Source organism: Neopelma chrysocephalum, unplaced genomic scaffold (assembly GCF_003984885.1).
Source record: "Neopelma chrysocephalum unplaced genomic scaffold, ASM398488v2 Primary Assembly neopelma1_119, whole genome shotgun sequence".
Classification (NCBI taxonomy): Eukaryota; Metazoa; Chordata; class Aves; order Passeriformes; family Pipridae; genus Neopelma; species Neopelma chrysocephalum.
The window spans coordinates 2,461,413-2,747,404 of record NW_020897781.1 but is presented as its reverse complement, the minus strand read 5'-3'; the positions used below and the strand labels follow the sequence as shown (position 1 = coordinate 2,747,404).

Here is a 285,992-nt window from a genome sequence, read left to right as displayed (position 1 = left end):
TTTAAATAAGCTCTTGTGTTCATTGCTTTACATAACCACTTGGCCTGCTGTGTTTTGCCAGTTCTTACATAATTTCTTCTCTTTTTTCCCCCCAATTGATTTTAATTCACTTGATTTCCTTTTCCCTCCCCCTTCCCGAGTTGTCAGCTGGAGGGATAATAAAAGAACCGGGGAAATGCTGCTGATCAATTTAGCTCTTAGGTTTTCCTCTTAACAGCAGTTTGCAAAGGCAGAAGAGGTGAAGGTAATCTCCTAGTTGCTTTTCCCAGAAAAAAAGAAAAAGCCCAAACCTGCAGCTGCCTTTAATCTTCTTCCAGATCATTTAAAATAGCTATTTAATTGTCATCTCCCTACTTCCCCCCTCCTTTCCCTTATAGGCTTTCACTAGGCTTTCGTCTCTGTGCAGCATCTGCTCAAGACTCACAGATGGCACTTCCAATTCCTGACGTTTAGAAACGCTTCTGTGTCCTGCCCGAGGTGTGGACAGTGGACAGCATCCCTCTGTGGGACATGGGGGTGCCTGGGTGGGGGACAGAGGGGAATTTGGGCTTCCGTGGTGTCCCCATTGCCTTTTCCCTGCTGTGGAATTGCCCCTTTCTGAGTGGCACAGGACGGTGGGTAAGCAAAGGTGTCTGGAGGGGTTGGGGAGTGTGGGGGGGTCCTGGGCTGGTAAGGGGGGGGAAGTCTGAGCATTGCAACCATCTACCCCTAAAGCAGAGAGCTTAGATGCCAAACCCATCAGCCCCAGCGCTGACATCCCTTCTTTCCCTTGCATTAAGCAGATGAAGCTGGGTTATTGCATCCCCAATCTGTCTGGTTGCTCTTTGCCCTCCAATACAAGACACTCGCACCGTGTGAAGCTGGAGATGCTTCCAATGCCCAGCTAACTCATTGTGCTCCAATAACATCACCCCTGTGTCTTGCTTCCCATGGATACCATCTCTTCTATCCAATTTCAAAGTCTCTTAGGTGTGGGATTAAAAAAAAAAGTTCATGATAAATCAGTTGAGCTGACGGGTTATTGAGGAAACAAGTAGTAACCCTGACAGGGTAGCAAATTTCTGAGCTGATGGCTCTTTCCCAGTGTTTTCCTGCATTCAGAGTACCAATTGTTAACTTTTGCATGGGTGGGAGGGAAATAGTAGTGAGACAAATTTGTATCCCTATACTCAAGGGCCGTCCTGATACATCTGTGTGTGGAGGTCCATCCTCCCCCCCCCTCCCTGGGGTACCAGAAGCCTGACACCACCTCTGCTCCTGCCAGGACAGAGGATGCTGTGGGACAGGGTTGTACCTCTACAGAGAGTGAAACTCTCATCTTTGACCTTTAAAGAAGATGAACCTGGAGGGCTGAAGGAGCTGGTCAACTGCAGGTGGTTTTCAGCACGTGAGATTTGCTCCTCATCTCCTGTGGCTTTTTCACTTCAATAATTCTCAAAGCAGATTGCATTGCTAGGCACAGTTCCATGGGGGCTTTTCCTGTCCCAGGGAAAAAAATAATAGAATGAACAAGGTCTTTTTTGCTGAACTTTTTCTTTTGAGAAAAAGTTCAGTGATGTTTCTTTGAAGCTTTTGAGTTCTCAGGAACTAAAGACAAGTGACAGTTGCAGACAGAAATCAAAGAGAAGAGATTTTCCTAGTAGAGATAGAAAAAAACAGCAAGGAAAAATGTAAACTTTCACAAAGTCTTTAGCATCTGAAAGGGAAGAAAAAGCATCTCTTATGCAAAATGCTCGTGAAAAAGCTGGGAATATCTCTGAACTGGAAAGCCATGCACAGAGCTAAAAGCATATTCAGTATCAATAAATCAGGGAGGCATTAGAGGGGCAGCTAAGCTGAAGGACGTGTCCTGGGTTGAGTGGTGTTGCTTGTGGCCGTGTTGTCAGCCCCAGTGGAGCAGCCCCTCACTGTCCTGTACTCAGGTTTCTGCCTGCAATGGAGGTACCTGTTGCCTTCTCATCCTGGGCAGCTCAGCCCTGCTGATGGGTCCTCTCCTGCCCCTGCAGGCTCAGCCTGATGGATGCTCACCACTGCCCTGGCTTTGTGAGGTGTCTAGCAGATGAAGGAGCAATCTCATCCATTAATCATTTCTTTTTCTTCCTCCTTTGACCTTGAAAAAAATGGTCTACCAACCTACCAGCTTCACCCAGACCTGCAGACAGATCAGCTGAGAGCACTTTGATGCAGGGTGGCATTTGGCTCAGCAGACCCCTATTTTTGATCAGGACTCCAAGGAGCTAATTAATATAGTCATTGCAATGCCACATTCTATTAATTTTAACTTAATCAAGAACAAAGCAGGTCTTCAGTGCTGAATTGAGTAAATGTGGTCTTAATATGTGGTAGGACCGTTATACCACCTTTTTCCCTTGGAGAATTTGTTTAATAAGTCCATAACTATTTGAGTATGTTCAATAAGAAATAAACCCACTTTTCCCACCTATTCTATGATTTTTGCAAAACCATCTTATAAAAATGCAACTCAGCTGCTGGGAACATTTAGTTCATTGCTCACATCACTATTGATTACTCTTGTAAAGACTTGACATTTTATCCTCACGGGGATAATTTATACATTTCATTCAAAAAAGAAACTCAAAGGATTGAGTTCCCCTCCCCAAAGCCCATGTTTCATTTTTATATCACTGTCAGTCATGGGCTTGTGACACTGTCATACTTATTCCTGAGATTCAAGTGTGTTAAGTTTCATAGAGCACAGGCAGAAAGAGAAATATAGGTTCAGACCAATAAATAGATATTTGACCTCAAGATACAATGATGGGGAGTAGTGTATGTCCCAAACACTTAATAGACTGCAGGAGAAAACTCTACCCCAGCCTTTTGGCAGCTCACAGGTGTTTCCTGGCCAGCACAGGAGAGACATGAAATGGAAAATCCCTTGAAAGGGCAAAAAAAACCAGCAGGGCTTTGGTCAGAAAGCATTTTGGTCAGTGCAGCAGTCCAGAGGAGCAGGGCACATGGCCAGCCTGGCAGTCTGAGGCTTGCCTGGAGAACAAGTCATGCTGGGGAAAAAAACCCTGTTATACTTGAGACTCCATGACGCCAAGAGGAGCTGCAGCAGAGAAAAACACTGGGGAAAAGCATCAATAAAGTAACCAAGAAGTTCACTGCCCCTTTGGGTTAAGCCTTTTCTTTTTCCTTTGAAAGTCTAATTGAATTTTCTTTGCTCCCATCCTCAACACACAAGAGGAGGCTCAGTCACGGCCTCCTGCCTGCACTGTTTTTGCGGGGAAAATCCATAAGTGGAACGTGGGGAGGGGGAGAGGAAAGAAAAAGTGTCCATAAAACAATCAGCACTCCTAGAGCTTGGGCTGGCACCACAAACCTCATTAAAAAGACATTAATTTTCCCCCAAAATGAGTTTCTTAGGGCACCAATGGTGGAACATGCCACTGCCAGCAAGTCAGGCAGATGAACAGACCTGTGCAGTCCACTGTTAACAGCTCTCATGCTTGGGTCTGCACTCAACAGGGGGATGGTGTTTGTCTTAAATACGGCCCTTAATTTATGTATAACTGCATATCCTGCACTCAGTATCATGTCTAATACAAATAACATTCAAGTGAAATCCCTACTGAGAGGCACATTATGAAGATTAACAGCCTGGGTTTTCTATTACTCTGCTTTATGCAGTGTTGATTTGTGCCCTGTGCTTTATAGGCAAGTGTTAACAATATTTGAATCCAGAAATCTATATCTAAGCTTGCTGTTTTGCAAAAATCAGTGCCTGAGAGCCTGCTCATGACTCCACAGCCAAATGAAAGGGCTGGAGGCATAAAAACCTCTGGGAAATGCTGACATCCAGGTAGGTGAGAATCTCAAAAGGCAGTATCTGCTGGTCACGCAATGGGCCATCTGACAGGGGTCTATTTCTTTTAATTATATAACCCACTTTTCTTTTGAACAAGCTGTCAGGAAAATTAATCTCGCCAAATTTAAGATCATACTGAATATATTTATGCCCTGCAATTATCTGGAGCTGTTTAATTCCTTGGTATCTTCATGTGGCAGATTTGTGAGATGTAATGCCATGGGCTCAGCACCTCATTGTGGAATTTATTAATAGGTTTGTGTAGGTTTCTGTCTGTTTTGGTTCTTCTCCATCTCTCCCACTCTATAGAGAACAAAACACCCTGCTCAGGTCACTGTTCACCTTTCATGGAGGAGAAATGCAACCAACATCACACTGTGGAATGTTGCCAAAACCATTAGTTGCCCTGGTCCCTGTACACTTGGTCTTGCACAAACAGCATTAAAGGGTGGTGCACAGAGGTATTTAAAAGATGTGAAGACGTGGCACTTGGGGACACGGTTTGTGGTGGGATTAACAGTGCTGGGGGAACAGCTGGACTTGATGATCTCTAAAGGTCTTTTCCAACCTAAATGATTCTATGATTCTGTGTGCCAAAGAGCTCACAGAGCAATGCCACTCATTCCCTGTGTCATTGTACAGATACTGTCTCTGTTCCTGGTGTACTTGTTGCTTGCTAAGAGCTTGTCTCTTGTGGCAATGGAGAAGGGAAACCTCTTCCCCTGTTTCTCCAGGAGGGAGTCAGGCAATGATGATATTCCCAAGGAAGCTATTGCTTGAGGGAAGCATTGGGGTATCAGAAGGGAATAACCAGCCCAGCTTTAACTAGAGATGGGTCAATGCAATGGCAGCATGGCTAGAAGCACTGTCTGATCTGCTGGTTCTTTTCCAAGGGCATCCTGGAGCCAAGCAGATATGATTTATTCTTTAGTATCTCGTAAGAAAGGGGTTTATGTGAAGGTAGAGCACTAGCAGCTACAATAGCCATTTTTCTGAGTCAAAGGAAATGCAGAAGCCTATTAGACCTTCTGTCTCAGTGCTGAATACACTCTGCTCAGGAGCAGCAAAAAGCTCAGAGAGTTTCCAACTGAGCTCCATTACAGATGCATTTTCCCTCGGTTCGTCCAAGACGGAGCACGAGGGTTCCACTGACAGCGACTCTCAGGGCAGTGCTGTTAGTGAAAACAAATCCACCATCACCACAGAAATGGACTTCTAAAAGGGGCCAGGGTAGAGAGGGGGTGATAACAGCAAAACACAAAGAGACTGTGGCACGCAGCATCCAGCTGCCCACGTTCAGCTCCCAGCCACAAATCCTCCCTGCTCCTCCCTGATCCAATCGGTTCCCGTTAGTGCTTCCCACAGTCTCGTCCTGTTTCAACAGGATTTCAGCTTGGTGCAATCCCTTGTCAACCTGCTCTTTAAATTCTCCTTCTCTAGGGTGGCTCTCACTGCATTAGGGGCAGGCTGGGAGCTATAGGAGAGCTTGGAAGCAAGAGGAGTGTTTCAGGTTACAAACATGGATATGGGGCTTTAGGGTAGTGTAGCTGAGCTGTGCCCAAGGCAGCTGCTCTGCTCCTTCATAAGAAAGACCAGCATCTTGTTCACTAATGATATTAATGTTAGGGGTCCACTAGGAAAAAAAGAAAGAAGATGAAGCATGGCAGGAGCTATTTCTTTTGAGAATGAGATGCCAGGTGCATTATTGCTTTCCAGCTCTTGTCTCTTCCACCAAATGAGTATCCCACTCACTCCTGTCACTCCCTGCCTAGCCCAAGTACCTCTAAAAAGGGCTAAAGATGTGATCTGCAGAGAATGGCTTTTTCAGAGGGAGATGAGACAGAAGGTTTTCTGCTTTCATGAATGCTTTTTTTTTTCCCTCTTTCCCCTATTATCAATGGAGATATTTCATGAAAGGCTGTTACACATATAGTGATGTTACACCCAGAAATGAAGCTGGCTGGTGTTTTCTTTCCTTTGAAACAAATGTGTTTGGGAAAGGGAAAATTGCTGGGCATACTCCAGAGGTTTTCTCGTATCCTGTGCTAAACACTATCCCTTAAATATTGCCCAAGCAAAAGCTGCTTTTAAGGGCCCTCAGGAGCTGCCCCCCTCATTGCAAGGTTATGTCTCTGTGCTCTTTAATTAACCAAGTTCAAATAATGTTTCTATTTTCTGTTCTGAAGATTGCTGTTTTCTTCCTCGTGAAATAATGGAAAACTTTGTTAAACCCATCAGCTATTTAGGGAAAAATGCAATTTACTCAGTTTCAATTAAAACAAAAACCTAAAAGCAATAAAAAACCTACTGGCAGTCTGTAAGAAGTAGAAGCAAAGAGGCAAGGGCAGAAACAGGACAAGAAATGACAGTTTTATAAACCTCCTGCTGGGTAGGGATAGAAGAAGCCCTTATGCCTGCAAAACAGAACTGTTTTTTTGTAAAGCAACTATTGACTGGAGCTCTACAACTACAGCTGGAGCTCTGCACAGAAGGCGCCCGCCTGCAAACAGACTGATTTCCTCACATCTGCTCACCCTGTGCCCCTGCCTCCCAGCTGAATTCAGAAAAGACAGGGAATGCTTTCCCTTGGTGCTGTATATCAGAGCTGTACCTTCAAACTCAGAAAAAAAACCAAACAAACAAACATTCCAGGTGATTTTGTTCAGGAGAAGGAGTTGGTTCAGGTGATTTGCAAGACTTTTCCTATTTTCCAGTTTTACAGAGTTGCACCAGTGTGGCTCTGCCAGGTGCCTTTTGCTGGGGATGTGTCTGTCAGGATGCAATCCCAGATTTTCCGTGTGGATTTGCACTAACACCTTTGCTGAGCCAGCCTCATGACAGCAGAGAGAAGCTTGGTTAAAAGGCCACATGTATCGATCCAGCTGTAGAGATTGTTTTGACTTGCGACCTGTGGGTACAGTTGATACAAGATTGAAATGTAGCTGAAAATCTTCTGGGCATTAATTCCTTTTCAGCAATGGGCTTCTCTCCTCTTTGTGAGGCTGGTCTGCACCCCTGTTCCTTATGCTTTTGGGAGTTCAACTCTTCCCCCAGGCAACTAGTGATAGGACAAGGGGAAACGGCCTCAAATTGCACCAGGGGAAGTTCAAGTTGGATATCAGGAAGAATTTCTGCACCGAAAGAGTGGCTAAACATTGATGATTCTGTGAAAACCTTAATAGATAGCAGATTTCTCTCTATTTCTGTCCTACAATTTTCACACAAGCACACTTGCAAAACCTGCTCGTGCCGCACGGAGCCATTGCATGGACTGGCTGGATCCTCCTCTTCAAACCCAGCATCCCTTTAGGAGCAGTGCTGCTCTCCTGCCAAGACCTAGCCTGTGACTGGGTCCTTTCAGGTCAGCATCTCAGCAGTGGGAAAGCACTCAGGTGGAGAAAGAGGGTTTCTGCCTGGCTGCCTCCACTTACAAACACACACGGGCCCCAAACACAGGGTTGGTGTTGCAGCGGGGTGAGGTTGGTCTCCTTCCTCAGAGCCAGGTGATCCCAGTGCTTCCACCATCAGCCCTGTATCACCTTGTCAAGCTGCTTTTAGTGTCACCTGTGTCACACCAAGATTTTCATAAATCATGGGCACATGCTGAACTGATAGGGATATTCTCGGGAATCAACCAGGAATGTGTTTGACAATCAAAGACCTCTTCTCCAGTGGGGAATCATAGAATCACAGAATGGTTCAGGTTGGGAGGGACCTTAAAGACCACTTGATTCCACACCCTTCCATGGGTAGGGACACCTTCCACTAGACCAGGTTGCTCCAGGTCCGGGCCAACCTGGCCTTGAACACTGGCTGTGCCCAGCATCCCAAGAGGCTGATGGGGAGAAAATCTCCCAACCCTTTCTGGCAATGAACTTCATGAAAATTATTACCAGCAAATGTCAAGGAAGAAGCCTTGAAAAATTACTTTCCAGGCTGTGACAGTGATTGTTTTGACAGAATTGTGATGCCTTCATTCAATATTACATTGAAGCTCTGCTGGAAAAAAGTGATCTCGTAGAAAACAGGGCTTTTGTGTCTGGTCACAAAGAATGAATTGCAAAGACCGCTGCAGGAAGTAGAATAGTTATCCAAGGAGACAAGAAATTCAGCTGAAAATAATCATGGTTTTTTCATTTATAATTCTCACTGCAACTTGTCAGAAATGTGTCTCCACCCAAGCTGATTGGGCTGGAAATGGGGCAAATCAGTGATGAAATGTGCACTGGTCACCCCTAAGAAAACAGCTGTGCCAAGACTTACTCAAAAAAATGCTTCCAGCTTCTCCTTCTGCTCACAGTGTGGCGTGCAACAAAAAATTGAATGTTTTTTAGGAGCACGTGGTTATGGTGGTAATATAGATGTGAAACAGAGCTGCTGCTCTGCCAGCATATCCCAGCTGCCGGATAAAGTTTTGTGTTTAAATTGTTTTAAGGTGAATGGTTCAAACTTGCCTGGAGCACAAGCATCAATCCCAGCAAAGCCGGACTGATTAAATAAACAGAGATTTCCCTGTTATTAGTGATGTTTAGATAACTTTGAAATGCTTATTTTTCAAAGTAAATGGATTACATAACCTTATTCCCTATTTTTGGTTCAAGAAGGAGTCAGTGAGTTTTCTGTTTCAGAGCAGAACATTTGTGCTTTTCACCATGATTCAGGGAAGAGTTTTGCACTCTGAAACTGGTGTGCAGATGATTCAGTGACACATTTTGTGTTGGCAACAGGCCTCATCTCAAAAGCCTCAATACACCGTGTTGTCTGGCTGTGCCTCTCCAAACTTTGAGCTTTTAGTTCCAGTGACTCTGGGGGAACCAAGTTTATCCCTGACACCAGAGTGCAAGTTGGCATCAGAGCTGTCTGTGGCAGTCTTACTTGTTAGAGTCATTCTTGTGAAAAGTTTCATGGGTCACATTATTACCAGTTTTTCCTTTCTTTTCTTCTATTTTTTTATTTATTCTTCTTTTTAACCCCTGCCTCATACATACAGTAACTCCATTGCTCAACCCTGGACAGTGATGAGTGTGACCACCTCCCAGTATGACACAGCTCCTCTTTTCATCACTGTGGCTCCATGTCAGACCATGATTTGATGATCTCAGAGGTCTTTTCCAACCTAAACAACTCTATGAATCTGTGTTCCTGCACATGTAGATTTCCATCATGGTTTACATGTTGTCTCCCATTTTTAATGCCTCCTGGGCATCCTCTGGTTTGGAGCTGTGGGGTTTTTTTGCTTCTTTTTTGAAGCAAGACAGGTAACTTGGCAGGCAGGGATGGAGTGTGGGCTGGGTCTGCTCCCCAGAAGGCTGTCCTTGCTGCACTGGAAGGAATATAATTTCCCACCCTAGCTGTCCCTGGCTTCTATCACTGTAAGTGAGAAGAGACAGAATGGTGCAAAAAGTGTTGTGGAAACTGTGCTGTTTAACTCTCCCTTTGGTGTGTTATCTATCAAAGTAGTTACACATGGCTCAGGAACCTCAAACTGCTGCAACAATATCATTCTCCTGTAGCTTTTCTATTATCATCTAACTAAATTGTTATTGTTTCATTCATGTTAGTTTGCATTTTAAATAAGGAGATAGGGACAGAGTGGCTGATTGGTAACTTATTCTCTGCGTAGGTAAAGGTAAGCATTAATCACCCTGTTATACTTCTACTTTCCTTTTCCTTATGCATCTCAGATATCAAATTGCAAAAAAAAAGGGGTCTTGACACCTGATTGGCTTCCTCTGTTGGGTCTCAGGGAGGGACATGCCCTTGCCCGCTGCCTCCTTCGGAATTTAATGGGCTTCCACCTCCTGTTGCCTTTAATTTTTGTTTTGTTTTATCACCTTCCTCTTCACTGTGTCAAGGGAGGGCAGGGAGGAGAGCAAGACTGGGCATGTACACAAACATCCCTATCAGAAACATAACTTGAAATAATCTTTGCCATAAATGACGTGGCGCAGCTCAGCAGCCCCTCAGAGCCTGGATTTGCTTCCGAAACAGCCAGCAGGCAGCAGGCACCATCCTCACCTCCCTTGGGAGGCTCAGCAGCTCAGGCTCCATCAGCCTTTCCCACTCCCCCGGATGCAAAGCCCGTCAGCCACGGCAGAGATGCTCGACGGAGATTTGGGCACATTAGCTGGGAGCAGAGTTGTGATACCCAGCACAGCTGGGGTTTGGGGTGGGGAGCTGGAATCTGAGCATTTAAAACCTCCCCTGCTCCAAGTGTTTCTGCAGCCCTGGAGCACGTGTGCTTTTGTAGGGTATTTTTAGCAAACTTCAGTTTACTGAGGGTCACAGAGAAGTAGAGCATCAGCATCTGGAAGAGCTGTCATTCCGCTTCCAGTCTTGCAGGAGTAACACATTGACTTATTTATGAGAGCAGTCAGCTCCCTTCTCCCTGTGTGTAACAATCTGCTTTACCTCTCCCAGCACAGAGAAATAATTTTATTGCCAACCACTCTGTGCCCTTAATAAAACCTTAAAACAAGTTAAGGAAGATTTGAGGGAAATGGAAATGTTCCCAGATTTTATTTTATTTTATTTTTTTTTCTTTCCAAAAGAACCCATTCTTTCACTGTCTAAACTAGCAAACAGTAATCACTGCTCTGACCAAAAGGTGGGGGAGGAAATTGCTTATTTTGCAAGACAACATCCAAATACTTTGCACCCAGTAGGAGAAGCTGAATCTGTTAGCTGGAAAATGCCCGTGTCAAGAATGACTAATCTGAGACCAAACAACACCTGGAAAACAAAAATATTCAATGCTCCCTGCAAAGATCCATCAAAATGACAAGACAGACTGTTTTCTCCTCATTTGTTTCAGTCCAGATAAACTTCCTTTCCTCCAATACTAGATTTCTATTTGTTTTGTTTGAGTTGGTTTGCTTTGGGGTTTTTTTTTGTTGAGGAGGGAGCAAAAATATTCTGAAGGCACTGTTGATTTACACTTGAAAACAAGGTTGTCATCTTGTCACAACTTCTGCCCCCAAATGCTGAGCCTCACAAAAGCACTGGTGCTTTGGGAGAAATCTTGACCTTCTGTGTGATGTCAGGAGCCTGGAGAGTTGTTGGATAAGCAGGTTCCATGTGAGATCAGAGCATGTTGCATAGAAAGGAGGCACAAAAACCTGGAGGAGAGTGAATATAAAGGACTAGGAAGACCTGTGACATTCATCTGCATGTCCAAGGAAGTTCTGAAATCTGATGGTGGGTTTTCTGCCTGTATTTGTGTTTACAGGGATTCTGGCTTGATTTCATTGACAAGATTTTGATGGTGCATCAAACAATGTTTGCCGTGAGTGTGGATGGTCCAGAGCTGGTCATTCAGGGTCCAGTAGTTAGGACTGTCAACCATTAAGATGGGCTTGGCTGAAAAGCCAGAGACTCTAAGCTAAAATGTCCTTGTGCATAACCAATATAATTATTTTCATGAAAAATTACAGTTGTTATTAACCCATTGCCTGTCATGAGTGTCTCTAAAGCTGTCACTACTGAGAAGTCCTCTGTCATTTGCATAAATGTGATACTGGAGATTTTTCTGCCTAATTCGAATGAAATTGCCCAGAAGAGCTACAGAATACAGAGAGTCCTGGGGCTCAGAGAAGGGTGATAATCTCTGCCCTGGCTTTCTCCAGATGCTGGTGTGGTCTCTCCAGGCTGGAGCAGCAGGAGAATTTGGTCCTCCCTATTGTACTTATTCATTCATGAGTGCTTGTCACAGGAAAACTGGGATCCAAGACTGTGGAGATGCAAGATGCAAATTCTTGCCCATGCAAGAGCTGCTTTCCTGCTTCCAGTGCTCATGGGCTGGAGCCACTATTTCTCCTTCATCCTTCCTTTCCACTGGAGATGTTCCTTCTGCACTTGGGAGAATGGTGGGGTTTGTGGTTTCACGGTGAAATAATTCATTTTCAAAGGAAAAAAAACACGTTTGGGTCAAGCCAAGAAGAATGAGATAAACAAAGCAGTTAATTTGGGGTTGACCTACAGCACTTTGTGTGCAAATAAAACTTCTAGTTCGAGCTGAGATGGGTCACTTTGCTTCATTTTGGGCTTATAACACATCCTTTTCTTCTGTATTTTTTAGCTGAGGACAATTCTGAAATAAAGCAGAAGTTCGGCATATTTTCTTATTTAATATTTTGAAATGAAATGTGTTAGTGTTTCCAGGGAGAAAATGAGTGTTTATTTGAAAACACTGAAATAGTTCAACATTTCCTTCTTTTTTGTCAATGCTGTATATTGAATTATGACAAGCAGCTTTTGGTTTCCTTCCAAAAATTCATTTTTCATGAAATTCACCATTCTAATAAGAAGATTATTTGTCTATAACTGCTGCATACCTAAGCAATGTATATATATATATATATATATGTCTGTCCTGTACCACCCATCCTTCTGCATCAGCCTTCACCTTGTGTGGGCTGCTGAAGCTTGAACCAGGGACCTCCAAAAGTACCAGCACAGCATGTTATCACTCGCTTTAGAGGCTTCATTCTGCAGGAGGGCTCTGAAAACACACAGCTTTTGCTGTGAGGGCGTGTATAGCAGCTACTCACAGGTCACAACACAGGTACAAGAGGCTTCAAGGAGCACAACATCTGCTCTTTCATTTTTTCATGGCAAATAGAACTGCTTCAGCCGTTAGAAACCCCTTATAGGACAAAGACATTTTCCTGTTGTTTTCATTCCCTTACAACAGCGTGGAATATATCCCTAAATGCACAAAGCTTTTAAATTCTCCGAACAGACCTTGCTGGTAATATTTTTTGGAGCTTTCACTGTCTCACTGTGATGAGTCAAAGCAAATCTGATTTGGCTTCATCACACCCTGAGCCAGGTTCCATTTCTTTTGAACATTTTAATTAATGCATAATAAATAGGGAAACTGATACACAAATTGTCCCCTAGAAGTTAGGCACAATCTTCTAGGCATTCTCTCATGATTCATTTTGTGTGAAGTGTCTGTCTTCCAGTGTGTCTTTTGGGTTTTTTAATTTTGTTCTTGCTTCTTCACTGCTAAAGATCAAATGTTTTTCCTTGTCTGTGCCAGGTATGTTCCAGGGAGATCCTGGAGGAAGAGTGTTTAATAAGATCTCTAACTGGCTCTAAATAAATTAATCCAAATAGCACTCAAATGGCTGGTGCCTCTCCCTCTTTCTGGTTGGTTCAGGCTCTTTATTTTGGTTCTCAAGTTGTGAGACTGGCTGTATCATTAAAGATCAGAAAAATCCCTTTTTTTATCTATATGATCCCTGCTTTACCAAGAGTTGTGCCACAAAGCAGAACTTCTGAATGCCTTTGCAACAACAGGCAGGTCTTCACCTGTAAAATGTTTTGGCACACTTGAAATAGGTTTGAACTCTACCTTTAGAATTAAAGCTGGTCCTGCTATCACATGCATGTATTTATACAAACAGCCATTCTTCATGCAAAATGGCTTTACAATTCCACTGAAGGGGCTTTTGCAGAGCCAAAAGCATCAACTGCTTGTAACCACTGCAGCTGCAGAGACCTGGATGTACCTGGATGCCAACAGGTTTGGGGTGAGTGAGGAGTGACCTGCACTTCTCAGGTCCCTTTATAAGCTGTGAATCTGTTGTGGTCAAAGTTGGCATCAACCTGTCATTGTAGCTATGCAGTACCAGGAAATAGAAGGTAAAATGAATAAGAGTTGTAAGTAATGGAGAAGAGAGATACTTTCAAAAACAGGCTGGGTACCCTCAGAGGGGGATTGCAGCGTGATTGGAGCTGGGGATGGAAAGTTGCTGTATGAGCAAATTAGAAACAGAATATCAAACAGAGCCAGATCTGAAGAGAGAGAAATGAAGGTAACCAACTCAAAACCTGAAAGGTTCAGATGGTCAAGGAAAATGATGAAAGAAGGCAAGAGAAAGGCATCTTGGTGTGGAGATGTCTGGATCTGGGCAAGGGAGCCATGGTGCCTTGTCTGTGTCAGCAAGGAGAACCAGCGTGTTTAAACCATCCCCAAAGGAAAACATCCACAGCAGTGATAAAGGGATGCTCAGCAATCCTCTGGGCTGGTTGACACCTGGCTTTGGCCACGGTCCTCGATTCTATTACTCACATGTTGATTGTAAAGAACAGCTCAGCAGGGAGTTGAGTTTTGGCAACATTTAATTTCTACCTTAAATAAGATCAAGTGATGCCCCTGAGCTGGTAATTCAATACAATCTAAATGGAGAGAATGACTCACTTCATGAGGCCCTGGCACAGGTTGCCCAGAGAAGCTGTGGCTGCCCCATGCCTGGAAGTGTTCAAGGCCAGGTTGGATGGAGCTTGGAGCAATTTGGGATAGGGGAAGGTGTCCCTGCCTACAGCAGGGGGGTTGAAATGAGATTCTGTTTAAGGTCCCATCCAGCCCAAACCAATCTGTGATTCTGTGATTCCCACCAGCTTTACCTGCAGTGCTTTACCTTTACCAGCTCCATTTAACTGCAGTAGACACGAAGGAAGCAGCATTTGCATCCTTGCGTACACCTATTTTTAAAACCACTTAAAAGACAATCAGAAGGAAATTGTGCCACCACTCTTCTTGCTTTGCCCACACTGCCACCTCTGCTGAGCCTGGCTTACCTGAGACACTATGACCCATTGCTACACAGGAGACCTCAGAGTTCAGTGTAAAATAAGCACTTCTGCTCTTGCACACTCTGCTTTAATATGCCTCCTCCTTCTTCAGCACTTTCAGTACCAGTGGAATAATTGAGAACATGGATGTTTTAATTTCCATGACTCAATTTCTGAGTTGGCAACACACAGCAAATAGAGGAATCATTTCTCCAAGGTACCACAAATTCCTTTAAACAACCATGACCAGGCTAAATTATCTCTGCATCAGTGGAAAGGCAGGTTTTGTCCTGAAATCTAAATGTTGCTTTATTCATTTATAATATTCATGCACTCAGTCTGCCAGCCTGGCTTTTCAGGTCCCCTGTGGATGTTTTTATTGCCTTTAGTCAAGGCAATATTACACAGGAGTTAGATTGAGGTATGGAAAGTCAGACTCCCCAGGGTCACTTGAAGGCTTCATTTAAAAATAAACCTTGCTAGAAAACAGAGAAAGTCACTGTGAAAACGCTTGGTATGAAGAGGTTTAGACTAGATCTAGTCATTTGCTGCTTCCATTTATTTACCTAAAAAACAGGAATAATAAAAACTTTCTTGGATCCAGAAGGGAATGGATGGTTTTGCTTAATGAATCACTTAATGTCTTTGTCCATAAAATGATGGATAAATGCATCATACTTCCACCATTTCAGCGCTGTGTATCCTATTCTCTCTCCATGAAAATTCATGGCTGTACCTGAATGCTGAGGACTAATGAGAATTCTCTGCACTTAAAGGGCTGGAATTAAAATCCCACAATTATCAAACTATCTTCCATTAGATGGAATTATTTATGAGAAGATGTCATTTAGAAGACTCTCAGTTTTTACAGAAGTAGGTGTCTATGCTTAAAATTCATTCCTTGGTTCAAGGGTAGCAAGGGTCACTGTCTGTCTTGATTTTTTTATTAGCCTTTTGCAAGTAGAAATGATTTTGAGACAGGAATAGTGATAGTGCTGGTTCTCCATCCCTGCCTTATTGTTGAAGGGAGAAAAAAGACTGGAGATATTAATTACATTGGAAAGATATCAGATATAACAAAAAAAAATTGAAGAAGTCATCAGTCACTGAAATGAGGAGAATATTTCATTTTGAAGCCAATAAGCCCTTTATTGAGACTGACGTGTGCAGGTGCTTGTCTGCTGTATTGCTCAGCCTTTGGCTGTGAGGCTCTGAGCCCTCTGCTTGACATATGGACTGATTCTGTCCCTCTTCCCATCCCACACTGACCCACATTCTCACAGTATCTTGGAGAAAAATGGAAGTATCTTTAAAACATTTTGAGACAGAAATCAGCCACCAGAGAGACTCACATCAGGAATGGCAGGGGCTGGAGCATCTCATCTCTTCTGCTTCTCACCTGGATTCCTGCCAGCAGGTGACCCTCTGCACAGGGAAGGTGAAGGAGGTTTGACACATCACCCCTGGGAGGCTGCCAGAGCCCTGGTGAAGGAACTCAGCTTTCTCCTTGGTCAGGGAAATTGTGGCAAAGACTGAATGAATGGCGGAGCTGGAGAAGAGCAGCAAGGGGACACTTTGCCATCACTGCCAGGGGGGACAAGGATCCTTCTGGAGCCTGGAGCCCCCTGGCTTTAACTGGGGTAGTTGTGGGCAATGTGCTTAGCCTGACATGCTGTCAGGGAAGGGTCAGTGAGCTCACAGGGCGAAAGCCAGGAAGCACCAAAAAGGCTCTTTTCTCCCAGTCCCTGGGCATCCTTTCAGCAGGCATCTCGCCCGTGCCAAGCTGGGGTTTGTGCCCACAGGGACAGCGTTCAGGGCAAGCCAAGCATGTTCTGTTTGTGTAACTGTGAAAGCCTAAATGCTCTGCCTGTCCGAGAAGAGAGACCAGGCACAGCAATGCCAACTTACGGCACGTGGCAGCGGATCGTGCCGGCAGCCGCCGGCCGCCCGCGGAGCTGCCTCCGTGGCTTGGAGTGCCCTGCCCTGGTTTCCTGCAGAGATGGACGTGGCACATGCCAAAACAGCGGCAGTGCTGCGCAACAACTTCCACATTAAAGTAGCTTTTAGCGAACAGATGTAGGGAAAAGGATCAAAGGATGATTTCGCCGTCAAATTTCATTCAGCAGCATCAAACAGAAGCGTGATGTGTCGGTTCACTGTCATGTAGCAAAGCCAGATGCTCCCAGTGCTTCGAATGAAAGGTGCTTCGTTTCACTTCTTCAGCTTGTTCCGAAACCAGTTTTTAGCAATGAATTAAAAATTTTAAAAAAAATTAAAGACTTAATACTCAATTCTTGGCTATGAATATTTATGGCAATATTGGACTTGCAAATCAAAGGTAATTTAAATGTCAAAACTGGTGTAAAGTCTTTCCTTTGGAGGATAAGTTGGAAAATTAAACTTGATTACAAGCCATAACATTGGGAAATTATCATCTTAGGGTATCAGTGATAAACACTTCTGTACATCCCCTTTTTAAGTCATATATTTTAAAAAGATGAGAATTAATTTTAATAAAAAAAATAGCCCCTTAATTAACGGTGAGGTAATTAACAGGGGAATCCTGGTTGCATTCATGACACGGCGATTACTTCATTTTGCTAAATCACTTCCTCTTCTGCAAGTAAACTGCATTCACAACTATTTGGAAAGGAGTGGTTTTAACCTGAGACAGTCTTGTGTCTGGGCAACCTGCCCTAGGGATAAAAGCAGCATTTTTTTCACTGAAATTCTTGTGCTTCAAAAAGGAAATTATTTCAGTTAATGCATGGCAAAGGCCAGTGTAAGTAAGTGCCAGCAACAGCAGCTGCAACTTCTCTGTGAGCAGAGGGTGATGTTACCAACAGCCAGGCTCAAATCCTTCAACAGGACCATGAGGTGCCTGCAGAGATTTAGCTCCTGATCCCTTGCATTGCAGAAGTCAGGACATTGGATACCTACTCCAGGTCAACATTCTCAACCATCCCTCCATGGACCTTTGTGGTTTTGAGAAAGGCAAATCTGAAAACCAATCCTACTGTTAAGAGCCTGCGAATTGCACTCCTGGGGTTTGAACTGCCATGGGGAAATAGAGATTCTTCTGAACCTGCAATCAGAATTTTGATTTCAGGAATAGCAATTCATATCTTTGCAGGCAGCTACAGCTACATACAGAATCCAAGGAGTTACTTAATCCTCAAACTTCCCTTATCCATCACAGTTTTAGCCAATCTCAAATGCTGCCTACAGACAGATGTGTACCCCTACCCCTTGGGGTAAGGTCCAAAGAAATTTATAACAGGAAAGAAGCCATTCCACAGGCAAAACATTTTCCTCATGCCAGTCATCTGCTGGCTGGATTATGCCTTAGAGCAAAGCAGGTTACATAAAGTCTGCATTCAGTAATGACTCCTCAACAGAAACAAATCTGACATTTGGCCTATTAGCCTCATTTGCAGTCTGATCCAATAGCATTTGGTCTCACATGTTCATTTTGCACTTTCATTTGAAAAAAAGAAAATCAATTTTGAGAAATGGGAAAGCATTGAGGAGTTGTCCATGCCGTGGTTTACAGTAGAGGGCCACAACCTTCTCTACCTGTTCTGCCTTGAGTTCATTTTCTGAGAGACCATGTGGATTTGGGGTTATGGTGCCTTCCAGCTGTCCAGTCAGGCTTTGGACCTGCAGCTTATTAGGACCTGACCTGTTCAATGCAGTGGGTTTTAATTAGCACACAGAGACCCTGTCACCAGGGATGGATGGCTCATATCTGCTTTCCTCTCTGTCTATGCTAGATTTAGGATTTCTCTCTCTGCTGGTCAGTTGAGCCAACATGTACTTCTATAATGTCCCCATTATATGTGTATTTACCTGCTGATTTACCTTCCTGTCTCTGTGAGGTGGCAGGTCAGCAGCCTGAAATCAGTAGATCCTCTGAGCTCCTTGGAGATGTCAGATCTCTCTGCAGCCCCTCTGTCTCATCTCCCTGGCAAAATGGCTTTTCTCCAAAAATATATTCCCCCCCCAGGATGACACCTGTAATTCTACAGTAAGAGCAGCAGAGTGCACAGTATTACTGTAAAAATATTAAATAGGCCCTCTTAAGTAGTCTGAAAGCCTCTGCATGAATAATCCTCCCTGTTTCTCCTTGGGAGTTCGTAGCTTTCCATACAGTAATGTTTCAGGACCCCAGCTGATGTCTCCACAGCAGCCCTGAGTGCCCATAGTAACCCTGAGAGCACAGGTAGATCCATGTGGAAGGTGGTATTGCCTGTGGATGGAGATGTCCAGATGACTTGTGTCTTCCTGGGAACCTCTCACAGCAGCTGCTGTTTTCCCTGGAAGCCCAATTGTAGTGCCAAACTCTCCAGACCAATGCTCACCCTCACGTCCCACTGCAGCTCCAGTTCCTGGCTGATTCATCTCTTGTGTCCATCTTGCACAGAGAATGACCTGTCCCAAGGCTTCAGGCAGGGAAATTGCTCCCTCAAATATAAATGCACAGTTTCATCCAGTTCTTAAGCCTCCTTTGAAAAAAAAGAACTCTGAGCATCTCTGAGCATCTCTGGCTATCAAGCTTTCATTTGCATCCCTTTCCACATTAATTTGAGCCATCTGTATTTTTTCCTTACAACACAGGGAAAAGAAAAAAGGGAAAAAAAGTGACAGACACATCGACTGAGAGTGAATGGGATTTTTTTTTTCCACCCTCTGGATCGATAATCTTTACTTTCCTCCTCCAGCTCTTCACATCCTCAGTTCTCCATCTCTCTCTTGCTGTAAATATCCTTTACAACGGATGGACTTAGAAAATGTGCTGAGGAACACACAGAGCCGTGGATAAACCAACAGCCACACTCAGATCACATTGGCTGGGCTAAGAAAGCATCTAAAAACGATGCAGATTATTAAAGGTCCTTCCCAGAATGATAAGCTCTTCAGGATGGAGGCTGTTTCACAGCCAAGAGCAGCTGAGGATGCTGGGGATGCTGGAGCCAGAAGCAGGACCAAGCAGCAGCCACCACCTTGAGTAGGAGCCCTGGGACATCAAGGGGACACTGTTTCCTTCTGACCTCCCTGCCTCCCCCCAAGGAACAGTCTCTGGATTTGAGTGGCTACAATGTACACAAATTTTCTCCTGGTCTGTTTTTTCAATAACAGCCATGGCAAGTACCCTGCAAGTAAAGGACCTCATTTCAGCTGCTCCCAAAGTCAGCAGGAACAGACCTGAAAAAGAATACAATGACACCTCTGGTGATTTAAGTGGCATGAGAAAAGCAGAAGTACCAACACACTCGCATTCGACTGGGAGCACGAGAGGATCAAGTTGCTCTTATTTCACATTGTATTTCTACTTTTTTCCCACTGGCACTCAGTTTACAATCTGGGGGTTGAAATGTAATTAGTGGGTGACACACAGCTAGTGTGCGATAAAGACAAATCTGCTTTTGTGTTCAATTTATGTCTTGCCCAATGCAAGAGTGGAAAAAACACAAGAGGATTTGGCCAGCATAAAGGAGGTGCTCCACGAAATACAAATGCTTTTTCTGAATTCAAAGACAGAAAAATGCAGGGAAGTAAGTGAGATTTCTCAAGTTTAGTAAGATCATAAAGAACCTGAGACCTTCATGAATAGTCCCTTAATCAGTAAAGTCCCTAAATCATGAATAGTCCCTAAATCAGTAAAAGAAATCTATAAACAAAATGTGCTTCTTGATTGGCCTTGGTCACACTGCTCGAGTGGAACAAAGGGAGATAATTTTAGTCCTTTCTCAAGACATTACCTGCATGTTTTCTTGGAAGCTCATCCAATCATCCTGATTAAGAGGTGCATAGTTGGGTCTCTCAGAGCAGCAGGAGAGAGAATCAGGAGAGATGAGCCCGCACTCGGCGCTACTTGACATCGCCGGTGTTCGACAGGTCAGCTACATTTCCAAAGCAGAACATCTTGAAGGAGAGATGCAGATCTCTCCAGCCCACTTCAAAGCCTGATGAGGAGAGGGACAGGTACTGCCTCCTGGGACAGACTGCCATGGAAATAGGGATGTCAAGAGGGTCCTACAGCATTAACTTACTCGTGAGAAAGCTAAAACCTCACACTGCTAAATGTCATCACTGTGCCAAAGTCTTTGTGTCGCTCGGATGTGAGAACAGGAGAGGTGCTGGTTGCTACCTTGGCCATGGGGCACTATTTTAGACTGCAATTAATTTGTATAAACTGGAAAGAAAAAAAAACCAACAACCCAAAAGAAAGGAAAAAGACAGAAAATCCACACTGCAACAGCTTAATAAAGCAACGTGGGGAGGAACTATAGCATTTTCTCTGTAAACTGAGGAATGTTCCACACTTCAGCATTAAAGTTCAGACCCCCAGAGAGATTGTTAGATTTTAATTGCTACCTTAATCAACATTTATTAGTGCTAACCAAAGCTCCTCATGGATTTAAAATTCAACCCAATTGTCAACTACTAATTACTTTAAGTAGACAAGCTGTTATTTTACCAGCTATATTAATGATACTTTTCAGCATATGTGAAATATTGCAAAAAGCTTCAGAAAATTTGATCCTGAGATGTATTTCAACAGATAAATTTTTTTTTTTTTTTGTCATGATGTTACTTATCTTTCAGACACCTATTACCCTCTCCTACCTCCACCTCACCTGGCAGAAATGCAAAACCAGAATTGGGGCCAGTGTGTTTTTCAATAGGAGAATGATTTGTTCTTTCCATTTGTTTGGGGTTGTTTTTTAAATTAACTCTCCTTTGAATCCTTGTGCAGCGTGTGCCTCATGCATCAGGCTGAAGGCTGCAGTTGCTGGCTGGTTTATAACAAAGTCTCTGTCTTAAATCTTCAGCATCATCCTGGAGATGGAGCTGGTTTATTAATTACCCTGTGCTCTCGCTCTGAGGAGTGTGTGCTCGCCTGTCACCCAGCTGCTGGTTACATCCTGATGTTTTCCCCACAAAAAGCCAGAGGGTGGGGGCACTGCAGCTTTGCCCACCCACCCTCTGACCCCGGAATGGGACGTGGCTCAGACACCAGCAGCAAAAGGGGAGCTCAGAACCCAACTCCTCCATGCTGGTGCTCAGACACTGTGTTGCCACAGTCCAAGTGGAAAACCGGAGTCTGACAGGCACCACGTGAGCCAAACAGATCCACATTTTCCTCTGTCATGATCCACCTACCAAGAGAGTGTGGGAAGGAAGAACGCAAGCACCACTTGATTTAACTGTTTACTGCTCTTCACAGTCATAAATCTTTGCTTATTTTACTCCCATGCTTGTGTCTTTGGCTTTATTTTACTCATGAAACAGACTGTTTTAATTAGGCTCCTGAAAGTAAGTGATTTCATATCTATGTAGGCAAAAGCCTTCCATTTTGATTACCAGGGGTGAAATGACTCAGTACTGCCAGAACAAGAAAAGCTGGGGGATAACTGACAGTCACCATGGTTTGATTTTTATTTTTTTTTAATGTTGTCTGTGAGTGAATCCACATATAACAGTCTCATTCATGACAACAACTATCCCAAGCAGGAACCAAAGAATTCTGGATCAACAAAGACGTGTTAGAGAACCAAGGATCTGGGTATTAGCTCACAAAATCAGCTGCTGTGAATTGTTTACATGGTGATACAGCCCTCAGACACGTGTGCAGTCTGTGCTCTCCTTAAGGCTGTGGGGGCTGCCCCTCCTGCACCCACCCCAGGCTGCAAAACCCACACAGCAGGAGTAGGAGTGTCAGATGTGCTGAGCACTTTCAGTTGTGCCCAACAGCACAGAAAAGAGGATGATTTTCTGGGTGGACAAGGACATCATTAGCTACACTCAACAGCAGGCATCAGCCTGCACCATGGGAAGCACTGAGCCATGGAAACATTTTCTTTGGATCAATGTCCACCACGTGAGCCCCCACGGCTCGTGCAACTCTTGTTGGGAAAGGAGAAACAGAAGAGGATAGACAGAAAATAACTGCAAAATCTGGATTAGGATTACTCACATGTCAGGACCATTAGGCACTGTATGAACATTTATTAAATTATTTAGAGGGCTGACAAGCAGCAGAACCGGAGAACCCCAAATATATTGTGATAGGAGATGGGCAATATCCCTTTGGCGAAAACAAGTGGGAACCAAAATACCAGCAGATAGTGAGAACTGAAGTCCAACTGCACTGGTAAATTATGTAAAGCTTATTTCCAACCTGTCATTTGAAGCTGAAGTATTATTTCCCCTCCAGTAGAATATAACTGCTGGGGAGGGTGAGAGGGAAATAGTGACAAAGATCTGCGTGTTCAAAGGGAAAATCAAGAACATTATTCACTGAGTTTTTGTTCAACCAAAAATATTGCCCTAAATAGTGCAATGGATAACTAGATCTGAGGAGCAAGGCAGAGGCCATCAAACTGACAGCATACAAATTGACTTTATTCTCTTTTGCAAACAAAATTGGGTAAATTGAATTAATTTACCTTGTAGCTCAATGTACCAATCACAGGAAATGAAGAAGGAAGATTTCCTGAAGGAGGAAAGGGGGAAGATTTGCAGCTTTCAGATTAACGATGACAAGATGGAGGGTCATCACTGTTGCTCTGTCACTTTTTCCATCCTCCTTCACCAGGTACAGGAAAGTGGGAACCAACCTGTGCCAAAACCCTTCCATTGTGCATTCCACATATCCTTCTTAAATCAGTGTCAGGAGGCCCTAGATCAACTGAAGAGAGATGTACAACACCCAAAACCATCATCTTCATCAAACATAATCCTAGAGAGAACTTGCATTGTTTGGGGTTTTTTTGTTGGGGGTTGGGCTTTTTTGGTTACTGGTTTACTCTTCCGTTTTTCTAAATAAACATTTATCCTTCAGTTTTATCAAGTGAAACAGCTGAATATCCATGCTACACATGGCATTTTCAGTGCACAGAGGTAAATCTTAAAGCTTTCTCATTTGCCCATTCTCCAGCCTATTTTTTCCAGGATTCCTGAATTTCACAGCTTTTCTTTCTCTTTGGGGTCTGGAATCAGCAGAACCATTCAGGTTTGAGATTGCTGGCCAAATATAGGGAAAGTAGGAATTTTCCTCTTAAGAATAGTTATAATGAAGTAGTTTCTCTGGCACTTAGGGAGGTAATGAAGAGCTCTGAGGTCCCTGGGGATTTCGATCCTTAGGTATTACCCTTGTGTACAATTGGGAACAATAAACTTTATATAAATCACTCATGGATGAATCATACCTTTTGCTATTACTTAGGATAAATCTGAAAATACTTTAGGCCACAAGATTGTAACTATGCATAGAAATGAGCTTAAATGATCCTTCAGATATCCAGTCAAACTCAGGAATGACACCATTATTCAGTGCTCTGACATTTTTGCCAATCCACCCATTTAAGTTGTTCTGCATAAGAAGTTGGTTTTTTATGTACAAATGTTTTCTCCAAAGAGGAAAGTTTATGAATGGGAAAGCTGGTGGAATGTTTTTACCATAGATATGATGGATTTTTTTTGTCTGTGTGCAATTTATTTCCATCTGTTCTGTATCTGATTAACTCCTGTGGAGTATGTGATTAACTCAACTTCTTGAGATCATTAGCTGCTCTGCATTTCCATTATAGTTCATCAGCGTGGGACCACACACAGGCTTGAAAATGTTACACGTTGGTTATTCTTAACACCCTAATCCACACTGCCTGGTTATTCTCTGTGGTGACCATGGATCTAAAGAGAGAAGCCAGGAATGCAGCAGGCACAAAATGCTAATGAAAACAGAGTTTAAGCAGGTCCTCATTCTGATCTCAATGATGGAGCTAAATTAAGCCCTTTGGAAGAGTTCATGGCTGGTGTTATCCAACTGGAGACAGATCCAGAGGCATCCAGCCAGCACAGAGAGAGGAGAGGACCACTGCACTGTGCACTGCCACTTTGCACTGAGCGAGCCCTGCTTTCCACCAGGTTGCAGGTACTTGCACCTTGTAGATCTCCAAGTACAGCACAGACTGCAAACAGTGCATGCTGTCACCCTGAGCCTTGTAGTAACGTGCATTTTCTTCTGATATAAATATCTACCAATACAAAACCTGAAACACCTTCAGAGCATCAAGCAGCCAGAGCTCAAGTACAAGTCTTTTGCATTATCCTCCGAGTTGTCTTTTAAGGGGTTTTCCCATAGTGAGTAAGGCCAGCAAATGGATGTGTCAGTAACAGATGCTCACATGCCCTTGCCATGCAATTAATTGAGCTCCAGTCTCATTGACATTAATGGCTGCAGGGCAGCAGCATCATGGGGACAGGAACTAGTCCAGTGACTTGGGATCATCCATCAGCTCCATCTGATAATTTATCTTCACACTTGTCTGCTCTCTTTCTTCACCTAAGCAATGGTACCTGCAGTCCTCCACTCCCAGACCCCATCCAAAAACAGAATAAAAATGGGACTCCTGCAGAAGTCTGAAATACAGAGATTTGGCTGATTCCAGCTGCTGTGGCTGAGGTAGGGAAAACCTGCTGAGTTATTTAATCAGTGATGGATTGGGCAGGATGCACCTGTATTCCAGGCTTTTCTTTGGGTTTTTTTCCCCCTGAATGACACCCATTTGATGTCCTGCTCATGCTGGTGTTTAGATCAGGCTCACACACACATCACTGCCCCACCTCCCTGAGACTGAGCTGCCCGTGACTGCCATCCAACCCCCTGCCCCCACACAGCCGTGCCCTGGCTTCAAGCTTTGCCTCCGTGATTCATAGCTGATCACACACTTCGGCTGTGTGACCTCTGTGACTGAGAACAACATCTCACATCATCGTAACCTTTCTTTGAAATGTCTGGGTTTGATATTCAACGCTTTTGAAAAGGTCTCCCTGAGGCAGAGGGAAGGTGCTCCTCAGTCTCTCTGAGCACCCACAGCTCCTGGAGTTGAACAGGGGAGGTCTTTGGGATGAGATTAGAGCAATTCACACGACCACACTCTGTTCCCTTGGATGAGATGTATGGAATGTGTACTCACCTCTAGCTGGATAGAAGAGGTACAGGGTATATTGTGAGATAACAACCAGGAGGGTTTGCAGCCATTTCTCAGGATGCTTTAAAGAGGAAAATATTCACTGGGTTTTGGTATCCTGTCTTTGATTATCCATTGAGCTAATAACAAGATATAATATCCTATCACCTGGATCTACACAGATATTTGCATACTGCCCCTCATTATGAGGCAATGGGAAGGTCATTTCACCCGGCTGATGACAGTCCTTCTGTACGTCAGGGCAGTGGGGTTTGTGTCACACTGTCTGGTGCTGTGAGGGCATCCTGCAGGGATGCAGGATTCAACCAGACCTCATGAACTGCCAAGTGAGGGCACCTAGTGCCACCCATCCACGTCACCAGGCTCTCTCCAAGGGTGACAGCTGTGTCACACCGTATCACACTGTCAGGGCTGTTGGAGATTGCAGACACCAGAAATAAAACGTGACAGGCAAACCTGCCTGAGTTAAAACTGGCAACGAGGAAAGGTCAAGCTCCTGCTCAAACACACTGTTAGAGCTCCAGATCCACACACAGGCTTTGGCACTTGGCCCTGTTTCTATTTATCCAGGATCTGTGCTCCCATGCCAGGATGCACTTAACCAAGCTAAGGACTGGCACCGATACCCTGCACTACAGGTCCCCTCAAAAAATTCCAGAGGAGTTGAATTCCCTTGTAGGCTGCAGTTTTCCAGCTTCCACATTTTTCCCTGTAGTTACTGGCTCTAAAATCAATGGTTATTTTCTTCCATCACTCATGAACACAAACCTCTCCTGCCCCATTGGATCTAAGGAATGGTATTTACCTGATAACCACGAGATATTTGGCACGGAAATCTGGAGAGCTATGCAAAAATGGGGTTTAATTAGATGGTAATTTATTTAGTGTGGGGGGGAAAAGCCTTTGTATTTTTCGTCAGGCACACCCTGTGGACATCAAACACGAGTGCCTTTGCCAAATGCCCCCTTTGGCATCCCAACACTGTGCACCTTCCCCTTTCCTGCTTTGTCTTCTGCAGATTGCCATATCCTGGAATGCAGTACTGTGCTTATTAACAATTGAAATTATCCACTGGGTGGTTAAAAAAAATGCTAATTCTGGCTACTGAGTGCGATAACCAGTAATTTCGTAAAGTACATTTAGTCAAATAAGATTTTTTGGCAGCCAAATGTTGTTGTAGCAGAATGTGCTTTCCTGATTGACATATGCTAACAATACTGCCTCCACAGTTGGGGGGGGGGATAATTTACTTTCCATTTCCATTGGAAATGAGGTGAAACAGAATGTGGTAGATTGTTAAAATGCAGCTCTGTGGTTCAATAGATTTGCTCAAAACCACGAATCAAACGTTGCACTGCACCCTCAGTCATCTCCGTCATCACTTCCAGGAAACCAGCAAGGACACACCTCCTCCTGAGATAGTTTTCTGCTCCTTTGAAGTTTCTCAGCCACTTCCCCAGGCATTTCCCAAGAGCATGTGCACTGGGAATCCTCCCCAGCAAAACATGGAAAGGCTGCAACCATCTCACAACATTCCCCGGGTGTGTTCAGGGAAATGAAGTATGAGAGAAGCTTAGTCAGACCAGGTGAGGTTTTACCAGCTCTCCATCATCCACACTTCTCTCCACTTTAATTGTCCTTCCCACAACCCTGAAGAGGAAGGGAGAAAAAATTACTCTGAGCATCCCACCTCACTACTGGAAGGGGCCTTGACTCCAGAGAGGTTGCACTGACAGAGACCAAGGATTTGACTCTGCTGTCACCTCATTTATCAGGCAACAAGGGAACAACTCTGATCTCTGTCACAAGACCCAGGGTTAGAATTATCCCTAAATCTTATCTGCCCCCGATGTCCACTCCAGAGGCCTTGCTCCTGCTGGCAGGGCATCCAGGCTGCTGCTCCATGGGAACTGTGCTGCTGCTGTGACTGGCTCTGGGGGATTTTATTTACTTATTTAGAAAAAAAGGCATGAGGGAAAACACAAGACACATGTTCAAAAATCTTTTACGAATCTCGGTAATGGAACGTTTTCTCATCAAATCTTTTTCAATTAAATTATCATGAGTAGTTCTCTTTCTTGGCTGTTTTTATCATAAGTATTTCCAGTGTTGAATTTGCTCCTCTATCTCTAGAAGAGCTTTTAGCCTAACTTTTTACTTTTAACCACTTAAGTGCTTCAAGGCCTCACTCATCAGCCTCTCCAAAACCATGGGAACAGTCAGCTGTAGGTGGCTCAGGAGTTTTGCTGGACCAAAGGTTGTCCATAAATGCCTGTAACAGGTGTAATATTTGTACATTTTCCCTTCCTCCTCTTCAGATACATCTAAGACAAAAGTCTGGGCTTGTAGGAGGGATGGAAAAGCCTCTTCTTCCAAAGTGGTCTTCGAGTCTGTGTTTCTCTAAAAGTCACCTTGGAGCACAAAAGAATAAATCTTCACTAAACTTCTGATTTACTGGACTTGTTTAAGCCCTCTGGGGAGCCCCTGTGAGAAGTTCTGTGCTTACCTTCTCCATCAAGGTTGAGAGTGAGCTGATGGCTGCTTTCAGTGGTAACCCAGGGAAACCACACAGTCAAATAATTTGAGGGACAACTTGACAAAAGTGACTCACATCAGCATGAAGCTTGGCAGAGCCAGGGGAGCAGTTTTCTGTACATAAGATTTAGGAAGGGTCACAAACCTGAGAACTGAGTTCTGTTTTTGTGTCCCTTGGTTTTTCTGGTCCCTTCCCCAGTGTCTCTCCCAAGTTCCCATTTGAACAGAAGATGAAAACTCACATTGTGCTGAATTCTCTAGTCTCGTGCAATGTCTGATTTTTGTTCAGTTGACTATGAGGCTGATAGCTGCATTTTTTTCCTTTCCAGGAGTTTGACTTAATTTCCATAAATTTCCATTTCCCACTAGCTTATGATGCCCCATGCCCAGCTCTGCTTCGTCTCCTGTGTCCTGCAAAACCCTGCATAATTTTAATGATTCATATTTCATTTTAAAATCACCTTTGGCAATAGAGGGCTAAGAGAAAGCTGGCACTAATAGTGCATCATTAGAGAGCCAGGAAGGCTCCATGCCTGGGTAGGGCAGGACCCCCACGGCCTCCAAGATGGGGCAGCTGGAGAAAAATGATTCAGGTCTCTGGCTGTCACTGCTCAGGCAGTGCTGGAAGGGAAGGTTGCTGTTCTGGATGAGACAAAACACAATTTGGTCCTGAGGACTAATCCCATCCCACAGATGCTGCCAGACTGGTGCTTGAACAGCATTTAGGATTGCACTGATTACAGGAGTGACAGCAGCATGGAAGTGGGTTAGTGTTTCATTCTGTCCTGCCAGTGGCAAACATTGTAGTATTGGATTTTCTTCTTTTTTTTTTTTTTTAATGAGGATTTAGCACTCAGTCATGGGGTTTGTGGTGTTGGGGTTTTTTTTTAGACTAGAGAGCAGCCAATGCTAAGCCTTCACATGCACAGCTTTGGGCTTCTGCACTGAGCTCGTTCTGCACAGCCATGCCCATCATGGTGCTGGGCAGAGACCATGGGACTGGTGCGTTAACACTGATGTAAACACATCAGTTTTGAGGGGGAGCAGAATCAGACTGAACTGTGCTTGGATAGGGCAAAGACAAGGCCAGGCCCCTCTGCCTGTGCATCCAAACAACCCTGAACACGGAATTAGGGTAGATCCAGCATCACACAGACTGTCCTTTCCATGGTGAGCCAACCTAAAGCCTGAGGCTTTCAGGTCAAACATGAGCCTGCACACTGCCTAAATCCTCTTTCCTGGGGCCAGAGTGATCTGTAAACATACATAAGGACCCAAAGGCTCCCATGGGTGTTCACTGACAGCTGTGGCCACCTTAGTCCACTGATGTTAAGAGACACTGTAAAAAATCCCATTAAACACCTCCACAAGTCTTCCTGCTCCTGAAATTTTGCAAATGTAGTCCTGAGATCCCAGACCAGCTTCTCTTGAGCAAGTGGGAAATTTTCCACTGACTTTGAAGAGTTGTTTGAGTCACCAGCTCCAGCAGTGTCCAAAGTCACCTGAAAATGAAGTGTTGCTGCATTGATGTGCACAGTGTGCTGAGGTCTGGGCTCATGTAGCCCAGCAAGCAGCTCAGCAGAAAAAGATGGAATACAAGGGGTTTGCAAGAGCAGGATTGGCTTTTCTAGTCTTTATGGCCCTCAGGAGTTTGTGTTTGTAGATAATTCTTTCAACAAATTAAAGCATTCTGCTACTGGGGAAAATATTGATTTTTTTTTTTTAAACTATATAAGAGTTTTGGTACAAATCAAGACAGGGTAAAAATCTTTAAATATAGTCTTTGATAGAAAGTATGCAATATTCACACTTTTATCGTAACAATTCATAAAAGGGAAAGTCAATGCTATTCTAGACAACTTCCCAAGCTCCCTAAAGACTTCTCAGTGCAATTATGGAATGAATCAAGGCTTTTAAGAATGCTCAGGAAAGATTTTCTGAGTTCTGCAAAATTATATTAAGCAAGACTAATTTATAGCTAGGGCAAAGTTTTTTGAACGAAAAACAATAAACTCTGAATCTCAGGTGACAGAGTGAAGCATTTACAGAGTTAAGTGCTGCATTTTGTTGATATGCAAACATTGCTCAGCAGTGGGAAAGAAAGGCATTTGGCAGCTGAAGCCACAGAAATAAAAGTGAGAACTGCAGGGCTCATTTCTTAGTCTGACCTGGTAAGTCTGAGCAAGTTATTTTACCCCTGTGTGCACCAGCTCATCCCAGCTGCATCATGAAGGTTAAGTTAACCAAGAAGGTTCTTCACAAACACAAATTACTCTCTTATTTTGTACCAACTGAGAAGTTGGTCCTTACTGCTTAATGATCTGTCTTAGCCTGTGGACAGGACTCCAAAAGATAACTCTTCTTTATAGGAAAGGAGGCTGTGAGATCTTTTGGAAGCTTAGAAAACTGCTTTATATTTAACAAAAGAGGTCATTAACAGCTTGTAATAGTGGGGTGTATCTAGGAATTCACTCAGTCCAGAGGAGCTCTATTATTAGAGGAGAGATGATGTTCTCACCATGTGGGTTGTCAGAGGCAAAACCCAGCTGGTACTTTTGCTTAACACATTGAGGTCTGAAGTGTAGGGACACTTCATCCATCTAAAGAAAACTTTGGCAACAGCAACGCCACCTGTCTCCACCTAAAGAGGAGTGGCATCTTCAAATTTATGGACAAAGAAACTGAAATGCTTCTGATTGCCAGTGCACCCCCTCCCATATGCTTATGTGCTTCTTCTTTCTTTCACAGATCCCCTGTAGCATCTTGGAGGTGTGGGGGGATTGTTTCTGTTCACCTTTGGCATTTCTGAATCCCTCCAGAGCAAAGAGAGCACAAATCTGCACTAGGCACTGGGTGTACAGCAAATCTTGTCCACTCTGGAGATGGGCCAGCAGGGGCAGGTGGGTGGAGAGGGGTTGTCTCCATCCAAGAAGTTGGAGCACCTGTCTGTAGACGAGGGTTTGCACTCTGAGGAGGGTTCATGGTGTTGGCTTGCAGTGCAGGGTTGCTTCTGTGGTTTAGATCACCGAGGTGCAAGATAAGTGGCTTGGGGAAGAAGTCAGCATGCCCTGGAGCCCTACCACCAGGCAAATTTCCTCTTGAGTTTAGTAGTTTTATCTTTCTGTCATTTTATCACTTTTAATACAGTTGCTTCGACAGCAATTTGCAGCACAGTTTTATTCTTGCCAATATTTTGAAATTTTAAATATTTAAAGGGCTTTTGATTTGTCCCACACTCATCTGAGTGATGTGTTAAGTCTCCTTCTGAGCTGTAAAGCAGAGAGGATAAGCCCCTGGGGTCAGCAGAGCAGCTCACCATCCCACCATGGCAGCCTTGCCACAGATGTGTAGGCAAATCCTACACGTGCCTCTATTTCCCTGGGCTGCCATTTGTCAAGCTCAGTTCCATTGAGGTTTCCAGACAGCCCAAAAGGCCCTCACAAAGCTTTCCTGCATTTGACATGAACAGTGACTTCTAGTTGATTCAATCACTGCTTAATTTGATCCTCCATTTAATTTTATCAAAACTGTAGTAATCAAATAATTTGTACTAAAAACATTACAACTTCCACTTGTTTATTCTGATCAATTTTAATCCTCTAAGGAACAAGGTTTATTGGATAACTTAGTTATGAGATAACAAAACGCTGTCATTAAATCTACAAGGAAAGGACAGAACACAAAAAAAATGAAAGTTAAGAAGATCACAAGGAGTGATCATAATGCAGCAAAAAAGACAATAACACACTGTTATTTAGAAGTCATGCTACGCATGATGAAAGCTAAGCAGCATCCTGCTGTTTGTGAGATGGGAAGATCAATGGCATGTTTCAGTTGAGACATTTCAGGCAATGAACTGCGCTGAAAAGGGAAAAGAATGTAATTGGATGTGAATGAATTTGCCTTTTTTGAGTGTTGACCCACATGAAAGAACATGCGTCAGCGATGTTTGAGTTTTCCCTCTGCGCAATAAACCTTCAAAAGCCAAAACCAGCTGAGTAAGAGGAAGGGAAAGATTTCCACTGCAGGCTGTTCCTCCATTGCTTTCAGAAATTAAAACACTAGAACCATAGAATCACAGAATCAGCCGGGTTGGAAAAGACCTCCGAGATCATCAAGTCCAACCCTTGATCCAACTCCACCGTGGTTTCCAGACCATGGCACTGATGCCACATCCAGTCTCATCTTAAAAACCTCCAGGGCTGGTGAATCCACCACCTCCCTGGGCAGCCCATTCCAATGCCTGATTACTCTCTCTGTAAATAATTTCTTCCTGATATCCAACCTAAACTTGCCCTGGCAGAGCTTAAGACCGAGCCCTCTTGTTCTGCTGCTGGTTCCCGGAAGAAGAGACCGACCCTCACCTGGCTACAACCTCCTGTCAGGGAGTTGTAGAGAGTGACGAGGTCTCCCCTCAGCCTCCTCTTCTCCAGGCTGAACAATCCCAGCTCTCTCAGCCTCTCCTCATAGGACTTGTGCTTGAGTCCTTTTACCAGACTTGTTGCTCTTCTCTGGACCTGCTCCAGCCCCTCAATGTCCTTTCTGAACTGAGGGGCCCAGAACTGGACAGTATTTGAGGTGTGGCCTCACCAGCGCTGAGTACAGGGGAAGAATCACTTCCCTGGTCCTGCTGGCCACACTGTTCCTGATCCAGGCCAGGAACTGACACTGCCTCCTGTCCCGCTGATCCTTCTCACCCCTTGACGGTGCTGCATCTCTCCCCTGCAGGTCAACACCTTCATCTCCTTCGTGTTCCCCATGGTCGTCATCTCCGTGCTCAACACCATCATTGCCAACCAGCTCATTGTCATGTTCAAGCAGGCGGCCCAGGAGAACCAGGTGTGCACCATCGGCGGGCAGCAGACGATGCTCAGCATGTCCATGGAGCCCAGCCGCGTGCAGGCCTTGAAACACGGCGTGAGGGTCCTGCGTAAGTACAGGCCCCTTTGGGCGTGGGGCTGGGCCAGGGGTGTCTGAGTGACTGTGATTCGAACAGGAACAAGCTGAAATTGGTGAATGCTTTCACTCAAAACGTCCTTTTCTTTTGCCTTCGCTTGTTAATACGCAAAGGTAAAGAACGGACCTGTTTGCGTGCAGAGACTCTCTGAAAAATCAAACCCAGCATTTTAATGATCTGATCAACAGCAACTTAAGCCTTGCATGTATCACTTCACTCCTCTCGTTTTTCTGCAGAGCTTTCGTTCAGGCAGAGCTTAAATAAAAGATTCTGCACTCACGAATTGAGCTGTTCTGCAAAATACTAGACAGCTTAATTAAATAAGCTGAGGAAAAGACCAAAGATTCTGGTAGCTTAAACTTACAGATGATAAAGCAAAAGCTGTTCTAAAGCAGTACCCAAAATAGCTAACGAAGTATGTCTGTAGTGGTTTTAAACATTACATGGTGAGAGTTTGTTAGCAGAAAGCTTTCTGGCTGGTGTTTAGAATGGTTTGGTTTGGAAGGGACCATAAAAATCACTTAGTTCCAAACCACCTACCGTGGGCAGGGACACCTTCCACTAGATCAGGTTGCTCAGAGCCCCATCCAACCTGGCCTTGAACACTTCCAGGAGTGGGGCATCTTGATAGCTGAAGTGCTTTGCCCAGGGCCTTATTTCCAACAAGGAGACAAATCCCTAGAGAAGGCTACAAGAACCTTCATGAGATTTTTCCAGCAGTTTTTCACAAGGGATGCAGCCTATACAGTGCTTTATGCCCATACCATAGATGAGCCACCACATGCATCCCAGCTTCAAACACTGCACTGGGAAACACCTGCTGAGAAAAGGGATCATTAAATTCCCCATAATTATCTTGTTGGACTGTGTTTATTTACTGTTTCTGCACCCCAGTGAACTGTTATCCACAGGGGGTTGAGGAGGGAGCCTTGCTTTGGCTCAGAGCCTGCAAGGACTCAGCTCCATGCTATCCTTTTCTGTTTCTTAACACTTCTGCCTGCTGCCATTAAGTGAGAAGCTGCCTTTTCTCACTTTGCTACAACACCTCACACCTCTCTCTCCTTTTAGCATTCTATACTCTTTGATCATCAAGAAGAGAGAGTTCTTCATGAATAATAAGAGAGAAGCCTAAATTTACACCTGGCATTGCTTGGCAGTGGTGGAAGTGCATCCCTTGCCCACAGGTCCACGTCTCCTCCAAGGCACTGAAAAACAGCTCTTCTCTTTCTGATCAATTAGTGTAATTTTCTTTTTCCTCTTCTTCTTCTCCAGACAGATTTTTGCTTTTGTTGTGTACTGCAAAAGCTGAGAGCAGGTGGCAAAAGTGAGGAGCCTGAAATGGTGCAAAAGGGTGCACCATGGGGCCCCCCAGGCAGTGATGTCCAGATATTCCATGCATCTTTGCATCTCTGCAGGGCCAGCCTGGCAGCAGGACTGAGCTCCCCTCCCTGCTAGGAAGGCAATGAGAGGGTGGCTGCTTGTTGCTTTTCTGTGCTGAGGAAGATCCAGCAGATAAAAAAACCCTTGCTCAGTTTTGTCTGTGATTCACTCCACTCTGCAGAAAGGCTTTTTTTAATCCAAATGTGAGTGAAATCCTGCTGCATCTCATTTTTCAGATGCATTTGATTACTGGAGATGCTTGATTCACATTTACTTTTGTCATCCGTTCCTCACGACTTTTTTTTTTAATAACCCAGGCTTCTGAGCTGTCAGAAAAGTAGCAAAAAATACACAAGGTTGCTCATGATTTATACGGGCACCCATGGCAGCCAAAGCCATGTACAGGATCTAGGCTCATTTATGGAAGAGGATGAGAAAAGAAAAATGACACTTGTCCCCAGTATTAAAACTGTTGGCACGAAATCAGAGCTTCACAGGGGTCAAAGTATTTTCCATTTCCAAAAGTGAACTTCGGCCTGAAGACCAAAGAGGCTGATTTTGGATTAATGGTGAAATGTTTCCGAACTTGTAAAACTAGTGCTTAAAAAAGAAATTTTTGCAGCTCATGGTGTGCAGAGCTGTTGGATGAGATCAGAGCAGAAAAAAACTTCCTTGCTCCAAATATACTGAGATTAGGTATTTGTTTACATTGAAACAGGAGCTAAAGGTGATCAGGCTAACAGCTTCCTTCGAAACATCCACAACATCATTGTCCTCCTCTTTGGTAGCATTTCTGTATTTTCTTGGCTGTTTCTGACTTTAATCATGTGTAAAATAATGAGGGTGATCGGGATCAGGGTGAGGATGAGTGGTCATGTGTCAGCCCTGTTGCCTGGAAGCCACCTCATTAATTCAGTAAGTATGTGATTCCTGATTGTAATTCCCTCTCTGCTGTCAATGTTCACCAGGTGTGAGGATCCAAATTCAGTGAGTTGCAGGCACTGGCAGCTTCCCAGCTCTTTTCTGAAGATAACAGGGCAGCCAGTTCTGCTGTTAAAAATACCTCACACCAAGAGATTTCACACTTTCCTTCTTCCATCCAATTCCTTCCATTTCTCCAGCTATAAACCACCTCCAATTTGTATTATTATTCCTTGGCTATATTAGAGTCCTGGGATGCTGAGTGTCTCAGAGCTGTGTGATGCTTCACAGAAAATTGAATATTCTCTGTTTGCATAGCCTGATATGCCAATCATTTGATAAAATTCTAAATAATTCTTAAACACTCACATGCACACACACCCAACAGAGCAATCATAGAATCACAGAATGATTTGGGTTGGAAGGGACCTTAAAGACCATCTTATTGCAATACCCTGCCATGGGCAGGGATGCCAGGTTGCTCCAAGCCCCATCCAACCTGTCCTTGAACACTTCCAGGGATGGGGCATCCAACAGCTTCTCCAGGCAACCTGTGCCAGGGCCCCACCACCCTCACAGGGAAGAATTTCTTCTGGTCTAACCCTTCCCCCTTCCAGTTTGAAGCCATTCTCCCTTGTCCTGTCACTCCATGCCCTTGTCCTTAGTTCCTCTCCAGCCTTCTCAGAGCCCCTTCAGGTACTGGAAGGCTACAAAAAGGTCTTCCTGAAGGCCTCTCTTCTCCAGGCAGAACAACCCCAATTTTCTTAGCCGTTCCTCACAGGAGAGGAATTCCATCCAACAAGCAGCCTTCAGTGGGTAAAACCTCATTTGCTCTGCTCAGGCCATTGCATTCCATATGCAGACATAGAGAGCCATATAAACCTTCTCCACCTCATCACATTCCAAACAGCTGCTCAAAAATCAGGGTATATTTGAGGTTGGCTCAGGATGGAAGCACTGTTCAGCCAAAATATCTTCTTGAAAGGGGACAGTTTTATGACATGGATTTATATCCCCACCAACACACCTGCCTGGAGCCCGTTCTCCTCCGAGCAGCCCTCAGCACCTCCCAGGTGCCTGTCAGATCAGTTCCCACATGGATGGAGGGAAGGAGTTATTGAATGGCACAGCTGAGCTCTGATAACGACGTTGAGACAAATTGATGGACATCAAGGGGAGGCTTTACATGTCCCTGGATGGACGCTGGCTAAGCCTATTAAAATGTAATCAGTTCCAGGTAACATTTGCTGTGTTACAGAAGCTGCTTAGTGGAAGCAATTATAAAGCACTTAGAGGTTTAACCAATTAAAAGAATATCCTTCAGTCTCCCACAGCTGGCTGGGTGATGCCTCAGTAAAATGCTTTTTAGCAGATGAAGTCAAACCATGTTTTTTTACTGAACATCTATGAATTTTTAAATGATGGTTTTGGGGTCTCTGCATCTCTTCAAGTAATACAAGACAAAGGCCAAGAATTAATGATGTATCCATGCATTTCATTAATTTGTGCATTAATAATTCCCCTTCTGAAAAAATACTTTGTAGAATTCATTCCTTTCTCCTCACTGGTGCTGCAAGTCTGAGTTACCCATTTCAAGAGGAGAATATTACCATGAGATTTAGTATAAGCATCCTACAAACAGGAATAGTAAATAGCTCATACTTTGCAGCCACAATACACAGAGGAACACCAGTCTAAAAATCCTTAAACAGATGTGTTTCATAATTCCTATATTCTAAGGGAAACAGATTTATTTGTTCATGAATAATATCTTTTGCAAGAAGGGAACAAAATTCACGGCAGTTTGTATCTCTAATAAAAGGTCTGAGCAACTCCAAGTGGAGTTCAGCAAAACCCCTGTGGCATTAAGCATGAGTGGAAGCTGAGTTTAACAGCTGAAGTGTCACACTGAAATTTGAGAGGATAAATTACCTATTTAACAGTTGTATATATTTCCCAGAGATGTTTGTACTTGTAGGTTTACTTTACAGCCTGCCAAGTGACATAAGAAGAAGAATTGGAGTGCTCTATAAACACCATCCAAGGAGCAAAAAAAGGGGTGCACCTCTTGGGACAGGGAGACTCTTTTTTTTCCCCCTCTCCCTTTGCTGGCACCACAGCTTGGGCTGTCACAGCATTCCTGCTGGGATGCAGGCTCTTGTGGCTCCATCTCTGCAGACATTCCCAAGACCAGTCATGCCCTGCAAGCAGATTTTCCAGGTGTTAAACCTTGACAATGTGAGTGTTTGAAAAGTTAACTCGTGTTTTTAAACATAAGGTCTGGCCAGGACCCTTAGTCAGTGTAGAAGCACGCAATGAATACAGTTCCAGGGACCCTTTGGGAGGAATGAAGGAGATATGAAACTTAAAACTGGAAGGCAAAGAAGAAAGGGGCTACAGAGGAAGCCAGTTGGGGTTATACCTGGTCTTACCAAAAAAGAAAGAGCCTTGAACCTGGTGAGGAAAAGACAGGAGCCCTTACCTATCTTCCAAAGGGGAAATTTTCTTCCTTCCTTCTACCTTCTCCTCCAAACATCCAGACATCCCCAGGGGGAATGGCATCAATGAGGTTTAAATTAAATCAAGGAACTTCTTCTTTAATTTCCAAATAAGTAATTGTCTTAGAAGGAAACTTGGGAAGAGACTCCAGTTTGCACTGGGACAGCAGATGTGCTGCTTGCTGGAGCCTGTTCTTGGGCCAGCTCTAAGCAGTATTTTCTGCCTTGCTCCTTATGGGTGAAAAGTGGTGCCAGGGCACGATTTAACCAGCAGCATGAGCTGGGGCAGGAATTCACATCTATTTTCAAATCTGTCATCTGAAGCCATTGAAAATCAGGACTGGAGAATATAGTCTGAGTAAAATATGTTGATTTTGCATGCCAAAAGTTTTTTCCATTAAGTGTGCTGTCTCACTTTCACTAGTAAAGAAGTACTTAGGGGAACATGGCTCCCCTCAAGCAAGATAGCATTTTCTACCCATCAATCCAGAAAAGAGACAATCCTCCCACAGAAGAAAAAAACGTAGAAATATGCTGGAAATGGAAATTAAGGAATCAAATCTAATGTTTACTCTTATCAATAATATATTCAAGAGCACTGGGGGATTGTATCCAACAAATGATGTGTGTTTTCAGTGGTGTCTAAAGGAACTGAGGGTTCCCCTGGCTTGTTGCTATTCCCAGATTCTTTTTCTTTGCTCTCCTGAGTACTCGTGGCGCATTCTGGTGATTCCCAATCTCCGCTGATAATATCAACTTTTATGGAAATCCTTTATTCCAGAGCCTTATGACCCAAATACCAACATAATTAGTTTTAATTTTACTGGGCTCATACCTATCCTTGCAGCCTCTGCAGTCCCCTCTTTGGGGCCCACTGATATAAATATTGCCTACGGCCTGTCAGGTGGAAGAACATCATGTTAACATAAACAGTGCCTTGAGGTTTAACTTGGCAGTGCCAGCTGTGTCTACACTTGGCCCAGTTTTAACCACCTCTCACATCAAACAGCACTTTGAGAGAGGTTCTCTTGTAATGGCATTGACTAAGTAAGTATAAAAAAACTGGGAGCTTGGAGTGTACAAGGATTGTTTCTCCAAAAATCAGGATTACCCTGACATGAAGCCCATAACCTGTCATACACCTTGTTAGTACCAGCTGGTGTGTGTGTGTCCCTTGGGCAGTGTTGGAGACATGTGGCCCTGATGAGCTGAAACACAGAAAAGGCTGAGGGCTGTTGTTCAGGTGGGTCAGTACATCCCAAAACAGCTCCTGCCTTCGCCCAAGAATTCCACCATGCTGTTCCCCATCTCTGTGTGTCTCAGCTCCCTGTGAAATGCAGAGAAAAAGAAGTAAATTGGCCAAAATAGTCTGAACAAAACCATCAAAGAAAGATGGATCTGAACTTCTCTGGAGGCCTTAGCAACAGCAGAGCTGGTTGTAAGAAGGAGCAGCAACTGTTTTCTGCCTCTCCTGGAGTGGTAGGAGAAGGGGACAGAGGGATACCCTCACCGAGGGCCACCACAGAGGCACAGGACTGTGACTCAGCACAACCCCAGAGGAGATAGAAGAGATGAAGTGAGGAGGAAAACACCAGCCAAGTGCTTCTTTGTACTGCAGCAGATCCCTGGGGTCCTGTGTGAGTCAGCAGCAGTGGCACCGTACCCACCAGTGTCCCAGTGCTCTGAGTCACTCCGAGCCTCAGATGGCCCCAGAGAAGGGACAGGGGGATGGAAACCCCTCCCGAGCATCACTCCTGTGCTCAGTCAAACCATCCACCGAGCACTTGCTGTGGTTTTCTTACACATGATGAATTGCCCCCTGCTCGTGCTGACCCAGCGGGGGTGTTCCAAGACGTTGGTCCTGGAGAAGGGCTGTCTCCCAGGATACACACAGGGTAAAATAAAATGCTCAGTGTGATCTAACACAATTTAACTTCCAGGATTACTTCCACATCCAGTTTAGTCTGAAAATCAAAACTGGCACAGTTTAAATTTTCTTTTGCTCAATGAAGAAGATGTCACTCATAATTGATGCTTCCTTCTGCAGGACTTCCTGCAGGATAAACAAGCCAGAGCTTGTCCCTTGCTGCTCCTCCTTCCTCTCCCCTTCTTCCTTGGGATGCAATTCAAACAGGTAGAGAATTATAAGGCAAAATAGAAAGACACAGGATGCAATAATCCAGGGTTTAATACACATTTAAATTGGTAGCTTGATTTAGAAGGGAAATGAAAATATATTGGTGGAAGGATCATTCCCTGGCACCCACAGCACACTACGGTCACCTTCCTGGGGCCCCCTCTCCGCTCCCCAGCCCTGAGGTTTGGCACCTAATTTGCTCAAATATGGGAAATATCAGAAGCTCATGGAGCAGCTCTGCTCCTATTAAAACCTCATTGAATTAATTAGAAGTGAGGGATGGATCTTGGTTATTTTTAGTTCAAAAAATATAAAGGCAGGAAATCTCTGACCTCACAAACACCATCCTAGACAGTCACCTCATCACACACTGGGTTGAATTCTTCCCCTGCAGTGCTCAGTTCCAGCAGGCTGACCTGATCCATTTTACTCCATCAAAAAAACACTGTGTCAAGCTTTTGATGATGGAGAACACATCCAAGGAGCTGATAACAATAACAAAAATTAATTTTGGCAGCCACTTTGCCCAGCATTTGTCTTACAGCTCTTCCATTTTGATAGGTATGTGCTCAGGGAGGAACAAAACAGCAGCAAAAGGCCCCTGGTAAGTGGGAGAAAAGGACACTTTTATTCTGTATTAGATTAAAGCTAACACATTCCCACATTTCACATTCCTCCCTGTGGAGGGAACCCAAGAGGGCAGGATTGCCACCCTAATTCTGCTTGATCCCTTGTATGATAATATGGAAACATAAGGATTAAGGGCGACCAATACAGGTCAGGTTCTCCTAATCTGTGTGGCACAAAACTGCACAGTGTGTTACACAGCTGGGAACTTCCAAATCAGACCTTAAGTGTCTCCAGTGCACTTTGCAATGTGTTTAATAGAATTTTAATTGCAGAGGGATTGGATGTCATATTACAGAATTACCACAGATTACTTAATTGCTGAGGTTAAGCAGATATTTCTCTCAATATGTGTTTTTGCTGCTATAGATCCCTGCCTTCATATTATTTGGCACAGCACTGCCTGAGCAACAGAAGCAGAGATCATTAACCAGGACAAAACCACTTTCATTTAACGTGTTGGTAAATTTAAGAGGCAGATGTGTGAGATTCTTAAAACTGGCTGTAGAAAGAATTCGGATCCTGCCGTTCTTGAAGAGCTGCATGCAGGGTTGAGCAGCTGAGAGTGCCAGTGCATGGAGATCTTTGCAAAAATTATGGTGTGCCTGAATGAACTTGTGTTTGGAGCCATTTGGGAAGCTGCTTTCACAGCCTGAAAATGCAGCTAATCCTGTGCAGGCCCTGGGAAACCAGATGGGCTGGAGCTGTGATGTTGGCTCATCCCTGTTGTCCCGAGGCTGATGGTGGAGGACGAGAGGCTGGAGAGTGTTGCTTCTCCTGTGACCTCTGGGAGGGACCTCCTGGAGAATCATGGGGGGAGTGCTCCATCCAGGGCAAACCAAAGTCTATCCAATAGATAAATTAATTTCTGGAGATGATCAAAAGCAGGTGCTCAGAAGTGTGAAAGAGCAAGGCAAGCATCCATGCTCCCATCGAGCTTCCCAGTGGATCTCCTCACCTCTCCTGTGCCACACATCATGTAGGGCCTCTCCCAATCAGTTCCATCAAAGCTCCTCAGGGAAGGACCAGACACAGGTCAAATTCATTCACTTGGTGCCATCTGAGGGGCTGCAGGCTGTCTAATGATGAATCACATCTGTGATCACTATGACCATAGAGCAGCCAAAAATATTCAGTTTGAAAAAACACATTCACTTGGACATGAGAATAAAACCAGACCCTTCTTTCCAAAACATGTCCCTTCAGTTGCCTAAATCTTTATTGAATAAATAGCTTTTGCAGCATTCCTGGCAGATGCTGTCATGCATCATGCAGGCTGGTGCTAAAGGAATAGAACCCTCTCCTTTGTAAGTTATGTGTTTAATAAGAGAGGGAGCACATGGCGTTGAAGTAGGGCTGTGATTATGGAGCTGGGCACCAGGAATTATTTAATTTCTGTACAAATTAGGCAGTGACTCCACTAATGATGACACCCACAAAAATAGGGCACAGACTCTTCCCTCCCCACTCTGCCACTAAAGCCTCCCCTGTCTCTTGGCTGATGGGGAGATGTGACCACAGCCTGACTTGTTCCTCCTGGACTGCACTCTTTGAGGGAAGCACACCTTCTGCACATCTTCTCCATGAGCTACAGCACAGTCCCTGAGGGATGACAGAGTCTGGGTTGCCGACATATCCACACAAATATTTTCAATCCCAAGGCAGAAGGAAAAGCAGCCTTTGGCTCCACGTGCCAAATCCACGTTGCACTCGTGGTACCTCACTCTGCAGGAGAGCTTTGCTGCTTCCCAGGCCATTACAGGTCACAAAGAGGACAAGAGTTATGCAGCCCTTGTTGTCTGTGGAGCAAATTTGGGATAAAAAATTACCTTAATTATTATATTTTCTTCTTGCCTTTTATTGTGTTATGTTTTAACTGAAATTTCTTTATTTCCTGCTAGGATTCTGCCAGAATCCTGTTGTTCCATACAGAGGTTGAAGTGTATATTAAAAAGGGAAACAAATCTTTCTCTTGATTACCTGATATATCTCCTTTTTAATCCAGACTGACAAACGCACTCTATCAATAGCACTTTTACCCTTCAGATTTGTTGCATTTTGTTTGCATTCTTTGACATCCCTCAGCTAGAATCTGGAAAGTTAAAAAAAACAGTGTCTTTCTCTGCTTACCCTTTAATGAATCATTTTTATTATGGCAAAATCCAGACTCAAAACATGTTGTAATCTCAGGTATTGCACAAACGTAGAACAAAAGGACGAGCCCTGCCACCAGAAAGAGCTCCTGAGGCTGTTTAATGATCCTCAGCACCGTGGGGACTGCAGCCAGTGGCTCCATATAACAAGCTAATGGGATTATCATGTCCCTGGCTCTCTGTCTACCTGGATGAAAAACACACACTAACTGTCTCTGTGAGTACTTTGGACAAGATAGCCAGTGCTACAAGGGCATGAAACACAGGGGACAGACGTGAATAGAGTTTCATTTAAGCTGGTGTCTGAACCAGGCATCTGAACCAGTCCTTCATCTGCACCTTCCGTTGTTCACCACATCGCTGCCCCAGTGCTTTTGCTATTTTCTGTTACTCCTGTTATGCTTGTTTTTGCAGGCTGGTTGTCCCTCAGGGTTATTAAATTCTTTGCACAACAGCAACAGGAGAACAACTGAGGCTTTAGGAAAACAGTTTACAGCAATAAAACCCACACGGTCGGGTCCCTTTTTCACCCTGATGATAAATTGCTCACAAAGTAATGGGCTTTTTTCCATGCCTTGCAGGTGCTGTGGTGATCGCCTTCGTGGTCTGCTGGCTCCCCTACCACATACGGCGCCTCATGTTCTGCTACGTCCCCTCCAGCCACTGGACAGAGTGAGTCACAACGTGGGGGACAAGGTCCCCCCAGGCCAGGCCAGGGTTGGGAGGGTCAGGCTGGAGCTGGAGCTGCTGGGGCACCCACAGATGTGGAGGTGGAGAAGGGGATCTGGGAGCAAAGGCGTCCTCCATGCCAGGGGTTAAAGCCTCAACCCCCCTCATTGCTGTTTTGGTTTTTTCTTTCGGATTTCTCAGTGTTTACTGACCAGATTAAGACTCTTAGTTTTACCTCGTCAATCCCCCAGACACGGGTGAAGGAATCATTAGCTTGAACCAAAATGCATCATCAGCCCCTCCTCCTCCTCCTCCTGTGGGCTGCAACCGCAGGCTCACCCCTGTTGGACACAGCCAGGGGTGTTCACCTCTGACAGCCCTTGATGAAATGATATTTGGACAGAGGGGTTTATACATCCCGAGTGGATTTCTGTCTCTCTGCCAGAGATATCGATCCCCAGCCCTAAGATGGATCACCTCCCATCAACACATGATTTAGCTCCATGAGGCCACATTTCCTCAGTGACAGGAGAGATCACACAGGTGGGGAAATAACTGTGCTGCTTGCTGAGGCTGGGGCAGGTTATTTACTGCGTTTTGCAGGGAGTGGATCAGAATTAAATACCAGCAGATGCTGCTGATTAGAAAATGCCCAGATTGTCAGAGAATTCTGGAATATGTGCACACCTGTGCTGAACACACGTGTGCTGTTCACAGATGTGCAAGGGCACCCCAGGAGCTCCCTTTCTGCAGCACCAGGTCAGGTTCCTCAGCAAACCAACAACCAAACTGGTTATTCTTTCTAAATATGCACTTTAACACTAATGCTGTCTGGGCAGCCTGAGATGCCATGGGATGCACTCGTGTGTCTCCTGCCACGGTGTTACATCCCTGTTCTCCCTGGGACCGGGTCTGTTTCCTGCAATGAACAGGAAAAGGAAAAATAATCTGCAATACTGAAAAGCAGAGCAACTATGAGACATCAAAATTTCACAAACTCCCAAAACAAAAAATAGTTATTTAGGATATAGCAGTCTACTGAATGGAACTGTGCATCCATCCATAGTAAAATCCAAAATCTATCTTCAGTGATGAAAGCAGAGCTCTAGGCCCATACTGGGACAAACTGTTGTCTCTCCTTTGCTTTCCTGTATGAAAAGCACTTAAAACAGTGTTCAATTATGTAATGACTGCATTTGCTTTGAGCAAGAGGGGTAGAGAAGTCTGTCTGCAGTTAGTGTGAATTTATGCATCCTGGTTGCATTCCCATATTATTTTTTTCTCTTTTTAAAAGCCAAGGGCAATTTCAGGAAAATGTTGAACTTGCAGGCATGTTATGAACAGTGAACTATCGGTCTGGTGGTTATCTGAGAGTTTGCAGCAGCCTGACATATTCATTTATAAATGCATGTGCCTTGCCCCTGAAGAACAGAAATTATTCTTATATTAATTCTTCACAACTACATAGAGAAACTCTGCTTGTAAGAGCTGGATGGGCCATGTAGTCCTTGGCAGTGCCAAGGGGGTGTGGAGGGATGGGTGATGAAGTCCAGCAAGTGTCTATTTATCTTTTGTTAGACACTGCTCAGGCTAGCACAAAGGTCTGCAATTTCCACCGAGATAAACGATTCAGAGCAACATCTTCCTGCAAATGAGACCCACGCTGTTTGTAAATGCTTTACCAGCTCAGGGCTGTTGATCTCAGTTGTCCTGAGGAAAGATATTTTCAAAAGTAAAAAAAAGGTAATTAAGCATTTTCAATCTGTTCTAGTTGAAAACATTATATTGTGGTGGTCAGGATGTGTTTCAAAAGCATGTTATCATCAGCTTGCCCCCAGAACAAGGAATGCTATCCCAGATTACAGACAAATCCCAATCCAAGGACCCACCAAATGAGCTGATGTTGCTTTCACTGCTGGAGAGGAGGACAGAGCTGCATCTGTCATGGGGGTTTGGCTTTTCTAAAAGCTCTGCAGACCAGAACTGCAGCCAAAAAAGTCAGGCTAATGTATATGTGTGACACAGAAACAAATTTCCATCTGGCTTCTCAGTTTCCAGAATGTCTATTTTCAAAGACAAAATGAACACATGAGGAAAAGATCATCTCTGCCCCAGGGCAGTAAGTTTTTAACTAGTAGTGATTGGGGTAATATCTTCATAGCCACATTTGATCTATGTTTGACCAGTTCCAGTTCAAGATACAGATGCTTTTTGGTGGCTTATGCACCACTGGTAAGCTCATGTGCCCAGCCTAGAAAGGTTGGCTGAAAAGCAGCTCATGTTTTTCTCACGTGTGCACATTTTACCTTGTGCCTTTGAATTTTTTCAGTTCTCCACACTCAGAATTTATCTTTCATCTGTTCTTCCAGTTTCCTTTACAACTTCTACCACTACTTCTACATGCTGACAAACGTCCTCTTCTATGTCAGCTCAGCAATCAACCCCATCCTCTACAACCTGGTGTCGGCAAACTTCCGTCAGATCTTCCTCTCTACACTCACACTCGTGTGCCTGCCGTGGAGGAAGAAGAAGAAACGACTGGCCTTCACCAGGAAATCCAACAGTATCTCCAGCAACCACACATTTTCCAGCCAGGTCACAAGGGAGACCACATACTGAAGCCAAAGGAGGAAGGGAAATGCAATTCATCGTGGAGTCAAAACTTGAGAGAGGCCTCTGTGACTCTCGTGCATGGTCTCCAAATTCACCTAACACAAATGTGTTTAGCAAAGTCATTTTTGTTGGAAAAATAGGCTTTGTTCTGCCAGTAACTTTGAGGTTATTTTAAAGCATTGGCCTTGCCTCTTGTGAGTAATGTCTACACATATTGTAACTTCAGTCTGGCATAAATCCAGATGTGGTGTTAACTGGGAAGCAAAAATATGTTAAACTTAGGCAAAACCGTACTGCATTTCATCCTTTTCTCAGTGCAGAGATGCCGTGTTCACATCCAAGGGTTTGAGATCACATCTCTTGGTGGCACCAAGCAGAGAACCCAATGAGGAGAAAGCAGTTTTGAACAGAGAGGGATGCTTTTGGAAAATGGACATGCTCATCTATGGGATGTCCAATGGACAAGGAGTGAAAGCTCAGGGAGCCAGGTGGTTATTTTAGAAATATGTCTACATTTTGAGTAATATGACCAAGGTGCTCAAGAGAGCCACTCTGGCTCCTTGAAATCAAATAAGAACAGATGATGCCTTACCTAGGCTGGGGTGGCTGTGGCCTGGGGGAATGGGGGGCACCTTTGGCTTCAGGGCATCCATAGTGCCTGGCACAGCAAACCCCCTCTCTTGCTGGTTTTGGTACCACAACACCAATAAATAGCAGAGTCTCTGGCAAAGTCAAGAATGCAGAGGCTGTGCCCAGCTGGAGTGCTGAAAATGAACAGAAATGGAAAATCCTATTCTTTCCATACAGTCAAATCCTATTTTTTACTATGGAGAACAGTTTGCTGGCCTGCATTAAGAGGTGAGAAAACTTCAAGGTCATGAGGGCTCCAGGCTGCTGCGGTAAGAGCAATCTACTCCAATTCTGTGAGACCTTCAGATTTGTCCCATTCTTATTCCAGTTTTACCTGTTTCCTCACCGTTTCCACGCAGCTGATGTCTCATAGGTTATAGCAGCTGTAGGCAGCAGGGCTTCTTGTTTTATCTTTTCTTTTATTTCTTTTTACTGCCAGACCTGTTGGCACACTGATCTGTACCCAAAATCTTCAGGTAGTGCAAATGGAGAACACAAGAAGGTCTAAGCTGAGGAATCTTAGCTCTAAAACAACTTTTTAACAAGCCAGAGGAACAAGAAATTTCTCAGTTCAGGATAGGTGGCATGAGCTTTTCTCCCACATGGTTCCACCTCTAACAGCCCTTTAACTATGTGATACAGCATATTGCTCCAGAGACTTCAGTACCAGAAATCACAGGGCTCTGGGAGAAGCTAGAGGGCTTTCCCTGCTGTCACATCACTAGATGTGCACAAACCTGGAACCAACCTAACATCCTGTGCAACCTTTGCTGTCAGTGACCTTGTGTCCCCTTTCACAACACAGTTCATTAGGAGAGCAGGGCTTGTCTCTTTATGATGACAGAGTAGAAGAGTCACTTGGCTCAATTCTGCTTTCCAGGCTTTGCCCATCCCAGGTCACTCTTCAACTAATGATCACCCCTGGTACCTAAAAGAAATCTCAGTGCTGGAGGTGTGGAGCTGGCCCCAGTGAACTGTCACAAAATGATGGAGACCAGTTACTGAATCACTGGGTGCTGGTGACTTCTCCCACAGATGTCGTATCACAGAATCATAGAACATGTCAAGTGGGAAGGGACACCAAAGGATCATTGAGCCCAACTCCCTGGAGTTGTGATTCAGGTCCTGTTGGGCTCAGGACATAGAGAAAACACCCATGGGGCATTTCCTGTGAGTTGTTGGTGATGGCAGACTACTTCTGAAGCATTTTATAAACTGGCAGTTGTACAGAGCTACCATGGTGGACCATCAACCGACCTCCAACCACACCAGCCAGGGATGGGAGATGATTTTAATGCCTAGTACAGAACCACTCCAAAAGAAAGGGCTCAAAATAGAAATCAGTGGGGCTTTAGTTTCTTCTGATTCAGCCAAACTGCAAGCTCTGTTCTGTCATGCCTTCTTTTGATTTCTTGTCCTGGTTGTACCAAACAGAGGGCAGAGATTATATTTGACAAAGCACTTTTGTTGCTTATGGACTATTGACTCCTCTTTGACAAGGAAAACAGGTAGTGGGACACAAATAAATAAATTAAAAAAAAAAAAAGGCAAAAAAGAGAGATCTCTTTGGAAGGAAATCTGGGATAAACCAGCAAATATTATCTGTGTCTTTGTTAGAAATGGTTTGGGCAGGTTGGAAAAGGAATCTTTAGGCCTGTTCATGCTGCCTTGTGGGAAAGTCCTGATACAATGAACAGGAGAGGAGAAGAGTCTTCCTTGAGAGGAAGAGAAGTCAATGCCACACTTAATGTTGGCCTTCCAGGCAAGACACTTCAAATGTTTCTGGACAGAACCCAAATTTTTTAACTTCACCTCTAAATAGAGTCAACATCTGGGAGGTGGTTTCTGAAACCTCCCACACGGAAGCTGGAACTGTGTCTTGCTTTGACTTTCATTACGATTTAACACCCTGCATGTCTCAGTTGCTTTTGAAGTATTAAACACTATTACTAGACTTGTTCAACACCAACCTGCTGAAATGTGCTTGATTATCTTATAAAACACTGCACAAAAGTTGTTGTTTCACATATGATGCTTGGCTTTGATTTTCATTACCGAGATACACTGGCAGCTTCATCACAGCTCAGAGAAACTGGTAGGTTTATTTTTGGTTTGACATGACAATGGGAAAAAGCTGGATTAAAAATGTACTTATCATAAGCTCTTAAACTCTCACTATTGTTGGGCCACTCAAGTGTTGAAGATCTGGGGGAATTTAGGGGATTTATCCAAGTGGTTTGCTGACTTCTACAGCTCTGTTCCCTCAGTTGAACAGGAGAGTAGACCTGGGTCCAAGGCCTTAATCTGAGATTGCAGCTCAAAGCTACCTCTTCCACTGGCCAAATCCGACCACCTTAAATTGAGCAGTGTAAGTCACAGCTGATTTCATTCTCTCTCCCCTCCTCACCTAGTTTTGGTATCTCTGACCTAGAGATGTGGTTCCCTTGAGCTCAAAGAAGTGAGGATAACTCACTGCAAACCCCCATGGTTTTCACAGAATCACAGAGTGGTTTGGGTTAGAAGGGACCTTAAATACCATCCAGTACCAACCCCCTGCCTTGGGCAGGAACATCTTCCACTAGACCAGATTGCTCAGAGCCCCATCCATTTCCTTGTAAAGGAAAGCACGGTACTGTAGAGAAGAAAGAGGTACAAACTGCCCCATGTGTACCAGAAAAATGGTTCTTTACATGCCTTTTAACAGTGATTGAACTACTAACCCAACAGGGTTTAGCTTTAAACCTAATGGGGTGTGAGTGGCTTTTGCCATTAGACAGAACACAAACTCCCAGCTGCTGTGTTCTTGTCTGGGCTGAACTCTTCACCAGGGCAGAGAGGAGAGCACTGGGGTGGCACGCTGTTCATCTATGCAAATTTCCTATTGGGATTTTGAACTGTTTTTTTTTACTAAAAAAAAGAATAAAATCTGTTGAACCCACAGATGTGAAGTGCTGCCAGATGGGTCTTGAGAAATTCCCCTCTGAAGAGAGTCTATCAAGTGACCTCTTCAAATGTTATTTTGAGGTTTTGTTTCTCTTCACAGTGCTCTTGCCAGGGCCATCCATTTGGCAGAGTGTGAAATCAGGTTTATAAAGTCATTTTTCTATTCAGAAATTTCCCCCAGACAGGATTTTCTCACCACAGGCCCAGTACATCAGTGTTGGAATGCTCTTCTGAGCTTGTCTTTTTTGTAAAGTGTATGAGACCTCACTTCAGTGAGTGTTTCAGGAGAAAACTGAGTGGAAAACGGGTGAGGAGGGTTAGCAGGACACGTGCTGTAAACATGGCAATGGCAGGATCTTTGAATTCATAGCATCCAGCGTTCAGTGAAACAAGCCCCAAGGTGTGCTGCTGCTGCAGACAGCTCGTGTTGCAGGTTTGAACCCATCATCTGTGCAGCTGCATCGCTCCTGCCCTCGGGGAGGCACAGACATCCACGGGGCGTGGGAGCACTGGTGCTTCCCTGTGCAATGCCATGAGTGTCAGTCTGGTGTCCTCCTGGCTGTGTTGCTTGGTAGCTGTTTAACCAAAGCTGTATCTGCTAGAGCTCTGTCCGGGTTCTTCACATTCCAGCTCAACCAGTTCTTCTGTTCTCAGTCTGGATTCGTTTAGTATGAAAACACAAACTGCTAACCCAAAATTTCATGATGCTGTGTCCTGGCTTTGTGATCCAGAGTCCTTCCCCAGCCGTGCCACCTGATAGTCCTGCACATATTGTATTTATGGCAAATACTTTTTAAAGTGCACCTTTTTTTTTTTTCTTCTGGGATACAAAATGTTGATATGCTTTATTTTCTGTGGCCTGTTGCTCAATGGGGAAAAAATGAATGTTAAAATGTGTCAGTGTCTTCTTTGTAATATTTTCTGTGACAAAGGGAAGGAAGAGGGTGAGAAATTCTTTTGTGTAGCAATGGGAAACACTCTTTCAGTGTAACATGTTATTATTGATACTGTATTTACTGATCAAAGTGTGATGAAATTGTTAATTCCTGATATAGCCTTTGTACTGTATGGTATTTTATTTTATTTTGTTATTCATTGATCCTATGAAATAAATATCCAAATTTAAGGCTTGGACTGCTTGTACTCGAAGTGGCAGGTGTGCCTTTATCATACATCCTGCTTGCCACTACAGGCACCCTGGTTGGGGTTTAAACTGGTGAAATCCCAGTGGCCTTGAACTGGACTTTGCATCTCCACTGCAGCAAGGCCCTGAGTGCTCCTATCCCTGCACACACTGACCATCCAGCACAAACAGCATCCAAACATCAGCTGCTGCTCGTGTCTGCAGGCTGGCAAACAAATGGAGGAAAAGACTAGCTAGGTTTGAAGGAGATTCCCATCAGTGATATTTGCCCTGAAAAAATCCTTCCTGAGACCTGGAAAAAACAAAGGATCTGTGCTGTCCTGCTCAGCTGATGGGCACAGCAACAAGAAGTAGGTTTATTCTGTCTTAACAGGAAGATTTCCCTTCCTACCTTCCCATCTTTTGCATGATCTGCTTCCTCCCTGGCACTTATTTTTCTGACACAGATGTAATTTTGTCAGAACAGAATACTCGGTTATTGCCCATGATATTAAAGTGTCCTCACACTAAATGAGGAAAAATCAATCACCTCCATCCTCCCTGCAGCTCCTGGTTAATGTTCTGCTGAGAAGTAGCTCAGCTGAGCTGTAAAATCATCACAGTTTTTAGCCATTCAACCCTTTTTTTTGATTTCTGGTAGAGGCAAAGTTTGCTTGGAAAGCAGCAACAAAATAAAGTTTAAATATTTGGAATCATTCATGCCTGGAAAATTCATCTTCTAAAACCTATCCCAAATGCACTGCCTCTCTGAAAGCTTTTTGGTGCTGCATCCAGATGAGAAGAACAGAAGCCTCCATTGTCCCCACATGATCAAGTACTAAAAAAACAAATCATTTATTTTATGGATTCTTTTATTTGGTCTGCTATGCTAAAAGGTTTGTTTTTCAGTTAGCTGCCTAAGGAGCTGCAGCTCATGTCTTCAGCAGTGAAAATCCCCAGCATGTGGCAGCATCCTTGTTTTCTGGCTGCAGGAGGTTTCTGTGCTGGGCATGGTGCTCCCAGTGGAGCCTCCATGGCTTATGCAGAAATCCAGACCATGTTGAAGCCAGAGTGAACAATGTTTCCCTCTGCTCATGACTTCTCCAGCTCAGGGCTGACTCCTTGAAAAAGCCAAACTCCTGGGAATTTTGGGCAGAGATCCTCACTCCTCCCAAGCCACCCTCCCACCCGGTATCACTGCACTACATCAGGCCCCACCAATGCAAAGGAAAACAAAAGCCGTGGAGAGTCAAATAATTCTTTTTTTTTTCTTTGAGAAAGGCACAAGGACTGTGCCTCCAGCAATGAGGAATGCTTTCCATTTGGGCCTTATTTCTCATTTCAATTATAGAAGTAATTTCCATAGTTCACAAGGGGAAAATTTCAGGCACCTTTCGAAACAAATGTTACGTTTTAGTAAATGGCTTCATAAAACTTAATAAACATCCATCCAGAAGTTAATTTATTTAAAATGTCTTTAAATCCTGCTCTGCCTTATTGAATTTGTTTGAACTGTGGATCAGGTTGGAGTATATTCATGAGGGTATTTAAGCAATAAGGCAGCGCATCACGGTTGTTGTTCCAGGTCTCCTGTGGGCTGGCAAGTACAAAGTACAAATCACACAAAGTGATTTTGGGCACTCAAGTGCAAAACCATTCCAGAAGTGCACAGGCACAGCCCTGAGTGCTGCGGGGTGGCCAAACCACGTTGCTGGGGTTGTTTTCTGGGAGCAAAATCATGCCAGGGGAGCACAGAGCAGCCAGTCCAGCCTCCATCGACTGCCAGCCCAGTCCAGGGCTCACTCAGCCAAAAGCCAATGGGAAAAGACTGTAGAGTTATAGAATCACAGAATGGTTTGGGTTGGAAGGACATGGGCAGGGACACCTTTCAATCCCTGTCTAACCTGGCCTTGAACACTTCCAGAGATGGGGCAGCCACAACTTCTCTGGGCAGCCTGGGCCAGGGCCTCATCACCTGCACAGGGAAGAATTTCTTCCTAACATCTCATCTAAACAGAGAAGCAACCAAGTGTAGTTAAATATCATGTCACTGGTGATATAAACCAGCCAAGCCAGCCAGGACTTTCAAGAAAGAGGAAGAGAAAGACCAAACATTTGTAGTGAGTGTATGCACACATGTGGGTGTTGTATCCACACCTGTGATGATGTTTTGCTCATCTCTGAAATGTTTAAGTTTCATTTAATTTTTTTTACTCTTCCCACTTTTTTTCCTTTCACTAAGTCTGTCTTTGAGAATTAATATTTGTGGGTTTTTTCTCTTTAGTAGCTGCAGTCCCTGGTGAGTTCAGCTGACCTATCCTAAACTCTATAACCATCCTTTGACAGGCTGAGAGAGTTGGAGTTGTTCAGCCCAGAGTAGAGAAGGCTCCAGGGAGACCTTAGAACCCCTTTCAGTGCCTAAAGGGGTTCCAAGAGAGCTGGAGAGGGACTTTTTACAAGGGTACGGAGTGACAGGACAAGGGGGGATGGCTTTAAAGTGAGAGGGGGTAGATTTAAATCTCGCCAGCACCCTAACATTACACAAACATAATCCAGATGTAGTAGCCATTGTTATCAAGATTTAGTAGCATTAGCACACTGCTAACAACCCAGCACACTCCATACCTTTGTCACTGCGAGGGTGCTCTTTTTTAGGGATAGGTTTCAGGCCCTGAGAACTTCAGGGATTCACCCAAGGACTGCAGTGAAATCTTGTAGACCAGAGACTCAAACCCCAGTGTTTCCAGCAGTCAACTCTGCTTCATCTTTCCCTTCATTCAGCATAAGCAGATAGTCCATGAGCTATATTAAGCCTTCGTTCCAAGACACATATCATCAAAACATGCCAACATTCAACCATTAAAAAGCAGCTTCTCACTGGTTGTCAGCAACAGCAACATCCTTGTCACAGCACTTGGCAGCTTTCAAAGTGTTCCTGACAGTGCTGTTATCCTTGGTGTCTGCTCCATGCAGGTCGAAGGAGAAGGTGAAGCACTGTGTGTTGAATTTAAAAAATACCCAAACAGCAACAAAGTCCATTAGATGGGAATGACCTTAGCAGCGCCATGGAGAACTGCAACAAAATCCGTGACACCTGACATTTTCAATGTTCTGGTTGTCCTGTCCAACTGAAAAGCAGCTACAACTGCCAACAGCATTATTAGTACAGCTCCCACACAGAGCGTGAATTCTTACAAAGTTTCACATTACTGCAATAAATCATTTTTTTTGGTCTTCCTTCAGACCGGCAATTGGAATACGATTAATTTCTCTTTGCCATCAACACAAGCATGAAATTACATTTTTCGTGACCCATCCAGAAAAACACCTTATGTCGCTGTTGGTGTTTTCTGACTCAGAACTTGAGACTTACACCTCTCCTCCCTCTGGGCTTGAGCTGGACTGGGGAAACCAAATAGTACAGGGATTTTAAAGCTGGTCACCAATGACACCACAGCAGGGGGGCCAGACTGGTTAATTCTTTTGCTCAGAGAAGTGAGCACCCTTCCCGAGGAGGCTTATCTAGCAAACCATGTAAACACAAGTCTATAGGCTTTTGGGATGAAAAAAATACATATTTGTGGAGCATTTGTGAGCCTCAGTGAAGGCCCACTTGCACGACTAGTATAAATCAGTTTGCATCTGGAAAGAAAACCAGGTTGTGTTTGTAAGTGACCAAATCTAGCTTTGTTTGTTTCTGTTTTCTGAGGCTTTTTTTTTTTTAAATATCATTTAGCAGGGGAAAATGAAGCAGTTCGTTATCTTCACAGCTCCAGTCTTAAATGCCAGAGGTGCTGATCAGATTAAAACAGAAAGCGGAGTTTATAGCTTGTGTCTGGAAGGAATAAAGACTCTGGTCCTGATTTTGATTGAATATAAGACAATATCTCTTGTTTATTGTATATATTACAATGGCAATGGGGGAGAGTGTTTATCTCAGCATGCCTCAGTGTTTTTTAATGTACTGTTCATCATATGGAGCTCACTGGCATTCACAAAACACCCCTGCAGATTTCTCTTGGTATCCTAATAAGTTTTCATGGGATTTGGGAGACAGAGAATAATCCATGCTGCCAGTCTCACTCCATTGATACACCATTAAAATCAGCTCCTCATGACTGAATCATAGAATCACAGAATGGTTTGGGTTGGAAGGGCCTTCAAAGATCATCCTGTTCCAACTCCCCTCCATGGATAGGGACACCTTCCACTAGACCAGGTTGCTGAAAGCCCCAGCCAACCTGGCCATGAAGAGCCTCAAAGAGCAAAGTCCTTGTCTTAGAATGGCTAACTGGTAAAAATTCCTCTCCCCTTGCCCCAGGCTGATATGATTTCTGTGATATCAGCCACAAGCCACGTTGTTATAATCTGATCCCCGGGCAAGAAATGCTGTGTTCTACTGGGAAAACATTTCATTGGTAACGAACATTTCAACTGGCAATGAAGAATAAGTGTGAGTGGCAGTTTTATACTTGTGGTGAACAGGAAAGCCAAAGCTACCCATAGCTGAATACTGAAATAGAAATTGGGGAGGGCTATCTCTGCTCCACTTCTCAGTCTGGAAGGCAAATGCAAAATTAATGAACCTCTGTACAGGGAGATAAAGGCAGAAAAGGTTTCTGCAGAGAGTGGATCTGACTTTGTTTTCCCCCCATTGAAATCCATGCCAACCCAAAAGCTCTGACTTTTCAATGCTCTGAGCTTTGAGGAAGATTGTGCCATATCAGCTTACGATGTCGGATAAAAGGTACAAAGGATTCTAAAAGCCTTCAGAAACTGTGGGCGAAATAAGTGCACAGTGATAATAATTCTATTTGCTTTCTGTGTTTCTACATACATCATGTCATCAAAAGGATTTGCAGACTTTTTCCAGAGAGAAGACAGTTGTGTTAGCAACATCAGTGTGTAACAAAAAACACCGGAAAATGGAAAAGGCAAAAAAAAAGCAAACCTTCTGCTCCTGTCTAATTTTCACATCTTCACAGATCAGTCAAAAGCTTTTCTTTTCAACCAAAACCTCACTTCCACTTGTTTACGACAATTCATCCTCCTGTGCTATTCATTTTCTTTGGAGATTGGCTGCAGGGCTCAGGGTCTGCCTGTTTTTTTATATCCATCTCTCCAGCAGGCACCATGGGGTTTGAAGATTGGTTGTCTCCATTCACAGAAAAAGGCTGTTTTCTGTAAGAAGGGGACATGAGTCACAGCAAGACTTTGATGAGCCCAACAGACTTTCTTAGAAGTTGGCACCAGAGTGCTGGAGAATGAGGAGCTGTAGGACTGCAATGAAACAGTGAATCAGAGGATAGGATGGGAAAGATGTTTTGTTGCGGTGACGATTGATAAAGCTTATTGATATTGCATATTTATTTGAAATTGAGCTTATTTCTTGCAATGCACAATATAGAGTTTCTCAGGAAGCTGTTAGACTGTGCACAGAGAAATACAGAATAGGATCACGATCAAAATGAGGGGAAAGGGATGGTCAGGTGGTGCACCCACTGCAGTGGGATGAAGGAGGGGCATGGGTATAACCCTGTTAACCTGCTCAGTAAAGCATCTCCCCCCAGCATCAGAGTAAAGGAGAGAAACAAAGAGTTAAGTTTGTTCACATTCCCAGCAAATGCCTGTTCCCACAATCACTTTCTTTTTTTGGCCAGAGTTCTTTGTTTTTTAGCTGTTCTCAACTCTCTTGTAGAGCAATTATTCCAAAGTGCAACTGAGGACATTTTCCCTGCTGCTCTGATGAAATTCACTTCTATTCAGTTTGGAAGTAGCTCCTTGGAGCACCTAAAAAAATCACCTGTCTTTAGAGTCTTACCCCAACTATGGGGAGCTGCCAAGACATTTGGGAAGTCAGGGGAAAAGAGAGCAGAAGGGAAGAAAGAGGATTTAAGTGGTGCTACAGGCTGAGGAATGGGACACTCACCTGGCTTACAGGAGAAAGAGAGACGTGGGATAACAAGGAAAAAGATAAACATCAAAATTTGGGAAAGTTTTCAGGATTTCCTGCTGCCCAATACAGCTCCAGAGCATGTCAAGCTGCATCTTTACCAGTACCTCGCTTCCCACATCCATATTTTCAATCAAAAATGTTTTCATGGTCATTCTTATTCTCCAAATACTAAATTTGGAAAAAACAATCACTCACAGACCCTTAAAATGAGTGTATATTTGTTTTGATTTGTTTCACCTCTAGTGCAAATATTTACACCTTTCCAATCAGCTCCTTTTGTTTAGGATTAGCAAGTAGAAGTTTCACTTGAGCAGCTGTGGTTGCACCTCATGAATGCTTAAATCGAGAATAATTTGTGTTTATGTTCATATCAAAATATCTGGTCTATAAAGCATCTTGGGTCAACTCTATATTTTCACTGTTTGTGAGCAGAAATATTTCTGGCTTATTTGCATTGTGGACAGCTTTGTTCCCAGCTTTGTTTTCTTTAATATGACTGTACCTTTAGTAAGATTTTAATACTGAGACTTACACTATACAAATTTCAGATAAATTTGTTCACTGATCAAAGCACAGAAGATAAAATATGTGAAATAAATTGAATGTTACTTTTTATCTACTATTCTCCCAGCAATAATGAATTGCAATCTAAAATACAATTCAACTCTAGCCATAAATATTCATAGCTAAAAGTACTTATTTTCCCTTAAACTGTTCTGTGCTACTAGAAAATCTAATGTTTCAAAAGTCAAAACACAGAGACCTCATCATAACCAGATGTACCCAGAAAAACTGTGATGCAGAAAAGTGGATTTCATTTCTAATAAACCATAAGCTGTGGTGGCAGCAGTGCTATGTACTGATGGATGACATTTGCATAGACACAGAGAAAGCAAACCCGAGACAGGCAAAACTGGGATTGCACAACCAGCATTGGGTGAAAATGCTGGAATACCACAGACAGAGTAGCCCCATCATGGGGATTGTGAGCAGCCGTGCAGGGATGCTGCATTTGCAGCTCATCTGAAGGACAGCACTCAGGTAAGCAGAGACCAGCTCCTTTTCAATGATCATTTTGAAAGAGGAGCTCACTTTTTTGGCTGGAAATGTTGCTGTCTCTACCACTCCAAGAGCCTCTAGTCCTGGTTTCCCGTCCCAGACCTGACTCTGGCAGACCCCACTGAGTTTCAGAAGTGTCACAACCTCCCCCTCCAAAGTAGCTGTAATAGAGAATAAAACAGTCATAGAAAGCAGGGAAGATGCATCAGTGATTTGTAATTAGAAAAAGAGATGTTGCAAGTTAATGTTCCCACACCTGTGTGTGAGCACTCCATACACACTGTGCCAACAGATTTTCCCCACTGTCGATAAACAAGGACCAGCCTTGCAAACACTACATTTACCACTGGCAACAACGGGGGCTAAGCTGCCAACAGCCAGGTTTTTGGCCAGTGTACCTATGGCTGAAGCAGACCTGCACCACCGGGAACCACGAGGTGTTAGTGCCTGTGTTCAATGTCTGCATCCAAGGGCAGCACAAGCTCACATTCCCTGTGGCATTCCTGAGCCACCCCTGCCTGGCTTAACATGTGACAGCAGGGACGTGTGGTGCCAACCAGGAGTGCCAACCCCATCTGTGTGAGCCCAAGTGATGGAAAAATAACTGGAAAAGGCCAATTCTAGTTCTGTATCTCAGTCCTGTACCACCTCAAGGGGTGATCTAGGATCCTGGTACATGAACCTTACATTTTTTCCTCTCTGCTCCCACCCCCTTGTTTGGCAGCTCAGCTTTCCTTCTAGACCACAGCAGGAGCTTGCAGTTTGAGATCCCCAGGAAGCAGGTAGCTGGAGATGAGGACATCTTTGACCAACGCTCTCACCCTTGGATGCAGAGCCAGAGGCACATTGGGCACTATTTGCTAAGACTGTTCATAGTCACAGCGGCACAGGGACAGGAAGAAAGGGTGTCTCATAAACCCCATGACAAATGGGAAGACAAAGGAAATTCAATTACTCTGCACAATGATGTTACCAAGAAGGATGAGGAACTTAACTAGATAATTGTTTATCCTTTGTTTTCATTGTTGATTCAAAACTAATGCAATTATTTCTGCAGGTGATGTCTCAGTTCTGATTCACATGGGGGAACAGCATTTCTTGTGCCTTATGAACTGTTAATTCAACATGACAGGCTTGATCTGAAACACTAATAATGTTGTCGTCTCAATTGTCTGTTGGCACAAAGCTGAACTGATATGTTCTGTCTCACAGGCTCAGGGAATTTGGGGAATTCTGTGGAAGCAGAGATCCCTCAGGTGACAACTGAGTACAAGGGGAATTTCTTTCCTGTTTCTTTTTTTTTTTTTTTTTTTTTTACACAACCACTTTCCCCATCACTTAAAGTTGTGGTCTTCTTTTGCTTTGGTTTCACCACCTAAATCTTTCCTATATTACAGTTCCAGTGAGGGAAGTCATATGAGCAGGGAAGTCACCTGCAGAGTGGGCTTTGGAGTTCAGGTAGAGAGCATGGCTGTGGCTGGGTTGTTCACTCCTCTGCCTCTGCCTTCTACTGTCAGCAAAAGACAACTGTTTCCTTTCTCCCTTAATTATCCCTGTCACTTGATGGCAAAACCCTCACTCACAGGTTTTCCGGTTGCTCCTTCCCATGAGAAGAGGCAGGGCTTGTGCCTGGGACCCTCCTCTATCAGCAGCCCCTGTTTGTTTCCAAACACTCCCACACAGCCCCTGCCAGGTGGTCCCATTGTTCTAAGCTGCATCCAACCACAGCCACCTGTGGTACCTGGTACCACAGACCAATGTTGTGGTTGCCAGGACTTTCTGGACATGGGCAGATCATCCCAAATCTGTGCAGAGCTGCAAAGCTCTTGTTAAAGCACCAGCACGTCTCAGAAAGAACTTCAGCCTAAAGGCTGGGATATGGATCACAGCAGATTCTCAACAGCATCCCAAGGGAATGATTCCCAAACAAAGATCAAACACAAAATATCAGCTAGGAACCAAAGCCGTGGGATGCCTCTTCTCACAAACTCCTCCACTCCTGCTGACAGCGGATGCTGAAATAAACCTGCTCAGCTGTCACATTGGAGCCTGGAGAGAGGCCAGTGGGGAGGGAGGACATGTGGAGGTGGATGAGGGAGAAGGATTTTTTTCTCTCTGTGAAAACATCCAGTTTCCCCACTGACAAGTCTGACAGGTGGAAACCAATTAAAAAAAAAATCCTACTCACAAGTGCCTGGCTTCTTTGGAGAAGTTCCTCAGTTTTCCCCCCCCCTTTGTAGTAATTGCTGGGTGCTGACACAGGGCAAGACTTGCCTCCCTGGTGTTGTTGCCCTCTTGCTTGAACAGGGACTGGGATGAGGTCTTTGACAGATAATGGGGTAACGTGGTCACAGTCCCTCATTTGCACATTTTGTGGGATCATACATCAGTCACCCTGTTTGGAACAACATTGCAGAAAGATTTACTGCAGCCTTTGCTCCCATTTTCCCATGAGATGCTAGCAAAGTGACTCAGAAAGACATAAGCTACTTCAGTTTGATGCTTGGCAAAGCAAGGACGAGGATTAGCCTATCTTCGATGTTCCATTTTCTATCACATACTGGAAAGGATCTAAATTAAAATATCAATATCAGAAAGGCAGGTCCTGCCAATTCATCGTCACACAGGCTCGACAAAAGAGCAGGTTCTTCACCTCCAGGGGTCAAGTTTGAATTTAAACACATATATGCCTGGGAATCTGCATCAGAGATGCTAAGAAGCTCATAACAGGATGAAAAAGATGGGCAAACAATGTTATTCAGATACATTTACAAAATCCCCATGTAAAATAAATGTGTGTTTGATTACTGCTGCAGCATCTGTGAATTACAGGCACCTCAATGTTTTAAAATTGCCTCATGAGCTTTGCTCTGAAAGCTTCTAAGTAAGTTTCCCCCTGTACCCTGAGTCAGTAAGGGTGGAGAGCTGCCAACATTTTGTAGGATAAAGTTTTCCTGAGAAAAGCTTTTGCAGAAAAGCAACTTGCTTTTTGTCACTTGTGCTTCAGAAAACCCTCAGGAGATCTGCAGGCCCAGACACAAGCAGAGTGGGTTTAATGTTCCAAGAACAGATCAGGCACCAAGAGTATCAGCTCCTCTTCAGCTCTGCAGCTTTGGGAAACCTGTCACCACGGGCTCTCTGGTTGTGCTGTATTTCCAAGCCTGGCTGTAAATTGAAATGCAAAAACTGTCCACCCTTTTCCAAGGGAGTCTCCTCACAAACAGGGTAGATCTCGATAATGAACATGTGGGTAACCTCAGCAAACATGGTCAACTGGCCAAGGCAGTGCACAGGGTTTGTTTTTTTGGTACTTAACACGATGGACTCAAAACCTTTAATGTCAGGAGAAATAAAGCCACCATTTTAATTTCTCCTAACTTTAGGACTGGAAGGACAATGGTGCTTGCAAGTGTGACAGCAGCAACACCACTGTGAGTTGCTCCTTCTTGGGAAAGTGTTAAATTAACTGTGGAGATCCTGCTGACAGCAACCACAGCAAGCAGCCACTGGCTTTCCTTGGCTGACAGCAGAGATCTCACTTCAGTGATGCAGTCTCAAATCAAGCAGAGAAGGCCCTTTTATCTCCCTTCAATGTTCTTGTCACAAGCTCTTTTTTACAAGTGTTTACTCAGGGGTACTCATCTCTCAGGATGCTGCCCACTCGTGAATCCATGACAGGTCTCATGCTATGGAGCCTTTCAAAATGTTTCCTCCTTCATGAGAGCCACTTCTCTGCAAGGAGCCACTGTGCCTGGTGATCAAAGTCAACATCCACCATCAGACAGAGCTGCACAGTTGTATAACCCACCTCACTGCAATGCAAAGATCATTAACACAACTTGCCTTCATCACTGGTCATTACGTGAGGGTCAGCATTTGGGAATGCTTGCCAGATCACACAGCAGGGTCCCCTAACCCCAGCTTGCCCATTCCTTCCCTAAAAAAAGTATCTGCAGGGTAATGACTGACAGAAGGTCTTATTTGCCAACGTCTCTTAGGCTGCACTCATGAATTTTCATCCCGACGCCTTCCTCATAGGACTTCCCAAAAGTCAGGCTGATTTTATTGAATGTGACAGGAGATAACAGTGCCTTATAATAATTGTGCTTTTTTTCCACACTGAAAACTGTATAACACAGCAGCCTCCAGCTCGCTGATGAGCAAAGGGATACCTTCCTAAGTCACAGGCTGGAATGTAAGTCTGCTTGCCCTCATTCCATCCCACGCAAAGAGGATGACCCAGGAGGTTAACGCTGACGTCCAAAGCATCTTATGATTCAATTAGTCCCCTTATGGGCAACAAAGAAGAAATTAGGATAGGAGCAGAAACACACTGGAAAGCACTTCCCTTCTGAGGGACATCCTGCTAAGAGAGGGAATGAATAAAATAGCTTGCCCTACCTTGTTATTTTAATTTATTCCTGGAGACAGGCAGTTAAATATTGAATAATGCCAACAAGGGAATCTTCTTCCATGGGCAAGAAAAAGCCTGCCTTCATTTGTGACACTCGAGGGAATCGGTTGCGAAAAGTTATCCAAAGTCAAAGGGAAGACTTCTGCCTGCAACATCTGTCTCTCTGAGATGGGCATCATCACCATATATCAAAAGAACAAGAGATATAGCAGGCTGGAACCTGGAAGTCTTGGGAATAGAGGAACTGGATCCACATGTGCTCACGTTGTGTGGTTGCCTGTGGCTCCCAACAGCGGCTGCAACTCGTGCTGCAAGCACAGGAAAAAAACTGGCTGCACATTTTGCTAGAATAAAATCAGGCAGTTTGGTGAAGATTAGAGCCAGAGCAGGAAGCAATATCACTCCAAGTTCTGCTTTTTCATAAAACCACTGCTGCAGAGATATGAGTATCCTAGAGGAATGCTCACATAGTTCATTTCTTCCTTTCAGCCCCATCATTCTCTGGTGACTCTCAGTTTGTAATATTTTTCCTCCACCAATAATGAAATCCAAGCTATTTTCATTATCCTTCAATTTGCTGCACATGCTAAGTAGCACTCTTAGAAATTGATACAGGGAGTGAGCTGCTGTCATTTGAAAGCAAGAACTGATTAAGGGCCCAACAGCCTTCCCTCAGGTCTGGTCCTTGGCTTAGGGCAGCCAAAATGTGACAATGGAAGGATTACATTTGGAAAGGGGAACTTGGATATCACTCCTACAACCTACTAGCACTAAGGCTGTAGAGGCACAGGCATGAATTCCATGACATTGGGTAATTTCATGGCAAGGGTTACATGCATACTTCAAAAAATACACATGGGTTCTCCCAAAGGCATGTGGCAGATTGGCTTTCTGACTTGTTGCCCATGCCAGAGCTTTGGCCTCTTTGCTCTTCCCACTTTCCTGTTCTTTGCTTGATATGGTGGAGTTTCACCTTCATCTCAGGAAGGACTGGTGAGCTGTGATGCTTTTTCCTCATAACAGCTCTCTGCACCAGCCTAACAACAATAAGGCAAAGCAAAAGAGATGTAAAATGTTTCTGATATTAGGCAGATTTCAGACTTGCAGCTGATTCCAGGTGCACTCATCCAGTAAAACATTTTATGATGCTGCATGTGAAGGACATTGTGTGAAATTAATTGTACTACATTTAATTAGCTCTCTGTGTCTTTTTCAGGTCTGCTACACATATATTTCCTTTCTTCCTGTTCAGTTACTCTACATGCTCTCTTTCAACTCGTATTTTCATTTAGTGGTGTAGCTAATTCTGTAGCTGGTTGTTTACTTAGGAAAGTGGAACTGAGGCCATTTGTACAGGGAAAAAAAAGCCCTTCTGTCCTACAATCTACATTTCCAGTGGCAGTCAGAAACACAGACCCTTTCTGCCTTACCCTGCAGATCTCAAATAGCTAAAATTACCCCTGACTACACTGGATGAAGCAGGGCTGCAGCCCAGCTTAGATCTGTGCCATTCCTACCCTCTTGGCAGCATTTTAAAATCAGGAGGAGCCAATGTCCATGGCCTTCTATCAAAGTCATACATCTGTCCACCTTAGGATAGAGAATATGTCTGATTAATTTTCAGCTAAATACTGTGTGCAGTGGAGCTGTGTTAATCCGACTATTTGGGCATTGTGTCCTGGTTTGGATTTGCATAAATTCGTATTCCTGTGCTGGAATACTTGTTTTTCAGTTGTAACGTGGTGTTTTTCCCCAGACAGAAAGATACCTTGGCAGAAGCAGAAGCAGACACAAATAGAAGCATTAACACATCTCCAAACTGATGCAGGAACTATTGCCAGCAAAAGTACCAGAGAAGCAATAATCCAAAGATCATTGGTAGCCGAGGGTTTGGATGAGCAAGCTCCAGGAAGGTGGCTGATGAGATGATGTGTGCTATGCAATCAAGGACAATAACACATTAACTTCTACCATCGTGGGCAAATACAGGTTATCAAACATATCCCAGTGTCTATTATTATAGCCCTAGAAGCAGCTCAACCTGCAATCATCAGCATGATATTGTCTCATAAACTGATGGCAAGGAAACCTCTGCAGCTTTGTTTCCCCTCCACAGTGAAACAAAGGTCTGCCCCCCTCTGAGCTCTCACTCTTTGAAAAATTATTTTGATGGGACCTTGCCTATTTCTACCTTCTCTCTGTTTTCTAGGATTTCTTAGAGATTTCTTTGACTCGTACATACTGCCATAACAGCCAGCCCAATCAACTCTCAGTGAGCTCAGATGTAAAGCCAGGATTCTAAAGTTATAAGCTATGCACAAGGGCAACAGGTATTTGAAGCTGTTTTTTCCAGAATCTTAACTCTGATGTGCACAAACACTGAGTGTATTTGTCAGTGAAGAAGAGAAGTGAGTCAAGGTAGCAGTACATGAAATTGCATCAACGCTCTCTTTTCATTGCCAATAAGAATTAAAGCTTTGGGCCAGAGGTCTATTCTTCACCTGATTTTATTCTGTGGCCTGGATTCAATTGTGAGCATCCATTATCAGCTCTGTTCATTCTCTTCATCAGACTCCTGACACACACATAAGGTCACACACAATTGCCTTCCCCTGCCACTCCAGCTGTCTCCAAAATACCGAAGCACCAGTTTTCAGGGCACACCTGGGATGCCAGAGGGCAGCTTAAATGAAGCTGGACAAAAACATCTAGCCAGTTAAAAACCTGCCACATGAGAGTCACATAAATAAATGTTGATGTGGCTGGAAGAAGAACATGTCTAACATCAGGGTGTAGAGGAGAATTAAAAAACATGAGGAAAGGATCTGTTACTGACAAGCCAGCCTGGGGAAATGATCACCTCTTCTTTACCCAGTTTCACCTACAGATCTGCTTTTTCATTGCTTATTTATTCCTCAGCTCCATTATGTACTTCCTGACACATCCCTGGAGGTGTCCAAGGCCAGGTTGGAGAAACCTGGTCTATTGGAAGGTGTCCCTGCCCATGGCAGGGGGTTGGAACAAGATGATCATTAAGGTCCCTTCCAACCCAAATCATTCTATGATTTTATGATTAGTCTTGCTGCCTACACACCATCCCATTGTTTCAGGGTTTTCTCTCTCTGTGCCCTTACCACCCACTTTCTGAAGTCCCCATCGCAGGCTGGGACCAAATGAGAGTGACAACGAGATTTTGTAACACACAGTTTCATAACGAGCCCCTTCTCCCCACCATTCCAAGCATATGAATTCAGAAGTGGCAGCCTCAAAATAGCACCACTGCCACAAGTTTGTACCAAATACTGAGGCCAAATACTTAAGAGGTCTTTATTTATGAGTTCCAGTAACTGTTATTAAGCACTAAACTTCAAATCCAGAGTGTAAGGAAAGCATTTGGAATGCATAAATACTCTTGGTCAGTGGCACTGACTGTGGTACAAATGTGTCTGTGAGAGACCAGCTTGTAATTCTGGGTTAGAGCCAGCTGAATTCAAAGGATAATTTCCTATCATCTCTGATAGGCTTTGGGATCAGGCCCAATTTGCCTTAAATCAAGCATCTGGCAGTTAAATAAACTAAAAGGTTTCTTAGTTTGTGGGTTTCCAGTCAGGCTAGCAGCAATATGTTGTGCAAAGAGAAAGCTCTCTTTTAATATTCCTTTGTCCCAAGATGACAAATTGTTTCCAAATAGACTCATATTATATAATTCTATTATAGATGCTCTGTCCATGTTTCATGATGGGTCTTTCTACTTCTATAAATTCCTTCCGGAGGCATATTTTCTATTAAGTATATTGATGTATATATGTCAGAAGCCATATGGTTAAAGGAAAAGGACAAAATAAGTTCCCTTCTTTTTTAAAAAAAGGAAAAAGAGACAGGAAATCATAGAAAATGACATAGCTGTCATATGTTGGAGTAATTATCTGCTGAAGGAAGAGATAAAACGTGAACCAAAGAAAGCTCAGGTTGATGGTAACAGATCACCCACCCCAGCATGAAATTAGCCCTTGTTTTATCTACAGAAATGTCCTATCAGAGATTTGTTTGTTCAGTTGAAATCTGGCTTCTGCTCAACCCTGGGAAAACTGACCAAGCATTTGTGCACAGATGGTGTGTTCATCTTGGCCACGCAGGAGAAGGTTGTCAGCTGTGACACAAAATACATGGTCATGGATGACTTAAGGATCAGAGACTCTACACGTTGGAAGGATCTCGACAAACCCTCCTGACACTGCTCTTCCATCACTCTCTGACAGCCTCTGGGGTTGGTTCTTTCTGTTCTTCTACACGCTGGACATTCAAACAGTCCCTCAGTTGCTGTTGTTTTGTTAGGAACAAAATGGCACAGCCTTGGTACAGGAGGGATCAAGCCCTTTACTGCCAAGAGACTCATCTCAGTTTGTGTATCAGCAATCTGCACTTACTGGTTGCAATTCTAAATTCACTGGGACGTGTGTGGAGATAGAAGACAAAAGCAAAGCCAAACTGCTCAAATTTTCCAGATGAAGTGGTCTCTCCACCTAAGCTTTATCTCTAGAGAAAAAGGGATTATGGGATTGAAAGAGCTACTGACAGAGCTGGGATCTACACAAGCCATGTGACGTGTCAGTGGTTTTTACCACAATGACAATGTAAAAAGTTCATCATCCTCTCCTGCCTGCAAAGTGAGTTTGTCATTTCCTTGGTTAGGAAAGAAAAAAAAGAAAGATGGAAATGCTGTTCTGCTCTTGTAGCCCATCTCCTAAAACATCACATCGGATGTGATAGCTGTGAGTGAAAGTGGGTCACTCAGCTACAGCAAGTGTCTTTAATTAAACTTCTTGGCAGGATCCAGGAAGGCACTGTGTTCACACCTCTAATTTGATCTTTTTTGGGTGGTTGCCTACAGCCACAGGGTCTCCCTTTCTCTTTGTCCTCTGCTGGCATCCTCTCTGCCCTTTGATCCCTCTGACCCAGTCAGCCCATTTTCATACAAAAGCTGTCAAGAGAAAAGCTTATTGAGCTCTCTGGCTGGGGGCTGGACTGTGGGGGTACTTTTAGGGTTCCCCTCTGGCAGCCCTTCTTTCCTTGCTGCTCTTTTTGTGGATGGTCAAGAGAGGACAGGGCAGCACTGAAGCCACTCAGCCTGCAGGCAACAAATATATTGGGCTGGGAGATTTTGGTGGAAAATGGAAGCTTTTAAGTCATCCCTCTGCAAAATTTGGCAAGATAATCCATCCTGGTATGAAATACTGAGCTGTGCCGTGGTGCCTCCTCCCTCACGCTGGATCAGATTAAGCTCAGCAGCAGGACAGTGCATTACACAGCATCATGGGGTATTAACCTGAATTTGTACTCAGTGTATGTGCATCATATGATAATGGTTTGCTGTCAGCAGAGGTTGTTGGGGAAAGGAAGACTATTAATACAGACATAATGAAAACGGAGAGAGTGGGAATAATTACATTTCCTAGTTCTTGTTAGAGGTGTAGTGGGGCTCAGGGAGTGGCGTGCACAGCCTGAACATGGCAAGGAAGGAACAATTAAGGGAATTCAGAAGTGGGGGAAAAGAAATATTGCCACAGAAATTAAGACCTTAAGAAATTAAGATAGATAGCTTTTCTTCTTTTTAAATTAGGAAGGATCCTCATTCTTTTCTTTTCATTTTTTTTTTCTGAAACTATATACCACCAAGTAAACAACTATTCATGGAGCTCTCTAGGGAAACAGCCTTATTTAGAAGCTCTGTCCCTGATAACAGACAAGCATTTGTTGTGTTTATAGGAAGAATAAAGTGTTTCTTGGGAAAGGTCTAAAGTTTCAGCCACCTTATTTATGTCTTCCAGGTTTCTCATCAAAGGAATCAAACTTGATTTAGCACTGTATTGCTGTCCATGAACCACCTGTAATTTAGCCATTGTTGATTCAGGGAGATATCAAGCATAAATGGACATGGAGTAAAAGCCAATGCACAACTGAGACTTTTTCTGTCAAAGACAGTAATTTCTAATACAGAAAACAGGGCACAGCTGATTTAAAAGTCATCTCACTCTTGGAGAAGTAGTGAAAAACTTGTTAAACTCCATCTTCTGCAGATACGTTTTCAACATGTATATACTCAGAAGTCCCTGGAGGAATGGATTAAATAGAACAGGGTTTTAGGATGCCACCTGACAAGTGAGTCTTGAGATCAAGACATTAGACTGGGAGTTGGAAGAATGCTTTAGTTCCTGGATCTGCAAAAAGTGCTTCCTGTGACATTTAAAATCTCATTTATTCTCCTGCTGTCTCCAAAAAAAAATAAAATAAAAAAGATCTTAATATTGTTGCCCAACCAAAGGTACTACAGTGATAAATGCATTTGTGCCTCTGAGGCACTCAAGCAGTGCCATGACCACAGCCTAATTAGAACCAAGACAGATGCTTCTTGCCCATCACCCACCTGTGGGTCACCAAGTCAATCCATACCCTCTGAATGGAAGCGACAGTCACACGATGAATTGCAGGGCTGTGGGAGAAATGGATGTGCTGTGTGCTTCTGACCCCATCACTTGCCCTCTGCCCACAAATCCATTTGTTTCCTCCTTCCCCATCTTTGCAAGCTCCAACCTGCCAGCATTTGACAGCTGAATCCTGGCTTTGATGAGAAATATTTAGGAACTGCTTTGTGGTAGCTGTGAGATGAGCACCATTCTAATTCAACAGTGCTCAGATATCCATGTACCTGGATCCATGGCAGGAAGTGTCTCCCATCTTCTCTTTAACTCTAAATTATTGCTTTGCAGTTGTTGACACTCCACCCCCAGCAGTGTTCAAAGCCACGTTGGATGGGGCTCTGAGCAACCTGGTATAGTGGAAGGTGTCCCTGGCAGGAGGGTGGAAATAAAGGGATCTTTGAGGTCCCTTCCAAACCAAATCATTCTGTGATTCTATGATTTAAAGAATATTCCAATGAAAACCCTGCAGTCACCAACAACCAATTTCATTTCCACTGTCAGGGAATAAGTTACCACACATTACCAATAAATAGAGGGAGAGTGCAATAATTCTAGTGAGAAAAGTTGTTCCGAAGGAACTCAAGTGGACTCAAATGGAATAATACAGCACAAAAAGATCACTGTGTGTACCCTCATCACCAGCTACTTGTAGCAAGCACGACATCAGCAATAGGACCCCAAGGCAGTCCTGTCAGGATTAATGACATCTTTAATTAATCCAGCCAAGACAAAAACAAAGAAAAGAAATCTCTGCATTCGATATTTTCCTTGCACTTTGTATACATCACCAAAATGAACTCTAGGGAGGGCAGTGTAATTAAGGCATTTCGGTACCCAGACATCCATCAGCACTCCCTGCACTTCCAACTGCTTTGCAAGTCATGCTGAGATGGGAAACAGTTGTCTGCACCACAGAGGGATCTCAGACTTTCAACTTCTAGCCTTTTAAAAGCTTGACTAGCCACAAAGATTTTATCAGCCCTGTGATAAGGGCCGACCATCAAATCTGGGGTGTCACACCCACCTTATGAGGATATTTGCTTGTGTTCATTCAGTGCCTGCTCTCTGCTTCAGTTCCTCTGAAGCAATCTAATAAAATATATTAATCTCTCAGTCTCTAGTTCCCAGCTTTTACTTTTCATTTTCTCCTTTGCTTTGTACATGGAAGGTTTGAGACCGAAGCCGCCGGGGACCACAATTTAATTTGGGTGGATTATTCACCTGAGCAGACCTGAGAAAGCAGGGTACTGGCAACACCACCAGCCCAGAGACAATGCTGCAGATAGTTGCATGACCTGAGGTAGACCAGATTGTTATTAAACATGATCTGAGTGCAGCTAATGTTTTAGAAACTAGAAGTTTATTAGGCTCAATATTGACATTCCAATCTCCAGCAGTTGACAGAACAAGCACAAATTCATCTTCTGGCTGACTGGGCAACCCTCTGCTCCTCTCACGTTGACAGACTCGGCTGAAGCACATTTTCAGTTTTCTTGGCAGATAAGTCAAGGCTTTTTGCCATCTAAGCTGGCCAAATAAATTCACTGCCACATCCTTGAACGCCCAACTCAGGACATGGGGCACGTTACCTTGGTGCCAGGGAGCACATGCTCACTGATGGGTAAAATAGGACATCTCAGGCCCAGGTGACCCTATGGCACTGCCAAAATGAAAGTGTGGATCCAGTCCTGTCCAGTTGTGGGCACTGAAAACATGCAGATATGTGTTTGTGTGTGTTGGAGTCCGTCCATCCAAACAACCTAAGCAGAAAACAGAGCACTACATTAAAGCTGATGGGATTATGAGGAAATACTTTACACTGTGCTTATTTGAAAGAAAAAAATTAAAATAATAGAAAGCATTTTCTCCATTGATTCAGCCTCCCTAAATGCCTTTCCCGTTACTCAGGGGGCTCTTTTATACTGTATTTGGAGCTGTTGGTGATTTCTAAGGATTTTCTTCATGAGCATGAAGGCTACGGGGGGACTCTGTGCCCCTGTACCCTGGAGCTTCATGAATGGTGTCATCAAGACCTTTCAGACAGCTCAGATGGCTCCAGGTAACACACCAATTCCCTGGGGTACACAGTAATTCAGAGTCTGAGGGGTTGAAGGAGCTTCTCTGCTTTTAAACATGATCATGCTTTGCCAGAAGTAGCACCCTGTGCTTGTTATGAAGCAGTTTAACATACTCTGTCTCAAAAACCCTTTTGCTACTCCATTTCTCACCTCGTTTTCGTGTTGCACAGCATCACTGGATGAAGTAGGGCTCTCTCAGACTCCCTGGGTTGCTGTGACTCCTCAGGATCAGGCAGAAAAGCAGATCTCTCTGCAGAGAGCACACACAGGAGGTACAGACAAGGATTTGCTCATCAAAGGAACTGCCTGCTGTGCTTCTGCAACATTCACTGAAAAATTGTGTATATTCTTCATAAATTAATATGAAAGAAGATTCAAGGCAGACATCAACCACTTCTCATTCTAAGGGAAAAAAACTCTAAAAAGCTGTGAATACTGGTTGATCACACAAGTGAAAAGGGCAGCAATTCAATTAGCCAGTCCATTAATTATTAACACAGTATTCGTTTCTTCACTTTTCTGAGGAAACGCATAAAACACTAACATGAAAATCAAAATGGATGATAAAAGCAATCCCTCAGTGTGTATTTATCAACACTCACTTTCTAATTTGCACAGAGCTGCCACCTGTAAGAAATAAAGCCCTGTCTGAACCGCACTTCAATCAAACCCACGCGACGTGCAGAGGGATTCCCATCCTGCTCAATGTGGGTGTCTGGCAGCCACTTAAACTGGTTCCACTTCCGAACACCTGCTGGTGGTTCCAGCTGCTTCATCTGCAGGATTCTTGGCTGACTGCTTGACTGGGTTTTTACAGCTTGTCATCCCTGTGAGATGAGGATGGTCCAACCTGCCATGCCCATCTGTCAGAGGCTCCAAGGCTCTGTTGTCCATTCTTCAGCTTCTCACAGCACAAATTTGTGTAACTTGGTCAATTTGCACCTTTCCTGCATTCCCTGTGTGAGTCCCATAGTGACAGTCTCTGCACAGACTCTTGCTGAGAGGCAGGACCTGCTGAAAACACGTTGCAAGCTGAAGGCAGATGGTCCAATGACTCTTTCTAAGGAGGCATTACAGTAATTTTGTGAGTAGACAATTGAGGTGGGGAAACAGGGTCTACCATCTCACTCAAGTTTTAAAGGATTATGGAATCAAAGAATATTTTGGGTTGGAAAGGATCTTAAAGACCATCTCATTCCAACCCCCTGCCATGGGCAGGGGCACTTTCCACTACCCCAGCTTGCTCCAAGCCCTGTCCAACCTGGCCTTGGACACCTCCAGAGATGGGGCAGCCACAGCTTCTCTGGGCAACCTGTGCCAGGGCCTCACCACCCTCACAGGGAAGCATTTCTTCCTAATATCTAATCTAAACCTACTCTCTTTCAGTTTAAAGTCATTCCCCCTTGCCCTGTCACTACATGATAGTCTAAGATTTAACTTTAAGGCTGACCCATTCCTTGAATCCCAGCCCAGGGTCTTGCCTGAAACCCATTTTCTGAGCTGTGGCTGTGAAGGGATAACTGAAAAACTACCCTTTTGTTATCACCATCATTTTGGATCCCATTCTGTTACCTTTCCCCAGACAGGACAACATTCAGCTCTGTGGTTCATCTCACTTAAACTCTGGAAAGAGCAAGTCACTAATCAGGCCAAGAGCAGCCAGAATCTGGCCTTTAGAAGGGGGTGGAATGAAAAGAGGAAAGCAGAGGATCTCCAGGGAGTTTAAAGTGTCTGTCAAATACACACCAAAGCTCCAGTTAAGTGGGTTGTGGAAAACTTAAACGAGTGGCATTATCCCAGACTGAATTCATTTGCTAGTGTGTAATGTTAATGAACCTCGGCTGCTCTTGCTCAAAATAGAGCCTGGATGTGCATTATTTTGAGTGTATGCATTAGCTACCACTAGTGCCTTAATTAGTTTTTCAGAGACTGTCTGAATGGAAGGGTTATGGAATAATAAGTGATAACGGGCTCTTATTTTATTTGGTGCTCTTCCCTAATTTAGGGGACATTAAATGAATGGTGAAGACAAATAATTTCTTTTCATTGGAGTTATTCATGTTGTGGGCAAAAATGAAGCATGTCTGTATTTCACAAGTGATCTGAAACTCTCAGGTGCAGAGAAGTGCAGCTTTGATGGAATCCCCTTTTCATGGGACAATTTGCCTGCCAGAAAGGGATATTTTTCATAAAGCCTTTGGAACCTGCCAGCTTCCTGTAATCCACTTGGCTGGTGCTCCAGTTCTCTTTAAAGAGCAGATCTGCATGTAAAATGCTTCAGATGCCAGGACAAAGGGAAATTCCAAGAACTGAAAGCTATCAAGGCTTTCTGGCAGTGCATTGAGGTTCATGAAAAGAAATGGACTTGGAGCTAAGGCAGGTTTTCAAGAGGAAAGGGGGCTGATTGATGGAAACACAAAAAAGGCCAGGGTCTTAGACAAAGACAGTGTCAGATTTCCTGTAGAGAATGGGAACAGTTCTTGAAAGAGTTTATTTTTACTAACAAAGATCTTTGCATTTTGTTAAGCCAGATTATAAAGCAGTGGTCCCAAAACCAGAGAAAAGGATCTGCCTGAAACAGGAGACCCAAACCTTTACCATGAGGCAATGTCCTGTCAAAGGGACTGAAAGACACATCTCTTCTTCCCTGTCTCCTTATGGGGAGCGCCATGATGTCCTTTATTTCCACAAGTGAGGGAGAGATCCCCCTTACTCCAATCCCAGGGTAGGAGTGGCTATTTCAGTTTTCATGAGAGATCCTCGAGGACATGCCAGAAATATGTGAAATTCAGGTCCATTCCCTGGGTTTATAGCAGGTGTGTCCACATCCATTTCCTTCGCTCTCACATGTAACCTCTTTTATCTTTCCTCCTTTTGCAATCAATTCCTCATTATGAGCCCTTGTGAAGCAAGCTGGGGTTTTTTACTTTTTTTACAAAAAAATGTAAATTTCTGTGTTCCACTTAATTGTGCCTCAACTTAATTTTGCAAGGCTTGATTTTGCTCATAAAGGATCCGTTTGAACACAAAGACTCCCTCCCTTAACTATTTTCCTTTGCTTTATTGCTCAGAATGAAATGTAAACACTCCAGTCCCTGTGTGGTTCTGCATTTCATTGTATTTCATTTCCTTCGAGTTTCCTAGCAAGTCACACTCCATGATTTATAGCAAAAGGAAAATATGAGACTAATCTGTCAGCTCTGTCATTGAAAACCTGACACGTTATAATGTCTAGAGAATTGCCCATAATCAAACAATTAGTTAAATTGCAGTGTATTTAATTATTGGTAAACTTACCAGAAACTGTTAGCACAGAACAGTCAAAACCCCTTCAGAAATCATTTTTCATTGGAAAGCTGCTTTCTTGTGTCAGGATAATATTTGTCATGTTCAAACTTTTCACCCTGGATTAGTAGAGTCTTTAATGTAGACAAAGATTACTGTATTATTTGCAAACTTATTCACCAAATACTGATGCCATGATAACACAAACAGTATTTTCCTCAAAGTCTGGGGTATAAATTAAACCCTGAGGGAGACTAATATCATCCCAGGCTGTTCTGAAGATCACGAAGGGACAGTGAGGCTTACATAGATGCTTTTTAATTTCAACCAGAAATTTAATTTTACAGAACATTAGAACCAATCTCTGACAAAAGCTTTATACAAGCTGTATTTTTTCTGCTCCTGTGAAGGTTCCAAAGAACCAGCTTTTTCCATCAAAGTTGTTTTTCACCAGGCTGGCTCACAATCATGTCCCAAACATACTTAAAGAGGAGAGGGGAGGCACGATGTTGGCCTGGAGAGGAAAAGCCATCCACAGCTCTGTCTGTTGGCAGGATGCAGAGCATCCTGAAATGCCTGGCTGTCAGGAGTTTAAAGATAAACCACAGCCACCTGGACCTGGAAAGAGAGAGGGTGAAGCTATCAGATTTAAGGATGAAGAGCTCTGCCTCAATCTTACAGCCCTGCTCTCATGGTTAGGCATCCTTATCACCCCAGGCAGCAGCTCATGAGCTTTTCACTCCCAATTTGACTTTAATAGAAGAGGGGAGAAGAAAGGTTGGAAACAGGAGATTTAATGAAAATCCCTTCTTAAATTCAGTGATTCATGGATAATACTTTGTTGAGGTTTTTACTGCTTCCACCTGTCAAGTAAAACGCCAGTGAGAAATATCAGATGCTTTCTCCCAGAGTGTAAGGACTGAGGGACACAGATTTAGTGCTTGTTCATACCCAGCTACAGAATGTCCTGTGCTGCATCATTTTTTTCTTCTTTTGCCACACAGTAGGGAATTACTGGCATAGGAATAGTGGAATTGCCCAAAGGCCTCTTTGAGGGTGACCATGGTGGGCCATCTCTGCCATCTCTGACACCTGATGCCTACTTGGCTTTGGGTTGCTGTCCCAGAGGCACAACGAGACTCAGCTCCTAAAAGTTGAAGCCAGACACTGCAGTGGAGCAAATAAAACCTTGTCATCTTCACACTGATACTGGGTGTCTTCCTAGGCATGTATCAGTCAAAAATAGGCCAAAAGCAAGGTAAATGGATGACATTTCATGTCTGTGAGGTACCTGAAAGTAAAACAAGAGGATTTGATTCCCTTCTGGCTTTAAGCTCCATAGGGTTGTACTGCGTTACCATGACTATAAAATAGTCCTTGGTCAGAGCTTTTATATTATTTCATGTAATACCATAGTGGTGCCCAAAGGACTTGGGGGATTTGAGGGACTTCAGTCCCTCAGGATCTTGTCTATTAGTCCCTTCAGCAGTATCTCTTTTCCAGAAAACAAATTTCATTTTCTGAAAACTAACTGCTGTACCTTTTTGGTGTGCAATGCTGAGAAGGAAGGAAACATCTGCAAATTTCATTTAATAAACTTAAGAAGGTAGGCTGTTTTTTGGGGCTGTATGTTCTCACTGGAACATCTCCAACTTCTTACTCAGAGCTCTTTTGGTCTCCTCAGGGGAAACATTATAGCAGTACGGATGTTCTGATGGATTAGACAAGTTCTTAATAATTAATGACAGTTTCCCTGTGCAGCTTGGTCAGCATCCCATTAAACAGCACAAAACAAATTAGGTAACAACAAAATAGTTAACCAGTAGGTAACATGGGGCAAGAGCTCTGAGTCTCCTTTAATTTTGTCATGCACCTTCCAATTCTTAGTGAGAGAAGCCTGTTTAGGGTTAAAATAGGTCATTAAAGACTTTCAGGAAAATGAGCTCAACATTTTTCTCTTAATAAAATCCCCTGTAGTACTGTAATCTATGTTCCTTGAGTGCGCTGTTCTGTAACAACCCAAATCTGCAGGGTGCAGGAGGGTGGATGTCCATCACTAACACAGGCAGCACAACCAACCCTGTCACCTGAGGGAATGAGGGCCCTCCAGAGCTGTGACTGCAAACCAGGACTGGTGCTCCTTGCACCTTTTGTTGTGTGACCACTTGAGCAGAAGGTTTGGCCAGTCTCTACTGGTATCTCAGTGGATGGGAGATTTCCAGTGAGGAGAGCTGCCTTTTTTGACTCTTAAAAGATTTCTCAAATTCTCTTGTATCACAGGTGCCTTCATTGCCATCTCATGAATAAGTAAATACGATAACTGATGAAGCACAAATACTAATTTCCTTCTATTGTTTTGGCAACCAACTTTCTGGGAGTGTTGGGATGTTGGAAACTCGGTATGAGTTTGATTAAACTGTAAGTGGAAGTGCTGAGCACTGCCACCAAAAATCTCCCTGCAGCTGTAGTCCCAGCTAGCACTAAGGTGTTCTAATTAATCAGAACTACAGAATTTATCAATCAGAATCAGAATTCCTTGTTCCCTACACAGTGGTCTGACTGACAGTCTTCAAACACAGGAGATGGAGAAGAGGCAGGTTGCTCTGCAGACAGATGGAGGGAGGGAGGGAGGGATGGATGGATGGATGGGTGGATGGAGCTGAGCTTTTGCATTGCCACGAAGGATAGATCCCTTCTGTGGCTGTAAACAGGCTTGAGCTAGCTTTAAACCACTCCAATACCATGAGCACTGCAGAGATCAATGGGGGCTGGGAAATACCCTGGGGAAATTAGGGACATATTGCAGCTGTCAAACAAATTATATGTTGGGGCAATGCCTCCAATTACTCCTGATTTAGCTACCTAAAAAGTAATCTGGGCAGAACCGTGTGACCTGACAATTTTAAAATATAATTAGGCATAATTAGGAAAAGATGCCAGCTGGTAGGTATGATTTAAACAGGTATCAGTTAAAGCTCTCCCGTGTAAGAAGAGAGCAGCTCATGTCAGTGAGTGCTTTGATCTCTCCTTCACACTGGCTCTTTGCTCTCTGCCATGGATTCATCTCTGCACTGTGCCGCACTTTCATCCTCCGGTTTGCCCAGCACTCACCTTTCAAGTCTTGCCAGTTCTGCTGTAGCTGACTAAACCCACGGGTTCCAGAGGCTGTGCTTCGTATACTCCTGTTCTGGAGATGAATCCGGGTTAGTAGGTGCCATCTCAGGATAGAAAAGGAGATGAAATAGTGAAATAAATTGCCTTGCCCCAACCTTTGCAATTTGCTGTAGCTTCCACTGTCTGTGGGGAGTTGCCAGCACTGCTCTGGGATTCACTGTGATTGATGGTTGCTGGGCTCTGCTCTCTGGGGCAGGAGATTCAGGGGCATGAACACAGCACTAACCAAAGGACACCTCAATGCATTTTTTGGACCAGTGTTTTCAGCTTCCCTGTTTGTGGCTCTGCATTAACAAGATTTATGAGGTTCTATCTTGTCTTGGACACTGGAGCCTCCTCTGCTCATCCATCACTGCTTGTCCCTGAGTAACATCAGCAGCAGCAGTGGGTATCCTGTGCTGTAGGAAATAATGCACTTTCTAGTCCTTCATGGTGTTAATTCACCAGATAAACTCAATGAATCCCCATAGGGAGTGAAGTGTAGCCAACAGCAGCCTAGAGAAAGAGCTCTGGCACAGAAAAGGGCACTTCTTGTGTGAATCCATGGCTGCACTCTGTACACAAGATAAATATTGCTTATTTAGCTGTCAACAGCAATGAAGACTTTCTTTTCTGCAGGCCAATATTAGTAAGTGTTAACACATCACTGCAGCAACTACGGTTTGTTGGTCTTTTTTTTCTGGTTTGCTTTTTTTTTCCTGGTTTGGAGGGTTTTTTATGTTTTGGGTTTTTTTGCTCATTTGTGTGGGGTTTTTGGTGGGATTTTTGTGGGCATTTCGTTGTTGTTTTTTGGGTGTGTATTTTGGGTTTTTTGTGGTTTCTGGGGGTTTTGTTATTGTTTTGGGGGGTTGGGAGGGTTTTTTTATTTGTTTGTTTGTGGGTGTTTTCTGGTTTGTTTGGTTTAGTTTGGTTTTTTGTTTGTTTGAGGTTTGTTGTTGATTGGGTTTGATCTGTTGGGGGTTTTTTTCCAGAAAAACCTAACAGAGTGGGCAGGTAGAATAAACACTGGCAGCAGCCAATATGGAATTGAGTTTAGGACAAGTAAAGAGAAGGATAAAGGAAAATCCATGCTGAGGATGACACTCCTGCTCCTGTTTTCATTGACAACAGTATTCTGGGCACAAACAGAATAGACTTGCTAACTACCCATGCTGGTATTCAGTTTGCAGAAATTATAGCATAATATGAGTTAGCCTAACATCAGAAAAAGCGAGATAAATGTACACATATTTTTCTAAAAAAGACAACCTAATGAGATCTTTCTAGCATTAACTCAGGGAAAAATTGAAGGACTATTTTGGTTCCAGAAGAGCTGCCCTTGACACACCACTGGAAGCCACATGTGCTGTTAGAACAGTCAGAGATGTTTTTTTTAAGCTTTTGGAGGAATGCCTCATGTTTTGTCATGTAACAGCTACACCTTAAGTGAACTTCTGAAATCTGTGACAGAATCAAAGGACCTCATTCTCTGTCCATTTTTACCAGTAGGATCACTTACAATTTATACTGATCCACGAGAATAAACAAACCCAGGCTGTGCACTAACATTCTCCAAAGGCTCATTAAGCTAATTATGGCTTGATTCCAGTCTCACTTCCTGGTCTCTAAACCAGCACAGCCAGGGACAGCAGAGTTTGTTTTACACATCCAAAGCCAACACTGAGATAAATCCTACAGGAAAGCAGAGTATAATGAAATGCAGCACAGCAGCTCTCCCAGTCCTACCACACTTCACTCGTTGGATCTGCAAGAACTGCAGCGTATCCAAAGCGCTCAGTGGGACCATATTTCCTCCAAAAATGTTTCTCACAGGAAGCCAAATTACGTTTCTTTATTCAACCACACCAGTTAAATTTGCGTTTGCAAAATGAGTCTCAATTTGTTCGTGATTTTTTTTGAGCCTCAAAGAGAGATTTCTTGTGGCTTGTGCAGATTCCTCACCCAGAGTTGTGGCCGCTGAGTTACCACAACCTTGTGCACAGAGGTCAGTGCACAGCTAATGGAGAAACAGCATTTATAGCAGATATTAAACATCCAAAAATAAAAGTTAGTCTGAAATTCAGGATCCATGTACCAGTAATTTTAATATAAATAAACAAAAGTGACCTATTTTAGCCCATCAGCTCTTCCCTCATGTAGATGGTTCTTCCAAGGTTTCTTTTTTGCTCTGGGTTAGAGTTCAACCTCATTACATAGGTGTGATTACAGATTTACTAAAGAGATCCGTTAGCAGTTATCACACTGATCCCAGTAAGAAAATCTGGATTGAACTGACTGGCCCAACGTGGCATAGTGGATTTGTGACAGAGATGAAAAGAAAATCCACGAGTTCTGATGTACTCCCTGCTGTTCTCCTTCTTACACAATGCTTTGTTACATAAAACTTTTTCTGAGGGAAAAAAAAGGAGGGGAAATGGAAAAAATAACATCTTTTTGGTTGTAAGCCAGTTTTCTGTATCAACATGGCAGTAGCGTGTGAAGTGAAGCAAGTTTTCCTTATAGCACCATGTGACAAAGCTAATCAAAATAAACATCCAAAAAATAAAGAAATTAAGGATGAGGTAGCAGACTGTGGGGAGAGCAGATGGTTATTTAAAATAACAGCAAGTTTTCCATGCTGACTGCAGCTATAGCTCTTGTCACAAAACATCGTTGTTAATGGAAAAAGAGAAGGCAGAAACATCATCAGAGTATTTTTGTGGGGCTGGGGAAAACAAAAGGATCAAAAATATTGGGGGAAGAGGGAATTTTCAGCTGTCTACAAAATCTACTCTAAATATCAATGGCACTAGAGCAGAGACTGGAAACAAAAATGCAGCAGGTGGAAGGAACTTCATATTGATCAAATTTGTCACAAAATAGAAAACATTTCTCACAAGCCCAAGGATCAGACACTCCGCTGAAGGAGAATTTTGTCTCCTCAGGAGTATAAAACCACAAAATCTGTAGTTTATAGTAGTTTGAAGCACAGAAAAGAGGGTCCAGGCACTGAGAAAGGATCTGGGAAACCAGGATTGCCCCGAGACCTTTCACTCAAGTTGTGGTTCAGCTCCAACCACTCACTCCCAGCCCCAAGCACAAATCCACAATTTGAGTTCAAAGTCATGGCTTTGGCCACGGGTTTTGCTAATCCTGACATTTAAAAGGCTCTTGCTACGAGGAAGGGTTCCACCTTCAAGGGCAGTGTATTCACCACCATGTGCTTTCTACAAATTCAAAATCCAATGTGCTGCTGGAATCTCAGCTAAAAACAGGGAGATGCAGCTTCCAAGACAGAAAGGATGCTGGAACCAGATGCCAAGAGCATCTTGGGTGTCTCAGACACAACGGAGGGAACCTGGGAGCCTGTGAATTCCCCTCTAAGGCTGAATAAAAGAACTAAAAATCAGAGATTACAGACAAATTGCTGCCTCTCTACAGTTAAAATTTCCAGAAGTGAGCTGTCAGCACATTGGAAGACTGGAAAGCAGCCGGCACTGCTCGGAGCTATTCAGTGTTTTCAGCACACCAGGCACTTTAGGATCTTGGCACAGTGAGAAATAAATGCAGAAGAAGCATCTTTTCTGTCTCCTGCAGAGAAGGGGAAGTAGAAGAAGTAGAAGGACACAGTCTAAAGCCTCAGAAGCTGGACTGAGAGTGACATAGAGGATGCAGCTGGATGCTTTTGCCAAGGATGAGGGGTTCCCATGGAGTTCACACCACACACCAAATGCAGTTGTGTTGGTCGTGGTGGTGCCCACCTTGGTCTGGCCTCTGGCAGTGCCCTCAAATCTGGCAGACCTGGGCAAGGCCCCCATCTCCTTTATCATCTGCATGTTCTTATCCTTCCACCCTGTTTTCTGCCTGTCTAATATAAATGTTTGTGTTTTCTGTGACTGTGAGACAGCTTTTCTAGTAACTATTTCACTTCAGCAAAAAGCAGGGTTCCTGAGTTTTCCATTAAATGGCAGCTTCAGATCTGTTGCATGAGCTTCTTCTCACTCAGATACATCTCCATTCTTGTCTCTCACAACTTTCTACTTAGATATACATTTAGCAGCTCTCTCAGGAACAGAAGGGACAAAGGCAAAGGCTTGTTGCCTGCCCTGAAACACTGAAATGTTCATCTGTCCATCCTGATAAACTACTGCAGCTGAACAGCAAGTGAAATTAAAGCATTTTTTTTTTTATTTTCTCCCTCCTAAGTGATCATCCTTGTAAAAAATTAACTGCATGGATGCTCACAGTATTTAAGATCATGGTCTGCTCAAAAGTGTTTTCTGAAGAGAAAGAGAAGTCTTGAATCTTGATGAAAGTCTTCTTTCCTGGTGACTGGACTGATGCAAGATCCTTCTGCAGCATTATCCAGATAAATTATAGCTCTAAATTTCCTCAGAAATCTTGCATCTTTGTACTGGCTTTCTACACCCTTTTATTTAAACACTCTGATATTATGCAACCATTTTATATCACCCCTCACCAGCGCAGTATCTGAGCACTTCCCACATACAAACTGAGAGGGAATATAAACTTCAGCTAATTGTTGGTATTTCTTGAACATTGGGGTAAAACTTCAGCTTTGATGGCAGCTTTATTTTTCATTTTAGATGTTATAATTAATTCTTAATGTAATATTTCTTGATTAAAACAGATTTACTAAATAGAAATATTGTTTCCTAAAGCTGACTGTGGGACTCAGGGCAGGATAAATCTCATCATCAGTAGTCAGAAAAAGGTTGTTTACAGGTTTATGATACAGAGGTGGGAAAAAGTTGCTGGTAATCCAGGGAAGAATCCTAGAACCCTGATTTGTGAGGTAACTGAACGTGGTTATAAGGACACAGGACAAAGAGCAATGAGAAAAGCTTTAGGAGAGCTGACAGAGGGAGTGTTGAATCCAGTCAGGAAGCCCTGTCTCCTGTGTGTCAGAGGCAGATGTGGTGAGTCATCACACTGCTTCTGGGGGAATGAAGCTATAGCTACATATAGATGTATCCTAATACCCAATTTTCTAGTTCCTGCAAAAGCATTTGACCAGAGCTTTTTAGTCTGTTTAATTCTCTTTTGCAAATAAATCCTACCTCAGTGGTCTAATGAAACCAAACTTCACTCATTGCCAAGGGCCTTGAAATTCAGCACAGCCACTCCATCCCCGAATCAATTTGTCAGATTACATTAGAGTCCTTCAGACTTAAAAATTGGGCACCTGCTGAGCCTCTATATTACATTTGCAAAACTTCTTGCACTTAGCAGCATTTTTCAATAAGTTTCTTTGCAAATTAATTGGCAGTGTGATTAGATTCTTATTCAGGTGCTCCATGCAACTATTTGAGTGCCCATGTGAATATGTAATGAAATATAAGATTAGACTCACTATAGAAGCAGAAGGGGATCAGTGACTGGCAGTTTTTTGCTTGGTTTTCTTTTCCTTTTGAAATTAAAGTTCTTGCCAAGTTTTACTACCCCCGAAATCACACATTTATGCCTCTAATAAACAGCTGCTAAATGGTTCTCTGAACAGTCTGTTCTCCTTCTGCAGAAACCAGGCAGGAGCCCACCTCCAGCATGACTTGGCTACTTCTCATCTTGATGTGCCCTTGCACATGTAGCTCAGGGAAATACAAAGGTATTCAGGCAAACAATTCTGACAAACTTTGTCACAGATTTCCATTTAAGGATGTGTGGGATTAACTTTATAGGAAAATGTGTACATCAGGGGTCAGAAGTCTCGGGTATTATGATGAGAAGAAGAACACAGATAATGAGAGGGGAAGCACAGCATGTACCAGAAAGGTTGACATTAGCACCTCTCTTGCAGCTTCAAGGCATGACCCTGCACATATCATGGGGCTGATGGACTAATTCACCCCTGCCACTTAAACTGGAAAAAAAAACAAAAAAAGCACCATTACTGCTGCTATTTCTAAACCTCCCAAAATTGCTTCTTTTCTGATATAGGTGGTGTTTTGCTTTATGAGAAGTTTAAGAGAAAGCTGTACAAAGACTAAGATACTAATCCAAGTTCCCTTTTGAAACCGTCTATTTCTATAGACCAAACACTTTGAACACATTGTTTTTTAAAACAGTTTTATTCCAAACACTTCTGGCTATATGAGTGTTATCTCCATGCCAGGATTTTTCCCAGAGGTAGATTTAAGCATGAAGACTTACATCAGATCTTTTCTGATGTTAGAGAAATTTGAGTCCAAACTGACTAAAATCTATTACAGCAAGAACACAAACCAGAGTACAATTCCAGATCATAAACCAGTGAGCCAGGCTTTTGGATTTGTACCCCAGATTACCTTTTGCAGTTCAGTCTCATCCCTCAAAATCAGTGAACAATCATATTTGCTGAATATAAGGCAGTGGGTGGAAAAAAAAGACACGTAACAAGATATATTAAAAAAAAAATCTTCAGTCTGGATTAGCAGTCCATGGCCCCCAGAGTGGTGAGTGGTAACCTGTGAAAAGAGTAGAGAACTAAAACAATCAGGCTGGAAAGTGCTACTCCTCTGCTCTGTCGTGCAGTGAGATCACAGAAGGGACACAGGACCATCAGCAGGGCTGCACTTCACTGCTTGACTGCTCTGAAAACAAAACCATTTGGCATTATGAAGTCAGAGCTGCGTTTAATTATTTATAAAGTTATGCTGAATTCCGAAAGGAAGAAACAGTCAGTGCACCAAGTGTACCAAGTGTACCAAGAAGCCAAGTAATCAGCCTGCATTAATCTCTGGTTGCCCCCACTCCTTAAGATGACCTGACTTTTTAAGTTATGAGAGCTCTGAATTCTGTGTAACCACTGAGTCAAGCCCAGGGGATTACAAAGAGTTTTCATTCTGAGGCTGAATTCAAAGGCACAAAAAACAAATGATGGTTCTGAAAAACATTCAGGTTTCCAGTTGTTGACACCAAAAAGGCTTCTAAAACAGCAAAAAGGCAGCTGCTTCCACCGAACAACATCAATTTGAGATCTCATGCTTGATCCCACTTATCTTAATTATATCCTTTCATTAACTGGATAAAGAGAAAAACAACTTTAATATAGTATCTCTTGGCAGAAGACTAAATTGAACAGCAAATTGAGGAAAAATTTAGACTCAAAACACAGTTAATAGCCAAAATGAAAAGCTTCTTTCCTCAGCTGCCCTCTCATTATAATAGGTCACAAAGTTTTAAAATTTCATTATCTTCAAGGGCTGGTCATTTTTTTGCAATGTAAATGGAAATTGTTGTTTCCAACTGGAAATTAAAATGTAGGGTTTGGTGACATAAGAAGTTTCTTATATTAAGACATATTAAAGAATTAGGAGTAGCTCCAGTGACTGAACTTAGTAGATTTAGCCCAGAGCCATAAAACTTCATCATGTGAAATGTCTTTGTTTAAAGTACTGTTTGTTCATAACTAAAGAGTAAGGGGAGCAGCACAAATGGCATATTCAGTGTTCCAGTAAGTTTGTGATTTTCATTTTCTAGAAATACATTTGTCAATGAGCTTCCTATTATGAACCTGATTATTACCTGCATTAGCAACAGGAGCCTCAAAGAGCCCTTGTCAGAATTCATTTCAGAAATTGGTCTGGAAGACAAGTATAAAGACATTTAATCAGCAATCCTATCCAATAAAAGTGATTAGAAGAGCACAGTTTTGCATGAGCCCACCTTGATCACAGTGAGAGCAGAGAGCAAGTGTTCTGAATTTGAACAAATTAGCAGCAATCCCATCAGGGCACAGAGATAAGGTAATATACAGATATGAACTGCAGCAATAAAAGGTAAAGTGAGAGATTAGATTAGTTTTCTTAACAACTCAACTAAATTGATCCAAGAGGAATAACTGAAAAAATTTGAAGTGGTGAATGCAGATTATTGTGGTCTTGGGTTGCTCTTCCAGATCATACTGTAGATGTAAAGGAAAATTCATCAGATCTCCCTAATTCCCTTGAAGACAAAATACATTTCTGCACATGTGTACACAAACACCTTGTATGTGAAGCAATTTTCTAAGGCTGGGAATATTCCCATTTAATCCCACCTTTGATCATGGAAATTATTCAGACAGAATCAACCAGACTCCCCTTCAAGGAAGAGAAATGAAATGAAATTAAATGGATGTAATAGCCAGACTCATTAAAACAGCTTTAGGAACTGCTAAACACAAATGAGGAGGAACTGCCACCGTCCTTGCTGTGCCCAGGGACGAGATCAACCACGGATCATCCCAGCTGGACACTCAGGAAGGCAATGGCACGTGAAATGATGTCCTGTGCAAGACTAGAGCTTCTGGAATGAGAATACCACCAAAATCAGCTCTGAGGATGAACATTTGGCAGCTGTACAAGGACAGTAGTCATGTTAGACCCCGGGCTAACTCTACATCTGGGTTTCTATCGCTTTCACTGATGAAAATCCTTCCCATAAAAAAATACAAAATAAAACCAACAAAACACTAAAATTATGAGACTAGTTTAAAAGGCACCATTTAACAGAGGTAGCGAATGACTCAATACATTAAATTTGCTGCAAACATTACTTTTTCCAGCTCTTATTTTAGGTCTTTCTCCAGTTGGGCTATTGAGCATTTGGTCTTCAGATTAATAAGTAAAGGGAGGACAGCAAAACCAGATACTGGGGAAAAAAGCTACCATAAAAGGGAATTTCTGAGAAACTCAACTTTATCAAAGTAGATTTGGTGGGAGGTTCTTGCACTCAACAGAGCTGAAAGATTTTGTCCCTTGACCAAGGTCAAGTGGTTCTTGTAAAGTCACACAACCCTTCCTTTAAAAGCATCAAACAAAACATTGGTAGATGCAAGTTCTAAACGTACCCCAGCTGTAGACATTTTCTAGTGGAGACTTAGTCATTCAAAACAAAAATTGTGGTGATTATGTTTAACATCACCAAAAGCACTTCAGGTAATAGCTTCCAGGGAGGGGAAAAAAACCACTGGGAATAAAGCCATCCTTTAAGTCTTGTACATTTTTATTCTCATTGCCTGAGCAATTCAGAATTCTGGTGTGTTATTTTAATAGGACCTCTTATAGTTCACCTGAGCCCCAAATTTCCTGCTGTTAAGGCAAAAAAGATTTTTTTTTTTAATTCTTATTATTTTCTTAAAGTACATTGAACTCTATTACATGGCAAGATGCATCTGCATTCCAAACAAACTTTCATCTGCTTCTAAAGGCGGATATAAAAAGAAAAACTTTGGAAAGCCAGAAATATAATGTGATTGAATAAGTCCTATATCGGCTCTGCTAGTGAACCTTGGGCCTACATTTAGTCTCTGTGAAGTTGCAGCAGAAAGAACTTTCTAATTTTTAAGGTTTTGGTATCTCATAGCAGCACAGAAAGCTGGAAAAAGAGTTGTATTCTGAAATACTTGGAATTAGCTCTGAGACAGAGTAAGTTTGGCAAATACAAATTAAAGACACCAAATTTTCCTTCACATATATGCAGTCCATCAAATACAAAGTGCATAGATAAATGTGACTTAAACCATCCCTCAGTGAGGATGGCATTAGTAGTTAACAAATGCAATGGTTTTGTGTGAATGAAGGGTCAGCTTTGCCTCTGCCCCATCCAGCCAGAACAAAACTCCTAGAAATGGGAAAAAGTGAAGAAACATTAAAAAAAAAAAAAGGATTTTTATCCTCACTATTTCTTTCAACCATGCAGCAACATCTCCAGTGTGCTAAAGGAAAGGCATGAAAAGGGTATGAATGGGATAAGAGCAAGAGATACTTGATTACTCTTACAGGCACCTGAGGATGACTCAGAAACACCAGGATGTGTAGGTGGGATCCAAAGCATTGTGTGCTCCTGAGCATCAGTCTCTCATGCCTCCCCTCCCTGTTCTATAGAGATAGTTTGTGAGCTTTTAAAAGTATGACCCCCAACACACACGATAAAATCCAATAGATATTTTTAAGTTTCTCACATAGGTAAATGGTGAAGTTATCTATTATGAAAGAAATTGGGGCCTTCCTATCATTTAGATGATTGCTTAAATTTGATACTTTACCTCTGATACTGTCTCAAGGAGCACAAAACCAGCAAGAATGGCTGAGGCAATTGAGAAATCCTGAATAGGAGGAGAAGCTCTGTCTCTTTGAAAAAAGCTCACAACCACAGCTTGCTGGGAAAAGCTGTGAAATGTGCTCCGGGGCTCTGTCCCTAACATGATTATGCAAAGTAGATGATAGTAATAGTGCTGCCCTGCCATCACTTACAATGCATCTGCTCTCTTTCAATTTTATGTAATTTTCATTGAATTTAGGTCCATCAGGTTGCCCTGCCACAGGATTCATGTGAAAATGAGATCCTAATTCTAAGCAACTGATGCAGTTGAAGAAATGGGAAGTGTTAAGGCTGCCATCCATTATGCTAAGGGGGGGAAATTATTCCAAAAATGCAAAGAGATAAAATCTATTTAAATGTGCAAGTTTTCAGTTTCTTCCATTCCAGAAAAAAAAAAAAAGAGGCTATTCTAAATAAAAGGTCTGTATATCACAGCTGTCCTCAGAATACCTGAACATATGTGTTCAGGTGGGAATTATGATGTATATGTAACACTGCTTACAGACCTGACAAAGGATTCCATAGGAATCTGAGTTGGAGCTTGGAGTGAACACTCTCTCCTGCTACCTTCAAATAGCAGCTTTGGGGTAGAGGCTGCTGAGCAAAACAAATAAGGGATAAAGCAGGCCCAGGAATTTAAAGATGGACAATGACCGCAGCAAAGTAGTAGAGCACATTGGCCAAGTCAGCCTGGATCAATCCATTACAAATTCCTCCAACACCAGAGTTTAATGATGTGATGCTCCAAGTAGGAAACAGTGCAGAAGGTGGTAATTAGAATTCTGGAATGCAGTAGAGAACTGCTGATCCAGTGGGCAGGTTTATGCAATTAAATCCCTCGTGAAGATAACATGCATAATTTGCCAAACATCTTAAGCAATTGTTCATTGGCATCATTGCCTTTTACATCCAATTTTATCATCTCACTGCAATTTATAAAATCCCTGAGTTTTGCCATACAAGCAGCAATGCACTGAAATAAAGCTCTGCCTGCTGAATAAGAGACCAGCAAGTGGCCAAGTGTATCAGTCCATAACAAAAACAATTGCACATTTTACCTTGGTGATATTGTGAACTGTATCTGTTCCTTTTTATGGGAACAGATTGATATATATACATATTTTTTATGTATATTTTTATATAGTGATGTCAGTCATGACAGTGTTGTCTACAGCCTTCCTTTAAACCTGTTTATTTACTTGAGGGTTTTTTTCCCCCTCCCGAGATGCCCTAGGCATGCACATGGTGAAAACTGACATTTTGTTGGCTATGAAGATGGAAACACTTCCATGCTTCAGATCTAACCCAAGTACTTTAAATTACTGATATAGTTACTTTGGCTTTTTTTTCCTCTGTTGTTTTAGAAGGAATAACTGGCTTTGCAATATGTGCTGTAAATTACAGCAAAAAAAAGTAAGTCTTAGGCCTGAAATACAGTAACCAACTGTCTCCTCTCTCCTCTTACAGGTGTCTCCTATACAACAAATAAACAGAAACAAGAATATAGTCCATATGGAATTCCACCTTCACTGAGATGAATGGATTTTCTCCCCTTTGATTAACACTTCAGCATAAAACAACTTTTTTTTTTTTCAGTCAGTCTGGTTTAGTGTTATTAAAGATAGTGATGGAGTCACTGAAAATGGTGAAGGACAAAACTCAGAGACTTTAGGCAGCACCAAAGTTGCTCCTATCCTGGACCATCTGCCTGGATGAAGACAAACTGACCCACGTTAAGAACAGAACCACTGCAAATGTATTGATGATTTCTGAGAATCCAATTTCTTTTCAATGTGATGGACGGTGAGGAATTTGGTTCAACAGATAAAGCTCCATGATCAGATACGTTGCTTTATCAAGCATTCCCTACTTTGAGTAATTATATTCTTTGCACATCAGGATAAAGACAGAATTACACAGCTCTGTAAATCAAATGGAGGCTTGAAATTCTGGAGTCAGAACAGAAGGGTTTGTAAAACAAAACAGGAGATGGGACAGGGCTGATTTCTATGACTATTGAGGAAAAAAGATCCTATTAGTTGCACTTTGTGGACTCTTGTAGAGATAAACTGAATCTAGAGACATACGTCTACAAATCAGACAAATTCAGGCATTCTTTGACAAGTTACTTGGCTTAGGCCTGGCCGGTGCAGCTGACATCATCATTGCAACCCAAATTTCAAACTAACCTGTTCTTTTCACAGCTGTCTGTGCCAGCAGTATTGCCTGGCTGTGGCTGTAGTTTGTCCCTAACACATCCTTTGCTCTGCTTAGGATCCAGCCTAGGAAACAGCCTCGAACATCACCTATGTGTTGCAGCCTAGATGCTGCTGCTGCTGCTGCTGAAAGGTACTTGTGAATACCCTCAGGTAGTCAAAACTGAAATGCAAAAAAAAAGGATCCTAGCAGGATCTCCCAAACCTCTGACTTGCCTGGTTCTGTCGAGGTTTGTGTGTTTAAAGGAGTGCATGTGCTTCATGAAAATCTGCTGCCACCCTCCGCCACAGTGAAAGCCTGAGTGTAACTGTCATTTTAATGTCAGCTGGGCAGGTTTAGTGCTTCTCTTTCTGTTCATGCTGGTGCTTTTTTTTTAATCTTAAAAAGTAGCATTTTTAACTTGAAATATAAATTTTTAAAAATGCCCCAGAGAAGAAAAGGTTGATCTGAACAATCCCAGTCACAATACTAAAACTGTCAAGGAAGGGAATTCCTTCCAGATTTATGCTGGGCTGGTGTGACTTTAGTTTGGCAGACACTCAGGCACTATCAATAAAAATCACCTTCAGTACACCATGCTCTGGTCTTCTGATCTTGGCTTGGGAGAGCCAGGGATTCAGGAACTGATTCTTGTGCTCACCTTGAACTGGTTCATTCTAAATCCACTGGTTCTTCTTTATGCTTCCCTGTAAGCCTGGAATATGATGGATTTATTAAACTGTAAACTCATTAAGATGGTTTTTTTTTCCCTAATCCTCACTCTGCACTGGGATATTTTAAAGCATAACAGCAGCAGTAACAAACCTCTGTGCGTGCTTAGAGATAACTATTTCCACTGTTTCAATCTATTTTTCCAAGGTTTGCCATCTGATGCCCTCCTAACATGAAGCCTCTCTCCGCTGGGAGAATGGGCACAACCGATCACAAGGGAAAAGTTCAGTTCAAGAACATATGTCTGAGCAAACAGGATGGATCTCCTGTCTGACAGCTGCTGCCCTCAGCCATGCTGCTTCACCCTTAATTTGATTTAAATTCCACATTTTGCACCTGTAAGAAGCCATGCAAGGCAGATCTTGAGAGGGAATTCTCCATTCAACGTTCTTGTTTAATATAATTGTATAATCTTGTTTAATATAATCACCTTTTTGGTGAGAAAAAAGGTAATGGGCGGAAAGCTGGGAAGTATCACCTTGCCAAGCACTGAAAGAGGCTGTGTGATAAGACTCTAACAATGAACAGCTTTGTCTTTTTGGTTATTCCTCCTTGACAGGTTTAATGGGGAGAAAACCATCTCTATAGCAAAGTATCTCCATTGATTTATTAAAAGATATCCAAAATGATCAAGCAGCAACTGTTCGACAATTCCTTGTCGAAGCAAAACTTCCCACAGATTTCACACTGAAAAAAAGGGATTTTGAAAGTATGGATTAAGCTCACAAATCAGATCAGAATTCCTCTTTTCAGGAGGTCCTCATGAGTCACAAAGGACATTATGTTTGGAAAGACTGAAATATGCCAAGGCACTGAGATTACCTATTTTGTAGGAGGATTTATGGACCTGAGAGTAATTTGGTGCAGGAAGAGGCCCCAGATATATATTCTGCATGTACTTCTTATCTATTAGATTCTATATCAAAGATGTACTAAAACCCCCCAGCAAAGGTTAAGGGACTGGGATTAATGGAAAAGGGACCAGAAGATATTCTTTTACAAACATTCATGAGGCATACCAAAAATTATCCAGGACTTGGACTGAAACTGTTGCTTTGTTAAGGGCACTAGCACATGGTGTTCTAAAATAATGACAGAAATAGTTGTAGCCATATTGCTTATCCCAGAAATCCAACACTTCTAGAGAGAATGCCAAATGCCAGGCAGATTTCTCAGTTGTTGCAATATCTTAAGAAATATCAGATAATTTTCTGGTTGGGGGACAGGGTTGAGCACCCTCAAGTGATACAACAGGCAGTGAGGTTCCTAAGGCTGAAAGAGCAGGAAGAAAAAGAGAGGAACAAAACGATGCATGTCTTAGCTGGAATCTGCTTAAACCCAAAAGTAAGATTTAAACTTGAACGAGAGGATTGTAAATTTTTCTGAATCTGAAAAATCTGTTCAGGAAGTGAAAAAAAAAAGGCAAAAAAAAAAAGTTAAAATTTAATGAGGGAAAAATTAAACTCTGGTCCAAATCCAGGGGGAGGCTGTATGTGGCATTATTATAGGCTCCCATATGTTTGCTAGAGGCACTGAAGTGACAAGGGAATTTAGATAGAGGGAAATATAATTATTTGTGATTGAAACAAAATAGCAGCCAGTTTATGCATATGCTCTTCCTGCTGAATTAACATTATTCTACTGAACTGAATTACTTTCAGATGCTGTTATACTTTCAGAGGTAGCCATAAGTTTTTTTCACATTTTTCATGTACTGTCATTAGAACTTAGTGATATAAAAATTGCTATCTGAGTTGACACAGTTATTCCCTCTTGGTGTCTTTAAGTAGGAGCATAATGTGACAGATTAGAGTGCTGAAGCTCAGTGTCTCACACAGACTTAAAAATAATAAAAAATTATTCCTGCGAAACTTTGAAAACTATTCAACAGAGGAACAATTTTTATACTCTGCAATTTATTTGCTTTTCTTTCTTCCTTCATTTTTCCGTGCCTAGAAACGTGTATGAAAACAGGAATTTAGTTGTTCAGGAACTCATTTCCTTCTGCTGTGCAGCCATCACAGGAAATCATAACCCTTTCCCTCAGTACCAGCTGAAGAGTAGAGAGCAGCATAGACTGGATAAAGATTAACCAGGTCTGAGATTTAGGGCTGGATTTAACTGTAAAAACATGTAGACTTGCATTTGAGATTGGCCACATCCCACTGATAGGTAATTTTGGCTCAAAATGAGGAAAGAAGTGTGAAGCCTAGGCTGTGTAAAGGCAAGTTCAGCACAACCAGGACACAGGTACAGCAGTGGTGACAGCAGGCAGAAAGAATAATTCTGGAGATTCCTGTAGTCTTGATGCAGAGAAGTCATTCCAGCAAAATATCTGTCACTCTGGAGCTCTCACAGAAAGTTATTCCTGGAAAATTTCAACAGCATCTAAGCCAGACTAGAGTCACAGACTCCTTTCCATTCCAAGAGGACAGTCTGAACCCTGCTGGAAAGGAAGATTTATATCCAGGGTTCACACTACCAAACTTTGCAAGGCTTTACACATGAGGTTTAGGGTTTAACTCATTTCAAATGTTTATTTAATGTTAGATTAACCTGCTCGGGGTATAAGCACTACATCAAGCCCAAAACAATGATACAAGTCAAGTTAACCCTTTGGGTATCAAAAGGTACACAAAGTTCAGTTTCAGAAAATTGCATCTTGCCCTTCCTGCTTTCTATTATTTGGATAATTTGCATTAATGTCTCTGCTTGTGAATGTTTGTCCCCACTACTTTATTATTCACTCAGAACAGTCGTTCTTTGCATATGATGTCATTGCTATTTGCTATTGAAATATTTTTAATGTCACAAAATGGATTAAATCTTCAAGTGATGAGTGAGCAATCGGAAAACCTGATCACCTAAACAACAGCAGTCCCGTTTCATGCCTGTGTGTCTAATTATACCCAACAAGGCAAACCCCCTTATCTCTGAGGGAATGATACATATTCTTTCTTCCCAAACCAATTTTTTTTTATGCCTTAAATGATTGGCAAAGCTGGTAGGTTCTGCATTTTGCAACCAAGCCAGGTGTGGTTATTTGTAAAACATCAACGTCAGGCTGATATTTCATATAGAAAAATCCTGTTGTGACAAGGAGGAGCTGCCTGGGGGGGATTGCAGTGCTCGGCACTTTTCCCCAGTGCAACCTTCCAGCGTGGCAGCTCCTGGGGCTGGAGGAAGACGGGCCCAAAGGGCAAACGCTGGACTGGTGAAGACTTCCCAGGCCAGGAGGGTGAGCACTGGGGTGACCGAGGCCTCAGCCCTGCTGTGACCCCACAGTGCTGCCACCCCAGCCCTGGGGACCCCAAAATCAGCAGAACATCCCTGTGGAGCCCACTGGGATGGCAGCGTTGTGCTGCCTCCACAGCTGTCCCTAGAGACCCTGAAACAGGACAGCGGTCCATGAGGCTATTCCCAGAGGTCCTTAAGGCTATTCCCAGAGGTCCATAACGCCCTTCCCAGAGGTCCATAAAGAACTTCCCAGAGGTCCATAAGGAACTCAAAGAGGTCCATAAGGCTATTCCCAGAGGTCCACAGGGCCATTCCCAGAGGTTCATAAGGAACTTCCCAGAGGTCCAGAAGACTTTTCCCAGGGGTCCATAAGGCACTTCCCCCAGAGGCCCACGAGGCTGTGCCGGGCGGTCCCGCTCTGGCCCCGTCCCTCAGCTCTGGCTCTCGGTGGCCTCCGGCCACCTGCGATCGCAGCGCACCCCCCGCAGAGAAACCGCTCCGAGTCCGAGGGGACTCCCCGAACCTCCCCCGCCCCCGGCGCGGTCCCAGCCGGCTCTTTGCCCCCTCCCGGCCGGCAGGAGCCGCTGCGGGCGCGGCGCGGCGATGAGCGAGGCGGAGGGCGGCTCGGCCGCCGCCGTGGAGAAGCCGCCGCTGCCCCCGGCCGGGCCCGGGGCGGCCGCGGCGGTCGCTGCCGCTGTTGCAGCCGCGGCGGCGGCGGCGGCGGCCGGGCCGGAGCCCGGAGCTCCGGCCGAGGAGGCGGCGGTGGTGTGGAGCCCGGAGGTGGAGGTCTGCCTGTTCCACGCCATGCTGGGCCACAAGCCCGTAGGTGAGCGCGGGCCGCGGCCTCCGGGAGCGGCGGGGGCCGGGGAGGGGAGAGCGGCGGGCGGGGGGCTCCGAGAGGCTCCCGGGGGTCCCGGGGCTGCGGCGGGGCCGGTGGGGAGGGAGGGAGGGAGGGAGCGGCGGGCCCTCCTGTCCCGCTGAGCCGCCCGGGCTGGGCCTGGACCGGCCCCCCGGTCCCTCAGGGACCTGCTGCCTCCCGCCTGCACTGAACCGCAGAGCGGGTCACACAGAAAGGGGCCGCAGCGGGCCGCTGGCTCCAGCGGGGTCGTCCCAGAGCACAGAACACAGGGTTGCGCCCAAAAATGCTCTGGGATGTCTCCAGTGAGGGAGACTCCACACCCGCTCCGTGGAGACCTGTTCCAGTGCTCACAGTGATGGAGTTCTTCCTCCTGTTCGGATGGAACTTCCTGTCCGTGCCTGCCCGTTACACCGAGCAGGGCCTGGTTCCATCTTCTTGGCACCCTGTCTTTAGATATTGATACACATTGACGAGGTCCCCTCTCAGTCGTTTCTTGTAGAGGCTGAACAGGCCCAGCTCCCTCTGCCTTTTCTCCTGAGAACGGTGCTCCAGTCCCTTAATTCCCCTCCGCTGGATGTGCTCCAGGAGCTCCGTGTCTCTCCTGTACTGAGGAGCCCAGAACTGGACACAGCACTCGGAAGACTTTCCTCCAGTTGTTTCTCACACAGCCCCTCTAAAAGCTCTGGCTGTGTGTCAGTGTTACCCACTGGAGCACCCTCAGCCCCCTCTGGAATAGCACCTGCAGTGGAGGGTGAAAGATCAGCCTGCCCAGGTGCCGCCTGTCTCTCCTGTAATGTGTGGATTCCTTGTAACAACACAACACTTTTTAATGGTGTCATAAATAAATAAGTAAATTTATGTACTGAAATCTATCTAATTGGCATAAATAAAACCGTTAGCAGTGCTAATTGCACTGAGTTCTTCCCCCCCAGGTGTGAATCGCCATTTCCACATGATTTGCATCCGAGATAAATTCAGCCAGAATATCGGACGGCAGATTTCATCCAAGGTGATTTGGGACCATCTGAGCACCATGTATGATATGCAAGCTCTTGTGAGTATAAAGGGTTGATGCAGCCACATGGTTATTTTGTAGAGTTCAGAAGTTTTGATAGACCAAAATCACTGGGTCTTTTGTACTTTTTCATCATACTGAGAATTACATGTCATTCTTTGGGTTGATGGGGTTTTCCCTGAATAAATATAGATTATGTGGGAGACAGTAAAACCTGTAGTGGCTTGTGAGGGTTTTTTGTTTGTTTTTTTTAATATGATGTTCTGACTTTGTTTATTAAAGTTACCTAAATGCTGATCCAGCAAATGTTTACATAGATATATAAATGTCAAATGAAAAAGTTACAGTGTATTTACTTAAGAAATTGCCATGTTTGGGTTCCAGAAATGATCTCAAATGTTCCTAAGTCATGACCTTGGGTATCTTGACCTTAGTAATCAGTTTGACATCAGGAGCCTCCTGGTTCTCTAACATCTGAACTGTCTTGATGAGAATTATTTGGCTACTAATTGCATGTAAAACAGAACTGGAGATTGCATTTCTAAATTTCAATTAAAGTTTTTACAAGTGACTCACAGAGACCATTCTTTTCTTTCTAAGCATGAATCCGAGATTCTTCCATTCCCTAATATAGAGAAGAATTTTGCTCTTCCTGATGAAATGATTCAAGAAGTGAGAGAAGGTAAGATGTGACAGCAGTCTCTGCTTCTTGGTTACTCTGATCTCATCCCAGAATGTTTAACAAAACTCTCCCCAAGAAAGAGTGTAAGATGTTGATCCAAGGCCTTTCTTTCAGACTGGTGTGTTTGGTGCAGTGGGAAAAAGGAGTGTTAAACAGATACAAGTTTATCTCATGAATTTTTAATCAACTGACTGAAGGAACTGTCAAGGAAAAGATCCTAGTGCTTGTGCTGTTCATATCCTTGTTATCAGCCTTTGTGATTGACCATTGCAGGAAAGAGACACCTTTGGTCAGGTTCCACACAGAATTTCTCAAATTCTTAAATATGAAGTAGATGGGATGCTAATGTAGCACAAACAGGTTCTATTTGTACTGTTTAGATCCAGCTTTGCTTCTCTGATACCAGTTTGCAGAGTGAAGGCAAAATGTGGTTCCTTTAAAGGTGATTTGTAGCTTATTGTGGGGTTTCTGCACCTTGTTGAGATGGTTGTAATATTATATCAGACCATAACTTTGGTAAAAGAGATGATCTGCACATTTTAATGTGCTTTGTTTTGTAGTATGATCATACTTTAAAGAGTAGGAGCTATAGAGCTGATAAAAATAACATTTTCTGCACTTAATTTGTATGTAATAATATTTCTGTGATAAAATTGTCTGTACCAGTGATAATATAAGGCAGTTAAATAGCAATTCACCTAATATTTTAAAATATACAGGGATATACTTAGTGGAAAGCTGCAGTTTCAGTAGCAGGAGAAGCTTGCTTTTTGGCCATGGGCTGTACCTTTTGCTGAAATAACCAGCTCATTTTTAGGCTATTATTGTTTTTTCATATGGTTCATTTGTCTTGTTTTTAAAAGCATTTCTGGTTTATAATGTCCAGTGATAGATTTTCATGAGATTTTTTTTTTTCTGAAGTTGCATTAAAATTGATTGAAAACAAAACCCATATGAAATGTTTAGAGGCTTTTTTATAGATTCACAGTGGTTTCATTGCTCTGTGAAATCATCTCTTTGTGTTTTTAACTTCTTAGTGTATAACTGTGTGAATTTATCATGAGTGAGAGAGATTTGAAAAAAACTCCCCGTATTATTTAATCTAATAGAAATATGCAGGAGTTTGACAGAAATCTCAAGTTGGGCAGTGAAAGCTGGATTTTGAAAGTTTAGCTGTTTGTTGGTGCTGTTATCCAAGGTAGGAATTGAGAAGTTCAAGCATTTGCTAGAGGAACTTTTCCAAATTATTGCTGAATGTTGCTCTGAATATGTGGTTCTTTAAACCCATCTAACCATTGCTAACAATCCTTTCTGTAGGAAAAGTAATGATGGAAGAAGAAGTGAAAGAGGAAATTTTAAAAGAAGAGCTGGAAACGCATGCAGGTCCAGAAGAAGGTAATTTTGTAACTCTCTACTGTGTAATACGAGATTAAAAACCAACTGTAACGCTGAGAAATTAATGTTAAAGTGTAAATCCCAAATACAGTGTACTTTGTGCTTTGTACTCAGACTCAGCATGTGCTCATGCCAAGAATTAGAATAATTTAAGAATGCACAGAGTAAGCAGTTGCTTATTGAAAAGATTTCTTCTTTGCTCCTAATTCATCTGTACAGGTTGTATAGCTTTGGAGATTTTTGGGTTTAATATGTACTTGACAAACCCCTGGGAGTCTGAAGGAATCTGAGGATCTCCGAGAGAAAGTTGGGTCCAGTTTTATTGAACCTAAATACTCTGTGAAAGGAACTTTGTAGTCATGGGGGAAATAGGGTGTATAAATCAAAAAAGATTGTAAAATTGTGTACTTAAATGGGAAGGCGGGCAGAGTTTACTTTATTTTATTTTATTCTCATTATCTTGCTTCTTTTAAATAAAAGGCTTGTTTTCCTAACACTTTGCTGTAGAACAAGTCAGATGTGAACAGTAGAGATCCTGCTATTTACTTTAAGAGACCAAGCCAACTGCTAACTATATAATTTCATCATATTTATATCACTGAATAAGTGGTGTTTAAAGATTGTAATAAAATATCTAAACATGTATTTAAAAATATATTAAATTTCACATTTTGGGTGTTCAGTTTTAATATCTACCTATGATACCAAATGTAATGACCGTTGCTGATTATAAATTCCATAGATTGGTCCTATGTTCTGTAAGTGTTCCTATTAAGTATTTTAATATTAAGTGCTGTTTAATTCCACTTAATGAATTCGATTTTTAGCCTGTGAAAATACATGCCTGTCTTTAAAGCAAATAATAAAAGCAAGATGTGCCTTTCTCAGAGAAGATTTTTCCTTTAGAAGTGAAAGTAATACCTAATGGTGGATAAATATGCTGAGAGTTGATTGTTTTGAGAAGTTTTATGTAATATAAAGAAAATTTGATATCACTCTTGTTTGCCTTTGTGTGTGACTCTGATCTGGAATCATTACTTTGATCCTATTTCAGTTTTTGCACCCTCTGGAACTTTAGGAAAAGCATCTGAAAAGCCAAGCAGCAAAGAGAAAGAGAAAACTTCATCAGATTCTGGATCCAAAGAAGGATCTGATAAGAGGAAGCGCAACAGAGTCACTGAGAAGGTGTTAAATGCAAACAGTAACCCTTCCAGTCCCAGCGCCGCCAAACGCCGCAGGACGTAGAGCTGTGAGAGAGGAGTGAAAAACTCTGGGATGGGAGGGGGGAACAGCAAAATCAAGTCGCAGGATAGTTGCTACATAAACTCTTTGAGGAAGGAAAAGATACCTGAGCCAGGTGTTTGAAGAATCTGCACATCGGCTTGATACGCGCAAGACTCTTGGCTGGTGTGTTCCCTGGCTGCCTTCTCAGGGCCCGGGGAGAAGGCTGGGAATGTGGAGAGTGGATGTAACAGTGCCAGTGGCTGCATTCCCAACCAGCAACACGCTCTGTGTCAGCACAGCTCATGAAACCCGTGCCCAGTGGAACACGGGGCCTTGGATCAGCAAAAGCAAAGGCGATTCCTGTAAATCTGGGATTGTGTTTTCTGCCTTTGTTGCCATCTGTGAATATCACAGACCATCTGTGGGTAATGTTTTGGCCATTTCACTTGCTGCAAACATAGCATTTGTATCAAATGTTTCAATTTGTTGGTTCAGTACAACTAAAATTCTTTTAAATGCAGATAACTACTGAGCTGAAGTGTTCTAGACAACTACTGAGTTGAAGTGTTCTGTCGCTCTGTTGGCTGGAGGAACCTCATTTGACCCTTAGAGTTGTAACATTTTTCAATCTTTCTAAGTTTATATGCCATAAGTGAAGTGAAAATTGTAATGCCCCTAGACAGAATAAGTGTCCTAAATAAAATATCTGGAGATGTCACATTGTTTTGTAAGGGATCAGTTGAGCTGTGCATGAACCTGGAGGTGTTGCTTCATCCATTTGTAATACAGTAGTATAAAACAGTGGGGTTTGTACTTAATTATTTATTTTTTTAAAGCAGTTTTAGTAGATGTAAATGGAATTGGTTTTCCAAAATGTTCATTTTGTTCTACAACCGAAGAACTTTACTGACATTGTAATGCTTATCTTTTATATGCTAGGGTATTGAGATTTGATGAAACTACTATTTTTGTGCTGTGAGAAGATGGACCACAGTCAACAAACACCTGTTACATGGTGAATGAAGCAGGTTGAAATGGTACTGAATTTGTTTCATTATATTAACTACCAGTTAATAAAAGGAGTTAATCTGTCAGTATTGCCTTCAAGGTGAGGCACTAGGAGTCTACTACTTTTTGCTTTTATTCTAGGTACGTAGCCAAGTTCTTGTCTGCCTTATTTTCTTCTCTTGTTTTATACCAAGAATAAATTCGACTTGTTTTGGTAATTGTTGTGTGACTTGATTAAAATGTGGCCCAATTTATTTTGGAACTTATTTAGGTATCTTGTGCCTTAAGTGGCATTGGTCAAAAGCGCCTACCTGGGGGTTTAGGTTTGGCTTTTTTTACTAACTTTTGTCTGGTATGAACCTGTTATTTCTATATGATATTTGATAAAAAATCCTGGCCTGCTGAACACAATAGATAGGTTGCTGCAAGCTTCCAAATTTGAGGATTTACCAGAAGGTACAATTATCATGAATTCAGTGCTTTAAGCCTTGCAGAATGTCTGGTGAGATGCCACCAACTGGAGAGCTCCTTGGAGCTCTGGTTTGTGGGAGAGGTGCTGTAGGAGCCTCAGAGTTTTTCTGGGCAGGTGGAAAATGAGCTTTTATAACCTTATGTGAGGAAGCTCCTGATTTTAATGTTGAAAAACAACTTATTCTGTCTGATCAAGTTCCTAGAGGTTGTAATCACACGGCACTTACAGATCTGTCACCCAATGAGTGCCCAAAGGTGAATGAATGCCTCTGTTAAGTATTGCTATTCCCTTAAGAAACTTTGTCATGATCTACACAGATTTTGGCCGTGAAGTGCAGATTCTGTAACTCTCAAGTCTCACGGCCCTATGGGTGTAAATCCAACTCATCCCGATGATGCCATTCCAAAATGTTTGCTCTACCAATGACGTTTTTATAGCGCAAAGAGAAATGTGTCGACAACAACGTGTACTGATGCAACCTCTCAGCGCCAGCCTCGCAGCAGGGAAAGCCCACTTGGGATTTCACGATCAGTCCCGAAACGCAGATTCTTTAGGAATATTTTGGACGTCAAGTTGGGTATTGACAAATGTAAATGCTTTAACTGACCCCAGCGCCGCGGCGCTTTGCCTCGCTCCCCATGCACCGCGTCCTGGCTCCTTGGGAATACTGCTCTTCCGCACATTTTCCAGCAGGATGACCGCCTCCCTATCCCGAGGTGCCGGCGCTCCCGGATCCCGGCGGAGGAAGGAGGGAAGCTCCCGGTGCCACGGGGAGCGGTGCGGGCGGGCGCAGGAAGGGGGCGGGGCCTGCGCGCGCTTCCGTTCCCCCCCCCCACGTGGCCGTGCTTTGTGCGCGCGGGCGGGCGGCGGCCCCGCCGCCCCTTCCCGATCCCTTTCGCTTTCCCTTTCCGTTCCCCGCCGCGCTCCATGGATTCCTTGTACTCGTACCGGTTCTGGACGGAGGAGGAGGGCAAGCCGGAGGACTACGACTCCACCTGGGAGGGAGAGGAGGAGGAGGACGAGGAGGAGGAGGAGGAGGAGGAGGATGGCGGCGGAGGCGAAGCGGAGGGAGCGGAGGCGGCAGCCGGGGAGGAGCCGCAGGATGCGGGGGAGCAGCCGGGGTCGGGCAAGGAGCGAGACTGCCGGGTGGGTGCGGGGGTCCCCGGGGCGCGGGATGGGCTGAGGGACCCCCTTCCCCTGTTCTCTCCCGGAGCACCTTCCCCTGTTCCCCCCGTGCGGAGCTGCCGCATCCCTCGGGAGTTGCCGCATCCCTCGGGGCTGTCCCAGGTGCGCTCACCTGTGTGAGTGATGTTGTTCCTGCCCTCTGTGCTCTCAGCGCGTTTGGGCTCCCCTGTCAGGTACCTGATTTACTAAGAAGAACTGGGCAGCTTGATCTACTTACTAAAAGTCAAAGGGGGTTTGCCCTGGCAAATGACAGCGATGCCTGGGCACGTAATTTGTCCCCATCCTGATGAAGCAAATCCTCCGGGAGAGGGGACAGGGATGGGGATGGCAGAGGGATGCTGTGACTTCACGGCCCCTTAAGATTAGTTAGGCTGCCATGAGCTGGGTTTTAATGTTTTCCCCCACCATTCCCTGTGGTCTGGGTACTTCATCCCATAAATAGAGGTTCTCTTTTCTGTATGTCACCTGCCTGTTCACCGCATGGATGTGACATTATGGCATTACTGTTCTCCTTGCTTTTAAGTTTTTGGTTGGTGTCTTCAGCTTTGTACGGTGGCCTTCCTTCTGCTCTTTGATGCCATTAATAAAATGCCATCACATAAAATCTGCTCAGTTTTAAAAATGAGCTGTAATTTTGGATTTCTTTTAGACATGCTTTATTTTCTAAGGAACGTGTTTAGAGCAACTCTGAAAACAACAAAATACACACTGTTTTAAAAACTAGAAGTATATGTGCAGTTATGAGTGAGGTGCTGCAAAACATGAACACCTGTGCCTGGTCCCTTAAAATAATGTTTAGTTGAAATAAAAGGAACTTGTTAGTCTTATCCGAGGTCCCTGTTTTTAGCATCAGTGTTTTTCAGTTTGACATTGAGTGTCAGTAGTTTCTTCTCCAGCATTGCTTTGGTAAATGCAAACCTGTTTCTGAATTTTCAGTATTTCCTGTCAGTCCAAACTACAGTCCTTTAACTCCTCCCCTTTTGGGGAAAAGGAAACTAATTCTTCACTTGAGTTTCATTTTAAGCAACTCTTCCCTTCTCTTAGAATATAAATAGGCAGATAAAGCTATCCAATGAATACACTTTTAAAGGAGTTTAATATTAAACTTTATTTTTTTAATAAGCATTAAGATATTAAAATACCACTTTAAAAAAAATTCTCTGTGCACATGGAAAGGTGTTTTGGGTGGAGTAGTTGTAATACTGAATGGAGGAGGCAGGGTTTTCCTTTGAAGTGTTTTATATTGTTGGAGAGCATGCTATCAACTTTTTTTTGTGCATGGCTGGAGTTCACAAGTTTTAATAACTCCAAAACATTCGAATTATTCTGTTTGCGTGTGTTTGTTCTTCAGGTGTTTTTTTTTTTCTTAGAGCAGCTCTGGACTGTGACAACTGTAAAGGCAAGGACCATTTTTTCACTCCAGTGGGTGGACTTTTCCAGCTTTGCCTTACAAAGGAGGATGTTGTCCCTGAGACTTATGGCCCCTGGAATACTGTTCTGCATTTTTCAAGAGGAGCTCTTCCTTCAGTGATGAATGTGTAGTCACCTCTGTCTGACAGTGCCTTGAAAAATTATAAGGGCAGTGAGAATGAATGTTCAAAGAAACAGTAAATCTTCTGCTATCCATTTATACCTTTACAGCCTGTTAAAGGCATGAATCAGTTTCCAAAACTAGTTCCTACTTTTGCTTATTTTGCACTAATTCTCATTCTTCTCCCCTCAGTCTAGATGGTATTCTTTCTGGCTGAAGCTGCTAGTGTTTTTATTCAGTACTGAGGTTAGAGTTTTTTATTATTATTTGCACTATGCGCTTTCAAAATCAACTTAAAATTCTAGTTTTTTCTTTGCGTTTCACTTGTCTCTGTAACTGCTCCATATTCACAGTCTGAGGTTCCTGCAGGTGTGTCTTTCCAGCTCTTTTGCCTTGCAGTGCCTTCAGCTTCTATGAGTGAGCTTTGAAAACTTTATGGTTTATGTTTATTTTAAGTATAAAGAGGCTGCTCTAACGCCTGAAGTTCATGTTTTAATAACAAATCCCATAGTTCTGCTTTCTCCTAAATCTCAGTCAACAAAAGGTTTCAATTCCTCTTCTGGGGTTGTCATCTTTCTCATTGCAGTGCCTGGTTCACAATCCATGCCTTCTTTCATCCCTTTTGGTTACAGCTGGTTTCCAGCTGATTTCTCAGCCCAATCCTGTCTGTGTTCCCCTCTCCTGGCTGTGTTCTCTGCTTCCCTCACTCTTTGCACAGTGATGCATGTTCTGCCTCCAGGTTTGGAGGGTGAAACCCACTTAGGTCTCCTGGCAGTGCTGTGAGACATAAAGGGGATTGATTTATACCTGCAGGTTTCACCCTTGCTGTTTAGTTTGTGTTTCTTACCTGGAAAGAAAGGGAGGGTTCTCTTCCTGTGTGGCTTAAATAGAAGTTTATGGAGACCCAGGAGCAACACCTACTTGGAGAACCAAAGCTGAGTTTTGCTCTCTTTGCTTCCTCATCTTGTTCTCTTTATTGCTGGGCTCCAGAATGCCTTTTCCTGGATCTAGCTTCTTTCTGGACAAGCCTTACAGCCCCTTGCACCATGGCATTGCATCTGGCTCTGGGGCTGCACTGGCTCTTCAGCAAACCAGTTATTTTCCAAAGTGGGAGCCAGTCTGCTTCTCTCCTGGCCCACCTGACTGCATCCAAGGATGTTATTTTAGAACCTTAAGTGTAAAGAATATCTGGAAATAGAATATCAATAATTGATTATATTAAAACAATGTTTTAGTTAATTCCATGTAACAGTCAACAGGACAAGTGAATGGGTGACTTCATTACAACAAGATGTTAAAAAAATGTAGTCCAGTTCCAGCCTTACTTATTAATGAACCAAGGATCATTGTTCATTAGGAAGTGGTTTTATTTTTCTCTGTGCAAGTGAGGTTATAAAATACCAAATGAGGTTATAACTAGGGAGAGGTTTTGCTGCTTCTTTCTTCCAAGTTTCTTACAGTGCTTATTTTGCAAGAGTTTGCACATCTCATCCCCATTTCCCAGTATTCTTGTTCTTGCTGTGAGCTGGCATTGGACAAACTGACTGTGCTGTGCTTTGCTTTGGGGGCCCCTTTTTCCATGAGCATTCTTGTTCATTTTGGTGGTTCTAAATTGACACAACACTGTTAAGTGCTTTCATGGTTTGGGACAAGATGATTCAGCACTCGGCAAGATTAAACCTGTCTGTGTTGCTTTGAAGTGTAAAAAATTCTCTTATCATTGAAGTAATCCACTGCAAAAAATAGATAAGTAAAAATCTATATGTATATAATTCAGTTAAAATGCATTTTAAACTAATTGCAACTTCTATTTCCACAAATTTCAGAGGAACAAATGAAGCTGTTCTTTTGTGATTTCTGTCTAAATGTGACACTTGGAATGAATCTAGCACATCTGTGTAGTGAGGAGAACCTGGCACCTGATTGTATGGCACCACAGGTTTTTTCTCTGTAGCAATTTAAATTATGAATAATATTAAGTGAATTCAGCTGTAACTAGGTAAATCTGTCACTTGGCAACTAATAGGGATCATGTGAGTCACCACTGTGGGTATTCTCATTTTGTATCTATTTTTTATTTTATTAGTGAAGTTTGATTTCAAAATGTTCCAACTAAATGCTTTTTATTTGTAGGAGCAAAGCTCAAATTCATCACGGCCGTCTCAGGTAAGTTTGATTACATGGAAAAATGAGTAATAAAGATGATGATTGGAACAGAAGTCCAATAAAATAAATGTCTAATGTGAACATGTAGCTCTGTTATTGTTTGCTGTCTGGAGCAATGTGATGCTTAATCACCAAGGCTGATCTCGAGCATAAAGCAAAGATGAATAAAACTTTTTATTTCAGTAATGTCTACAGGAATGAGAATCTTGAATTCCAGGGATATTTCTACATCTTAAATTCTCCAATTTTAAAGTCTGGCCTCTCTCTTCACTAGGGTTTATAGCAACTCAGAGATATATCTTCTTTTAAAATCTTTTGGTTAAGGGGGGAAAATGACATTTTACTATTTGGGATTTCCAGCTAGTTCTGACCATTTCCATAAGCAAACCCAACTGGGATACAAGATAGGCATAAAAATGAAAACCTTGATTGATAAGACTAGAAGGGAAAAGAAGTGTTTTGGTTAAAGGATAAGGCATGAACTTCTTTTAGTCCAAAGCAGGAATGCAGAGAAATGACAACAGTAACAGTCTGGCTGGTTTTGGGGGTGCTGGGAGTGCAGAGTGCAGGCCACACGTGTGAGAGATGCTGAATTCAGTCAGTGGGTGATTCTTTTTTGCAGAAAATGGCTTTATTGTGAATCTCTGATGTGTCTCTTTTCCGCAGTTCAACTGGAGGCGCAACTGGACTGCGGCCAGAGACCTGCAGAGATACAGACACCACTACCCAGTACGTGCTCAGGGATGGGGAACCAGCTCCTGGGCTTCCTCCTCGTCCCTTCCTACCTTTAGGAACACTTTCTAGATTTGGGAACACCCTTTTGCCTTTACATTTTCAGAACCTTTGAAGGATTCATTTGTGAGGGGGAAGGAATGGTGTGGGTGTGTCAGAAACAAGCTGTTACTTCCCAAAACACATTTCAAGGATTTAGCTTGAGAATGTTTAGGAAATGTGAGGGAAAAGCAAGGAGAAATGTTGAAGTGAGTATTGCCTTTGAAAAGATTGCTGCTTGTTGATTTCGTGTTCTCACCTCCAGGGTTTGAAAGAATCAGAAAATGAGGATGAAGAAGAGATGTGGAACTTAAGCTTTTATAAAAATGAGATTTCTTTTATGCCCCAGGGTGAGTATGTTGTGTGGTGGCTGTTTGATGCAATCTGCTGTAGCTGCTTGGATTGGTGAAAGAGCAGCTTCATCCATGTGGGACAGTTAATAAAAACCAAACCAACCAAACAAAACGCTCAACCAAAACAAAAACACCACCCAAAGCAAAACAAACAAAAAACCCATCCAAATTTCCATTTTAAAACATCCTTGTTCCTGCTGTATTTTATTAATTTTCTGCTTGGTGGTAGAAAACTAAGGTATTTTTCTGGCTTACTTACTGGTATTTTACTTCTCTGTCTAATTAGAGAAGCTAATACCTGTGTGCAAACACCTCCATCTGGGTAATGAGCCACCTGGGGTGATTGGCTAGCTTTAATTTTAATTTGTTGTGGTTTCTTGCCTGACCTTTTCCTTTTCCTTGCAGGTGTGCATATTGAAGATCTGCTTTCACGTTGGTGGGATGACTATGAAATTCTGGAAGAAAACCATTCTTACATACAGTGGTAAACTGTCTGCAGGAACAGAGTGCCTCTCTTTAGTTGTGCCCCTCTTTAGTTGTGCCCCTCTTTAGTTGTGCCCCTCTTTAGTTGTGCCCCTCTTTAGTTGTGCCCCTCTTTAGTTGTGCCTCTTTTAAGCGTCAGGTGTGTCTGTGTTCCTGAAAACAGCTTCACAAAAGGCCCAGCATCACTTTTGATGAAACCTTCATCCACTTTAGCTTCATTGAGTTGTGTTCTTCTGGAAGCAGTGCAATGGAAGACCTGAAGGCACAGGTTTCCAGTGCAGCTGTGGCAACAGAGCTCAGTTATGCTTGGCCTTCGAGCACCTGCAGAACAAAGTTAGGGCAAGGAGAGAGATCCAGATAAGCAAAATGCATTGCTGTTATTGATGTAGACAATGCTTTTATGGGAGGGATTTATTTCTCACATAGTAAAACTACTTCTATGCCCGTAGGGATGTGAGGTCTCCAGGAGGTGCCTGTGTGGTTGGATGTCATCTTTGCTCATCTGGGATAAAAATTTCTTTTGTTTCAGGCTGTTCCCTTTACGTGAACACGGGATGAACTGGCGCGCCAAGCCACTCACCTCTCAAGAAATCCAGGTATTTATTGAAAGCTTTTGTCTCTTTTTTATTGTTTGGGGTTTTTTTTTGAGCTCTGAAGTATGTTAGGATTTTCCCTAAATGCCTCATATTTGAAGCTGAGTGGGGTTTTTAGCTTCCTGAGGTCCCTGGTGTGCATGGAGCTCCCTGTGAGGCAGTTGTCTGTCTTGTGTCTGCCAGTAGCTCCACCAGCAAATGAAATGCTTTAGTGACACAGTCAAACCGTGTTTATAGCTCAGGTGCCACTTAAACTGGTGCAGGTAATTAGGGAATTGCACCTTTTACTAATTGCTCTGTCTTGTTTTCAGGCCTTTAAGAGATCCAAGGAAGTTATGGAAAGGTTTGTACGTGCTTATGAGCTCATGCTGAGATTTTACGGAATCATTCTGGTCAACAAAGAAACTGGAGAACTTAAGAGAGCAGAGAACTGGGCTGACAGATTTGAAAACTTGAACAGGTAAGTCTCAGTTTATGCCATTGATCATATACTGCACCCAGGCACTTCTTTGAGGGGAAAAAAAAAGTCCAAGTCAAGGAAATCCTTGGTCCTTGAGGAATGAAGACTTTTGTTGTTAAACATGTTATCTAGTGAGAGTACTTTCAGCTTTTATTCTGTTAAACTACAAAATGGGAATATTTCCATCCGTGATTGTTTATAAAACTGCCTCAATGTGTGTGTAAAGTGCTTTGAGTCCTTGTTTGAAAAGTGCTCTGCAAATGCGATGTTTTCATATTATTGCAGGTCTTGCAGAGATAATAATGTTCCTTCTGATTCTCGTACCTCTGATGATATTAAGAAGGGCTCTTAAAAGGGCTGGGCATAGTCACAAAAGAGAAAATACCTTGAAGATTGTCGAGTATTAAAATAAAAAAGGCAAAATAAAAGCTATGTCTAGCCTAAGACACGAATTTTTGGCAGCAGCCCTGCATGCCTGTATTCCTAACATATTCCTGACACTACAGGCTTCCCCTGAAGGGTCTCTGTCAGGGACAGGATGTTAGGCTGCATGGACTTGTGTGTCTGACTCACTATGGTGGCTGTTATCTACTGGTGGGTGATTCAGAAAGCCAAAACCTTTCCAAGCAGTTGAGATGATGGAATTCTAGCAGCTCAGGAAGGGCTTAGGAAGGTACTGCTGAGGGCACACAGCAGCTGCTTAAAGCCCACCTGTGCTCCCATTTGCGTTGTCAAATATAGTCTTTAACAGATCACAGTCAGTCAATGACAAAACATTTTGCAGATACCCCAGAGGTTCACAGTGGCTTGTGAGACTTTCCCTTAACAGCTTTGCTTGTCTGTTCTGTTCAGGTTCAGCCACAACAACCTGCGGATCACTCGCATCCTGAAGTGCCTGGGGGAGATGGGATTTGAACGCCATCAGGTGCACTTGGTGAAGTTCTTCCTAACAGAAACTCTTGTTAAGGGGACTCTACCAAATGTCAAGAGAAGTGCCTTGGATTACTTCCTGTTCACCGTCAGAAGCAAACGGAGGAGGAGAGAACTGGTCCACTACGCTTGGCAACACTTCAGACCTCAGGAAGACTTTGTGTGGGGGCCAAAGGAGAAACTCCAGAAGTACAGAGCCCGCTCTGCCAAGCCACAGCTGCACCAAAAGGCTGAAGATAGACAGGAAACTCCCCGTAAAAAATGTGGTGATTCTGTGGGAAAGGATCAGAACCAGTCTCCAGAGGCGGAACAGAAAGCTGGAGATGCTGTGAACTTGCAGCCTGAAGTGAGTGATGAAGATGTAAAAGAGAAGATAAGCAAATGTGTTTTGAAGGGAGGAGACGATGAAGAGGAGAAAGAAGCTTCATCTGCCCAGCTGGAGGAGAAGGATTTAAACAGTGAGGCTGAAGAAGTGCAGGGTACAGCAGAGAACGACTGCACAAAGGAGAGCAAGAAGAGAAAACTGGATGCACATATGGCAGATGCTGAAAAGGTTGGACCACTGAAAAACTCTACTGATATTGAAAACATTTCCCATAATCTGGGAGAATGTGCAATTAATGCAGAAATTCCCTCCTCAGGCCCACCCTCACAAGCAGAAGAGGACCAGGAAGCACTGAAAGAAGATGATGCGAGCACCAAAGGCTCAGCAGCACCAGAGAGCACTGATGCAGCTGTGAAACGGAGGAAAGTCGATAAAAGAACATCGAAAAACAAAACAGTCAACTTGGCCATAAACCTGAACATGGGGCCCTCAGCCTGTAGTGCCAAGGTAAATCCATCTGCTGCAAAGTCTGAGGCTGAAAAAGAAAATGTCAGTGAGAAAAATGCAACTGTGGAAGTGAGAAGTGAGAAGGGGGGTGGTGGTGATGCAGATGGTGAGGCTGTAAGTCCCCTGGCTGGTTCCAGGCTCCCCAGGACTGGCTCTGCTTCTCCAAGAAGTGATGGCTGTAAGTTGAGTGGAGATCAAGGCACAGTGAGGAGTGATCAGCACAACTGCAACAGCACACTCCTGGGGGATAATAGTGAGGTAGATGGGGTAGAACAGCAGAAAAAGGCAGAAAATGCAGACGAAAAAGGGCAAGCAGAACCCACAGACAAGAAACAAGCTCCAGAGAGTCTTGAGCAGAGCACGACACCCACTTGTCCTGAAGAAGACAGTGCAGAGGTTGCAACACAGAAAACTGAGAGCTCTGAGCATGCAGCAGAGCCTGGTGGAGAGCAGGGAGCAGCAGAGTGAGAGCAGCCCAGCGAGTCCTCGAGCAAGCAGAGATGACACTGCCCCAGCTGCAGGGAGCCAGCTTGGATAAGAGAAGTACGTGGAAAAATAAACTTCCTTTGGGATGATCCAGGCTGACCCCTGTCTCACTTTCACTCTGTCATGCTTTTTTAATCATCTGTAGTAATTGCACCGAGATCCAGCTCTTGGTTACCCTAAAGAGGAAAACTTTAATTTAGTCATCTTCATGGACAGGCCTTGTCCTGTTTGTGGTTTTTATCTGATGTTCAGGGCTATCTTGGAGCAACGGGGATTTTTGCACTTTGCTTTGATTCTGGTATGTCCCTTCTGAAAGAGAAGAGGAAAAATGATCTCTTTCCTTGTTTGAAATGGTTAAGTATTTATTGAATACATGATTTTTAATGTAAGACAGCATGACCTAGTTTACCAGGCCTTTCTATTACCATGTAACTTCTGTTTGTTATTTTGAAAGGCTGTACCTTCCCAGGAGTTTTTTCCTGGAAAAAGTGCTGTTTCCCTAAAATAGATGAGTATATGGATTTCACATGATGTCAGAGTGTAGCTGCCTCTATAAAGAAAGTAGGTTTGGCTTTAGACTGGGATAAAATGCATAACCAAACATACCTCTGAGCAGTATGAGCCTTTGTGTAGATACTGTTCTGAGGTGCAAAGTGCTGAGTAATTTGTTCTCTTCATCCCCACAGAGGTTGTTTTGTAGTTCTTGGAGCTGTTAAGAATATGAGTTGTCTCCTAGTTTCTAAGAGGAAAACCTTCAGATTTTGCATAAAACTCTAGAGCTGCTCTTCCCCAGGTTTTCCCACCACTTTTAGACCCTTTATTGTCTTCCACAGCTATCAGTGTCCATGACTGGTTCAAAGGCCTTCCTTTCTCAGTTGCCAAAACAGCACAAATTTTTCCCACTGCATTTTTTTTCAGCCTTTGCTGGTAATTTGCCGTGGCCTGTGGGGCTCCTTTCTGCAGGCCCGTTGCGTGAGGTGGGATGCGTCAGATCCAACCCATTTCCCAGTTAGGGCAGGGTTGGTTTGCCATTAATGGTCAGCGTGTCAGACAGTGAGAGCACGTCCGAGTGCAGCATGTCTGGAAACCACTGGGCTTCGTGGGGCAGTTAATTGAAGCTTTAATTGGAGGGGGTACGCTTGTCTGGTTCGTTTATTTACAGCCCTCAAGAATTCACTTTCAGACCTTGCCAGCTATTTGCCTGCATTAGTGTTCCTGACCTCCCTGTCAGCTGTTCTGCCTGACTTCCACCATATTGCACCGAGTCTGAAAGAGCATTAAACAGCTTAGCTCCTAAAGGTTGACAACAGGGACCTGTTTTATGAAGGAGGGAAAACCATTCCCAACAGCCAGAAGGTCTGGACTTGCTGTTTGCTCCGATGGTTTGGTTTGGTTTTGGGGTTCTTTGGTGCTGTTTGGTTGATGCAGCAGCCTGTGCACTGTTAATGTGTTTCCTCTCTCTGCTACAGTTCTTAAGAAGCTTCATCTTTCAAGGAATTTGATGGGTGACTTGCCTTCCCAGACTGTAGGTCCTGAGCCAGCATGCCACATACGTGTGTGTGGGAATAAAAGTCTGCAAGCTCAGCATCTCATGTTTGTGGTCACACACGTGCTGGAAAAAGGCTTTAATGTTTTGAAATTACTTTTTTTTTCCTTCTTATGAACAAGTGGAGTTAAATAGCCAGTAAGAATACACTTAACTACAGATACAAATACTTGAAGATGTTGAGTGAAAATTCTTTCCTAAGAGATTCCTAAGAATTGTTAATTGTGGCTTTTGTACAGATTTATAGTAATTTTCTTATTTAATGAAAATTCCATTGTGAATGTGTGCTCAGTTGGGGTGTAGATCATACATCTTGTTACGGTGAGGTTTGGTTTTGTGTTTAATGGGATTTCACTGTGAGCCCCAGCCTGGAGTGAGTGCTCAAACCAAACCCTTCCCTCTCATACCTGGTTCAGAGTTTTGGCTGTAGGTGTGTGTGGTGAGTTCACAAGATGTTTCCCAGCACTCAGAGTTGTATCACAGAGTTTGTTATGTTGATTCCCCTATTAAAGCATGACTTTATTGCATACCAGTTTCCACTTACTTTTTTTTCATCTTGGAGGGCAGGATGTGACAACGTATTTACCCCCAACCACCCACCCCTCCTGTGTCGTGGTCCCCTACAGTGAGTGGGTGCAGGGGGCTGCCCAGCATTCCCAAGCAGAGCTCTGCTGGGCTCACCATGAGACACACCTGCTGCTTGTTCCATGGGCAGGTGATGCCCAGTCTTCCTCCAGCTCTAAAATATGCCCAGTGAATGTCTGTGGGATAAAGATACTGCCCAAACCCTCTGCAATGGTTCTTGTTTAATGATGGGCTTGGAAATCATAGAATCCTGGAATGGTTTGGGTTGGAAGAGGCCTTAAAAGCTCATCTCAGTGCACCCCTGTCCTAGCTAGAACAGCTGGGGTCAGTTCATCACTGGATGGGTGTAACCTGAAACTGTGTATTCTATAGCATTTCCCAGAAATGCTAAGCCATTTCCCAGAAACTGTTATCAAGGAACCATTTCTACCATCTGCACCTAGAGCCTGACTCCTCAGGCTATAAACTAGGTGCTAAGAGGCCTGCGAGATAGGATGTTGTTTTTGTCCTCACACCCATTAAGGAACCCCCCACCCTGAGGGAGGTACTGAGCATCCCTGCCTGAACTGAAGGATATATAATCTTGGAGTCTTGGGACTTTTTTAACCACTCGTGGGATCCAGAGGAAGACTGCAGATCACTGCTCTCAACTTAACTGCAGCCACCACTCTCGGCTGGACTGCAGCCACCCCCCTCCACCGGACTGCAATCACCACTTTTGACCGAGGGCAGCAGCAGCCTCACCATGGCCAAGCACCACCCGGACCTCATCTTCTGCCGCAAGCAGGCCGGCGTCGCAATTGGAAGGCTCTGTGAAAAATGTGATGGCAAGTGCGTGATCTGTGACTCCTACGTGCGGCCCTGCACCCTGGTGCGCATCTGTGACGAGTGTAACTACAGGGCGCTGTGTGATCTGCGGGGGCCTGGGAGTGTCTGATTCCTACTACTGCAAGGAGTGCAGCATCCAGGAAAAGGACAGAGACGGTTGCCCTAAGATCGTCAACCTGGGCAGTTCCAAGACAGATCTTTTCTATGAAAGGAAAAAATATGGCTTCAAGAAGAGGTGATCCTATCTGTACATTGCTGTACCTCCTGCCAGGTTGGCCACAGGGTCTTGGAACATTGCTGGACTTTATATTATTGAAAACTGGTTGATTATGTTTTTCTAAAGCAGCCACCCCCCTCGACTGGACTGCAGCAGCACACCACTTCTGACCGGACTGCAGCAGTGCTCTCACCAACAGGTTTTCCCCCTCTCCCTTTGCTCTGGACTCAGGGGGCCTATCTAACACCACTCTGTTCATGCCCCAGGGTGCTGGGTTATACATTTGGGTTTTGTGGGTTAAAACCAATTGTTTGTCTGTATAATCGTACTTATTTTATTATTTTATTAAATTGTTCTTCTGACTTACAATCTCTCTTTTGCGTTGAGTTCATTTTCCCCTGCTGGTTTACCTTTAAACCAGCACAACCCCCCTGCCATGGGCAGGGACACCTTCCACTAGACCAGGCTGATCAGAGCCCCATCCAGCCTGGCCTTGGATGCTCCCAGGGATGAGGTGTCCCCCTGTTTCAGTATGTTTTGGTAGGTCCTGACTTGCCTTTGTGCTGCCACCCTCCCACAGGTGTCCTGATGCTTTGTGGGGCAAACAAGGGCTTCACTTCAATCATCCCGTGGGGCTCCAGGCAGGAGGGCACCTGCCCAGCCTGGCCATGGGGGTTCAGTCCAGTGGGTCTTTTCAGGACACAGGTCTGTGTGGTAAAATGATTTCTGTGAGTCGCTGTGTCCCTTCAGCTGTGCTGCCTCTGCCTGGGGATGTGGAATGAGAGGAAAACTGGGTGTCCTCTTGTTCCACGGGCTGGGCTTGAAGGTGAATACTCTTCCCATGCTGCTCAGCAAACTCCATGTGCAGCAGCCCTCCAAGCCCAGGCTTGCTCTGAGTGAGGTGTGGCCGAGGAATTTAGATCTCCTTTGCCTTCTCTCCTGCCATCAGTTGTCCTCAGGTAGAGGAGAAGGCACAAGCTGTGCAAAGCACTTTGTGGGACTGCACTGCTCTCCCTCTTTGGGGTTTGTGGTGTCCAATAAAGCATTCCAGTTACTTTGAAGCCATCAGAAGCCATACAGACACACGGTCCCTTTCTGTCCCCAGCTGCCTGTTCCACAAAATCTTGTAGGAATTTTGTAAATCTTGGAGCCCCTTATCCCCCTGTCAAGGTTAGTGGAATATTGACTGCTGGGGAGCTGGACAGACACGCACTGTGTGCTTGCACAAACCTCCTGGCAAGGGATGCCAAACTGAAACCTGGTATTTCATTTCTTAAACTTTGCTTTTCCACTTCTGCTCTCGTCTTCTTAACCAAGTGAGCTGTGTCTTTTCAGTTCTGATGAATCTTGCTCTGTTCTTCTCCACTTCCAAGCCCTGCTTTGGATGGAATTGTCTTTAATCGATAAAGGGAAGCATGAAGCTATTTACAGAAGATACATCTCTGTGAATATATTGGCATTTGGGATGACCTGTCTGGGAACGGTCCTCCTGTTCCTTCCTTCCAATAGTTCAGATATTTTCTCTGACTTTGAGAATGTTTCTCTTTTTTCCCTTCCTCCTTGTATGTGTCTGTGATCATCTGTTTTCTGATCAGGATTCATCACTTTTCCAAGGAAACATTTGTTGTTCTTCAGATCACCCTAAAAAGACCCAAAGGAGATGTGAGTAACCTCCAGAGCTAACAAAGCACCTTGTCAAGCAGTAAGGGCATTTCTCTGTGGTGATCTTGCACTTATTCCAGGTATATTAATGTCTCTACTGAAGTTCGGTGGCCTCAGGCACTGAATAACTCACTCTGTGTTGCTTTTTACCCGTCCAGCCCAGAGGTGTTGATGGGCTTTGAGAAATGCCCTGGGTGAGACCCGAGGAACAGCTTTACATCTCCAGCTGGAGCAGCCCAGTTTTACTCCTGTGTCATGTCTCCCAATCCAGCTCTTCCATAGGCTCCTCTCCGCTTGCTGGAGCCTGTGGCTGCCCAGCAGGGCATGAATGAGAGCTGCTCTGGCTGCCTGCTGCTCCCCCTCCCTCTCCCACCTCCTCCTGAAACCTCCTCTCCTCCAGGCTCAGCCCCTCTTGCCTTGCTCCCGAGCTCTGCCCCTCCAGCTGGAGCCACAGGTTTATCTGGAGGCAAGGAGACTCTGCTCTGTAAGCTGAGACCCAGGAGGAGGAGGAGGGATCTGCTGGACCCTGGAGGAGAAAGGGTTTAGCTGCCCAGGAGGAACAGAGAGAGGCAGAGCCTGGGCACCATGGCCGGATTCTCCACTCTTGGGCTCCTCTCCCTGTGTCAGTTTTTAGTCACAGCATCAGCTCAGGTGAGAAACTTAATTTGTGTCTTATGCTGGAGAAAAAACCTGCAAGGGTAAAAGAGAGTGATCTGTGTATGTTGTGCCTGTGGGGTGAAATGTGGCAATAGGGAGATTATTAGCCTAAAGTTTATTAAAAGTGTGCATCTGGGTTTGTACCTGTGTGGGTCGGTGTAAAAACCACTGCTTCATATTTCCATGGAAGTGTTGTCTTCCCATTCAGGACTGCAGTTATGAGAGAGAAAGCCTCGGGAGAGGGGGAGACCTGTGGATGTAAGAGAAACAGTTTTCTTTTACACTGAAGTAACAGCTAGTCAGTGAGACTGATCTGACCTGGGTCTTTATTTGAATCAGAATTTCTTATTTATTCCTTCAATCAATTTTCAAGTTTTCCACTTATAAAGCAGCATATTTAACCCTGTTCGTTTCGGACGTGGAGCTGTATTAAACTTCCCTGTCTGGTGTTAATATTGTTGTGTGGGGAAGTGACTCCTCAGTGAGGTTTTTCATTGTTAGTGAGGAATTTTTGCAGCCTGGCTTGGGAATTCAGAGCTGCCCTCATCTGCTGCGAGCAGAGCTACTTCTACAATGAAACCTTTGTTCCCTAAAGCTACAGCAAGTTATTCTCTGGAGCCCTCTCCATACAGAAGTCATTTATTGGACCTTTTTTGCCTTTCTCCACCTTTCCAAAATCCCAGATTTTCAAACAGCATCCTGCTCAGAGAGGAGACTTTCCCTTTCTCCTCCTGTCTTTGTTGGTGTCTACCTGGCTTTTCCATCACCCTATCAGCCTGGGACTATACATTATTTATTACTGCCAAGCACTTGGCACCTATGTTCTGTGGGCTTTGCATTTGCCCCTCTGCCCAAACCAGAACGTGCCTGTGGGCAGGGAGAACCCTTTCCTATACAACCAAACCCATTTGCTGCCCAGCGACCAGCTCTGATTCCCAGGATAAGCCACCAGTTAAACGAGCTGGGGAGCCCTGAGGATGTGCCCAGTCAAAAGAGGTTTTCCAAAAAGCCTTGCAGAGCAATTCTGAGCCCACCTCAGCTGGCAGGGGGCCCTGAGGGAGGGAGGGCCAGTGCAGATTTAGGGTTAAGCTGTAGGACTTGGCCGTTGCTTTCTGATCCAGCCCATATGTTTCTTCTGATGCAAAAATAAACTCTTGTCTCTCCTTTTCCCCTAGTCCCTTCAGAGAGTAGGACCACAAGGCCCTCCTGGACCACGAGGACCCCCTGGACCGTCTGGCAAGGACGGCATTGATGTGAGTGATGCGCGGCAGGGGCAGGCTCAGGGTGAGGGGTGGGGCACAGGCAGAGCCAACGGAGCAGAGAAGCTGCTCTTGTTCTTCTTTGGACATCCTTCAGGGGTGGGCAGACCTGGAGAATCAGCCTCCTCATAAGAGACCTCATTTTGCAAGAGCCAGAACAGCGAGTGGAGGTGCTGAGTGGCCTCAGGTTCTTTTCAGGATAAATCCCCTTCTCAAGGGAGAGCTCAGGGGTTCATGACCCTGCCTGCAAAGTAGAATATTTCTCTTTTGGTGTTAGCATCTGTGTAGGGTTGAGTGCAGGGGTACAGTGTGTTCTGGGGTTACTGCATGTTCAGTAGTTCAGAGAGAGGATTATGTGATGCCTCAGAGCATCCACAGTTCTAGAGAGGTTACAAGAAAATCAAATATGCAGCACTGGACACTGCTCTTTTATTTTATATCAACTTTTTCAGCATGGTTATCCCTAATTTTGGCACAAGAGATGTCAGGATTTGGCTCGTGTGTTGCCAGACATGAGTTTATAGTGGCCCAAAAGGCAACTGAAATGGACAACCTTTGTCTCAGCAGGCAGCTCCTTACAGTACCTCCTGTGGAGGTAGAAGACCACGTACCCCAGGACTTAATGGAGAAGAAAAGCTTGATCTGTTACTTTTCATTGATGTTTCCATAGAAATGAAAAATACTGTTTCCATATATCTGTTGGATAAGGACTGAATTGTGCCCTGTAGTTGGAAGTGGACAAAATGAGCATCAGGAGGACCTTCAACAAGACCACATCAAATGCAAAAGTCTGGGTTTCTGCTTCGATTTCCAATTTGAGTAGTGCTTGTCTGAGCTGCTTATGGATTAGTTCAGGGTTTTTTAAAGCTAGTCTGAAGTACATTTATGGAAATTAGGCCTGTAAGCAATCTTGAAAAAAATCTATTCATTCCATGCAGGTCATTTTCTTTTGGATAAGGAGGTTAAAAAAAAAAAGATGTTTGAGTTCCCTGGAATCTGGTGAACAAGGAGTGTTTGTGTCTGCAGTGGTGAGCTTTCCCAGTGGCTCCATGAGCCAGGCTGGTCTGAAGAGAGAACCTCATTGATTTCCAGCCGGTCCCTCCAAGTGTCCCTTCAGTTAACAGAGGCTGTTTTACTGGGAATCTCGCTCTGGTGTTGCAGCATGAGAAGTTCAGAGCTGGTACCTTGACAGCTTCCACTCTTTTTCATGATGTGACAAAAAGCTTAAGGGGATGCCCTGGAAGAGGGTAAAGGCCACGTGTTGCCATTCACAGCAGTGAGCCTGTGGAGTCCCTGCAGCTGGGCATCCATGTGGCCGGTGGGTTTTGGGAAAGGCTGGCTGTGATTCTGTACAGAGGGAAAAACAAGAGTTTGGGAAGGATGAAGCCCTTCAGACTTCAAGTTTCAACTTTTGCAGAGAGGCAATTGGAAAGAAACCTGTAGTTTTTCAGTTCCTACTTTCTACAGAATATTTTGCATTTCAACTCTGGAACAGCACCAGCATCACTTCCAATAGCTCTTGGAAACGGGAGCCCTGGGAAATGCTGATCATGTGAACCTACACCCTTTTATCCACAACTAAAAGCTTTGGAAGGCTCCCTGTGGGACAGAACCACATAATATCTAATTAATATGAAGAATGTTGTCCTAATAAATCAAACAGCTGAGTAAAGTACTTAAGGTGCAAAGTCCTGCAGTCCCAACTTCAGCCTGGGGTTTTGGCTGTGCAGGAATACTCTCACATTTGAACAGACTTGAACCCCATCCCTCCTATGGGTATAGGATGTCAGGTGTCCTGTTCATGTGAGATGGTCTGGCTTCCCAGGGTCAGACACCAGGATGGTTCCTGTTATTCAACAGGACACTGAGTCCTTTCAGGAACTGCATAGGAGAAGAGATACAGGGCTGTGGCTGATGTTGAGCACAGTCACACAGCCTCCCCATTTAAGGGTTGCCCTTTTTTTGGTCCGTACCCTCCAAAAAAATGATGGTATATAGAATCCAGCACTGCTCTGCATTTTCCTAGTGCTGCATGGAGAGGATCATGTGGATCCCGAGTGGCAGCATCAAATGTGCCACTGCAGAATGAAACCATTATTTTATTTCTTTTCTTTTGGTGATAAGACTCTTTTGAAATTGCAATCAGAAATTTTCTGGACTGTATCTGTGCAGCTTTCCTGAACTCTGTAAGCCATTCCAGCCAGGCCAACTTCACAGATGGCTTCGGATGAATGCAGTGTAGGAAGTGTTGCCGGGTGTCTTTGAGCTGGAAGAGTGCTGCTGAGGTGTTCAGCCACCCCTTACCATCAGCTGTGAGCAGTGAGAGATGCAGAACATGCAGCTGAATTATTCAGGATGTTTCCTTGGATGAACCCCATCAGCACAATTTCTCAAAGGTCCTGCTTTCATTCCTGCCTTTCAGTGGGAGCTGCAACATTAAGTCCCTCCGAAATATTTCATAATTGAAGCCTTTAACACGCTTCGCATTTCAGACTCAGTAACAAGAAAAATGTCTCTCTCCCAAGAGTAGAAACAGCATGTTGTGATCAAAGGAATTAGTGGCAAGTTCCTGTGAATTATTTCTGGGGATGTAATTCCCTAAATTGCTAATAAGCAATTGTCACTTTTCAAAAATCAAGGGTTTTTTTTTCTTCCCCTGCTTTCTTTCTCTTGGCTAGACTTGCTGAGAAACAGTAAACTTCCTTCTCTCTCACACAGCACCAGGAGAGCATTTCCTTTTGCTGACAACCCTTGCCTCTAATTCCCAGTGATCTGGCATTAGGGGTATAAACACTGAGTAGGCTTTTGATTCAGCTCTCTGAAGTTCTGGTGCTCCTGCAGAGTCCCCACAGGGGTCCACGATGGCAGAATCAAGGTTTAAGATGGTCCCCAACAGCCTTTGCTGATGCTGTGACCTCGCTGTGCAGATTTGCCATCACGCAGGCAAGAAAAATTTGCAAGGGGCTGGCAACCTCAGGTGATGGAGAAGGGAGTAAACCACCTCTGCTGCCATTTCCAGATGCCCTTTCATTTCAAAAGAAGTGCTCCTTTCATCTCCTCACCAAAGGACCTTCCCCACCTATGATACTGATAACTATTTATGGAAAAGCTGTAGGCAAAGAGTAGTGAAGGAGTTGCTTCAGCAAGACAGAGCATAAAGATCCTTCTGTTCAGGGACCCTCTGGTCAGTCCCCCTCTGCAGTACATAAATCCTTGCCTGAGCAACTCAAGGCAGCCAGTCTGGAAAGATTTGCCCACAGACTTCACAGTAAATATAGAAACATGCTATAAATTCCACAGCTTTGCATCCTGCCTCCTGGCTCCTAATTACCAGGGCCACGGTGGGCTGGTGTTATTTCCAGCCTTGCTCTGTTAATAACCACCCATTTTCCATATAGATTTTCTTCTTCCAGGGTATCAACATGCCCCTTCCCCTCTACTCGCCCACAATCCCTGAGCCTCTCACAATGCTCAGTGCACTTATCCTAAAGCCAGGAGGGCAGGGTACCATCTAGACTGGGACACAAAGTGATTTTCTGTGGGATGAGCTGGGAAACCAAGCTCCAGTGAAGCTCCTGCTGTTTAAAAATGTTTGCTTCTTTTGGGGGCTAACAATAAAATACAGATATTTCATTATCTGAGGTCCGAACGACGTTGCAGCTGATTGAGCTAGAAGTGATTAAAGACTTTTAAAATACCGTCTCCCAAACGCCTTTAATGCTGTTCTTAAAAGTAGCTTTCCATTAGAATAGGAAAAAAAATGAGTGCTTTTGAAATATTTTACAAAAATTGTATTTAATCAAGACTGTGCAATTGGATTAGGTGGAAATCAGTTGGGGGCTTTGTTCATTTGCTTTTCCTGTCCGGGTTTAGTCACATGAAGAAAATCATTGTAGACAGTTCGTTCATTCTTCACTTTCTGGTAGTCCCCAGCTCCTGGCAGTACCACAGTTTCATACTGTGCCTGGGACACCTGGTGCTTATCCCTGTATCCCTCTGTTTCGTCAGGAAGCTTTGATAGCCTCCAGCTTCCTCGCTGCCCCGCTTGCAGACAACCCCAAGAGCAAATAACTTCTGTGTCTGAAAAAAGTTGGAGGTGCTGACACCATTCCAGAGCACTGGTTCTCCCTGGAAGGCTGAGGATGTGGATTTCACTAAATTTGCTGTCGTGGGTGTGGAAAAGCATATCCAGACTCATCCTGCCTAGGGGGTAGCAGGATTTAAAGCATCAGCTCCATAAGGCTGAGAGTGGTAAATCTTGGAGTGGGCACAAAGGAAGATTTGAGCTCTGTGACAGTTGGGAAGCACACTGTAGGAAAAAGCCAGCAAAGAGAGTTTCTGCACTAACACTGACATCTTTTCTCTTTCATTTAGGGGGAACCAGGCCCTCCTGGTTTGCCAGGCCCACCAGTAAGTATTTTCTGGTAGATATTGACTTGTTCATGCTTTTGAGAGGGACACAGGGCATGAGCTGACACTTCCTGCCTCACTTTCCTCTTCACCTGCTGCAGAATTACCAGAAGGAGTATGCAGGACTGGGGATGCTCAGCAGTGGTCCAAGGGTCGAACACATTCTACCACTTCATGGCTAACTGAGGATATAAATGAAATAAAATGCAAATTAAACAAATTAATGAAATAAATAAATGAAATAAAGCATCTGGTGCAGCACCAGTATAATGAAACTGGCACCAAGCCAGGTATACATGGTTATTTTTGGCTTTGGTCTGAGTCTGCTTCAGCCCCTCACTCTGCCAAGGGGTGCTCAAAATTGTACCTGGTGGCACAGCTTTGGCCACTTGCTACATCCCTTTCTAACCCCTGCTAAGAACAGCTTATGAGTATGTGGAACTGAGCCAAAGCACTGAAGTGAATTTAGGATTTGGATATGGATTCATAGCAAGATTCATCTCCTGTCATGGAATTCTTCCATGTTGCACGGTGTAAGATTAACACATCTACAAATGAGCTTCCCTCTTGTAGCCTGTATCAACACATGCCACATTTCTCTTGCTATTATGTGGAAAATAATTGCCTGTTTATCTGATGTAGGGGCCAAAAGGTGCACCAGGGAAGCCTGGAGCAGCTGGTGAAGCTGGATTGCCTGGACTTCCTGGAGTGGATGTGAGTATTTCATCATCTTCTCTTAGGTCCTTTAAATATTTCACACAGGCACAAGTGTTTTCCTGAAGTGTCTCATGAACTTTTCTGTTTCTACTGGAGAAGTAAAATTGGTCCTGGATCTACGCATATATGTTGCATATCAGGAGCAATTTTAAGAGTTGAAGGCATCTCTTGATTGAATTAAGGAGTATGAGAAAAATTTCGAGACACATAATTGACACTGTTTTGATTGTTTTTTTAATTTTACAGGGTTTAACAGGAACTGATGGCCCACCTGGCCCAAATGGGCCTCCAGGAGACCGTGTGAGTACCACATTAGATCCTAAATCCCTTTAAATGAACATTTTTCCTGTTTGTACTGATGGTTTTCTCATTCCTATGTAAACCGGGGACATTCAAGTGTTGATTCTGATGTAAACCCTTACAGAACACTTGGACCCTTGAAATGAAGCCCCAGGTGGCTTTTCATTGGACAGGCCATGAGACCCATCTTTCTTTCACATGGTCTTGAACAGGCTTGGGTTGCCTCGGTGTTGGGAGTACCAGTGCAGAACAACTCCAGTGATATTTCAAGTATCCAAAAAGTTTCTTGAAGCAGTTAACAGACTTAATTATGAAGTTTATCAAAGTGAAGCTAATTTGGCCTTTATTTGCAGTCTGAGTAGGCAGCTCTGTTATGTTTATAATTACTGTTACTGTGGATTGATTATTTAAACTTTTGCCTTTTGTTATTTCTGGGGCTGTCCATATGGTTGCATTATTAGTTGCTTGGCCATAGTGTTCCCCAACCAGCTTAGCAAGAAATAAGAGTTTTTTCTGCTTCCTGCATATTACAGCTCTGCTAAAGGGCACCACAGGGATAGAGAAATGACTGCCAGGGATGCTACAGATGTCCTTCAGATCACCCACAGTGGGGCCAGAAAGGTTCTTAGGCTTCCTTGTGACATTAAGGACTAAACATTAATGAGCCACTCAGCACAGATTGTGATCCAGCATGGCTATTCTCCTGTCTCCCAGCTGGGAAGATGAGGCTTGTATCCACAGCTGGCTTACTGGCCTCTTGAAGTCGGGGCTGCAGTGATGGGAGGTTAAAAAAGGTGGATTTTGGTAACATGTATATCTCAATAATCTGTTTGTTGCCCCAAGGAGTTGCTCAAAGCACAGAAATCTATGGGCTGTCTCATTCAGTCAAAGGGATGAGTGATGCAGGCATGTATCTTTGGAATGTTTTTCTTCCTCTCCCATGTGCAAGGCGAAGTTTGCGTGGTCACCGGGAATGTCGAGTGGCAGGACCCAAACATCTTGGTCACAGCTCCAAATATCTTGGTCACAGCTCCAAGCCTCTGTCCGTCACCACCACACTAAATCCCACTCCTTTGCTGTCCCTTGTGTCCATCTTTGTCCCCAGAGATCCAGAGCTGCACAATCCTGGCCACTCTCAGACAGTCTGTGGCAGGAGTCCAGCGCCTTCTGGGAACTGATCCCTGATTTCTAAAATAGAAAAGCTCAGGACCACACACAGTGGGCAGTTCTGTGCCCCTGTTCTGTGCTGGGTGGCCTTGTTTGCCCATGCCCACGTTAGCACACAGCTCCTGGCTCGCAGGGTAATTGAGCAGATAATTTCTGGGCACCAGAACTTCCTCTTCAGCTGTTTGGTGGGAGCACCCAGACAGAGCTGCCCTCGCTCCATGCTCTGGTTTGATGTGCTTTCCCATGTCCTGTAACTCAATCTGTCGGCATGGGGCAAACCTGGGACCTGCCATCATTCATGGGAGCTTTTCAGGGTCAGTGGTCCATCTGGAAAATTGTTTTAATTGGTCTAATAAAAACCTGGAAGAAGAAAAAACCTCTGAAAGCTTTGGCACTCTGAATGGACAGCGTTGTTACCCGACTGCCTTTTTTCTCCCTGTCTTTTAGAACATATTTCAGTCTCACACAACTCACTGAAATAAGGTGCCTACTTACTGTTGGGGGCTTGAATTCATGCTTAGCACAGTGATTTTTTTTCTAAATAAGCTTATTTTTCTGGACTGGAGTGTCTGAGAGTGAAGCTGTTTAGGGAAGTGGGCTCGTGGAAGCCAGTTTTCAGTAACACATTATTGCCCAACATTTCCTTTCCTCTCTGTGTCACATGCCATCAGTCCAACAGTGATTCACATCAGACCAGGGACACAGAGCAGTGCAGGCAGCACACCAAAAAGGGTTTTTATCTTAAATATCTCCTGTTGCTCTCAGCATCCATTAGCTTTTCTCATGGTTCTGCTTACAGACTGATCAAATCAAGCCTACTTGTTTTTCCAATTTTAAAAATCCTTTATTCTCAGCTAGGAATGAGCTGGGTTCTTACCTCTGTGCCAGATACTGGTGTCTTTCATTGGAAAGTTTTCGAAGGCCATTTTGAAATTTGTTGCTTTGCACTGTAAGCAATAAGAAAAACATAATTGTTAATTCTTATTTATGAATGTCATAATAATCAAGTATTTTCTATGCTCCATAGTTGTGTACTCAAAAAGTTTATTTTTATAAAGTGAAAATTATGATGATATTGTTTTCTAATCAAAAGAGAAAGAACATTGTTACCAGGAGAACGATTTGAGTCAGACAATATTATTAAAATTGAGATGTAAATTAGAGTCTCTCCTCTGAACTTGATGCAGTTGCATCAACTCAGGGACTTGATGATCTCTAATTGTACCAGGAGTGTTCACTGCTGGATGTTGCACTTTCTACCCTCCAAGATATCAAAATTAGGGAGTGTAAAGTGCCAACATTTGGCATTTTGAGTGCTCTGCCAACCTTTTGGCACATTGGCCAAAGCAGAAAGGGGCAATGCAGCTGGTTTCAGAATTAGGGTGTGAGCCAGGAGGTGCCAGGAATTCAATGTTTTCTTTGCAAGAAGAGATCCCAGGTTGTCTCTTACAACCATCAGTAGTTGCAGAAACTTTTGGCCTAAAGATGAAAGTGGCTGGAGGAAAAGCAGAGTAACCTGCAGCAAGAGAAATGAATGAGCTGACATTTGCCCTGGGTTGATTTTTATTGGATTACAGTCCCCTGCTCACAAGACCACTCCTAATGAGGCCTTGGGTCCTCTTTCTCCTTAAGCTTAACAAGGGAAAATATTTCTAATCTCCTTCGGTACGCAGGGCGCTGGGAGAGGGCAGATGTCATCCCTGGGATCACAACAAGCAGCAGAGTGTGTTGGGATATTTGCCAGGTCTGCCCATCCACCTTGTTCTCCTCATCCTAGGGGCAGACACCATTTAATTCTGGTTCAGGACATCCTTCTTGAGATGTTTCTGTGCAGCATTTTGGGGATGTTTGGAAAACAGGTTTGGGCTGGTGAGAGGCTGAGGGAGCCTCGTGCTGTAATTGCTTTGTCCCTGGGCAAGGAGACGTCCCTGCTTTGTCCCTGCATCCCTCCACTGCTTCTTTCTTTTTTTTTTTTCTTTCCCTTTTTTAAGTTTTTTAAAGGAGTGACCAAATCACTCTGCCCTCACCAGCTGCCTGCCATGGCTTTTTCAAGAAGGGTCTCAGATCTGAGAGCATCAGTCAGACACCCAGTGTCTCTTGGCCGGCTCAACCCACCACACTGGAATTTTGGGATTTTGTTTTTTGGGTTTTGGTGGGGGTTTAGTTTTTTTTTTTTTTTTTTTTTTTTTTTTTTTTGTTTTGTTAATTTTGTTCATTTTTACATTTCCATTCACTGGGGATGGACAAGGAGGTGACTGAGAGCTTATGGGTCGGGATTAAAAAAAGGGACAGGTTGGACAGGGCTTGGGGCAGCCTGGTCTCATGGAAGGTATCCCTGCCCATGGCAAGGGGAGCGAAACAAAATGATCTTTAAGGTCCCTTCCAACCTAAACCATTCTGTGATTCTGTTTCAGAATTACTACCCAGAATTAATTTTACAGTCTGGCAGCCAGTTGGCAACTCTGCAATACAACAAAGGGGTTAAGGAGGTCTCTCTGTCTTCTTATCTTTAGCCAAGCAGGAACTTAACAACTTCAAGAGTGACTTAATTCTAGTCTAAGACATAAGATCACCAAGCTCTAGTCAGGCCTAAGAGTAGGAATGCAAATTCAGAAAAGGAGATGGGGGGTTTGCCAAGGAAGCTCATGAAGAGGCAGAAGCTGCCAAATCTTTGCCTTTGCTTGAAGGGAAAATGTATGAACTAATAAAATTCACTAGGATGAGTCCAAATTTTGTGAATAGTTTCAGATAATTTAGTCATTGGACCAACAATATGAATGTGTTATGAATGAGAATATTTCAAATAAATATAATTCAATTTATGAATGTTTAGATGTTCGTGGAGACTAATCAGAGGCCAACTGGGAGTTCCAAAAGTGTCTGTTTAGTCTTTTAGGAGCAAATGATGAAGAAAGTTGCTGGGGCCAGTTCTGAACATCCGTCACCACTATCTTAAAATGTTCTTTAATCAAGCAATTAATCAGGAATGGCAGAATCATTATTATTCGTAAGTCTCTGTCCTTATACTTGTGAATTCAGCTGAGCATCTCCAGTTGTGTCCTGATTCTGCAAGACAACCCTGGAGTCTCCAATCAAAGATTGGTGTCAAGGAGAGCAGGCATTGTTCACTACCCATATGGAGGTGTCTCTTTTATTCCTGCTAATTTGTATCCTGTTTTATTCCCATAGGGTGCATTAGGACCTGCTGGGCCACCTGGACCAGCTGTAAGTACCTCCAGGAACAGCACAAGTAATAGAAGTGTGTAATATTAAGCCAAAACCATCACCAAGAGAAGATGGGAAGCTTCATATCCCAGACAAAGGGATCAAAGCCTGAATGAGTGAATATATTATTTCAAGTGTTTAAATATGCATGTATGACCTGTTCTGGTAACACAGGGCCTATTTTTGGTCTCTGAGATGCTATAAAGCAAACCAACTTGGGATGCAGACTAACATACCAAATGCTATTGAAATTATGAGACATTACCTAATGTCTAACAAAAATTAAAAGGAAAAAAAGGAGAAGCAGATAAACTAGAATGTTGTCCTCCTAACTCTCTGTGTCCCACTATCGTGTCCCTGTACGTTGCTTTTCTTAGAGATGTCTCGTAGGTAACAGCAGTGTAAGGGGAATACAAATTATTAGAGGCAACAAAAGGATTCATCAAGACACGAGCTCTGCTCTGATTGCAAATTATAATAATTAGGAACAGGGGAGTGCTAAGAAAAACTTAAAAGAGAAAAAAAAATCAAGCAGCTTTTTTGGAGGTTTTATTTTCTTCCTGTATGTTCAGTTTCTAAGTGTTCTTTTACTGTTTTAAATGTTGTTTCCAGGGCAAAGGACTACCAGGACCTCCAGTAAGTAACAGGAATATTTTTTTAAAAGAGTTTTAAATTATTGTTTTGGCTTTATTGGATACCCTGAGTGTTACAAACCCACCCCAGGCCTTGGGTCCCTCTCCTGTGCCAGGCAGAGGAATGTGGAGTCCTGCAGGTCACTGGCCTTGTGTGTTTTCTATCCTTGCCCTTACTCTGGGAAAATTGGCAAATACAAGGCACAGCAGCCTTGTAATCACTGGAAGTGTCCAGTTCTGGGGTAGCTTTTGTCTGGTGGGTTTCTGGGGCGTTCCAGGGCTGCCCTGTGTCTGAGGGATGCAGACTGGCAGTGCACAGTGGTGCCAGGAGTGTGTTCCACTGATGTTCACGGGTAAGCTGATGGTCTGGGTGCAGGAGGGAGCTCCTCGGGGGGACTGGGCAAGTGGGTGCAGCCAGACTGTTTGCTGAGCCCTGGGCTTTGGGGTGTCAAGGTCAGCATGGGTGTGAAATCTCTTCTCTCTCTTCAACAGGGGCCTCCAGGACCCAGTGGGCTCCCGGGTGGACATGGATTTCGGGGTCCTTCTGTGAGTTTCTCCTACCACTTACTCCTCATTTTCTGACTGTATCACAACCACAGAAGAGTTAGGTTCACTTTTGGTCTCTTACCCCACTCTGAAGTCTCTTACCCCACACAAGACACTACGAGCCCCACAAACGCCCGTATCAGCTTATGCAGGGTCACCCCAGTCAACCACTGCAATGACAAGGATGTGCAGCCGTATCTTCCTTCACCAGCTGGGAGTAAGGACAGAAGAGCAGCCAGTGTCACCAGAACAGGGATTAGATACCAGCTGGTGTGTACTTTCAGCATCCCCAAGGAAGCCACTGCACAGAACAGGACTGGTCTGGGTGACCCCATTCTGCAGAAGCACAGCACATTTTTGGGTGCCCACAGCTCCACCAGAGAGGTGCAGAGCCAGTGGAAGCAGGGATATGCCCTTCTGTCCTAATCCCTATTCTTCCATGTGCATCTGGTGCTCTCTGTGCAATCACAGAAGCCTCTGCAGAAGGAAAGGTGCAGTTTAGCCCCATTTGAGATGTGTTGTCCCACATTCAAAATACACACTGGTATTTGGTAACCACTGTTCACATCCCTTTACATTTCCATTGAAGGGGAATTCTTATTATTTTTCTCTCTTTTTAGGGACCTTTTGGTCTGCCAGGATTCCCAGGGCCTCCTGGACCACCTGGACCCCCCGTAAGTTGAGACTCGCAAATAAATGTGAGAAAATTCCCGGGGGGAGTCTAGAATTTTCTCCTTGCTTCCATAACGTGCCCTTTTTATTTGCTGCCATTGCCATGAGCATTCAGCAGCCCATAAACACCCTGCCCCGAGGAGAGCAGTGACTTTTCCTTGGTTGCACTTGGATGTGTTGATCTCCTGTTTGTTATTTGTGCTCTGTGAGTGGAGGAACCCGGTGACACCCCGGCTTTGCCCCACACCGAGCACAGGGTGGGCTTGCTGTTCTCTCGAGGAAGGTTTATGTGGTTGCTTGGATCATGACCTGTTCGTGTAGGGCCAGCAAGTGAGGCTTGCAGCCAGCAAGTCTCTGGTTTGGGTTTGCTGTGTCCTCTCTGGGGGGTTGAACAGTGGGATCAGGAGGTCTTTCCCAAGGAGCTTTCCCCAGGCCAGGAGGAAGCCAGGTACAGCTGCTGCTCTTTAATTGTTGCCTTCATCACCTAAGGCTGAAGGCTTTTAACCAAGCCCAGCTGTGCATCTCCAGAGGATGGTTACACCCCTGATGTGTCTGTTTTGGGGGACTGGTGCAGCTCATAATGCTCCAGGTTCAGGGGCTGCACTTTAGGCTGTGGGTGGGTCTGGGTACATGCCTCATGCTGATCCAGAGGACTTGTGTTTCTACCTGTTGTTTGTCTTGTTGTATTTAAAATCCCACATTTCCTGAATTGCAGGGTCTTCCAGGCACCCTTCCCGACGGCGGTGGGGACCTTCAGGTAGGTTTATTTTGTGTAGCATGAAAATATGTTTTGTTTCAATCCTTGATGTGACTTTTGGTTGTCATACTTGGATGAGTTTCAGACCATTTAACACAGATTTAGACCTGCAGATATGGGTCTAAATTACCTCACCACAGAATGCACAAGAGCGGTGTGTGTATTTACAAGATTTAAATGGCTGCCCCCTCCCTGGAATTGTTCAAGGCCAGGTTGGACGGGGCTTGGAGCAACCTGGGCTAGTGGAAGGTGTCCCTGCCCATGGCAGGGAGGGGTAGAAGGAGATGAACTTTAAGGTCCCTTTCAACCCAAACCATTCTGATTCTAGTGCTGATTTTTTTCCTTGATCTTTGCCTTCCAAAATGCACATTTTGCATACATCCTTCATTTACAGAACAACTTCAGCATTTGGTAAATGACAACAGCTTTTCATGCACGTTTCCAGTCCTGCTTTGCCACAGAAAAGGTTGTGTGTGGAGCACTGTTTATTTCCATGGATGGTAGCACCGGGTTCCTGTGGGCATATGCTTTGGTCAGGCTTCTTTCCTTAGGAGAAAGCCTTGATTCCTTTCTTTCAGGGGAATGAAAGGAGTGTTGAGCCCATGAGCGATGGGAGTGACATTTGCAGATTTCACAGCTGTTGTTGTGACAGCTTCTTTGGTTTTCTAATTGATGTGCCCCAAAAAAAGCTCAGAGTCAGTTCAGGCTGCCTTATGGCACATCACGTGGAAGTTAATAGAAAATGATGCTATTTCTGCAAGTTTAATTTAAGTTACTCTGTGGAATATACTAGAAAATTAAATTTCTGCTACTGAGGTGTTGCCTGAGGTTTTATTAAAAGGAAAAAAACCCCAACAAACAAATAAAAGAAAAGCTGTGGAAGAAAATCTCATTCCCTATTTATGAAGTTTTTAGAGTATGGCCCTTTTCTCCATTAAATTTCCATGTATGTTCTGATTTGTTCCCAGTCAGAGTTCCCACCAGGGGCTCACTCACCCCTAAACATCTGCAGATACCAGCTTATAGGTATTGGAGTTATTTTTCTATTGGTCCCCTTCCAATAAACTCTAATGCTTGTCGTTGTTTCACTTAGGGAGTTGGCTGAAGGAAATCAATAGGGGTCAATCGATGCAGAGGATTAAATATGTTCCTAATGATTTACAAGGCACCAATCCAGATTCACTGGGGAACTCAGATTCTTCAGCATTTTTGACTGTGGACACTGTGAACTTTTAGAGTGTCTCACAGCCCATGCTCAAAGTGAAGCAGTCCATTCATAAATTGTTATTTTATGGGTTACTGGGGGCCTGAGACCTCTAGGACCCCTTTCCATGGGGAAATGCTGGTCAATACATGATGCTGTGCTTCCATCAGATTTGGTGGACGTAGAGCCCAAACCCACGTGACCTTTTCACCTCTCCCTGGTGATGAAAGCAGCCTCCCTGGATGTGCTGTGTGTGTTTGCTGAACCACATTGTTTCTGTTCCTTGCAGTGCCCAGCTCTGTGCCCACAGGGTCCCCCAGGTCCCCCAGGAATGCCAGGGTTCAAGGTAAGGAAACACCACCTGCACAAGGATCTGTCTCCCAAAATAAACCCCACTATGAACCCCTGGGGTTAAACTGTTGTGTACACAGTCCCTGTCTCCTGTAGACTCCACACCTCCCAAACCAACCCTGCATTTGCCTAATTTATTCCTACAAATGAAATTTAACCCTTGGCATGGGGTGAGCATGGATTAAAACACTCTGCAAGCCCTGTGGGGCACAGCTGATGGACAGGAGCAAGCAGAGGCAGGAGTTCAGGGCTGCCTTTCCAAGACCTGAGAGCTGTAAAAATGTCACCAGTTCTGAAATTGTGCTCACAGGGGAGCAGATCTTACTGGAGCAAAACATAACTTATATAATTAAATACAATTTGATTGTTGTTTTTATAGCCAGTGTACCATGAGGCAGCTTTGTGTTTATGTTGTTGGGCTCTGGTACATAAATTCAAGGTTTCAACCCTCAGGAAATCTCCCTCAGCAGTCAAACATCTCCTCTGTCCTCTCTTCACTTGAAGTCTGTGCAGTGTGTTACACTCCTGCAGTGAGACAAAGTAATAAGTGACTCTAGTTCTTTCAGCAGGATTTAGAAGTTGGCAAGGAGTGGGACAACTCCTGGGAAATCTTCTCAATTCCTCTTGAACTGATCTTTCTTGGGTCTGTTTGGTCTCTGCACTGAATCATAAATATCATTACAACTACACAATATTTAGGGCATAATTACTCAAAATTCGTAGCTCATGAAATGGAAAAGCCTGAGAAGCTCTCCAGTTATGATGCAAATGATGCACAGGACCTTTTTTGTGGTGAGGAATAACATCTGCCATGGCTGAAGTTAGTCTGGGTCTCTCCCACAATGATAGGAAGGGAGCCAAGATGCAAATTGAATCTGAGTTTTATATAAAAGATTTCAGTGAGACTTGTATTTCTTTGCAGGCTTGATGATGGAGATATTAAAGATGACTTAAAAAAGGAGGTCAAAAATGCAGAATGGGGTTTTCAGAAGTGACTCAGCCCCATTTTCAAAGGTGACGGGAACTGAGTTCTGCTTCCTGGTCTGTATTTGAGAATTGTATCCGGAGACCTATGGCCTGCAAGTCACTTTGGAAAACCAAATCTGAGCATTTCCTGAACCTACATCAATTCTGGTACTGGTACCTAACACAGGAATGGTACATGGATAGCCACCCCCAGAAGAGATCTCTGTACACACCTATAGATTATTTTCCCCATGACTTCTTCATGTTATGGGGATTTAGGTCTTACAACAGTCTCACAAAATTTAAATTTTGAAACAAGATGTGAATAATCATAACTCTTATTTCTAGGGACACACTGGTCACAAAGGGGAACCTGGTGAAATAGGAAAACAAGGAGAGAAGGTAAGCTTTGGTTTAAAAGGGACGGGGGAGGATTTTTCTCTTTAAAAGCTCCATAATAAGTGATTTTTCAAGAAGACAGGGAGAAATAAGGCAACTGGCTGAATAAGGAGAAGTTACTATGACTGAAGTGTGTTGACTTCCATTGCTGTGCCTGTAGGACCATGTGCTACCTCTCCAGGAAAATTCATCTTCCCAATGATCATCATGTCAGGATCACTTTGAGTTAACACCTGTGGTTTCCCATGCAGGGATGTCAGCTCAGGAAAAGCCCTGCATTAATCACTTGGATAAATTCCTGACTGATCCAAATGTTCTTGCATGTAGAAGAAATTGCCTATAATTCTGAAGAGAAATCTGGGAGGGAGGTCCCTGGCTGTGTGTTGAGCCTCTCTCTCCTCTTTTCTAATTGATTTTTCTCTCCCAGGGTAACCCTGGCCCTCCCGGTCCTCCAGGCATTCCTGGCAGTGTTGGCCTGCAGGTAACACCTCCTCTTCTGACCAATTCCCATGACCTTTTCACTGTGGAACTCAATCGAGCCATCAATCACCTTGGTTACACAAACAGCTCTTGCCTCTGCCGAATTACAGATGTGAAAACTGATGCTGGTGAAAAAACAAATCGTGCTGTTTCACTGAGCTTTAATTTAGGTCCTGCTTTGGGTACCTCACCTTGGATGAGTTCCTGGCAGAGCCCTGGACACCTTTTTGGTGGACCTGAGCTCTGGGCTGGCTTGAGAGCCTGGATGGTGGGCTGGAGAGCACAGGGATGCTGAATGTCTGATGTGGGCTGTCAGCACAGTGTCACTGCTAAGGGGTTGTCACCAAAAGGGTATCCTGTTTGTGCATCAGAAAGTTGAGCTTTCTGCTGTTCCTCACTATTTCTGAATGTTTTCTGTGTTGATGAGTTTTTACCTCATGCTGTTCTGCCCTTTCGTGTTGAACAGTGGCTGATTTTTAACTGATTTGCTTTCTTAATTAGGGCCCGAGGGGACTAAGAGGCCTCCCTGGTCCAATGGGTCCAGCTGGTGACAGAGTAAGAAAAACCTTCTGTTTTTTTCCCCTCCAGCACCAGTTTGTCTTGTAAGAGGTGCCATTTGCACTTATCCTTACTGAATTCCACTGGGAAACTTGTGCAGGTATAAAGTGTGGGCTGTGCACCCCCCTACCAGAACAACCTTCCAATGTCAGGAGAATCCACATTTTCAGGGCACTGGCAGGGTCAGAGCCAGCCACATTGAAATATTCCAACCAGAAGAACAAAGTGCTGTCCCTGCAAGGCTGACAATGCTGAAGAATCTTGCAGAATAAAGAAAAAAAAAAAGAGGAAGGTTTCATTTCACTTTTTGTTCTGTCTCTTTACAAGAAAAAGCCAAAGAAACACTGATGGACAAAGACTTTCAGGACATGAGAAGTCTCCTCAGTGAGAACAGGGTTAATCTCCAGCTCTTCATGGCTTCTTGTCATGGTCCCTTGACCAGCAGCCTGAATAGTTTTGAATTTGATGAAGTCATGCATTTATTTAGGAATAAATGTGTTACCAAGAGAGCAAGACCATGAATGGTATCAGTGTATCAGAGAGATAAAGGTGGGGAGATCCTGAGTTAAAACCTGTTGTTCAGAGGGGGATCTTTTGCAAGTCTGTTCTGCAAATGAGGAGGAAATACGGGGTGTCTTTGTGCTTTGTCAGGCTGAGGTACAAGGTGGGGATACTGTTACTTCATCCTCTGCCAACCACAGCATTACAGTGATGTCTGTTCTTTGCAGGGTGACATCGGTTTCAGAGGCCCACCTGGAATCCCAGGACCTCCAGGGAAAGCTGTATGTATCCACTTCCCAGGCTCTCCACGGCTCTGACTTCCACAAGCACAGCCTGAAGTTTATTCCTCCTGCTCTAAGCCCTGCTGCCAGTGAACAGGAGGGTGTGCTGACCACCTCCAGCAGATTATTCCCTTTGCCCTTTTCCCTCCAGTGACAGCAATGTTGTTTCACCTGGCCCAGACCTCGTGATGCCTTTCCTCCAGTTGTGCCCCATGCCAGAATAAGTTCCCCTCGTTTCCATTGCTCTCTGTGCTTCATTGCCCTTCCCTGAGCATCAGCAGCTGTGGGCAAGCCCTGGAGAGGGGAATATGGGTTACTTTTGGAGGAAGAATCAGCATCATCCTGAGCTTTCATTCTTTGAGCCTGGTCTGTTCCCAAGTGCTCACAGCTCACAAGGGTTTTTGCTACAAGCAGGAATAGTTGTAAATTGAAGATGGAATCCTCATCCTTTTGCCGAGCTCTGGGCTGAGGTGTAGGAGAACACCAAACCTGCACACTGGGCAGACTCCTGTACCCTCCTTAGTGTAGCCAAGCAGGACCTGAGCTGCACCTGCAGCATTGTAGCCTCTCTAAGAGCATTTTCCACTGGCCTGTCTATCTTATTGTGGATATTATTTTCACCCTGCCTATTGTATTGTGGATAATAATGGCTTTAAGCTGAATGAGGGTAGACTTAGCTTAGATATTAGGAAGAAATTCTCCCCTGTGAGGGTGGGGAGGCCCTGGCAGAGGTTGCCCAGAGAAGCTGTGGCTGCCCATCCCTGGAAGTGTTCAAGGCCAGGTTGGACAGGGCTTGGAGCAACTTGGGATAGAGGAAGGTGTCCCTGCCCATGGCAGGGAGGGTGGAACAAGATGGTCTTTAAGGTCTCTTCCAACCCAAACCACCGTGGGATTCTCTGATAATATGGCATCTGCTTTACAGCAGGTACCTCCACCTGCCCACAGCAGCCAACAGACCACACTGACCCTGAGGCAGTCCTACCCTCTGGGGACCCCTCACTAGTCCTTGCAATTATAGATTAAATTCATCCAAACTAAAATAAAATCAGGCATTTTCTCACCAAACTTTTCATTATGCCAAACAGTATCTAGACAGCAAATATTAAAGTTTTTCGCCCACTCTATTTCTGCTTAAGGAAATTGCTTCATTAAATGATGGGGAAGAAGGTCCCTGCCCTGAGGGATTGTTGGCAAAGTCCCTGCTGCAAAAAGTGTGTCAGGAATCACAGAGTGTAACTGAGAAAGTACAGCTGAGCTCCTGGGGGAATGTGTGTGCTCACACCTCTGTTAACACCAACAAACAGCACAGAACCCTCCTCATTCCACCCTCAAAACCTCAATTTGTCACTGTGTGATGAAGATGCTTAATGGCTTTTCCTCCTGTGTCACAGGGAGAACAAGGAAGCAAAGGACCTCAGGGATTCCGGGGGCCCAAAGGAGATACTGTAAGTGCAGTCAAACACCCATCTGCTCCAATATGGGATGTGACATTCCAAGGAATCCGTTTCACAGGTTTATTGTGGCTTGTGCCCCCTTGGTTTGCTTGAGAGGGAGGTGAAAGAGATGAAAGTATCCTCTCAAAAATGAGATGTTTAACTCTTATAAAGATGCCTGATTAATAAGGTGTCAAAGTGCTGCTACAACCTGGAGCACAGGGATCAGATCTTACATTCCCATTCCTTGAAACAATCAAGAATTTTCCCAAATGTTGCAGCCAGCATTGGGCCAGTTTCCTGGTGTGTCCCAAAAGAACCTCCAAACCTATGTGAACAGGAGAGGAGCCAGCCCAAACTGAATCAAATGTCCCCAGAGAGTTTGAGTATTATCTTTGTTGACAGATGGTTCTTAAGAGTTGTGTCCTGGCTAATTCAGGATCTATTGTTGATTTCTAGGGTAAACCTGGACCAAAAGGAAACCCAGGGGCTCGTGGACTCATTGGAGAACCTGTAAGTCAATTAAATAGGATACAGATCTCACTGGTATCTTGCTTGTGGATCAGGAGATAAAATATAATTGGAAAAAAACTGTTTCTTGCCATCTTTGCTGCCAAACTTGTGCTCTGGGTCTCTGTAACCTCCAGTGCAATCCCAGTTGGACTAAACTCCAGTTGTACTGCTGTTAATGACAATCCTCCCAGCACAACCCAATGCCCAGAGGTTCTTTGATGTGATTGTGTTTTGCAAACCACAGAGTCTCCTCCTGACCTTAACATGTGCTGTGCATGGTTGCAGGGCATTCCTGGCAAGGATGGGCGGGATGGAGCTCCTGGACTCGATGGTGAGAAGGTTTGTAAAGTCCTACTTAAACACTGCAGGAAAGATTCCTGTCACTGTCCCCTGAGTGCTGCAAAGCCTCTGATCAAGAAGAGCGTGGCTGGAAAGCTTTTGGTTCTAAAAAGTTTCCTAATAACGTCAATAGTGAAGGAGAGTGAAGTTGCTTCTATTAATTGATCCCAAGGAAATTCCCTAAGAGAAGAAGATGCACATATGATGTAAGCTCAGCTGTGTCCCTGTATTTAGTGGTTCCTGCTGGCTGACACAAGGCCTTCAAAGATGCCTTTTCAGAGCTGTTGACAGTCATCTGTTTATTTCAATTGCCTGGTTTGTGAATGGTGATCCCTCAGGAACATGGAGTGTGTGCTGCCAGGGAAGGCTGGGAGCTGCAGGGGGTAGGGAAACACCTGGGAGCTCATGTCCAGTGGGTGCTCACCTCCTGTAGGCACAACAGCTCTTGGTCCTGGGGAGGGAGAAGAGTACAAATGCCTGTTTGGGAATGTGTCCCCTCCCTGTGTCAGACCATTTCCCAGTGCTGGAGGATCCCTCCTAACCTCTCACTATCCACAGGGTGATGCAGCTCCAATGGGTGCTCCTGGAGAGAAGGGGCCAAACGGACTTCCTGTGAGTATGGAGCAGGACCTGCCACCTCTGGGGTTCCAGCAGCTCAGTCTGCCTGCAGAGATCCCTCCTGGGGACAGGGGAGGCTCATTTTGTGTGTTGTTTCACAAGGGGCCGCAGTTAAGCCAAGAGGAAATGCCCTTTTCCCACCATGCAGTCAGGGAAGCAGTGTCCAAGACAGAATGGAGGACATCTGGAGTAGCCCCATATTCTAACTCCATGGCTGTTGGCCTCTCTGTCTCTGTTTAAAATCTAAATTTGAGAGAGATTTTCTCTTTCATGTCCCAGTGATGTGCATTCCCTATGCAGGGAGGTAAGATCTGGGATATAATATCCTGAGCTCTGTCCTTGGTTTACTACTGTTTAGTGACAAAATGTTTCAACTATTTAAAAGAGGTAAAGTATTCCTTTCTTCCTGTATCACACAATATTTTGAACAGCCCTGGAGAGATGTTTCTGCTGTGCAAAATGTTGCTGCTGTTGGTCTATTTGCATATTCTTCCTCTTTGCTCTAATGCCAAGGATTAGTGTTTGCAGAGCAGCAAGGGCAGTGGGCAGGAGAGAGATTGAAGTCGTAATTTGCACAGTGAAAGCTGCAGAAATCTAAATCCTCCACTGCTTCAAGCAAAGGTTGCTCCTTGTGTGTCAAATCAGACCACAATAACAAATTTAATAACTTCACTTCTTCTAACATTGCTTTAATATAATTTTTTTTTCCAGGGACTGCCTGGAAGAGCAGGTATTAAAGGCTCAAAGGGTGAACCAGTAAGTGGATGCCTCTAATGACGGGTTTTGGTGGGGAAGCTGGTCACAACAAGGCTTTTTAGCTTTAGGGTATTGGGAGGACTTACCCCAAAGTGGGGGTGTCAGCATTTCTGCTGGGGCTGAGCCCCCCTGGCAGCGAGGAGCAGGAATTGGGTAAAACAAGTGGGCTGGCCTTGCTCTTGACTCTCATTCAGTGAAGACATAGCAGGTGCACAGGAGGGTCATCAGTGGTTCAGTAAACCTCACCCTTTGGTCAAAGTCCCAGGAGCAGGCTCCATCTCTGGGAATCAAAAGCCTGAGCACCTGCAAGCAGGAACAGGATTCTCTCATCTTGCCTTCTGGAGACTTTCCCCCCCACCTCAGGATAAAACCTTCCATGGAGCTTTAGACTGGCACCTACCTGTGAGATAAAAGAAAACCTCAGACAGACAAAGCTATTCTGAAAAGCATCTTTTTTTTCCGTCCCTCCCCTTCTTTCTGAATTTCTCCCTCTGCGCCTGCATCATTATTCCTGCTAATCCTCATGCAGGAGAGCATGCAGGAAGGCATTTCTCCTGACATGAGGGTGATGCAGGAGTGAATGTGATGGGATGTCCTGAGCACACCTCCAGAAGAGCATCCCTGTCTCACTGGTCCCCTTCAGTCCCATGAGGAACGTGGTGACGCTGCCCTGGGGGCTGGCAGAGCCCTCCCTGGTCACTGGTCCCAGGACAGGATGTGCAGCTCAGCTGCTCTTTGCATGTCTGGGGTTGGGAGTTCTGTCTTAAAACTGTAAAAGTTAAAAGCTGTGTTTATTTCCTGACCCAGGCTTTAACTCCCTCCTCCTTTTGTTCAGGTAGAACAGAAATGACTCTCTGAAGTGATGCCCTAACTGAGTGTTTGCTTTCTCCTCTGCAGGGCAGTCCTGGAGAGATGGGAGAGGCAGGTCCCTCAGGAGAGCCAGGCATCCCTGTAAGTATCCCAGCATTTGCACGTGGCATGAGCTCTGCTGAGTGAGTTTTGAACCAAACTGTGAAACTGGAGCTCATGTGCTGCTTCCCTGCACAAATAACGATGCAAGAGGTGCTGTGCTGCCTGCAACACGTGCAATCCCATGGGACTGAGCACTGCAGGCAGTCCACAGGGGTGTGGAGCTCCCCAGGGAGCTGGACGGGCAGGCACCTCCGTGCACAGATACTGTGCTGCAGCAGAGGGCAAAGCCCAGCAGGTGTGGAGGAGAAGATGGGCCAACGGGGCAGGGAGTTTGGGACTGAGGGATCCAGGAATGCCTTCTGGCTCTGCAGCGGGGAGGGAAGGGTGGATTCATGGCTCCTCAATATCACGGCTGACTTCAGTGTTCTTGCCAGGGCGATGTCGGTGTTCCTGGTGAGAGAGGGCTGCCGGGACCCAGGGGAGCAACTGTAAGTACAGCACTGCCTGTAAATCACCAAAATAGAGTTTGTGTATGGGGTTACTCTCTGGCTACAGCAAAAGGTCATGTTCTCTCTGGGGAGTTTTGGCAGCAGAGGAATATGTCCCCCATAAGTGAGTCAGATCCTGTTCTCACTGACAGCTCCGTGCAAATGCCAAGTGATCCCTCCCATTTCCCTTGGCAAAGGAAGGTGCAGTTGTCCAAGAGGTTTGAGGAGCTGCTACAGTCTGACAGGAGAGACTGGACAGCCAGCAAGCCCCTCATTAAACAGGAATAGTAAGGCTCTGCTTGTGTTGAAGTGAGCCATTAATGAAGCAAAGCTGCTGTGAAGCTGTTGCAGTGTACACTGAACACTCCCCATTTCTTTATCACTGTCCTTGGAACAGGGAAGAGGGATTCACTGCAAAACCTGAAGCCATACACACAGCAAAACTGAAAACAACTGCGTGTCCCCCTGCCATGTCCCTGCTCCAGAGCAGAGATGATAATCAGTAATATCTGGATGGCAAATCCCTGATTTTGATCACACTACTAAAAACACTTGAGTACCTTTTTTATCTTGTCCTCCCCAGCTAGTGCTGGTGCTGGGGTTGTACCTGGCATTCCAGTGGTTTTGTTGGGCTTTGTTTTCTTTTCTTTTTTTTTTCTCATCTTAAACTCGTTTTGAAATGCAGGAGCCTACAGCAGGTCTAATATGATTTCTGGTATGTACCACTTGAAAGGAATTGAACGGCGTGATTTATTGTTTGTGAGCAGCTGCTCCTGAAACCTTCAAGGAGAGGGAAATCAGCCTTATAAATAAACTGTAGTAATAATGTTTGCTTTTATGACTGCAGTTTTTCATAAAAATACCTGGTTCCACAAAAGATGCCACATTATTATAGCAAAAAAGCAACAGTAGTTGAGCTAATTGCATTGGTGCAGAGTTCTGACAGGGGTTCAATAGCAGCTGAACCCATGGTTATGTGTGGCCTGAGCTCCTAATTTCTGATTTGTGTTATTAGAATAATAATTTATTAGTTAAGACCATGCTATTCTAAGAGAGTTGCAGGATTTTTCCAGTGTTAAGGCTGTTTGGCTCAAAACAATTTGGGGGTTTTTAGCCCAGTGTACCAAGGGTTTCTCCCATTCGGAGCCAGTCAGGTCCCACCACATTTAAAGGCACCAGCACAGCAGAATCGTTTTTGATGCAATTTAACTTAACTTTCCTAGAGCTCTATATTTATAAATGAAGTTCCTTAACTGAAATTAAAGTTCCTGAGTAAAAGCAAAAACCAGAAGTGAAAACAGTAACCACAAAAATACCCGAGCAGTTCTATAGCCTTTGGACGATGGTGCTGCTTTATTTCAGTGGCCAGTTTGAAGCTTATTTGTGTCCCAGAACACTTCACCCCTCAGGGATGGCTGTGAAAGGAGGCAAAGCTGCAGTCCCTCCTCGTGACAGAAGCTTGCTGAAGGCATCTGTTTCAAGAAGACAGCTTACAAAATGGGATTTAGGTGCCTAAATTACTTAAAGGGTTTTTTTTTTTCATCCCGGATCTTTATTGGATATGTGATTTTTCTCAGAAGAAAGCACTAGAGACTCCTAATGGTTATAGTGATGTTCTGTCTGGTGAGCTCCTAAAAGCCCCTGCACTAACAGCATCAGCTGCTGCTTTTTTCTATGTTGTTGGTACAAAGTATGTCCAAAGAAATGGATGCAATTGCCATTTTTCATCTCCAAGGGCCTGCAGCACATGTTTTGCAGTAGTTTCTTGCAATCAATTAAAAGCACAGTATTGGGATAGCACATCCTCTTTAATGGATATTGTCTCTGCTGCCACGTTTTGCTGTCATTGATCTTCACTACTCATGAGTATGGTATGTTATTAAGCATTAATTATACAAATAAACATTTCAGTTAATAATAATAATAATAATAATGCTGAGAAAGCTCAGTGAACACCAGACATCACTTTACAGTGGTATCAGCAATGCCGTGGGGCAAAGTGCTGCAGTACAGAACTGCACAGTCTCTCTGCCAATGTAACTGCACAAGTGACTTACCTGGCCCTGAATTTGCTCCTCACCAAAGCTGATCTTTCTCCTTTCAGGGACCACTTGGTCTCCAAGGCCCCATAGGAGCCCGTGGTGTCCGAGGTTTCCAGGTCAGTGTGCTGACAGAGGTAATTTAATGGGCATCATGTTTGGGCAGGTCACTGTTTTCTGCAAACCTCTGGCCAGAAAATTGTGTGATGGCAATGAAGGGTAGGAAGAAACATCCTTCCATTTGCCAGAACTAGTCTGTCAACTTCAGAAAGAACACAAGCCCAGATAAGCTGCCTACCAGAACAATTTATGTTTAGCACTTGTTTGTAAAGGAAGGGTTGGGGTTTTGAGCCCATTCTTGGGCACAGTTTGCCCAGAGAAGCTGTGGCTGCCCCATCCCTAGAAGTGTTCCAGGTTGGACAAGGCTTGGAGCAACATGGTCTGGTGGAAGGTGTCCCTGTCCATGGCAGGGGTTTGGAACAAGCTGAGCTTTCCAACCCAAACTGTTTTATGATTTTTCAAGTTTGACCTCTGCAAAGACACCTCAGTTTCTCCTTGATCTGGGCCCCTCTCAGCCTGTATTTCTTCAGTGAACTCCTCCTCCTCTCTGCTGCACTCACTGTGGACTCCCATATTTCTCCCTCCTCTCTCCAAGGGAGTGGGACCTCCATGCTCCATTTCCCACTGACACTGGCACGTGATGGTGCCTTCAGAGAGCATCACTTGGTGGCATCACAGATGTGATTTATTAGTGAAAGGCCCAGGCCAAAGGCTGGAGCACCTTGGCAGGTGCCTGACCTGGCCTGTGGACCAGGACAGAAGCTGGAGTGAGCTGTACCAACCAACACAAGTGGTCCCAAGGTCCTGGGGGAAAAGGAAGAGAGAACATCCAAGACAAATAACCTTTTTGAACATGTTATGGAGGCTGGTGAACTGTTGGGGTGTTGAAGCATGGAGGGTTTCCTGGCACTGTAAGCTGCAGCTTGGTTTTTGTTGTTTTCCTGACAGGGTCCCAAAGGTGCCAGTGGTGAACCTGGCCTTCCTGGTCCAACTGGAATCCGTGGAGAGGCAGGTGACAGGGTAAGGAGAAGATATCTGTAGCTAATTCCTGTTTGGGATATGAAACTAGAGCGTAATGGGGGCCCAAAACTTGGTGTAGCTGATGTCACCCCAGCAAACACAAACAGGTTTGTACATTTGGTGTCCCAGTCCCTCCTCTGAGGCTGCTGTGTGCCCGGGATGGACCCTATGGCAGGTAACAGGATTTGTGCATCCTGTCTCTTCCGTTCCTGTCCTTGTTTCTGTTTCACTTTAGGAACTCCCACTGTTTTTAGACAGGGCTTTCAGGTCCCATCCTAGCCAGAATATATGTTGTTTGGGATTTTTCCCTGCTCTGTATGCTGCTTCCACAAAAGCCTCACTCCCCATGGGCACAGGAGAGTTGATTTGTGCATTTTTGTTACTCAGATGCTTGATTAGACTTTCTGGTGGTTTTTTTTTAAATTACAGTTTGCTCAGTGACTGATCTTTCTGATCAGCCACACACCTGGCCATCCACCTCAGAATAAATGAGACCTTTTTATTTAAATTAATTCATTCTCATCTAAAAGAAACCATCAGGGCAAAGTGAACAGCATTTGCTGGGGGCTTGCAGGAGAACAGGAGCCATGTGTTCACCAGCTCCCTCCTCTCCAGCCTTAAGGTGAAGTTTCTGTGTAAGCAATCACAGCAGGACCACGGGGGTTCCACAATGGCCCTTCTGTGCTGGCTCCAGGCAGGTTTAAAAAAGCCTCTTGGAGTGACTGTGAGCTGGAAGTGTGAAACAGGAGGGTTATTGTGGAGCTGTGGGGCTCTGACTGCATTCAGGGCTTCTCTGCAGTGAAAATATGTGTGTTCAGAGGGGAAGAGGCCCCTGCACGGAGCATCCAGGGAGCTGCTCTGAGCAAAGAGAGGGAAAATGTTATGCTTAAAGCAATAAAAAATGATCTAGATTTTTTTTCTGGCTCCAAAGTCAAGCGCAGTTGCTCTAAGATGTAACTGTTGATTGTTCAGAATGAGAGGAAATGGCCTCGAGTTGTGCCAGGGGAGGGTTAGATTGGATATCAGGAAAATATTTTTCACAGAAAGGGTTGTAAAGCATTGGAACAAGCTGCTGAGGGAAGTGATGGAATCACCATCCCTGGAAGTGTTCAAACAACGTGTGGATGTGGCACTTGAGGACATGGTTTAGTGGTGAATGTGGTGGTGGTGCTGGGTTGATGAATGAATTGATGCTGGGTTGATGATCTTCAAGATCTTTTCCAAACTGTGATTGTTTCTTTTGTTTCTTGCCACCCCAGCACATTAGCAGCTTTCAGGAAAGTGGGTGTAGCAGGTTTGGATAATGCTGGAGACTTTCCACCCTCATACATGTGACTGGTGCTCAGAGTAATCTCCCTCTGCCCATCCAGTCCCACTGGTGTCAGTGACAGCAGCGAGGGCTGTGCCAGCAATCACCACGAGATTTGGGTTGGGAAGACCCTAAAACCTCAGAATGTGCTTTTTTAGCCTTAAAAAATGGGCTTTGCTGCTGGGGGTGATGGCACTGCTGGGACACACACACGAAGAGCCAAGCAAATCTGCCCTGGGTTTGCTTTACTGCTGGTCCTGACCTGTATAAAGAGAACTGCAAACACGAGATTGATACAATTACACCATCCCTCTCTCCTGAAATCAACTGTGGCTTTTCTATTAAAAAATCCCTTCAAGCCTAAGCTAACAGGTACTGACAGGCTTTTTCACAGTCCTTGGACTGCCTGTGGCCAGGAATACAAACCTGCATGTCATTGTGTGTTTGCTGGCATAAGAAATACAAGAGATCTAGTGCATTTGACTGTAAGATCTAAGATAGCATTGAGATTAAATATATGAACCATCTTGTTGGAGTGGGATATGGGGAGGGGAAGAATTTAATTGTTGTTGCCGACTGAGGTAGCAATAGACAAATATTTTTCCTTAGGGTTTTTGTTAGGATCGATTTCCGGAGGATTCTGGATGCCAGCAGGCACCTGGGGCAATGCCCCTCTCAGCTCTGTGCTGGCATCACTATCTAGTGATAATATAGATAATCTGGTGATACTTGGCCAAAAACATTGGTTGTGTTTAACTGACACACACGTGAGGGCTTGGAGCTGGCAGTCCTAAACTCCTGTCACTTGTTCCTGCTCCTTGGAATTGCTACTGCAGTAAATCACAGTTTTGAATGAAAATCCTTTGGGCTAAGCTTCTCTTTCAGGGAGTGTTCCTGGCAGGGCACGGTCTTTGGTGACTGAACTGTGTTTCATTGCCATAAACTTTCATGGAGCCTTGGGACTCTGTGAAACCAGAGGTATAAATCTAGATGATAACGTTCAGAAAAGAATATATTGCCTTTGCCACCAGCAAACATAAATTGGGAGTTATAAATAGCTGTAGCCACTTCTGCATTTCTATGTTCTATTGTCTGTTTTGCTGACAGTTATTTTCCTTTAATAGAAACCCCCCCCTTTTTTCAACTTAGTGCTGGATTTGAGCAAAATGACATGTCCTTGTTCTATGTGTTTGTCCTCCTCAAAGATTCTGTTCTGCTGAGCCATCTCCAGATCTAGTTAATAAAAAATGATCAGTTTGCAGATGCCAGATGGATGAATGTCCTGTAGGAATCCTCTTTCAAGGGTAAAATGATGGAATTTCCCATGTAGATTTTGCAGTAGAGAAAAAAAAAATTGGGGTTTTCCTGAACTCCTTGTTGGCTCTGCTCCGTGGAGCAGAAAAGTCACAAATAGGGCTGAAAATGTCTCATGTCCTCTCTGTGAATGCCAGGTAGGTAAAGTTGGAAGGATTTTTCAAGTTGCCTGGATTATGGTACAAAAATGGTCTTGTCCATTTTATACTGTGAGTAAATCCAACCCCTTGCTAAGTGAGTGTCTGACTACACCAGGAATTCACAGGAAAATAACAGTTTGAGCTCATTTGCCTTCTTTCTCTTATTCACAGGGTCCTATTGGTGTTCCTGGTCCCAAAGGTAACCAGGTAAGTGATAACTTTGGTGCTGTTGTCAGCAGAGGCATTTAACCCAAACCTCAGGCACAGCCTTAGAACAGTACAAACTGCTTTTTCTCCCTCAAATGAAAATATTCTGCAGCAGGCACCAACAAAACTCTCTTTGGTCCCATTTTCCCTGTTGGCACAGATGTAGGCTGTTCTAATGGAGTCTCATGAAAATGCTGTGATAAAAACACTAGACCCTTGCTGTGTGTTTTGTAGCCACGAGGCATCTGTGTAGGAGCTCCTCACATCACATTCCTCCTCAGTTAAGTTTAGAAGTGCAGCTTTTCCTTGAACTCTATGTGGCTGATGAGGAAGATTTTGTCCTAAACTCAAAGCTTAGCACACTAATGGACTAATTTAATATTTTACTTTTTGCTGCTCAGCTTCCATAGTCGGTTTAATCTCAGCAATGAGCTTTTGAGCCAGTTTTCATTAAATATATGGCTTTCATTAATGCATGACCGTGTTTTTATAGAAAACAAGGCTTTTCTAGCAAGCCTTGCTGGTTTTGTTTACCAGTGTCAGTGTCTGTGTGGTCTCCGTTTTGTTGCTAAGGGAAAGACCAACCTAATCTCTGTTTGTCTTTAAATGACTTCCTCTGGAAAGTCAGCGAGTCACCATAACAAGCTCATTGTCTGCTCTAATTGCTGTGTAATAAGCCAGCTCTGTGTTCCCCAGGGGCAGTGCTGCCCGTGGGGCCGATGGCAGCAGATTGCAGTGATTTGTGTCACCCCCAGTGATGTCCAAATTGCACACACCGCTGCTGCTGAGGGGAGGTGATCAGCAAATTGATGCTCCTCGTCCTGTCTGGGAAAAGGGATGTCACCAGAGCTTTAACCACTCTCACTTTACAGTCCCCAGGCAGAGAGGAGAGGGAGGATGCTCACCAAGTGATGATCACTGCAGTTTAAGGGTGGGATGAAGATGTTCTGCAGGTGACTCTGCTCAGGAAGCCTAAAGAACATGGACACTGAACATTTGGCTGTGGCTGCAAACCCACATACAGAGCTGGGGAACCTGAAATTTAGATTCACTGTTCGAGGACAGCCTCTGGATGTCTTTTGTGGCCACCCCGCCAGGGATCTCATCTGTATGAATTCAGCCTTTCAGCCAAGTCCCAGCCTGTCACAAGGGGCACCCAGTCCTTGTGCCACCTACTGTGGAGTTCAGCCTTGGGAAGAGGGAACTTCCTATTGCTGGAGCAGCTGTATAAGCTGCAAAGAGACCCCATCTCCCTTAGGCACTGAGGTTACCCAAGTCTCAGGGTGAGCCTCATTGTCAGCAACACTGTCTTTGTGCACCAGCAGGTGCAGTGTTAACTCTGGTCTCTCCCTTTCAGGGCATTGCTGGAGCCGATGGCCTCCCAGGTGACAAAGGAGAGCTGGTAGGTGTCCTCAAGTCCAGCAGGATTGATTCCTCAGATAACAGATGGGTTTAGAAAACCATGTATCAGTATGGTCAGTCAGAATTAATCATCCAAGATCTCCAACCCTGCTGTGAAAAGGAGAAGGCAACCCAAGCCTTGTACAGCTTCCTGCAGCTTGGGAGGTTGGGCTTCAGAGGTGCATTTTCTGAATGGGTCATTCTTTCTTATTTCCCTTTTCTTTCTAACAGGGTCCATTTGGTCCCCCTGGCCAAAAAGGAGAGGTATGTGTCAGACACTGAGGGCTCATGCCCCAGAAGGTTTGGAAGTAAACATGACTATTGCATCTGTCAATGATATATGTCAATAAATTAAGTTCTGATTCCATTCCGTAGAAAAATGTTTTCCTCACAGTCATGCTATAGGAACTGTGAAAATGACAGGGGGTTGTAGCATTCAAAATACTGGAATATGTCTGATAATTTTGCTGCAGTAAGGACTCCTGTTTATGTGTAAAACCACCCATAGGATGTAAGAATTGTACATATCAGCCAGGTCAGTCAGGGAAACCTGACAAAAGGCTTAACTAATGACCAGGAGAAAACAATGGTTCATATCTTCAGTTTTCAGTGGTTTTTGCTTTTTTTTGTCTTGTTACAGCCAGGAAGAAGAGGAGAACTTGGTCCAAAAGGTGCCCAAGGACCTAATGGGACAGCTGGAGCACCAGGAATCCCAGGACATCCGGGGCCCATGGGCCATCAGGGGGTGCAGGGTGTTCCTGGCATCACGGGAAAACCTGGGCCTCCTGTAAGTGTCCTCTGCTTCTAGGGCACAGCCAGGGAGCCTGTGAAGTGAATAAATGGATCGTGGGGTTTGGATGTATGTTCAAAAAATAAGGTCCTGTGTTTCATCAGGCAAAAGTAAGGCCAAATAAGCCCCAGATTAAATATCTGGCCTAACATTAAAATTAATCTCTGCCGTTAGTATGACAGAGTTCTGAACTGAAGCTGTCATCTTTTGAAGAGGGGAAAGAACCCACTCCTCTCCATGTGGGATCCTGTGCTTCTTCCTGAGCTGCTGGAAATGTATTTTGTGTCCTGAAGCTTCTGCTGGGGATGATTATTGATAACATGATTTGCACAAGGACAAATTCTTCTGTTAATTGCAGGGCAAAGAGGCCAGTGAACAACATATCAGAGAACTCTGCGGGGAAATGATAAATGGTGAGTGTCACTGAGAGAAAACTGACTGAATTGCCATTTTAGCTGAAGATGAGTAGACCCTGAACGTAAGATAACTCCTGAGATTTGTTAGTTTTCTGTCCGGATAAGAAAAAATACATTGACCTTTAATGCAGGGAAATCATTCAGGAGGTCACCTTGTTTCTGGGATGTCTTTCATTGTTCTAAAATTAGTATTTTTCGATGATTTATCTTGGCAACAGACAAAGTGCACTGAAAGCAGCTTTGACACAAGTATTGTGCCAGCACAGGCTGTGAGAGTGTCTGCCTGCCCTAACCTGTGTCATTCTGGACTTCAGCTCCCACCTCCTCTCTCTCCTCAGTGTACCCCATCTCCTTGGAGCAGAGCCCCCCAGAGTGTCCTTCTTTCTTCAGAGTTACTGTTCTGCATTTGGAGGTTATATTCCCCATTTGGGATGAGGTTAAACTCTGAAAGTTTGCTTTAGAAAACTTGTTTTAATTATTTAAGCATCATTTCTTAGAATACTTGATGTCATTTAAAGTGGTTTTGGAAACAGGCTTCAAATCCTGCAGATTTATGATGAAAATCCCTCTGTGTAGTATAATAAACCCCAAAAAGCTACAGGTGGGCTGAGAGGAGACTCAATGTTTCCTTCTGCCAGAAGCAGTAAGTGTGTGGCAGTGACAGGAAGATCTGCTCAAGCAAAGAGTGAAAGTGTTGGCCATGCAGTTTTTCATTGTGTTTTTCAGAGCAAATTGCACAGTTAGCTGCTAATCTGAGGAAGCCCTTGTCCCCTGGAATGACGGGTCGGCCTGGCCCAGCCGGGCCCCCGGGTCCTCCCGGAGCAATGGGAAGCGTTGGGCATCCTGGTCCTCGTGGTCCCCCTGGATACAGAGGGCCAACAGGAGAGCTGGGAGATCCTGGTCCCAGAGGTAAGTTAAGACTAAAGCAACCTGCTTCTCTTTAATGCCCACTGAAATAAATTGCAAAACTGTACTAAATTCAGCAGTGGGGGGAAAGAGATCAGGCCTCCATGGAGTTCTAGAGGGGGGGGTTGCATCTTTGGGGGTGCACTGTAAGCAGAGATCCAAGTAATGTCCTGAGGATTTTTAGCTCCTCTTGGTCTCTCCACTTCCTGTCCTTGGCTCCAGTGCACAACTCACTGTGGAAACTCTGTTTATATTCAAGGTGACACTGGTGAAAAGGGAGATAAAGGACCTGTTGGTCAAGGTATCGATGGGCCTGATGGCGATCAAGGACTTCAAGGTAAGGCTGTGCAAATAATTTAACATTCCATCACTAAAGCAGAGGCTTAAGAATCACAGAATGTTCTGAGTTGGAAGGGACCCACAAGGATCATCAAGTCCAACTTAGGGACAGCTCTGCATAGAGCTGACAGTAGATTATCATCACCACTCTTCTGTTACTCAGAATTTTAATTACAACTTGAATTGAAGAGGTGCAGTGAATTGAAGCTGCTGAAGGCCACAGCCTCCCACTGGGGAACAAGCTGGTGACAAGGAAGGAGGGACAGTTGTGACCACACGTACTGTCACAATAAGTAAGCTGTGAGCTCACGCAGACAGGACATCCCTTGACCAAACTATTCAGGCATAAAAAAAATGCAGAACTTCAGATTCAGGGTAAATTTATTGAAAACACCTTGTACTCAACAGGCCATAACAAGTGTGATGTACAGACATTCAAAGTATATTAAGATCTCTAAAAGCAACACATATATACATATATTAAAAATAAAATAAAAAAAAATTTAAAAAGAAGAGATGGAAATACTTCATGTAATCTTTCCCCCTTTCTTGTTTAGGACCACCTGGTGTGCCTGGAATTACTAAAAACGGCCGTGATGGGGCTCAGGGTGAACCCGGCCTGCCAGGGGATCCTGGTACTCCTGGTACTATTGGGGCTCAGGGAACTCCAGGAATCTGTGACACGTCGGCTTGCATGGGAGCTGTTGCAGCATCAATTTCCAAAAAATCATAAACCAACAGTACAAGAAGTGAAGAAGTGACTGAATATTTAAATAAACAGTGCATTGTAAGAAAACAGAATCCTCCTAGTGCTAAATGGACAGATGCTCCTTCTGTTCTGTTAAGTGGAGACTTTGACACAGTTCTATGAAAAAGAAAGCATCAGGTGAAAACTTTAATTAAAAGATGCTTTTGAGTATTTTTCCTTCCCCCCAATTATTTTCCAGAATTTTTACTGCTAAACAACCTCACCTTTCCTTTCTCCCTTTGCTCGAGTCCTGCAAGAGGAAGCATTGTTCCTTTTTACCATCACCCCCCCCCATATACTACAGATCACGGCTTCTTGCTATGAAAGTTTGAGGCTTTTCAATTGAATCCCTTGGTGCTACTGCCACTGATTTCAGTTCTGTAGGTTTGTGCACAAAGACACACGTTGTTAAGGTACTCAGGCACCAAACTTCCTCTTCTATCAGTGGAAATCATGCATTTAAATATCCTGTATTTTAATATCTTAACTTTCTGGCCGAAGTAATGACCATCACTTACATATATGCTGTCACTTAGCAATTTTCAGATTGCACCTCAAATATTTGCCAAGACTAGTAAACAATAATCCTCTTGCAATCAAATTCCGCAAAAGGTGTAATGTATATATTTAATTTTGAGGGAAGGATTTTTGTATATTTCCATATGATAATAAAGGAAATGAAGTAACAGCGTTTTCATGACCTCTACTTAAGCTATTTGCACAGTAATTGTGATGGAACCCCATGTAAGAAAGGATGCTCTTCTAAAGTCCAGCCAAAACCACCTGTATGAACTGTTGTAAAAATAAAAGGAGATTTTTTTTTTAAACCTTTTCTTTGTGATGTTGTGTCATTTACACATCAAGTTAACTCAGCTGAACTCCATTTTCCAGAACTGGTTTTACTAGGATTGTTTGGATATAAATTGCTGCAAAATTGTCCTTATCCGTGATTTAAACCAGTATTAATTTTGGTAGACCTTTTTATACTTTAAAACTTGCTAGCATCATCTATTTTAAAAAAATTAATAAAGCCACTCTCAGCTCACACACTGTTCTATTTCTGTCCTACATGCCAAAGCCTATGAACAAAGTGTCATATTTTTCTTTAAATATAAAAATAGTTTGTGCATTTAAATATCTACTGTTTACAATATGCCACTCTTGGTTTAGAGTAACAATACAAGAACCTGTTGGACAGTTGTACGACAGACATTAAAAATAATACTCTTTGGGGCAAATATGTTAAATATGTGTGCAAATGGAAAATTCATAATATGCACAGTTTAGAAACTAAGCATTTGCTCAAACAACCAATATAACCTTTACATTTTTGATGGGAAAATGGTCATTATAATATGGTAACTTTAGTTTTTCTTCGCAGTGGAAGAGTATGTTTCCATCTAGCCATTCAAATAACAGGACAGATGGATGGTCTACAACTCTGCCTAACTGTAGTGGATCATCTTTAAAAAAAAAAGCAAACCCAAAAAATTAAATAAAACCCTAAAGCAGGATGACAAACCAATTTTGTAAAACTAAAGGGTAAAAATACTTTCTTGTAGCTTCTGGTCCCAAAGCCTCTTGAACCGGGTACTGGTTTCCACTGCTGGTAGTTAACTTTCATTTCCATTTTCAATAAAGAACATTTTCTTTAAAGCTCTATTTATATATATTTACAAGTTACATGTCAAAATTCATATTCAGCATGTAAATGGAAAGAATAAAATACAGTTTGGACCATTGTCACACAATTCAAGGTGGTCAGGTCTGACTATTTGGTCTCCATAGCTGTGCGGTTTTCCTGCGCTGGACACATTACACATGAGTCTGGTCTTCCTATTTTTAGTCTCCTGCCTGTTTTACCACAGAACACAGTCTCAAATTCCTGAAAAAATCAAAATACAAAGAATAAATAACAACTACATTTAATGTAGAAATTTACTTGAGATGGATGTTTTTGTCTCATCAGTGTTTTTGAAAAATAAAACCCTTCAGTAGGAAGTGCTGAGGGGCTATATCAGGATCTAGACAAGCAGCTTTTCCAATACACACTCTATGTACTGTCTTAAAATTCTTGGCAGAGCCAGAATTACTACTGGTGTGGAGCATGGGAGCTTCTTATAGGACATGTAACCCTTTACACTCACCTACTCTGAGATAGTGCAGGCAGGTAGCTGTAAATCCATCCCTGAACTAATAGTTCATAAAAAACAATTAAAGACTGTAAAAGTGGTAAAAAATAGAGAAAAGGAAGGAAGGGAGGAATGACTGAAGAGGACCTTAATTCTAATATTGTTTTCCAAGTAGGATCACGCTCAGGAATGGGGTAGCTAAAAGAAAAAAATATTGATTTCAAAATCCGATTTGAAAACCTTGACTGAGGACAGCCTATCATTTCTCACTAGTGAACTGAACCAGTAAAAAACCAAAAATTTAAAGGAAGGTTCAAGGTTATAGTGGATCCTTCACAAACAGCATCAAGAATAAGCATTCCATATACATTATACACTACAGCTTTAAAACATTTCACATTTTCCACAAGACCAAAAATGAAATCAGATTTCAAACCTGCTTCAGAGAGTCACCGTGCCTTTCCTGAATGTACTTCAGGAATGCAGTTGTCCACTGCAAAGTTGTTGCCTTATCAGTGTCAATCGTGCAGAACGGAACCAGGAGATTCAGCTCATCACAACAAACCCGGATCCTGCGCCTGCAAACATCGGAGGTTATCAACCAGGGCCAGAGGGAAGGGAGAAACAAAAACAAAAGGAAGACTACCAGCCACAGACTTCTTTTTGTTTTCTAAGAGCTTTGTGTATCAGTCATGCTACACACAAGTTACCTTATCTTTATAGAATGGGTGAAATGTTTTGAAATCTCTCTTTGTTTGTTTAGAGAGTAAAAACACAACAAAGAAACCATAACGAAACATACATGTATTTTCCCTCTAAGGAACACCAAACCCTCACCACCTGCTTTGCTTTTTCTTGGAGCTAACATGAAACACGTCACATCTACATTTACTCTGGATGATCACAGTATTAAGGTTTCAAAAGGCTTTGCAAGGCCTCAGCTCACAGAATTACCTTCTGTCTCTCTCCAGGCGGTTGTGTCGTTCCCTGCGCTGAGCGCTCCCATCCTGGGTTCCACTCGGGACCTGCACACTGGAGCCAGGCTGTGCTGACTGCCAGGGGCCCTGGGCAGCTCCACTGCCCTGGCTGTTGTCACGGGCGTTTCGAATTTCACCGAGAGGTTTGCGATCCATGTTTGGATCCAATGGGTTTATTCGGCTGCAACTTCTGTTTATGGCTTGCTTGCATAAGGTGTCTTATTGGAAAAACAAAGAGGAAAAGAACCACCTTTTTGTAACCCTCCCACTAACCTGAAAATAGTGATCGTGGAGGGGGTTTTTTGTTGTTTTATTTCTGTGGAATAATCCTTGAAGCTTTATTGCCAGCCTAGATTGACTCTTACAAGTCCTTCAGAAGCCCCAAGGCACTGCTTGCTATTCCAAAATCCACATAGCTTCTATTTTCTCAGAGAGCCCACTGAGACTATGCCTGGTGAGCACTTGGGGCAATCCTTAAAATGTCCTTTAGTTTGGTACTGACTGGATCTGCTGTATCAGCTCTGGGGTCACAAAATGTGCCCCTTTGCCATGTGGTTTGGTGGTATTTGGTCAAAGGTTGGACTTGATCATCTTGGAGGTCTTTTCCAACCTTAATGATTCTATGATTCTGAAGAAACCAGATTTTCAAAGGTACTTTGTAACCTTGAGTTTCCTCACTTCAAGCTAGAAGTGCTAAGCAATTTTGAAAGTACAGCTAAACTAACAGGTGTTGAACTTTTCTGGAGAAATCCAAGTCCCATGTTGCCCACAGCACATCTCTGCCATAAAACCCTCACCTCCTACATCCACTAAAATCATATTCATTCCAGAAAAGACACAAATTCAGGACCAAAATGTAGATTTGAAGGCCAAGAGAAAGCTAAGTGAAAAGAAGATAAATGATTTACCTCCAACTTTAATCCAAACTTCCTCAGGCAAAGCTTTATTTATAGCACCTACTGTCTGTTTTGTGGATTCAACTTCCTGATAGAGGAAAGGGAACGTCTTGGGTATCCCAAGGTCTTGATGTTTGGCAGCTTCCAAAATAGTGCAAGATGTTCCACAGGTCTGTGAAAAATCAAAAAGAAAATACAGAACTATATACATTAAAAAAACAAACAAACAATAAAACCACAACCAAAACTAAGAAACAAAACCCATCTATTTTGATATGTTCATGTTAACTTCTTAAGTTACTTCTTTAGCCAGAATAAATCCCAAATACTTCCACATATAACCATGGGATTTTGACAGACTGATGAATTTTGGGGATACCTCTGACATTTCTGAGTGCCATTCTATCCCTTTTGCTTCAGAGGTTACTGTAAGTTGTGGAGGGCGAAATATCTTTATCATCAAAATAAATTAGAAAGAAAGGAACTGTAGAAAATGCTACTAAGTGGCTGCTTCTTGTCTTGCACAGATGAAAACGATGATAAATGGATAAACTCCAGAAAAAAAGAAATCTAATGGCCTACTGCTCATTTTTGGGATGCAGGTAATTACTAATTACAAAAATTACAAATGCCACACAACTGACTTGAGTATATTTAAAAGATTATTAAATGAATTGCATTACAGATCATTCTGATCATCCCTATTCAAAGCCACACTTTACCCCAAACCTTCACAATTATTTTACACCTAAGAAGTTAATATTATCAGCATTTGAACTTGGTAGAGTAGAGTTACCTGTGCTTGGGAAGGATTAGCACTTCCAGCAGCAGAACATGCATTCATGGTAAAGAACGGGTATGTGAATGGCAAGGAATGTGTGGCAGGTGCAGCCTTATTTTTCCCAAGTGCAGCACACCTGTTCCCTTGCTGGTGAAGAGGAACACTCACCACTTCCGAGGGCTGGCGAATCAGTGTCACTAAACTTAAAAACAAAAACAAACAAACAGAAAACATACCAGGCTGACTGCTTGAAAATGAGTGCAGAAAAATGTACAGCTACACATCTTTCTAGTAACTATCACCAAGAAACCAGTTGCATTTACTGTAAACAGAAATCACTGTTATTGCCATATTGCCCACTTCAGGGACCAAAGAAAGAAAAGGAAAATCAGCTGAGAAGATATTTTATTCTGTGCAATAACAGTTCATTTCACACCTCAATAAAACATTTATCAGCACACTAAGACGGTTACAGGGCTAGATTGTAAAACAACATTTTTGCTCAAAGTTTTCCCCATAGTCAGGCCTCCACATTGTAACACTAATCAATCACTCTTATTATTATGATCAAAAATCTACTTTGCTTTTAGCAAGCTGCATATTAAAACTACGCATTGTTCTCTCGCCTTTATTTACAGTACATGTTATCAAGAATAAAGCTGTAAAGTAATTAATTTTGGAACTACATGCTGTACCATTTATGCAATACACAGAGGGGCCTAAGCTGAGCTCAGCAGAGTTGCATCCACGTTTGATGGCACAGTTTAACAAAGCCCAACCCATCCTTCTCGTGTATTAAAAAAAAGTACTGTTCTTAGGTTTCACTTAGAAAATCAGTTTTGAACTATACGATACATAGTTTAACAACATAAAGTAATTGCAACACACTTGTTAAGAGTTACTCCAGATTCTTGGGGTTCTTGACATCTGGGGTTTTCTGTCGGGCTGCTGTTGAATCTGTCTTCCAACCGAGCTCTGACTGCAGGTTTAGATCTAAGCTCTGGTGCCAGTGCCGAATTTTCAACAAATATGTTTTCTTTATTGTCCCCCAAGAAATTTTCACCCTGTTTAGCTTTTACTACACTGCATCCTGAGACTTCTACAGAGCTACTGTTGGGCGCTTTCTCTCTTTGGTTCAGAGGGAGGTTGGACTCGCTAAGCAACATCATTCTGAGCTCCTGCAAGTCAGCATAGCCCAAGTGTGGGTTAGAACTTGGCCAATAGCTGTCACAAGGTAACCCTGACTGGCAGGTGACTGGGCAGACCGACTGGTTCCCAGAGCTGCTGGACGAGCCCCCGTCCTGACTGGTGCTGGGGGAGGGCTGCTGCAGAGGGGGGTCTGCAGAGGGACCAGGCGAGGAGAAAGTGCTGAGCCTGGCTTCCACTTCACCTTCACTACTCTGGGCCTCCGTGTGCGAGCAAAGTATGTGCTGCAGCTGGGTGTACTCAATGTCCATCATCTCCACCAGGCTGGCCTCGGGGGTGGCGAAGCCAAGGTTTTGCTCACCAAAGGAACTGTCACTTGAGCCTCCAGGTCCGACAGCAACGGGAGCGGGGTCAGGAGCACTAGCTGGGCTCTGAGGAATGGTCTGAGGCTCCTCGGGGGCTGATCCTGACATGGCTACAGCAAACCTAATCAGTTACCAATGTCCCCTTCAACAGAAAACCACACCACCTTCAAGAATTGTGCTATCCATTAAAAAAAGAAAAACAAAACAAAACAACAAAAAATTGCACTTAACACTGATTCGCGAGGTTAACAGGGCGGGGACCAAGCTGCCGCTGGCGGGGTACCTGACACCCTGACCATGTCTCCCCCCCCGAAAAGGTGAGACCCGCCCTCCCCCTCCAGCACAGCTGCTCACGACAAACGGCCTTCACCTGTCCCCGCCCCGCGGCCTCGGCGGGGAGGCTGCGGGCAAACTCTGCGGCCTGGTACCCCCCCTGAGGCGGGGCCCGGGCGGCGGGAGCGGGGCCCCGGCGTTCGGGGGGAGCCGGGGCGGGCAGGGCCGGGCGGGGGCGGCCGGAGGGGTCGCGCGGCCCCCTCAGCGCTGCGAGCGCTGCCCCGAGCGCGCCGCGCGCCGCCGCCAACGGCCGCGCGTAACCGCCACGGCCCCGCGCGCGGCCCCGCGCGCGCCCCTCAGGCGGAGCCCCCCCCCTTCCTGCCCCTCAGGGGGGGGCTTCGTCCGAGGCTCGAATTAAACCCCCGGGCCTGGTAAAACCCAGCATTTATCGGTGTTGTGAGGAAATAAGGAAAGAGAACGTGAGCGTGCAGGGCGTGTTTATATGTGTATTTCAGGTTCCGGGCGCACGCTTTACTATTCGAGCTGACTCGTGGCTGGGCTGGCTGAGCACACGCTCTGAGCCCACGGGGGATTTAAACGAATCGCGGCTATTTACTGCTCAGCCTTCTTTCATGCTAATCAAAAGTTTGGACAAAGCCAGAGAATGGGTTTTCTCTCTGCTGCGATGCAGGACAATCATTCAGAATCATTTGTTGCATCGTTGCTGGATAAAGGTTTTCTTCCCGTTCCCAAGAACGTTTCTGTGAAGCACTGAGGGGCAGCAGGTTCCTTCCTACAGCGGAGTCCACAGACCTGAATTTCCTGCTGCAAGATTATGTTACTAAATTATAAAGGCTTAAGTACTGTCTCAGTGTTTAAAAGTGTCTTTTGATAGTAAGTTATTCCAAAATGCCTTTAAAACCTTTCACTTTTCTGGACTTAAAAAGTGGTCCTGTCCCATAATTTAAGAATTAAAACCAGATGCCCATTACAGAAGACACATTCTAGAAAAAACCCAGGGCATGAAAGGCACAAAAATGCCACTCCAGCTCATAACCAGAATAAACCCCCAGTTTCAGTACTTTATGAAAACTTTATCCCCTTCAGGTTAAAAAAATAAAATGTTTATTGCATATTCAATCAAGGCATTCCCATGTCCAAGTGTACCATATTCCATGAGGTGTAGCCAAAGTCTGACAGCCTCACTGATGACTTTGAAATTTTGAGAAATTTTAAAAGTGTTTTGGGCACACTGAACTCAATACACACTTTCCTCCTTCTCTAATCCTCCTGCACATTCCCCTTTACAATGCTCACAGTTGGAATACTACAGCCTTTTACAGACATAATAATAGTTCTGTTTATATTGTTCTAGACCTTCCAGAGGCTTTTATAGAAGAAAGGTTTAGCAAAATACTCTCGGGAAGGTTAATTTAGCTTAGTACAAACATAGACAAAAGCTCAAAATAGTGAGTTCTTTCATGTTAATCAGAAGTTTGGACAAGGAGAATTGTTTTTCTCTTTCCTGCAATGCAGGACAATCATTCAGAACCATTTTTAGTCTCTGTAAATTGAGTTAAATTGTTGTGTTGGTTTCAGCCTGGCTTTTACTGACTGCTGCAGTGGAGAAGACAGGAATCTTGCTGCAAAATCCAACTCCAGCTCCTTGTAAACTATATAAAGCTGTGATTTAAGTCAGTCACTAGTGCCTGTCTATGCTGTTGATTTTTTTGCCACTACATCTTTGGGTGGATGGATTTACTGTTCCTAAATCATGAAGAGAGCCCCCAAACTCCCAAAGGAGAGTTTCTAGAAGGTGAAAAGCCACACATCTATTTCATAAAAATGTAAAGTCAAGAAATTAATAAAATATGTGAATTAAGTTCTTCTTAAGCTCAAAGCTGACCTGAATTAATTATTTTATTTTCTTTAGATTTTTTTTTATGTAAAATCTTCAAATCATTAAGCTTCCTGACTCAAAAAAAAATCAAAATAAATTAGGGGATGTTTTAGAACTGAGAGAAGAATCATAAGCACAGATTTTGGTCTGTTTTTTAGAGGGCCCACAATCCAACACTGGTTGGTAGTGATGTCCTGCAAAACATCCAAAACATCTCTCATTAAACTATGAGGAAACAAGACCCATGTGCCATCAGTCTTTCATGGTTTGTTGAGATGTAGCAAGATGTAGAAAATAATATACACGTACATATTTAAGAAATGGACAACAGCTCTCTGTAGATGTTTATTCTACTTACAGTAACAAAAACCTGTGAACTCCCATATTTTAATGTACAGTGATATATTCTGCCATATAAAATACAATTTACAGAAATTTCTATCAAGGAAACCTAAACAAACACACTTACTTTTTGCATACTTTTATGTATGTCTTTAAATTAGAAACATCTCGTTAAGAAAAAAATCTTACACCGTAGTTGATGTTTGCCTTTCATATCATTTCTTTGCATGTTACCGTTTTCCCTCGGGTTCAGAACACAGATCATCTCAGCCAGCAAACCCTGGATGGACAAGGACCTCAAAGATGCACCAATGCGACTGTGGTGACAAACAAGCTACCTGTAATGTAATCCTCAAGATAAAAACTGTTTACAGGAATCTAATTTTACATTTCCAAAACTATTTTATCAAAAAATGAAAATATTTACCTGACTGTTAATTTACACGGTCAAATAAATTAGCGAGGTTTCGTTTCATACTTTAGAATTACATACTTGAGGACTACATGAAAAGTAGCATTTGACCATGAAAAATGTCCCTCTTCAATCACAACATGATGTACCACAATAATTTAAAGTTTAATGCAGCTGTATCATTTTCAGTGGAGAGTTTTATATACACTGCCAGCCTAAGTAGTGTCTAACAAAAGAACAGCAACACTCATTTTTCAAGAGCCCTTTTAGAATGAAAGAGTACTTTTAGAATGAAAAATTCAATCAAATTGGGACATTTCTTAAGTTTGTGGCAAAAGTCTGCAAAACCAAAACAAAACCAAAAAATGCTCTGCTAGATCAGTTCAACTGAAATAAGAGATTCAGTGGCCTATTTAACCAAATTTTTTCCTTCCTTTGGTTTACCAATTTATTTGTAGTCTTCACCTTTTTCAAATAAATGTCAGATGCTTTTGTAAGTTTAGCTGGTTATAAAGGTGCTACTCTTGTATGTTCTTTAATGACAGGCTTGTAAAAATGGGATATTTAAAACATCATGAAAAATAAACTAAGTACAACTTGTCTGTTTGCTGTACACCGAAGAGATGGATTCCCAAACCAAAACACCTGTATATAAAAGGAAGATAGTGCACTTTAAGCTTATAACATTCCATTTTCAAATCCTCCATCAGTCACAAGTAATTATTAACACTGTTCTTCTGCAGTCCTTTCCTAAATACACGACCCTTCTGTTGTAAAAGAAACACGACAGCAACATTTTTAAAGTGTGTGCTGTAGGAACAATTTTGACACCAAAAATATCACGTAAATGGGATGTAAAGGTATGGCTCCTCAGGTGTGGATTAAATTCTCTTATAAAATTACAATTCAAGTTACTGGAAAACATAACTTTATAATCTTAAAAAGCAATATGCTCTTCTTAGACTTTTCCCATTTCTGTACTGTAAATGGAAACTTTAAGATAAAGATGCGAGTAGAAAAAACAAAATTTCAGTACAGGTAACATTGTGAATTTTTATAAGAAAAACATTATGCACAAAATGCAGCAAGTGAAAGTCCAATATGTTCTTGCTTCTCATCTATCTGATTATTTTCATTCACAGTTGTTCAAAAATTGCTAACTTGTCGGTCCATTGGGTAAGGCTAGTTTTACAACAGTATTTTTGGAAAGGTGAGAATATATACAGTATATACAGAAGATGTGCAGTCCTTGCTGTGTTGCAAAAGTAGGATATTTGTGGGAAATACAATATCAGTCATAGTTCTATGACTGATTGCTGGAAGATGAAGCTTCAGTTTCCACCGGTTTCTGAGTTTCCTTCGGTGTTTCTGGCTTCGTCTCTTTACCAGTTTCCTTACTCTTACTCCTATCTTTGCGGTCTTTCCCTCTTTCCCTGTCGCGATCTCGATCTCTCTCTCGATCTCGTTCCTTCTCCCTGCTCCGATCCCGGTCCCTGTCTTTCTCTCTGTCACGATCCCTGTCTCTGCTTCTCGATCGCTCTCTGTCACGTCTTCTGTAGGAGTCTCTCTCTCTGGTTCTTGTCCTATCTCTGTCTCTGCTTCTTTCCCATTCCTTACCTCGCTCTGAATCCTTGTCTCTGTCTTTGTTTTGGCTCCTATCTCTGTTTTTATCCCATTCCTTGTCTCTGTGTCTCTCCCAGTCCCTGTCTCTGTTCCAGTTTCTGCCACGGTCTCTTTCCCAAGGTCTGCCATGTTCTCGATCCCTTCGTCTGTCCTCGAAGGCTCTGCCTTGGCGATTATCTGCTTGCTGAGGCTCTGGCTGATCTAAACCCTTGTCTTTATTTCCTCCCTCATATCTCTGTCTCCCTTCAAATGTCTGGCCTCTATATTCAGGATTTTTGCCTTCTCGGAAGTCAGATGTGGACCACTGTCCTTCTGAATCAGGTCCTTGTCCAGACATATTGGAAAGAGATGCAGATGGTCCAGCGTCCTCCCACATCTCTTTTCTGTGGGTTGGTGGATGGCTTGGAAGGTCCAGGAGTGGTCTTGGTGGTGGTTTCATACCTTGTGGTGACTGACCCTGGAAATGAAATCTAGAGGGGGGAGGTTCATCTTCCTCTGGAAACATTGCAGGTGGGGCTCCTCTTGGTCCCCCAAACTGATGTGGTGCTGGACCTCTCTGGTTGGAAAATCTGGGTGGTGGGCTCCCTCTCCGTTCTTCATATGGCTGTGGCAAAAGTCCCCTTGGACCAGGCATATGATTTGGAGCTGGACCCCTCTGCCCTTCAAATTGATTTGGGTGAGGCCCTCTTGGTCCCCCAAAATGACCTGGGGCTGGACCTCTTGGCCCTCCAAACTGAGGGCCTCCTCTCTGTCCTTTAAACTGACCTGGTGGGGGTCGTCTTTGACCTCCAAAAGGAAAAGGTGAAGGTCCTCTGTTTCCCATAAATGGAGGGGAATCTGGTCCTTCGAACTGTCCTGGAGGCCCCATCATTTCATCATATTGGGAATCTGAGAATTCCCTTTGTTCCATGTGAGGTTCCCTGTGATCTTCAAAATGAGATGGTGACATTCCTCTTGGACCACCATGATAAGGGGCAGGGCCCCTATTATCACCAAAAAATGATGATGGTCCATGCTGTGGAGGAAATAAGGAAGGAAGGGGGCCCTTTTGACCTCCAAATCTTCCAGACTGAGGTCCTCTTTGCCCGTCATTATTTGGAAAACCGTGCTCTTCAGAGAACTGTGGTGCTGGTTCTCTAAAATTAGGTCCATGAGGCCCAGCAGGTGCATTGAGCATCAGTGGAGGCCCTCCTTTCTGCCCAGACAAAGAAAACGCCATGTTTTCCTCGAAGTGCTGTGGGGGAGGTCCACCCTCACTCTGAACTTGTGGGGAGTCAGTCTGTTCTCCAAACTGATGAGACTGAGGATTTCTTTGTTCATCATATTGCACTGATGAAAGACCTGTCTCTGGTTCAAAGTGACCAGCTGCCTTTTCCTGAGGAGGAAACATTGTATTTGAAAAGGACTCCATTCCCATTGCTTCCTTTGACTCATTTGACCACGACACTTGATGCATATCTTGCAGGGAAGGGCTGTCATTTGATGTGGAAAAATTAGGCTGAAAAGATGTAGCTGGAGGTGTTGGAAGCAGCACTTTACGTATAGGTTTAGATCCAGAAGGTTCTCCAGAAGCTGTTTGATTCAGGTTTTCCAAAGTAACTTGAATGGTGTGTTCAAATTTGCTGTTAGTAGACTCCTTCTGGGACACTGTAGAAGCCTGTTCACTTGAAACCCAATTGTCAGCAGTAAAACCAGGCTGAGTAGCAGAAATTAAAGTATTATCTTCCTTACCAAGTGAAGTCTGCAAAGCATTTGGAAAACTTGCTGGAGCAACTTCTCTTGTGGATACCTCATTCTGTACCACCTGTGGCTTTATCCGAGAATCAACAGTGTCATTAGTCTCTGTCACCATCCTTCGAGCCTGGCGAGGATCTCTGTTCTGTCGTGGGTCACAGCCCTGGTTTAAAACTTGTGCTTGTTGATTTAAAGATGAAGGTAAATCTACTTTTTGTGTAGCCTGCTGGTCCTGATGGAATAATTCAGTCTTTATTAGGGAAGCTTTTGCTGGTGGTGGTGACATTAAAGCATCAGACACTGAAAAATGAGCCATTGAAACACCAACAGCTGCTCTTTGTTGCCTGAGGGCTTCTTCTTGTTCCTCTAGTTGTCTTTTCTGTTCTTCTATTTGTTTGTTTAATTCTTCCAACATTTTCTGCTGTTCTACCAAGGATGAGGCTGCAGATAAATCAGGCACGTATGAAGCAGGTGTTTCTGAAGAACTGTTTTTAGTGTCTGTGTACATTTTGTTGGGTAAATCATCAACTGTAACTTTTGCTTCTTCCAAGATAGTTTCGTCCTCTGGATCATAGGCCTCATCCTCTAGTTCTGCTGCATTAGATGGCTTTTCCACATTGTATCGCTTTTCACTTTCACCAGTCTGCATTTCAAAGGCTTTTTCCGGGCCGTACTCTTCCTCAGGATCATATGGTCTGTCATCCTCCTCCTCTTCTATAGCTCTGTCCTTTGACATCTGCCCAAACTGCTGCACAATGGGATCTAACAGCGGAACCGCTGACATTCCGCTATCAGCAGCAGCTTGGCCTTCCTGACTTGAAGACTGAACAGTTCCAGAATCCTTGGCAAGTGGCTCAAAAGTTTTCTTTTTCCCAAAGAGGGTCTGCAGGATGTGCTCGAGGGGCGTGGCAGTTTTGGAGGATGCCGAGTGCGTGGCAGTGCCACTGGCAGGAGCAGCAGTTGTTGAAACCAGTGGGGTCACAGTCGCTGTGGGTCCACTCTTAATGGATGACAGTATTTTTAATACTGAAGGTGTCACTGCTGAGGTGTCTGGAATGGGTGGGGGTGGAGGTGGAGGAGGAGATCCAGGTGGTGTTGTACTCACAGAGGAGTCTCCTGAATAAAGTGTGTATTTCGGAGCTTTCTTCTCTTGTGAAGCTGCAGCCCCTTTGGAGAACAGCGACGGTTCAGGCTCCTCGTGGGCTTGAGTTCTGCTTCGCTTCTCCTCCATCTTTTCTGCCTCAGTGCCAGTGGCAGGACGCTTCCCTTTCTGACAGATAACCAATCCAAGAATCAAATTTGGCCGAGATGACTCAAGACCTGAAAGGGAACATAAAGATTGTATATGTAAAAATCTGATTTTTAATGATGCTTTCAGTAAAAACTTACTATGTTATATAGTGGCAGCTAGAAGAGTCATAAAAGTAACAGTTTTTCTAAATTCCATCAGATCACCTATTAGCAATTTTTCATTAATCCACAAGCATATGCATTTATATTTCTCTCTATATATGTTTGTATATAATAAGTTTAAATTCCTTCTTTGATATCTTTAATAAAAGATTGCAGCATCAGGTATCGTTGTTAAAAACTATTCCCGCAAAAGTTCAAACAAAAGGAAGTTGTTATATTTTTGTACTTTTACATTGTTTCTGCTGTTCAACCACCTCCACCTCTCCCCCTTAAAAATCAAATATTTATGTTTAAATAGTTTGCAAATGTGCTGTATACACAGAGATATTGAAAAGTGAAAAAACTTGGGTTAAACATTGCTGTTTGTGTTATAATCTGTGCTAAAAGTCCACATTGACACCAGTCTATAAATATTTTGTCTGTCTCCAGGTTAAGCAAATACCAGTAATGGCTAAAAAGACAACATTAAACAAAACTGTGTTTGGGAACAGAGCTAAGGCCGGTAACCTACTCCCAGCTTGTTGTTTTTTTTCCCAGCTAGACATTATTTAAAAGGAGATGGAAGCAGGGAAACTCTGATTTACCAAACAAGCACAGGAGATGTGTTTAGTTGGGCAAGTACTGCTGTGTAGGGGTGAGGTGGCCTTGGAGCCTCCGCTGCAGAACACAGAGTGATATTAGGCCTTAATATCTGAGAAAAAAACATGATGAGCAGAACTGGTCCTTTGTGAAGAGCTTCAGACTCAAAGCCCTGGAGAAGTAGATCAAGAAATGATAGGAAAGTTTCTCATAAAGAGAAAAAATGCAAAGGTCTGTAGGCTTGTTTCCTGCTATTGCATTTCTTCCTCTTACAGGCACAGTTCCCACTGGCACTCGTGGCAGATAAACAAGCCTAGAACGAAGGGCAGGGAGTGAATCCTTTAACATAAAGTGGTGGCAAATGTAGAAAATCTGCACAAAGAGAGGCCTTTTTAACTTCTGGATTTAATGGCCTTTAGAAGGTCCTCATTTGAGGGCCACTGTCTTTCCCCCATATGTGCCATTAGTTATTATTTGCATCCAGCAAGGAAGTGGTAATACAGAAACACAAAATAACCTGTGAAATAAGAGATAATATTCACTGTGGTTAAATTACCAGGTGAGGGCTCTGACCTACACTGACCCTTCTATTCAAGATCCCAGAAGTAAGAGGTTTTTATAAATATGTTCCTTGTTCTTATTAAACCAACTGCTCACTGAGGAATAATTTTAAAATATCTAATTATTAGCACTGAAAACTTTTTGATACCAACACAAAACCCCAAGCCCCGCAGTAGCAGATACATTCCTTTAGCAAAACACATCACACACGTTACTTTGCTGAACCAACTCGAAGTTTTACAGGGACTCTTAAATTTACCATCTAATGAGAAAACCACATCATCTGTTTTGCTAAATTTCTGTTCATGTAATGAATAATGAGTCCCCAGTTGGTGGGTATTGACCAGTGCAGAGTATCTCACAAACTGGTATTCACCCAAAAACTCTCAGTAGGCATTTGCTGTCATGCCATTGTTAATGTTTTGGTTATTGATTTTCATGCAGAGACCTGTGATTTATGCAATTAGTTACAATGAATCTCAAACACTAATAACTGAAATAAACAGCTTTTAAAAATCCATCAGGCAGGATATCTCATAAACAGCAATTACCAAGAAATCAGGTTTGAATCCCTGTAACAAACAGAGATCACGTCACTAATAAAACAAGGTAAAATTTTAATATGCTTTCTAGGCAATAAATTCCAGGAGTAAGTTAATACCATTAGTTATAAATTATTCTGTTTAGAATTTAGTCATCATAGAATAAATGCATTAAAATTTCACATTTTGATACGGGAATTTTACACAAATATAGAAGTTTTGCCTAACCTGGCACCTACATTCACTCAGTTCAAAGAGATCAAATACTAAATGCTACTTGGAATGGAGACACGCAGCCAGAGCAGCTTTCAAAGGTCAGCCCCCTTCTATCTCAATATCCATAAATAGGTTAAGTGCCTAATTTTAGGAACAACAAGATATTGGCTGCAGTCTGACACTATTGCTCAATGACTGCCTTTCACAAACACACATTCTAAAAGTGCTGCAAGCTGTGCTGGCAGAGTTAGAAGCTTTCAGTGCTAAATTATTTATAACAGTTATTATCCTATTATGCATTTGAAGTCCACATGCTGGTTTTATTGAGTTACACCCTGTAACTAAAGCCATTAAAACAGGATATACTAAATATTAGTACTGGATTAATATTTGGTTTTCTTAGCCTTAAATGCATTTTTTTTCAATATATCAATTTTGCCATATTTATGTGTATATTGGCCACATCTTTCCCTGTCACCAGCAGCTCGTAAGAAGTGACCTGCACTGTTAAAGACACAACCTCACTTCTGCCCACCCATGACAGACCCACGGGAATGGACTAAGCACACCCGTGGTGAGTTTTAAACTGAAGAGACCCATACAAGACATTGTATTTTATCAATGCCATTTAAATATTTGTCCCAATTAATCAGGGGAGCAACTGACAACTGTCATCAAATTAGTGCCCTTCAACCCAGGGCTCCAGATCACTCCCAGCACTGTGACACTGCTCCACGTTCATGTTCCTTTGCTGAGTGGAACTGGCTGGCACAGAAAACCGGGTTTGTAACGCCACGTTCTTCTACTGCTGCTGCTTTTCCTAACGAGATCTGCTGAGATGAAGACACCAAACTCCATTCACAGTTCAGTTAAAATTTTGGTCCTTTTACTGCAATTTTTAAGAGCATTGGAAACAGCATGAGAAGATTTCATGCCTTCGTACTTTATGAAAAAACACAGTTCCTATTGTAAACTGCCCGAAAGATGCATCAGCATTTGTGGGATCCTTTGCTGATATATGGCTCCTGTAGTAAAATTCCTCTATTTTAACTATGTAAGGTAGCTGTTACATTCCCAACATTGCCACTAAATCCCTCAGTAAATCACTATTAGTAATTAAGTCTGATTATACTGTTTTTTACAAATGAAAATGCTAAATAAAATGTGTATGTGAAACAGAGAAGTGAATTCACATACAGTAAACCACTGCAAAAAGACAGTGCAGAAGAGCCCATGATACATAAAATCTGGTAATAAATATCTGAGATTAATTAAATATAAATCAGGATAACCTTCCATTTTTCTCTGTTTTTCAGCCACCCATGTCAAAGTTTTCTGCAGATCTTCTAGGTACTAGTGCAGTTCAGAAGTCCTCAGTTGTGTTCCAAATCCAGTCCATTAGAAAACAGGAGAAATTCCTAATCCATACTGGAACTGGCTGATAAAGCTGGAATATCTTCTAATTAGGATTTCTGGAGTGGCAGGGTTTGGTTGTCCTCTCCCTCCTCCCCTCTTAACTCATATTTATCAAACCATCTAAAGGCAATGCTTTTCCAGGCCTTGCTAAACTCTACTACTGGAAGGCACACGATTAAATTTAAGGAGACAATGACCACGTTCCACAAAATATTTTTATTGATTGTCAAAGAAAGAAAAAACAGTGAATTCCATCAGATGTCATTAAAAAGTGTGGATTACATGCTGTGGTTTTCATACATACACAAACCCAGATGAACAGCTTACCTGATTCTTTTGATCTGGTTTTAAAACACGAACACAACTTGGCCCAGCTGTGAGGTAAAGGCAGCCACGGGAGTTCCCAACAAGTGTGAACTGATGTCAGAACTCTAAGTGGATCTTCTGTGAAACTGTTCCATCTCATGTCCTGCCTGCCCTTGAGACCTTATTTCTGCTGCTAGTATTTAATCCACTTGGCCTACAAATACCTATGTCAATTTGAAAACCTGACTCATAAGGAACTTGGCAAAACCAGGCTGACATTACAAGTTCCTCTACTAAGAGTAAAGTTTGGCTACATTTGCCAACCTCCAGTCTAAGGTAAAGAGTTTCATTTGAAATCAAAACTATAATGGAGAAGTAAAAGAAGTGTAAAAGGAAAGCTGGTATTTTCACAGGAATGCAAGAGGCAACAATTAGGAAAATGTCTCCCTAAAGCAGGTTATTTACCAGACCAGCTGACCTTTACAGCTGATTCAATGGCCAGTCCCACTCTTGTACTACTGCCCAGAAAGGAGGGTATTTCTTTTGTTCTGCCTGGAAAAAACAGCCTGTTAAGACTCTACCTACAACCTTTGCCAAGTTGTTCTGCACTTGGTGTTTTCACTTCTTGGCTATGAATTGGGGATAACAGTTTTTGCCAACCTTTCAAGAATTCTGTGAGTCGCAGACTATGAGGTGCTGAGATTCGACAATTCTGGCTATATTGCTATAATTTAGACAGCAATAATCCTGCCTTTTTAGCTATTGCCTAAAAACAATCACCCAGACTGTGCACTGCTCAAGGATGGATAAAACAGATTGGGAGTGTATGAGAAAGATCTTGTTTGAGGATGCAGAGCAAGTGTTCTTGGCCATCTCACGGAGGAAGGGAGAGCACTTAACTCATGTTTCACTTGTTATAAGTCATGAAAACCTGCTCCAGCCCCTGTTTCTCCAGCATATAATCTCTGAGAATGCTTTATTGAGTCTAGTGCTACACTTGTATTTGAGTAGAGGACACAGCTTTCCAGAAAGATCAGCTCCTGCATGTTGGTTGTTTCATACCCACCGTTTAGTGCCACCCATTGCCATGATAATGGAGTTCTACCTTCACTGGAACCTGCAGCTCTTCAGCTTCTCAACCTGGCATTTTCTATAATCCCTCAGATCCTTATTTGGAAATTAAGCATATGGACCTCCTCCATCCTTGGATGAAGATGACTTCAAATTTTGTAGGAATAGGGTGTTTCATGGTTGAATTCATTCTCAGTTCTTCTGTCACCATGTTCACCAAACATTACTACAGGTTATTTTATCCAAAAATATATATGCCTATACCAACTGCTGTCTGCCACCTACTAATCCTAAGAGATGGGAGTTTTTTAGTGTTTTGGGGTTTTTTTAATGTAGTGGCTGTTCCATATCCTTGATTTTACAGGTAAACTCATTCTCCCAACAGCCTACGGGCAACTTGTTGGATTTCCAGTTTCTCCTATTTTTGTAGTTTAAAACTGGTTTTATATAAAAAAATTTAAATAATGCTTACATTAAATATTCAACAACTTGTCTCAGATTGCCTTTTGTTTTGTGATTTTACCTAGCATTTAACCTCCCCTGTTTTGTGCTTACCTGGTCCCTCAAAGGGCAAGAGTTTGGAAGGAATTGGGTCCTTAGAACTCAGGGGGATCAGGTAGAGATCCTTGACATGTCTGTTGTTATTAGCTACAACACCAAAACGACCACGACTGCTAAAATAGGAGTAGAGAGAGATATAGGCAACCTCTTCTTCTTCTGTTGCAGGATGGAAGCGAATCAAACACAATTCCTGGAATACAAAAGCAAAGTAGAAAAAACTCAACCTGTAACATATCAGCAAATAAAATGGTAAAGGGCAAATTCCAGGGGTGAAAATAAACTGTACATTTATCACTCCAACTTTGCCTTCAGGGTAACACTCTGGCTTTTAGAGCCTACTGCTGTTCAATTTGTAACATTAAAACAGAATTAGGTGTGATTTTAAGAAACACAAATTACTTGTGTATCTTACATCAAACTAAACAGCCTGAGGTTCAAATAAAAAGAAAATGGAAAATTCTTAGTTTCATGATTATCTCTGTACACTGTGCATCACTTTTTTACTTTTGAAGTGATTTCAATATTAAAATCTATTACATACAATAAATGGTAACTACCTTTCCTTTAAGATTACGTACATTAAATGATAACTACCTTTCCTTTAAGATTTCAATTTCAATCTTCACTATTTCAAATAATAAACAGTATGAAGATTTGACTACTATGCAGGAGAGAGAGATTAAGAAGATTTGCAGCTCAATAAACACATTTCTTCAGTAAATCAAAAATTTAGAAGAAGTGGTTTTGGTAGTTTTCCAGGTGTGATCTATGTCAGTATTTGCTGTTTACTACTCTATATTATAAAAAGTTGTCATTTTACATTGCTGTATATTTCTTCTGGGTTTTGCAAAGGATTTTAAATGAATACCTTAGAAAGTGAAGATTTGAGTTTGCCAACATAATCCCAGACTGTCTTCGGTGAGATCCTCCCACCAATATGAATTGTATCTGGTAAATCCTAAACAAGAAGCATTACATGGTAATATGAGAAAAACCACAAATGAAAATCCAAAAAAAGCAGTGCAGGTTGCCCCATCCCAGTAGCCCAGTGGATAATGCACAATTATATTTAGTAACTTCTAGAACATAATTTTCTGATTTCAGACAGGCTGTTCCTAAATTCAGAGGTGTTTGATTAGAATTCTAGTGAGCTTCCTGTCATGAGGACACTGAGACTCATTCCAGCAAAAGCACCAACCCTACTAATAAACTCCTAAAACACAAATTTTTGTTTGAAACTTCATAAGTCACATAAAATGCCCTTTAGAGAAAAAAGAGAAAGAAAAAGAAAAGCTTACTTATTTCAGTGTAAACCTTTCTACTGCCTCATTATTTGAATGTACACCCTCCCAGAACCATATCATCCAACTGGTTTTATTTGAAAACTAGTAAAAAGGATGATATTTGTCATAAACAGCCAAACATAATCTTCTAACAGATCCCATCAGTGTGAAAACAGAACAAGGCATCCACTTCAAAGCACTGTCTCGAAAATAATGAAGCTGAAATAAAGCCATTATTCCATGTTAGATCCTAACATGTTGAAAGACGTTAGACTTCTTCACAGATTTGTGAGGAATTTTTAAAAGGCTGTGTTTTTTTCCTCAGATACTTTTCCTATTACTGAAGGGATGCCATTTACAACTGCTACAGTTCTAATATAACTCTATAAACACACAGTGCCCCCAACCTTTCCAGCACCAGGAACTGCAGCACAGCTCCACTGCAAACACACACACACATCAGTGCTAACCTCACTAAGATAATCAAAGCACCCGGAGACTGGATATGCTTTAGTGACAAATTTGGCCACACTTTGCATGTTAATAAATCCTTTCCAAATGGTGTTGAGACGAGACAGAAAGAGGGAAGTGTCGCTGTCCTGAGGTGAGCGTGGCTCTGCAGCACTGCAAAACAAATCCAGACAGAAAGGTTACACAATGCAAATGAGGATGGACCCTTTTTTTAAAATTTTCTTCCCTCCTCCTACTGATTCAATACTTTCTTTGAAACAAATAACAAAATTTTTCCTAAATGCTTTGTTAATGTTTTCCATTAACTTGTTATTACTTAAAAACGCAACGAGTAACAGAAAATAAACTTGTAGCTGCAGACAGATAAAGACACGACTTTTATAAAATTAAGTTACTACTATGTTGTGATTCTGACTTCATAACAAACTAATTGGAATTATAGACTTCCCACTAATTAAGTCAACAATATGCATCAGAAAAATTCTCAAGTAAAAGAATTTGCTATAAATAAAATTATTCTAACTGCAATTGCACTAGGTTATACTCAAGAGTATTTGTTTTTACTATTATATGTACTCAGAACAGGAATGAAATCCACTTCCTTCCAAGCTGATCAAGTGGTTAACTTAAGTTCATGTTCAGATGTAACAGTATTTTAATACAGGATGAAAATCTAGAAATGCCTTTAAACCATCTCTCCCAGTGTCAATATACATGCAAACTTCTAAGTCTGCATAATACCTCCAGTTTTATTTCCCCGCTGAAACAGTGCAGAATCTTTGCTGTCAAAGTACACTCATGCTCTGAAAATTTTACCAGCTAGAGAAGGCAAATGAGAGATGGGAAATGAAAAATGTAAATCAGGCTGCCTGAACTTTAAACCTGAACATGCCTTTTAACTGGGGGAAAGGGGCTGGGACATGGGACTGTGAAGAGAACCACGGGAGGGATGTGGCAGCCTGGCTGGCTGTGGAGGATACGCACTTGATGTTGGGTGACTGATGAACCGCCAGGTATCTGGGATCTGGTGAGGAGGACGGTTTTGTTAATATGGATTTGGGGACAGTCAGAGCTGGTTTGGAAGTTTCCTGTTTGGTTTCCCCCGCTGAGACTTTGTCAGCTGCAGGCCCAGAACGCTGTCCCGGCGTCGCGGTCCCGGAGGAGCTGCTCATGGCTGTCCTGGGGTCTCTGCCCGAAACTGTCACGGTTGTGACAACTGGGCCAGCACAAGAGGCAGGGAAAGCAGAGACCTCTTCAGGTACAGCAGAGTCTGTGCTGTTCTGGCTCTGGCTTGTAGGAATGTAAGTTCTTTCTGCAGTTGGCTGAGAAACTGTTTCTGCTGCTGGTTCCACATCGATGTCCATTGCGTCGTCAGCAACGGGCTCTTTGTCAGGCTCTGCTGCCGGGGCTGCTGCAGGACTTTCATACTTGGGCTGGACTTCTGGCTTTGATTTCGGCTCCACCTTTTTAGCAGAAGCCCCTAGCTTCATCTTCTTAGGTGGTACCTCATCTTCAGATGCTGAAATCTGACCTATAAATTTATTTCAAAAGCTTGAATTACTATTTAACAATAAAATAATTTGGAGAAACTATTTAAAAAAAAAACAAATAAACAACACTCTTAAAGTAACAGTTCTTTTACTTTGCCCGAGGTCAGCATTGTAAATACCTGTACAGATTTTGCAGTTCAGGTCAAAAAGATGGGCTCGATGTTGACTTGTTGTATCCTTCAACATGCTGCTAAAAACATCTAGAGAAGGAGCACTGTTCACATTGGGTGCAGTTCGGGTTGACTCCTGCTGTTCCTAAAAGTGAATAAAGCAAAAAATATTCCAGTTCATCATTAATGTCCACTATAAAGAAACACTTTGAAATCTGTTAATTAACTCCAGTTCTTTAAAAAAAACACACATTAAAGGCCATGGTTAAGGCATTTCATGTTAGACAGAGTCCTCAAATGATATTTGTCCTCATTTCATTCCAGAGTGTTTTGAAGTAGAGAGCTAATGTTCAGAAATAGAAGACTTCTCTATAAATTGACAGCAAGGGCTGAAAAATATGCAGCATTTTTGAAATGTCTGCAAAATATGCTTATCATTGCTTGTTGCACTCCTTCACACTCAAAGAAAAATGCTCATAGCACACCTACTAGGCTGTGATATCCCTACAGTTTAATGAAACAATCTGCACTTCTGATGACAAATTTGAAGCCCTAGTTGCCATTTCTCCCCCTCAGTGTCCTCATGGTGAAGCAACAGCCCCAGTACTTACATCAGAGTCAGACACTGGGGGAGAATCTTCCATATTGACAACTGGCACATGTTCCCGTTTTACAGCCGTTTTCTTGATTTCCTGAGATTTGCTTCGTGACTCCACCAACTGAGAGAAACAAAACCACAATGGTAAAAAGTCCATATATTTAATTTATTATGTACTTTGTTATCGTTTGGCACATGGTAAAGGAAAAGACTGTTGAAACTGAGCATTATTAACTTAGTACATGTGGTAAGGGTTGGCAAACTCATATCTAAGGACACAGGGGAAATGATGTTACTTACTGCCTTAGCTGGTTTCTCTTTCCACACAGACAGTTCTTTAGACAAAAGTTCTTCTGGTTTCATTCTCACTAGTTTTGACAGTGAAATTTCCTCACGAAGGACACGATGAAAAAGCCCCTGAAAACAGAAGAATTTTGCTCATTATCGCCAATAACTCTCAGTATAACTGAACAGGAATGTCAGAAATTGAACAGCCACTCCCCTGTTTCAAATCTATTGCAGAAATTAAAAGGTTTCAAGTGTTCTCTAGTGAATATTTTCATCTGTACCAGCAGCTGTTTTCTTCTTTTAAAGTACAGATATCAGGTATCCAACATATACTACAGAATGTCACAAGAGGAAAAATAGATTAAGTCTGTATTTATTTTAAGAAAGCCATTCTGTAAATAAGTATTTCACACCAAATGCCCAAACTGAATAAATACCAACGACCAACAAAAGTAGGCTTTGAAATCCTGCTTGGATAAAGCTATTGTTAAAAAGGTTTGAATAGCTTTATGATAATATAGTTTAATTTGTAAATCTCTATCTAGAAGCTCTGAATGTTGAGGGTAGAGTCTGACATACCGCTGAGCCCAAAAGTACATTTCTGGATAAGTTCACTGTTTAAGAAAGTTCCAAACCTGGTTTTTGGGGTCCTTGAGATTGAACATGATGCTACGGTATTTACTCTTGTATCTGTTGTCTGTAACTTGGAACAAATTAAACATCTCCTTTTCAATATTGAGTGCCACTTTCCCCACTTCACTCTCTGTCATGACCAGGTCATCACTGTCGTTGACTCTGTTAAAAACAAGGGCAGGTACGTGCAGTTATGTCAGGTGTGAATGGTCAGCTACAGCCACAAAAACTAACTTTTCAGAGCTGACCTCGGCTGCTCCTCACCCAGGCAGGACTCCAGACTCCTTAAAATGACACCTGAGAGCCAAAGTCTATCTCAGGACCTTGAACTCAGGCAAACTTTAATTATTGCCCACAGATGGCCATGGAAGACAAGGCTTTGGGAAACCAAGTCAGCCTTTATTCCTGCTCATGGCACTGCAGTCAGGAGAGGAGTTTCTCTGCCATGAGTGACACAGGGAGCCCAAGCACTTGAGTTTTGGTCCTAAATTCTCCACTGTGAGGAGCATTTCCATTTCAGAGAGCAGTGCTCTATGATAAGTCTTGATGGGTGGCATTACCTTTAACAATCATCGTGGGAAAATATGCCTTTGGTTTTTTATTTCCTTTTCCAAGTGATAGTTGCCCACTGACCAGAATTTCTTGTTGATTTTTATGTTGGGAGCAGAGGGAATCTCCCCCTCACTGAGCCTTTTACCTTTCACTATGATATTTCCTGTACTATGTTCCCTACAAATCTACATCTCCAACACTGCCACCACCAGATTTTAAAACTCAAGAGCACTTGCATTATAAAAGCTTCTATGCTGTAATTTAAATCTTCAACAGTAATTGCCTCAACATAAATGGGATAGTCAGGTTTCTTTTTCTAAAGGTTTTTTCACATACACATTTACTTCATATCATGAATTTTTATTTCAAGTATAAACCTGAAATGGCAATTGTACTTGTAGTAATTTGTAGCATAAATTCAATCCCTCAAAATTCTTTATCAACACATAAGAAAACCCTCTGCAGGCTAAACATTTAATTCTAGTTGTAGCGTCCTACATGAAATAAGTGCTTTGAATTCCCACCTCTTCCATAAAATTTCTTTCAGGGATCGTCGAATATTTTGTCGAATCTGAGAGTTGGGCTGGGACTGCACAGGGCTGGCTGATGCTTTTGTTTGACTACTTCCAGCTGCAGCTGACATGGAAGGCAGTGAAGGCTTTTTGAGTCCTCCACCCAAAGTGGAAGATGGAGCTGGTTTCTTGGAAACGGAAGAGCCATGAGAGAGAGGGGACTGTTTGGAAGGAACACTGCCTGATGAAGGCCAAGGTTTCTTGGGAATGACACCTTTGAAACTTCCAGCAGGTTTCAGTGGTGGTTTGGTTAGTGTCGTGTTAGAGTAGGATGAGGACTTCTTGGAAGGCAGATTTTTGGGGAGAGAAGGTGACTGTTTCTCCACTATAGACACAACAGTCTTCTTCAATGCCAGTGAGGACTCTGCTCTATCTTCATTTCTTTTCTCTTCCCTTTGAGCTGTTAAAACAAATTAAGAAATCCAATATTAAAGGCTTAACTTTATAACTTCCTACTAATGAAGACCAGGTACTCATCTATAAAGAAAAATCTGTCAAATGCCATCTTCAGAGAATAACTGCAAGCAGGCAGTTTAAGCTATTTACTCTCACTAGCTTTCTTAAAACTAATTTTAAAAAACATGCCAAGGTCGACATAGGGTTTTTTTGGTTCAAAATTTTGCTTACAAGAAAAATGGGGGTAGGGAAAAGGCACCACCTTCAAAGATTCCTGAGAGGGATTTCATGGTTAAGCTTCAAAAACTCTCACACGTAGAAAAAAAAATAAAAATAAATATAAGGCAATACTATCTACATTTAAGCAGAAAAATTCTCATAGCACCTTACAGAACCAGTTTATCACAGAGGTTGACCTGATCACAGAGTCCATGAATTTGAAACTGCACTAATATTACCTTTTGTATTATTGAAGTTTGGTAAACCTATTCAGTTCCTAGCTAAATTACAGGTTTAGAGAATACTTAAACATTAACACTGCTACTTAGGCTGTAGTCATCTAATTCCCACCATTCTCAAACTATTGCATTCGCAGTATTCAGATTTTTCATTTAAACATTTTTTTGTTACTAGAATAATTGATATGCATCATACACAAGAAAATTTATGAAGTCTTAAGTAAAAGCTCCAGTTTTCCCACATGTTGAAGATATACTTGTACAGGACTTTAAAAGCAAACATGTCTTTCAATCACATTTCATCCACCCATCCGTATTCTGGCACTGACAGGAACAATTCAACACAGTAAAAAAAGCCAGAAACACACCCCACCCTCCAGCAAACAAAACATCATTTACGAGACATCACTCACAGTGGGCAAACACCAGCACAGGGATCTTGAGAGCTCAAACAAGGATGGGTTCTGAGGGAAACCACCAAAAAGCAACTCCTAAAATAGTTGTTTCAAATCCTGTTGAAGGTTTATAGATGAATTAGCCCACAAGCCCTGGGTGCAAAGTGCAGGATACTTCCTGGGCAAGATCTGGGAGTTTTAACTTCCAGTAACTTCACCAAGGACCAATTGGTCCCCCTTTACCTTCCATATCTGTTGAGAGCAGAAATCACTAGGAAGGGTCTAAACCATCCCATCTGTCTGTTGAGATGGACTTGAAGGGGACAAAGCCCTCCTGGGGGGTCTGGTTCAAGACACCCCATACATCAGCATAAGCTTCCAACAGAATCATCCCTCAAATTGGGGAAGATCTGGAATGCTTAAAGGACATGTGATACTTGCTCATTTCAGGAAGAAAAGGCCTTGCAGCCTAAAGTTCAGGTACCCCTGGACATCAGCATATGCTTCCAGCAAAGATCCTCCTCACCCCCTGGCCCTTTAACTGGCCCCACAGACACCCGTGGGAGACAAACCAAGAAATGATGCTGGACTTGACCTTTCATAAGGTGAAATACAAGAACATGTGCTGAACTTCTGCTGGAACACAAGGAGAGGCAGCAGGAATCCAGAAACACTGTATCTTTATCCTGACTTTTTTCCTAGAAGCATTTTACAATTGAGGATTATTTCTGGGAGAGATTTAACTATTTATTAGAAGTGTAAAACAAAACCTGCTGCCACAGTACATTAAACCGTTTCACAGGGTGTGATGATTTTGCCATAAAGGAGATTACAACTATTACCCTCACACTACTCCCACAGTTTTCCTTAGAGGCTGGCTGTGGTTCCTGTCTGAGCCAGGGAGACCTTTCACACGACCCTCTGTGTCTCTCCGTATGTCCTCCCTCTCCCTGACCCCACTAACACTATTCCAGTTGTCAGGAGGACTCTGGCACTCCTGTGAGGGAGGAAGGGGATAAGGAACTACTGCTGATGTTTTTTGTTTGCTCCAATTTGGTCCCCAGAACCTGAGAGGTCACCAGCCAACCTATTTTGAGGTCAGTCTTGAACAGAGCAGAGGCAAATATCCAAAACGTGCGCACTGGTAACTCTGCAGGAATTACTCTACTTCCATTCTCTTTTTCCTGGTTTATTTTATCTTCTGCACAGAACAGTACCCTTTTAGGCAGGTGGGACAGCAGCACTCTGTGACTTATCACGGAAAGGCAGGACAGCACAGCTTGGCTTTCAAAGCAAGGACAGCAAATGTCAGTTCTCAGCATTAACACATTCAGTTCTTTTTGGTTTACAGCAGAAGTACAACTGTAAATTTGTACTTAATCCTATATCCCCTCTCTTTTTAATGATTAGTTCAACATATTTAACAAAACCTACACTGATAAAACTAAAAATAGCAGAACCAAGATGTATTATGTCCATCAGATGTTGCATATGAGAACTATACCCACACCTCATACCTTTCTGATACAAACAGCTATATCACAGTAAGATTATGAACTTGCAAAAAACATAAATAAATAAATAAATAAATAAATAAATGAAACTAGTACAAAGGTAGATTGAAGTTCCCAGGGTTGAAAGTCAGCTGAATCTGTAAGGTCCAAGGAGATGCAGAGGCATCCTTTGCCTTTAGCCTGCCAGGTAACATCACGACTACTTAGAAAGGATTCTAAAGGTGTGTAATTCTGTGCTTCTTTAGCCAATGGAAAAAATGCAAATAGTTCATAAGTGTCATGCAGGCCAGTTTCAAGCTCTATATCCCAATTACAAGTGTCTCCCTAGCAGGGCTTGTTGACTAGAGAAGTGGATGGTAAGTTCTGCACGTACTAAGTCACACATGGCTCCTTCAGTGCTTCAGAACTACCAAAGACCTGTCCATAGGGACAGGACACAGCAGTATCTGATGGACACTGCCCAATCGTGTGCACATTTTGATAAAGAACCCAGGCTACTTAAATCCTACATATGCGAATAACCTGTGACAGCTGTAGATGAACCTCATCTCAACAAACCCTCTTATGCTGTTTTGACTATGAGAAACCAGAATTTTTGTCCCATCAAGTTTTGGTTTTCAGTGACAAGATCAATGTGCTGCCACGTAATCAGCTGAAGGAACTCACTGTGTCCTTACACAGGTCTTGGATCCAATGCCCAGGAGCACCCAGAGGACAGTGGGGAAGGAGCAGGTCTGGCTCTTCAGGTGGCAGCTCACCCTCCTATTGACCAACCCACAACACAGGCACAGCCCAAAGCTTACAGCACCTCCTGACAGGAATGGGAACATTGCTGCAGTGTGTTTGGAAGCAATAACATAAATATGTACTCTTTCCAGACAGCAGTATTTCAACACAAGGGGAATTTTACTTCTGAACAGATGCCAGAGTTGTTCAGCAAATGGATGGGATGTATCATGGACCAGGGATTCCCTCAGACCACGATTTCAAAGTGCTCGGCCGTGAAGTCCACGGGCAGCTTGAGGAGAAGGCGCAGCCAAAGCTAATGTACACTCCAGTCATTGTATTTTATACTGTGGGGGTTTGGTCATTTTCATCAGTAGTTCCAGCATACCTACAATAAATGTTCTTCAACAAATTTAAAATAAAAGGATGAGAAAAACACTGAACATCAGCCTACCCCGGCCAAGGGAATAACAGGGAGTTCCACCACAGGCAGATCAGTGCCGGAATAGGAAAATTAGTGGCTCTTCTACTCAGCACTTTTAACACACAGGTGAAACTCCTTGGTTTGATGTTAGAAAGTAACCATTAAACTATTTAAAACAAAACATTAATTCCTATTTGCCCCATTTTGTCCCATGGGCCACTTGTTAGGACAGGAACCGGATCCTTGCTGACTGGAGAGAGGGGTGGGCAGAAGGGATCGAGGACCAGATGGAGCTGAGCCAGCTCATTCCCAGGGTGAAACCCAATGAATCCTCGGGCAGAAAACAGCGCATTCCTCCCAGGCTTAAGAAATAGCATTACTGTGGTTATGTTCACTACAGACAGCAGCAGAATCTCTCCCACCAGATGTCAACAGACACAGAACCCCTCCCCTGAGGAAATTCCCCGTGCAGCAAAGCTATCGACATTACAACACACAGCAGGACAGAACTGCCACATCATCCGCTGTACAGACGAGCCCGGTGCTTACAGATACTTGTGAACATCTCAACACGGTGTCTCAGCAGAGCCATGCAGTTGTGGAAGCCCAGTTCAGCAGGATTTCCAGTGTAGGGCTGCTTAGCTTTGCATGAAGGATTTGCAGGCTCGTATCACAGTCTCTAACCAACAACCAGAGGCTGTGTTTTACACCACCAGCATCCATATTATCCAAAGGAAACTTTGCTTCTCTTCTGATCTTTAAAAAATGTTCCTGTATAGCATTCATGCCTATTCTGGTTCTTCACCCTTTCCCTCTCCACCCAATATTTCTTTGAAAGAGTAGCTTTTGAAAGCCACCTCAAAAACTACCCCACCACCACCCCTGGTTTCTATTTAAATTATCTCAGTTGTGATGAGCTGTTTTGCTGGAGACATTATTTAGTATTTCCAGTTTTTAAATACCAGCAGAAATGTGCTATTCCTTTTCTCTGTAGAGTTTTAAAATTATTCAAATCACAGTTCTTCAAAAAACTTTAACTTCTGGCTCTAGCTGATGCTAAAACTTTTAAATGCAGTGTAGTTAAACCACAGGCTGTTACACCTGAAGAGCCCATTTCACAAGGACTGGTAAGGCTGGGTTTTGGTGGATTTTTAAAACTTTTTTAAAAAACCATCACAGCTACTATTGCAGACATTAAAAAGACTGCTGTGAAATATATCTGGCAGCCATGAAAGCTGTTACAGAGTACTATGAGAAGTTTCTGTACAGAATTAAGATTTTAGCATAAGGTTGTTCATGCCCTACTGTTTCTGGTGTCTAGTTCCATCTTCACGTTTCCCTCTGTTCTCTTCCATCTACATTAATCTATTTTTTTCTTCCCCCAGGATGAAATTCCTCCAGGCAGTGTGTGAGGAGCCGACGGCTGCATCGCATCCAGCTTGCACAGGACCATCCACAGTGGGAGCACAGGCCCAAGGGAGCAGGACGTCGGGAACCCAGCCCTTGAGAAGACACTGCCCAACACAGAGGCAGCCCAAGCATGTGTGAGTTTTACTGTTCCTTTTCAGACTTCTCCGTCATTAAAGTATAGAGTTTTAGGGACAAAACAAAACCAAAACCCCACAACTAACTTTCAGGCTTATGCACAGTATATGAGTTTGTGTGGCACCAACAGTAAGAAAGCTGATAATTAACATTTTTCTGTAACAATAAAAATAAATCTGTAAAATTCCACAGTAGGAATAATGAAACCTAAGAAACAGAGAACAGCTCCTTGTGATCCACCTGTCCAAAAGTGGATCATTTACTACACTTTGAAGGATTTGTATGTCCTTAAAGGGGGGGGGGGAAATCACACTAATAGTGTTAAAACCCCCAAAATACCTGTTAGAAAGCACTGACACAGCCTGTGTAGGGCTGGACAGCACTGAGCAATTATGTACTGTGAGAAGAGCTGATCTCCACAGAGAGGCACCTGCACTGGCCTTCACAGCAGCTCAACCAGTTGAGAGGAACACGGGTTGTAGAGCCCAGCAGAGGCAGTCAGTCACCTGCTCAGGAACTGCCCTGCCAGCACTTTGGGTGTCACACACAGCTTGGCCTCAGAAGTCCCGCTCGGTCCCGCGGCTCCTCTGGCTCAGACGCAGGTGGCTGCAGTGGCCGTCCCTGTGCCGTCGCTCCAGCGCTGCCGTGTCCAGTGCGGGTGTAGGGAAGGTGAGGGCAGCCCACTCTGGCACAGAGCACAGCACAGCAGCACAGGCTCCTGGCCTACAGAAGATGAAATAACTCTCCTGTATTTGCCAGTTACCTAAGAACTGCATTTCTCCCCTCTGTATAACTGTTGAAGCAGAGGATGGGCAGGATTTGCCAACCTTAGAACTGATGTTGTTCAACAGCTTCCCTTTGCCACTCAGCCTTTTCCCGAGTGGACTTGTCCATGCAGGTGTGGCCCTTCCTCCATGACTTGTGACAGAAATAACCTGAAGAGAGCAGAATTTAACCAAGCCCCTCCACCCCGATGCAGAGGCTGGCACCAAACTTTAATCCACGATTCTTCCAACGTGAAACCTTTTGACGCATTACCCAACTTAAAAACCTGAACGAAAGACACGGGTGAGCTGGTGCTTTAGCCGTCAGTCCTAAAGCACTCCACAACGGGAAGCTACTTACCAGCTCCGAGCCGTCCCCCGGGAGCAGCTGTGCCCAGTCCCGGGCTGGGGCCGCGCGTCGCAGCTGCTGGGTGCCCCTGAAGCCCCCTCTGGTGGCACCGAGCACCGCTGCCCGCGGCTGTGCAGGTGAGGGGCTCTGGAACCGCTGCAGCTCCTCGCCTGTTCAACTGTTCTGACACCTGCTTTTGCTGGACTTCTGGTCATTTCCCTCAAAAACAGCTTACTGCTAGTTTTAACTCAGAAGTGTTGAACTACTCTTAAAGCAGTTTCAGTGTTAGTTTTCCCTGGAAACTGCCCACAGAACAGGTCTGCTTCCACTTTCAAGACCGAAATCACTCGTGTCTGAGGTGTGCTGCCTGCCCTGCTGCTGTTCTCCTAAAGACTCTATCAGCTCTAACTTGCACTGCAATTAAGCTGCCAGTGTGCCAAGCCTTTACATTCAGGCACACAAAGACATTAAACCTGTCTTTAAAGTGATTTAGGAGACTCAGAGACAAGAGCCTGCTGTTTCTGTGGTGATTTCTCTGCATTCAAGCCAACCTGTAACTCTAAGCTCATGCAAATCTGTACCTTTGACATATAGGCTTTATTTTAATCTACATGAGATTATAGTGATCTATCTGACCTATGTTAGACAACTGCATTTTCAATACCACCCCGTGCCCCGAGTGAGAGAGAGGCACTATGTGCTGCTGCAAAAAAAGGGCTTATTTTCCAGACTGTTCATGGATTGGTATCATCACTCCTTGCAGGGACAGGCCATCTTCAGGTTCCAAGTTCAGCACAGATCGGACACAGCAAATCAGCAGCAGACTTGACTCAAAGTGCAAGTGAACACCTCAAAAAAACCCTTTTATTTGGGGACTAGCAAAGAACTTTTTCACTGGCTATGCAGTCAAGTGAGCAAGTTCAAAGAACTGAAGTAAAATCAGTAAAAGAAAGCAAAACAGCAAGAGGGTGGTGAGTGTTTTTAATCAAACTTTCATCACTTTCAGTGTTGATGACAAGAGATAACCACCCTCATATGCATAGTGCCTCCGTAAGTGATACCAGGTTTCTGCCCCCCAACCCTTCCCCTCAGCAATGGTTCCTCACTGAAGCCAAGCACCCCTGATGGCAGGAGTGCTGGCCTGCTGTCTCCAAGTGCCTTGGGGATGTTGGGTGCTTCAAAGGCAAAATAGGAACATGCCAGGAGCAGGGACCAGCCTTCCTAACTTAAAGAGACAGGGCAAAAATCTTCACCCGGTTGAGCCACAGGGCAGGTGTAACATACCTTGTAGAGCAGAGACGGGGAGCTCCAGCAGTTCACAGCCAGGAGATGATAATGGCTCCCCAAGGATCCCACTGCTCCTTTTAACTGGCTGGGTCCCAGGGGATGTTGGCTTCAGCAGCCACTATGGTCTGCCTCACTCCACAGGCAGGGTTCAGGCCCTGAGCCAGCCCCTGGGCCAGCAGACCCCACCCCAGCACAGCCCTGCCAGCACCACAATGGGAGTTCGGTACTGGAGCTGCCGTGTTACACCAGCCACTCCTGTACTATGACCCTTCCAAAGCCAGAAGTTCTCCAACAGGAATTTCTCAGAAGTTCTGGCAGACTTATCTTGGGTATGCTCATCATTATTTGGTCTTGCATCAGCCTTTCTGAAAACTCCTCTAGTTACAAAGGGTTAGGCCAGGCCTACACACAGGGCAGCCACATGTCCAAGAAAATGGCCAGTAACAAAATAAATGTTACATTTCATTTCCCTGGCACTATTCAATACTTAGTGCCTCTCAGTATGGACCTACAGTGCAGAATATAGCATTAAGCAAAGACACCTTGGCTTTGTAGGAGTTAATTCAGGTGCCAGAAGTAGTTCAGTTATAAGAGTATGGAACCTGGCAGAGCCCAGTTTTTTCCATGGGGTAGCAGTCAAACCCCAAAGGCATCCAGTTTAACTACAATCAGTCCCTGCAGACAAACATACATATGGCTTAAGAAGCAAAGTTTAAGTAAAACATATTTTAACAGTTAAGCTAAACCAAGAGCAGTATATCCACATCCACTGCACTCAACTGAGTCACAACTTCAGCTGGTACAACCTTGCCCAAAGAGCAGCATTAAATTGGCACCAGCCTGTGTGCAGATAAAGCCTTACTTTCCTCTCTTCACAACAGTACTTACAGCTCCCTACACCACTTTCATACTCTGAGCCATAACTCCTGTCTTTACTGCACTCTATTTTGCCCCTGCTCTCTTTAGAGTGGTATGTTTTCTTTCTTTCCTGCTCTTATTACAGAGAGGAAGAGAAATAGAAACAAGAAAAAGCATAGATAAGTGATGCATGCTATAATCCTGGCATTTCAATATGCACATTTTTTGTTGGTGGGGTATCCCAGTATCACTGCATTCCCTTTACAAAGTCTCCATATTTTGTTAGAGGTGTACAGGAACAAGGAGCCCAAGATCTTTAACTGTACAAGCAAACACTATTCACTTTGTGAACAGCTTGAGTGCAGAAAAGTTCAGCTGCAGAAGAAATGCAAAAACCTGAAAAGGGATAACAAAAGGCAATTTTTATCACCAGAGTCAGGGCTCCCACTTCCAGGAGGTGGCAGCGTTGTCTCTTCATAATTCCCCACTGGAAACCAGGAGTGGGATCACAAACATTGTGGTTTTCTCTGAAGGAAACAGTCCCACTCATCACCAACTTCTGTGAAATACTGGTGTCAAGTAAGATATTACCATAAATCTCTATAAATTCACACTTTCCCTGTCTGCAGTTACATAAACAGAAGTTTAGAGGTTTGGTGTGACAAGTGCTTTTTACTCTGAAGTTCTGCCACAAGAACAATTAATAGGAAATACATTTAATGTTAGGGTTTTTTAAATCTAATAAACCCTGCTCAGTCTCCTGTATGCTTAGTTGCTTTTCTCAATAAAAGTAGTTAAGATGATTTAGCACCTGAATTGAGTAAATTATTAGTTCCTGTATTCTTTTAAAGTCTAATAAGTCAGGTGAACTTCAAAGTGAGTATGTGATACACTTATGATAGGTTAGTTTAAAAACTGGGATACTACAAATGTTTACCCTCTTCCCCTCCCCTTTTGGATACATTTTCTATTTCAAAACCGCAAATACATTTGCTGCTGATTTCTATTTGAGAATTAACAGCAAAAATACAGAAAAAACCCTATTTTCCAAGTGCTGCTCTGTCAAATAAAAACCTGAGTTCAGGTGCTTCAGATACATCCACTGATGCTGCTGACAAACACCTGCATCAGCAAACTTCATGTCTGGACTGTTCCTTTTCTCCATTTCCACTGGGCAGCAGTGAATGCAACACACAAATTTTGCATTAAATGCAATATATGACACAAAAGCCCTCAGCAGAGCAAAATAAGCAGAGGACACAAACTGCTTTTATGGTTCCTTTGTGTAAAAAAGTGTTTGTATTATGCTGCTTTAAGCTTGTGCTCTGCTAGTGTAATTAAAGATAACACTTCCTATAATTTTAAGATGTCAGTCTGCAAGCAAAACTGACACATTTCAGAAATCATGCTGGGTGGTGCTTCCCAAAAACACCACAAAGATCTTCACAGATAAACCAGAGCCTGGTTTGCTTTCATCTCCTGTGACATGACCTAAATTCTGATCATTAACATGAGCTCATGTGACAAAGTCAGGATTTCTATCATAACATGGACCCCTGAACAATGTTCATAAATCTCAACAATTCACACACTTGTACCAATTTGGAAGCCAGGATGACTTCTGAAATTCAATATAAAAGGATATTAAAAATGAATTCCAATTTTTCTAATGGAAGTAAAAGCAGCTCTTCTGAAAGGAAATGTGGCTCATACCTAATTGCCTCTTATATGTGCAGTTCAAATACTGCCTGCAACTTTAAAAGTACTTGTATTTAATATTCACTTATCAAAGCAAGTTCGAGGTACTTCCCACTCTAGTTACTAAATGAATCAAAGGGATTATTTTCACTGGGCACATAAAGATGGTAGACAGTGTGAATAATCAGGGACCGAGTTTTGGTGTACAAAGTCACTTCCAAATACAGCCCTAACTCATCCCCCTAAAAAGCCACAGAAAAATTAAGAAGAAACACAAGCTAATGGAGTAACAGAAGAAAAAAAGCTCAACGCTGTTCTGAATAACTGCACAGCACTAGCACTAAATATCCCTTTTTTTTTTAAATAAATGCAGAGAAGGTTGGGAAGAGAAAAGTGGGTCTGGTGGCGGGCTTAGATACAAATATACTACATGCTCCCACCACCCAGTACTTCTTTAGGAGTAGCTTGATTTTCTTCTTGGTACTACTTAACAAAGCTACTGTCTCATGTAATAACAAAATCCTTCCATCTGACAAGTACAGAGTAAATGTATAAAGTAAATCCATGTCAGAAATTATAAAGTGACTAATGGAAAGAGTATTACAGAGAGTAATTCTCTAATCATGTTAAGTTTCCTTAATTCCTAAAAGGCCTCGTGCACTGAAGTTGCAAATAAGGATTTGCTGAACATGGTTGGAAGCTCTGGGAGAACACAGGCAGCACCTGAAACACTGCATTTGGAAGGATCCCATCCTTTGCCTCCTCTGGACTGCAAGTCCTTCATAACCAATGTACAGAAATACTCATTTCTAAACAGGGAGTCACTTTAAGATGTGTCTAAACCAGATTATATGTTAGGTCCAAAAAATGTGTTTTCCTTGGCAGATTAGCTCAGACTTAGAGTCTGAGTCTTAAAAGTCCCACTTTTAGATACCTGAAGAGAATTGAGAGGACTCTCATGAATTTCCCTAATGCTGTAACTTCTAGGTTTTGAACAACTTATAAAGATTTCTTAAATAAATAAAATCTGGTAGAATACTCTTGCAGATGATGCACTGGCAGCTTCTCAGGAAGATTACAGTTCAAATTCATCCATTAAAAAGCAGGACACATTTTTTCATGAATATATAAGACCATTTAACCAGGCATTTAGCACAGAGTCCCCACATATCAGTGCAACTTACCTTAATAAAAGCAATCTCAAGTTCTTCCTTGCATTTGATATGAGAGTTCTTCATCACACAAACTAGGTTGTCCTCTGTTTGTTACTAATACATATATTTTGGAACCAATTTAACTATTTAGCTTCAGGAATCCGGTTTTCTATTGGAATTGGTTAAATCTGTAAAACCTCCAGTGTGGTAAAACTTTAAAGCAAACTCTCCTAAAAAAAAAAACCTCAATCTTTGTGCCTCAAGACCTGTATTCCTATCTAGTGAGAAAAAAACCAAACCCTATAGCAATAAGGACATTTTAAGTGAGATGGTTCTGTGGACACCTGTAATTGTATTGAATAGTCTTTCTGTCCTAATTTTACTTATGTTTAAAACAGTATTTTTTTTTCTGATAAAAAAGCTAAAGTTTCTTTAAAAGAATCTTAAAAAAAATGCAGGTTAATTAAAGTATGTACCTTCAGGGATTTCACTATAAAAGAGGCACAAGGCCTAAAAAATAAAATACTTAAGGAAAAATTATAACCTGATGGGGACAGACAACATTAAAATATACCTGGTATGTCTACTATATACTATGATAATGAACAGAAATTTAAGTCAGCTGGTGTTCCCTCAGTGTTTAAAAATTGTAACTATAAAGCCTCACCTTAAATATGACTTAAAAACTTATCAGTTACTGTATGTATAAGTGTTCAATAACTAGGTTTACTTCTGAAAATAAAATGTAAATTGGCTGAGGTGTGGTTACAAAGCTGTGAGAACTGAATTTCTGAATTCATTAATCTTAAAGTGAATAAACATGAGACACACCAGGTCGTGTGGTTGTAACTGTGATATGTCAGATTTCATCTGACGTTTCATAACTGCATTATAAAACTACTTAGATGGAGTCAATCAAAAAATGTCATAAGCAGAAGGACTTGTTCAGCCTTCAAAGCAGTATCTACTTACCTTCATATGAGTTACAAGGATGCTATTCAAAACCTGCAAAAATATGCAAGGCAATACCTCTGCCCAACATCCACTTGAGATGTGTTCTTGTGTGTGTGGGTAACGTGTGAAGTATGAACATAGAAAGGGAAAAAAAAGAAAGAAGATAAAAAGAGTCCTGCCTCCCCCCAACATAAAAGTAAAGAATGGTCCTTAAATTATTTCATGTAAGGAAGAAAAGAAGCAGGAATATACTTGACAGTTAAAAGCTGTTTGCAGAAGTGTCAAGTATCGTTGGATATCACGTTGGAGATTTTTCATTCTCGGCACCAGGCACTGAAAATGCAAGACCTGAGAGACAGGTGCCAAATCTAAATTACAAAAATACAATTCAAATTAGTACAGGCAATTGCTGATTCATGGTGCACACTGCACAGCCTTCTGGTAAAACTTAACACAAATGTATCAATACTTACCCTCCAGATTAGAAACAGATACTGTCTCTATGGGAAAAATTTCAAGCTTAACCATGTAGTTTTCATCCAGAAATCAGCTGGGTAGATCAACAGGCTCTTAATCATACAACTGTCATATGATACAAATGAAACTTCTAAAAGTGTCTCTCATTTGTGTGTATCTGTGTGTGAATCTTTGAAGGTGGAGAAAGGTAGCTTGGTGCCATAGTAAGAAAAAAACCCCCAAATCCTACACTCCCTAGGTCTTGCAGAGCCAAGAATGGATGGGTATTCAAAGAAAATATGATTATTCAGGAATATCCCTATGCGATACATACATTTGAACAACAGTGCAGGTGAAATGGCAGCAGTCCTTTCAGGCTTTACAGCATTGTAATTATGATCGCTGGCCCAGGACGGTGTCACGGGTTCTGCTGGTGGCTCTCTAGCAACAGGTTGAGTGTTTGCCTCAGTCTTGGCCACTGTCACAACAGTCTTCTTCATGTTCACCTCTCTTTTCTCAGGCAATTGTCTCTTTTGGTTGGGAAGTGGTTTGATACTCGCCTGTATAATTAAAAGAAGTCTGATTACTAATAATCATCGAATATATTGTATTTTACAAACAAGCAGAGATATAGTTACACACACGTAGAACAATTTCTTTTGTAGTAAACTCCAGCAAAGAACCTGAAATGATGTAATTTCACATTCAAATTTATAAAGCAAAGGTGATATACAGGGTAACTTCAGGAAAAGGGAATGGTAAAGAGACCACTTCAAAACAACAGTATTTATCAACAGATTGGGGGGTGTTTGTTTCTCTGAAAAACTACCGTCCACTTTTTAGTGGTTTCAAAAGTAAAAGGTTCTGTTTTCATCTTTGTTCTTCACAAAGCACACATACAATACAGTCATGTTATTATACAATTCACAGTAGTTCCAAATTACTGTCCAAAACCCAGTAATTTAGAGTTTTAAAAAAATAAAATTATTTTGAATTAAATTAAAATAAAAAATATCTACTTCTTATACTTTTTTAAAGGTAAATTAACTCAGAATTAATTCTATTTTTTAAAGTGCGTTGCCATCTAGAATACACTTGCAAGAAACTATCCCCATCTAGAGGCAATTCTTAACATTTTTTTTAAAAACGACAGGAAAACATTTTACTGTCAGAAGAATTAAACAATGTTGGTACCACAGAAAAAGGCAAGAGAACAACAAAAGCATAATAAAAAGCTCCTCTTCAATGCAGGACTTGGCAATTTCATTTGACTCAAAAAAGAGAGCACAGAAAAAAGCCACCGTGCTTCAGGACAACTGTTCTGGATCATGAACACGAACTTACCTGCTGCTGAGATTTTGGCATGCCAGGTTTTTCAGATTTTGGTTTGATCTTCTCTTTAGGTTTTGGTTTTGCATCTTTGCCAGAGCTCAGAATCTTCATGGTGGCTGCAGCGTGTTTGAGGATGCAGTCGTTGCTGCAGTACACGGAGTCGGGCTGAGCCACGTTGAAACAGCCGGGACCGATGCACTTGGATGCACCAGGAGCTTCCATCACCTACAGAGTGAAAGGGAGTGAGCTCAGCCTTCAAAGAGGAAATAACAGGAATGTGCCTTTGGAACATGGAGAAACGCTTACACACTGTATGTGCAGACTGCAGCTCTGTCAGTGACCTGACAATTGCCAGTGTGAAAGCAGCTGTCACTCAGGACACAACAGAAGCAACCCATACAAAGGTAAGAGTTTTGCTCTTTTAACACATTATTTTCAGAACGTGCTGCGTTATTAAGTTGTTAGTCTAGCACTGAAATAAAGGAGACTGGCTTCCTAAATTTTCAAATCCCATAAGCACACAAATGCTTTTTTCCTGATCCTCTGCATCACGTGAGAAATCTCCTTAATAACTCACAACTGGTTTCTCCTGAGCAAGGTCTCTAAAGTGCATTTTATTTCTATATCCCCATCAGCTGCTGTCCTCAGCCATGCACATGTGCAAGAGGAAGCACTCAGCTATTCAGGTGTAGAGATTATTCTTGCTCTAGAGATTTACCAATTTTAAATGTAGAAGTCTCCAACTTACATAAAAACAACCATTCTCCCAGATAACTTTCCATAGCCTCCTACTTCTTACACATTAAGAGGTTTGCACATGCCATCTCTATTTTCCTTAACTTCAAAATTACTCTCCATTTACATAGAAGTGTTATATATTAAACACTTCCTCTTCTAATACTAAGATTCAGAAAATAGCACGTTCCTGGATAACAGAGTATATTATGCCAAAATCCAGAAATAATTCAAAGCTCTTTAGGCTCCAAGATATCACCTCTGGATATTATGCTTAAATTTCTCTTCTAGTTTACTCATAAAAGTGACAAACTAACCTAACATAATTTAGAACCTAACAACATTCAGAACTACTGTAGTTCTAGGCAGCCTCTCCCCATCAACAAACTGCCATTTGTAATTACCAAAAGTAAGTTTTTCATTAATATTTCCAGTTAAATCATTATTTGCATTGTGGTTTTCCCCAGTCAAAGTCAGTAAGACAGCATTATCTGCTGCAGTCTGATAAAACCTGGAATTGAGAATTTTCCCCAAGAAATTGTTTATGCTTTAAAATATTTTTCAATCATGTACACACTTAGCTGATAAAGAATTATCAATTCATGTTCCCTAAAAAACACCTGAAGCTTATGACTAACTGAGCTGTCATTTCTAATTAAGGGCATTAACTCAGATGATGACAAAACTTTAAGTGTTGATGTCTGTACTTAGAAAATCTGTTGAGTTTTAATCACAAACCAAAACCCTGCTGCTATAGGTGCTTATGGGTAGCAAGAAAAGGAGTCTTTCTCAAGAATTCTGATGTAAGAGAACAGATAAACTGAGACTGTTCAGTGACTGTAACAGACTGATTTCATAGGAAATAGTGATGATCTTTATGCCTGTAACGGACAAAGAATTTCTGCAGTGATGCTGCTTTATACAAGTTTTAGAGTGATTTTAACAGGTACGAAGGACAGTGTGGGCTAAAACACACACAGATGTTACAGCTCACTTCTCTCAGAACGTGGCACCACCTGGCAAACACAAGTACAGCAGTTACGTTCCACTGTCAAATGAATACCTAAAATACAAGCAGTTCTTCCACAAGAGGCAATGAGTTAATGATAATTCTGTTTCTCATTCACTAACAGACAGATGGCCAACACATTCACCTACCTGGTCAGCACATAAATACCAAAGAGATACTCAGCAGCAGAGCCAAGGCCAACAGCACTGGACTCTCAAAAACTTTTTTGTGTGTACAAAGAAGTACAAATATATTTGAAAATATTTTTGAGAACACTGTTTTCTGCACATTTATCTTAAAATTGTAACTATTTCTACATTGAACTCAAACCATTTTGGTCTGTACATTAATCTCACAGTGCTGCTATGGACAGCTCTGATATTTATTCTAGGGATGATTTCAAAGCTTAAAGATTAGACATGAAAGAACAAATTCGTAGAGAAAAAATGCAAATTGCTGTAGCATTTTAACAGCAAATTCACTAAACATGTTTTTCCAGGCACAGTAAGAAGAAAAGGGAATTGTTCAAGATGTTGGCTTTACTACAGTAGCTTAGGCAGGACAAAGACACTGTAGCATGAAGTTTTTTTAAGTCATGTACATTGAGCTGAAGAAGCTTCTAAGCCTTTCCCAATGGAAGTTATTATTAAAAAACTTAAACTTATTTTAGATTTTGCAATAATTCAAAGTACATATATTTAGGTTAAAAAAGGCAGTATAAAAGAATTCTCTACTTGCTATTAATCTAAAGCAGCATCAGGACAAAAATCAGAACTTCAAAGACTAATTGGAAGTACAGCTGGAATTAACTTCAACAGGCCCTTGTTAATGTTAAGTAAAAAGTTTCACTATCAGTGAAAATGTCCAAAATTGTTTGAGATTATTTCAAAGATAGTATAACCCAGTCCAGATTTCTAATATTTTTTATTAAAAGAATACCTCATTATTTGACTTCCAAAAACAGTATTTAGAAAGGGCTGAATAGCACAAACTATTTCCTTACCCCTACATAAAACTTTTAAATCCCTCACTTGAAACTAACAGTTGTAATTCCTGTATTGATAGAACTATGGATAAACTTCTGCTTAACAGCACTTTAGTTAAGCTGTTCAGCTTCATGTTTAGCTTTAAAAAAACAGTTCAGATTTATAGCTCTACAAGTAACTCATTGTCTCAATGTACTCCGTGAAACATTAAAAATAAGAAAAACTTAAAATACTTACAGGTTGAAATATCTTTAGCTTTTTCTTCCCACTTGGATTTGCAGCTTTTTCAATCCTACCCTTGATCCCTTGGTCCTCAACTGATTTTTGTTCAATTGTTCCTATGCTTGTGAATTCTGTGCCATCCACATTTCCTTGCTCCGCTTTCGCTTCCTGCTGGTCTAGTTCTGACACAGGCTCATCCTGTCCCTGGAGAATGGTGCAGTTTGGACAGATATAGTCCTCACCATTCCTTTCCAACAATCGCCCTCGAGCCTCAGAAATACCCACGCAGTCACCATGAAACCATTCCTCACATCTATCACAACAAATCATAAACCTGGAAAAAAAAAACAACCCACCAAGGAACAGTAAAACACTGTGAAATGAAAAGACAATTAACATTCAACAGATATTTCAAGCAGCAGAACGTAAGCACCCCAACAAAGCACCAGTGCATGGTTCTGCCTCACTGGTCACTTCTATATTCCTTTATCCTTGTTTAAGTATTTGTTATCAACTCCCCCCCAAACTTCAGCAAACCCAACAGCTCACTTACATGTACTCATAAAGTAAGCATGAATATTTGGTTTCCTTTTTCATCACAGAACAACTCCAACTCCTTGCACTGTGTCTCCAGTTGAACCTTTTGCCTACCTGTTGTTATGAGGCTGTCGACAAATACAGTACAGAGCGTTTGGGTCGTAGATCTCGGACTCGGGTTTGCTTTTGGGCTGTTCTTCAGGCTCTTCATCTGTGGTCCCCTTGGCACCAAGGGCAGGCTTTTCCTCCTTCTGATCCTGGACATCTTCAGTGTCTTCCTCAGACACAACCACTTGACTTGCGATCTCAGTGCTGTCTGCAGTCTCAGGCTCCTGCTTGACAGGCAGCTCAGACTCAGTCGGCTTTTCAGCCGGGATATCACCTGTTTGGGTGGGATCTTGTTCTGAATTCCTTTTGTGGTTCTGTACATCCTTCAGTGCAGGTTTCTGTTCAACACGTTTCTTTCTCAGTCTATTCTGGAGTTCCTTTAGTGTTAAGCCGTCACTATCACTATCAGAGGTAGCATCTTCCTCTTCTTCCTCTTCCTCCTCCTCCTCTTCTTCCTCTTCCTCCTTTGTGCGTCTGCTTTTAGGGCTTTTCCGATCCTTACAACTCCTAGTGCAGATCCTCCTAGTGACAGGTTTTGTATCTGGGGCGCTCTCAACACTATCTTCAGAAGCAGTTTCAGCATCTGTAGCTGGACCAGATGCTGCTTCACTTGAGTCTTCCAGAGTAGTAGGAGCACTCCTCCTCCCTCGGCGCCTCACTGTGGTAAGGAACTCTTCCACCCTCTCCGTCCGCTTTGGCTGCCGCCCGCTGCGTCGGAGGTTCAAGCCTTGCTGCTGCTGTTGTGGTTGCTGCTCACTGGAGTCCACGTCAGCATCTCCTGCCCCCTCTCGCTTGGCAATTGTGGTCCTTCGAAAGCCCCAGGTTTTCCTGAACTCTTTACTCGTGGGCTTGATAGACTTTTGTTCCTCCTCATTGCTTTGCTCACCTTTATCATCCAAAACTGATGCTAAAAACAAGGGAAGAGTTACTAAACCAGCGGTGAGGGAAGATGCTTTTCCTTAAACTTTTTTTCAACATGTAATTTATCTCCACCTCATATTATGACCCTCAAAACATAAAATGTTTTCTTGTGAATGCAATGCAACAGCAGTAGCAATTAAATATATCACTGATCACTGTGCCAACATAGTCCAGCTATTACAAACTCTTTGTTACTTAAAAATATATGTATATACATGTACACACATACAAAATGCATAAATAAGCATATTTTCTGCTCAACTGGAAAGGAAGAACTCTTACCAGGAGAACTATTTTCCATGTTGTCAGTATTAGGTTCAGACTCTAATGGCTCTGTGTTTACAGCTTGTTCCATACTATGGGCAACACTGTTCCCCCTCTGAAACGCTGAAGAGAAACATAAGGTTCAAAACTCTGATTCAAAAATATTTACAAGCCTAAGTAATTATTAAATATTTTGATGTAACCTCGTGATTTGTTGTAACAAACACTCTACTTGTATTTCAAGCCACTGATGTTCTTTCAACGTACTAAGTTACAGATGTGGGTTTGGATATTGTACTGACATTTTACTGAGTAGCCTTAGGATTTCTGATATTTCTCAAAAAAAAAAAAAAACCTTCATGGTATGAACCCACTCCCCTGGGGTTTGTCTGGGGAAAAACTCTATGGCAGTTCCACTCCTTACATGGACACGAGAACAATTCATGCCCCAGTGTCAAGGAGCATGGAGCGAGGACTCATCCAAACAGACAGTATGGACACAGTTCCCTTTCCAAAGGTGAGGATGGTATTTGATATGAGTAACATTCCCTGGTAGAATGGAATGATTACCAACAGCAGATCAGAAACAAGGTAGAACCAACAGCCAGTTTTAGGAAACTTAAAGGTAGTGCTGCTTGGATAATACAGGTTTTCCCAAAGAATAACAAGCTCTTGGATTTTAAACAAAATGGAAATACCCTACCCTTCCTTGTTAAAATAAACTAGGTCTATGTCTTGCCTGTTAAACAGTTTAGCTGCTATTTTTAGGTTGTTTCATAAACACTGGTGGGTATTCAGGTTAAAGCAACACTTCACCTTCACTATTTCTCTAACAAGGTTTATAAAGAAATTACACAGAAAAGAACAAAATAAAAATCTTCTCAAACATCTCCCTGGAAATAATAAAACTAAAATCTGTATGGACTGAAACTTAAGAAAGGCTGTTCCTTGACATGGTTACTTACAAAAATGTCTTCAGCCTATGTGATCTACCAGAATGACCCCCAAAAAAAAAAACAGATTCAGCAAAGAACCTCCAACTGTTAGAGATGGAACCATAGCAAAAAGGAAATCTGTGCTGACAAAAAGGATCCTTTTTTTTTCCAAAAGTCTTTTCCAGCACACGAGGAGACTCTCTTATTTGAGAAGACAAAAGAAAGTTAGACAAATGTAAGATTTGCATTTTAATTAACTAAGGAATAACTTGGTTTGAACAAGTATTCAGGTCAGTGTATTTCAGATGAGCTGCTCCCAAACCCAGCAGACACTGAGTGCTGCAGTCACTGCAATCCCACTGCTCCCATGAAACTGCAGTGTGCAGTACTGAGAACAGCTCAAAGAATGGCCTAAATACAAAGTTATTCAAAAACAAAGAACACCCCCTAATTCTCCCCCCAGGAACATTTCTGGAGTAGTTATATGTGTATTCCCAGCTAAGGAATTGCAGAGGTAAGCCAAAAGTGAATATTAACAGAATTCCTAAGTAACAGGTATTTCTAAAAATCAGGTATTTCTACCAGCTGTACAGATCACAGCTCCACGTTTGCAGAGGCATTGTTCAAAAAGCTTCTCCCAGGCTTGCATGGGATGCTGGGGATAAAAGCCTCCTTATTTCATATACTGTTCTGTCTTCACACAATCCCTCTGTAGTCCAACCCCTCTGCTTTCAGTATTACATTTATTACTGCTACAACAGAAACTTGTAACAGGTAATGCTATGGAAACATAAACATCCATGCAGATATGTTAAAAAAACTAACACTTCACTTGTAACTTCAGTATTTCACTTCAGTGAGATACTATAAATGTCACTGTAAAAGCAGCAGAACATTAATTTAAATAGTAATGATTACTTTTAAAATTACAGACAGAATAAAAAGTGAACTTTAAGCCTGCAGTACACAGGTAAAAAGCTGAAACTGATTCAATCCAATATGAAATTCCACTAAATTCCTCCATAAAAAAAATCATTAACTATAAATTTTTAGTTTGGTTTGTTTTCTTTTTTAAACAGCACTAAAATTATATTCACACCAGAAAGGTTGCAATAGAAGTAAGGGAACAAGTCAGAACAGTTAACGTTTATATCTTCGTTTACCCTGGAAGATGAGGAAATGTTAAAAGCTGCAAGCAGAGGTAATCCAAATTCTGAGATTTAAATTCCAGATACAATGTAAAGAAGTAAGAAGGCTCTTCAATGTGCTCTCTCTGCTTTACCTGACACAGCATTAGAGGTTCGAAGGGTTTCTCCTTGAAGGGCAGAGCCAGAGGAGGGCAGCACAGGATCAGAGTCATTCAGCATCCTCCATCCAGCACATGCTGAAATTCCTGACTCACAAGTGCCAGACTGAATCTCCAAGTTATCAGCAGGTCCAAATGCTGATCCAATCAATCCTCTTTTTCCTGCTGGCTCCTGGAGAAAAAAGAAGGAGAAAAAATAAGGCACTGATATATTTATTAACTTATCTTACTACTGTTTACCTAAATTAAGAACTGTTTTGCCTCTACTACATTATAAAGCAAATTCCATTATTTTGTCTTCTTGACAGTTTTGTCCTTTCAGAAAAACACTTCAACTGGAAAGAAAAATCAAAATAAAGCAATACCACCTCCCCACTTACCCACAGCTGAGACCTTTGAAAGAAATACAAAATACCATTGCACTCCCATGAATTTGTTCAGATCCCATTAAGATTTCCAGAAAAGTAACAAACTGTAATCAAGAATCTATTCCATGTACACTACTTAAAAGCATTCTGAGAGTGGAATTTACTAAGCACATACTGTGCAATGAAAATACAGAAATGTTTTTAAACTCCATCAGCTGGCCTGGGTTTCATAGGGCAGATCTACTGGTTTATACAAAATTTTATCACAGAAGACACTGCAGCTTTGAGAACATGAGCCTGAACAGCAGTAGGAAATGCCTGCATTAACCTAAAGTAGTCTACCAGGCTACAAGAACACTGGAAAAGAATCTGGGAGGAAGAGGAGGACCAGCTGGACAGGATGAACTGGACTGTAAAATTAGTGAAGGCAAAAGAACAACACTGAACACAGAGCCTGTGTGTCAGCATTCTGCAATTAAAGATGCAGGGGAACTGCCACAGCAGGTGTAGGACACAACTAAAACATTAAAAATTCTTTCAAAGGAGTAAAAACTGTTTATAAACACACCAGGTCAGGAGATTCTATCTTAAAACATATTAGATAATCCATGCCAAGACATAGTCTGACTTTGCTTTTTAAAGAATACTTTTTTCCCCCCAAATCTCTCAAGTCCCCAACTCGTAAAGCATGTTTGCTCTTTAAAACCACTGTTTTACTCCCTAAGCAGTGATCATCTCTAGTGTTCTCCAAAGCCATGTCACTGTCCCAAAAATAAGAACAGGGGAAAAGACATACGCCCTCTCCAAATCCAATTCTCATCACTGGATCACTTTATTATTTCGTGAACAATAAATCTCAAGATTTGTATGACTATGGCAAAGCAGGATTATGAAAAACAACACTGAGTGTGAAGTTAGATCCACATCAGTAGTTCCTTCCCCTGTACCTTCTCTATAGGGGATTATGTATATTATGTACATTCTTTCCCTCAGCCAACTACTCCTACTCCTAATTTAGGAGGAAAAAAATTAACAATAACAAAGAAGACAACAGAAGAAATTATAAGGCCCCTGGTGCTATAACTCATGGCATTGAATACCTGCTCTAATCTGTATTTTGCTCCATTGTCTGAATCAGTGATTACATCCAGGGAGTCCGTCACTGAGTTTAAAGTGCCTTCTTCCACGGTGTAGCTCTGCAATAACCTTTCAATCTCCCTGTTCAGAATCTCCAACTGATCACACATCATGCAATTTTTAAGTGATATGCCTAAAGGAAGAGGGAAAGTCAGCTAATCACTTCTTGTTTAACTCTGTATTAAACCAGGAAACAAACTGTGCCTCTGGATCACACAAAAAGCGAAAGAACTGTCCAAGGCACTGTGTTCATGGTGCTGTACCTGGGCTTTCAAGGCCCCGTGTGCAACACACTCCTTAAATTACGTTTGAGTCATTGAGCTGTGTCACCACAACATTCCAAAACCAGAACCAGGGACTGGCTGAACACAATGGACATTTTCCAGCGTTAGTCACTCCCCACCCAGTGGCTGCACAGAGCACAACCTGCAGCTCTGAGCATGGAGCAGCATTAGCACCAATCATAACTGAAAATCGAGAGATTCTATACCAGAATAATTCTTTCTGCTTCAGCAGATGTTATCTCATTGCTATTACCTGTATCATCTCCATTATCTACAGGAAAAAACTTTTACAGAACTGAAATTTTAAAATAATTTCAAATTTGAGACATATAAACATACAGTGTACTTAAAACACCAAAATTACAGACTCCTTGCATTTGATGTAAAATGCTTGGTCCTTTCTTATTATTAGTTAGTATCTCCATTTTTTCCTCTGCGACATTTTTCATGAAAGATAGACAAACTTTCAAACTTATTTTACATGAACCTGTTCTTGCAGAACTGCATCTTAATACAGGTTAAACTTAAGTGCCTAAAAGCAGCTGAAAAATCACATATTATCAAAATATAGAAGGATGAAAGCCTTAACTCACAATTACACTTTGCACTTCTAAGCAAACAGTCTACTAACTGCCTACAAAAATATTTAGTACTACAGTAGCTTTGGAAGTCTTCAAATACTTGTTTCTCTTCCAAATTCAGTGGGACTTTTTGTTCATTTTGTTCTCAAGTTCACTAAATCACTATTCAACTGCAGCTGAGATACTGTCAGAAATGTCAACTGAAGCAGCAAACTGGTCATCTTGTTTTAAAGGAATTGAACATCCATGATAACTTTACTTATTCCTCCTAATACAATATATTAATCATGTTTCTAAAACTGGAAGTTCTAGCTGAAAAATGAGAATGATTGTATTTCCCCTAATAGACAATTCCCATCAGCATCATCCTGTCTTTTTGCCACGTCTCCTTTAGAAAGAATATTCTGTACCTCTGAAAAAACTGAGGCAAGAATCTCTATAACTGATGGGACAGAAAGGAAAACTAATATTTAATAACTGGTGCTTATTCAAAAGGCCCTCTGGTTTCTCCTGAGGTTAACAGCTTCTGGGAGAAAGTCTCCAATGTGAAAATATCTAAGTTTTTCAGATCAACTATAAATGAATTTAAAAACACAAATCAAGAGTTGCTGTGGTAGCAGGAGCATTCTAGTGAAACAGAACAGTCACTTATCTACAAGTGGAGCATAAAGCTGATGCACAGTATCAGGAAAAAGAACATTCAGTCAAGGGAACATTTACTCAGTTTTTTCCTCCCCCATTAGTTTTCCGGTAAAATGTTCCAGTTTTCCCTGAACAAGTCAAGCACTTGATTTGATTCTGGACCTAAAATCCAGAAGCAATGGAAGACAGAAGTACTGTACCCTAGAAAAAAAAAATCACAAAACTGTCACAAGCTTTTAATTTCAATTTGGTCAGCTGTTTTCAAGCAGTAAAAAACCTGAAAACACAGGGTTGCCACACTGCAGGAGCACAGAGGGCAGTACTCATGCTCGGTATCCCTGTGGATTCTCCAGCTACTGTAAAAACCTTCTAGAGCAGAGTCAGCAGCCAATTTAACAAGAGACAGAAAAGGTATTCCCAAATTTTGAATCTTGCTATTGCAACACCTCACAATACATACTAAAAACCTATCCACCAACACACCTTCATTAAACGAACAAAACCACTGCTCATAATCTCACTCCACTTTTCTGTAAATATATTCTCCCTCTCCCATTCATACAAAACCTCACACAAAGCACAGTTATCTACAGCTTCCCATTGTAACCCAACACTTAACAAATCCCAGGCAAAAAAGGAGAGAGATTATCTCTGCCAGTAACACAGAGCTGAGATGTGAATGGCAGGACCCGCAGGGGAGACACCTGGATCTGCTGATGGTGACTTCACTAAACCCTTTTTAAGATGTCCCAATACAGTATCTTAATCTGACCATGACAGAGCAAAGCTTTAAAGAACACCCACCTTTTTAATGTTTGTATTTTAGATAAAGGCCAATTCAATAAATCACCTATAAACAGACATTCACATCAGGATCTCCACTTCTATTTTTTCCTCTTATTTCCCAGAAGAGGAAATAAAAGCTCAGTGGGTCCTCTGAACACAAAGGTTTTGTCTTTTCTAGAACTCAGTATTTTAGCTGCATTAAGAATTCCCTGCCTCAGTTAACTGGGAAGACTTCATTGCAAAAAGAAACCCATCTTGAAAGGCATCTCAGTAATAAAATGTTTAATGTTTAACTTAATTTCTACTTTATCTGAGAACTTAAGTAAAAAAAAAAGTCTGTCAGTATTCAGGGTAAATTCTTCAGTTTCAGCTTACTGGGGGGATTTTATTTAGTTTCCTGAGGAATGTGTATGAAAGACTAGTGATCTTTATTCCCTCATTAATGTCAATCTTCATTGTCACAGCCAGGTAACAAAATAGGCTGCACCTTACCCCCTGATCTTGGATGTCAGGACTCTTCAATACTCAGCCAATTTGCTGTAATCTGCACCAACTCTGGTATCTCCTTAGAGATTATACCAGCCCCTTGCACGAACACTTTAACTTAAATGATTAATATCTGACATCTATTAGTTTTCTCATTCCCTACTCACACTAACAACTCCACAGGAAGTTTCTGATTTTGGAATATTTCATGCATACTTTCATACCAAGGCTCCAGCTACTGTTTTAGATACATTATGGAAATTCAATGGCCACATCAAAAAAACAGCCACAACAGACAATATAAAGTTCTGAACACGAGGGTTAGTGAGAAGACAGAAGACTCTTTGCATCTGCAAAGAAATTCAAAGCATAACCATCTTATAACTTCCAGGTATTCAAGGTAGGTGTTGTTCATCAGTGATGAATTTCATTTCTATGTCCTTACAAAAACCCAGTCTATGCCAGCATTTGGGATACCAGTTTCAATTAGCATGACTTGTAACTGGCCTTTAATTGCACTTTTTCAGTGAATTTCTTCAGAATCAGAAAAGATGATATGCAAGGTATTTGCCTAGAACCAAAATATCCGGGAGAGGCTTCTTAAAGAAACTCCAGGATGTTATGAACAGGGCAGAAAGTTTCCTTTCCAGAATGATGTAACAGCTATTCTAATCACTAAGTCTGCTGACTTAACTCCCTGTAGAAGAGGCACTGGGCTTGGTCTATGACAGGCTCCTTAAAGAGTTAAAAAATTCTTAATAAGAAAATATAGCAATATCACATAAAAAAAACATTTTTGCCTGAGAACTCATTTAAGAACATAATTTCTGATGCAAATCAAAGAAATGCTGGCATGGCTTAGCTGATGCATTCCCACTCAGAAGACTGATCCCATTAAAAATTACTTTGCATCCCCATTTGTCAAAAGTGACAGCTGGGAAACCTGCACTTTCTGCTAAGCAGCAATAAAATTAATCCCTTACATCAACAAGCACTACAAAAGCAGCCCAAAGGATGCCATTAGGGCAACACCTGCTTTGTACATGAACAAGCAGTTCCAGTGAGACCATGGACAAAAGGTGCAATGCGCTGACCCCAAGAGCAGCAGGGAACAGGTTCTGCCCTGGCACTGGGGACTGCCACGGGCACACAGGGCTGGGGGTGCTCCCTCCATCTGCTCGGCCATGAAAGGCCCAAGAACAGACAACTTTACTTGCATGGAAAGCAAGAGGAAATCAGATACCCCAGAAAAACTGGCATTTGGTCCTTCATTTTCATGTAAAATGCATGCACTGCTTACCCATTTAAGTATCTTATCAAAGAAGGGAAACACCTTCTAAACAGTTGTGAAATGGGAATGTTGTGATAAGAGGCAAGGAGAGTTGAAAAGCTTTAGGACTATGACCTCTCACTTAACTCTGGATATTGTCAGACAAGAAAATTGTTGTGATCCCGAACTTCTCCCCTGCAGTCCAAATAATTTACTGTCTCATTGCTTGACTGCTGCAGACAAGCTGCAGTTCAAGGTCGAAGTCCAGGCATCTCTGGTAAATACAAAAATTTTATGCCAGAAGTTTACATTTGAAAGATCATATTAAAAATAAAAGTTGCATAAAATCAAAGTCTTTCAATGCTTATGGTTAGACCTAGAAGAATAAAACCAAAAAGAAATAACACTTCAAAATCTGTAACACTTTTCTGTAAGTGCTTTGCTGGCTATCATTAAACACACTGAATTAATTCCAAGATTACAAACAAAGCTACCACGTCATCTACCCGCAATACTAACAACGTAGAAGTGGCAGTTCATTCTTCCCTATTCTAGAGTTGATATATTATTCCCATTTAAAAAAATTAACAAGCTTTTAAATTTGCAAGATGCAGGCTGAGCAAAATCTAACTCAGTAATCCAGCCATGTTCCTCAGGAACAACCGAGACTAATTTTAGAAATGTGCGTCCTTCTTAAACTGCAGGAAGCAGGAATAATTCCAGGCAAATATGAACAGTGCTACAGCCAAATTAAGACAAAGTATCACCAAGACCTAGTTTTAAGGTAGCTTTCACCATCAGAACAGTAATTCATCGTCTGACTGACGCACAGACACAACATGGCATTAATTTGTCAGGGATGGCACCACAGACACCTACAGTACAGTCCCACACCTCACATCCACCCAGACCTGCTGCTTCTGCCCTCATCTCCAGTTAGAGACGAGCTCTAGTCCTTGTAAAGACTCATTTTTCAGTGTTGGGGCGCAGCCATCAAGTTCCTCCCAAAAGTAATGGAAAAGAACTGAATGGATTAGCTTGGGAGATGAGGCTGCCCTAGGATACAAGTGGTTGAACCAGAGGACAAAGACTCTGCACCCTTTGAAGGTGGTGGAAAGAAAGGGTGTGATGTACCCACACCACAGAGGGAAAAGCTCCCCAGAGACACCTGAGCACACCAAGATGATCAGATTTCCAGATGGGGCCAGGGAAAAAATTTAATTCAGAGGTTTCTACCCATCTGTTGAGATCTCCTTGCTCAATCTCACTGACATTTTTTTCAAGAAATCTGTGAGAGCCCAGTAAGTGCACATTTACACGACAGCAGGTACTACCAATACATGGTGCTGACACCAATCAACTAATGAGATTTAAAATGTGAACATTAATTACTTCCTTTTTTTAACTTTCCAAAGAGGCAGAAACAATTATCAATTTTCTTCCAGATTCTTCTCTCATGAAAAATGAGATTCAATACATTTGTAAATTTCCCAGGATCAATACTTTTCTCAAGTCAAAAACAGTGAAGAAATATTCTAAATTAACAAAAAAACTTTACAGCAAACCAACTTGGCAGCTTACTTTTTAAAATAAGAAAATGGATAAATTTCAAGAAAAAACTTCCCTTAAAAAGAACAGACACATTCACTTGGTCTCTGTTCTTGTAATAATAAACAAATAAACCTTTCCAAATGAATATGTCTTTAGTCACACATTATTATAAACCATCTCTGCTGTGTGTCTGAAACTAAAACACACACCATCACACTTTCCATGGTTTCTGTCAGGCTGCTCACTTACCTTATGGAAGCCTCCTAAGAAGGCCAGTGCCTCAGGATGGAAACCTGTGCATGGGACAGGGATCCTGCACGTTTGCAGTGAATGTGGGACCTCCTGGAAGTGATGAATTTAATGTGTGTGCACAGCAGCAGATTGTCAGATTATCAGCACACACAGACTGGGCACAGGAGCAGTTAGAGAGCAAAGACAGTGCAAAGACAATGTCATACTCCACAGTATGACAAATGCTCCAAGCAAAAACACAGAGCAGCTCCCTGGTTTATGCAAAACAAAATACACACGCTGAAGTTTATTTTGATTTCTTTCAGGTCAGAAAATCATCTTCCCAAGCAAAATATTTTTTTAAAAACCCTCTTATTTCAGATTGCAGCACAAAGGACCAGAAAAGTCAGAAAAAAAAAAAATCAAGGAAAGAAGGGATGGACCACTGGGCAGGTCCTGCTGCAGAATTAGAACAGCACCAGGTATTAGAGCAGTATTTTGTTCTGGATAAGTAACAAAAAGTGCTTCTTTGAACCACATTGAAGTTCTCAGTTAAATTCAGCTAAATGGCAATTTTCATAGAAGCATTCAAGGCACTTTGGCAGCAGGCCCATCAGAAATCTGGCAAACGTGTTATTTAATAACAGGTGATATCTATACTACAGATGTTCCCTGTCCCAGTTGCCCAAGTCAGGAACATTAAGGGCTACAATCCCCAATCAACAGAGCCCTGCTGGCATAAGTGCCTCGTATTGGTGCAATTACACCTGCAAAACTGTACTTTTACCTGTGTGTGCAGTTTGCAGGGTGGGGCAGGTGAGCACCACCCCAGTGCAGCTGCACACAGAACCACAGCTCCTTCACACACCGGCACAGGCCCCTCCAAGCAGGAAGCAGCTCATCTCAGGGGGGCAAAAAAGACTTTGAAATTCTCTCAAATGCCTTGAAAGAAAAAGTTACATTAGCAAACATTCTAAGGTGTCTGTGTAGGCAGGAGAGGTTTTGCCAGCACAGCTCTGTGTCAGTAGCTGGGGAGAGAACTCTGACAACTGCACTGACAGAACTTCAGCAACCCTTAACACAAGGCACTTACACTGTCACATCCTCCAATATAGGAGACCCTTAACTGTTTGAGAAGCAAAATTCATACTGATTGTAGTGTTTTCTGCATTTGTAAAATGTAAAATTAGCCAATGTTGAGAGGAAAGAAAAGTATCATATAGATGTAATTTTTATTTTCAAGTCAGGCTCCATGGGTGGTTAACAGCCCAGGCAGACACTGACTTACTAAGAGATTGTCTCTGTTTTACTTACTCCTACAATACCTTCTGAAGCCTTTACTCACATCCTTCTGAGTAGGATAATCCCATACCTGCCCTAACAGTGAAAATTTACCCAAAACCAAAATAAAACTGACTTTTTGGGTCAGGTTTACTTCTGCTCTCAGTGTCTGAACAGTATAAGCAAAAATCAGGTAACGAAAAGATTTTGCTCATCAGGGAAAGTTGTGAGCAGAATCAAGGCAGCATAGAGAGCTCTGCTGGTTTCTTTTTCCCTTTTATACAGATTAAACAGCAATGAAGGTGGCTTTCCATGGTCAAAAGCTTAGATTTAAAAACCAAGCATAACCATCTCTGTACAAGAAACCTAAAGGCCCCAGAACTCACCAATCTTACAAACTGTGGTTATAAGTTTAGACAATAAAACTACCTCTGATGGGGTAAATATCTTTAACATTCCCTTTCCATCACTTTGACTGAAAATATTTAGCAAAAACATACTATTTATTTATCTAATGTTCAATTTCTGCTACTGAACTTGATCTCTTCAGCAAATGCCCAGAAAACACTGTTCTTTGGGAAGGAGATTCACACCCTCTGGCAATCCTCCACACCAAGGCCGTTAGTTCTTTATCAGGGCTGTTAGGAACACTCAGCTGTAATCCCAACAGCTAAATCCAAGAACCTTACAGTTTAACTCTTTCCCATCCCACAGCTTGTTTACTTTTAAATAGTTTATCATTTCTGACCCTATCAGCACAGCTGTTGAAGAAAACAAAATCACGTGGTTTTACACTTTTTCCTCTTATTTCATTTGTAAAACGGGAGCTAAAATATAACCTCTTAGACCAGCTATCATTTTTATTTTTATTTCATAAAATGACCCCATTAAACAAAGTAAAAGAGAAATTAGGTTCTTCAAAATTTGGTGAAACACAGCAATTACAGCACTCTGATTATGTTAATAAAGATGCAGTAAGCACAGCTGAGTTTCCAGTTTTGATTAGGCTTTACTGGGAGAACACACATAATGCACATTTAATCTGTGTGTTTTAGCTCCCGAGCTGGAAATTTAAGCTTTTTACCCTAAAGGTCTATCAGTGGTATTGAGACCATCACCATTATCACAGCTGTGAAGTATCCCCTTGTCTCAGAAGCTGTGTTAGATAAAAACTTCAGAGCAGTTCAACCCTCCAAATGTTAACTGGCAGCTGAGTGAAGATTCCCCAGTGAGGAGACAGGCTTGGCTGCACACACAAACAGGAACCAGTTCTTGGGTAAATCTCACTTATATTAACTCTCCTACCACTGCCCTGCTATTTGTAGCACTACAAGAGAAAGTGCACCAGAGAATAAAACCAGTGCAGACAGACTCCACCACTTCTGTCAACTAAAACCATCTCATCTTGCTCCTGACAAGTCCAGGCCCTCCTTCTGCTTCTATCAGTTACATTTTGTAACTCTCAGCCCAACCCCTACAACCTTTGCCCTTCCTCTCCCCACTAATATCTCCAACTAAGTTTCAGGCTGTACAGAAATAAAATCCCACCACTGTAAGTTACAGCCACAAAGACAATCACTATCTTAAACCAGAAACAAATTATGTAATCCACTGCCAGAAAAATCTTAGTAGTGAAGCTGGATTAAGTAGAACAAACATTGGCTTTTGGTGAGTCCACTAGACACTGAAAAAGTATTTATTCAATTTTATTTACTAACCTAGACTCGATTCGATTTGCATTACTTTGGGGAGTTTCAGGGGTTTGGTGTTGTTTGTTTTGTTAACTCAAAAGACATCTCTTAGTTACATGAAACACACCCTATGAAGCACTGGGTTAAATATATGTATTATATATTAGTTTATATCGTATATATATTAGTTTATATTATATTATTTTATATTGATATTTATATCCTATACTACATTATATTTTTATATTTAATATATATGTAGATATATTATATATGAAATTTTATATATTTATATATTACAACTATATCATATTATTTATATATAGTTTATATTATTATTTTACATTTCAGCAGTTTTTAAATCTGTAGACATTTCTGAAGTATACATATATTTGCAGCAGAGCAAAGTCTTCATTTGCATACCAACAGAAATCAACTAAAATAGCCCTAAAAGAAACAAACAACACAAAAACTTTGTAAAAGAAATTATTTACAGGCTAGTCTTGAAAACACCAGTTATTTGATTTGCAAATCACTGGAATCTTGTGGTCTCAAAGGAGGCTGAAGGCCTACATGAGCCTTTATCCTTCCACCAAAGTGCATTAAAACACCTTTATGTGTGACATGTTTCTGGAACTGTCAAGGGAAAAAATTTAAGGCCTAACTGAACAGCTATTTTGAGCTTACTTCTATATTTATTCCTATAGAAAGTTCCAAATGTCACGGAATGATAACAAGCAGCTGGCATACATAAAAGTGGAGCACAACCTAAAATATCTGTTACAATTAACACAGTATATGCTACACTTGTGCAGTAACTACACATCATTTTTCATTGACCAGCAGTTAAATTGCTTAAAGAGCTGGCAAATTTTGTTTGTAGAAGTAGCACCAAGACAGCTGAAGCTAAACTAATTCAAATTACAAGTTACAAGAAAACTGAGAAAAACAGAAGGACAAAAAAGTGAAAAAGTCTTTATAAAATATGGTTGAGTATCAGCTGCCAAAGAATTTACTTAAAAAAAGGCTTTGATGACTAAATTTTCAAAAGAGCTCTTTCTAAAGAAAAATCTCAACTCCATTACCCAGGAGAAAAAAAATAGACCAGGGAATTTAGGAATGCTATATGCATCCTTTTGAGTTAAATAAAAGGAATCAGCACTTCTTATCTCCCTGAAGTTCCTGGAAAGAAAAGCTCACGCAAGAAAAACACCATGTTACACTGTTTCGAATTACTAAACATTAAAACTGAAGGGAGAGTGTAACACACGTTCATTTTATAACACATAACTAGACTCTAACATTCTTTCCAAGTTAAAAATTACAAGCTCAGATGGTAAGTTTTTCATAGCTAAAACACTGCCATCACTTGGAGATATAAATTATTCTAAAAGCTATTTAACTGTACAAAACAAAATTTGGTCGCCACCAAAGAGTGGCTTTTGCAAAGCCAAATAAGCAGCTCCAAACTACCATCACCTCCAAGAGACAATATTTAAGTACATTTAGTGCCATTTAAGTACATTAGTGCCAGAGATAGAGGATGGTTATTGAGAATGAACTTATTAAATATTTAAACGAGCTCACAATTCCCACTGTCTAATTATTCACCCCCTCCTTCCCCCCCCTACAAAAGAGTCAGCAGAACTCGATGAAGTTCAACTCCTCGTGTTTAACTCACCAATAAGGAGACGCCCAGGGAAAACAAACATCTCCCCAAGGCAGGTCAGGTTCAGCCTCCCCCCCTCCTTCTCCGGCCCGGGTCGGTTTCGGTCGGGCTCGGTTGGATTTCTGGGTCCCCAAGGGCGCTGCCCCTCCCCGGCCTCCCCCGGCCCGGAGAACCGCCCTGGAGCGGCGGGTACAGCCGGTGGGGCCCTCCCGGAGCAGCTCCTCGGCGTCGGCTTGGCCGTGACGGCGACGGGCTCCGAGCACACGCGGCCTCTGCTCCGCTCTCCTTCCCCCCAAGATGGAGGAGCCGCCCTCAGCCCGCTCCGCCCGGGGAGCGCCCGCTCCGCCCCGGCCCCGCCGCAGCGGGACCCAAGGGCTTCCCCGGGGAACCCGCGCGGAGCCGCCGATTCCTCCGGACCGGGCCGTGCCCGCGCCCCGCTCGTCCCTTCAGGGCTCTCCCCCCCCACCCCGGGCCGCCCGCCCGCCTCCATTTTAGAGCGAGCCCAAAGGCGGCCGCGCCGCCTCTCCCGCGACCTCCCCGCCGCCGCGGCGGCCCCGCTCCCGCTCCCCTCCCGTCCCGGTGCTTCCCCGCTCGCCTCCCTCCCTTACTCACCGCGGGCAGGGGATGGGGGTCTCGCCGCCGCCGCCGCCGCCGCCGCCGCGGGTCTCAGCCGAGCCGCGCCGCCATTTCCTCCTCGCACCGCGGCAGCGCCGGGCGGGGCCGCTCCGCCCCCGCCGCCACCGACACCGAGATGGCGGCGCGGGGCCCAGAGCGCCGCCCCTGGCGCGAGGCTCCCGGAGGACTTGAGCGGGAGAGCGGCGGCGCCTCAGCCCCGGCCCCTCAGAGCGCTGCTGCCCGTGGGCTCCCCGCGCCCGCACGGTGCCGTTCTGCCGTCACTGCCGAGAGCGAGAGGCCCGGCCCGCTCCCCTCACACCTGCTCCCGGTTCTCTTATGGCAAACGCGGGCTGATTTCACCTCCCGGGAACGGCAGCTTTAAGTCATTACACGTGAGGGTGCGCGGGCCGGAGCGAAACCACACGGTTTTCTCAGTGCCAAGCGGTGTCCGCTCACAATGAACTCCCTCACGGGGTGAAGGTGGCAGCGGAGCTGCTGCAGAACCCACCTGCTCAGGGCAGCTGTGCTCCCCACCTGTGCTCACTCCACTGGGGTTTGCTTTGGTTTTCCTATCCTACTCCATCCGTTTCAGAGAACCAAATGGCAAATTGCCGCTGCAACGCTTTCCTCTGGATCCAAGCTGTGGATTGCTGTGAGGGGAACGTTCTCTGGATCTGCCCATCCAACGCATGGAGCCTTCCTAGGAAACGCCATTAACTGTGATTAAACTGCCCAAACCACTCTCCAGGATCCAAACTGCTATAAATAGCTACAGAGAGTTAGCTCCCATTTATATGTTTTGTTCCTTCTGTCACCTTTTGGGACATTGGCACCCAGAAACACCCACACCTCGTGGTCTCTGAGGGGTCCTAAGGACAACAGGAGACCCCTGAGGCCACAAGGACACACCTGAACTGTGCACCTGAAGAGCCTTTAGGCAGCTGATGTGTGAGGTTTTGACTCCAATCCTGCACATTTTTCCTCATGGGTTGGTAACGTATTTCAATTGGATTCCAGACAGGTGCAGTGTTTACTGAGATGGATTAAGGAATGAAAACACGAGGAAACAAAAACGTACTTCATAATAGTTCTATAGAATTACAGGATTCTGTCAAGTAATCTGATTACATCTTTTAGAAGTCTAGATTCTATTCACAAAACTTATGGTGGTAGAAGCTCAGGGTGATGTTGGAAAAGCTGCTATTTGCATAGTCAGCTGCTTTCTCAACCTGTAAAACTGGGCAGTTTTAATACTTACTTCACCCAGGAACACCTAGAGGTAAAAAACCCCAACAGATTCCTGTGCAAAAGTACAAGACACCACGATTATAGGCAAGCAGGAGTTCAGGTTTTGTTCTGCAGTTCCAGAGCTGCAATAAATGAAATCACATGGAGGGGAAATACCTTAGGGTTTGGTAGATCAAGCTGCACTGTGACTTATGCTCTGGAAAAAGCTAATAACATGTTGTTAATGCACAAATTTTGCATCTAGGGGCTGCTCCAACCCAGGAATTACACGCCAAGGGAAATGGAACATGCGAAAAAAGGAATTGCACACCAGCAGTGAAAAGAGGATGTCTGCCATAGGGGATCCTGCCATGAAACAGGTATTAAATTCCTCTTACACACATTTAGTGAGAGGCTTACACCCTCTTAACGTAATGCTGATGCACTTTGCACACCCACTAAACACCTGAGCACTTTACACTTTCAACCACAAAACCCCTACACTTTTGTGTTAAAGCCCAGGTCAGAGGATCTTCCTTTGCTGACTAAACACCTGTGTTACCTTTACCATCAGCACCTCAGTTCTTTCCCTGCCTCGTTCACTTCCTAATTATTTTCCTGCTAGAGCCTAATTTCACTTAACTTGGGAAATTTACTTCTGGGTTACTGGTCTGAATTTACACTGTCCTGGCAGCAAGCAGAAGGAGGGGTTTTTTGGGATCAATATAATGTGAGTTTTGTTTCAGTTTAGGCCTCCTCTCCTATAACATGCTGGTAGTTTGCAAATGGCTTGAGCTGAAAACTCTGCTGGGAAATCCTAGCAGGGATTAATGATCATCAATCAGCTTCTAAAATGGTCTAATAAGCACCTTACCTGTCTCTCCTTCTTAGGCACCGGAGGAGCTTATGCTGAGATACCTATAAATCCCTCAGCACTAACTCTGCTTAAAACTTCTTTCCACTGCCTCCCAAAACATTTTCTACTATTGGGCAGTCAGTACACTGAGACTTTCCTCTGCAGCTGACACATCTTTATTTATTTATCCATTGGGCTTCCCTAATTAATGTTTTTTTAAAACTTTGGTTTTCTAGAAATTGGCCTTATTTATGCTTGCAGTGTCTCACACACGGGGTTTTTCCTGTGATGCATAAAACCTTATGGCAGACACTAAGACATCACCATTGGGTGCAAAGCCCTCAAATATAAATATAACACTTATTTTATGGCTCATCCCTTCCCTCACTTTTTCCTCACTGACTATTCTGGTGAGCCAGTTTCAGCAGCCAGGAAAAAACAGAGGCAGAGTCAGCCCATGAAAAGAGCAGAGATGAAAGCAAAAGGCAGCCATGGGCACAGACACCTTCCACTAGATCAGGTTGCTCCAAGCTCCATCCAACCTGGCCTTGACCATTTCCAGGGATGGGGCGGCCACAGCTTCTCTGGGCAACCTCTGCCAGTGCCTCACCACCCTCACAGTCAAGAATTTCTTCCTAATCTCTCATTAAACCTGCTCTCTGTCAGTTTGAAGCCATTTCCCCCTTGTCCTGCCACTAAAGTTCCTGATGAAATGCAGCTGACCATGATATTCTGCACAGAAATATTACAAACTTCTTCTTGGTAACTTTGTGGTCAGAAAAAATGCCAACTCCTAAAAATATTTAAAAGACCAAACCAAAACAAAAAAACCCCAAACCCCATCATAGTATTTTTCATGGCAAGCAAAGACACAGCTCAGGAGCTGGTTTTTAGCCCATTTTTACTTTTCTTCAGCTCAAAGACAATGAAGGGGTGAAGGCAAACTTCTATTGCAGTTGGTTGACCATCTCAACCTTTGAAAACCAGGTGTCAGCTCCACACAAGCTGCTGCCAAACAGCATCTCCCATGTTTTTACCTTACTTATTCAATTTATTATTCTACTTATTAGAAAGCAATTACACCTATTCTTTAATCTTTACCTGTAAATAGCAACTGTGCTATGAATTGCCCTCTGTTGCCTCCTCTCTACTTGAGGTGTGTTTCCCTCCATAGACAAGTCAGGAAACCCTCCCAGGAAGGGACATCCTCTTCCTCTCTCCCCCTTGATGGAAGTGTCACAAGAAACTCCACCTTTTAGGGAGGAGCTGACACGAACAGGTCAGGACACCTAAGCCAGAGAAAGATTTACAAGCCTAAAGGTTCAAAATTAGTCTGTTTTTGTTTCCCAATGAATCAAATTCATTGAGATTGGTTTTTAGATGAAAACTTAGGAAGAGCCCTCTCCAACTGACAGGAATACTTGCCAGGATGTAGTTTTCTCTGGTACATGGTTACAACTGAATATTTGAAGCTCTTTGTCCAAAATTATGCATTGTTTATAAACTTGGAGCTTTGTTTGGAGAAGCAAGTTAAAATAACGATCAAAATAATGAAATAGTAATTCAAGCACTGATCTCTGCTCTCTGTGACCATAGACAGGACCTAATGGAATGGCTGGAGCTGTGTCAGGGTAGGTTCAGGGTGGATATTGGGAAAAGGTTCTTCCCCCAGAGGGTGTTTGGGCACTGAACAGGCTCCTCAGGGCAGTGGTCACAGCACCAAGGCTGCCAGAACTCAAGGAGCATTTGGACAACGCTCTCAGGGACAGGGTGGGATTGTTGGGCTGTCCCGTGCAGGGCCAGGAGTTGGACTTCAATGATCCTTGTGGGTCCCTCCCAACTCAGGATACTCTGTGATTAATAAATAAATAATCTATTACATTGTAAGTTTTCTCAGTTTCAGTGTAAGCACAAATGTAATGAAAGTGGGTTTTGGAAGCTGGGCTTTATTGCACAGTCACAAAAACAAGAGTGAAAAATGCACAATCATGTCCACATTCCTAGTCTGTGTGAGTGAAATTGCATTTTCCTCAGGGGTATCATTTGCAGCATTTCACACATAAAAGTATATATTTTAAGCCTGTTCTCCCTTTAAATTTACAAATCAAGGTGTTGTTGCAAAATGTGGACTATGTAAAGTTTTCTTAAGAAAGGATGTTCTTTGATGTTTGATCTTTGAATGCTTTCAAGCCTAAACAACAAGAAAGGAGATTTAATCCGTGAAAGAGAGAGCAGCCAACAACTCCAAGTGACGTCCAGGTGTTAGAAAGACAAACTACTTGTTGATAGAATTGCCTCGTTAAGGTTTAGGGCATGACCTGCTTTAGCGATCTCAGACCTGGGGGAGGTTAAGAAAGCTTGGGAAGGATGTACCACTGACAGTGGACACGAATGCAGAATTTATGGGCCACAAGGGCACGTGGCAGAATTCCCAAGATAAGGAAGAAACTGATAAAGCCAACTCAGCAATTGTGCTGAACCATCTCCAAGTGGGTAAAAGGTGATTCTGGCAGGGGCAGATCGTGACCATCGACCCTAGAAACCTACTGACCCAAAAGATGAGAAGGATAAGCATTGCAGTAATTAGCATGAGAAGTGAGAGACTGATTAACCAATAGAAGACAGAACATTAATTAATAACTGTGTAACTTGTACCCAATGAACACTAAGTCCTTTGTTTGCTAAAATGTGTAAATAGTAAAAAGTTGTGATGGTTGGCGTGCTGGCTTTGTGGATTTGCCACCCAGCACCCGTTTCTGTGCAGAACTGTAAATAAATCAAACACGTCGCCCCTGCGTGGGGATTGGCCTTTGCACAGCGGGTGAAACAACCCATTTTGGCAGCAGCGCGTTTTCTGCAGAGTGACTCACAAACCCGCAGTGGGTTCATCAGCTCCTCAGCAGCCGCTACACGTTTGACGGAGATCATCGATGCGAGCCCTCAGCCCACCGTTATCAACACGGGCGGAACCTGGCGGGACCGCACAGGATATCGCAGGCCGTGCCCACAGAGACCCTCTCCCCGGCAGACGGATCGCGCCGTGTCCGTGCAGGAGCCGCCACCGCCTCACCCGGCGGTTCCTGCACACCCCCGGCCGGGCACGGACCGGACCAGCCTCTGCCTCGGCTGTTGGCGGCGGGGCCGCGCTCGGAGCGGGCTCTCGGGCAGGAGGCGGCCCCGGCCCCTCAGCGCTGCCCCGTGCCCACCGCCCCCAGGCCGCCCATCCCGCCGCGGCCGCTCCGCCCCGCGGCGCCGCCGTCTCTGTGGTACCTGGGCCCGACTCGATGGTCGCGCGTCCTCGCCCTGCGCTCCCCGCGCGCTGATTGGCCGCTGAGCCGCGGCGGCGGCTCTCGCGAGACCCCGCGCGCGCCTGCGGCCCGGCGGAGGCGGCGGAGGCCCCGCGTTCGTGCGTCGGAGCGGCCCCGGGCGCGCGCGGTAAGATGGCGGCGGGGGGGGGCGCCGCACCGGGCCCGGGGCGCGGGGGGAGCGCGGCCCTGCCCCTCACCCTCGCCCTGTCCCTCACCCTGCGGAGGCGCCGGGCCTGTGGCGAGCGCGGCCCAGCGCTCCCGTGGCCCAGCGCTCCCGTGGCCCGGACTCGCGAACGGCCGGACCGGGCCGGGCCGGGCTGGGCTGGAGCGGAGGGGGAGCCCCGGGGTCGCCAGCGGGCGGGGGTCGGGCCGCGGCAGCAGCAGCAGCGGCGGCGCGGAGCGGCGGGAGCGCCGTTCCCGCAGCGTGGTTGGGAGCGGCGGAGCGCGGGGCCGGCAGCGATCGCGGCCCCCCCGGGGCGGGTCCTGCCCCGGCTGTCCGAGTTCCAGGAGTTGGAGAAGGGAGAACCTGTTGGAAGCGGCGGAGGAGGCGATGAGGGGTCGCGCTGCCGCTCGTCGGAGAGGGTGATCTTGTCTGAGAGGATGGCGGTGCCTGTTGCTGTTGTTGTTGCCGCCTCTCCTCCCCCTGTCGCTGCCCTGTGGTCGTGACTTGTTGGAGGCAGAAATCGTTAAATGGGCCTTTGGTGATGTGCTTTGCGTGCGAATCTAAACAAAAATATTGTCGAGAAAAACACCGGGAGACATCAGTTCAGTAGCGTTGACAGGAGAACTTTTGGGGGCAGCGAAGCAGAGATGGTCGTATGTTCAGTTGTACACTGGGTAAGGTATCGTGGACAGTTTTGTACCTGTACAATGTATGGAGCTTTCCCAGGTTTTGGTGACAATTTAAAGCAAATACTGTTTACATAGGCATTGCTTTACGTGTTTGTCACAGTCTTTCTGGCTGGCTGTCAAACTCTGATTCATTTGTTTCACACGGTGATGCTGCAGGTCCTGTGTAAGTTCTAAGCAAGATTTATATGGAATGGTTTTAAGAGTTAAGTACAAGGAGATGGTATTTCAGTTTTTTATTCTGAGGTTGCTGAAAGCAGCTTTTAGAGCCTGGTAAATAGATGTGAAAGAGTGCAGGAACGAGGAGGACAAAAATGTACACCTGTGGTTTGAGATAAAAGACTCCCTTTTGGATTATTAATTTAAAAGAGCTCATAGAAAGCTCTGAAAAGGGCAGTAACACAGTTCTTACACACATTAAACCCATTTCTTCTTGAATCACGTTAAATGAGATGCTTTTCTTTTCTTGTAGTTAGAGTCCAGGATGAGTTATGCAGAAAAACCTGATGAAATCACGAAAGATGAATGGATGGAAAAACTTAATAACTTGCATATCCAGAGAGCAGACATGAACCGCCTTATCATGAACTACCTTGTCACAGGTAAAAATGAGTGGGGATGCTTGGAGGATCTTAAATAAATCTACTTTATCAGACAGTGGGCTAGAATATGGCACTGGATGGAGGGGAATTAAGGGCTTTAATAAACCAGTTATTGCTCTTGGCTTCTCTTAGCAAAGTCCAACTGCTCTGGTGTTCTCTTAGCTGAAAGCTGACAAAGATTCAGATTCTGTGGAACAGAAATGACATTTACAAACCTGAACTCTTGACTAAAAGAAAGAGAAAACAAAGTGGTTTCTGCAGTGCTGTAAATAAATATGACTTGCTTTGCTGGGATGTCTTTTTTTGTGCCATTAAAACAGAGCTCAAGAAAAGTTGCTGTTGTTAAATAACAGTCTGAAAGCTGGACAGAACAACTATCAGAAGCAAGTTTTAACTGTGCAGAAAGATAAACTCTAAAAGGGAACTGTGAAAATAGTTTGAGACCAGAATATTAACCCCTTCAGCACATGGCCTAACTTCATGCTTGGAACACTCCAAACCCCTTGGGAACTGTTCCTGGCAATTAGGCTGCATGCCTAATTCCCAGGAAGTTGTGCTAGGGCGGAGGTGTTTGTATCCATCTACACCCCTGTTTATGTTGGGGTGGAGGTGAAGCCTCTGGGTTGAAGGAAGAGCATCACAGTAGGTGGTGTAAATCAGTTTTGTGTCTAAAAGCATTTAGGGGTTTAAAATAGCTGTTAGAGTGTTAAAAAAATAGGGTGTGAGAAACAAAATTCATTTTTCTTGGCTATTTTCTTCTCAGTAAAACTGCCAGATCTCTGTAAACAGATCTGGAGTTTGGAAGGTGAAGCAAAACCACCCAGGTTTTGAAAATGTGATTTTAACAATCCCATATTGCAAGAAGTGCAGTGCTTGATTTAAGTATAAAATAGGCTCCCAAGTCAAGAGGTATCGAACTACAAGTTGCATCCTTGGAGAATGAGGACACATGAATTCAGAATGAATTAAGCATTTACATTTAGGTTGGCTAAATGCCTTCTTAAATAAAGTATTTTTCAGAATTTCAGATTAATCTTTAAACCCCCAAAGTGCTCAAGCAACACTCAAATATTTTCATCTAAGGTGATAGGTTTTCTTTTACAGTGTTCCATAAAACATATTCTATGGGTAAAACTGTTTCTTTTTCAGAGGGCTTTAAAGAAGCAGCCGAGAAATTCCGGATGGAGTCTGGAATTGAACCCAGTGTTGATTTAGAGACTCTGGATGAAAGAATAAAGATCCGCGAGATGATATTGAAAGGACAGATCCAGGAAGCCATTGCATTGATAAACAGCCTCCATCCAGAACTGCTGGATACAAACAGATATCTCTACTTTCACTTGCAGGTAAGGACAGGTGGCAAACTATCTTTGTTTTAGAGAGAGTGGAGAAAGTAGTGAAGATTTAAATTTAAGAGTATGTTGGGAGGTGTGTGACTGAACATGGATGCAATTTCAGGTGTTCCTGGCCTTGTTTTGTAGTGATAGGAAACTTTGTGGCATGGTGCAGGAACTTTCATATACAGTTATTAACCTGAAAACTTGTAACAGCAGCTGTGGCCTGTGAGTTACCAACTTCCACTTGCTGTTAGTCTGAATTGCTGCTAGTTCCTGTAGTAACCCATCTTTTCAAATCCTGTTACTCAAAAGCACCAGGTTCCCTCTTTCAGTAGATTTTTGCAGACAAGTTGCTGTTCCTTGTCTCACACATCGAGAATTGACCTCAAACTGTCACGTTAAGGATTAGTGTTTGCCTCAAATTACACACTAATGTCTCGATCTTGCACTCGTGAAATGGTGAGGATTTGTTAATTTGTGTGGCTAATGTTGCTTCCCTTGTCTTTCGTGTGTAGCAACAGCACTTGATTGAACTGATTCGGCAGCGTGAGACAGAGGCAGCTCTGGAATTTGCTCAGACCCAATTAGCAGAACAAGGGGAGGAGAGCAGGGAATGCCTGACAGAAATGGAGCGCACGCTGGCCCTGCTTGCCTTTGATAATCCCGAAGAGTCACCATTTGGAGACTTGCTTAACATGATGCAGCGACAGAAGGTAGTGCTTTCTCAAAGGGAATTGATGTCTTTTATTCCTATGTTATGAAAATAATGTCCAAATATTTCTGAAAGGCATATATAGCAGTTTGCAAAAGAAGTGTTTCTTGAGCAACAAAAAACCCTGGTGTTACGTATTCAAAATGTATTCAACTGCTTGGCTCTCTCTTCTGTGTTTTCTCCAGGCTCATAGTCTGTGGAGCTTTGCCCTGACCATTTCTGAGGAATTAGCACCCTAGGTGTGATCTTCTCAATGTCTGCATGACTTTAGCAGTGTTAATCTTATGAAAACTATCACTGAACTCCAGTATTTCTTTTCCAGGTGTGGAGTGAGGTTAATCAAGCTGTTCTAGACTATGAAAATCGTGAATCAACACCCAAGTTGGCAAAATTACTGAAACTACTACTGTGGGCTCAGAATGAGCTGGACCAGAAGAAAGTGAAATATCCCAAAATGACAGACCTCAGCAAGGGGACGATCGAAGAGCCCAAGTAAAATGTGTGCAGATGGACATCAAACAATCTTAGTACTGCACAGTATACATTTATATCAGTCTGTGACTGAAATATTTTTACTACAGTACAGCACTCAATTCAGATTTTTCAATGAACATCTAATTTGAAGGGAGAAAAGTCCCTTTTAAATGCTGCAAAAACTGCATTGAAAGGCGCTGTATCTCTTTGAAAGTCTGACTTAGGCTATGCACTATAATACATTTTTAAAAAGAAACAATTAAACAGGACAGGAAAAATAGCATTTTTAAAAGTACAGAACTCAAGCTTTCTAATTGGCTGCTGATGCCTAGTTTAGTGGCCAGTGAGTTAATACGGAGTTATATTGGCAACTGTTCAGTTCAGTTTAACTGTCTCCTGTTTGAAATGTGTATATAGAACAGTGAATATTTTCTACCTTTAAGTTATAGCCAGATATACATTCCCCTTAAAAGTAACTGGTCAAGTTTTCATCTATAAACATTGCGGTAAGGTCAACCTTTTGCTTAGGAAATAGTGTACAAACCTGTAAATCATAATTTAAGGACTTTAGGGTTTTGTTTTTTTTTTTTTTCTTCCTTGTTTCTGACTTCTTGGTGCTTTATATGGTGAGAGCTATGTTCATAATGGATCAGTGACCCATCTTTTCAGGAGGAGTATTGATGGAAATAAGTTTGTTTTCCTTAATTTTCATGAATGACCAAAATGGCCCCAGAGGCATTTGAGGGTTTTTGTTAACAGGGGCCTTTCCCCCCCATGTTACATTTGCAGTTGTAGACACTGCAGTGGTTCCAGGTGGCTGATACAGCTTTGAAGGCCACTGGATGTCTGTAGGATGAAAGACTTGTGCTGGGGAATCAAGTGGTGGGGAGAGATGCTTGTTGAAGCCTCTGATGCATCATCTTGTGCAGGATCTGCCTTCATGCTTGCTGAATTGTAGTTTTAGAGCTACTTGGGCTGTATTTATGCCTTGAGCTGAGCAGAGCAGGGCTGTCTAATACCAGAAATTTCCATTTTCTCACTTCTTCCATACCTTTCTGAAGAGATGCAGTTCATCTTCATCTGTATTCGTTTACTGACTGTCCTCACTCCAGTTAGAAATATAGTTTTAATGTTTTACATGTGAAGTCCAGACTTTCAAGTCAGCAAATTGTAATCTTCTGAGTATGGGATGTTCTGGTTGACTGATGGCAGCGCTGCACACTGGGTTGTACCCAGTGGTAGGAAGCACTAATCTTGCCAAATCTATCTCTAGATTTTTAGGTCTGTATATCAAGTTTTGCTGAGCAGAGAGCGAGCTGATAAGTCAAATAGCTTAACATCATGAGACACTGGCAGTTGTCACACCAGTCCCATACTGTACATAATCTAGTCTTGTATGGTAGATATTACCCTGTAGAATGAAACTTAGTTTTCACCTAATTTTACTGGAATACTTAACGCATTAGACTGTATAAAGCTTTGCAGATACACCTGGCTTAAGGGAACTAACAAAACCTGTTACTGATTGCATTACTGTGAACACTTTACTTGTGTAGCTATTTTTGGGGGTGGGGGGAAGCCATTGTTTGTTAAGCAGCTATGAGAGATGCAGAGCACCAAGGTTAAGCGAGATGATGGATGCAACAAAATCATTTGTTCCCATTTCTTACTGATCGTTCTGTTCTCCACTTTGAGGCATTTGTGGTATGGAGGTCTTAAAGTTTATATATAACAAACAAGCTGTCAGTAGCCCCCCAGCTACAGCAGCAGCCTGGCTTTCCTTCACCCAGGCTGGTTATTCTAACACCAAACTTTTAACAGTTGTGGGTTTGGTTGTTTTGGGGGTTTTTGTTAATTATTTTTTTTTTCTTTTTGAAGTCGGTTGATGTCTGAAAACCATGTATAACTTTTAGTTTGTGAGAAACTGTATGGTTAATGTAACTTTGTTTAATAACAAACTGCAGAAACAAAACTGGAATAGCTCTACTTTCTTCATATAGAACTGATCAGCTTTTCCTCTGTTCTGACACTTGTGTTGTTGAGTCTCATGTCAAGCTTCTCCCAGGTGAAGTGGAAAGTGGTGCGGTTTTGTGGCATGACTAGCATTTTTCTCCATGAGAAATGCAGTATTACAGCCCTGGGTGAGAAGTTCACTGTACTCCTAGCACGCTAAGTTAATTCCATAGAGTATTTGGGCAACGATTGAGCGTAGATTTACTTGAATTTTCACTAGCTTGTTGGTTTTTTCCATTAAAAAATAAACACGTTTTTTAAGGGGGTTTAATATAAAATTAGTCTAGAACTATTTCACTTTGTTTTTATGAACATGCCACATTGATAAGCAGCTTTAATCTGTAAAGTTTTTGGTAACTGCAAGAAGATATTCGAAAGCTATGCATTTTAGAGAAAGCATAAAGGTAGTGATATTGGTACTTCTAAGGATCTTTATATTAGTGTATATAAAATAGTTTGCATATACAAATATAATATATAATCTGTTTGAAATATTCTTGAATGGTAGGGGCTGTGAAACATATAATTTATGGAAATATTGTACACAGTAAACAGACGTCTCAGTACACGAATGAACTTTTGTCATATGCATGAGAAGTGTCTTATTTGGTGACTACTAATGAATGGGCTTTTGTTAACCCATTTTTGTTAGATAACCACTTTAACAAATATTATTAAATGCCACTTTGATCGGTTTTCTTTAGTGTAAAAATACATATTTTGTTCCACTGAATTTAGAACAATATGAAAATCACTTTTGTAAAGAAGATTTGTTCCAAACTCAACGGTGGCAGACAGATCTGGTCATTAAGGGTGGTGCACTCACTCGTCCTCCCCCAGCCTTGCCTTTGGTGAAAGCAAATAAGATTTTTTTCATTAACGCTTTGTATGTGAAGCAGTTGGGTTGTAAAATATCCTGTCATATGCCCCTGCAGAAAGGCTGCATAGTAAGTGTGTTTTGATTAGGCTACAAATCTCCCTCCTTTTCCCAAAGCCATCACCTCCCTGGTAACTGTCTTTGCTGTTCCCGTGTTTTGTTTCTGCCTGTCAAATCTAAGCTGAGCTGTGGTTGCTTCTGTTGTACAATGGAGAGATTTGTGAAGGGTGGGGGATCACAGGCTTCCCTGAAGATGAAGTGCTGGTGGTACTTTGAGAAATACTGAACTGCTTAATTTTTACATAGCTGGAAAAGCAGAGGCTGCTGCACAGAAACTAACAGCAGAATTTTGAGTAAAGCATTTCCTCTCAAGACTTTTGAAGAGGCAAACACACACCTTGAAGCCAGGTGAAGTACCTCTCTCTCTTTAAGATGATTTCATTGAAACACTTTCAGCTCCTTCCACCCACATTGAAAGAAAAATTGAAAAGCTTGTGGAGAGCATTTATGTAGCATTTGAAATGTGTGAAATTACCTGGAAAGAATTCTGCCTCCTTTCCACTCCTTGTACATACAGGGGAAGCCATTACATTATTCTAGGGTGATTTTATTGTTTTTAATTTGTAAAATTTATGCTTTGTATGCTTGAGTATAAGCTTAAAGGCATTACTTAAAAAAAAAACAACCTTGACTAGATGAGTGTTGTTTGACTTATTTCAAACCTCCTTCTGTCCAAGCTGGTTACGAAGCTCATTAAACAGAGTTGGAGCGCGGTCCCTGTGTCGTGTCTTCGCAGATACTGGGGCTGCTGCTGTCAGCCACGGCTGAGAGCATCCTTCACATCCAGCACAGGGAAGGGGATGGAGTCAGGTTTTGCCCTACATCTGCCTCTAGGCTACAGGTTGTGACCTGCACTGTAGATCTCCCTACCCTCAGAAGCCATGCCAGCGTCAGTAATTGTTTGTGCTCTAATCTCCTTAATGAAAAGGGACCAGGAGGGTTTTTCGCTGTGTTGAGCAGTGTCCCCAGCCCTGTTCCTCTCCTCTCACTGCTTTGTGTGCTCAGCTGAGCACAGACTGAACACAAAGCTCACGAGCAGCACCCTCAGAAGGATTTATACTTCCCCATGGACACCTCGAGGTGCTACAAAATATTTTCATTCCTTTCAGCTCCCCTCCTGCCTTCATACAATAAAATTAAGGACAAGGTTGTCAAACTACTGGTGGGCTGCGTGTTGATGCGTTCAGGCACGTTGGATGAGAAAGCCCTGCGTGTTGTGCTTTTCATGTTACATGGGGATTCACTATCCTGCTACCTTATACCCCCCTGGATGAATTTTCTTATTTTTCAGTGTATTGTTGGCTAGTGATTTTGCAAAGTTGGATTATTCAGCAGTAGAAACCCACATGTGTTTCCTTTATTATGTGGACAAGTTGCTTGAGACTGCTCTGGGTTAGCAGGGAGCTTTCAAGCTGCAGCCGGCCTGTCCTTTCAGGAGACAACAATTGTCCTTTGTGGAATGTGTGAGCCTATTGCTCCTTTCACACCCCTTCAGGATTTGCTCTTGATCTGTGCTTAACTTCCTAAAATCTTCAAATAATTCAACCATTGTGTGGATAAACTACAGTGATAGTAAATGTCAGGTCAAATATTAACCCAATAATCTTTTGTTTGGTTTAATCTTTTGACAGATTAAGCTGAACACAGGAAAAACGGGAGGAGATTATGTTCTTGTGTAAGATTATTTTTATTTTCTGTAGTCAGCACCTGTCTTCTGAGCTGATTCCATTTGCCATTTAATCAGCCCAGTGGGAGGTTTGCTTCCAGAAAATCATACAGCCATAAAAGGAATTATGTCTGTGTTTTTACTTTTAAAACTTATTTATGTGCATGTGATGGATGTTACACTGAAACACTTCTTTCAACTGCAGCTGGTTTTGACAGTGAAAGTAGCTTCTGATTAGAGAGGCAAATTAGTCAAGCTCCTAATTGAAGAGGTGACACTGAGTAGTACAAGGAGAGGAACCAAAGAGTACACAAAGAAAGAAAACTTGTGCTTGACTTCCAGATTGACTACTCACTCACTAAAATTACGATTCAGTGTTACAGTGTCAGTGTTGGAGATGTTTGCACCCCACAGCTGTGAGACTGAACACAGTATAACTCATACCTGGGTATAAGTTTTCGGTATTTGTCATTGCTTTACCATGCCCAAGACCTTTTCAATCCTTTTCTGAGCTTATTACATGCATATCACTCATGTAGTTACATCAGTGCTCATCTCCCCTCCTGCCTCGAATTAACTGAACTCCAAACATACACACAATTTAAAAAAAAATAAACAACATATTGAACAGGGGTTTACATGTTTGGATGCAATTTACCATGACTTGGCTCCCTCTTCTGGAAACGGGCACAGTAGCAGAGTGAATAAAAATACTTCATAGTTTTGTTTCCTGCCCAAATAAAGGGAGGGAAGCCTACAACCAGATAAAGGCTAACCTGTGGTTACTACACGTGGTTCCCCTCAGTAAAAGCTTGTTTTATTTGTTTTCTCTGTCGGTAGCAGGTCTGTGACCGTATGTGACTGTCACAGGCCTTTGGGATAGATCTCTCTCTTCTGAGTAAGAAATACCAAAGCAAAGGATAAAGTATGACAATGATTTTTGCTTTTTCTGCAAAGTTCTTCTCCTGGAGCTGCCTCTGGTGTAAAACCCTTTTGCTATTCCACTCTCAAAGGTTCAGCTCAATAATACTGTTCTCCCTCATGACTTAAATAGCAGACTGCTCATCAGGGACCTGCCAAAGATTCACGTTGTGTAAGTTACCTAAATAATAGTCTGCTAAAGGCTTAAGAACAAGCATTTAGAGGTTGCTGGCAGCAGGAGCAGTAGGCAGGAGGTGTCTGCCCTGCACCTGCGCGTTTTGGTGCAGCCCAGAAGCTCAAGTACCTTTCCCGAGGGCCATGTACGACCTTGCTCAGGCTGTGCGGGAGCTCCTCCATCCTCTGCCGAGCTGAAGTTTTGCCGTGCCTGCATCCAGGCTGCTATCGGCCACAGCATCGCCTGAACGATGTCTTAACAAGGCTCCTCCGCCTGCTCGTTCATGTTCTTGAAATGAGTCACGAGTCCTTTTGTTTTGGACCGAGATAACATCATTTTAATTATTTATGTCCATAGAGGAGCCTGATTATCTCTTTCAGATACTTACAACAAGGCAGCACTTCTATCCAACAAAGTTAGATCAAACTATAAGAATACTTACCCCTATTTAATTTTTCCTCAAATTCTTCGGATGGGAATACCATACTCTGTTCCAATCCTTTAAAAAGCAGAGACTTTTCAGCCGGCAAAGCTGCGAAAGCTGTGAGAGCAGGGAGGGGATTCCCCTCCCAGGTATCGGAGGGGCAGGACACACCCTGGACAGTCCCCTCTTTCCCTGCCCTCCACGGGGGTGTCCGTAATTACAGGAGGGGGAGGAAAGGAGCAGATCCCAGCCGTCCGTGGGGGTTGGAGCGGGCGAACGTCGCCTGCCCCGGGCCGAGCCCTGCGGGTCCGAGGCTGCCCCGGGATAGGGACTGGGGCTGGCGGGACTTCCCGGAACGACCGGCGGGCGGGGGCGGCGGGAGGCGCTGACACGTGGCCGGCCCGGCGGGGGAGGGAGCCCGGCGGCCGCCGCGATGTGAGCCGGGGAGGCGGAAGGCGCTGCCCGCATGGCCGCGGGGGGCGGCGGCAGGAATGTGCCCCTGGGCACCGCCGAGCGCGGCCCCCACGACGGCATGAGGCGCGATGGAGACCCGTACTGGTCCAGGTAAGGCTGGACCCGCTCCCGGGAAAGCCGCTCCCCTGCTCGCGGGGCTCTCCCCGCATCCCGCCGGCCGGTGCCCTCCCGGCCCCGGGACCCGCCGCATCCTCGGTGCCCTCCTCCCGCAGCTCCTGGGAAGGATGCGGTTCCTGAATGGAAGGGGTGGCGCGGCGGTTTCGGTGCTCCCCGTCGGGCCCAGACCCTCTCCCCGGCCCCGGCGCTGCCCTCCGGGGGTGCCGCAGGACGGGGTCGGGGGACATGGTCCCACCCGCTGTCTCACCACGCCGGACTTCAACAGAGACGGTAGAAGGAAGGGGGGAGATAGGGAATTGATGTGAAACACGGGGGAAAAACGTCTGTTGAGTTTATTTCTGGCCTATTGTCAGTGAATCAAACGGGAAACCGCTGTCAAGTTCTTATCAAAGTGTTCCAGCGGGGATGTTTGTACTGGCGATATTCATTCATTAAGATAAAGTCTGATATAGTAGCTGGGCAGCAGCTAGACAGCTTGAACTGCTCCTTAAGTAAAGTAATTAAAATACTTAAAAATACGATTAAGCCCAAACTGACCACTTTTAACAACAGGGACACGGGCAAACACGGGGTGCTCCAGTGTTTGGAGCAGAAACTGGGACACTTGGGACAGGGCTGCTCCTCTCTGTCACGCTGGGAATGTCATCCTCGACCTCAGGATCTGCCCCTTCTCCCACCGAAGGTTGGATGAGATGATGATTCCAAAGTACCAGTGGGGCAGCTGGAAGTGATGGTCAGAGGGTTTTCCAAACTGGGAGTCCCTGGACTCCATGTGCTTTTGAAATTTGGCTCAGTTTAACACTGCCATGAAAAGGAGCTGTCGTGTGGCTGCCACCGCGGTGCCACCCCTGGGGCTCCCCTCTGCCCTCCGGGCTGGTGTGAACTCCTGGTGAACTCGCCTTGGCAGGAGAGCAGAGGGGCAGCCACAGGGCAGGTGACAGCGGTGCCAATGCACGGGAACATGTGGCCAAAGGGAAGAATCGCCCCTTCCAGCTGCAATTAACCGTTGGATAAATTGGCATCAATTGCTTCCTGCAGTGGCAGCAGGTCCATAGCCGGTTTTAAATTGCCATCCCAAGGGAAGTCTAATCAAACCCACACTCATCTCAAGAGTAAGGAGGTGATTCTCAAGAAGGCCTTTGGCACTTGGGGTGCTTAAAATTTGAAGATTCTTTCCCCCTAAAGCACTTAGGAGATTCCTTCTCTCTGTCTCCCTCTTGCTAACTTTTCCCTAAGTCTTTGTGAAGTGGGAGTGGTGGTGGGGGGACCCCACAGCAGATTTTTGTGAAGCAAAACTTTAGTTTAGATGTTTTTCCTCTAGAAAAAATAAAATTAATATATTTGACCAGAACAAGCCCTCCAAATCTCTTCAGAAAATGCAAACCATTGATAACTGCTCCAAAACAAAATGGACTGCGATGAAGACAGCCCGTTGATTAAGACATAAGTATTTTAAGTGATTCTGACCATCTTAAGTGCTGTGAAAAGCCTGTTAATGGGAGGGAGCAGCAGGATATCCCTAAAGCCCATCAGATCATTATCTATATTGCTGTAATTCACAGAAGCTGAGTTCATGTCCCCGTTGTTTGATGTAGACACACACGTGGTCACAGCCCTTATTTGGGGAGGTTTTATGGAGTTTTTATTGCCTAAGTAAACTGGGCAGGTGGAGTGTGGGACAGGGGGAGCAGAAAGGGGGAGCGATGCACCAGATCACTTGAGCAAGTTGCTCGAGTTCTCTAAAGTACCTCACTGAGTGGTTTGGTGGACAGTTTTGCAAAGATTTCCAAGTAGTGAGTTATTGCCATGGAGGCAAGGTGTTAATAATTGGGGAAGTGACACGGGTTCTCCTTTCATGCTCCAACAAAAGGCATGCCAGGCAGCCTTCCAAGATCAGTCCCCACCATCAGTGCAAGGAGAGATAAACTCTTATCTTGGCAGGTTTCTTTTTCCGTCTTTGTTCATGCTGCTGCTTCTTTTGTCCTCCCTTTTTTCAGATGGCTTTTCCTTCCTCTTCCACTATTCTTGCCCTGTCTTTTCTCCTGCCTTTCCCCAACTTTTCTGTAGGTTTCCGATGGCTCCTTTATCACACATCTCGTCTTTTAAGAACAGCACTTGAGGATTTCCACTTGGGGCTTGAAAAAGCCCGCGTGTTTATGTAGCACATCTGGACAGTTAGAGAGTGCTTATTAATGCTGATCTTAACATGCCAAAGCAGGACCACTCAGGCAGTGGATGTGTTTAAGCATCTCTGGTTTAACTGGGGGAAGGATCGAAGCAGTGAGAAGACAAATCAATTGCTGAAGGTTGCACACAAAGCCACGAGCAGATCCAGCAGTGGACGTGGGGCTCACATTTTGGATGGTGCCTCCAGGAGAGAAATACAACGTGAAGAAGTCGCTGTGTCCTGGGAAGCAAATGACTCCTGAAACCGCTCTCCATCTCCCAGCCTCTGGCTACACCTGAAGACAAGGGGTGATTATAGCAGTTTCTTTAAGCTCCAGAGATAAAAGGAGTCTTACCATCGGCCACAGGCTGGTCTCCAGTCGCCTGACCTGCTCTTTGCCCGGAGACAACGGTCATGTTGTTTTAGGAGTTCTGTGCTCTGATCTTTTGTACACGTGATGTTGCAGCTTTATCTGGTCGGGGTTTTTTTGGTGGTTGGGATTTTTATTGTACAAGTTCCTCACCCTAGTTTTAATCTTGACCTTGGTGAGAACTTTTTTCACGTGGAAAATGTAAGCTGGACATGCATTTCATTCCTGGCTGATCCGTGTATGTCCTCACATCAGTGTGTAAAGCACACCTGTGCTTCATTATTATGTTTTCTCACCACCTCCACCTGGACTCAATAACTATTTCCAGCTCATATGAGCTGATGAAATCTAATTTCATCTTTGCTTTTGCCGAAAGCAAGAAATGAAGAGAGGGAATAAACCCAGAGCTCTCTTGCTGAACACCACTTTGTTGCCATCTGTGGCTCTGAGGAGGGAGCTTGAGCACAGGAGGCGGACAGGAAGCCAACAGCTTTCCCAGGAAAAAAAAGCCCTGTGTCCTCTGTGCTGCTCTTGTTGGCTGCTAGCTGGATTGGGAAAAAAAAAAACCAACCAAGCAAACCTCCTCTAAACCCCAAAGCTACTTTTGACAGCGACAGATCATTAGCTTGGAGCCAGTCTGCAGCATGACAAAATAAACTCCAGGGGGGGGGGGGAAACCTCTCTCCTGACAAGCATGTTAGATTTTCAAGGGAAGGAGAAATTGTTGTCGAGAAAAACAAAGAGTGAGAAGTGAGAGGACTGTCAAACTGGGTTAAAAATAACTTTCTGGGTATTATCTCGTCACACAGGAGTGTGCACGGCTGCTGTGTTTGTGCCATGTCAGTCAGTCCTGGTTGTGTTGGAGGTCACTGTAAATTAAAGCCATGGGCAGGTAAGCTGGAAAAAAGGTTTTTGAAGGGTGAAGATCCCACGGAGCTGGGAATGGCTGACGAGGAGGGAAACGTTCCCATACTGTGGTGTGACAGGTGACCAGGCACAGGGGAACTCACAGGCACTGGCTGTGTGTCCTGGGGACATTCCCCTGGAGGTGGCCTCATGCTTGGGTGTCCTGGGTTTGGAGCTGGTGGCGTGGCTGGGAGCTCAGTGCCACCACATGGGCTCATCCCCATCCTGCTCTGGGGTTCTTGCAGGGTCTGGTGAGTGGTGTCTGGGATGAGCAAGAGGGCTGCGGGCACTGGAGGTGACTCCAGTGATGTACTTGCCACGCATCTCCCACAGAACTGTTTTTATCTGTTTTTAGAGAGGGGAGCTGAGGTAGAGATGCCCTCCCTGGGAGGAGGGTGTTAATTCTGTGCTATCAATACCTGTGCCCATCCGATGCAGATCAGGAGCTGCAGCTCCCAATTCTTCTGCCAGTTATAGAAAACACCCACAAACATTGGATATGGCTTCTGGCCAAGAGCTGTTGCTGGGACAGACTGTTTGTAGTCTTGCTCTCTAACACAGCTCTCTTACCACCTGAAAATACCCAGCGGTCCAGACTTGTGCCTTGGAGGGGGCCAAACTGTGATCTAATTGATTGCCTGAGCTCCAGCAGGTCCATCTCAACAGTGACCTGCAGTGTCTGCCAACAGCCCTGCACGCTGGGGGAAAGGAGGGAGGCGAGTCAAGAGAAATAAAGTTGAGTAAATATTTGCTCTGTGGCATCTACTGGAGAAATTCCTCCAGCAGGAAAACGCACTGCAAATAAAGATAGCCTGTGCTGCTGGCTCTCCTTCCACTGCCGGATGGCTCAGCTTGGTTTTGTCCCTTTGGGAATCTCAGGCATCCTTGAAAATCCACCCTAACCACCATGCCCTGGGCGGGGCATCCATTAGGTTGGTGGGAGCTGGGTCCCAGGGAAATCAGTGGATGCTTCGAAGCAAAGCCATATCCACTCAGTGCCTGGGGCTGCATTTGGAGGAGGAGAACCAAGGAACATCAGGCAGGGCTGCTGCCATACAAAAAAGCCACCCAGGATGAGTCATTAGGGCTTGAGCTAATTGTCTCTGTCTGGGTGGTGGTTGGAGGTTTGTGAAATAGGAAGTGTTTTCTGGCTGCATGACTGCTTTGCTTGGTGAAGAGGGTCTGGGTGAGAAGGGGATGCACCTGCCTGACTCTTGTGAGCAGAAGGGGATGAAGGATCAGGAGGGCACAGACTGGGCAGTGAGGAGCTGCTGCTGTCACACAGCACCCAGTGAAGGCAATTAGGTGGCTCCAGACACGCTCCAGTGATTCACCTGCTGATGGTCTGGAGGGCTGGCCCCTCTCACTGGGTGTCTGTCACATGTAGCCAGGGCTTGGCCAGGACTGGCACAGGGCTGTGGGGAGATGCTCTGTCTGTCCCTGTGGCTGGTGAGACAGGACAACAACGGCTGTGACTTCCATAGATTCAGATGTGCTTTGCTCTGACTCAGGGTGATTGTTTCCAGCACAGCTTATCCCTCCCTCCCTCCCTCATCAGGGGACCCATCAAATTTAATTTGTTAACACTGGTGAAGCTCTGCTTCTCGGATGGCAGGTGTCACCCACAAAAACTTTTGTTTGATTTGTCATTATTCCTTAGTTTTTGAAGGAGGGTTTTAATTCCTCCCTTTGTGCTAGTCCAGGTTCCTCCTGTAACCTTTGCTGTTGTTGTTTTGCACTGAGCAGAACATTGACTCATCAGCAGCCTCTGTGATAGCTATAATTAGGAGAAAATGTATTTACAAAGCTCTTTCCTCTGATGCAAGCATGTCATTGTCCTGGCAGAGAAATCATTCCTGCCATGCTTTCAGGTGGGTGTGGGCAGCTACTGATTACATTTGACACTCTCATTATTTGCGTGGATTTTCCTAGCTGGATATGCCACCTATGGAGGAAGTGGTAGTCTGAAGATGTTGTTACAGTTCCCACTTGATTTGGGCCTAAGTCTCTACTGATGCATTATAACATACAGGAAAAGAATATAGGATGGATTAGTAGTCAAAGAGAACATTGAGATTGTGTCATATACCCAGAGACTTATTTAGTGCTTTGGAAAAAGAATAAAAGTCAAGAGAAAAATATTCCCTGGAGTTCTGTCAAAACATCAGCTGCAGAGGAGGCTTCTTGGGAGAACATCTCTACTTGGGAGTCCCTCTGTATCTGAGCTGTGCTTTGAGTGTTGTCCTGCTCTGCAGAGACCCACGTGGCACTTTGTGCCCCTGCTCTCATCCAGGTCAGACTTGCTGTGTAGAGACCCCAGCAGTGCTGGCCTGGCTGCCTCCCCCCACCCCAAACCCCCTTGGGTGACACTCTCCACCTCACAGAGGCAAGAATAGAAGCTGTGAGTTCACAGCATGCCCTCCTGTGCCTCTGCCCTGAAGCCAGAGCTGCCCTGCTCATCTCTTCTGGGGTTCAATCCCTTAGGACCAAACTGTGCTCCCCCGGTCTGCACTTTCCTAGGACACCGACTTTGCTGTGTGTGGGTTTTGCTTTACCCAGTTGCAAACACCCTCTGGAGGGAACAGACCTTGGCAATACTATAAAGAGAAGTGGAGTAGAGAACAGTTGAGCTGCTCGCGTCAAGCTTACGCTTTGCACAGCCATATAGAGTTTGGGGACAAGGAAGAACTGTCAATCTCATATCCCATTAAAATGCTGCTGTGCTTGCCAGGGTAACTGGGGGTTATTGTGAACACACCAGAGTGATTGGAGAGGCAGAGCTCAACCCCACTCCAGTGAAAGCTCATAAAGGTCTCTCTTTGCTGCAGGGGAAAAGCACAGTTTAGAAAACTGTCTTGGTGCCCAAATAATAGAAAATACCTACACACATCACTGGCTGCTGTGCTTTGCTCTGTCACCTCGGTTGTTGCAGGTTCAATAGCTCAAATTTATCAGTGCTGTGCCACTGGAGATAACAGGAGAGATTATGGCCCTGGACTGGCAACAGCCCGTTTGGGCAGGGCAGGCACGAGTCTGTCACTTGTACCTGCAAGCATCTCATCCCTGAGGGCTCTCCATAACATTTTCCATGGCTGGTGATCCCACACCTGCCCTCTGCCTCTGATGGGGGATTTATACCCAAAAACTCCTGCCCGTATTGTCCTGCTGGGGTTGGTCTGACCTGGACACGGTGTCCAGGAGCCTTTGGTTTCCCTGTGCTTTTCTGTAGCAAGCAGGAGTTGGCGGAGCCACTGCTCCTGGAGCTGGCTGGGGCAGGTTATCCAAAACCACATCACCTTTGGTTTTGCAGCAAATGAGGATATGAGTGAAGATATCTCCCTCTCAGGGTAAGCCCAAGAGGGACTGTGAGAGCATTTACCAGCCTGTTGAAGTGGCAGAGGCAGGTCAACCCCTGGTTACTTATTCCTCCAGCAGAAATGCGTGAGGTTTTCCAGTTCCTGTGTTATTTTGTGCACTCGTGTGTGTGCACAGCAACAATGGTTCCAACCTTCAAAACACCAACTGAAACCCTTGCAATCCCTCCTGCCAGAGGTTGGCACTGAGCTGCTTATCTGCCTTGTCAGGAAACAGCAATAAATCCACCTCCAGCGGGTTCACCTGCCCACCGTGTTCTACTTTTCATTGTTCCGTTTGACACCTTTATAAATGGGTTTGTGCTGTGTGGTATTAACCTACATTTATCATAATTCCAGTACAGAGGAATAAATGCTCCATTCGCTATAAAAGGTGACCCGGGTTGTTTCCCACACGGATGGTGGGTGTGTTTAGTAGGGTGGAAAGCCCAGAGGTTGCTGCCCTGGTACAGTGAATTCCTCAGCCATCTCTGGAGCAGAGAGAGTCTATTTGCTCACTGCTTTGTGCTCTGGCCTCTGGGCATAGAAATAACCAAATACAAATAATACCAATAGTGTGTGTTCTTACTAAGTTTTTGACTCCATAAGTCATGGGCAAAGGGGGACCCAGAGTGACACCAGCTGGGCTGAGGGAAGGCAGAGGGATTCACCTACACTTGGGCCTGATGTTTGCAGCAAAATGTGTTTCTTTGCTCCAGAAGCACATCACTGACTTGGAGCAGGAGAAAATTGCCTTCCCACTTATTTCCAGCCTATATCTCCTGCAGGAGCACTTTTCTTGGGGCTGAGTGCTCATGTACCAAATAACATATTCTGTTAACATATTATGGCTCATGTTACCTAAAACTTCTTATCAGGCCAGGCTGAATTATTTTGCTCCTCTCTCTGAGCTCTTCAGCCCCATCATGTGTTGTCTCTCTAAAGAATTCCTTCATCTCTCTCCTATTTAGGAAGGGTAGCACACACACCAGCTCCCTTGGGGGTTGGGTAGGAATGCCAAATAACAAATATTTGCTATCAAGATGGTGTGTCTCATGCAAATGCTGTCCCACCTCAGGCCCTGACCTTTCCTTCGTTACCCTTATCTTTTAAAGAACAGTTTCTTGTTTGGGGAAGAAAAGCAAACAAACCAGGTTCCTCCCCACCTTTCCCTCCATCCACAGCCAGTGATGTCCAAGCAGCCCCTTCCACCTTGCAGCCTGTGGACAGTCATTTTGCTATCGGTGTCAAATATTGTTTGGGCTGAAGTTAGCATCATTCCCAAAAGCCACCAGGTGGGATACTCTCTGTGTCAGAACCCTTGTGCCACAGGGGGGTTGCAGGACCTTCATTTTATCAAGACAGATGTGGCTCGCAAGCAAACCGGCCCAACCCGTAAGTCCTCTCTGTGCATGGACCTACCAGGCACAGCATCCCAGCTGCCCTTTCCCCATCTTCCTCTCCACCCTCACAGGCCCGAGTCCCGTGTGTGGACGGTGATGCTGCTGCTGGGGACGTGCCTGCTGTACTGTGCCCGTGTCACCGTGCCCATCTGCGCCGTCGCCCTCAGCTCCTACTTCGACTGGGACAAGAAGCAGTCTGGGGTCGTGCTCAGCAGCTTCTTCTGGGGCTACTGCTTGACACAGATCATCGGAGGACACATCAGTGATCAGTACTGGAAATCATTCTCATGTTTTCCTCTGTTTTTTGATGCCTCAGTTCCAGTCTTAACACTGGCTGTGCCAAGTGTCCCCCTGGGGCAGTGGTGGGGTGGAAAAGTGAAGCGTGTCCACAGGGAGAAGCTTTGTGGGGCACTGCAGGTTGCTGTGAAAGGGGTTGAGGTTTCCCTGCCAGCCTCACTCAGGGTCTGCAGCACTGATTGAGAGGGAGCATGGGTAGTTTAGACTGTCCAGTTAGAAGCCATGGATGCCTCATCCCTGGAAGAGTTCAAGGCCAGGTTGGATGGGGCTTGGAGCAACCTGGTCTAGTGGAAGGAGTACCTGCTCATGGCAGAGGGGTTGGAATGAGATGGTCTTCAAGGTCCCTTCCAACTGAAACCATCTGTTGATTCTAGCATTCTATGAATGCTGCTCTTTTTTTATTTGGTCTGCACAGTCTATCTTTGTTTTGAGTTCAGCTTGTCCAGTTTTTCTATCCTGTATTGCAATCTTTTCACAAGCAAGTCCCTGAACACAATTTCCATCATGTTTGGAAAAACCAAGTGTCTTCACTTTACCATAGGAATCAAAAAACAAACACATTCCCCATCTGAAGGGAAGATCTGAATCATTGCCTGCTGGGTTCCTTTCCATAACCACCCCATTCTCAGCGAGGGGGGCTTTCCTGTGAAATGTTTTGTGAGGAGCACATGCCTGGAAGGAGTACATTACCTGTGCAGTGCACTGTGCTATTTAGTTATGGTCCTGAATAGTTTCCAAGCAAACACTTGCAAAAACCTGAATGTTAAAAGGCAGAGATGATGCAAAAAGGCAGATGTAAAACACCATCACTGGTTAAGAGAAGCAGAATAGTGGCAGCACTTGGGTTTCTCTTCCATCACCATCAGAGACTCGAGTATGTCAGTGCTGTTTGGTCTCTGGGATCAGTGTGTGCTGGAGTTGGACAGGCAGCACTAGCAGGAGGTGAGAAGGGAGGAGATCAGAACTCCTTGCCAGGGGCTAAAGACATGTAAGAGAAGAACAGGTTTGACCCAACAGTTGTTTGTGAAAACTGGCTAAACTGGGAAGGGCACTTGAGTCTTGACTGGAGCACTTTGCCCTTTTGGCCTCTCACCTTTGATAACGTGTTTTCTGTCTTCCAGAATAGGAGGTGAGAAAGTCCTCCTCCTCTCAGCATCAGCCTGGGGGTTCCTCACAGTCCTCACCCCGGTGTTCACCCACATCACTTCTGCCCATCTTGTTTTTATGACCTCCTCCCGGTTCCTCATGGGGTTGCTGCAAGGTGAGACCCCTGTCCTGTGTCTCTGTGTGCCCGGGGGGCTTCGTTGCACAGGGATTCATGTGCAGCACATTCAGATTCAAATCCTGTGGTTTGCAGTGAATGAACCCTTCCCCTGTGTGTCTGAGCAATTCTCTGCCTCAAAGCTGCTTCCACATCCAGAACTTCCATGGGAAAAAACAGTGACATTTCTAGAGAAAGTCACTGACAAGTCATTCCCCTGTAGAAATCTCTCTGCCAGACAGGGGCTGCTGGCTTTGGAAATCATCACTGGTGCTGTTTGATTTTCCACGTTTTCAAACTCCTTCAAAGTACTTGGGGAAAATCGGCTCTTGCCAAAACTTTTGGATAATTTGGGATGATTTTCCATCCCTGTTGTCAAGCTACAGCACTGAGGAGGTGCCTTGACACTGATGGATTTACAGTAGCAGTTGCAGTGATGGTGAAATGGGGGATTACAGAGGAGGCACAAACAAACCTTTCATGGCGATGGGTCCACTTAGTTTATTTTATGTCCCTGTTTTGAATCCACCAAAGGTTTTGCTGCTTTATCTCAGTGTTCCCCTTCTGGATCTTTTAAATTTGCTTTTGATTTGCCGACAATCCTGACTGTTCCCTGCCTTGCTCCCGTTGCTTTCAGGGGTGTATTTCCCATCCTTGGCCAGCCTGCTGTCCCAGAGGGTCCGGGAGAGCGAGCGAGCCTTCACCTACAGCACAGTGGGGACTGGCTCACAGTTTGGGTGAGTTCAAAGGCCTTTGAGCAGTGAGTGACAGTCTCTGGACATCATATGTGATGAAATGCCGTTAAATAGTTGGAGGCAAAACTCACAGCCCAAAGTACATGTGGATTCACGGGTCCTCAAGGACACCGGCTGCAGCTGAGGAAGCCTCAGGCAGTTGCTGTCGTGCCTGTCAAGGATTTATGTATTGTTTTCTCTTCCTTTTCAAACCAGACTTTGAAGAGTGTTCGCAACATTTAGGTACTATGGGAAACAGTTTGATTCAGTAGGAAGAGCAAGGGTCAGCCTGAGACTGGTCACCTGTCCACTCTGATAGGTGGGGGAAATAGAACTTCCCCTTCTCTGCTGGTCTCCATCAGAATTTCCTTTCTAAATAGGAGGATTTCTTAAAAGCTAAATAGAAATATTACTGTGTTTAATCACTTAGTTTTCCAGTGTGCTCATTTCTTTTGCTGTGTTGTGCATTCTCTGAGATACTGCACACCAGCAACCTCCTTTTCTTTCCTCGTCCATGTTTCAGGATGGGGCAGGTGAGGATGAGGCCTCTTGGGGTTTCTCCTGCCCAGTGAGGATATGACCTGAGATGCCACTCAGGGAACAGGGCAGGTTTCAGAGTCACAGGGGGACTGGGCAGGTGGGCAGCACCTGGACATGCAGTGAGTGAGAAATTCTCACCTGTGAGGGTGGTGAGGCCCTGGCACAGGTTGCCCAGAGAAGCTGTGGCTGCCCCATCCCTGGAAGTGTTCAGGGCCATGCTGGATAGGGCTTGGAGCAACCTGGTCTTGTGGAAAGTGTCCCTGCCTATGGCAGGAGGTGGAATGAGATGAGCTTTAAGGTCCCTCCCAACCCAACCCATTCTGTGGCTCAGTGATATGCAGCGCTGACCCCAGGGACCATCTCCCATTGATGTGCACAGTCCAGGCACTCTTGGCCAGACCAGTAAATCCAAGTGGTTTCCCTTGCAGGACGCTGGTGATTGGTGGTGCAGGATCCCTCCTCCTGGACTGGTATGGCTGGGAAAGCGTTTTCTACTTCTCCGGTTTGCTCACTTTGCTCTGGGTTTACTGCACCTGCAAGTACCTCCTGAGTGAGAAAGGTAAATCCCAGGCATCCCTGGGGTTGCCAGTGCTCCCAAGGCTCTGGGAACTGAATGATTCCTCTCTGTTGTTTTCTGCAAATCCTCTGTGTTTCCAAGATCATGCCTGGTTTTGCACAAAGACCTTTTGCTCAGGTGTCTTCTGTAATGCACATTGTGTCTCACCCAAGACCCCCAACCCAGAAATGAGGTTTTGAGCTCTTTCAATGCTGATTTCCTGTTTCAAGTCCCACGCTGGATTACATCCCTGATCTGGCTCCTCAGTACTCTTAAGCACCAGTGAAAACACAAAACAGAGCATGATCTTCAAAGTGGATTAAGCTAAAGCAGGACAAGATACTTATTCACAACTAAGAGCATCTACACATAGGGCTTTTAAAAACCCATTAATCCAGAATATCTCTTCCGAAATAACTGTCTGGGAGTAATTCTGCATATGGACAAGCCATGACACCTGGCTACAACATTATTGATGTGAGCATGATGTGTAGAAGCCGAGCTCATCAGGAGCTGGGTGTGTGTCTGGTGCTACACAGAATTCAAATGTGGTCCCTGCCCAGGGGATTTTCGTTTAATTACTACAAGGGATGCAAGTGGGTGAAAGTGGCTGAGTGGGAAAATGTGTGGATGCAGCTGAAAAATTTTGGTCAACGTAACAAGGTGTTTTCATGAGCATTCAGTGGTGGCATAGCCAAAAAAACAAGACCAAAAAACAAGGAGATTGAAGGTAGTTGTATAGCAGTGTCCCAGGGCTGCCTCCAGCTGCACAGACAGTTACTGATCAGAGCTTTCGTTTGCCTGTTTTCTTCCCTGCAGAACTCATCATCCCCATAGACTATTTAACGAGAGGCCTCTCGATACCCAAGCAGACCAAAGTTTCCTGGAAGCAGCTCTTTAGGAAGGCACCAATATGGTAGGGAGCTGCAGTGGCCTTGAGCATCAGCTGGGCTGGGGAGCACCCTCCTTTTTCTCCTGTCTGGGCTTATTTCTTCTGCCTCTGTAGTTTTTGTCCACTTATTTAAATATTTGGGAAACAACCAGGTTTTCTAATGCCTTCTGTATCAATAAAGAACTAAAAAGGTAAGCTTGGCAAAAGGTGGTTTTTGTTCTGTCCAGAGGACTGTCAGGCTTGTATGTTGCTGGCAAATCTTTCTCCTTCCCAGGCTGTTCCCCCTGGATGGGTCGTGTGCTCCTCCAGACTGATATTCTCCACCGATCTTGTTAGAAATGCTGCTTGTAATGGGCTCCTAAGAAGTGCTGCAGTGGGGCACTGAGTGGCACAGGCTGTGTTCTCATCGCTGGCAAACATCTTTTTAATGGCCATTTTTCCTTTGGGATACTGCAATGGGTATTGAAGCTCCTCCAAGCATGTTCTCAAGTGCTGTTTTAAGACGCAGGGCAATAAGCCCATTCCTGCCTTGAATAACAATGGAGCTGATAACAAAACCCTAGAAAACCCTAAACAACACCTCTTGGAGCAGAAGGACTCTAGTAGCACTGGAAGGGACCGGTGGGAAATGCACTGGCATAATTATCACTGCAGTGAACCTTGCCTGAGCCTGGGGCTGACATCAGGCACTGTGGGATGGGGCAGCGAAGGAACCAGCACTGCTGCAAAGGAGAGAAAGTCAAAAGGAGTTGTTATCTGTGAGAAAAACCTCAGGAAGCAATTGCAGTGCTGTGAGAGATTTCTTTATAGACCAGGAACTGAAATATTGGGTTGCTCGAGTGCCCGTTTCCCACCCAGTGTGACCTGTCACTCCTGATTGTTTCCTCTCCACTGTGTATTTTCAGGGCTGTCATCATTGCTCAGCTCTCCACAGCCAGCACGTTCTTCACTCTCCTCTCCTGGTTGCCAACTTTCTTTAAGGAAACTTTTCCCGAGTCAAAGGTAGGTTGGCTCTGAGGCACAGACATTGCTGCTCTCTGTTCAAAGGGGGTCGTGCTGGGTACCTGCCAAAATGGGTTGTTTAGGGAGGAAGGTGATGGCAGAGGGATTTGGTGAGAGCAGGCTGGGAGTCAGGAGGGGGTGGGAGGTTTTCATGCAGGATTAGGAGCCGTGGCACCCCTGCACATACATTCGGAGGTGCCAGCATCTTCCCTCCAGGTTGCAGAGGCTGGTTTCTAGTTGTTTGTTTAGAGATGCTCAGGGGAGGCAGAGCTGGGGCACTTTCCAGGCTGGGAAGTGCAGGTTATATTTGGGGTTTAGGCTGCTTTTCTTCTGAGGAAACTGCAGTTTTCAAATGGCACAGAGCTCATGACATTCTGCTGTTGCAAATAACCACCATTCACTCCTGATTTTTCACAGGGTCTTTAGCTGGACTGACATTGTACAGCTCAGACCTGCCTGCTAAAATTAAAATTACCATTAACACTGTGTGCTTTGAAAATACTACAAAAGCTTCCCTCTCCTTAGCACAAATGGTGTTCCCATTTTTCAGAAAGCCAGGCAATACTTATCTGATCTGAGAGCTGGTATTTTCATCTTGTTCTCAGAAACTCACAGAGTCTTTTTCCACAATGGCTCTGTTAGGTTTTTTACAATTTCCAGAGCTGCTTACAAATGCCTTTTCATATTACAGATGTAAAGCTCTTTATGGCATACTTGATATTTATATTAAAATCGTGTATTAAACCGGCAAACATATTGTTGTGACAAGATCTGTGCACCTCGAGTAATGTGCTTGTGCAGCAGTAATTTACCATCTGTTAAGCATTATATCACGGTGCCCTTATGTAAGATGCTCTACATAGTGTGTCTGCAGCTGATAATCGCTTCATGTATTTTAAAATGTGGTTCAAGGATGCCTGGTTTTCAAAGGATGGACAATAATCCCTAATGTGGGAAACCTGTGTCACCTGCTGGCCAAAGTCCCTTTCTGCAGGTGAGCTGCCTCACCTCTGTCTGGGCAGCTGCCTCCAGCCTGCCTGAGTGGAGGTGATGGAGGGTTTGGATCAGGGTGATGGGCTGAGGGATCAGACAAGGTGCGTTGGGATTGTCGTGTTGAGCAACCCCAGCTGGTGTTAACAGACTATAGAGGCATTGCCCCACAAACCCCATGGGGTAATATTCTCAAAAGCGACCAAGACCCAAATTTCAAAGGCATGGAAAGATGCAAATGGACCCTGGTATGATTTCCAGGAGCAGCTGAAACAATATTATTCAAACCCAGGATTATTCAGCTCTCCCACATATCCCGAAGCCAGGCAGGAAGGGGAGATGCCTCCACGGGGTGATGGACACTGAGCAAAGGGAGACGTGCAGGGGATGATGGATGGATGATGGATGCATGGATGAGTAGGTTTAAAGGAGCTGAGATGAAGCCCAGCCCAACCCACACTGGTTTCAGCTCCTTGTGGGATCTGAGCACCGAAGTGCCCCTGAGCAGCTGTAATCCAGCTGACCAGTAATCGGCTGTGATTACAGCTGTAGCAAGCTCACTTAATTGAAAATAGGCCAAAGTATGTTACTACCCATAATGTTACCTAATCCTGCCATTAGAAAATCCAGCTACACTCCCTCAGCCTCACAGTAACGCTGCTAATGAGGTTGGAGCTGTTGGAAATTCTGCTTTGCTGGTGACCCACAGGAAACCCACAGTGAGCTTCCCAGGCTCTCTGGCTCTCTGCCACATCATTGTGCTGAGTAGTAGACTTTGCCACATTTAATCCCTCTTTCTCAGAGCTTTTTGCCTCTCCCCTGGATGAAGAGTCACCAGGGCAGAAGGAAAGACAGCAAACCTACAAATGCTACTGTGATGTCCTGTGATGCACCTGCCCCCTTACAGAGCTTGGAGTGGGATGCAGCTGACAGCTGGCCCTGCAAATGGGGTACAGATGCTGCAACAAGTCCCAAGTGCTTCATTTTTCCCCCTTTCTACAGATACTATGGACTGTCAAATAAAATATTTGCAAACAAACTCAGCTCTGACAAACCTCTCTTGATTTTCACTCTGTTTCAGGGTTGGGTGTTTAATGTAATCCCCTGGCTGGTTGCAATTCCAACAAGCTTGTTCAGTGGATTTCTGTCTGATCATTTAATCAGTCAAGGTAAGAGCCCTTCTGACTTTTCATCAGATCTAATTTTATGGGATTTGGAGAGAGGACGTGGGTAGGAGGAGATGGGCCTGTTAGTAGGGACAAGACCCAGCACATAGACAATGTGAGGATCTGGTACAACAGCAGAATGAATACTGCAGTGTCCAAATCCCATCCATATGTTTGAGGCTCCCTTTGATCTCAGTCATAATATCCACATGGAGATGGCATCTGAAATCCACTTACCCTATGGTCTCCTGGCTGGAGAACAAGGAGAACCTGGTGAGCTGTGCTGAACTCCAACTCTCCCTTCCTCTTTCAGGGTACAGAACCATCACCATTCGTAAGTTCATGCAGGTAAGAGAGCTGAAGCCACAGGAGAAGACACCCAAGTTACCTTCTGAGCTCTACTTACATGTCAGACTAGACCTTGTATGGAACTGGGTTGGGGGTTATAGATGGAAAGAGGGAAGGTTTTCTGGCTTTGCCAGTTGATTGGTGGTCAGTGTGTGTGGGAAAGGAAATCCAGAGGAAAACCCTGGCTGAGGAACAGAGCGTGGACCTCTGTTAACAATGGACTAATGGTAACACTGAGCACAGTGAGTGTTCTGAAGGGGTTTTCTTTCACAGGCAAAGGCCAACCTGTCCCAGTTGTCACACCAGCACTCTGAATGAGCCCTCAGATACTGAGGAAGTAGCAATACAAGGGTGAACAAAAATAGAAATGCTGGGTGAGAACACAGTGTATCCTTTGCTCTGCAGCATCACATCCGTCTGGACAGACGTCTGACACAGAAGGGCAGGACACTGGGGGAAAAAAAAGGCTTGAGAAGCACCTGGTGCACATGAGCTTTTGCATTGGAAAAGGGAACGGTTTGTTCGTGACAGAATTTGCTTTCTTCCTTACAGAAAATGTGCTGTGGTGTTTAATTTTGCCTTTTTTCCAGGTCATTGGCTCTGGCGTCTCAAGCGTTTTTGCTCTGTGTCTGGGCCAGACCTCCAGTTTTTGCAAAGCAATAGTGTTTGCCTCTGCCTCTGTTGGACTCCAGACCTTTAACCACAGGTAAGGAGAGCGATGGGAACAGGAGCTGTGGCCCTTTGCTCTCATCCCACACTTGGCATTTTGGGGTCTCGGGCAAGGCTACCTCCATCCTGCCTGTCAGAAAAAGAACTGGCACTTACCTGAGCATCGTGTGTGAATCCGGTGGAGTTTAGTGCCTGGGGGGGTGGAAATGATCCAGCAAACCTCTAGTGTGGGAAAGGGCTTGGACCAGCCAGTATTAGAAAGATGAAGCAGGGGAATTGCATTTTGGCCCCTCTGAATGCTTTGAGTTGAATTGTTTTCCTTCTTATACTCACCTGTACTGCTTCACTCTCAGCTTCTACTCCTTTCTTGTGCCATTTCTTGTCCAGAACCTTTCCTTGTGTTTCACAAACCAGTCTCTGTGTAAATGATGAAGAAACAGGCATGTTCATTCAAACAGCCTTTTTTTTCCCCCTCTCTGTTTCTCACCAGTGGCATTTCAGTAAACGTGCAGGACCTGGCCCCCTCCTGTGCTGGTTTGCTGTTTGGTAAGAATTCTGTGGGCTTTCCATGCTGGAGAGGTGGCATCTGTGGGTGGGACACGGTCAAGGTTTGAGTGAGGGTGGCTCTGGGCAATGTCTACTCTATGTGTGCAGCTTCAGCTTCCTTCTGCAATAAACCTGCCAGTGCTGGGGGCAGGTAAAATGGCACCAACGTGCCTTTGGACCTGCACCCAGGGCTGGGATGGTGCTGCACGTCAGTGGTCTCTGTGAGTTGCCCAGAGAAGCTGTGGCTCCCCCATCCCTGGAAGTGTCCAAGGCCAGATTGGACAGGGCTTGGAGCAACCTGGTCTAGTGGAAGGTGTCCCTGCCCATGGCAGGGGTTTGGAATGAGATGAGCTTTAAGGTCCCTCCCAACCCAAACCATTCTGTGATTCTGAGATCAACAAGGCATTTTGCCAGATGTGCAGACTGGGGGTTGGTGGGAGCCGGGATGAAGCTGCTCATGTCCGTGGGTTTTGAACACACAATTTCTTTCTTTTCCTTCCAGGGGTTGCAAATACAGGTGGAGCCCTCCTAGGTAAAGTACCTTCCTGCAGCTCATCCTTTCCCAGAGGGCCCTCTCCCTGCAGAGGGCAGGATCCAGCCCCAGAGCCTTTGCATGTCTTTCTCTTCTCTTCTGTCACAGGTGTCATTTGTGTGTACCTGGCTGGTTACCTGATTGAAACGACTGGCTCCTGGATTTCTGTTTTCAACCTGGTGGCTGCTGTTAACAGCATTGGGCTCTGTGTATTCCTCCTGTTTGGAGAGGCCCAGAGGGTGGACACAGACTCTGCTTACGTGGATCTCTAGAGATGAGCCCAGCGAGCAGCCGAAGGACAGGAGAGTGTCACGTCTGTGTTGCACAAGTGCCAAAGAACATTTTAACTTTTTTTTTAGGTGTTTTAACGGGAAAAAATATGCTGAAACCAAGTACATAGTGGGTCTGGATGGAACCCATGACAGAAAAAATTTTTAGAGTTCATTTTTTGCTCAGGGCATAGCTGGTGGTTTGCAGAGCCATCCAGCTCAACATCTCCAGTGAGGATATGGTCTGTGGGACCAGTTTGTCCCAGTTTGTGTCTGGTGGACAAATATCCACGTGGCCAAAGGAGGTTACCCGACCTGTCTCCCAAGGCTGCTGTGGTTCCATGCCCTGCTGAGGGGGAGCTGCTTCTCCGTGCAGGAGCAGGTCCCCCCCGCTCTGCTGTCCTCTGACCATCCATCTCTGGGCTGCTGTGCCACACGTGTCCTCTGAACTGCGTGACAGGGATTGTCCCAACGAATGTACCTCTGACCTTAACCCCCCTCCCGTGCCTTTGTTTGCAGCCAGCCAGGTGTCCAAGGGTTGTGACATGAATTCCAGGCTTCCCTTCAGGGAATGTCTGGCTGGATGTCTGCAGTGGATCCGGGGGCTGTGTCAGTCCTGACAGGAGGCTGCAGAGCAGAGCACTCCAAGGCAAACCTTGTCTTTGCTCAAGGACAGAGCTCAAGGTGTCCCTCCTCTCCCAGGTGGCTTTACCCCAGCCCTGAGCCCAGGCAGGCCAGCTCCACCATGAAAGCAGAGCTGATCTGCCATCCCCCGGGGTCAGGCTTAGCTGGGCTCACCTCGTGGTGCAGGAACAGCCGAGGAATCCCCCAGGAGCTGTTTTGCCAGATGCTGTGAATGTACAGGAAGAACTGGTCACATTCTGTGCTGTAGATCTACAGCCCCAAATGCGTTCTGCTGGATTAGGTGTGTCCTCCGTGTGCTCTCAAAGGGCCAAGGGAGACTTTCCAAAGAGCCTCACACGGGCAGGTTTTGTTTCTATGTTGAGCATAAACCAAATTTCTGCATTGGGGATCCATAGGGATGTGGATCCCTGTGGTTCCCCGTGTCAGAGGGAAATACTTGGCTGTAGACACCTCTGAGCCTGAATGTCTTAAGTTATTTATAAATATTTTAGAATATAAGCACCAAATTCTATATTTTATGTACTTGAGGCCTGACTCTGCATGCTTATTTTGAGTGGTGCTCCCACCAAATCCCACACTATTTCTCAAAGGGGAGTATCTACCAGCCTCCAGTATTTGGTTTTGTAGGGTGAAGTTTTAATGTGACATTTCATATTAAAGCAATTCATTGCTTTTCCTCCTGCCCCTTGCTTGAGGCTGAAAGGTTCTCTTTGATTTTTCCAGTGCTTAGCAGAAAACTTCATCTCAGACTGAGGAGCAGATTTCTCAAGGACTTTGCAGTGCGGGGAAAGCTGTAGGTTCAGGTTCATTGTCCTTAAAAAAAACCCAATTATCTCCTACTTCACCTTTTGTTTTGGCCAGATTTCTTCTTGGAAGACCTGTTGGAGGCATGTTAAATTTCTGAATAGGTGGATTTGTAGTGAAAATAGTGACAGCCTTTTGATTGCAGAGACACTAATGAGTGTCACTAAACTGAGCTGGGCATATTAAGAGAGAAAGGTGCAACTGCTTGATATCTTCTCAAGAGAATAAAAAATCAATGTGGCCTGATTAGGGATAGAGAGATAAGAAAGTATTTTTTTTCTCCTTCTGTGCTTTTTTTTTCTCTAAAAGGCTGTTTGCTACCATAGGTGCCACCCTGTGTCTGGGCTGTTGCAGTGCTGCAGAGCCAGGACCAGGAAGGCTGGTGGGAAGTCTTAAAATCAGTGGGTAACACTCAGAGCAAACACAACCAGGCTTGCCAAAGAGGCCCGAGGCTGTGCAGCCATCTCTGCCAGCTTGTCCTTTGTCCAGTCTGAGCAGATTGCTTGCATGGCCTTTTCTATAGTGGCACAGAAAAAAAAAAGATGTTTTTTGTGTTTTTTTTTTTTTTCTTTAGTGTCTTCCCTGGCTGTTCAGTGTTGCAGGTCAGGAGCACAAGGAGTCAATCTTTGCTGATCTTTTGCAGTTCTCTTTGCTGATTGCACCATTTCTTGTGAAAGAGTTGATGAGTTTAAATCATTCACATTTGAACCAGGCGGCTTGGCCACCCCTTGGCTCTGCCAGCTGGGAAATTTGGAACTGAGATCTTCAAAGGAAGGTCAGGTGGCTGGCTGTGCCTCCTCTGTAAATGCAGCTAACACTCCAGTGGGCCGTCCTGGTTGTCTGTCTCTGTAACTGGCTAACAAGTTAAGTATTTGACTTGAGCTTATGTTTCATTATCCTCATACCTCATTGGTGAAGTGCTGAAACCATTTTGCAGACCTGTTCTGTTATTTGTTTAAGCCACCTTGCCAAAGCTTGTGGTCTGAGTTTTTGTTACAGAAGGACCTGAAAAAAAAATAAAAGCAGCGAATCATTTGCAGACTGTGGTTATCCTTTGACTGCAGAGGTGTTAATTTGTGTGATCAGTAAGGGACAGGCAAGTATATTTGATGTGATTAACTCCTTAGGGGAGGCTGTGCTGGGAGAGTATCTGGGCTGGCAGGTTCTCACAGCAGCCCCATGTGTGCTCCTACATCAGGCCCTGAGCACAGCCAGCTACATCTCACTGCTTTTGGAAAAATGACTGAAAAGCTGCCTTCAGCAGAGCTGGGGTCAGTACAGCATCCGTGATCCAATATCACCTGAGAGTAATAATACAAACGAAGTGATTCTTGCGTTAGGTGGGATACACCCCGCAGGCAGATCACCTTCCACGTGGAGACAGTGCTGAAAAAAAAATGCATTGCCAGTTTTTTTTACATCCACGCTGATAGGTTCGAACAGATGCCAACAGAGGGAGCTGTGAGATTTGGGAAGTGGCAGCTCCTGGCCGGCGAGAGCTGCCGCGCCTGGCCCTGGCACAGCTGGCACGGGCAGTGTGGTGATGCGGATGGTTTGGCTGGCACAGCTGGAACGGCGGGCACAGCTGGCACAGCCTGGCCCTGCCGAGGAGCAGCCCTGGCTGGTGGCTCTCACCACCAGAGCTGCCCTGGGGAGTCCCAGGATCTGCTGTCCCAGGTTTGCTGAGACCCCTCACATGGCAATTGTACAGTTAGTGGTGGGGGGCGGAGGAAAAGTTTGGGGGGCATTTTAGAATGAGAAATAGCCACTGAAAGGAATTTTAACACCTCATCTGTAGGGTCGTGTAATCAAGAGAATATCTCTAAGTTCTGCAGTCCTCTAATTCTCTCCTCAATGTGCTCAGAAAAAAAACCCCAACATGGAACTTGGTGGTATGAAAACAATGCTGAAGATGACTTAGGGTTTGGATGCAAGTTATCTTCAACCTTTCCTGTCCTTTTGCTCCTCTTATAAAGGTATAAACAACCTCTGACATACACACATGAGCTATTTTGACCTTTCAGGTCCTTTAGGTTAGATAGAGCTTTTTTTTCTGCCACATTCCTTAAATTGTCTGTGTCACAGGTTGGACCTGAGCTTTCCAGCCTGCCTGGAGCAAGCAGGGACAGGCACAGTGCAAAAGGATCTGAGAATTTGTGACTGGGCTTAAAGGCTGGTCAATGACAGGGACATTGTGTTGCTGCTGGGGGTGGGTTTGTACTTAAATTGTTTGGGAAATATTCCATAGCTGGCTGGAGATCATTAGAAGGATACTGTTTTATTGCAGTTTGCATAACACTAAATCAATAAACACATTCAAGCAGATGGAAAGCAAAACACAGGAGAAAAATAGCCCTATTTGGAGGAGAAAAGGAATAGCAAAGAGCACTTCTTGGTGATAGTTTTGCCTGGAAAACACAAGCAGATGCTCTCACAGCAGAGACCTGATCTAACATCCACCTGGCAGCTCCCCAGGGCCGGGACATGCCCCAAAGACACCAGTTCTGCAAAGGGCACCCAGTCCTGTAACAAGCAAAATATCACCGTTTATTGCAGCCGTGACCTACTGCGTGGCATGTAATGAGGAATTTTCCATTTCAAACTTTAATGCAATAATTAAGATGTCCATTAAGGTCTTTACAGTTTGGCTGCTTGTAATTAAAAAAGGGAGTGGGGGGGGGGCAGTGGCAGGGAGTTGCAGTCCAGGGCATCAAGCTCTCGCCAGCAGCTCTACCTCTTCTCCACTTTCTTCTTCCCTATTTGGTTTCTTTCTTCAAAATAATTTTCCTGGGTTTGTTTATAACTGTCCTCAGAGCAGGTAGTCTGAAAAACACGTGAAAAGCAGTCTTAGTTTCCACAAGCATAACTTGGGTTTAAAAAAGAGGTTTTCCCTTCTGCCAAAACACCTCCAAAATACTGATCCTCCTGCAGTGCAGTTTTTGGGGGTGTCTCTGAGCAGGGGGATCCCTGGGGCTCTGCAGGCTTCACCTTGGGCCAGCCTGCCCCATCTAATGGCCCTGCAGCAGCTCTGGGGACACAGTGTGAGCCAGGACAGCCAAGCTCCATGGGCACAGAGTCATGGGAATAGCCCAAAAGCACAGTATGACCATCAGCTGCAGGGATGGTAACAGGGGTTTCATGCTCCATTTGATTTCCAGACCAGTGTAGCTCCTGCTTACAGAGTTCCTGGTGCAGACTTAAGGGTGGGGTAGGTTTTAATCCATTAATGAAATAAGAAGAAACCCCCCATATAAACCCACATCTTCCTAAGTGTCTCTGCTCCTGGCAGGCCAAAGTCCCATTATCCAGTAATTGGATTTGGCCTCTTAAGGCAAGACTGAAATACTGTAAAATTTTGTTCCCAAATCACCAGATTTTTGCAAAGGATTAACAAAAATTAATGATTTGACTGAGGAAGTAGCTGCCAGAAAAGCTTGATCTCTTGAATCCCTTCCCAAATTGCTTTCCCCTGCTCTGTACAGCTCCCAATTTATTGGTGACTTGCTCCTGTTCCTCCAAACATGGCACTGGGCATGATCTCCTGCAACTTTGACATTCAGTATTCTCTAATAAATTTGTTTTAATTTCAGCTCCAAAGGAAAAAAAATTGCAATCCCACTTCCGTGGAAGACAATGGAAAGGTACACGTGTAGCAATTATCAGGAGGACTTTACACAAAGAATTAGCAACCTACTCATGCATGTCCTGCATTCTCATTAAAAGCAAACTGTTTGTGGGTGACAGGGGATTTTCCTGTGCAACCACTGAGGCTCGTTGCAGCTGTTAAATTATTCCTTTCATGTTGGTTTTTTTTCCCCCCTCTCCTACCAAGTTTCAGACAAACCCACTCATTTACAAACTCTCCTGTGTACCTCTGTGAGTTACAGGTGAGGTGGATGCTTTCATGAGTCCCATCCTCAGCCCTTTGGAGGCCCAGAGCTGGTGTGAACCCTGGCTGGTCACAGGAACCTTTCTGTGTTTTGCTCTGATTTTGCCCCACATGAGACAAGGGATGGCCTGTGCCCATAAACCTGGTGTCACAAATTTCCTGGTCACAGTCACCTTGGTGTGGTTTTGCTGCTGTGACCAACTTGCTCTTCAGTGCCCGCAGATCTGCTCTGCCTCCTCCAGCATCTCCCCTCCAGCTCCTCCATTCCCTGCTTCAACCCTGTCCCAGACACTCTCCAAAAGCTCATTTAGCAGGTTTTGGGGAGCATACAAGGCCCCCACATGTCCCCATGCTCATGGGAGGGAGGATGTGCTCTCTTATTCTGCACTCCAGACACTGGTTCTTTAGCAAAACAAACCCCCTCAACAAGAAGTGTTATCAGCAAAAGCATAAACAGATATCAGAGAGGAGATCTTCAGATGAGTAATTTATCATGATCTCTTATTTCATTTTATTTCAGCCCATCTGGGGCTCAACTGTGATTTGCAAAGGTCTGGAGGCTGCAGTTCTCACTGCAGGAGCCACCTGGGCCAGTGAGAGTTCAGCATAAACCTCCATCCTTGCAATCTCATTTTACAGCAACCTCTAAGTAGGACACTCAGTGCAACAAAGTGGTGACCTGAGAAATGTTTGCACAGCCCTGGGCTGTCCTTCCAGGAGAGCCAGTGCTGGTAGGAGATGGGCTGTTCTGCACCTGGGCACAAGGTTTGAACCCAGGGACCACGATAAACCCTTTCAGAGTGGTACCTGTTCTCTGGGGCATTTTTTACCTGGAGACAGCTGAGAGTACAAAATTCAAATTTAGTTAATTTCTTACATAAATGATGCACATTGAGGGATTAAAACTATGGGGAAATTTTGATTCACCTCCATGTCAGATTTTTTTCCTGGCTTATGAGTCTGTGACGAGCTAAGTAAAAAGCTTCAGCCTTTATGTCACCAACTCTGGATGCAACTCTTTGTCCTTTGAGCCCTCTTAGTTACCAAGTGATCTCTCTCAGCACCCTCAGATCATTCCAATATTTTCAGAAATGCACTGTGCAATTTTCATTCAAGTTAGGGTAAAAATTACTGAAATCCAAAGACAGAGACAGAACCTTGAGATGGGCAAACACTTCCTGGCAGGTTTTGAAAATATTTCATATTAAATTGAGATTGAAAAATGGGAACTGTTTGCAAGAGCTAAAAGATAAACATGCCCGGAAAAAGCTGTATTTCAGAGGGTTTAGGAAGGAAAACACCCCTGAAATAGCATCATTAAGATGTATTACCCACAGGTTTAAATGATATGGCTAAAGCTGTTCAGGAGGGAAACTGAACCATTCACTGCTGTTCCAAAACCAGATATGCTGTCACACAGGCAATTACATGCCAAATTTGCTGAGGTAGTTCTGGCTGAGAGACCTGCCTCTGTGGGTGTCTGTGTGTTGAAGTTAAAGCACACATGGAGCAGACACATGAAAATCTGGCTTGTGAGTGTAACACCAAGGTAATGCAATTTGGAGCATTAATGGTGGGTTTTGCAGAGCCAAAAATGAGAGCATGAGTAAGAAATGACATATTTTGGCATTGCTCAGGGCTTTGGTGTTTGCAGGTGAACCTCTACCAGTGGGCTGCCAGAATGCCTCACTGCTCTCAGCAAAGACACAGTTTTCTCTTTTCCTTAAACACAGTACCAATTTTTTATCCTCTTCTTATGGTGTCTGTTCATCCTCTCCCTCCTCCTCCTCCTCCTTGGAGATTTCTGGATTAAAGAATAAAGCACTGAATTGATTTCCTGAACGTGCATTAGAGAGGATTATTCCAGGAGATTCATCCGTGTTTGGTGGATTAATATTTCCAGGGAAGGGCAGCTCCGATCTCAACCAATACTTCTCTCAACATACTCTGAAACATTTTTTTCTTTTACAGGCAAAAAAGAGCCTCATGAACATCAGGGGACAGACAGAAGAAGTTCTCAGCACTGGTGTTTGAGCTTTGGTATCTTTTGTATCACCAGCATTCCCCATACAGATATATGAAGGGTTATTTGTATGAATTCTGCCTTTTCTTCATTCTGCTATTAATGAAGAATAAAACTAGACATATGCCAGGCAGACACAGAAGTCACACCAGCATCGGGGGATCAGGGACAAATCTCTGTGCAGCTTCATTTGCCACCAGCAGCACCCTCTGAGAGAGGGGCACAGCATCCAAACAAAATGGGGGCCTGGCCAATTAATTAATTTGGCTTCCGTGCCCTGCACAAACACAGGAGATCAAGGGCCTATCACATTATGAGAGTGAAACCTTTCTAGCAATGCATATCTCTGAATTATGCTTCAGAGGTAACAACTAAAGCAGAGCTAAAGCTCCCACCTTCCTTGTCTCTCTTGCACAGGGAGGAGACTCTGTGTATAATTGCGCAGAAGAGGCAAAACCTCTTCCCAGGAGAGTTGGAGGCGAGTCAGCCCTGAACCCTAATTGAGACCTTGGAGACCAGCCCTTAGAAGTCAACCAGCTGGACAAACACTGATGAGTCCTCAGTGGTGCTCGGACAGATCAACTGGATTGCCCTCGAGCTCGGCTTTAGCAGGGCTTGGTCTGGTGATGGTCAAAAGAAAAGAAGGAATAAAAAAATCAGATGTTATCAGGGAGGATAAAAGAAAGCAGTGAAGGAAAGGGTCTTCATTTTCATGCTGCCCCCAAAACTGAGGAAGGCACTGAGTGTTGTTGCCACACTTTTCTGAGTCTGAAATTCTTGGTTTCAAAAGCTGGATTGATTTTTGCTTCCAGTCCCAGTCTAGGACCAGAGCAGGAAATCATGAGGTGTCAAAGGAAATCATCCACATGTCTTAAGCTTGAGGAAGGAAACAGGGCCACTGGTAGGAGGAACTGGCAGCAGCTGAAGGGTTAGCACAGAGGGAAGGATGAAGCTCCACTTGCCTGACATGGATACCAGCATTCAGAGCAGGAGGTGGGAATGGGGCATTTTAACTCTGAAGTAGCATAGAGCTGGCCAACAGGCTGGGATTGTGCTGTGGCTGGGAAGGTGGTCAGTGTGGGAAAGTCCCAGTGCTGAGTACATGATACCCCTCCTTATCTCCCTGCTTTCATCTGGCTCCCAGGAATGTTTATCTACCCAGGGCCTCCAGGTGACACTATCCTTGGTAGATAACCCAGAGAGAGCAGAGCAAGAATTTGAAACAAACCACAAACAAAACAAATAGATTTGCATTTCCTTAGAGCCACCAGGAAATTGGAAGAATAATTTTTCCAGCTGATGCTCAGCACTGGGCAGTGAGGACACTGCCCCGTGTGCCACTGCTCTATTTGGGACACCGAAATGCAGAAACATGATCTGACACAAAGAATAAGCACAAACCACATGGTTTATTTATTAGTCCCATCACATGATGAGTGTCAGCTCATGCCTCAGCAGTGCATTGCCAACAGGCAATGTAATGAACATTATCTTGCTTGGCTTCAGACAGAAACTTCGAGTTGAGACACGGATTGAAACATCTTGTTGCGGCCTCTCTTGTTTTCTTCCTTTATCCTTCAGGAATCACAGGAATCTCCCTTCCCTGTCCCCACACCAAGTCACTGTCTTTTTTTGTTTTCTGTAACAGATCATATGGTACTTCTCTATATCTCTGAGTACGTAAACAATAGGGAGAGTTGGACAACATCTTCCTTTTCTCCCAATTTCTAGCTTTCTGTAAATAATGTTTTCTCTAGAAAAGATTCCTCCCCCTCCCCAAGTTCTGCCTCAAAAGAACAGCTCTTAAAAGAAAACTTTTGAAGTTCAGTATGGATATACACCGCGGGAATTTCTCTTGGATTCATTTTTCAAGTGTTTTGAATGGAAAACTTCAGCCAGGTGGCGCCCGAGAGAGCACAGCACAGCTCCTCAGTTTTTGGGTCTGATAGAACTTCTCAAATGCAAAATAGCTTTTTTTCACGCTGCTCCTTACACCAGCACCTCCTTGGAGACACAGCTCTGTAATTAAAACCTGCACTCGGAAAGCGATTCCTTTAACCATGGAAATGAAACACGTTGCTCCTCAGCTCCCAAATATTTGTACAGGGCTGAGAAGCACCCGGGGGCCTCTCCCCACTCCCCACTGCAGTTTTAGTGTAGGAAAGGGAGAGAAAACAGAAGAGCAATGCCATACTCAGCCCTAGGAGAGAAAAGAGATGCCTGTGAGCACAAGTGCTCACCTGGGCTCGTCATAAATCCTCCTCCCTGCGCAGCAGCACCACTTGCTTGATAAACGATGCTCCAGCCTGAAGTGTCAAAAGGAAAGAAAAAAACCCACTTTTATTTTTTTTCCTCCTACTTCTCTCTAGTTATTTTTGACAAGCTAGAAGAGAAGAGGGGGAGAGGGAAAGGCTGATGCATGTTTGATATACACTTTTGACGGAGCTTTTACTTTATTATGTTTAATTGAAAAGTGTTAACGTCGTCCGACATGAATATTCAGCTGATGCCTTTTGGTGCTGTTCCAGGAGTTACGATCGCCTGTGATTCCACCACGGCTTCTCAGCACGGAGCCCTGTCAAAGCCAGAGTGACAGTGGGGAAGCTATTAATTGAAATAGCTTCATTAATTAGTAATTAACAGCAGGGTAATGACTATGTCACACATCGTATTTCAATGAATGCCCTTCATGTGTTATGGGGCTTTTAATTAAAGAATATGCATTTTAATTAAAGGCAAGTTTGGCCCTTTGGCCTCTGGAATACAAAAGATGTTTCTAACTTTCAAGACTGGGAGGAGGAAAGGTTAGTGTGGGGAAAACCAGGCTGAGTGCAAGTCGTTTCAAAGTTAAATTCCTGGCACTGCCCTGCCTGGAGCTGGGTCCTGGATCAAGGATGGGTGAGGAGCAGCAGCTGCATTTGTAGGATCTGTGTGTAAAGCTGGGTCCAAGAAAACCCCATTTTGGCACCCAGGCTGTCCCTGGAAGCTGCCCTGCACAGGGCTTGACCCTCTCACTCATGGCTGGGCTTCGCAAACGAAGATTTGGGAAGGGCTCTACCCATGTTTGTTGCAAGCGCGTTGGTGGCTAAAAAGGCCAATATGAGATAGACATGTCCAGTTGCAAAAGGCACAGCAGAAAGACTCCTTAGGTGGTATGTTCTGCAAGGCACGATTCTTTCTGCGTTGAGGGCTTGACCCAGCAGCTCCATTTGTGTCTGACTGAGGGAAAATGCAGATATGGGGGATTTTGGAGCAGCTCGAGCACAGCTCCCATCCTCAGGAAGAAAGTCCCTGTTGCTTCTGAGACATGAACAGGAGCTGGAGAGGATCATTTCCATGAACCAAATGGAATAAATTCTGTCAGATTCTGGGTTTTGTGTGTTCCACTGATTAGGATTTCCTCCCTGGGACTGGGGTGGTCACAGTGTTGGTTTCTGTTGGCTCTAAGCAAACCTTTTTCTGGAATGATCCCGTGCATATGTGGGGAAAGGCAACTGGGAGGTTTGAAACATGTGGACTACACAATGAGCATCAGGGGAAAACTTAGGAAAAGAAATCCAAGGTGCCTGAGAGCTATTTACAGTCCCAAGCGAAGAAAACTTCAAACCCCACAAAACAATAAAACCTCAACCCAACCAGAATCACCCACCAAAAGGGTTACTTTACATTTTGATCTGAAAAGCATTTATGTATTAAAAACAAGAAACTTCAAACTGGCCCCTTTCAAAAATAAACTCCACTCCCCTGACATCCAGATCTGAAAGACTGAAGAGAAGCTTCCCAAATGTGATGAGGATTAGATGAGTGAGACATTGCATTTCAAAGAGAAAATGGCACATCAAAGGCAGCTCCAGCCTGATATTGAAGTCCCCACCCAGGAGGGCTCTTTCCTGGGGGACTGGGCAAGGTGGAGGTGGTCTCTGCTGCTGGGAGTGCTTGAAGAGAAGGTGGGAAGGGCAAAAGACAGCCCCACATTTTCATGAAGGCACCTGGGGTCTGGATCAGGCCAACACAGTTTTTGGGAAGCACATCTGCCTCTCCTGGCTGATGATGTTGGTTGGAAAGTCCCTGCTTTGCCCTGTGCTGCTAAAATGTCAACAGAGCAATAATGACTTTTATTTATATCAGAAATTAATTTAATAGTGAACTAAGAGCATCTTCTGCCTCCCCAGCTGATCATTTCCAGAAGGTCTTCAGTGAGGTATCCTTTACCTTGCCCTTACATTCCCAGCCTGTCCTGGGGATGGCCAACCCCACCAGGAGCACAGGCTGATCCCTCCGTCCCTCACGTGGCGCCGACGCTGTTTCCCGTGAGAAGACCAAACGTTGTCTCAATTTATGGGCTGCAGAAGAAATTGTGATAAAACCGAGTCGTAAAAGCCAATAGTGACACCAGGTGAAGATAATTTATACCGCTATTCATACTAAAATATGACCCTCTTCTTGCACCACAGCACTGAACTCCTCCAGCACCTCTTTAGCCTCATCAGAGTGGATGGAGAGATCTGTGAGTCCCTGATATCCAGCAGCAGCAATTGAGCCCACCCTGGGTCTTGGCATGGATCAAACTCTTCCAGCCCCCCCATGGATATGATAGCTGGAAACTGGGACACACACAGAGGCACCAAACTGAGCCTTGGTGTCTGTGGAGCAAAAAGAAGGAGATGCAGAGGAAATATTGTTTGGAGCAGAGTGGACTGGGATGGTGAGATACCATCTGCCAAATCCCTTCTGCTGCTCTAAGGAAATCCATGGAGAAAACAAGCGGATGTCGAAAATCAGAGTTCAGCTTTGGAGGAGAAGTTGGGGGAGGGAAAACGTGTGAATCACTCAGGGTATCCAAGTATGGTAATTAATGTTAATAACATTAAATAATTTAAATGGACAAGCAATATTTTATATTATATTTCTTTGGCACTTTTACTGGTGTCATACTGGGTTTACCCTTGTGTCCCGGATTAGTAAAATTTCATTCACCGTGAGGAAAAACAAGGGTGATTTTGGGGTGAGGGGTTATTCCAAAGATCATCTATTTTTTTCTGCTATTTACCAAAGTAAAATTCCAGGTATGAAATTCCTGTCTAGAAGGCAATGTGAATTGTACAGATAGAAATGATTTATTTCCTTGGCAACAGCAGGGAATTTGTGCAATTTTGGGAAGATGGACCATGTTTCTGTTCACCACTAAGACTTCTGTGGGTACATTTTGCTGTTAAACCTGCTTGGACACTTAGAATAGCACATTTTAGGCTGTTTTCACCCTTAGGCCCTACATCCATTCAAGACCCCCTGGGTTTGGTTCCACAACCTGTGCTAAAGTTCTGACCAATCTGGAAGAGAAGGTGCCATCACACTCTGTGTTAAAAAGAACCCTTTGTTTTTTACCAGGATTGCTGCTAAAACAGTGGTGCTGTGTTCAGCTCTCTATAAACATGGAGAACAGGTTTGCCTCCTGAATACGGCTGCTTGAAAAGTCATATATGAATTTTTAGAAGGAAAATGGCTCCCTGTGTAAACAAATTACAACTCTTTGCAACTCTGCCCCTGGAAAGTTCATCAAAATCCAGTTAGATCCCTGTTTAGATGGCATGCAGACAGGGGGAAAGGAATCTGAGACATCTTGGCCATAATTTTCCTTTTTATTTGGAGACACAGCAAGAAAGTCCAACCTGAACGTGACACACCCTGTGCAAAGTTTGGGTCTGACTGAAGGCAAGTGTGATTTGGGGCTGATGGTCAGAGAAATCATAGGATGGTTTGGGTTGGAAAGGACCTTAAAGCTCTTCCAGTTCCACCCCCTGCCATGGGCAGGGACACCTTCCACTATCCCAGGTTGCTCCAAGCCCTGTCCAACCTGGTCTTGAACACTTCCAGGGATGGGGCAGCCACAGCTCCTCTGGGCAACCTGTGCCAGGGCCTCACCACCCTCACAGGGAAGAATTTCTTCCTAATAGCTGATCTAAACCTATTCTCTGTTATTGTGAAATTCTTGGATCAGCCTGGTCTAGTTCTGTGATTCTCTGATTCTAAGAAAGACAGACCTCCCCTATTTACAGGTTTAAGTGAAGTCCAAACAGCCCCACAACACCCTGAAACCCCTGTAAATGCCTGACCTTGCTCTGCTCTCCCTCTGCCTCACAGCTCCAGGAGGGACCCAACCTGGGCCTTTCTTCCTCTGCCTTTTTTTTCTTCCTCTGCCTTTTGTTTGTTGTGTACCACAAATCGCCTCATCACTTTCAAATCAAACGTCGCCTTCCTTTCTGCTCCCAGAAATTAAAATGTGGCAAGGTCTTTTCTATTTTTTTTGTTTTGTTTTTGAACAGCAAGATTAAAAGTCTTTTGAAGAATAATGTTTTCCTAAGTTTTAGCTGACATTCAATTTTAATGACTTTTTAAACAAAGTAACTATTAACTGTGCATCGTTTTATAGTTTCCTGATGTCTGACAGGTGTTTTTGCCCATGTGGGAAACAGATGCTAATAACATTTTCCCTAATAGCTCATAAATAATAAGCATTTAGCATTTTCCTTTGTATACTGCTCTGTCAATAGCCAATTTACTTTTCAGAAGCCACAACGTTTTCCTGTCAATCAGTTTTAGCCTCAGGCACTTTTTGGTGATTAGAAACCCCTTAGAGAGCGAGAACTCCAAATTAGTTTTAAATAAAAAATAAGAATATTCATGCTGTTGAACATCTAAAGGTAAAAAAAAAAAAAAAGGATCTGGGTACATAAATATCACTGGTGGGGTATTAATACTTCATAGAACTGGAGTGACCAACTGCTCTCAGGAGGAATGCAGCAAAGACAAGCACATGACACAAAGAAAGTAATGTATGCTGGAGAAAAAGAACTTTTTTTTTTTTAAAAAAAGAAGTAATTTAGGGGTTTTCTGAAAAGCTTTACCTCTAGGAGAACTGTATCACCTCCTGATTCGAAAAATAAGCAGCAAATCTAGCACAGCACTTGGTGCCTACCACAGTGTCTCACTCCTTTGATATGCCTTGGATCTCACCATGACATTTTGTCTCTTTCCAGAAGTGAAAAAAGGGGTAAAGTTGAAATCTCTCCCTCCAAGAGAAGAGCAGATGCAGAACTGGAAAGTCCTCAGTGGTAGGCACGAGAGCCAGGAAGTGACTGGAGCACCACCAGGGCCACATGGAGCAGGATCAGATCTCCAGACAATTGTCATCTGCTGGATCCTCCCTGCAGAACCCCTCCCTTTCCTACCCTCACAAGTGTCAGGGAAGGGTCCAGGTATCTCCTGTCAGACCTTTCAGGCTTTTCTGCAACATCTGTGCACCTCCCAGGTAAAAGCAGTTTTAATAAACTCCACTTAAATCAACTTTTTTCCCCTCAGTGATCACAATAAAGAGCACTTTGGAAGAGAGAAGAACCTCGTGCTTCAGGATTCAAACCTATTTCTGGTGGTGCTGTGTTCAGGTTTCACAGCCATTTCCTATCACCTGACTTCATCACATCAGCATTTTGGGGGTTGTGGGACCTTGGGCAGAGTTCTGGTCACTGCTGGAGACAGGACACCCATATGGGTGGAGTTTGGCTTCAGCACAGTTTGGCCTTTTCTGCATAATGAGCTGAAATTCAAGGATTTCACTGCTCATTCACCTTACATCATCACACTGCATTGTAATCCACGGCTCTTCTGCCAAATTTATTTTCTCATTCATTTTCCCAGAGAAAATGAAGTGATGCAACATTCACCAGCCAGCACAAAAGCCAGATTCTGTTTCAAGAGAAAGTGGCCTCATTTATTTGAACATATTGACCTGGGACTCTGCACATGCTGACATACCTGCAGCTGCACTGAACACCATTAAACCCCAGGGGGTCTTTGTTAATCAAATGTAAACATGAATATTGCAGTGACATAAAACACAGGTACAACAGATATACGAGACAAAGGGTCAGGCACTGGGTTGGTTCTTCTGGTTGATTTTTCTCCTTGAATGAAGGAAACTTTTGCCCTCCAATAAAGTGATTCCTCAATCCCTACCACAAAACATGACAGCAGTGACATGACCCACAGTTCTTTCCTCCTTCACGAGCAGCAGTGTCACACCAACTCCTTCTGAGGTGACAGCAACAAAATGGTTAATGGCAGCATTAAATGACTATCCTTGGATTTAGCATCACCACTGAGGTGAAGAAGCCTGGATTTCTCTAAGCAATTCTGGCTGCCTGGTTGCCCATGCAGAAGGCAAACATGCCTCATGTTTCAATTCACATGTGGTAACTTTCTAATGATAGGGGTGTTAATTGAGAGCAGAACAGCTCGAGCGGGAGAGTAACAATTAACTGAGGTTCCTGCTTTTAAAAAACATTCCATGGCACATCCGTGCACAGTAGGCTGGGGATCACTTTTGCATATCTAATTTTTAAAGCTAAGAGATGGCTGTTCTGGAAGCAAAAGGGCTTCTGGCTCCAGACTGGGGCGTTGCATTGGCATGCCCTGCTCCGGAGGAGTTCCAGCTCTGGCATTGCCGACCGCAGGGAGCCGGTTCTGTTCAACACCTTCTGTTCCATTCCCTGCTTGACAATGTCCCTCAAGAAACACTTGCCAGGAATAGCTGGGATGAAAGCAAGGTTGATGGCTGGTGCTGCTGGGATCACAGTTTCTTTTCATGGTCTGGGTGCTGATGGAACACCAAAACCTGCGAGAAGTTTGGAGACTCGCTCTCCAGATGGTGTTGGGTGGGAATTGTCAGTGTTAAGTGCAAAAGGTTTGTAAGAAATCTGAAAGACTCATGACACCTTTCTGTCTGTTATTTTTCATTCATTTACTCCTTGGTAATCATCTCCCACCCATTCCAAACAGTTCCAAACCCCTTGTCCCTGCTGCTCAGGCTCCCACATGGGAACAGTTCAAGCCAATCTCTTTGGCCAACCTCTACCTGAAGAGGAGGAAGAAGCTCTTAAAACCCACACACATCCCTAGGAGACTTTCTCTTGCACATCAAAGTGATGGAGAGGAATCAGAATAATCCCAATGAACTATTTCAGTGTATTTATAACCCCAATTCCTTACACCCCTGTACTACTCAAGAATAATGCCTGGTTCTGGTTTTGTACCTTCCCTTTTTTTTTGGCTCACTACACACAAAATGCTAAACTGGCCTGAACAACTACCTTGTTAATTTTTCCTCTCTGAGCAGTTGGGTTGAAACATATGCCATTAGACCTGATGTCCCCAGTTAAAACCCCTGTCACACCACTAAATATTTTAGCAAATAAAAAATTTTTTAAACACGCGGCCAGATGTCCACATTGACATAGTGCTTAAGGCGTTTGACTGATAAAAAGCCAGGCCCCTTGGTAAGTGGGGATTTAAAAACATGTCCTGAGGCAAAGTGTGCGATATTAAAAACATCCTGGGCTCTTTTGTATGGAGATTTGCATACGTTGAGGTTTTAAAGAGAGTGTCCATCTGTCACTGAGCATTCTCCCAATACAACAAAGCATCGATAAATATTTTGAACCACAGTCACTTTTCAGCAGGCACCAGCAAGGAAGCAGAATGGTTTCAGCTGGGATATCCATCGCTTTGTGCAATAAAAGGAGCTGCAGTTTCACTTGGAAGCGGTGTTTAATATTTATGAGGATGACAGCCCTGTACAATTACAGAACTACAACCTGGCCCTTGGGTGATTCCATAAAAAGTATCAGCCAGGCAGAGCAAAAAAAACCCTCAAGCTTTTGTTCTGGAAAGTCTGGATGCAGTGATGTACCATGGTCCTGCTTCAGCGTCAGTGGCACCCACTCGCAACACACATGGCAGCAGGGTGGCTCCAGCATCTGTTGGAGTGATGGAAAGACTCCTTCCAGATTTAAAGAGCTCTGGACCAGGCTGGATGTGGCTGAATTGTCACCAAAGTGGATGAAATTCATCGTTTTCAGTGCCAACGTTGGGAAGAAAGGGTCAAAAATTCACCTGGCTGAGGTCATGTTCAGATCCATCACATCAGCACTGAGTTTGACTCCTGGGATTTAAGACAATATTGGGTTTTAAGGCTCAGTTTGAGTTGTGAGAAAACAGAGAGTGGCAGTAAGGATAGGGATCAGGATGTTCTCACTAAACCAGAAGGTCCAACACGTGGGAGGCATTTTACAGATGGGAAAAGCAAGCACACAGGCACCACTTGGTGCCCCAGGGAGCTGCAGTCTCATCTCAGACAGGACGGAGGGAATGACACTCCAAATTCCACATTTTTATTTAGCTTTGCTTGTCTGGGTTGATATTTTTTAAGGAGGTGCCATATTCCTCTTATTCTTCAACCATCTAGAAGACCTAAAGTGTCTAATTGAGACAAAACAAAGTCAGGGCACAAAAGACACTTGCAGCAATTATTTTAGTTAATTAGATAATTTCAGTTTAAGCATGTGTGTATCTCAACAGATTGACTATCTCAACAGATTTCCAGCCTGTTCTTCTTTGTATTTTTTCCTCCCTTTAATCTGAATCCATTTTTGAGCTCTTCCTGCCTGACCACTAACATTTCTTAAGAGCCACACATAAAATAGATGGGGTTTAATCATTTATTCCTCTGCTTTTCTTGCAGAGCTGGTTCTAATGGGGCAGTAACTATTGCAGTGTTGATGGTGGGAGATGCCAGGTGGCAGATGGATTTTTTCATAGGTGCAGCCTGATGGTCTTGCACAGTTTATGGTTGGGTGACTGCACATCCCTCTTGGCTGACACAGAGGAATCTACTTGCACATATTTGGGGGTATTTCTGTGAGTCTTGTGTTTAAGCTTTTAAACACCCCAGGAAAGGAGAGATTCAAGAAAGCAAGAGGCAGACAATAATAAAAAACTGTCTCTTATTCACTTGCAGAATACACATGTTTATTGGAGATGCACTGACGTTTTTCCCCAGCAGACAATACATATTTACTGCTGCTTGAAGGCAGCAATACTTTGTTTGCAAGTACATGCTGCCAAAGGAAACTGGTTTTCCTGTCTACAGTTGTCGGACAGTTTCTATCCAAGCAAGGGACATTTGATAGGCTTTGGGACAAATCCTGCTTGTTTTGATGGTTAAAGGGCTTCATCAGTTGTGTCAGTGGCTGTGGTGTTAAATGCATGATTGCTTGGGTGAACAGGAGGATGTGACAGAGGGAAAATGGCTCTTGACCAGATTAATTTCAGACAGAAGACAGGGGATTACACAGACAAGCATATCAGCTGAAGACACTCCAGTCCTTAGGCCAGAGTTTGGAGAAAGTGAAGGCTGACCTGCTTGATTAATCTGTGCTTGAAGTTTAAACTATAACAGATGCAAACTGGGAACTCAATGTTCTATTGCAGCTCACGGGCTTTCTGTGTGCTCTGTTGCTGGCAGTAAGGCACATGATCAGATGGCTTGTTCTGAACCTGGTATTCCAATCTTTGCTTGAATTTTGGGCACTAATTTGTATTAAAAGGCCATTCCCCCACTCAGGTATAAGAGCTCAGCTGTCATCTAATAAAAGGGCTTAAATATTTTCCTTGAGAGCAAGGCTATGATGAAGCACACTTTGCATCCATCCCAGGGTTGTGGTACCTCACAGGGGCAGGCAGCATCCAAATCTTCCCTGGTGAAGTCTGGTTCCCAAGAATTTGAGACTTGGGCTGCAGGGAGGGATATTTCCACATCCTCTCAAACCCCTCCGTCAAGCAAACTTCCGCTTCCAAGCAGGCAGCAGTTCCTCCTCACATTAAGCAAATGAATTTTGGCAGGTCTGCCTTGATGGCTGCTGGAAATGGGGGCAAAAATTTTTGAATTTCAGATTTGCCACATCGAGGACGTGCATGAGGGAGTGTTAATGCTGCCAGCACAGGCAAGAGCCAGGAAAGCAAATGGTGAGTTTAAAGCCTTTGTGGAAAGCCCCAGTCCCTTTGGCAGAGGGGACGGGGCTGTGTATTGGACCAGAGTATTGACTGCCAGAGCTGGCTTGGGCACACCAGCCCTGTAGTCTGTGCAGCTGAAGAAGGGCTGAAAGACTTTTACTGATCATTTAACAACCTGTTGGTTGGCACATCCTGGATCCAGCGTGGATTGCCTGGGGAACATGCACACCGTGCTTGTTTCAGTCAGAGCCTCCTCTTGGTGAGCCAGCAGAGCCACGCCAAGCTGCCCTGTCTCTGACTCCTGCCAAATGGGTATGAAATGGTAATGGCACAGAAATTAAATGCCAAATCTTTTTCTTTTTACATAGTTAATTAAAGTCAATTAGACTAATGGTGTGAGATGGGCACACCAGCACTGGAGTGAAGACAGAACAGTGCTGTATCCCTTTCACAAGTAGAGCTGATTTACTCTCTGTTTTTCCCACAGAATGATTCAAACTAAGGGAAGAGGCACTAGCTTGGGAGAAGCATTTCAGAGAGAAAAAATCAGCCCTCACTGAATCCGTATCCCATCTCCTCAAAGCTTGCTTACTGCCAGCTCCCTAATTTATGTAAACTGGTCATGAGAGCTGAATTAAAACCTACAATTAGCAATCCAGGAGGGCACGGCGGTAATTCAGACAGATGTGCCACTTAAAAATATTTACATAAAGCTTGCAGGATAACCAGCACTCCCAGAGGGAGCCATCATGCAAGGCTCTGGCATGCCAGCACAGCCTGGCTGTGGAGCTGGCTTTGGGGGGGATGTCCCCCAGCACAGCTCCACTGCCCCCATCTGCAGGGCTTAGATTTGCAAACAGTTGCAACCACAGCTACAGCTCTTGGGATCAAAAATTATAAAGACCTAAAGAAGTTATCAAGAGCCTGAATGTTTCCTGACCTTTTTCTCAGGAGGATGCTCTGGAGTCAGTATGAATTTGCTTGAAGCTGCTCAGAAAACCTCGGAACTATCTTAACCAGCCAAGAATTCCTTACTACTTTCTGCACCATAAACATTGGCAAGTATCCTCCCTACACACAGTGATTAGGACTTTCCAAGCTGAAATTCCAAGAGGAAGTCCATGACATGGAGAGCAGCTTGACTCACTGCTGAGAGCAGGAGGACGGGATCTGATTTTTGGTGGCCATGAAAAGGGCTGGCAGCTGCCTCTCAGTTCACTTTGTCACTTCTAAGGACCAATTCAATATAGCATTTTCTTCTTGGAAAAGACTTTAGAGATTAATTTGCACTTTTGAAAACTTGGGATTACGGACCAGACTAGAAACCTTTCACTGTGCCCTGGCTGAGAGCTTGGCTTCCACTTCTGTTTTAACCAGCTTGTGCCAGCAATGGGCTTTTGTTAGAAAGCGTGAAGCAGCTTAGGGGAAAAAAATTAATTTGCAAATATCCATTGCTGCTATAGTGCAAATTTAATCCTGCCCACAGCCTCAGTCATCCTCCAGTGCAACCCAGACATGAAGGAAATCCCTGTGGATGGATGTTGGATTCCATTTGTGGACCTCTCCCCTTGGTGCATCCCCTTTTTATCTCCCAGATAAGAGATAAATTATCTCTGGAAAGCAGGACTTTCTATGTGTTAAGATGCTGTAATTTAGAGGTTTTATCTGCAATTTCAGAAGCAGGTAAAGGATTGTTTGAAAGGAATTGTGTAGGTGGTGTTGGCATGTCAGGAGAGGTCACGGGCTTTCTCAGGAGGGTTTAGGAGCCCTAAACAAACACATCTGCCCATGTGGTTTTGAGCTGGTAAAAGCACTGGTAACAGCCAGTTATAAAATGGGGCCAGTTCACACAGATGGTGAAGACAGTCATTATGGTTTACATCCACAGCAAAAACAATGACTAAATTGGCTCAGACATAGCCCTGGTAGAACCAAGAACAACTATTCACAGACGTCAATTTATGGAGATAAGCTGTTTTTCCCTCCATCACTGCCCTGGCTACTGATAATCACCATTTTCCACCCTTCTAGTTATAGTAGTTCACATATAATGTAAAGAAACTTCAGCCTAGAGAATGCAAATGAAAATTTGAAGGTATGTCTTTGATATTCTCTTGCTGCTCTCACAAGTACACAGTATTCCCTACTCCCTTACTGGTAGCCAACACCTCCTCTGGCACTGACATGTATTTCAAAATGATTGCAAAGACCCATGAATTTTTCTCAAATATTTATGGGAACACCCAGAATGTTCACAGCAACAGATGAAAGACTGAAAACCAGATTCACTTCTTTATTAGCAAAATACAGGAAAAAAAAAAAGAAAAGTGATTGCCGCATTTGGTTTTTATTCTAAAAGCTCAAAACTTTCCGAACTTGAATATAGTTCCATTTTAAAATGGGTATGATTTACATTGAGGTTGATTCATCTGCTGGCTTTGGTGGCTGGAATATTCCAGCAACGGGTTTGCTTTGTTTCAGCACAATAGAAGTTGAAAAAAATACTGTTAGATGAGTTTTATTATTGCAGCTTTTATGTGGGACATGAAAGCGCTCTCGTTTAATACAAAGTCATTACTGCAGTTAAAACCATTAAGTTAATTAATATGGACATTTATTACTACCGATAAAAGATAATATCAGGGGATTTATAGAAACAATATATCTGTATATTCTTCCTCCTAAAGTTCTCCACGAAGACAGGACTTTCAGTGGGGCGGAATATATTGTAATGGCACCTGTTCCTGGGGCTTGCACTGAAGGTAGGTCAAGGGGAACACTTGCAGCAGAGTCATTAAGATAACCCCGGCCCCAAGAGCACCAGGGCTCACAAAATAAATCCTTCAACCTTGATAATTATGATACATTGAGGGAAGCAGAAAGTCCCTGGGTCCTGTCAAGCACTGAGTGGTAGAATAACCTGTTTCTTTTATCAGGAGCAACCCTGCCGCTGCTCAACGTGGGGACAGTGTCAGCTCCCGTCCTCAAACACAAAGATAATTCTGTCCTCAGTTTTTTTAGCTAGAGGAAAGTCAGCAAACTCTCAGCTCTCATCCCTTTCACCTCCCCAGGTCTTCAGAGCCGAAAAACCTCGAGTTGTCCCTGACTGCTCTTGGTCATTTCCTTGTACTGATGCCGGATAACAGTTGGGAGACGCGGTAATTTAATAAAGCTTTGCAAATGTAGACAACTGCAGAGTGTGATAGAGGGGCTGTATCAATCATGATAATGACAGACATTAGCAGAATGCCAAGTGTTTTGGTCTCAACAGATCTGTCACCGGTTTGCAGGCGGCAGTTGTACGTACAGGTCTGTGCATCGGCCGCTCTAATTCACTGCTGTCTGCAAAGCTGTCACTTGGAGAGGAGATTTATTGGGCTGATACATGTGATTTATGTCAGACGGCTTCAGCTTGGCTAACTTCTGTGCAACAATAGTAGTTAACAAGCAATTAAAATCTTTGGGCCACTGTGCTGGAAGCTACAGGATAGTTCCCCTGGAATTAGCATTCAGCATTATCTACTCTTAAAAATCCTTATTTTGGAGGCTGGAACAAATTGCTCTCCTTATCACGGAGAGTTTCCTTCTCTGCTTAAAATGGTGTGAATCTGTTCTTGGGGAGGTTATTTTTAATTCCAATTCTCTCTGGGTCCACTAGGTCTCTAGGTCTGCTTGTCCCACAGTTGGGCTGTGGAAGTCTTTTGGTGATGAGAGAGATCTACCACTGTGTGTCTGCTCCTGCATGCACACAGTGCTGTGGCCGTGGGCTGCAGCCAGTGGAGACACCAGTAGATGGAATTGTATTCAATTAAACTAATGGTATGAGATGGGCACACCAGCACTGGAGTGAAGACAGAACAGTATGGTTCTAATCACAGGATGGTTTGGGTCAGAAGCAACCTCAAAGCTCATCTAGTTCCAACCCCCTGCTGTGGGCAGAAACACCTTCCACTAGAATGACCCAAACAAACATCACCTCATCTCATGGCTGAGCCCAGGCAGTCTGTGCACTATGATCCCCTCTGCCAGAGAAGATCCTCCAGGCCCCCTCTCCCTGGCTGCTTCCCACTCCCCCAAGCTGCTGAGCTGGTGTCTCCTGATGCCCACACACCCAAACTGCTGCTGCCAACTCATCCTGAGACCAACCTGACAAAAGACTGGTGCAATCACACCTGGATATAAAAATAAACATTTTGGAGAAAAAACAAATTTGGGTCTATCATTTCAGGCAGCGTCTCCTCACGCTGCACTTGTGCACCCGCTGCCATCTTCCCAACACCAACAGATGCTGGTGAGTGGTACCAACCCCTTCGGCTACCTCTGAACTGGGGCAGGGAGCCCAAGTCAAACTGCTTGGACTGGAGTGCATCCAGCCTCGCTGGTGAGCCCCTCTGTGTGCTCTGCTGCACCAAACTCTTTCAATCAGACAGTGCTTTGGTGCTAATTAGCCTCATTGCACACACACACAGCGCTCTGCCCTGAGTGATGCTGCCTTAATTACTAATGACAGGGATGGAGGTTTTTTGCCCTTCTGTTACAACCACTAGTGGTGGTGAATACACACCTCAGTGGGCATTTTCCCACACTGGACCCTGTAGTTCTTCCCCCCCCTTCCTCTCCGTGGTCTTTGAGATGGTATTTCAGAGATCAGATTTTTTTCCCGTTACAAAATGGGTATGGGAGGCTGTACCAGAGTTTTCTGTGTGTAGATGATGTACTCCAATATTCAGTACATATTTAAGTCTCCTTTTCTCTTATTTTATGTACAAACTTCCATTCATATTAGAAATAATACATTTGTGTTTCTGCACTTTTCAGCCTGTTAAAATCACAGGGAAATTTTACAGATGAGTGGCTGCCCAGTGCAGCCATTGGGAATTGCTGTGTCTCACTTCTTAACCAATACCAGAGCCCTGGTACATTTTCCAACACTTTGTCCTGCAGGGACAGTGTTTCTATGTGGCAGGTGAATATCTGATGCTTAGACCCTCCACAAAGCTTTTTCATTCTACAGTCACTCATGGTCTGCCCGTAGAGAGCCTTGACCAAGGGTAGGTGCTACAGGAGGGCAAACCCCATTCATGGGCTTAGCTCAGATTTTTGACTTCAGCCCAACTTTACTAGTATTCACCCAGGCTTCTCTTATATTTACAGTTTTCCTGGCTGTTTGTTCCTCTCCTACCGCTCCAGAGGTTGGATCCTTCCTGCCCCCCTGCTCAGCAAGTCAGGAAAACTGTGTAGCCTCTGCTAATGAAGTGTCGAGAAGAGTTTGTGCTTTTTAGTACAAGGTGCATAGAACAGATTTAATTCTCTCCCTTAAAATATTGACTGTTTTCCTCCTTTTTGAGGCAATAACTATACTGACACTTCTGGCTCATCTCTTTTTTACCATGGGGTTGAATTGTCTGATCCTTTATGCACAGGACCTGGGTGTGAAGACCCAGGTGAGCTCAGAATTACAGTCAGGTTCCTAACCCAGTCTGCAGCACCTAGCTCTGCTGTCTCAGACATCAGCTTGGGAAGAGACCATGCTTGCTGAAAGTAAAGCAAAACATGTATCTAAGGAACTACACAAACCCTCTGGAAAAAACTTCTGCTGAGCAAAGGTGATCTGAGCTGACATTGAGAATTGTTTGATTTACAATAACAGGGAGATAATATTTTGCTAAGGCTCCCTGTAATACAATGTGTGTCATTTTAAATTTCCCATTACACTGAGCAATCTAATAAATAAATGCCCTGGCTGCAATAAACATGAATCATTCAGTGTGGAGAAGCTCTCAGCAGCCCTGGAACACATATCTTCTTCCTAATGGTCTTTGGAAGTCACCGATTAATTTGACTTTGAGCTGAGTGTTTCTGGAGCAGAGGAGCCCGGCTGCTGCCAGGCAAGTGCTTGTAAGATGCTGGGTCAAACTCTGACGAGATTTAGTGACAAATCAGATTTACAAATTAGGGCTGTGCTGCTCTGTAAAGGATACAGCTCAAGCCTGGTGATTAGCAAGTGTGTGGTCAAATAGAATTGACTACTGGGGTTTTTCAAGGTTTTTTTTTCAATGCTTGAAAACAAAAAGCAGTTGTTTTACATGCTGCAGCAATGAAAGCCACCTTCTGAGAACAAGAAGTTCATGTCATTTCTCCCCTAATTTCTGCTGTTAATCTTTCACCAGATTATGTGCACGTGAAGGTATTTTAGCTATCTTCTGCCCTCATGCCAATATATGTTAGAATTCGGGATGGAATTTAATATGAGTAATGTTAGGAGAAGCAGGTCAGGGTTTCAGATTAACACCAATAACCATAATGAGAACAGATGCTTATATCCATCTGGAATGTAGATTTAATATGTTAAATTCATAGCTCAGTCCATGAAATGCAATCATCAGATGTTTACTGGTCCCAATTTAATGAGCGATTTTGGATTAAACAGGGGCCAAACAACAGGCCACCAATCTATATTAAATCTCTGCAAAATGAAAATTGCAAAGATTTACTTAGGGTCATTACACAAGAAAATTTAATCACAACCTCATCCATAATGTCACATCGTCATCAGACTGATAATTGAAATGCCATGTGAGGGATTATGAATAACCCTCTGTTTATGAAGATAGCTTTCTGATTATCTCTATGTCCTGTGAGTAACATAAAATATGATTTGTATTAATGTACATGGGCCTTGCCTAAGAGAAACCCTTTGGGGATCTGCAGAAAAAAGTCTGATTTTTCTTTACCTTCACTCCTTCTGACGGGAGACGTTGTTAAATAACATTATTGCCACAATTTTAAAGCTGCAAAGGAAGGTGAAGCCTTGCATACAGACTCACACTGTATTTCATGAGATTGCAGGAAGACAGAGCTGCAACATCCCTGCAGCTGGGTGGTTGCTTATAAAGTATTCAGCACATGATTTTAGTAAGTAAACATTGATTTGTCTAGAATCAATATTAATTTTTCAGACTGTATGTTCTCTGGGGCAAGAAATGTATCTTCCAGTGTTTACCAAACACTTAGTACATTTGAGATGTTAATAAGAGCACACTTTTGATTTTGGCGTGTTGCAAAAGACTGAACTCTTGGATATGTGACAATTACTTAATTGTGCATTGTAATGGATTGTTCAACAGCCTACAAAGAGCCAAATTTCTAAAGGCATTTTTGTTTCAAAAATTTGGCTGAATATTTACAAAAGGTGTGCTGAGGGACTCTCTGTTTCAGCCCTGAAGGTGAATGCTCAGCTGAGATAATCTGGAAACCACAGGAGTGAGCAACAGGCTCTTCTTGTGAACCAGAGTGTGTGCTGCCAACATACATGTGCTGCTGACACACCTGGGTTGTTACCACCCTTTGCTTCCAAATTTTCATCCCTATGTGATCCAGCCAGCTTGGAGATGATGCCCTACCCTGTCACTGAACTCCTCCCTGTCCCTGGGCATGTCAGCTCCTCCCTGTGGGATGGCACTGTGACACCGATGTACCAGGGTGTCAGAAATGACCCAAGGCACTGTCAGTGGAACAGTAAGTGCCCAGCAGAGAGGTTGGGGTCTCTCAATCTCCAGCCCCACAGACAAGATCTCAATTTCAGTAAATTAAGCTGTCCCCTGTCAATCCCAGGGCAGAAGAGAGGATGAACTGAGCAGTTAATCTCCAAAAATGTGGCTGCCTCCTCCTCAGAGTTGCCTGAGCTCAGTCTGAACATGGCCCACACCCTGGGCATTCAGCCCCATTTGCAGCAAGATCAGAATGTGAGTGGGAATGTGCTTTTTCCCTGTCCAGGCTACTTTCTGTAGCACCTCATTGTCAGTGCTGCAAAACTGATCACATCCGATGTGTTTTAATTGCCCTGCATAGGAATTAATCAGCCCCTTTGCCAGAGAACAATTAGGCACCGAGCTCAGGAATAAGAAAAGTCAAAGAAGAATAAACCCCTGAGTTTTCTGCCTCTCAGACAGAGGACAACAGTCCCCAACACAAGAATCTCACATTGGAGCTGGAGCATGCCCATGGTGGGGCATCCACACAGCTGGGTCTTCCTGTCCCAAGCAAAACTTTGGATCAGTTTTCCACATCACATCTATCCCAATTTTAAACATCTTTGTCCTCATACATGCCCACATGGAGAGAGCTAAAGTTTCCAGTAGATCTCAACCCATGTTGAGCTTAACAGGATCTAAAAAACTTCTGCATTTACTTCTTAGCTGACCTGGGAATAACATTCCCTGCCATAAATCATTTGTTTCCAAGCAAATCTGGGCTCTTCTTTGACTGCAGTAGGCATCAGGCAGGCAACCAGAAATGGAAGGAGGCAGATTTTTCACCATCAATGAAGTGGGAGGTAGAAGAAAGCTGCACACTTTGCAGGTGAACGTTACACCTGGGAAAAGGCTGGCACTCCACACTGGACATGTAACCCTTGTCATGGTCACCTAAAATGCTGAAAGATGAGCAATTCAGAAAATTTGTGCTACCAAAGGTGCATGCCCCTGCCTGTGCCCTGACTCAGGAGAGAGAGGCAGCTCTGGTGTTCGAGGTGGGTGTCCAAAGGAGGCAAGTTGGATATGACTACAGCACTCATCTAGGAGTGGTTAGGCCCTTGCTGCCCTCCAGAGTGGGTGGGATTCCATCAGAGATCACTGGCAGATGATGGCACACCAAGTGACACATTTAATGGCACCCTGAAATGCCACTTCCCAGCTGTCCCCTGCTGCCACTGTGGAACAAGGTCCCTGTTTTCCCAAGGCACACGTGACACGGGTGATACGCACACAACACGTGTGGGCTCTGCACACCCTCTCCCCACACTCACACACAGGATGGGCCAGCTGAGCCTGTAAGTGGACAGCTACAGTCTCTTCCTTGGGATCTGCATGTTTAACAGGCTCAGCCAGCGTTACATGCCCCAGGCACCTTCTCTCCCACGGGCTGATCCACACGAGTGTCTCAGAGCATCGTTCCACTGCCAGGCAGTGGGTTTGCTCTGCTGACAGATGTCCCCCTGTGATATTTGAACTCTGAGGTTCTAATCCTGCAATTACCCATCAGGGAGATTGTGCCAACACACCCAACCTGGGGAAAGATTGGCAGCTTTGGTTGGTCCCTTCCTCTTTTCCAAACCCAGGATCTCTCACTGAGTTTCTGTAGGCATAAGGTGCTGGAGTGGGTTCAGCTTTGTGGTGATGACAGGATGCTGTCTGCTCCTCTTTGGTTGAACAGTTGGGCTGAGTGTTACCTTCATATTACCGAGGGTAAAAAAATAATGAGTCATTATTAAGGGGTGCTGGCAAGTGGGCAAAGCTCGGAGGTGTTGGGTGAGTGTCCAGTTACACATGTGCCCCTGGCCACACGGACATGGATACATGTGTGGGTCTCCCTGTAGCTACGGAAAAGGGGAATGTAAATGAAAATACCGTGATGGGGACAAAGCTCTCTGGTGTGTAACAGGGCTGATACGGCAGAATGCTCTCCTGAATCCTATCCTGTAAAAGCCCTCATCTGAAGGTGACAGCAGCCACAGAATGGAGGTGTTAAAGAGAACTGACGCATCAGATAAACTCCAGCTGTCGCCTCCAGTCAGCGCCTCTTCTCTTTCCCCTGCCTGGGCCTCTTCTCTTGGCTAATAGCCCTAATGATTAAGATTGAAAACATTATTTTCCTCTTCTGCTTTCAGCCTCACAGGTTGATCTTTGTTTTTCTTCCTTTTATTCTTTAAACAGTCATATTTCTCAAAGAAAAGGCTACTGAAGCCCAGGAAAAGCCAATGGTTTGCTGCTCGACCTGTTTTTCCCTAGGAAGCTTGTAAGAGACCTTTTGGATGCTTTTCTGTACCCCCCAGTTAAACAGTGCTCCAGACCCTGTGCTCAGTACTTTGCTTTTTCTCTCCCAATCCCTGTTTAAAAGATCAGACTTGAAGTTTTTTTCATGCTGCAAAAAGTCTTATAAGACAGATCAGAGGACCCCAACCCAAAGTCTCTGAGGTCACACTTGGGTCACATCATCTAGTCTGAAACAGATTATCTTTGCTTAGTTTTCTGGTTGAAAATTCAGTGAGGTGGCAGGGATGGTCTGTAAGCAGCTGAGAACTACTACAGTGGCCAAAAATTAGTTGAATTGGTAGGGTCTCTTTTTTTTAAATTGTTTGATAGGGTGATTTTCTCATGGCTTAGCCTTAGCCAGGGGAAAGGTGAGTCTGTTTGCAGAGCAAATCATCAAAGAGTTGAAGGATGCTCCAGAAGCAGCAGCTGCCAGTTCAGGATCCAAACACACTACCCACTAAGTCAGATTTAAAACTGGTGTTGGTGGGGAATAAGGATTGCTGTGTAGCTCTTCTGAGCTGAGAGGAAAAGATAAGTTTGAGTTCCCTTCCAGGGTACCCAGTTTTTTGCGTGGCAGACAGTAAAAATGTTCCTGGCTCACGTGCCAGTAAGGATCTGTCTCCTCAGCTCTCATAGCAGGGCATGGAAGTCATCCCTGCTTATATGCAACCCAGTTGTGATTCACTCTGCTAACATTGATCCCTCTCTGTGTAGAAGCACAATATTTAGGACTTTTTGGGGCAGTAAATTTTGCTTCAGCAAGCCCAACTGCATAAAGTTAAGTGTATGCGTGTATACAAGACATCTATATATCCATGTATCTATATATCTACATCTGTATCTATAGCTATATAATCTTGAGGCACTGATCAATCCATCACTGTACTTCAGGATATTGTTTTGTTCAGAGAAAGAAAAATCTTTTAAATTAATTTCTACTCCCCTCTCAGGAGCCCTGTGCAAAATTACCCAATGGTGAAGGATGTCATATTCTGCCCAAGTAAAAAGGCTGATGAGTTAATGTAAATAATCTACAGTGTTTTGCTTTACATAGACCACCATCAGTTAGAAATATCATAAAGGGAATGGATCAATAAGAAAATGTTGTAGAACTGATCCCTTGATGTTGCTTTTTTCCAATAATGGCTATTTTGAAAAAATACTCTGCGTACTTGCGTGAACAACACGCAGAAAAGAGTTAAAAGTGGCACATTATCTTTCCAACGACATATTTAGCCAGTTATTCAGGCTATAATGAAGCTGTGTAATGAAGTCAATGTCCTTGAAAGTTCTTCATCAATTTTTTTCTCATCTGTCAGCATATCCACTTGCCGACACAATATTAATTAAACACAACATTTCCTGGAGTGTTGAAGTGAAGTCCCATCACTGATAATGAACAGGTTTAGGAGAGTCACATCCCAACAAAATTACTTTTTAAACCAGCCTTATTAAGCAGAAAATTAGACCTAAATCACCCTACAACATCCTCATTAAAAGCCACTGATCCTTGGCTGCTTCTATGTTCTAACATCTTTAATTAGCAAACTGCTAGTCTATCTGCCATGATAAATGCTATTAATCTTACCTTTCATTTGCTTTCTCTTAACCTGTCATTTGCCCACTTCAGGGAGACACACACTTCCACCAGGACTCATTTTATTGCATCTAATGTCCTTGTAGGGATGAAAAATGTGGCAGTCACGGGTTAAACGTGATGACTCTCCCCACCCTTGCTCCATCACTGAATTTCAGAATTTGTGGATATCTTGGGTGGCAGACTTGCTGCGTTTGAGGGCAAATTAAGAGTATTTTCCAGTAGATATGTATGGAATACTGTTGTCAAACTGTGGTAGTAAATCATGGTGCAACTGTGGTTTGGTGCCCTCTCTGCTGCCCTACTTTAACCATGGAAGAGTTATGGACATCAATTAAAAAACCTTCTGGGTGTCTGTGAAGGCTCCACCCAGGGAAAAGAAAAGCTTTAAAAACACTTTTGCATTTTAGACTTGTAGCTGCTAAATCTACAACCTTTGAGCAGCTTTTACAAAGCTTTACAAAGTGACAGCTTCACAGCCTCCTTAATATTTGTCCACAGAAGCTCCAGAATACATCAGGAAAAATAACACACTGCATCAGGCCACTCTCACATGGCATTAATTGGATGGAAGTGTACAATGCAGTGCCATACTATGCATTTCAGAAATGCATTGCTATTTACCGTGTTCCCAGGTGCAAAATGCCACCTTGTATGTGCAGTGCTTTTTCCAGTTTATAATTGTGGAATTAGGACTTTTCAATAGGTTCATCCTGGCTGATTTTTGCAGTGTGTCTGAGCATCATCTTCTTGCAGCAAGTAACATCACCATGTTCAGCTCACAGCTTGTGGGCAACAGAGAAATACAAATTTGACCTCACTCAAAGATCTTCTGATAAATTCAGTTTCCCCGAGGGTCAGCCTCTTCTCCCAAGTAACAAGAGAAGAAGAAGAGGAAATAGGCTCAAGTTGTGCCAGGGGAGGTTTAAACTGGATATTGGAAAAAATTTCCTCACTGAATGGATTGTCCAGCATCGGAACAAGCTGCTCAGGGCAGTGGCGGAGTTCCCATCCTTGGAGGGATTTAAAAGACACGTGGATGTGGCACTTGGGGACACGGTTTAGTGGTGGGTTTGGCAGTGCTGGCTTAATGGTTGGACTTAATGATCTTGGAGGGTTTTTCCAAACTAAACTATTCTAGGGTTCCATGACTCAATAGGTCTTTCCAATGGGCCTCAGAGAGAGGCTCTGATCTGGATTAACATCACATGTTCTGAAAGCAGACACTGTCCACAACCTTCAACTTTCAGACCCTCACTCTGAGATTTGTCAGCATAATTTACTCCATGTGCCCCTTTTCATTTATCTCTTTCATTGTTATCAACCCATATTATTTAGTGACCAGACATGCTTCCCACAGATATAAACATTTCCCTTGGCAGCTTTAATGAAAGCCGCTTTTAATTTCACATTGCCTTGGGTTATTCTGGCTGCTGATGGGTTGCTTCTTATTTGGGCCAGGTTATTCTATCAGCTAGGAAACAGCAACCTTTTAAGCTCTCATTTTAAGTCCTAATTCTAGCACTGGACTGTAAGGCAGGGGTTTCTCTCTCTGTGTGCCTGTGCCTGAAAACCAGGCATCTATTCTAAGCTCCCTGTGTAGCTTCTGCAGTCAATGTCAAGAGATAAGCATCCCCAGAAGGCGACTTGTCCACCTATTCTACAGTGACATGAATTACCCTTGGGAAGCTGTTATCTATTATTCCTCAGGATGGAGACAGCCCAGGCTTAATTAGTTGTCTGACTTTTAGATGTTGAGTTAGGTACAATAATCTGACTCCCAGTGATTCTTTTTTTTTTCACTCTGGAGCAGATGAGTCATGATTCATATGCAAGGATCGTAGTCCTGAAGCTGTGCTTTTCTAATGAAACCCTTCTCTCACCCCCAATATGTTTCCATTATCTTGCCATCAGGAAATAATTTTTTCTCCTGCACACGAAGACACATGACATGCTCATTTACCCACACACGTGCGAGACCAGATTAACTACTCCATAAATTAGTTAAAAGATTTTCACAGAGAAAATGAAGAGGAAAGACATGTAATTTCCACTTCTCAGCTGCTGAATGAATTAAGACACTCTGTCTGCTCCATCCACGGCTATTTAGACAGATACTAGAAATCAAAATTGCTGAATTGTGAAGACCAAGTTTGTGTGAACTGAGCTTCTCCAGTTCACCTCAAGTTGTTAATGTTTTTATCTCAAAATTAATGGCCACATTGGGTTTTTGTCTTTCATAGTTTGGTTAAACTCCACCATCCCACGTCTGCAAATTAGGGGTATCCTGAATTTTAACAGCTGGACCAAGTGAAACCTCAAACTCTGTGTAAAACCACATCTGAATGGAAATCTAGATCAGAATAAACTTTACTTCTAACTCAAAGTGAGCGTTTCAGGCCAGCAGCTGGAATAATGTGGTGAATGAATCATAGGTCAGTGTAGAAACCTATTGAAAGTCATTAGAGAGTCACCAGAAGATTTGTGATGAAAAAATATCACCCTTGGCCATGATGGCAGTGGTTCTGGGGCATTCCTGTCTGAGCAGATACCCCTCACATCACTACCAGGATGAGCCACTTTGTGCTGGCCAAGTCCCAACAAAACCCCAACCTGCAGACCCTTGGAGGTGCTTCTAGAGGGGTTCAGATTATATTAAAGTGAAAAAGACAAGTGCTACTCCTATTGCAGGAACTGGTGGGAATTCCACTGCTGTGCAAATGAGCAGAGGCACACCTTTTCATCTGGGTTGAATAAAATATCTTTTTAATGCCTTAACCTGGTCACTTGGGTTGTCTCCTTTTAAGCAGAGCACTCCTCACGCCAGTTCCACTACTGCTATTGGGTAGGTGAAAATAGTTCTTTCATTCCAGACAACTAAAAACAGCCATTAAGAGTGTTTCAGCCAGCAGAAATGTGTGTGTGTGTTGGGTGTTACACAGGAAATCATGGGAAGGGACAGGGAAGAGAAATGAAGTGCCAGAATTCAACTGCCCAAATAATGCTGATCACAAAAAGTGAATTTCATAAGGCTGGCATTTGTTTCATTTGAAAATGAGAATACTCTCTGAAGTTAGGAAAGTGAGAAATTAGTGTCAGAAACGGATTAACTCCATGGCATGAAAACCAAAAGCTGGGTGTCAGACCAGGAGGGGAATTACAGGTGTGTAAGAAACGTGGGTAGAGTCCTTCTCAAATCTTCGTTCGCGAAGCCTAGCCATGATGAAGTATAACCACCTCAGGCTGAGCGAGAGCACACTGGGGCTGGTTCAAAACCAGAGGCCAAGTAGGGATGTGACTACACAGATAAAAAAAATCCCCATTAGAAGTGCCCATTTTCCTTACAAAAAGAAGAACAGGAGTTGTTCAGCCAGCGATAGCACCTCCTCCTTCCACTGCAGATCAGTCCTACTTCCTTCCTGGGGTTACGAGCTTTGTGCAGGACTCTGAGGCAGGAGCCTGTGGCTCAAACAGCGACAGGGACACAGAGAAAGCAGCAAAGGACAGCCCTGCGATGACACTTCACGTTACAGAATGGTGCTTTCACAGAGATACGATGCTGGCTGGAGCCTCTGCCGCCTCCCCCATTGCAGGGCAGAAACGAAGGGCAGGAGACAGGAGCTCAGAGAACCAGAAAGCTGCGTTTGGCAGCGAGGGCATGCTGCTGTAGCAAAGCATTTCATAAACTCTGGCCCAGATTCTCCCCTGTGACTTGACCGCGCTCGGCACAAGACGAGGATTGGAGAACAAAGATGGCTTGAAGCCACCTTTATGCTCCTCCACTCCGGAGCAGCTGGGGACTGGCTGGTCCCCAGGGTAGGTTCAAGTAGCCTCGGGCTATTGTAGCAGCAGGAGACTTAGAAAATAGCCAAGATATAGCTACACCTCCTTTTCCATTGGCTGTCACTGCTCCAGAAGGAACCAGGAGGTGACTTGGGTGACACCACTGCCACAATAGAGGCTCGATCTTTCCAGGGACCCCAAGCATGAGGAGAGAGAGAGAGAAAATGTCAGTGCAGATGCTGCTGGGGAGGCAGAGTAATGTGCATCTTATTTAAGCAAGCAGGAAACTAAGATCATCTGAATTCAAATCTGGTGAGCCACTCCAGTCAGTGTGTGTCCATGGGCAAATGCCTTGATCTTTTCTGTGCCTCAGGGCAAGGCAACTGGAGAAGGAAGTCAAAAGCAGCAGAATTTCACTGAAATGATCAGATGCTGCTTCCAAATTTGATTTAACTCCAAAACTACAACAAAGTAAATATCTTCGGACATGCACGCTCATCAAGGTCAAGAATTAATTTCTTATATATTTATATAGGGACTAGTCTGTTTGCAGGCTGGATCAGGGTCCGACCGAGGGCAGAAGCATTTAGAGGGGAGAGAATTTGCGAGGATGAGAATTTCAACAAGCAGTTGAAAGCAAAAAGCAAAGGAAAAGCTCTTGCCTGACAAGGGATTTTGGTTTTGCTTTTGATGAAATCAAATACAAGATGGTTCCCAAAGAGAGAGAAACATTTGAGAAGAGGTGCTCTTTGTGCATTGCTACCCCCCCCCCAAAAAGGGTATTTCTGAACTGCTACAAGGAAACACTGGAAAGAAGAGTCAAGTCAGAGAGGAATAAGCTCGTCTATGTTGTGCAATCTCCCAGTATCAAGATTATTCTATACAGTGCCACATCCAATTGCAAGAAGGACCGTTAGGAGTAACAGAGCTCCTGTAACTAAAGTGTTTCCTGTCCTCAAATCTTGCAGGAAACTGACTGAGGCACAAGAGGGAAAAAGCCAAGGGGAGAAAACTTGTTAGAAATAAAATTGTATTTTCTTGGACATTGGAAAGAACGTAAAACTGAGCCAGAGGCCTCCAAGTCAGCAGCCATTTTAACATTTTGCAAGAGATTTTCATCTTTTTCCCCTACAGCCTCAGTTCTGCTGTAAACACTGAGTGCACCCACTATGGCTGTCAGCTGCAGAGTTTGCTTTACACTGAAGCTGCCAGGAGATAAAAAGTATTTAATGCAATTCTCAAATGGAAGGCATAAGGATTTCTTCATGACATCTGTGTGAAGAGCACAAGACACGAGATTTACTTTTAGCAAATCAATAAAAATCGGATGGATGCATTTGGAAACCGGGAAAAGCAAAGATATGCCGGTTCTCTGTCGCCCTTACTGCAAAGCTGCCGATGGCAGAACGGGAAACCAACACCATGTCCTGTCCCAAAACATCACTTCTTTTTATTAAGGGCAAAACAAAATGATGAAAAATATTATTCTTGGGTTTGTTGGCTTGAACAGGTCAAAGCAATTTTTCAGGAGGCCAGTGGCTTTCATGCAATGACGCTTTCTGTGCTACAGTCAAACGATGTCGTACAAAGTTTCATGAAAACGTGACAAAACCAGGCCAGTAAAGCCACCAAAAAATGATGGAAAAAAGGCACATAAGGTAAATAAATTATAGAATCACCCATTCATGCATACACACAGGCACAGGTGCAATATATGTGAAGACACTATACATATGCATCAACATATGCAAGTGGACGTGCATTTTACACCGATAAACATGCCCACACACAGAACCACGTTCACCAGCATAACCCAATTTTGAAAGCTTTTTTCTTCAGCAATCAACTGGGTGCCCTTTGCTTGAAGGCAAATACAAGTGCAATAAATTCCTTACTGGTAGCACGGAAGAGGAAACTCCAGACCACGGAAAAGTTCAGCACTAGTAAATTCTGATGAGCACCATTACTGTGATTACTGTTTGGGCACAGATTTGCCTGCCTCATTGTCATTTCTTATACTGCATCAAGCAAAGGCTGGTGGGGACCTAGTGCTGCTGTCGCCCAACTGAATGTGACCTTTTTTGGGGGGGTTTTCCTCCTCCTCTGGGAAAGCGTGAATTAAAAAAAAAACAGTGCAGGCCAGAGGATGCAACGTAAGGTTTTAATAAGCACAGAAATTAAACAGATGAGCTCTTTGCTTTTAAATGTCAGCATTGTAGCTTCCCTGTCATCTGCAGCAGGAGAGGGAAGGGGCGAAATATCTTTGGGATGTGGCGAGTTTTAAAGCGCATAATGATGGCGATAAAAATCTATAATGTCAGTTGCCTTGTGGCAATCAACAACCATTTCACATTATGCTTGCATCTTAAGGTTTGCGGCCAAAAAACAGATTTGCCTCTGTCTCATTAAAATAACGAATGCAGTCCGAATGGATCTGCAATGATTCACTGTACGTCACACTAAATCACGACGCTCTTCGGAGCCAACTGACTATGGCCTCATTACTTTAGACAAAAGTGGGCTTGGAGGAAAAACTGGGGTGATGTTTTTTTGCTCAGCCATGTTTTTCCCTTTCAAATACTTAAGGCAAAAGAGCAGATAGGGTTGGCTTCCCCCCCCCCCCCATTGGTAGCTGAGGAAGGTTGGGTTATATTCATAGTACAGTTCCGTATTGATACACGTAAATAGAAACAACGTTAGGGTTAGCATGGGGAAAGATAAATTAAACAAATACAAATGGCATTAACAAAGCAGATTTTAATGAACATGAATCACTGATGACATGAAAGACTTAAAAATTAAAATAAGCTGTTAAATAATTAAATGTGTATATATATTTTAACTGTTTCACTAGGGCAAGGAGTTTGAAAACCAGCCTGCTCTCCTTCTCCCTCATGTAAGACCTTAAGTACTTGTGGTCTGTCTTCTGCAAGTCTTTGTTCTACAAATTTCACTGCCTTAAATATAATAAAAAAAGAACCCCTTTATTCTCCACCTGAGACAGTTTGACTAAATATGTCTATAAATTAGCTTATTTTAATGTTAATACTTAAGATTAATCTATTTGGCCTTAAAGAAGTATGAATATTATGCTCAAAATTGTTTAGTATTTCAGGAATAAACATTAACTCAAATTTTACTATTAAGTGAAGGTAAGGCTCTTTAAAAAAATTAAGTGGATCATTTTAAATCTGTCTATATTTATAAAGACAAATAGAAATAAAAATTTCAGGTAATGGCTAGAAGATTTAATGTGAATTTTGACTATGGAAAGATTATATAAAGTCCATGGTGAAAATCATACTTCAGAACATATGAATGAATGGCAAAGACTTCAAATATATTATTTGTTTTGATAATTGGTTCCACTTTCTCTTAAGCACATATACTTTATTGTAAAGAGAAAATGATTGATATTAAGCTATTTTTCCACCAAAAAAAATAGTTTAAAAAAAAACCCCATGCAAATGTATTTAGAATTTGATCACAAAATATGTTACATACCCATTAGGTAATTTTTATTTCAGGTAGAAGAAAAACTGTCTGAGAAACATTCATGGAATGACTGATTTAAATGTTACAAATCCCTGAATTTTTCATCTCCTTTTGAATGGAATGCCAAAGGGGATTAAAGACTAAAGACATATCACAAACAAATTTACATTATTAAAATTACTGTAATCAAGAGTCTTTTCTAGCCTTAATCAGGATTAGTGAAAACAGAAAAAAACCCCCAACTTTTCCACTGTGCAATACTAATCAAAATTCTTTCAAATGACAGATAACAAAACAAAAGCAGTCCTGAAAATTGAAAATATTGGATGGTGTGTTCTAATATCCTTTAGAAGCATTTTCACCTGTTCAGGTCAGAGCAATGATTTCTCTGCTGATAATTCACATGGCAGGCAACGAGCGCAGGTAAAATAAATCTCTGTAACGCTCCAGAGTCCGACCTCTTATTTTCAAGAGCCCATCCAAACAACACACTAGAACACACATTACAGAATGCAAGGTGGAATGCTTGGTTTTGCTCACCTAAACTGTAAGCTAAATAATTCCAGCTGTTGTAAACTGGGCTAGAAACCTGCCCTATGTGAGGACTCAGCCTCGCGCAGCAACTCTGGCTGCTGAGCTGGCAACGAGCAGGTTTGGGCTGAAGAACCATGAAAGCTTCTAAGTGAGGTCTTTATCCACGGTGCCCTGTGCCTTACAAGTGCTACAAGGCTAATACAGTAAAGGGATAAAGCTTGTACACGTTTTTCTGGGCCTCGGGAACCTCTTAAAGGCAGCATTATGTTGGGTTTAGAAACCACCACTGTGCTCCGCAGCATCAGGCCCCACCTCGCTGTCGCCAGCATCACCAGGAACGCTGCCAATTAGTAAAACAGCATCAGGATTGGACCCTACCTTCACTTCACTCTCGTAAAGCGTCAACTGCTCTTTTGAAATGGAAATTACAGAAATGGGCATGTAAAGAACAATACCAAAAAGTGATCTGAGAACAATGAGCAATCACTTCCTAAAGTCTCGGAAACAAGCTCAGCACGCAGCAATATTCAGATATTGTGACAGCATGTCAGAAAATCAGCAAAACGGATCAAAGGACAAGGAAAGCTGCATGATTCTCACGTCTTCCTTCCTGGAACTCCAACTGATTTAACTTTTTGCTGGTATCTGAAGTAGACAGCTGCCTTCTAGGCCCTCCATCTTCAGACCTGTTGCTCCCCTGTATTTGGTTAAACAACGTTTTACCTTGCAGGCTCAAGACAGCGAATGTTAAATCTTGACTGATGCAGTGCAAGCTGACAGCACTTTCCAATTCCCTATTAATAAGGTTATGCATGTTGGTTAAGAAAACCTTTGCTTTGGTTAGTGACCAGAATTCCACAACTTAAAAAACCAATAGACAGCAGGGCAGCATTTCCTCTTTGTGACACCTCATGAAGTTCAAAGAAAAACTAAGTGAGGTTAGAAAACAATATATTACATTTAATTAAAAGTTGGCATTATGTTTTCTTCAAATTATGAACATATCAGGACAATAAGCACATTAGAACACATGATCTGTATTTCAGTTCTGTCTGAGCATACAAAACAAATCCTTCTGGGGAAAAAAAGAAGCAGGCATCATAACAAGAACATCTGAGCAGGAAAAAAAAAAATCTTCAGCATTTTTGAAGTCCTCCCTTTATATTCTCTGAAACACCAAATGGAAGCAGACACTTAAAAAACTTACATGGTACACAAAATAAGTCAATTTGTTTCTCATATGCCAGAGAAGGGGAAAAACAAATCACAAGTTACAGGAGGACATCCTCAGGATAACCACGCACATCTGCAAGGTTAGCACCGATGCTTCACTCACAAATGCAATGGCTCGTTTATCCCCTCCCAACAAAATCATCTTTTCAGTGGTATTAGGCCTTCACTTGTAAGCAGTTTTAGCAGCAGCTCAGTGTAAATCACCTCGGAATAGATGCCTTCCTGCCACAGGAAATTCGAAGGGCTCGGTCTGGGCTTCACCTCTGTGTGAGTTCAAATCCTGTGAGTCCATGATGGAGAGAAGCAACTCACAGGACTGAACTTTCAGATAAACTGAGAAGTTAGAAAACTTTGTTTTTGCTTAATATTGCTTGTTGCAGGAAAAGTTATGATTGATCTTCTTTTTCCTTTTGAATTAAAACCGCTGTGCTTTAAGGTCAATTTTAATAATGATTTACAAGTTCCTCTAGTATTGCTTTGACAAATTCTACACTTGTTTTTAATACCTGGCCTTTTAACAGCACTTAGATACTCAAGCTTGCTATTTTTCCTATGAAATTTTTTTTAAATACAAGTTTTATCTTCTGTATTTGAAATTCCGTATTTAGTCTCCTGAGATTGATTGATTCCAAGTGGGTTCTCGAAGAACCTTCTGAATATTTCAAGGACTCTCAGAAGGTGGATTTTTTAGTATTCTGGGTAGATATGGTAGGATGAGCAAGTTTTTACTGATGTAAATTAAAGGAGGAGATTTAAAACAATCACTGTACTAAACCCCCTCATTCCAAAAATAGCTTGTCTCTGAGACTATAAAGACATTTTTAGGCTCTGAAATTAGTGAGCTGCTTTTTTTTGGTGATAATTATTGGAGAAAGAAGCAATTATAAATTCCATTATTATTAGTGTTAAATCTTTAACCAAACCAAACTCAGATTAAATATTAAGCTGTTAAATACTTTATTCTCCAACTATTTTAGTTTTGGTGAAAAATGAACACTTAAATTAATCTCCATTAAAATATTCTCAACTGCTAAATCTTCTCTAATTTTAACCAGAAGCAACATACATCTACTTAAAAATCATGATTCTCTGTTTAGGTGACAGTTGTTTTTTTTTTTCCAAAACGTTATCTAGCAACAACTCAGTCTGCAAAATTTTAAATGACCTTTGCTGATCTGCAGTTTCCAGTAATTTTTGCTTCAGTAGTGGTTTTGGTCAGCATTCACTTCATCAGATGCCTTTTAAGAGTACATTTGAAATTTTGTTTTATGGAAAAAGGTACAAGAGATAAACTGTTCTGTAAAACTATTCTGTAATTAAAAAAAAAAAAAGGAAAAAAGAGGAAGAAGTGAAGATATAAAAATGGAAACGAGCAGGAACCAGTTTTAAACATATGTCTTTATGAATGAGGCTTAATCACACACTTCGTTCTCCAAACACAAAAAGTCTTTTGGAAATGTATTAATTAAAATTAAGTGCCATGGACAAGCGGCTTTAGAGGGATGGCAGTCCTTTTCAAATTAGCATAACACTAGCGACAGGCATGGAAATTGGTTTAATAACCCTAAATAGTTACACCCCACTCCTAACACAAATGGCCACGGACAGCTCGAGCCCCTGAGGCTGCGACTGTACCAGTTTACGTGGTTGCTCTGACATTGGGTGGGTACTCCCACCCAAACAGAAAGCACTGAATGCACCTCAATTATTATTATTATTATTATTATATAATGACTAGTGAAGCATACAAGGCACCAAAGCGTTGAACACCGTAAACCAGAAAACCAAAGTAAAACCAACACAAGCAACACCAAAAACTCAGCCAGCAAGGGACTCACTTTGTAACTTGTACGGACACAGTCAATATTGGCAAGGGATTATTAGTTTAGTTATGATATTAAGCGGCCCCAAACCCCACAAGTAGGTTTAGGGTCAAGCTGTAGATTTAAGAGAAAACCAAGTCAAAGGGATAAGCAGAGTCTTTAAGCGATTTCCTTCCCTGCCATGTTTTCCATGGGCATCCTCAGAGCCAAGCTCATTGCTGTGATAACCCCGGTTAAACACCACTTTCAGCATCCCCCAGCAAGTGTCAAAATGCACAAGCAAAACCTCTACCTGCTTAACTCTAAATGTCAGACATAAGCAACATTTTTTTGTGCGCTCACAATTTATGAGAAACTGGAGAAAAAAATCCCAAACCCCTGCTGATAAAGAGCTGAATATCCACAAGTTTTTTCCAAGTATTCCAATCATTCCCCTAACTTCACATAGCTGCTCCTGCTGCATCCATCTCCACTTTACCTGACTTCAGCAGGAGTTTTGCTTTGACTGCCAGCTGGTTTTAGAGACATGTAGGACAGAGAAAGTGGTTATTCATGTCTTTTATTTATTATAAATACATATTTATATGTTAAGTGATCTTTCGCTTTGTCTATCATGATGAGCAACGACTTTGGAAAATCATCTGGAAAACTTAACCAAGCTGAGAAACAGGCAAACAGCAAGCATTAGCATACAATCACAGGTTCCTCCCAGTCCAAGAACGGGTTAATTTTTTAAGTGAAAAAAAAAAAAAAGCATCTTTCTTTGAAGCATCAATAGTTTTATCAAGAGCACTGAACTTTCCCCCCCCCCCGTGCTGATCAGATGATTTTCAGTTGAATTTGCAGGTGCAGTCCAACCCCAGCTGGCTACATAGGACCCCCACCCGCTCAGGAATCTGAAACATTGCATAGTTTGCACCTGGATTTTGCTTTCCCGCCCTCCTTTTGATGTATTTTTAACACAGGTCGATCATGCCAAAACAGACTCACTGATGTTTCCATTTCCAGATCTCTCCCCCTCTCTGTTTTTCTATAGTTTTGTTTCAAAACTGCTCAGAAACTTTGTAGCTCAGAGCAAGTGGAAAAGCAACATTTACGCTCACAGTCCACTGACAGGCTGGGAAGGAAATAACTCTACAGATGAAGTTGCATGTGGGGGGTAACTAAACAAAGTAGAAAGTGGGTGTTTTGGGAGTCCACGTGAACTGCCAAATATTTCCAAATGGGGAGAGGGATATTTAAGAGATGCAAACAAAAAGAAAACCCAGACTTAACTGATGGAAGGAAGCCAAGGATGATGGCAGTGGAAAGATAAGTGCACAGAACTAAAAAAATAAAAAAAAAAGAACAAAATAAAGGAAAAGCCCGAAGAAGGCAGAAGTCAAGGCTTGTCGTTACAGTGTTTGCAGAGGGCGGAGGCGGCTCCTGTGAAGGCAGTGCATTTCTCGGGGCAGCCGGGCACGGCCGCGCCGCCGAAGGGGTAGACGGGCGACTGTCCGAAGGGGTTGAGGGTGGCGGGCAGCGGGGCGCTCAGCGCCTGGCCCTGGTTCAGGTAGGCCACCAGCCGCCGCATCTCCTCCAGGGCCTGCGCCTGCATGAGGATGTAGTTCTTGGCCAGGAGCAGCGTGGCGATTTTGGAGAGTTTCCGCACCGAGGGGCTGTGCGCGTAGGGGATGACGGAGCGCAGCCCGTCCAGAGCGTCGTTCAGGTCGTGCATCCGCCGCCGCTCCCGCGCGTTGATGCTGAGCCGCAGCGAGCGCTGCTCCTTGGGCTTCTTGCCCAGGGCTCCCCCCTTCAGCTTC

The 285,992-nt window shown here is 43.6% G+C and overlaps 9 protein-coding genes and 1 pseudogene across 17 annotated transcripts in view; 7 read left to right on the top strand and 3 right to left on the bottom strand.

Moving 5' to 3' along the window:
• Positions 1–48,056, top strand: part of NTSR1 (neurotensin receptor 1) — a 53,982-nt gene extending 5,926 nt beyond the window's left edge. Inside the window, exons 2-4 of the mRNA XM_027697477.1 lie at positions 32,677–32,878; positions 43,203–43,293; positions 45,660–48,056. Of these exons, the coding sequence (XP_027553278.1) occupies positions 32,677–32,878; positions 43,203–43,293; positions 45,660–45,909 (543 nt within the window). The 3' untranslated portion in view covers positions 45,910–48,056. The remainder of the gene's footprint in view (positions 1–32,676; positions 32,879–43,202; positions 43,294–45,659) is intronic.
• Positions 48,057–93,859: 45,803 nt separating this feature from the next.
• MRGBP (MRG domain binding protein) lies at positions 93,860–98,985 on the top strand. The gene is made up of 5 exons (XM_027697463.1): positions 93,860–94,097; positions 95,063–95,184; positions 95,746–95,827; positions 97,145–97,222; positions 98,277–98,985. Exons 1-5 carry the CDS (start codon positions 93,875–93,877, stop codon positions 98,465–98,467), a joined length of 696 nt encoding a protein of 231 aa, XP_027553264.1. The 5' UTR covers positions 93,860–93,874; the 3' UTR covers positions 98,468–98,985.
• A 1,772-nt stretch (positions 98,986–100,757) lies between these two features.
• OGFR (opioid growth factor receptor) lies at positions 100,758–111,789 on the top strand. 3 transcript variants are annotated; one of them, XM_027697366.1, is made up of 9 exons: positions 100,758–101,072; positions 102,835–102,888; positions 104,776–104,808; positions 105,475–105,537; positions 105,845–105,929; positions 106,338–106,416; positions 106,945–107,011; positions 107,320–107,468; positions 108,321–111,789. In XM_027697366.1, exons 1-9 carry the CDS (start codon positions 100,854–100,856, stop codon positions 109,696–109,698), a joined length of 2,127 nt encoding a protein of 708 aa, XP_027553167.1. In that variant the 5' UTR covers positions 100,758–100,853; the 3' UTR covers positions 109,699–111,789. The 3 variants fall into 3 exon arrangements, with proteins under 3 accessions (XP_027553167.1, XP_027553168.1, XP_027553169.1); XM_027697367.1 differs by lacking the exon at positions 102,835–102,888; XM_027697368.1 differs by lacking the exons at positions 102,835–102,888; positions 104,776–104,808.
• A 799-nt stretch (positions 111,790–112,588) lies between these two features.
• LOC113974377 lies at positions 112,589–112,925 on the top strand (annotated as a pseudogene).
• Positions 112,926–115,009: 2,084 nt separating this feature from the next.
• COL9A3 (collagen type IX alpha 3 chain) lies at positions 115,010–150,206 on the top strand. Its single transcript, XM_027697323.1, has 32 exons — positions 115,010–115,205; positions 116,387–116,464; positions 120,845–120,880; positions 121,523–121,594; positions 121,844–121,897; positions 126,254–126,289; positions 126,902–126,925; positions 127,414–127,467; positions 128,088–128,141; positions 128,855–128,896; positions 130,390–130,446; positions 131,766–131,819; positions 132,244–132,297; positions 132,798–132,851; positions 133,583–133,636; positions 135,028–135,081; positions 135,529–135,582; positions 135,868–135,921; positions 136,480–136,533; positions 137,251–137,295; positions 138,193–138,246; positions 138,642–138,695; positions 140,800–140,853; positions 141,743–141,814; positions 144,749–144,784; positions 146,142–146,186; positions 146,417–146,449; positions 146,826–146,972; positions 147,334–147,388; positions 148,118–148,300; positions 148,557–148,634; positions 149,194–150,206. Exons 1-32 carry the CDS (start codon positions 115,140–115,142, stop codon positions 149,367–149,369), a joined length of 2,037 nt encoding a protein of 678 aa, XP_027553124.1. The 5' UTR covers positions 115,010–115,139; the 3' UTR covers positions 149,370–150,206.
• On the bottom strand, positions 149,000–156,175 carry TCFL5 (transcription factor like 5). 2 transcript variants are annotated; one of them, XM_027697313.1, is made up of 7 exons: positions 156,052–156,175; positions 155,059–155,791; positions 154,186–154,372; positions 153,402–153,561; positions 152,471–152,711; positions 151,953–152,094; positions 149,000–151,269 (listed from the first exon to the last, which is right to left on the bottom strand). In XM_027697313.1, the coding sequence occupies exons 2-7, from the start codon at positions 155,787–155,789 to the stop codon at positions 151,156–151,158; spliced, it is 1,575 nt and encodes a 524-aa protein (XP_027553114.1). In that variant the 5' UTR covers positions 155,790–155,791; positions 156,052–156,175; the 3' UTR covers positions 149,000–151,155. The 2 variants fall into 2 exon arrangements, with proteins under 2 accessions (XP_027553114.1, XP_027553113.1); XM_027697312.1 differs by having other exon boundaries at positions 155,059–155,823; positions 156,052–156,158.
• A 1,991-nt stretch (positions 156,176–158,166) lies between these two features.
• DIDO1 (death inducer-obliterator 1) lies at positions 158,167–213,984 on the bottom strand. Of its 5 annotated transcripts, none has more exons than XM_027697307.1 (17): positions 213,966–213,984; positions 195,997–196,192; positions 193,798–193,902; positions 192,601–193,501; positions 191,965–192,283; positions 189,010–189,222; positions 188,000–188,225; positions 174,640–175,087; positions 173,566–173,725; positions 172,943–173,059; positions 172,656–172,763; positions 172,054–172,189; positions 171,369–171,915; positions 170,384–170,537; positions 169,499–169,588; positions 168,625–168,820; positions 158,167–163,285 (listed from the first exon to the last, which is right to left on the bottom strand). In XM_027697307.1, exons 2-17 carry the CDS (start codon positions 196,079–196,081, stop codon positions 159,912–159,914), a joined length of 7,179 nt encoding a protein of 2,392 aa, XP_027553108.1. In that variant the 5' UTR covers positions 196,082–196,192; positions 213,966–213,984; the 3' UTR covers positions 158,167–159,911. The 5 variants fall into 5 exon arrangements, with proteins under 5 accessions (XP_027553108.1, XP_027553107.1, XP_027553106.1 ...); XM_027697306.1 differs by lacking the exon at positions 213,966–213,984 and adding an exon at positions 208,610–208,756; XM_027697305.1 differs by lacking the exon at positions 213,966–213,984 and adding an exon at positions 208,010–208,209.
• A 64-nt stretch (positions 213,985–214,048) lies between these two features.
• GID8 (GID complex subunit 8 homolog) lies at positions 214,049–221,640 on the top strand. Of its 2 annotated transcripts, none has more exons than XM_027697317.1 (5): positions 214,049–214,130; positions 215,325–215,454; positions 216,604–216,800; positions 217,307–217,504; positions 217,826–221,640. In XM_027697317.1, exons 2-5 carry the CDS (start codon positions 215,337–215,339, stop codon positions 217,997–217,999), a joined length of 687 nt encoding a protein of 228 aa, XP_027553118.1. In that variant the 5' UTR covers positions 214,049–214,130; positions 215,325–215,336; the 3' UTR covers positions 218,000–221,640. The 2 variants fall into 2 exon arrangements, with proteins under 2 accessions (XP_027553118.1, XP_027553117.1); XM_027697316.1 differs by lacking the exon at positions 214,049–214,130 and adding an exon at positions 214,575–214,840.
• A 2,867-nt stretch (positions 221,641–224,507) lies between these two features.
• Positions 224,508–242,808, top strand: SLC17A9 (solute carrier family 17 member 9). Its single transcript, XM_027697314.1, has 13 exons — positions 224,508–224,677; positions 232,975–233,172; positions 234,322–234,461; positions 235,099–235,198; positions 236,164–236,294; positions 237,111–237,207; positions 238,089–238,185; positions 240,257–240,344; positions 240,655–240,689; positions 241,280–241,395; positions 241,849–241,904; positions 242,407–242,436; positions 242,545–242,808. Exons 1-13 carry the CDS (start codon positions 224,580–224,582, stop codon positions 242,706–242,708), a joined length of 1,350 nt encoding a protein of 449 aa, XP_027553115.1. The 5' UTR covers positions 224,508–224,579; the 3' UTR covers positions 242,709–242,808.
• A 41,925-nt stretch (positions 242,809–284,733) lies between these two features.
• The window catches only part of BHLHE23 (basic helix-loop-helix family member e23), a 1,562-nt gene continuing 303 nt past the window's right edge, over positions 284,734–285,992 (bottom strand). The window contains exon 1 of the mRNA XM_027697318.1: positions 284,734–285,992. This exon is cut by the window's right edge and continues 303 nt beyond it. Coding sequence (XP_027553119.1) covers positions 285,572–285,992 — 421 coding nt within the window. The 3' untranslated portion in view covers positions 284,734–285,571.

Bases quoted from the DNA above. Each gene is read 5' to 3' on its own strand.
- COL9A3 (XM_027697323.1), top strand. From the start codon at position 115,140: ATGGCCGGATTCTCCACTCTTGGGCTCCTCTCCCTGTGTCAGTTTTTA. The intron at 120,881-121,522 runs GTAAGTATTTTC...TATCTGATGTAG, and splicing joins CTGGTTTGCCAGGCCCACCA to GGGCCAAAAGGTGCACCAGG. The intron at 146,973-147,333 runs GTAAGTGTCCTC...TGTTAATTGCAG, and splicing joins CGGGAAAACCTGGGCCTCCT to GGCAAAGAGGCCAGTGAACA.
- OGFR (XM_027697366.1), top strand. From the start codon at position 100,854: ATGGATTCCTTGTACTCGTACCGGTTCTGGACGGAGGAGGAGGGCAAG. The intron at 105,930-106,337 runs GTGAGTATGTTG...TTTTCCTTGCAG, and splicing joins GATTTCTTTTATGCCCCAGG to GTGTGCATATTGAAGATCTG. The intron at 106,417-106,944 runs GTAAACTGTCTG...CTTTTGTTTCAG, and splicing joins AACCATTCTTACATACAGTG to GCTGTTCCCTTTACGTGAAC.
- GID8 (XM_027697316.1), top strand. From the start codon at position 214,814: ATGGTCGTATGTTCAGTTGTACACTGG. The intron at 214,841-215,324 runs GTAAGGTATCGT...CTTTTCTTGTAG, and splicing joins TATGTTCAGTTGTACACTGG to TTAGAGTCCAGGATGAGTTA. The intron at 216,801-217,306 runs GTAAGGACAGGT...TTTCGTGTGTAG, and splicing joins ATCTCTACTTTCACTTGCAG to CAACAGCACTTGATTGAACT.
- MRGBP (XM_027697463.1), top strand. From the start codon at position 93,875: ATGAGCGAGGCGGAGGGCGGCTCGGCCGCCGCCGTGGAGAAGCCGCCG. The intron at 95,828-97,144 runs GTAAGATGTGAC...TCCTTTCTGTAG, and splicing joins GATTCAAGAAGTGAGAGAAG to GAAAAGTAATGATGGAAGAA. The intron at 97,223-98,276 runs GTAATTTTGTAA...ATCCTATTTCAG, and splicing joins GCATGCAGGTCCAGAAGAAG to TTTTTGCACCCTCTGGAACT.
- TCFL5 (XM_027697313.1), bottom strand. From the start codon at position 155,789: ATGTCAGGATCAGCCCCCGAGGAGCCTCAGACCATTCCTCAGAGCCCA. The intron at 154,373-155,058 runs GTGTGTTGCAAT...TTTGTTTTTAAG, and splicing joins TCTGGAGTAACTCTTAACAA to TTTAGTGACACTGATTCGCC. The intron at 152,095-152,470 runs GTAATTCTGTGA...CGATGTTTGCAG, and splicing joins CGCCTGGAGAGAGACAGAAG to GCGCAGGATCCGGGTTTGTT.
- DIDO1 (XM_027697304.1), bottom strand. From the start codon at position 197,638: ATGATGTGTGATCAGTTGGAGATTCTGAACAGGGAGATTGAAAGGTTA. The intron at 175,088-187,999 runs GTATGTATCGCA...TTGTTTTAACAG, and splicing joins ACCTGCACTGTTGTTCAAAT to CTCAAAGGGAAGAGAAAAGA. The intron at 173,060-173,565 runs GTTTGGAACTTT...TTCTGTTTTCAG, and splicing joins TCAAGGACCCCAAAAACCAG to GGGCTTTTTCATCGTGTCCT.
- SLC17A9 (XM_027697314.1), top strand. From the start codon at position 224,580: ATGGCCGCGGGGGGCGGCGGCAGGAATGTGCCCCTGGGCACCGCCGAG. The intron at 241,905-242,406 runs GTAAGAATTCTG...TTTTCCTTCCAG, and splicing joins CTGTGCTGGTTTGCTGTTTG to GGGTTGCAAATACAGGTGGA. The intron at 242,437-242,544 runs GTAAAGTACCTT...CTTCTGTCACAG, and splicing joins TACAGGTGGAGCCCTCCTAG to GTGTCATTTGTGTGTACCTG.